The following is a 217,440-nucleotide window of genomic DNA, read 5'->3' as shown; positions in this document are numbered from 1 at the left end:
TGTCATAATCATAACGGTATCTCACTGCCATAGACAAAATGAAAGCGAAATGCTGAAGTGAAATGAAATAAAATAAAATCAAGGCTGCTGTTGACAATCGCGTTATCATAATTCTTTTCTGCTAAACTCAAATAGCATTTTCGCCTATTTGCATAAACAACGTGAAAGTCGTAAAGTGAAAAATTGCAAACGTATACATACACACTCAAAAAAAAAAAGGGGGGAAGTAGAAAGGAGGAGTGTCAAGCACTTGAAAGGGGCGGATGCCAAAGAACGCAGAAAAAACGTAATGTTGCAATTGCTCGCTGAGCAGTGAATGTTGCACAGTGGAAATAAATGGGTTAGAACTGAGAAAAAATGAAAGGGAATGAATGGAAGAAGAAAGTAACAAAGAAAGTATATACTTAAAGATCTAAAGAAAGACTGGCAGACGGACAGATCGTTTGCCAGCTCATTCCTTGTCAGTTATTGAAACTTTGAAAGATATTTGAGGTTCCTTCGAGGAACTTATCAACTAAACCTATTTTAAAAAAAACCTTAAAACTAAAATTTTGTTAAAAAACACTAGTTAGTGAATTGTAATCTTTTTAAAAAAACAACCCACAGTGTAGAAAATCTACTTTTGTAATCCTGCAACAGAAACAAGGAGCCTTTCGTCAGAAAAGCAAAATGCTTAGCCCCAATCCTCTTGCCAATCTCGGCAGCAACTTCGCCTCCTAAGACAATAAGTACAGATCCTGGAGGTGGGAGCAGTGGGGTGGAGAAAGCAGCAGGAGATGCCACAATTTACCCGCACACACACACAGAGACACACACTCGGAGCAAGGAGTGTAGGCGGCAAATGTTTCCCTAATGATGACGTCGCCGACGCTGCTTATGAATTGTTGTAGCTGCCGGGGAAATGTGGCAAAAAAAAGAAAACTGAAGTGTTGCTTCGTAATATTTATGAAAAATATTGTTGTTGTTGTTGTGGGGGAAGGGGCGGAGTTACAACAAAGACACCAGAAGGGCAGGAGAAGGAGGTGGAGCCGGAGGAAACCCAGCAATGCAATGATTACGTTGATTTGCCAAATGGCGCTGATGACAGTCGAATGCTGAAGAGGCTCCGGGACCGACGTCACGGGTCTACTGATTTTTAATTAAAAAAGCAAAAATGAGTGGGGAAAAATCAACCATACTGCGGGAGAATAAAAAAAGGAGAAAGCGAAGGAACAAAAGCTCCAGGAACAACAGAAAAAAAAACTCAAAGTGCGCGTCACAAGGTTTCCTTTTGTTAATCGACTTGATTGTAAATATTTTCTTGCATACACCCTCGCTTTTTTCCAGCCCTTAGCTCGTTAGACAACACAGAGAAAAATAACTAGTATAGAGTGTTTTATTTTGATGGATATTTAAACATAACAATTTCAACTTGGGAGTACTTTTTAAGAATTTCTTTCAATGAAACTTCTATTGTCAAATACGCTGCGACTGTTACCGCGTTTCTAGTGCGGATTCACCCTGGGCTCTCCCATCCTTGCCAGCCAGGATACCTGTCGTCCTGGTCGTCGGCAGCGCCAAAAGCATTTGCCTTTGTTATTTATGGTATTGTTGTTGCCACGTGATGTTGCTGCTGTCGCCCTGTTGTCGATGTCGCAGCCTGATGCGTGGTGCCTTTCTTCCCGCCCCCTGTCGTCGGCATTTTACGCCCCCCCCCAAAGGAAAACTGACACGAGTTTGTATTTTTAATTTGACAAACATAGCGCGATGCCCCTGCGACTGCCAGGGACAGGTGCCCAGGATATTCAGTCAAGGAATAGCAAAGTCAATAATGTAAAGAGGCTTTAAATTTTAAATCTAAATAAATATCAATCAGGATTTGGGGCAAGGATTCTTTAACTCTCTTTGAAGTACTAGAAAAGTATGCTTTTCCTTTAAAACTTATATTTTCCTTTAAGTTTCAGATATATCTTGAATATAGCCTTTATTGGCCTTAATTATAGGTGTGAAATAAATGAAATGCATCGCCGGCTATGAAAACAACGTGTCATGCTTTATTGTTTGCTCATTTTTCAAACAACTTGTTGACGGGTCGAGGTAATTTGCCAACACTTTTTGTCGTTGGCCAAAAGCGAAAGTGAAAGGCAGCTGCATTATTACCAATAGTGGCGATGCGTTGGAAAACTCGGCAAAAATTGGCAATGGAAGAGATCATTGGCAGAGCCATCGCAGCACAAACAGAGGGGGTGAGTTAATTGGAGGGAAAAGTGTTGACACAATCAAATGGCAATGCGTATGAACTGCGTTGAACTGTTCAATGTAAACAGGCACGAAGCCAACACTCCTTCAATTAGGAGCAAACAATCAAATGACATAAAAGCCCAAAGGCAAACACTTTGCTTTTGTTACGTGGCAGGAACAATGCAAAGTGCAAGGACGAGGCTTAAAAGTGAAGACCCCACATCTGTCGAGCTCAACCCCCAAAAATCGCCAGGCTTTCATGAGGAATTATGAATATTGGTGCCTCATCCTGCTGGAAATCTGCCAAAAAGCCTTCAGTTTGCATAAGCATTTCGTGTGTGTGTCTAAGCTAATAAACACTGCAACGTGTGGGTGGATGGGTGGTGTGTAAATAATTAAATTCTTAATTATCTCCAACCACCAGCAAGGAGCCCCGCACTCGTAAACTCTAATACTGGAAGGTTTTTCAGATTCCGACAGTGTCACATTCACTTAATTAACTTTAATATTTCATATGTGTGACAAGCGAAACTTTTGCTTTAAGCAGGTGAAGAATCCCACCCACTCCCGGCCGCCGGCTAAGTGGAAATAATGCCCACCCAACAATGTCATCACCGACCTAATGAGCGAATTAGTATTCATTATTAGCTGCTTCTCTGGAGGTGCTACTTCATTGCCGTACTTTTTCCTATGCTCAGTTAGAATTTGCATAATGCTGGGGCTTATCGGTCGAGAGTGGGCGTGTCCCAGCCCCATACAAAGCTCGTGAATAGTTGCTAGCAGAGGGGCAAATTAAAATAAATTGTAGTTTCCAGCTAAAGTAGTTCTTAGCTGAGTAAGTGGTAACGACACAATTTTGCGGTTCATGGGTTGGAAACACCTCTGGAGAATGTCAGGGGAATCGGGAGTCAGTCCAACTCTGGGGGGAACTCAGACTGAGATAAGACAGGTGATTATTAGGGCTAATAAAAAGCACCATTAATGGATTATTTAATTTCTTTTCGGGTTTTATAGCAATCATTAAATTGTCAACAGTAAGCTTAACGCATGCTTTAATGGTTCGACTGATTTGACTCTTCGATAGCTTTAAAATAATATAATTTTAAAATGGGAGTATAAAACACAATTTTCCGCATCCTAGTTTCGTTGATTTGCCTGTTACATTGATAGTGCCAGCCCTGTTACCATTTTAGAAGCCCTGCAAATACTTTGTATGCCCTGTAACTATTTTTGCAGCCCTCAAAAAAAGGGTATAAAAGGCTAAGTTCAGTCGGAGGATTTCATTTGAGTCCGAGGCTTCCAAGGGGAATCATCTCAACTCCTATTTTTCGTTTCTATTTTTATTTATATTTTTAATATTTTATTTTAAATTTTGTTTGCCTTGGCCTCTGGAAAACACTCGCAACTGGCAGATATTTTCTTTTTTCCTTTGGTTACTTCTATTTTTATTTATATTTTTAATATTTTATTTTAAATTTTGTTTGTCTTGGTCTCTGGAAAACACTCGCAACTGGCAGATATTTCCTTGTTTCCCTGGGTAACTTATTTTCTTATTTAAATTATCGAACACCTTTTTGATTCCATTCCTATCCTGGATCTTAAGAAGGCCTTTTTCCCTGACGGGATCATAGAAGTGCTTGTTCAAATTATTTAAATCCTTTATTTCAATATTTTATTTTAACAGTGCTCTCTGGAAAATACTCGCAACTGGCAGATATTTCCTTGTTTCCTTTGGTTACTCTTATTTTATTTATATTTTTAATATTTTATTTTAAATTTTGTTTTCCTTGGTCTCTGGAAAACACTCGCAACTGGCAGATATTTCCTTGGTTATTTTATTTTCTTATTTAAATTTGGATTTTCATTTACATTTTCGGAGACCATATTGACTAATTATATCCTGGATCTTAAGAAGGCCTTTTTCCCTGTCGGGATCATAGAAATGCTTGTTCAAATTATTTAAATCCTTTATTTCAATATTTTATTTTAACAGTGGTCTCTGGAAAATACTCGCAACTGGCAGATATTTCCTTGTTTCCTTTGGTTACTTCTATTTTATTTATATTTTTAATATTTTATTTTAAATTTTGTTTGCCTTGGTCTCTGGAAAACACTCGCAACTGGCAGATATTTCCTTGGTTATTTTATTTTCTTATTTAAATTTGGATTTTTATTTACATTTTCGGAGACCACATTGACTAATTATGTCCTGGATCTTAAGAAGGCCTTTTTCCCTGTCGGGATCATAGAAGTGCTTGTTGAAATTATTTAAATCCTTTATTTCAATATTTTATTTTAACAGTGGCCTCTGAAAAATACTCGCAACTGGCAGATATTTCCTTGTTTTTCTGGGTAACTTATTTTCTTATTTAATTTATCGAACACCTTTTTGATTCTATTCCTATCCTGGATCCTAAGAAGGCCTTTTTCCCTGTTGGGATCATAGAAGTGCTTGTTGAAATTATTTAAATCCTTTATTTCAATATTTTATTTTAACAGTGGTCTCTGGAAAATACTCGCAACTGGCAGATATTTCCTTGTTTCCTTTGGTTACTTTTATTTTATTTATATTTTTAATATTTTATTTTAAATTTTGTTTTCCTTGGTCTCTGGAAAACACTCGCAACTGGCAGATATTTCCTTGGTTATTTTATTTTCTTATTTAAATTTGGATTTTCATTTACATTTTCGGAGACCATATTGACCAATTATATCCTGGATCTTAAGAAGGCCTTTTTCCCTGTCGGGATCATAGAAGTGCTTGTACAAATTATTTAAATCCTTTATTTCAATATTTTATTTTAACAGTGGTCTCTGGAAAATACTCGCAACTGGCAGATATTTCCTTGTTTGCCTGGGTATCTTATTTTCTTATTTAAATTATCGAATACCTTTTTTACTCTATTCCTATCCTGGATCTTAAGAAGGCTTTTTTCCCGGTCGGGATCATAGAACTGCTAGTTCAAATTATTTAAATCCTTTATTTTATATTTTATATTAACAATGGTTTCTGGAAAATACTCGCAACTGGCAGATATTTGCTTGTTTCCATGGTTATTTCATTTTCTTATTTAAATTATCAGATACCAATCTGAGTTTATTCCTATCTTGGAACTTAAGAAGTCCCTTTTCCCCGGTCGGCATGTTCTAATTGTTTAAGTTTTTTATTTTAATATTTTATATTCTCAATGGTCTCTGGAAAATACTCGCCAGTTGATGTTTTCTAGTTTCTGTGGGTTACTTATTTTCTTAGTTATATTTTCGGATACCATTTTGACTATTCCTATCATTGATCTTAAAAAGGCCTTTTTCCCCTGTTTTTATCATAAGAGTATTGGAACACTTCCATTAGAGCGCCAATGGTTTTAAACATTAATTCCCATTCAACGCCTCTTAGTTTCAGACTGATATCTGGTTCTGATATCAAAGAAAGCTGGTATGAAGTGGGAGAAATTAGGCATTCATATCACATGACACCTTCAACCCGGCTCATTACCGTGACCTTCATTGAAGCTGAAAATACACACCCCGCCCATCAAACTCTGTAACAATTAGACGCCCATCAGCTTTGGCTTTTGGGCTATTGTTGGTCTAACTTGGCCACTTGACGGCCAAAGAAGTCTATTAGTCGCTTACCGTTTGGCGAGGAGAACCCCCGACTTGGCTCCAAGTTTGTTGACTTCTAATCCAATTAGAAATTTGCTGCTGCACGTAGTAGAACTCTTTGTGGGACTTCTTGTTCCGACTTTCACTGGCTCGTTAAACAATTTGCGCGGCGAAGCGAACCGAAATTGAATTCGAAACGGAAGACGTACTCGAAGACAAAGGACTAACAGACGACCGACCACCAGTGCAAATTCAATTTATTAACATTTCAATTTTCAATTTTCACCTTCGTGATTCAGGATTCGTTATTCAATTATTCCAGGACACACGCGTCTTTCAAAGGGCACGTGAATGCGAATTCATTAAAAGCACTGTTCTCAGAACCATTCACTGTCAAATGCCCACTCAAGTGGATTCGAGAGCCGAAGGAACGCGTAAAATAAAATGCCAAAAGGACGAAGGATCTCAGGATGCAAAGGATGGCGAGGATAGGCCGCCGCACGGTGTGTTCTGCCGCGTAAGCAAACCGCAACTGAACGCTGTCACGGAGCCGGGCTGTCTAGCCAGGACACTGATTCTGCTGAGGTCCTGTCGGACCTAGAACGCGTGGGTGTTCGTGTGCTTGTGGGACATTGTTTTGGTTTCCCGCACAACCGGCTTCGAACCGCGTTGCATACGCGCAGGCGCTCCTCGAAAAAAGCTCTTCGCTCGTGTTCCATGCAACGCCTAAGAGAATGCTTTCTCTTAGCTTAGTATTTTGATTGTTTTGGAGTTGTGTTTTGATTGACACAGCCATCCGAGACAATTATTCATTATTTGTTGTACCATAATACCCATTGCATAGAGTTTATTTTGAATAAAAAGCTAAATGATAATCAAAACAACTAAAAATAAATATTAAAAACTAAAAACATTAATAAACTTTCGAAACTAATTCTGGCATTTTTTTTAAATCCATCGCTAAAATATTGCAATAAGCACAAGTGAATGGAAATTAAAATCAATCCGTTTTAGTGTTAGTTAAGAAAAGACAATAACGAAGCCACTTAAGTCATGAGCACGCCAAGGAAGGAGGCAACAACAGGACGAAGGACAACATTTATGCCACCCTTGAGACTTGGCCATTTACGATGGCTGGTGACCCCACAACTTTGGGCCGTACCCACTCCCATTCGCCGAAAACCGCTCAAGGTAAACCTGAAGAGGGGAGCGACATCCTGTGGCCAGGACACAGTTTCGCGTATTCCTTGGACAAGTGTGTTGGCCCGCAGGGAGAGGGGGACATAAGTACCTTGACAACTCTGCTTAAAGTTATTTGCAATTCTTATAAATGTGCATGCGTTACGCATCGTTGCCCAATTTCGAGTAGACGGATGGGAAAATACACTCTAAAAAATAAAAGTAGTGACTGATAAGTAAGTAGATTTATTTATTCAATTACTTCCTAAATAATTGTAAATATTTCTTAGTAATATAGAATATTTTTGATCGTTTCTTCTCCAAGTGTTGCTTGAAGGTTAAGGAATCAAATAATAGCATACTTAGCAGCGTCTGACTGATGAAGGTGAAACGGCCAGCCACCCTCAAGCCCCTGCTGGAAGTGCATTTTTACCCCACAGGATTTGAATGATTTTTTTTTTGTCCTTTTTTGGTGAGCCTTTGCCTAATTCCTTTATGGGGTGGCTTGAGTAGGGTGGCTGACAGAATTTGAAATTGAAATTGCCTCTATGAATTGGCGGCTTTTATTTCTATTGGTAACTTTTATTTCCTCACTTTTATTCGCAGCTCGGCAATGGGGGGATTGGATTGCCGCCCCCGCTGGCAAAGTAAATTAATGAATGTGTGAAAAACGTTCTATCCAAATGCTCCACCGTTCTGGCCAGAGCTTGTCATAAAAGCTGTCTACTATTAAACAGTAATAACGATTGCCTGTAGTCCGATTGAATCCCATTCCCACTCCGTAAACCCCTCACGGTAGTCAACACTTTGTTCACATGTGTCAGACGCAATTTTACGAGCGGGGAATTCGGGACTTTCGGCAAAAAGTTTTTACGGCAACAAGCGGAAATGGCATTTTTACTGGCCATCTAAACAGTCCCCCGAAACCTCCTTAAATGCCGCACAGATTGTGTCCAGCTGTTTTCTTTCGGGGAGGCAGGACTCTGCCAGAGTGCCAGAATGCCAGAATGGCAGAATAGAGTTCGCCTTTTGCCCGCTCGTCAATGATGGGAAAATTGAAAACCCCTTGCCATTTATTGTGGGGGACGCCGGAAAAAGTTTTTGGGGTTCGGGGTCATTTTCTGCTGCAATGGCACAAAAATTGATTTGTTGTCGATTTCAGTGAGGGGTCGGACGCTTCAGACCGCACTCCTCGGTTGTGATTCCGTTTTCAATCTAATTTATGGCCACTGCAAGTGCAAGTAAACATGTGCGACAAACGACCTTATGAAGCCAGAACTTTTCTTCCCCGAGCTGTTAAATAAAAATGTTTTTTCGTTTCGTATATTTTTCGTTTTATAGGAATTTGAGTGGAAGAAGCGGCGAGAGCCGGATGGAGCACTGGCAAAGGATAAGTCGCTTGTCAGCAACAGAAGCTTCTGTCATTTGTCTTTCTTGACTTGGGCCAAGAACTGCAAACGTGTTGACTGCTGAAAGGGGTTGGTCAGTGAAGGGGCAAGTGCAACAGCAGATACTGATCAGCAATCAGTGATCGATGGAGGTGTAGAGGTTAGACTAAATCTGTAAAGAGGTTACATCGAATAACTTATGCACTACAAAGTATAATACAATAAAATGAATCCTTTTTTTTTTAATAATAAGCTATTATTTTAAATATAAAAGTAAAATAAAGCCCCTTCTCCACACTCCTCATTAACATTACTTGCATATATGCAAGATTTCTTAAAAGGAATTCTACGAACTTCTTTTCTGGCCTTCTGGTTTTCTCATTAGAAGGAATCAGGTATTCTTAACCCCAAGAGCTATGTCAAAGCTCAGCTCATGACATTGCAGAGTCTTGATTCAGCTTTTCCCGACCTGTTCTAAATTCTTTTGAGTTTGCCATCCTTCTCTTCTGTTTGTCTGTCCACCTACTTAATTATTTAAAGCATTCGCACAATTTTTCGCAAACATGTTTTTCTTATTCACTTAATTCACTTTTTTCCTTGCCATACTGACAGACGTATCTCTGCTTCACTAACAGGTTGCCCAGTCCGAGATACACCCAAAGCAGATATACATACAGACGCGCACTGGCGGATACAAGGGCCAGAGAGATACAGATACATGGAGATAGAGACCTGAGCCGGGATGGAGTGGAGGCAGGCTGGCATTCCCTAGCTGGAAGCTTCACATTTATGCCAAAGTTAAGTGAACTTGAAGGCTCTGCCTGGCCTTTATCTGCAGCTCGCGTATAAGTTGTGAGTTTTTTAATTGCAGTCTAAATGGACTTCAATGAATGCTGCATCGGTGGAACAGTGGCGATTCCACTGCACCATTACTGCAACTTCCATGGCGGCAGTTTATCTTTTGATTGTTGCAGCTCCGGAGCATTGGAGGCCCTCGAAGGGCTCTTAAAAGCGAAACGACGTCGCCTTTTTTAGTGAACTCAAGATTTTAATTACAGTAGAAATGCACGAGTCCCTATCTTTGTCCCCTCTCTATCTTTCATTCTTGCCACACACAAAAAAATTAGAATAGAAAGTTAGAAACAATGAATACCTGGAACTATAAACTGCTCACAGAAACATCCTACCACAGATGGGATGATAGAATCTTAAGTTAGAATGATAATCTCTTTTAAGAACCACCTCTTATTTCCTTAAGTGTACCTGTCTAGTGGGTTGACTCGTTGTCTATATTTAAAAGAAATTAAAAGTTCTAACCGAACCGAGCTTTGTTTCTGGCTTCGGATTTCGCTGTTGCTCTTAATGCCTCGATTGATGTGGCGCATTAAATACGCCAGCAACTGGCACTGGCCGGCAGGCTGGCCAAGATTGATGAAGCCACTCTAAGCCGCAAGAGCTGCTGTCTCAGTTGTTCTTGTTGTTTGTGTTGCAGTTGCACAGAGAGCACGTACTTTGTCTAACTGCCAATGCGGCATTCCCATCGTCCAATCGTCCAATAGCCATCCCATTGCCAATGCCAATGTCTTGGCCACATGCCGTGCATGGCCACAATTCGTAAATTTATTAAACGTCAACACGGCACTGAGCCAAATAAACTTGTCTCACGACACACCAGCCCCATCCCCGGTCGTATGTATATATGCGGTCCTACGATACCCCTGGCAACCCTGCTTCTGGTATCCCCCGATGCCAGTTCCCTCCTCAAGATGCAATGGAAAAGAAGGCTGCTTGGCACGCAGCAAACGGTTAAAATTAATAAAGCATCTTTGCCTGGCCACTGGCCACTTCCTTGGCCACGGCTTTCTCTGACAGCACTGAGAGAAAATATGAGTAAGCTTTGAAAGATTCAAGAGTGAATTAAAAGCGTCTAATAACTGTTGCGGTAACTTAGAATCCTCTTCCCATTTCCCAGTGTAATCTTTGAAAAAAGATGAGAAATAGTAGAAAAAGGCAGATACTCTCTTGGCGACCAGTCTGTCTCGGACTCGTCTTTCCATTTCCCACTTAGTTGCCGCTGACCACTTTTTGCCCAAGCTCTCGTCTGCCAACTAAGCAAACAGCTTCAATGTTGCCACAAGACCCCGCCATCCATCCACCAGCCTGCTCCAACTTGTGGTCTGGACTCCGGGACTCCGTCGTGTGGGCTTCTAACAGTGATATTTATCTGGGAGTGCAATTACCGTTGTATGGGCTCGATTAGGGTCCGGCTCGGTGGCAGGGGCTCATAACTCGATCGTGGAAAGTGCAGAAAGCCAAGTTTGACATTTTGAGAAATTCTACGGAATGAGAATGCAATTGAGAATGCATACGGTACATGTGATACAGATCTTATGTTGAAATGGATTGACAAATGACACAGGTAGCCTCTCAAGATGATCTTATATGCCAAGATGGTCTTATTATTGAATAAAATATTTATGGAACTTTGCATAAAGTTAATTTTTTAATATACCCTCCTTAACGCCTTGGGGAAAATTCAAATAAAACCAACAAGAAAGTTGCCTACAACCCATAATTATTTCAAACATTTATCTTGATGCAAGTCTAACATAGTACAAGTGATTAAAATTTTTTTATGAAGCATGTGGCCAAAGATCTAATTTTTCTGATCAGCCGGGGTAATTGCCTGCTCTGCGTCTTGGGCATTTGGTTTTTGTAATTAAAGTTCTTAAATTAAGGGGTAAGTAACTACGGCAGCCCAAGAAACAAGCTCAACAAGCCAAGATAGTCAGAAAGTCGATTAGGCTGAGGAGTTGGGGGGCAGGAGAGAATGGCGCTATCGCCATCGCACTCTACACCCTACCCATCTCACTCTAGTCCCCCCATTGGGGCTTATTCCTGATGATCATGGTGATCACCAACAATAACAACAACATCACGTAATTAGACTAAGAAGCAATTTACAATTTTAAATTTAATCTTGTTAGTTGAATGCGGCCAGCAGCTGAAAGTGAAGTGGATCAAAGCAGAGTACACTTGAAATAAATAAGAAAACTCTTAACACTTACTTAAGAAGTTATATAACTTTTATAGAGCTCTAGTACTAGTAGTAGAACACCCATCTATCACCTCTAGTAGTACACCTATATCAAGTAATGCATCCTTTCCTTGCAATCAGTTCCCTTCAACCCATGTAACTCATACTTTTCTCACAGTGCACTAAAGAGTTGCGTGTTCTGGGCCTCGTAAGTGAATTGGGGAGTGGCACAGGCCGCTGCCACGCCCCTTTGTCTGGCATCCCCCACCCGGATAGGGGCCAGCGAGGTCAGTGTCAATTTCTCGCATGAAACCGAGGAAAACCCGAGGCGAGGGGTTAAAAAGAATTGAGTTGTTGGTTTTGGCCGCCTGGAGTTGGCCGCGGCCAAGGAAGTTCGGACCTTGGCCAAGACGAGTCTTCTTCACAGGGTACTCCACCACGCCTCCCCGCCACACTGCCACACCGCCACCTCGCACTCTTTTAACCCAACGACTTTTGTTGACTCTGTGACTTATGTGGCAAATTACAGCGCCTGTGGCTTCCAAGAAAGAATTGAAAAAGCGCCAAATTATCTGCATTGTGTTTTATTGCCAAGTTGGTAACTTGGCCCAGCTTCCCCACACAGACTGCCCTCGACAGACGGATGTGGCACGTCATGGCGCCTAATTGAATTTCGCATGCTCCGTCGTCTCGCTGGATCCTTGGACTAATCCTTGCCGGGCGTGTAAGTGATAGCTTTGTTTTGGCTTAAAAACTGGCGAAGGAGGAGGGCGGGCCCAGCTCAGGGCCAACAATTAATTTCACACAGGCACCGAAACTTTTTGGCTGCAACAAATCCCCGCCACTTTCTAACTTTCCCCACCCGACTGCGGCATAGTTTTGTGTGCAGCTTTTGTGGCCGAAATGGCTGGAAGGATGGCGGCAGGAGGATGCCTCGATTCCAAACAATTTTCAGGCTTCCCCAAAAACTTGACTGTTTATTGTTTATGGCATCATTGTGGCCCATTGTTGCTTGCCAAACTTAAATCCTTTTAGTGCTTTGTTTATGAACTTGCATATAAATTTGGCAGTGCTCCACTCTGGAAAACTTTTACCCATTCAGGCTTCTGGTTTTTCCAGCAACATATCGCCTGACGATAATCCCCTTTGGTGGCATGTGTTGCATGAAAGGCATTAATATGCATCACAAAATTTTACACATATTGTTGAGCGGAAGTTGTCTTATTTTACGGAAATAATAAAAATGGTAGAGGGTTTTGAGATGGCTACGTCAAAAAATTCCAGAAAAACTACACCTACAACTATTTTCTACTCTCCGATCGCAGGATGTCGTCTATCTTAAGGGCCACAAACCTTAACTATCTTAAGTTGCCACCACTAACTGGGCTAAAAGCTGCAACTGCAGGTTGTGTAATTCAAAGATATAACCATGGAGCCGGCCGAGAGTCGTTGTCATTGGTGATCGTTACTTTCATTAGGCCCGCCGTTTGCGCACTTGACAATGACAATGACGTATCTGACGAGGCATGTGAAAAATTGCAGATGAACAAAACCAGAACCGGCTGCTATCCTCGGAGCAACAGAGGCACAACCACTTAAATTGGGTTCTCTTAGGCTAGCTTTGAGCGTTTTTGTTTTAGCTGGACTGTTCTCCAGGTAGTTTTTGGGGGGTATTAAGACTATGAAGAATAAGATTTTTCTTCAGAAATGTATCTTATGAGAATATATTTCCTATCCTATCTATTCCAACCATACTACCATCCTTTAATGGAGTATCTAATAACTATTAGACTAATAATTATTGCTCCATTGTCTAGGGCTTTATGGTGCCAACTAAGTACTGGGTATAGCATAGTCGAGTCTCACAGGCCTTTCATTTTTTTTTACTTGTTTTATGTCTCCCTGTTTGCTTAAATGTTGCATTGTACGCCGGTGGGGAGGGGCCGCTAAAGCGTTCATTTGATGAACATTTTACACAGCTGGGGCCACTTGTTTGCCAAGGGGATGGGGATGTGGTAGGGGATTGGGATGGATTCCAAGCAACGTGGGCCAGGCCGAAACGGTGGCAGGGCCACTCTTCCACACTCCCAGGCACAAAATGACTTGACATTCCTCCGGCTGCGAGCCGGGCTGCGAAGCATTCTTTTGTCTCTGGCCAGCGCGATTTGAATTCAATCAAAATGAGCCAGAGAATGGGAAACAATGCCGATAAATTGGCCTCTGGCCCCTGATCTTTCTTTATGTTTCCTGTTGCCAATTTCCACCTTAATTTCACAATTTAAATGCACCCAATTGACAGTACTTGGCATTCGCATTTCGCATTCGGATTCGGATATGAGTTCGGCTTCAGATTGGAGCACTTCTACTTAAAAATGGGCTTGTCAGAAATGAATACATGAACTCTGCTGACCGCTGCCAGCTCGGTTGCATAGCCAAAAAAAAAAAAAATAAAAAAGAAAAGATTTATGGGCGCATGCGCCGCTGCTTGAGCTGCAGTTTTTAGCCAACTTTTCAACTGGCCAACTGCGTCCGCATCTGTATCTGAGCCTGCGCTCCCGTGCCCGCGGATGTATCTGCATCTGTGCCATTGCCCGTGCCCTGCCGCCAATTGACGTTAATTTATGGCACATGCACACACGGCTCTGGGCCTAACAAGCCCCCCGGCTCGGGGCGAAAAAAAAGCAAAAAATCAGAAACGGATAAACAAAAGAACGCTGCAACTTATGAACTGCTTATGAGTATTTATTTTTATAGAAATAATCAAAAAGGCAGTCAAATTTATGGACCGATTCGCGGGGCATGCCATATAAGGCGCGGCGAGGCTGCAATTGCGTAATCCTCGATACCTCGATGCCCCCAACATGGGTCACAGTCTGGAGCCAAACAGGATCGGTGCGAGGTCGTGCTTATCAGGGTCCTCTGAAAGCGCTGACACATTTAATTTCCAAAATGGTACAGATAAGAGCTCAGGTTTCTGTCAAAATATAAATCAGAAAGGCAGAAAAGCAAAATACGGAGGTCGATTGAAGAGTTTGTGAGGGGCTACTTGTTACTTGCTTAAAGGATTAAACTTATGACAAGAAAATCTCTATCCAGGCTCTTATGATATTAATTTCGATTAAGAAAAACTTTAAATTCTCCCCTCGCTTTGCCATTTTTACCTGCTTAACCGCACAGCCGATGACAGCTTAAAACGCCCAACACAAAATCCACTTTAAATCGCATTTTCCGGCGACAAATAGTGGCAGCTACTGTAGCACCAAATTTTATGGCCTGTCAGCCACAAATCGAAATTATAAAGCAGCCAACAACTCGAAGGTATCACTTATCAGCTGCTTAAATACATGAATTCGCAGTGGAACGTTGATTTAATGGTGGCTTTTTGTGCAAATCAGGGGGCCTGATAGTTTGGAATGAATGAATTTGCTGTTTTGGCCACTTAAGTGCCACTTTTGGTCAAATACTGTCGCTTTACATAAGCTCCAAAAATGCAGTTAGTGTCAGAAATAATTTTTTTCTTTTTCAAACTTTAGCTTTCAGTTTACTCCTGCTCTATTTCCTCCAGTAAAAAATACTTCTATTGCTTTAAGCCTTATAATTGTACATAATGAGTTTTATTTCCAGTGACCTTAATAGAACTTAGAGATGTCTTTAAAATACCATTTAACAAACATGAACCTTCAGAGAACCTTTCTTCTTTTTGGCTGGCTTTAAAAAAGGTACCAGGTATATATAGTCGCAACGTGCGACTTTTTTTTTTGTGACCCGTTCTCTGGTCTTATCTCGGAATCTGGGGCCAGCAAACAAACTGCCAACAACTGTCGATTTTTTCAATCTGGACAGTAAAATTACATGCAAATCCAATTAAGTTGTTAACTCTTCGCCGTTGCCATCGTCATCGCCATAGCCGTACCCCCGCCGACTTTATTTGCCCGTTTTTCGTTTTCGTTTGTTTTCGCAATTTATTTTAATTCTTTTTCCGTATTGTTTTGGTCCTGGATGGACCTAAAAATGGTTGGAGGGAGGATAAGTTAAGCTCTTTGAGGTCAGTGTGGCGCGCTTTTAATGAGCAAGTGCAGAATGAGTGGGTTGGGGTCTTTTGGGTTCGGGTCGGAACTGGAGTTCCCAGAGTGTTGGCATTTCTGGTCTGCAACTCGGGCTTGGAGCTCAGGCTCTCGAACTGAGAGATTAAATCACTGTTGTCCATAGTCGGGCCAATTACTCGATTATTTACAATACACAAAAAAAATATACAAAACGAAAAGCAAACTAAATTGCTGCCTCGGATTTGCTTGGCTTTCGGCTTTTATCGTATATCTAGCGACTAAATATAATTGGCAATTTAAAGCAAATCGCTGGGGCTTAAATTAAAATCAATTGACAGTTGTTGTGCTGCAATAGCCCGGCCACGCCTCCGCCCAGTCGCCCATTTGTCCATGTACTTACCGGCTATTGGCTTAATCCCAGTTGAACCGATTTGAGTTGTGTCTAGTCTATAATTGAAAAGACACACAGTTGCTGGCTCTGGCTCTGGCTTCGCTCGGAATGTTGCGTTAAAAGCACAAATTTATGTGAAGTTAAAGAGTGATTTTCACGCTTTAATTACCGCAAGTGAGCAAACCTAATAATAGTCCTAGGCCTTCTACTCGGGTACTATTGCCATTTTTATTGCTGGTCTGGTTCTTCTTTCGTACTCCCATTCTCCGCTCACGCAGTTGTGTGAATGCAGCCAACGACCTGGCCAGAAGAATCCGCCAAAGACTGGTCTTCTGCTGGAGTAGTGGTGGTGGTGGTGGTGCCGCCGGTGGCACCGAGCTACCTCGGTTACCTTTCCAAAACTGCAACCGTTCAAACTGTGGCAAAGCGACTAAACTGCAACTGCAACCTGCAACCTGCGAAATTTCTTCGTTTTCGTATATTGTTGTTCTTGCGACCCGCGGCGGTTTTTTGGCTTAATTTATTGCCGTTTTGTCAGCTTGGCCAGCGATTTTAATGCCTTCTTTACACCCAGTATCCAGTATCGTTGCCAAGTCGCGAGAAAGCCGCACGCGGTTCTCAGACTTCACTGCGATCCGATCCAAGCCGATCCGAGAGTTCGCGATCGAGTTCTGTTCGCTTCGAGTTTGCTTTCCGCACTGGCCGCATTGGCCAGGTCGGTGGGATGGCTCTTGGCCAAGTCAACAAGTCGCTCTTGCGGAGCGGCAACCAGCAACGAGTTTTTATTGCATTTTCCAGCTTCTCCAGCCCCAGCCCCAGCTCCAGCTCCAGCTCCTTCTCAATTGCGTGCATCTCCACTGGAAGTGCAAGTTTTTTTCCCCATTTGCCCTCGGTGTGTGCTTTTTTTGTGTGTTGGTTAGAATGCGATGCCGCCTCGTGGACTTGAGGCTTAATGGGAGCAGGTCGCAGGGTTGCCAGATTCAGCGAGGAACGCGCTAAAGTCCTTATCTCCAGCCGCACATCCTTAGACGGTCTGAGCCCCAGGGTTCAGTAATCACTGTGGGCCAGGTATTGGTTCGAATTCCACTGCCTGTCGGCTTAAGTCATCAGAAAATAAAAGAAAAATGGGCTTTGGCGGCAAAGAGTTGAGTGCACATTTCAACTGGAATAAATAATTATTTAAGTTGATGCCCTCTTTTAAATTAAATTAAATTATAAATTATATGTTATTTAATAAATAAGACAACAAAAAACCGCTCTAAGAGCCACTTCCTTATCGATATTCAAGATTGGAAGTCAATGGGGAATTCGTCTGCCTGTTTTGGCCGCCTTAGGGTCCTGTCAAGTGGCCCAGTCTTCTGGCCAACAAATTTAATTGATTCCCAAACACCTTTTGCTCCATTACCTGCCAGATGAGAGTGTTAATCGTTGATGCCACAAAAAAGAACAAGCTGCGCGTTGAGCGATCACCATCATTTTTGTTGTTCCTGCCGTTGTTAATGGTGATGCGATGTGATTAAGCCATAATAATAAAGATCCGTTACTTTCTAATTTAAATTAACATTTGGAGAAGGCGGGACAAGGCGGTGGGCTGGAGCTGGGTGGCGGCAGGATGAACAAGTGCCACGCAAAACTGGATCATCACTAACGGTTGTCGCCGCCGGACAACAATCTTGTCGAAGCGCAACCGACGGGTCTCGATGCGGATCCTCCGCCCCTTATGGCCAAGTTCGATTGTTAATTGCCTTGATTAGCATAAGTGCTTTTCGGCCAGGCCCACAACATTAACTGCAACATGAGCATTAACATTCCGGCATGGCTGCCGGACATTGGGCCTCTATCCTCCCTTCGACATTGGCCATTGGCCAAGGCAAATACCTGCTAAACGCATATTAAATTGCTTTTCTAATTTTATTGGATGCTTTGGAGCACAATGTTTTCGGCCATGAATGGGGGCCGGCTCATTAAGCCAACACAATGTTAATGGCCCAAACCCGAAGCCGATCCTTGGGTGGCCAATACACCATTGGCCAATGCACCTGCGAGGCTCCAGGCACCCAAGACCATTTGGCTCAGATCCCATTTTATGTCCCGCTTAAGTGCTCCAGAAGAAATTGCCTTGCACACTTCCGGCTTGGCCAAAACTCTGCCTTTTTTCCCACCGAAGATAAATCACATACAGACCAGGCCAAGAATTCGTCACGTTTTTTCTTCATTTTTTCGTTGATTTTTTTTCCAGGTTGGCTGGAACTTGTTGAATTTTCATTTCTTTTATCGCACATTAAACGTACAAAAATAGTTTTAACACCTTTTAGGCCGGCTCAGGCCAGGCAGTGCCTGGTGCCTGATTTATCCTTGGCCAGCTCGCTTCCAACATGATCTTTGGCTGTAGACATGAGCCGAGAAGTGGCCAACAAGAGCAAGAGCAACAACAACACCGACATGATTCGTACATAATCCAGCCATTATTTCTGCCCTGGGTTTCGCTTTGGCTCGTTGCTGTCGACTTATCGCAAAAATTGCGTCAAGATGTTTTAATGCCAACTCTCAGCTCTGGCCAGAAAGGCAAAACGGAGGAGAAGCGAAAGCCACATCGAAACGGACCTGCCATGTCTAGAACATGAAGGAGTGTCAGGAGGGTAGACGGGGGCCGGGATAGCCGGGGCAAACATCCTTTTTAATTTAAAACATTATCGTAAATTCTCTGGCAATTATGCGCTTGTTCAAACGCTACCCCCCTCGTATTCACACTCGTATTCACATTCACATTCACATTCACAATCGCATCTGCATTGTCCGCAGAGTCACAACACATGTACGGACACATCCTCTCCTGCCGACCTGGCTAATGCTAATGAATTGTTGGCCGGTTGGGAGCCTGCACCTCTGTGGCGTGTTGCCAACAGATTAGCGTAAATTTTTCCCCCGGTTGGCCAAAGTCAAGTTGAAATTTGGCTCCGTCCTTTGACTAAATATATGGTGCATATCTTATCGCCTCGTTGTCTGCCTGTCGACACGTCGACGTTCCAGCTAAAAGATATCACAATTGTTAATGTATCTCCGTGCCGCAATCCCCTCCGCTCCGCTAGCCACATTTCTCCTCCGGTGCGTGCCCCTTCGTTGTAAGTCACTAAGATTTGCTGCCTCTTCCAGGGGCAGTCTTTAACATAAATCGAATGCTGCCAGCCCGAAAGTTGAGAACGCTTTCCGAGGTCGGGCATCCATTAGGCCCAAAGGTGTTCACAAGCCAGCTAACCTTGGGATAGCCCTGGGATCTTTCAGCCACAATTCGCAGATAAAAACGTATCTTAAAGCACCAGCTATCCCACAAGTTAATCTTGGTTGTGCATTGGCTTTGGCTTTTGAATCATAAAAGGCCCATCGATTTGGTTTGCGTGATGAAATCATTATAAACGACATCTAGTAAGAAAAGATAAAGCCCTCATTTGAATTATATACGATTTCATAAACATATAGTACTGAGATTAACTATACTCCATGGTAAAATAATATAAGACTGTTTTATAATAACAACATCAAGCAAAACGATGGGGAGGACCTTATGACCCCCTGCGATGGCTATATCTTAGCCAATTTCCATCCGATTCTTGAGCGGAATACCTTAAACGATTTCTAGATCGATTTTCCACTAATCTGCATCAAAACCTAGAAACAAAATATTTTGTATATTTTTTCTCAAATTTTCTGGGCTATCCCCTTAAAAATGGTGAAAGTGCCTGGGGAGGACCTTATGACCCCCTGCGATGGCTATATCTTGGCCAATTTCCATCCGATTCTTGAGCGGAATACCTTAAACGATTTCTAGATCGATTCTCCACAAATCTGCATCAAAACCTAGAAACAAAATATTTTTTAGATTTTTTCTCATTTTTTCTGGGCTATCCCCTTTAAATTGGGGAAAGTGCCTGGGGAGGACCTTATGACCCCCTGCGATGGCTATATCTTAGCCAATTTCCATCCGATTCTTGAGCGGAATACCTTAAACGATTTCTAGATCGATTCTCCACCAATCTGCATCAAAACCTAGAAACAAAATATTTTGTAAATTTTTTCTCAAATTTTCTGGGCTATCCCCTTCAAAATGGGGAGAGTGCCTGCGGAGGACCTTATGACACCCTGCGATGGCTATATCTTGGCCAATTTCCATCCGATTCTTAAGCGGAATACCTAAAATGATTTCTAGATCGATTCTCCACTAATTGGCATCAAATCCTAGAAAGAAAATATTTTTTAGATTTTTTCTCAAATTTTCTGGAAAAACAACTCTCTTTATTATAAAAATGGTAGAGCTTAAAGCCAATTTATAGCTATTCCACTTCAGTGACATTACCCGCTTAAAAGGCGAAGGGGTAACCCTCTTGATTGAATCGCATTTGCATAGCTAAAGCAATTAGAAACGCCTGCCAGCTGAGCAAACAAAAAGTTGCGATAAAGTTTTCCACTCTCGGATCCTGAACCCGAATCCCGACTGCAATTGGCAAGGACTCCCCAGTTGCAGTTGGCTGATTGTAAGTGAAGCTAGTGGGACTGCTGCGAATATTTAAGTAAACTGCAAAGTAGACAACTTTTGTTTTAAAACTGTCAACGCAGACACGCCTACCCACCAAATGGGCTGAGGCAAGAGGGGTTCTGGCTAAAAGTGCGCTGAAAAAAAAGGTTTCGCAATAAAATAAATTGTTTCAATGCACGGCAGAGTAATCCGCTTTACGGTCGCCCCATTCCTTGCGGTTTCTAGATTTATGCACTGCTAAGACCCCGATTTTCACTCCGTTTTCTTATCCTTCACCACGGCTTCTCCATTTTTTTAGGTTTGTTTCTTTTTATCCCGGTATCCTGCGAAAGCGAAAGGGGTATTCCGGGCAGCGGGAGTTGGTCATAAATTAGCAAAGCGGAATTCGGCTATCCTGCCGCTTCGTGGCACTTAAATACAGTTAATCCCGGCATTGCTGGCAAACAAAGTTTGGCAATTTTGGGCATCTTATTTTCGTTTCCCCCAGTCCACCCCAGCTCCTTGAAGTGAAAGTCGGTTGTGGGGGGATGGGATGAGATTCCAAGAGTTTTCAATTAAAGTGTTGAAAAATTTAAAGTCTCGAAGGCTTACGCTGAAAACACATGACAAATTAGCTTCCTAATGAGTCGAGACATAAATCTTGACATGGTTGGTCCTGGCTGGCAGCACCCCGCCCCCGCACCTGACACGTGTACTTCCTGGCAGTGGCATGAAAGCATTAGGACTTCATTACCGGGACACGACGCCAGCTACTTGGGTGTGCGTGTGTGTCTGGGAGTGTGGGGGTTCCAGGGGGCGCCTTTATTGAAATTAACTGTTAATACAAAGGCTGCGAAACGCTTGACTCAACAGGGAATTGGAGGAGTGATGGTGCGGGTAGACTCCAATTAGTATTGCATTTTGTACACTGATTGGACTTACATGTTGGCTTTCAGTTTTGGTAACTATGGAGGCCAAATACAAGCCAGGTGGTAGCTCTACACATTGTGCCAAAAAAAAAAAGATCAAAAGTAGCTTCAAGAAAAGGAGTTCCTCCTAAAAAAGTTCCTTATAAGTGCTCTTCCTATCAGACTTTTAATGATAGACTTCTTGGAACAACTTTTCACCAAAATAAATCACCCCAAAATTCACGCCAGATTAATATTTATTATTCATAATTCCTTGACGCTTATGAAGATGCTTTTAAAACGATATTGAATGTCATAATATCACCACTTTCCGCATAAAACACTTTCCTTTATCGAGCAAAGTTTCCCCATCCCACTGGACCGGCCCATTATTATTATGTCTAAGACCGTATTCCAGCATACCATATACCCGAAGCCACACAGTCCAAATCTCTCAAGCAGCTGTTATAAATAATAAAGGAATATGTCCGTATAGGTACATTTAAATGCTCATAAATTGTGATGCGGCTTTGCGTGAGGGTTATTAAACTGAAATAAAAGGGCAGCTCAGCCAGCAGCACTTGGCAGTGATTTCTGCGCTGCCTACTTTCCGGGGCATCAGGGAACTGAAAGTCGAAGGCGAGAAGTAAAGCTCCATGACTGGCCGTAAAAGGCCTGGCATTGGGGCCCATTATTAGCATAATAAAAATACAAGCACATACATAGGAGGGGAGGCCTAAATTGCTGGCGAGCCAGAGTCAGAGTCAAAGGCTATCCAGCCCTAGCTTGGACAATATAATTTTATGGTCACATTTTTATTGGGCCAAGGAGTCGTCTTAGGCAACATCATCGCATGGTCGTCATGGTCGTCATGGCCATCATCGTGGTCGTGGTCGTCAGTCGGCTGGGTGTTGAAAGCTCTGCCGGCATAAAATTTAAATGTTATGGCCCCTGTGTGTTCGTTCGTTCTTCCCGGCACACGTGTATCCATAAATGCAATAACAAATTTTTGCGAGTTACCAGTTTCGAGGGTTAAACTCTCTATCGCACTGGAACTTGGCGCTGAGCGCTGGGCACCGCAAATTGCACATGTTCCTTTTGGGTTGCAGGTGCCAACCGGTGTTGCCTGTCTGCGAATGTTTTAATTAAATATTCCATTTGCCTAAACCGGAAAACCAGAAATGCGCGCAGTTAGTTTCCGCCTCCCACGACCCACAACCCACACAGTCCCGGTCCCGGTGTATAAATTCTGGACAGTTCAGTGGTCAGCACATGTTTTGCATGGAGGATTACGCTACCCACTGGGAGCATTACCGTGGATCTTTTTTCCAAAAATTTCCATTATTAAGTGACCACTTTAAGCCTTAAATTTCTTTGGACTTCTGCAAAAAAATGCGACGTTAGTTTCAATTAGCCGGAAAATAACATTTGGTGCGGTCAGTTGGAGCTGTAAATACAATTTAATGGCCGAAAGCCAATAATGAGCCGCAGAACATTTCACAGTTGAATAAATAATGACCACATTAATTGGTATTCATTATATGTAATCCTTTAATTGCTCATACGCCGTGTGTGGTTTGGTAGTCTTGCCAAAAATAACAAATAATTAAATCAAATTTATGCCAGTGAAATAATTTGCAAAGTCTTGTCACTGTTAAATTAAATTTGTAAATATTATTGAAATTATTTATGTCCTGCCAATTAAATATGTTATTTCTGTTTCAAACCAAACCAAAAAAAAATAACAGAAAATGAAAAACAAATCCTATTAGCTAACAAAATCATTAAAATTCAATAAAATCAAACATAAATTACGGAGAAATTCCAATTTTGTAAGAACTGCTCCAACGTGACACATAATTCACTTGGACCGCAGAACGAATAACCAAAAAAAGACGCATTTTAATGAAAAATGTCAAAAGGAAAGCCTTAAAAAGCAAAAGTTTTACAACCCACCCCGGTGCCAGCGGAAGCGGAAGTAATGCCAATGGGCAAATGGGCATCGGAGAAAGGGCAGGAAAATGGCGGGTGCCGGGCGGATGCCGGGTGTTTGGCGGGAAAAATGAACAGGGCGCCGACACATAATAATGCCATCATCATCGATGCCACTGTACAGCAAAATGGCCCAGAACCAGGCTCTGAAAAAGAATCGACAATGGCAAGGACAAGGGAAATTGGTAAAGCCGATGGCAACAAATGATGGAAGATGTTTTAAATGAACAACAAGCTCAGTCGCATGCAAAGTATGAGCAGGGAAAATAAATTAGATTCGGGTGGGCAGGACGCAGGACACAAGGACACAGGACAATGCCAAGGGGCACGCGCCTGATCATCCCACTCCCAAGTTTGTTGGTTGATTCCATAACAACGACACACTCGAGTCGGATTTCTTTTGTATTGGCACAACAATGATTTTGGCCCGGTTCGTTAGCCATTCCGGCCCACAACCGAGGGTCGCTGTAAGGTCAAATGTCAATAAGTTAAGTGGGCGCCGAAGAAGAAACTTTTAACGCTATAAATATGATTAAAACATATTTCGCAAGCCATCGGGTGATAAATGCGCCAAACTTTTCTGGCTTTAAGCTCTCGACGGGTGGCGGGCGGCGGAAGGCAGCAGATGCTGATATAAATCCAATTTAGTGGATCCCATAAAAAGTAGGAGTCTCAGCCACCGGAAATCCAGAATCCAGAACCCAGCCAGGCCAAGTCCCCTTAACTATTTGCATGATAAAAATCTTTCATCAAGCGCCAGCAGAAACAATCTCAGAGTCTCAACTTCTTGTGCTGCATAATTCGACGATTGCCGGAGGAGAATGGGATTTCCGCTTCTGGCTCTTGGTCCTGGCACTGGCACGGGCTCCTTTTGTGTGGTAAACACCTAAAGTAGTAAACTGGGATTTAAGCATCCACCCACACGACTCACCTACGTGTCTATAAAAATTTTACGTAGCTCGCATCGGCAAGGACAAAAACTTTTGCCACTCAGGAGCCAGAATCTGGATTGGGTGTTGGTTGAACGGAAACGTCCTTATGCAGGATATTCCTTTTATTGCCATACGCCACTGGCAGGGGAAATTGGGAGCCCGAATACATACATAAATTCAACCTTATGTGGCGTGGCTCCTGGCAAGCAGCAGCTCAAAGAAAAAAGACCCAATAGGGACATTATGTCGTACGCCGGAATCTATAGAATATGTAAAACGTTTCTCGCAAAAAAGATTAAAAAATTTTGCAATTTTAATATCCGTCCAAGGAGAAAGCAGGATCCAGGATCCACAAGCACAAGCACAAGACCAATTTCCAGACAAAGTCGCTGGGCAAACAAACAAAAATTTCAAAGTTCTTTTTAAACAAAAGCAATGCAAAAAAGGATATAACATTTGGTGGGTGGTGGGTCGGTTGAGATTGTTTGTTTATCTATACATATGCCGTAATTGTTTTGTCAGAAAGTTTTATAAGCCTCAGCTGTGATGCAAATATGAAAGGAGAGAACTACTTTTTGAGAAATGTTTTAAATTAGATGGAGAGATGCCCAGGAAGCTGGCCTGAGATGAAAGAAGACCGGACTTTGGCTTAAAATTTAACCTGAACCTGCTTTTAAGTGACCCCCAAATATTTGGGCTTCAACTTTGTTTCCGTTCAATGAATCAACTTTTGTGTCAGTTAAGAACTTTTCCTTTTTAACTGCTGAATTTTCTTTTCGTTCAAGGCTCGACCATCCATTATAGGACTCTGGGTTGTCCTGCCGGCAAAGCCGCTTAGAGCCATGAATTCCATCGTCCACCGAGCTTCTTATTAGGTAGTCCGCGTGCACCTTTAGAAACTTACCCCGAAGGACAAGCTGGTTTCCTAGGAGTCCCAAAAATCCAAAAATAAAAAAGAAAACCAAATGAAAGGAAAAATTCTATAGATGTTCTGGACCTCAGAATACCCTGCCCAATGCGTTTTTGATTTAAACATTGTTTTGAGTTTCTAATTCTAATACAATAATAGAACAAATTAAATATGGCACTAGAGAATTGTTATTTAATATATATTTTTATTACGTTTGGTCTACCCTAGAATACCCCTTATAAAAGTGGGGAACCACACAAAACGGATACCCCATCCCACTGTTGTATCCATGGCCTGGCATTTAAGATAAATGATCGCCTGCCAACAATGCACAAAGAGTCACAAAAAGTTTGGTCACGTTTGTGCTATTTGGCGGCCAAGGCATATGCTTCGGGTCCTGCTTCGGGATGCTGGGGTATTGGTATCCCGGTATCCCGGAATCCCGGGGTGGCTGTCTAGCTTGCATTCACCTTGGCGAAAATTTTAATATGTTTATGTGCGAGAGGGTGGTTTAAAATTCAAGACACACGCTGCAGCTTAAACGTTTTAGAAATCTATTTTTCAAAGAAACACATGACAGGAAAACAGGCGGAGGGGCTCAGACCGTCGCATGTGTGCGTGCGAATTGCATTTAATTGAATCGTCTGGGACGCAGGTGAAAGTGCCTGCCGTTCCTTGCCCCGTCCTGTCCGCTGCCACCCTCTCCAATGGCTCAGAACAGAAGGCTGACAAGAAAGATGCCGGTGAGGAGGACCAGTCCGTAGAGAAACGCCAGCTCCAGGCTCAGACCCTCGCAGACCTCCAGACGGTTGATCGCCTGCTGGGCGAGCTTAAGCTTAATGCAGTGCACATAGAGCACTAGGGTATGGTGGATGATCGTGTGCTCGACCCATTGGAGGTGCTCTAGATGACGATAGAACTGCTCGAAGCTAAGGGTCACTGCCTTCTCGTAGATCTTGCCGAGCAAATCCTTAGGAATATGGGTGTCTATCGTGGAGATGAGGCTGGAATCCAAGCCATGGAGGTTGAGCTGCTCGACCAGCTGCTTGTCGTTGGCAAACGGCAGGATATCCTGATCATTGTCCATCGGGTAGAGCAGTCTCAGGATAATGCGCTGCAGGATACTGTGCTGCAGGGGCGGCAGCTGGTGGCCCCTCTTGTAGGAGTCGCGCAAAATGCACAGCGCGTGTAGATAGTCTCCACGGCAAATCCGCATGATGACGTTGTCAGCCACATGGCGCTGGTGGGAGGAGAGCAACTCGTACATGTCTGCTACTTCTGACGGGTCTCGAAAAGAAAAATATAAATATAAAAATTAGTACAGGCGGAATGGGGCTCTGGCTTGTGATCTGTGGCCTGGTGTTTTGACAGAAGTTGACAGCCTACTTGGTTATATTAAAAAGAATCAGTCCCATAACCTCGTTTTTCAACACAGAATTTTGGTTAAAAATGTTCAAATAAAAACACCATTTATGGGTAAACACCATTATAGAAAGTTATTTTATAAAATCTCTGTTTCTTCGAGCCAAATTGTCTAGACATTTCTTCTAAACTCTTTGAATATTCCTGTTTCTAAAACCCCAACTTCAAATATGAAAAATATTCTTAAAAAGAAAGAAATTTCAACGAATTTAATTTTCCAACCCCAGAGATTCTTGCCATTTGCAACGGTGCCACTTGTGACTACCATAAATCGGTGCCACATATGGAAACTTACAAGTGGCTCGCGTCGCCGTCTGTGCGCACAATTCAAATGGAAATCAAAGTGGGCGTTCATGAGTTAAACACTCGACGAGCTTGGTGGCACAGAGCTTGACATGTAGTATGAGGCATGAGGCACGAGCCGTGAGCCGTGTGGCAACGGAAACAGCAGTGTGACAAAGTCGCTGCCACAACTCGACTTAACTCTATTCGAGGCGGGGCACTTGTGGTTTACGACCTGCTTGCAGGCAGAAAAGGCGAAAGATGGATCCTGCGAGCGGAAATAAAATTGCACACATCCTACACAAGGCAAAACAATATGAACTAAGATTTCAAATAAACATACATCAATGTAGGAATCTATGACGTCTTAAGCTCTTTTGTTTCAGTGTACTGATAGGAAGGAGCTGGCTTTCAAGGATGAAAGGAGGAATCCCTGAAATGGCTGCGCCATTTCTTTTCTGTTCCTGATGCTGTTGGGAAAATTTATTATTCTCGTCTAGATGAGTTCATTATGCGAACAGCAGTTGCCAGTTGGGGGCCGCTCTGCCTTTGAATGCTGAATGCGAAAACAATTTAATTTTATTGTTTTCCACATAAATTCTCTCCGAATTATGCCTTGTGTAAAAAACATCATATGAAATTTGAGTGGCACACACCCCCTACACATGCGATATCTGGCAGAGATTGTTGGCCATATAATTGAGTCACGTTTGCCCAGGGATTAGGTTCGTTATTGTTTGCTCTGGAAATATTCAGATTTATGCCGCGAATAGGAACGTATTGGAAATTGGCATTTCGTGATTTATGGAAGCTACAAGCCAACATGCATATTGAAATTTCCACTCCCAAGGAAGACTCCCAAGGGACACTACCCTGATACCTATAAAGTGTCGTGCAAAAGTAATCTTAGTTTTAGTAAACAAGCAAAGTCATTGTATTTGTTTGGGCTTTAATATATAAATTACCACATTCTAACCAAAACCCACATTAAGACCACAAATAAACCCATTTTTCTGAGGATATAATAGCACTAAGAACCGCTTGTATGTCTACGTGTTTATAATGCCAATAACCCCCGATAATCCTGCCGGTGAAACTGTTTTCGGGCGGGATGGGATGGGAGGGATGGGATCAGCTACAAAAATCAAAATTCGTGATGGCATGCAAGTTCAACGGCATCCGCCCTTCCGGTGTCCTCTGACCTGCAAACGGAGCGAACGAAATTAAATTTATCTGTATCAGTTCCACCACCAAAAGCCGGGGCGGCAGGATATGGAGAGTGGAGCCGGAACAGCTGCAGCTGGAGCTGGAGCTGAACACATGTTCGAACAAATTCATCTGGCATGTCACAATGCGCAACGGTATGCAGAAACATCCCGGAGGACAGGACATTGTTATGGATAAGCTCGGTCTCCGCTTCGGTCTCGGTCTTGACTCGATATTGGCATCCTTTTAGTTTCTGCCTCTGCTGCAGATTGCACGTGACAGGACTCGACGAAACGTGAAACTTGGCAAATATTTTGCTGGAGCATTTTTGGCAGCTGCCGGGGAGACATTCTTCATCCACATCATCCCCCAAAAAGAGCCTCAAGCTCCACACAGAAACCCCCCGCCGGAGTGGCAAGTGTCATTAATCAAATGCCGCCCAATAATTTCCAACCCTTTCTGCGCCAGTTTTTGAAATATGAACTTTTTGCTCTGATGAATGCCGGCACTCATTAATAAATTAGGGGTTAAAATGCCATAACAACGAAAGGCCCGCCGATGGGGATGTGGGAGGGAAGCCGTTTTGGCAGCCGCCGAAAAGTTGTTTATTTAATTGAAAGCGAAACGAGGCGGCCAACAGATTGCTTTAACTCAATTAAATCAGGCCAGCGAAGGGCCCGAATGGAACAGAGATTAACTTTTGGATTAACGATCCCAACATTTGCTGTCAATCTTAAATTGAATTAAATTTTTGGGCAAACATGTAGGCCAGGATTTAATTAACTAATGATTTTAGGAGAAACAATAATATTTATTCATGATTTTAAGTGAATTATTGGGATGACTTGGCTGGGAACATTTCTCTAAATAAGAGTAGTACTTTCCTCAGATGCCAAATATTCAGATTATAAGCAAACACTGTATTCGATTCACATTTATTTTAACATTTTCCCCGATTTTTCCTGGCAAACTCTTGAACTAACCCGCACATCCAGTTAACCCAAAGACATGTGGTGGAATGGAGGCGATTGCCGGGCTCCGGGCCTGCCGGAAATTGAGCCGGAGGAGGAGGAGAGCGAGCTGCTAAGCAGCGGGCCAGAACCAACCGTGGGTGAGGAGATGGAGGACCTGGACGGTGCCTACGACGAGCTGGAGCTAATCAAGCAGCGCCTGTTGCAGCTGCGGGACACACTCCTGCCACCACAAAGGGACAAGTGCTACATCCAACAGGAGGAGCAGGAGAGGGAGGACACATCCTTCAAGACCCAGGAGAGCTTGCAGCTGATTGAGTTGCGTCGCCAGAACTGCCAAATGCGATGCAAGCTGTCCACCGCATACGAGCACCTGAACTCCAGCAGGAAGCAGATCAAGGAGCTGGAAGGATGGCGCTGCCTGCTCCAATCCCGCATCCAAAAAATGAGCCACCAGTTGACCAAGTTTGGAGAGTTTAAGATCAGAGCCATCCACCACTTCGGTCTGTGCATCGAGCGCTGGGAGCAGCAGAAGACCACCAAGGTGGATCACGTCACCTACAGAAACCGGATGCAGAGCGTAGTTAGCCACGCGGACAACTCCCGCCAGTGCTTGGTGCCGCTGCACTGCCACAAGGCCACTCGGCAGCACATCCGTCTGGAACTGATGCTCTTGCGCGTCTTCCTTCACAACCTCTTCGAGGCGATGGTCAATGATTTTCGGTTCTTCTGCCGCCAGATGAGTGTCAGGTGGGTCCCTGCGAATATATAGAGTGTCTAATCACTTCATCCTATTTTTAGGTATACAAAGGCATCTCTGCCGGAAATCGGTTCCAGTCATTATCACGACCCTCATAATAAGGATATGGACACTCCGGTCTCCTCCTTAGCTTCTTTCGATATGGATGTGCATGAGTTTCCCCGTACTTAACCATGGTGTTTCCGTTTTCATTTCCCGAAGCCCTCTGTTCTTAATTGTCGGGGAATTGCGGCTCAATTAGTGTTTGGCGGCCGTTATGGTACTTTTGTGGCCAATTCCCCGAGCCAATAATAATTTGAGAATTTAAACCCGAAGGGAAATGGGGGAGCCGTGCAGCACACCTTCTCATTAAAGCCCGGCTATCATAGCTTTTTCTTTCGCTCAATCCAATGCCAATGCCAATGACAGTGCCAGGAAATGTGCTCGCATTCCCACCAGGATAAGATGCGTAAATACGAAACGGCATCAGATAAAAACAAAAGCAGATTTGTCTTTCCCCAACCGAGCAAATCGCCACCACACACTGAAATAGACGAAAGCTAAGCCGACAGCTCCGGGCACTGCCTGAAATCCTTATCCTGCTCCAGCTTCAGCTCCATCTCCAGCTTCAGCTCAAATTCCAGCTCCTGGCTCTCGTATCCTTTTTTTTGGAGTTTTTCGAAATGCGTAAAAACTCAATTGCGGCGCATTTGGCGGAGGGTTTCAGGGATGAGACAGGACGGGCCATGTAGAAGAGTGGGGTTAGCAGGAATCCTTAGAATCCTGCATCGACATGGGTCCCGGGTCGAGTGAGATGCCTGATACGGAGAATGGTGACCAAGGAGGGGAAAGGCGAAAACGAATTTATTGGAGTCATGTGCCGATAAGCGTTGGCTTCCCAATGCCAATGCCAAATTACAATGTAACAAGCGGTGCAAACAGACTGGATAGGTTGGATCTCAAAACAATGATCACTCTAGAAGGTAAATGGATAGGTATTTAATAGTATTTAATATTAGAGTTGTGTTCTGACTAATGTTTGGCTATAACACGTAAAGAAATACTTTAAATATATCTCTCAAATTAAATGCACTAGGCACCACAAATAGTTTATTTCAAACTTAGTTAGCCAGGGACTCCTCATTGGATAGAGTAGACAAACAGAGATGGAAACATGCAGATACACGGCTACAGACACCAAGCACACACCACGGGCCAAAACATGGCTGAAACACAGGAAACGCATTAGATACTTCCACCCGATTCGGAGTTTTAGCCCCAACTCGCGGATGTCCATCCTACTCCTCCGGACCCCGAAGCCGGGGATGCTGCGATAAAAATCTGCGTAAAGTGATGCGGCAATTTGATGAGCCACTAAGTTTGGGCAATTAGTTTGGTAAACGCTCGGATGTTGCCTGACCAGTTTGGGGGCTTAAATGGTGGTGGTAATGGTATTGGAATTTTGGTAAAACGCTTTAGGATTGATGGACAATTTTCTATCTAATTTTTAAACAATTCCCAGGCCCATGATCCGTGGCCATATTCCCAGCCATCCAGCTAGCCAGGCTAAGAGACATTCAGTTCTAACGGAACTCGGCTCAGATACTTAACAATCGCCGGCGGTTTCGTGCTTTAGCTGCTCCACTGAACTCTTTGACAGGAGAACGCTCACCCGACTTGCTAATAAGCCGAGGCCCAGCCATAAGAAGCACATGGCCCATGGGCTGTGTTTTCCGTTTTCCAGCAATTGCATAGATACATTTGGAGTGCCCAAGTTTGCTCTGCTCTTCTCCACTCGTCGCATTCGAGTCAACCGCAAAGTACAAATAATTTCCATTTGGCCAAAGCGGCAACATTTGCATTTTTTTCTCCAAGTTCTCCAACCTCCAACGGCCACAGCCTCAAAAAGACAAACATGCCCGGCGGGCAGAAGCAGCAGCAAGTATTTAAATAGCTGGCAGATACTTATAAATACTTTGTCGTCTCGGCAAACGATACGGCACAAGTTGTAGATAAATATGGCATAGATTACATAACTAGTTCTGCGCCACAATAAAACTTTTTCAGCTTTGGCCCAGCGGCAGGCGGTCCGGACAAGTATCTTCTCATGCAGAGCCATAACTATCTAAGTATCTTATAGTTCTTTCCCTCACACACACACAGATATCGGGCGAATACCAAAACATATGCAGACTCCGGTTCGGTAGCTTTTTTTGGTTATTTCTACGGAAGAACTTTCGAGGGCGCCGTGGCTTAGTTGGTTAAAGCGCCTGTCTAGTAAACAGGAGATCGTGAGTTCGAATCTCGCCGGGGCCTAACCCAAAAAGCACTTGTGGCATAACTGGGTGTTATTATTTTTTATTTCTTCCAATAGGTAATACTGCTTAAGACCTCTTATAAAATAATCTAATCGGCTACCATGATGGCTTTTCTCTCAGCTCTAATAGCTGTTTATGGTTCTGCTTGCCAGCTGACGCTCTTTAACCCATTAATGAGTTTCAATTGCCGCAATTTCTGTTACAATAATCATAAGAAATATTATTAAGGGCAAGGGAGCTGATTTCCCCAACAGATTGTACTAAAAAGCTTGCCAAAAGCTCTTCGAGGAGTAAGAAAAAGTACTTTAAAACTGCAAAAATATATGATGTTTTCCAATATAAATTATACATTTTTTATGAAATAAGCAATCTAAAACATAGGCTTCTATATTTATTAACCCTTTAATTAAGTCTTTAAAACCAGCCCTTAAATATAAGGTCTAAATTATAGGTTTATGTCTTAACTTACTTAATAGTACTACAGCACTTCATAAAAGCTAAAAGCTTTTCCGTAAAGAATTCCCATTCCGACAAAACCCACTGTTTTATCACTACGCCTTCGTATCTCTTGTTCAATATTTATCACTCGGAACAGCTAAACAAATATTAATTAACAAAATTGAATTTCTTCCAAAAAAAAAGCCACTCGAGAGCAAACCTTTCCTCAAATGGACTAGTAGAACGGCCGAAGTCACAACGGCGCCGTGGCTTAGTTGGTTAAAGCGCCTGTCTAGTAAACAGGAGATCGTGAGTTCGAATCTCGCCGGGGCCTACAAGTTTCAGATCTGTGATCTACTTTTTGACAAGTATTTCCTCTTTTTTTTATTTAACACTCTTAACTAAACTTAGCAACATTAATTAACAAACTTCGGGGATCCAACCACCTAGTCTTTGTAGACCAAATACAAGACCACAATCATGAAATACGTGGGCCGCTCAAAAACCAGCTGAGTGAAATTGTCCCGCTTCTCGTCCATCAGGTGGCACATCCGCTGGTAGACGCCCTGGTTCTGCTTCTCCACAATCGACAGCAGGCAGACGATGCGGTGCCTGCACAGAAAACAATTTCCAAAAGATTAGCTTAAGTATTTTCTTCACAGAAAAGTTGTTTCTTACCTCCTATGATTTAGTTTCTTGACCCGGTCTCGAATTTCTGCCGCAAGTCCTTCGACGAGCTGCAGCGCCCGCCAGGAGTCGTAATTGCGACTAAACCGATCCCATAAAAGCCTCTCCTCAATACAATCCTCGATGATCTTGTGAGCCCTCTCCATGTTGAAGTTGGTGTGGAAAAACTTCCAGTCGTTCTTCGGTTTCTCCTTGCGGACCTCCCCACCTTCGGCGGCGGCGGCTTCCCCCTCAGGATTTTGGGCAGCCCGCCGCCTGCTAAGCATGGATTCCGACAGCAGGGCATTCATGCGGTTGGTTGTCCGCACTGATGCGGTTATCCTGTAGATAGATTTCAGAAATATGTTGAAATATATTTGGAATATTTGGGAAAATAAACCACTAACCACTCTACCAAACATTATAGACATAAAATATGAACTGAACTATTAAACCGAACGCAAAGGCACTTCGACTCGGAATATCTTTTTGAACTTGACGACCTTGTCATTATTTTAGCTCCTCTTTTGGTATTTCGCGTCCCAATTTAATCCACAATAATTACATTATGTCTTACCGCGTTTTCATGGTATTCCAGCTGGTCATGGTGACAGGATTCCTGTAAAGGATTTAAGGAACTGCCTCGGCGGTCTGCCAGCCGGCAGCGGAAAAACAAACACGGAGCTCTGCTATCTGAACACTGACAGGAACATCAGCCGAGGGCGGCATGCCGACACACGAGGCCCTCTGACCCCTGACCCCTAACCAATAACCCCTTATCCCTGGCCCACATGCTACCATGTGGCATCCACACGTCGTCAAAAGTTCATTGAAGCTTTGTTGGTTTAGGCCCGCTCTTCGATGGGGCCTAAAGATGGCCCAAGCGGTTGGAATGGCATTGCAAGCATGGGCTCTGGAGCCGAAATCCCATCACGATGCCATCTCCATGGAGAGCTTCGGCTTTGGCCTTCCGGCTTGCGTGCCGCTTATCATAAATCCACAGACGGCGCTCCAATTGCAACCAGCCGGTGATGGCGGCGGAGACGTGGGTGTCATCGCCACCAGCCACTCGGCGGGGGCAAATCCACCAGATTGGAGGTTTCTAGGGGGCAAAGGGATATGTACAGACATAGGCATTGGCAAGTGTTTCCATACATAGGGATATGTGTGGGCGGGCTGCAGGCTGTCGGCCTAGAGTTGGGGGCGGGGAAATTACTTTGGGCTGCGACAGCACGCGATCCCCTCCTGAAGTTGATGACTTTTGATCGGCTGCTCTGCGACACCTGGGCGAGGTCTTCGCGGCCGGGTGAGTGGCTCTGTCTTGGCGCGAACTTTCAAGCACTTTGATTACATTTTATCGCAAAAGTTTAGCGATTCCCCTACAGCGTATGCAAACTTCGCGTTGGCCTGAAAACTTAAATCTATCTGTGGATGTTTATGAAGTTGCCAAATTGAAATAACTGTCAAGTCACGTGAACCGTTGACGACTCTTCATTGTCCTGAAATGGCCAGGTAAGTGGCCGGGAGACGATAAGACGAGCTGCATATTCAGCAGGCCAGCTTTTGTTTGGGGTAGGACATGGCAGTTGGTTTTCTGGCTAAAACGGCACCTCTAACAGTGAATAGAAATTGGTTGAAAAGGATTTTAAATTTTACATTTTGGAAGGCAAACGAAAAAAAAATTTAACTATTTTTTTGGAGGATACTACATTAGAAGACCCCGAAGAGACTCTTATGTCCTTGTTCACATCTCAAAAGAGAGTCCAATCTTTTCAGATGCAGCAACGAATACTTTTTGAAAAGAAACTAAAACCAAGTAAATGAAAGCCAAATTACAAAATAATACTTCCAATGTATTCTTTTAACAAATGTAATTTATTTTCTATCTCAATTTAGTTATTCATCTGAAGGATTGCACACAAATCCATTTTGGATTGGCTAGTGCCTATGCATTGGCCCAATTCCCCAAACACGCAGCCATTAGCACTCTAACCAATGAAATCGGGAACCAGCACGAGTCTGAAACCATTTTATTGCCAAACACAGAAACTTTCTTCAACCCACGCCAAATGAATGGGTGACTTTGACACACGTGTCGGTGGGTGTAAATTAAACAGAAGCTAAGCAAATTAAGCAATTTGTACCGCCCCTCTGCTGCCACAATTATGTGGCAGACACACCGAGGGAAAGGAGCGGAGACGCACACCAGACGGGTTCGAACTCATTAGCACCTGAGTGCACGCGAGCCGCGAAAAATTTGCATATAACTTACGCTTGCATGCGACTCATGGCGGCGGTGCGGCGCCCTAACTTATGCTTCGCTTTTTCGGGATTTGTAATTTCGACGAGCCGCTCGAGCGCCCGTCCTAAATGAAACTGGCTCTGGTCTCCGGCTCCGGGAGCTCCCAAGCATAAAAGCGCAAAAACAGCGAAAGCGAAGAAAGGTGAAAGGGTTGGACAGAGTGCGCCAACAAGGTGTACGCTTTGATGGTGATTGGCTCACAACTTATGGCAGCACGTATACTACGGCATCCAATACTAGAATAAAGGAAGTGTCACACTGGAAAATAATCCAGGAGAATTAGGATCCTAGAAGGAAAAGATTTTCAATCTGAGAGCCTTTATACATTTGTCTTAACTTTTATTTAATCCATGAACACCGAAATATCTTGAAGTAGATGAGTGAAAATCAACATCCGGAGATAAAACCTCAAATAGGTTTCGAAACCCCAGCTATTTCTTTCAGTGCATGTCACTCGTTAGCTCCGTTTGGCTTTGATTTTAGTTAGCATGTCTGAAGACAACTCAACGGCAATATTCGGGTCTGCAGGGTATGCAGAACAAATGTGTGCCAATGTATTCTAAATTGTGTTTATTTTGAGTAATTTACCATCCATCGCAGGCACACATATTACACATATTTATATCGCCTGACTCTGCCAGACAGTTTGGCAATTAAAATTGTAGGTTTCCAACTGTCGATTGGTTGCATGCAAACTAAATAGTTTATAAACTACAAAAAAGAAGTGAAAAATATTTGCAACACAGTATTTTACAAACATGTATGATTTTCTAAGCAAATCGCGTGCTTCAAAATTACATTAACTGACCAATAAATAGAACTCTGATCGAATAAGTCTAGTGGTTGGCTAAATTAGAAGATTGACAGAGAGTAATATGTATACAAATTCTGATTCATCTTAGTTTAATAATCTCTCCCTTTCGGAATTTGTACCAATGATATTTCGGGTCCTACGTTGCTCAATTTTGAAAGCCAAACTCGAGAAAGAGGCACCCACATATGCCAGCGTCTGAAAATATAATATTCTTAGATAGATATAGATTCTTAGATAATTCTTTACACACCTGAAGACCGAAGAATATCCATCCAGCAATCATCAATATTTCTATTCCTCCATTGTAGAAATCTTTCAACTTTGCTAAGCAGCCCTCCAGGAAAACCGTATGGTTTTGGGAGAAGCAGCTTTTGGGCAAAGGCAGTTTGGCGTCTCGATAATCAATGAGACCAATAATACCGCAACAATGAAACTAAAATTCAAATTAAAGTTATACAATAAGTATATTTTATAAATGTGTGCGTACTTTTTCCTGGTACTGGGACATGCTATCGTTTCCTTTGATTTCTTCTTCCCAGGCGATATCTAAGATCCTTAGAGCATAAGAGGTCTCATCGTGTGGCAAAGATACCGCGACGATCGTCAAACACAGCAAGGTTAGTAATGAAAAGGCATACTGAAAGAAGAGTCCTTCCATTAAATGATCTTCTTTAAGAATCCTTCGATATTTACCACCAAAGTTAGACAAATGCTTTTCTTCAGGACAGCAACACATCCAAAGATTGAAATGACTAAGCCAATCCCTCCACCGGCGATTGAAGCGGCAAATATTCCTTTTTCCGCCGTATTATCAGCATTTAAGCCTTTTGCACCTACATATATAAGTCCACAACATCCTAGCTATATTTATATAAAATGATCAGTTGTGACTAAACCAACACAATAAGCGCAAGTCTACTTACCGCCAACAAAATAGTAAATATTAATTCGAGATATTTCAGAAACGTCGTTACACAACTCATCGCGGTAATTCTTATATTTATATATATTCTTTAAGAATAGCAATAACTTTGATACTCGTCGTTTGCATACCGTTTCTAAACTAAAATATTTTTCAAATGCGACTACCGTTTTTGATCTTGAATGTTTAAAATTCTGCTGAAAACTGGAGTGTTTTTTATGATAAGTCAACCTATGACTAATAGTGGAAGCTTAATCATAAAAAATTGGTTAAATTTTAAAAAAGCTTATCTCTTAAAAGTCACAAATCTGCTTTTAGATTTCATAGAAGTCAAAGAGAACTAAATTATTTCTCTTCGTGAATGTCACACGTTAGCATGTCTGAAGACAACTCAAGGACAATTGTCGGGCTTGAAGGATATGCAGAAAAAATGAGTGCCAATGAATTTCAAATTGTGTTTTAGGTAATTTCCCATTTATTGCATGACACTTATTAAACATATTTATATCGACTGATTATTTCAAACGAGTCTCAGCTAATTTTGGTCCTTTAGCTTAAAATTTGTTGTGTTTTTGATATACATTTTATTCACAGTATATTTGAACATACGTCCCCTTAATACCACGCCCAAAATAGTAGCACACACATAAAGAATAAACTGAAAATTAGCTTTTGGTTTAAAAAATTCAAAAAATTAAAATGTAGGATAATTATTACGCACTTGAACAGCAAGGAGTATCCAACCAGCTTTCATAAATCTCTCGAGACCAATATCGTAAATATCTTTCAACTTGTCTAGGCAGCCCCGAAAGAAAACAACATGGTTTTGGGAGAAGCAGCTTGTAGGATATGGCATTCCGGTATCATTATAATTTTGTGGACCATAAATGCCACAGCAATGAAACTAAGAATAAGAGTTGAAGATAGACATTTTTATATGCATATTTATTTACGTACTTTTTCTTGATAGTTGGTCATGCCACTATTTCCTTTTTTTTCCTCTTCCCAGGCCGTATTTAAAGTCCTCAAACTGAGGGATGTTACATCGTATGCTATAGATAACGCGATGATCGTCAAACACTGAAGGATTAGCAGTGTTAAGGCATACTAAAAAAAAGAGTTCTTTCAATAAATGTTTTTACTAAAAAACATTAGTAAACATTTTTCTTAATTACCGTTAAAATTAGGCGACATTTGTTCTTTATTACAGCATAGTTTCCAAGAATTGAAATAACCATCCCGAAATATGCAAATGAAATACCGATTGTTCCAAATTCCTCTGGAACATTACCATTAAATGCTTTTTCGCCGTATATGATTATTCCAAAACAGGCTAGCTATTAATGAAATAATCACTTTTTAATTCTTTTAGTCCACCACAAAAATTTGCGGGTCTAGCTGTCATTGTTATTATTTTTAAATTATACGATGTATATAGATGGCACTCACTTCCAGAAAAACATTGAATATTAAAACAATATATTTAAGAATAACCGTTGAACTCATTTTGTCAAGAATATATTTCTAAAGGATATTTTAATATTAGCTCTAGATGGATAATCGTTGCATACTAGTTGTTTTCAAACTAATCATGAAAGTTTTAAAAAACGACTGCCGTTTTTTAAATTGAAGGTTTTTTTGATAAGTCAATGACTGACTAATTGGAGATTTTTTATTGGTTCTTATCTGAGTTATATATAAAAGCTTTGATTCTCTCTTATTAATACATTTTTAAAAGTATATATTTATTAAAGAGTGTACCGTCACCACCTAAAAACCATTTTTTATATTGTATTTTTATCTTTATTTTGGACTCATTTTAAATTGAATAAAAATATATAAATTAAAAACTAAAGAACATTTTTTACTTGTTACTTTTCTAAAATATCTAAATTCTTGAATAGTAGACTCTTGAATTATAGACTAATACAATTCTTCATAGGAGCCAAAAAAGTGAAACTTCACTGCCAGGGCGTTAGCACAAACAAAGTCAAAAATCTGTAAATTAGGAAATTCAAAAATATAGTAAAAGTGAAATACAAATTTAATTAAAAGCACTCACCTCAATAACCATCTGCGTCCAGTTGAGAGCCCTTAATTGCTCACAAAAAGCCTCCAAAAAACCTAGACAGCCCTCTTTGAACACATTTTTTGAATTTTTGGGGTAGCAGCTTTTAGAAAAATTCAAATTATGAGTTGGATAGTCTTGAGGTCCCATAATGCCGCAGCAATGAAACTATTCATAGAATTCAAATATTGATAGAATTAATTTTACTTGTAAAACGTCTTAACTTACTTACTTTTTTCTGGAACAAGGACATCCCATCGGAACCATTTATTTCTTTTAACCAGGCTTCATCAAGAGTATTCTTGGCAATCGAATGTGAATCGAATTCGAAACATAAAGGTACAATCGTCAATATAAACAGAATTATTATTAAGATGACATACTAAAATAAAATATTGAATTTAATAGGAGTTTGTATTAGAGCCAGATTAAACTTGCCGCCAGGGTAACGCGAAAGTTTTCCTTAATGACTGCATAGAATCCTAATATCGATGTTATAATCGAAAATGCTCCAATGCCGATAAGAGCGCCGTAAAAGGTATGATTAAGGCCGAATGCACTGACTATAATCAGCGCAATAGCAACTAACTATAAACCAAAAATGAAAAATACTATTAGAAAATGCTTACAAAATTTTAAATTTTTAATAATTCTATCATCAATCAATTTTTACTCCAATAAAGATAAGAAAAATATCAAAACATATGTTAACTTTTACTCACTGCTATCAATGTGTTGAAAAGATAAACTAAATATTTAAAAAAAATAGTATGCATATCGTTATTAGTATTCTTCAATATATATAAAAATAAAGAACCGCGAACTTTATGTTCCCTGTCCTTTCCTAACTGTGTAATGAATGCAACTAAACTCACAGTCTCATACTGGGCAGATTGTCTCAAGTATCTTGTATCATACTTTATTTTTATTTCAAGGTTGCATACGCATAGTATATGTATAATTCTATGACTATTGACCCGTCAAAGACTTGTGACATATTCATAATAGGTCATACTGAGTCATACTCAGTCATACTGAGAAACCACAAATTATTCACATTATTATTCAGAATTATAATATCAATCTATTTCTTTATTCTTTAATACAACAAATATTTACCACTAAAAATCTCGTTAGTATCGCGCGCGTCGTGCACTGTTATTTAATTTTACACCCATAATCGTGGAACAGACAAAAGAAGCCATCTAAAAGGTGATTAGGTAGATTAGTTTATGAAAAATAAAAATAAACAACTGAAGTACCTGGACAACCATCAGAGCCCAACCAATGAACTGAGGCGCCTCTAGGTCTTCCTCGGCTTCAGTCTTCATTTTTTGTAAACAACCCGAATTCCAGGTGTTTAAATTTGTATCAGCGCAGCTTTTCGGAAGTACAAAACCTGCGTAATCTCCAGCACCATTAATACCGCAGCATTGAAACTTACAAAAAAATTTATATATATTTGAAATACTATAAAGATTAGATTAAAAAGGATATGGGTAATTACTCTTTCTTGATATTCATCCATCGCATCGCCACCTTCCTTTTGACTTATAATGGCTTGATTTAAAATTTCCTCGGGAGGTGTTTTCTTAGTATGATGCATTTTGAAGACAGTCATTAGGGCGATCATTGCTATCAGTAAAACCAGCTGCATAATGGCATACTGAAAAGATTGTGATTTCTAATATAACTTCTAATAAATAAAAGATTAGCCAACCGTCCATGTGGTGCAAATGTGTCCCTTCAAAACACCGACGAAGCCAAAGAGGCAAACCAGGATGGTTAAAGCTCCCAAGACCAAGAATCCATAAGTAAATGGTATTTCTTCGTTGCCAGTATCCGGGATGTCGGTGACATTAATAACAATTACGGCAATAGCCAGAAACTAAAAATAAAGGTAGCCATATTTTAAAAAATTGTTATAAAAAGACTAAAATAATGATACTATTTAACAATGAAAAGTTTTCAGTGATTCACATTCAAAATAGTTGATGGGCTTGTTTGATAGAACTACCACCCGAATATTTGAGTTTTTTTGTAAGTTTACTAAATAAGCTGTTTAAAAACTTGTTAGGCCTTTTAGGATCATAATGTATTCGTTTTTATTAATTTTCGTGTTTACCGGAACTCACCACGCTCAAGGTATTGAAAACTAGTGCTAGACTCCTAATCGAAACCATATCAATATAGAGTATTCCCCAATGCGTACTCTATATCTTCCGTACTTATTAATTCCGATATCGATGATCACTCGTTGCAAGTCGTAACTATACTAAATATCTGAACAAATACGAGGCCCGTTTACACTTCTGTCTGTATTTTCCTAAGAGTCCCCCAGATGCGATTTCAGAGCTTATACTTCGAGACTTGCGAGTAACTTACGTTGGCGACTCTCTTTACCAGCCATATCATTTAACTAAGCACACATAACCCTGAAAATATCGGTCGGCCTGCCCCATATATCTGATAAGATTAAAGCTCCTACTCACCGACGCTTGGAAAATATTTTTTAGGGTGGACAACATTTCTAAAAATATACTATTAGGGACCATGTTGAGTATGAAAATGTATTTCTAGAATTGTAAACTTAAGATAGAAAACCAAGAGAGGTTTTTTGACAGTAATTTTCAAAACTAACCCATTCTCACGATAAAGATCTAACCTTCCACCCTAAAACAAACCTTTGCCTCGCAAATTTCTATGCTCGAGTGCTTATCAAATATTATTGTATTTGTTTAATTAAATGAAGCGACTAATGGAACTCTCTCTCCTCTGAGAGTCCAGTTATCGTGGTCTTATCAGCCTGGTTGATAGCTCTAAGCCCGTATGGGCTGTGGCGTTCTGTTTTTTGGACTCCCAGTTTAGTTGATTTCCGATTGCGAGCGAAACAGAAACTTGGTTAGAAAACCTAGGCAAAAAAATGAGCTGCGGCACAAAAACCCTGAAGGTGTCTTCCTTCGTTTTGGACTTCCTCTGTTGTGTGAGTTGTTATCAGTTGATCCGCATAGATAGAGGCAACCTACTCATCACCGACCCCCTCTCTATCTCATAGGTTTTGGCGGCATTGACTATAGCGGCCTGTTCCTATGCCCTGATCGCCTTCAGCCACAGCCTGGCAATCCGGGTGCCCTGCATCTTGGGCGTGGTCCTGGGCGCCTTGCTCTTCTGCAGCACCATCTTCGGCTGCATAGCCGCTCTCAGGGAGAGTATCCGCATGACCTGGATCGTAAGTAATTGGACAGTATTTTGTTATTTACAGAACTTATTTTCCAATTAATTTAATTTAGTTTGCTGCTATGGTTTTGGCCCTGGTCTGTGGACAAATCACAGTGATATTCGCCCAGCCTATCAATTTCAAGTTGCTGGCCAATGAAACGATATACAACGCTTGGCAGGGACAACTGTATCACCTGGGGGGCATGCCCTATTATGAGATAAAAGTAAGTAATACTTTAGAATTTATTTTAATAGAAAATTCATATTTTATGACACACCCCAAATGAACTTACTAATAATATAGTCTAGATAGCATTTATTAATCACTAAGACTGGGGAAAGCTATCCATTTCATGTGATTAACGCAAATTAATTTCATAATTTGTATTTTCGTAGTACCATTGCTGTGGACAAACAGGTCCTTCCAACTATCCGGACAGCGGCTTGAAAATTCCCCAGAGTTGTTACTTTAATCAAAATGCGACGGTGAGCACGGATCTCTATACGGTAGGATGCAACCAGAAACTGGGTGAGGCCTTCATCAAGGGAACTCACTGGGAGCGCATTAGCGACTGGTCCGTGGTTGGTGTGGAGGTAAGCAGATCCGCTTCATAAGTTTTCCCTTCTAATTCTTTCTATCCAATAGATACTTACCGTCATTGTGGCTGGCCTTCTGGCCATAACTTTACAGAATGCAGAGCGACGTAGGCTATACCGTTAAAAAAAAACTATCATTAGGATATCTATAAACAGTATTAGAAACTGTACAAAAATCATTGTAAATAGAGAATATATTGCTAATTGATGATTATTCGTACTGATATTAATTACAAATTTTGAGTTTGGCGGTTGACCGCGCCCAATATCGATAACTTTTCAAAAATAATTTTTAAAAGTTCCGATTAAAAGTTATCGAGTCGCTGGAACTGGTTAATCGAACTAGTTAGAGGTGGACAGTTGGCTGAAAACGGCTGGTTCCTGAACAGTCCTGTATTGTAAAATAAGATTATAAAGAACAAATGGATGTTCTCCTTGATATAATTTAAAGACAGTTGATTCTGACATCAAGAAAAACTTAGGGAAGTCTAATAGATTATTAAAAACTAAAAAATGTATGAAACCATTGACAGAACTAGCTAAAGAACGGCTGAAATGACAACACTGTCGTGAACAGCCGTTGAACTGAAATGTGAAAGCGAAAAGAATGAGTTTCTGGTGGAAGTATTTGCACAATTGCTGAGTAAACGAGGGTCTGCAGAACAAGCGACATGTATTCATAAGCGCCGCCGCAGAGTCTGCGAATTGGAACGCGTACGCGGCGCGTATTTTAAGCCGTCGCCACACCGGAGCGCCGCACTTGCCGCGAGTCGTCCGATTGGATTGGCCGAAAGCGTCGGGGCAACGACAACGGCTTGATTAGTTGGCAGTGGACAGAGCTGGCGATCGCATCGATCGGTTAAACACCTCCACCAGCAGCAATACCCAGCACCTGCACATCTTCTAGAGAAATCCCACCAGTCGGAGGAGTCATCCAACCGTCTATCCATTCATCATGGGCCTGCGATTCCAGCAGCTGAAGAAGCTCTGGCTCCTCTACCTGTTCCTGCTCTTCTTCGCGTTCTTTATGTTCGCCATCAGCATCAATCTCTACGTGGCCAGCATCCAGAGCTCTGACTCCGAGCTGCGGTGAGTAGCAGCCCTTGCGGTGGCCGCCATCCATGTGCCTCGCGAATTGCACAACTTCCGCGGAGGTGCTTGTTGCAACCGTCCGTCCAAGAGTTCCAGTCGAGTGCCTCGCCTCCGCGTTTTTTGCTAGTGCCAAGTGTTTTGCATTTTATTTGGGTCTCTGTTTTGGTTTTCGTTTGTTTATATGCCAGCTAATGGGAGATCAGCAGGGTATATTATATCTATCATTTGGAGAAGAACCATTTAGCCACCAAGCTACTCTAAAAGTTGGATTATTTTAAATAAATTAGCGCCTAAAACTTATCTCATTGTTAAATGACGCAGATTATGTTGCCTATTTAGCCAAGAATCTTCAATTGTATTTCCTATGTGGTTCGTAATCCCATAAATGGACCTAAAAAACTCGTTATGGGGGTATCTATATAAAATCAGACCCATTATGGACGGGGTATCCAAAGTCGGGACAGTTGACTAAAGCCCAAGCGCTCTTGTTTGTCTTGCCATGGCTTGAGGGCCATTTTAAACGCTAAATTTTAATACCATTGTCACATCTCTTCAACTCTTTTAACTACCTTGGATTGGATGGGATTGTTTTGGACTGCGACCGTTTCTTGCACAGTCATCCCAAGCCGCCACCCAAGCGCCGCTCCCTCTGGCCACATAAAAACATCGTAGCCCACTATATCGGACGAGGCGACATCTTCGGCAACATGACTGCAGGTGAGTGGTGGTGGAATCGTAGGAAATGACAACACTCCGTTCACAGCCAAAAGCGCATCAATCCGCTCGTTGCAGACGATTACAACATCAACCTGTTCCAGCCCGTGCAGGGCGAGGGGGCTGAAGGGCGGCCAGTTGTGGTGCCGCCGCGCGATCGCTTTCGCATGCAACGCTTCTTCCGGCTGAACAGTTTCAATCTGCTGGCCAGCGATCGCATCCCACTGAATCGAACCCTCAAGGACTACCGCACGCCGGAGTAAGTGTATCTGGAGAGTCTCCGTTTGGCATACTCTTATCCTGGATGTTATCCCTTTTTTCAGATGTCGGGACAAGAAGTACACTGGCAGCCTGCCCCACACGTCCGTCATTATCGTCTTTCACAACGAAGCATGGTCCGTGCTCCTGCGCACCATTACCAGCGTGATCAACCGCTCGCCGCGCCACCTTCTCAAGGAAATCATTTTGGTCGACGATGCCAGTGACAGGAGTACGTTGAAATGTTTGGAAAATGTGCAAAAAATGCATACTAATCTGAAATTTATTTTAAAGCCTATCTGAAACGACAGCTGGAGAGCTACGTGAAGGTCCTATCGGTGCCCACCAAGATCTACCGCATGAAAAAGAGGAGTGGACTTGTGCCCGCCCGTCTTCTGGGGGCGGAGCACGCTCGCGGCGATGTCCTGACCTTCCTGGACGCGCACTGCGAGTGCTCTAGGGGATGGCTGGAGCCGCTCCTAGCTCGCATCAAAGAATCCCGCAAAGTGGTCATTTGTCCCGTCATCGACATAATCTCCGACGACAACTTCAGCTACACGAAAACCTTCGAGAATCACTGGGGCGCCTTCAACTGGCAGCTGAGCTTCCGATGGTTTTCCTCGGATCGCAAGCGCCAGGCAACCGTCAGCGGTGCAAAGGACAGCACCGCTCCGATAGCCACTCCGGGAATGGCTGGCGGTCTGTTCTCCATCGATCGGAAGTACTTCTACGAGATGGGATCCTACGACGCCAACATGCGCGTATGGGGCGGTGAGAACGTAGAGATGTCGTTCCGGATTTGGCAATGTGGCGGACGCGTGGAGATCAGTCCCTGCTCCCACGTGGGCCATGTCTTTCGCAGCAGCACTCCGTACACGTTCCCCGGCGGCATGAGCGAGGTGCTCACTGACAACTTGGCCAGAGCGGCCACCGTGTGGATGGATGACTGGCAGTACTTTGTGATGCTTTACACCTCGGGTCTAACGCTGGACGCCAAAGATAAGGTGAACGTTACGGAGCGCCTAGCCTTGCGGGAAAAGCTGCAGTGCAAACCGTTTTCATGGTACCTGGAGAATATCTGGCCGGAGCACTTTTTCCCGGCGCCGGATCGCTTCTTCGGTAAAATCATCTGGCTGGACGGAGAGACGGAATGCGCCCAGGCGTACAGCAAGCATATGAAGAGTCTTCCAGGGCGTGCCCTGTCTCGCGAGTGGAAACGGGCTTTCGAGGAGATTGAGAGCCAATCTGAGCAGCTGGTAGCGCTAATTGACCTGGAAAGGGACAAGTGCCTGCGGCCGCTGAAGCAGGACGTGCCACGTTCCTCACTGTCGCCGGTCACCGTGGGCGACTGCACCTCGCACGCCCAGACCATGGACATGTTCGTGATCACACCCAAGGGCCAGATCATGACCAATGACAACGTTTGCCTCACCTACCGCCAGCCAAAGCTGGGTGTGATCAAGATGCTGAAGAACCGCAATGCCACGACCTCGAACGTTATGCTTTCCCAATGTGCCAGCGACTCCAGCCAGCTGTGGACCTACGACATGGACGTAAGTAGTTCATCCTATGATTGAACCAAAGATTCTAATGAATCGCCTCCCACAGACCCAGCAGATTTCGCACCAGGACACGAAGCTCTGCCTCACTCTCAAATCGGCGACAAATGCACGCCTCCAGAAGGTGGAAAAGGTGGTGCTCAACATGGAGTGCAACTTCCAGGACATCACCCAGAAGTGGGGCCTTATTCCGCTGCCATGGCGTTTATAGAGGAAAAGTGCCAGGACCCTGCCAGGAAGTCTTCAACCCAATGTGATATTTATTGAAATTGTTTAAAAAGCGCCACAAAATGACTTTTTAATTTAAACAACTGCAAATCACACAAACACTCAACATAATGTTCAACTCCCAAACGAACCCGGAACAGACCCACAACAATTGTTTTTAAAACACACAACATGGTGCTCGTCCAGGAGCTTTTCTCCCGACGGGTACTGCGACTCGATAGTAGTAGATCAGTGCTATGTCTATGTCATATTTATTAAGCAATCTTAGGAAATTTTAGCTGTAGTACTAAAGTACTTACCACCTTAACACCCCACCCCACCCCACACACACACATACCCTCTTTTATATCACTTGAATAAAACAATCGTATATATTATGAATATGTGACGGCTTATCTTTGGCCCCAACAAGAGGTCGCAATGCAATTGGTTTAAATTTTCGCATCGGCGGAGATTGTGCATTATTCTCGCGATGAACGGTTGCTACAACACAATTAGGTACACGGGACTGATGTCCAACCTGCTCTACATGGTAAGTCCCTGAATTGGTTTGTGTTTTGTGTCTAACCCTTTCGGTTTCAGCTCCTGGGCATAGGCGTCATGTCTGGAGCTGGGCTAGGCCTCCAGGCGGCGGAGCCCAACACCCCGGAGCACACGTATTTCGTGAAGAGCCTGGTCCTGGGCGGCACTATTTGCATGATTGTCATGTTTGGGTGCTATGGCATGGTCAGCAACCTGCTGTGTGTCAACCTAATCGTAAGCTATATGAGGAAGATGAGAAATCTGTTTTGAATACTTTAGTGTCTCCCTTTCAGTTCACCTTATTCATACTGCTAGCTTTGGCGGCCGAGTACCTGCAACTGCACCACTACCATAACCCAACCCTTAAGAATCCAGGAGGCGGAGCCTGGCAGCAGCTAGAGCTAGCTTGGCACGGCCTGGAAAGACCCGAGGAGGTGACGCAGGACTGCTGTGATCAGGGTGATGCAGCCGCCGACTACAAGCGCCTGCATTTGCTGGTGCCGGAGAGCTGTTATCAGGCCACGGCCAATGACACCGCGGAGAAAACCTATCCCCACGACTGCCTGCAGATGCTGGACAAAAGTCGACGCTACATACATCAGCGCGATAAGCTCTACATGTGGGCCATCGTTGGCCTTGAGGTGGGCAGTTGACTCGGATGCAGTAGCTCCACTACATTCTTTACCTTCCTTAGGTCATTATACTGGTGCAGACGGCGGTGCTCAGTGTGCTGCTCTTTCGAACTCGCCAGCGCCAGCGCTTGGCCAGGCGTCAGGTGCCACCAGGCGTGAGGCGAGAACCCCGCTCCAACCACGTTACTGGTTCTCGGGCCCAGCTGCTGCACGACGTTTGAGCTTAGATTGTATCAAGGCGATTGTTTATTGAGCAACCAAGTGGCAAATGCATGTGTGAAACTTAGTAGGTATAGCGGCGAGTCTTACTAGTGAGCTGGCAGCACAGAGTAATGCCCAAGATGATGCCCACAACCTGTAAGGGATAGGAGAATTTAAACATAAGTTATATGCATTACAAAACTTAAAAAAAATAATATTTAAAACAAGAATTTGGGAGTTGTTTTTTAACTTTAAGAATAAACGGAAAACTTAGTTATGTTTTCGGAAAAACTGAACATTTTTTTAAAATTCCTATCACAAAATCTTTCCTAGTTTTTAAGTAAATTATAAAACATAGCGTTTCTATAATAACAAATAACTTAAATATTAATAATTTGTAAATTTTTAAATTCTTTGATCTGAAGAAGAAAAAAGAAATGCGTTTCTGTCATAAAATTATATATATTCCTGATTAGAATTAACAGCCGGTTCGATCTAGCGATCTATATAAAAGACTAAAATATAAAGAGCTGTTTTTTTCTGTGTGATGCCCACGCAAATCAATTTTTATTTTATAATTTGTATCGCTTTTAGATGACAATTGGCATGTTATATATAGAACTCTACTTACCTCGTATCCAATGAGTCCGCAGTGCACCCACTTCTCGTATCGATAAATCTGCAGATAGGCCCGCTTTACGGCTGCCATGCATCCTTCGGCGTAGGGATGGAAGGCGTGAATGCCGTCCTTGGTGTGGAAGCAGCTGCGAGGCACCTTCATGTTCAGACTCGTGTAATCGGCGAAGCCCTTATCGCCACAACACTCGTACTAAAAGTTAAGAGATTAAGTCAAGGGATTAGGAAGGTAAAGTTCCTGAACCCACCTCCTGCTGCAGGTGCTGCATGGCTCCATGGTGGACCAGCTCCTTCATCCACAGGTCCATCACAAACACCTCGGTGGCGTCCAGCTGCTTGGATTCGTTGTAGTGAGACAGCTTCCAGATGTGCGAGGCAATCAGGGCGACGAGCACTACCAGGTGCTAAAACTTGTGGCGATTGAAGTTTCAGAAATTCAGCCACAGGACAAGCAACCACTACTCACCACCACCATGACCTTGATGGAGCCGAGGAAGGCGCCCATGCAGCCAATAAGTGCGGCCAGGATCAGGGCGCCGGCCATGCCCAGCTGGATGAACTTCTCCAGGTGCTCGGTGGAGCCCTCGTCAAATTTCTCCCATTCGTAGAATCCGGCGAGGGCGGCCCCGACGCCAACGGCCTGGATCGCAATTGAAAATATGAATTATGACAGCGCACACTGAGCATTTGTTAATGGGCCATAAAACGGGCAAACAAAATCTTCAGAGACAAAAGTTCGATTCGTGGGCGACGTCATCGGCCGTCGTGGCAACCAAAATAAAAACAAAAACTGGCATAAAAATAAATTGAATTACTTTGGGCTTTATTTTTAAACGGCACATACACAGTTTCTTTTCTTGTGGCTGTCGCAAAAAATTCGCCACCGCCATCGGGAACACTACGCGGAATAACGAGACCCAAGTGACATCTTGTCTGGGAGAAATGGAATCTTTGAATGGGATTTGTTTTCTGCCAAATTGGCCATCTAACCGGCTATATCAACGACACCAGCCCCGAGGAAAAATAATTACATTCGACAATGAAAAATGCCACAAAAAATGTAAGACATTTAATGATCTTGCTGTGACAGGCTGGCAGAGACATAATTTTCAGATGAGATTTCCATGGACAAGTGTGTGCCCATTAGTCATAAGCACCATGACTCAAGATGTGCAACTGCAACAGATTTGTTTTTCAAAGTTATCTTCACAAATCGACCTTTGACTCTCCGTATGACGCTTGTGGAAATTTTATGGCTGATATTACGCATACGCCGTGGGGGCACCACTAAAATAAATCTTACCAATGTGATTGTATTGAAAACAATGGATGTCCATTGCAAGCAGACGCGTAGGGCGGGCATATTGGGATCTCCGACTACTTATGTCACTTGTATTATTTAAAAAACTCGTGCGAGAGAGGGGTTCCAGGCAGATCACGCGTTTCCCGGGAAAATGCGCTTTTCTTTGTACTCCGGCGGCAGTGCGTCGCCCGTTGAGAATGACCAAACACTAAACTTAAGCAAAATAAAGCGATCGACGAAAAAATGCAAAATGTTTACAAATCCGATGAGTGGCTGTCCGCGGCGTGCCGTATCCGTCCGTATCCGTGTCCGTGTCCGTCTCGGTCTCCGTGTCGGTGTTTTGTGTGCCGGGCCGGCCGTTACTCAAGAGACCGGCGTTCACCCGTTCTCATCTGTGTGCTTCCATCGCATAATTTCGTATATTTTTATATGCGTCTTTATAGGCAGACCTACTATATATCTACTTAGCAGCTTTGTTGAGATATTCCTCACATAGTGGCCAAAAACAAAACACTTTCAATATTTTCACTATGGTTTATTTTGTATTCCGAGTATGCTGCCTCCAGATCATCCTAATTTGCTATAAAAATATTATAGATTTTGGTCCAATCCGGCTGATTCCGGGGTGTCCGATCGTTGGGCGACCTGTTAGAATCTCTCGCGCCTCAATTTGTTTCGCACCGTGATGCCCAGATGCGTGGCGGCTCCCAATGCGGCGAACTGTGCGATGATAGTTTAGAATTCTATTAGCTTACCCTTTCACATATCTGGAGTCTATTTCTGACCCGGCCTTGGCGGCCTAAGCCCTCAGAAATATGTGATCAAGGCCCCCAATTACATACCTCCACCAGCAGCAGCAGCCACTTGATGATGAGTCCGATGGCCACGTTGTCGGTGGCATGAGCCTGCACCGCCTGCAGACATCCCTCGGAAAAGAGATAGTCCTGGTGCCTCTCCAAGTCCTTGTAGCAGTTGATGGGGATTGCCCTGCCCAGTAGGATGTAGTCATGAGCACCTACCTGTCCACAGCAGGAGTACTGAAAAAAGTAATTTTATAAGAATTATCTTCCCAGTCTTCCTAAAGCAGATTTTTAGTTGACATATCGTATTATTGAGCAGTTGGGATTGTATTCCAAGATCATATACTCCCCTAAAACCCATTACCTTTTGTTCAATGAAGGAGATGCGCTCTGCATTAGCCTTTTGATCGGCCCAGAGCCCGAGGAAATCCCTCTTCGAGCGCTCCACATAGTCCGTGGAATGGGCAGCGGCTATTATATAGATCTGCAGGCACAACAGGATCAGCAGACACGTCACGTACTAAAAGAAAACCCAAATGTTATGACCAGAATACGGGTAATCGACCACTTACGCTCCAAATAAGTCCAATTGAGATCCGTGCCGTAGCAAAGCAACCCAAAAACGAGGTCAGGACCACGAAGGTGCCAACAAAGATCTGGACAACTATGGCGATATGCTCGAAAGTGCCCGGCGTGGAGCTGTTTAGTTCATATATCGAAAGGGCAATCAGAGTCACGCCAATCAGCTGTCAATAAAATGACATTGATTAAAGCCAAAGGAGTGCCCCAAAAAAGTATCACGCATACGCACCGACAGCAGAACATTGAGTATTATTAGAATGGCTTTAAGGAAGGATGTGTGGCAGGCCATGTTGCCAATCAATAATCCCTATATTTAAGAACTGCGTTATCCTTGTTCTCGCAACCTTATTCTCGCTGCGCAGTTAACCCGTTGTGGTGGCCGAATGGAAAGTTAATACCTCTATGAATACCAGTGCTATTGCCATAAAAGTTGACGTGCGACTGAGCGCGACGCTTTCTTTTTGAACTTGTGGCGCCCCCCGAAAGAGCGCCAGTTGGTGGATTCCGGCACCATTCGACAGAAAAGAAATCAACAATTCCCCGACTATTCCCCCGTACAACTACACTGGACGAAATTCGCAGAGGCTTATAGCTCAACATGAGAAACAGTTCATATGAGGTCCCTCCAGAGAACAATACTTTAAAATTAATATACTACTATATGATAATAATAATTGCTTAGTCCAGTTGACATTCAAATGAAGTACGTTGTTGTATAACGCAAGCTTTTACTTCGAGTGTATTCGTATCATTGTATGTTGTGGGTGGTATGATGTCAGAACAGTCCGAAAGCTCTCTTCGCATTTCCGTTTTTTAGAGATGTGGTGGGGGATACAACAAGCATAGATATAATACGAAAGCTTTCATTCATCAATTAGAGCACACCAGAATTTAGGACATGAAAGGACAACTTAGATTTAAAGACAAAAACTTCCTGACTCGAGATTAGGCCAAACATACCCACTTTCAAGAAACAAGCTGGCACACCTGGCGTATGTTTCATATTCTAACTGGACAAATTTTGAAGGGATAGCCCAGGAAATTTGAAAAAAATCTAAAAAATATTTTGTTCTCAGGTTTTGACGCAGAATGATGGAGAATCGATCTACAAATCGATTAATGTATTCCGCTCAAGAATCGGATGGAAATTGGCCAAGATATAGCCTTCGCAGTGGGTCGAATGGGGGCCTCCATGCATTTCCTAAATTTTAAAGGGGATAGCCCAGGTAGTTTGAGAAAAAATATGAAAAATATTTTGTTCTCAGGTTTTGATGCAGAATGATGGAGAATCGGTCTACAAATCGATTAAGGTATTCCGCTCAAGAATCGGATGGAAATTGGCCAAGACATAGCCTTCGCAGTGGGTCGAATGGGGGCCTCCATGCATTTCGTACATTTTGAAGATAGCCCAGGAAATTTAAATGTTTTTTATTAAACTCTACCACCGTTATTATTTCTCTTTTACTTTACAAATATTTAAATCTCTTAGAAAAATAATTCGATGACATAATAAAACGCTTATGGCAACAGTGCGTATGAGCGATAACCATCGCAAAAAAATATATTGCATACTTTTATGGTGTTTTGGAAGAGTCCTGTTTTTTGCAAAAGACTATCGTCTAAAAGAGGCCGGCAAAAGATAAACAAACTGTTTAAGAATTCCACCCGACATCAAAAGCAACAAGTCTTTGGCCCAAAGCCGTAAATTGGCTGAAACTTTTGGTCTGAAAGCTTTCAGACGCATGCTTAATATTCGGATCTTTTTAAGAAAACAAACAATCTGGCGAACAAACAAACAAGCGGCGAAAGATGTAAAAACAAACATCGCGCACATTTATTTCGATAATTATAGTGGGTAATTGAAACTACAATATATTTATTTACTCTAGTTACAGGTATGTTTAAGACAGAAGTGAATAAGTTATGACTGTCTATTCGTTTGGTTATGAAATGTCGAAGCGAGAAAAACTAGCGAGCTCCCTTTGTACCTTGGGATCAGGTCGAGGTGGCAGTTATCCTAGAACTCCATACGCCGCTGCTTGTTCTTAAAACTAATGGCCAAAAAGACGGCCAGAGCACAGCAAATTAACTAAAAGGAGAAAGTTTAAAATATTATAGAAACGCACTTATAAACATAGTTCTATATAGACCCACCTCAAAGGCCACCAAGACCCAGGAAACGATAATGAAGCGCATCTTGTCACTCTCGTAGAAGCTCTGCAGCTTCTCAATACATCCGTCCAAGAATAGATGATCTGGAGTCTGCTGGAGATCGAGGTAGCAGCTGGGCGGGATCAGCTGGCTAAGATGCACGTAGTCTTGGGCGCTGCTCTTCCCGCAGCACTCGTGCTTCTGCTGCAGTGCGTCCATGTTGTTGGCCTGCCACGCCAACTCCACTGCCTCTTGTCCGCTCTTCACATCATACTGATGCAGGACCAGGCAGGTGCTCACAATCTGGGGAATGGCCAGGATAAGCAGGAACACGGCACTCTGTGAGGGAAAGAAGAAGTTTTCAATTGTAGTATCTTGTTTGCCAATATCAGTTTGGAGATACTTACCGCTGAGGCTAAAGCCACGGATTCCCGGACGGCTGCATAGATTCCCAGAATGGCAAAGATCAGGATAATGGCGCATGTAATGTAGGCAGTTATCACAAATGCCTTGGTCTCCGTATCGGCATTATAAGCAATCCATCCTATGGCTCCAATAGCCAGAAACTAAAAGATTTTTTATTTTATTATATTATGTTTGAATAAGACAGCTTTTTGCATCTAGTCGCTTAAAAAATGTACTACTGATGCATACAGATGATTAAAAATACAAATATTCGCTTGGACAGATATATCTAGAATCTAGATTCTAGATCCAAAAATATATGCACATATAGAATTAGCATTCCCACACGTTATACTTAGATGCAGTACAGTAAACATTTATTTTTTTATAATTTAAGTCATAAATAAAATAATTATTACACAGCTTTTGAATAAAATAAGTAATAATATATATCGTAATAATATTTGTTCTACTTTATGACAATTATGACCCGTAGTATTATGTTTTTATTATGCCAGAACATATAATGAGTCAAAGAATATTGACTGTACAGTGTGATATGGTTTTCATTGCAATTACGAGGGCAATTGCAATTCATTTGTGAGGCAATTAACGGCCTCTACAGAGTGCACCATGGCGCCATTCATCGGTTTGGGGAAGTTCGCTTGACTGAGCCGTGATAATGTCATATATTCGGCCCCTCCTTGGGCCCTTCGTCTATTGGGGGTTGACAAAGCACCCTTGTTTTGGCCTAGTTTCTGGCGGCTCACCCCGTCCTTGGGGGACTCCAGTGATTCGATTTGGTATATGGGTCAGAGTGTAAACCAGAGTGCGAATTTTGGCGGGGGCATGGGGTATTGGTTACGAGGGAATGACATCATCCTGCGGGAGTGGATATTTGAGCAATTGCAGGCTCTGGCAAAAGTCGGACAGCAGGGAATAACGAAACAACGAAAACGTAAACATGTTTGCCATGGCAACCAAACAAACTGGATGGATGGGGCCTAGGGGGTGGTCTATTGGCCACCTTGAGGCCAGGCGGTCTATCTCAGGTGGGCCAGAGACTGACAAATGACAGAAACTGCTTAAAAATACACACACACGACCAGCTAAAAACATTCGAGGCGAATGAAATATTTTTTCAAAATACAACTTTTTGGCCGGGGAGCTCTTTTTCTTTTCTTTCGGGCGTATATAATTTTTCAAAAATAATACTTTTAGAGGCTTTTTTGAAGTGCGTTCACTTGTGCACCCGTTCCACATGACATCATGCTAATTTCCTTGCCCGAAATCAAGCCAATTCGGATTATGGATATACTGTATTCTCGACGAGAATCTGGTAATTAGTTCACCATACACGGAGGCATACTTACCCCTAAAATGGCGTTTAGAGCGATGGCGGTGATCTTTACGGTGGTGGTGGCACAACCCATCTTTCTGGACCTGCAACATGCCCACAATCTCATAAATTCTCTCTTCATAATATTATTCCAATCAAAAAAAAAAGAAAGAAAGAAGTCTATTAATCTTTGACTTCTCGGCGTCTGGTGTTTATTTACGTGTGTTTTCGTTGCCGGATTCAAATTTACAGCGAAATAAATTTCCGTAAGCGTTCGCCCAGGATTTCCGCTCTCGAATCTTGACTGAACTTTTGGGGTCTGGCACGTTCTGCGTTCGCTGCTGAACTGAACGCGGGAAAGTTTTGTTGTTCTGTTTTCCCCCGGTCTTGCCCCGGCTGGCCCCCACCCCGCCATAATCAAAATAAACTCGGAGAGAGCGGGTGGGCGAGAAAGAGAGTGAACGCACCAGAGAGGGTGGTGGGTGGCCGGCCAGCAAGTGAGAGGAAGTGCACTTAGGTCAGCGCTCCAAGCCATGACGTCATATGCACTCAATGCCCCCATGTTGTTGTTGTTTGCGAGCTCACATCCGAGACAGCCGAGAGTTCGAATTGGAAGATCGAATTAATTTGATGCCGCCAGGCAATTAATAAAATTTGTTTACACTCGAACGTTGCAACTGGTTTTTGATGACAAAATCTGAAACTCTTCTCTCTAATAAGCCCGATAAGCCCGCCCCCCTCTTTAATTCCAGGCTTTAAATGTCTCTTGTCAATGATTACTCATCCTCCTTTCAAAGTCAAGCTCTCTCTCTCTTGGACCTCCTCTTCCCCAAAAACCGTTTTGTTTTCGAGTTTGTTTATCGTTGTTGTGTCTGGTGTCTGGGGTCGAGCACTTCCCCACGCTCTCCCTCCACCCACACACGCATACATGTGTACATTCTTGTGGACTTAAATATGCGCGGCATTTTGGAGCTTTATTATGTTGGAGTCTGGCTTTGGGTGTCGATTTCTTATGCTGTTATGCACACAGCAGACCGCAAGTCTTTGGTTTGCCCAATTGATTTGAAGAGTTTTTGAATGGTCAGCTCATACACTGGGAGATTAGCTTGTGGTATAAGTTTAGAGTAAACAAAATAAATGTACAAAATTTATTTCAGTGCATGTTAGACTTTCTACATCCACACTAATGTATCTATATGTACATACACATCAAAGACTTCTTCGGTTGCTCGGCAATAGTAACCGCCGGACACTCGCGTGACGCGATATGTGGCGGATCTTAAAGCAAGGTACATTGGTGACGCTTACAAATGAGAAAGGTTAGAGTGGCATGGGGTATAGGATTGGGTTTCCTAGGTGGTAATTAGGTACTAATAGTTGTAGCGTCGCTGGCGATTTTGGTAATGTATGGCCAAGATAATGGCCAGCAGGAGAATGAAAACCTGTAATGGAGACACACACACGTTAGCGAAGGCGATTAAAGGGCACGAAACTAGGGGAACTCACATCGAATCCGAGCAGACCCCACTCCATGTAGCGCAAGGTGGTGCCTTCATCGGCAAAGGCCTCCTCCACCTTGTCCAGACAACCGACAACATAGAGATTCAATGGATTCACGCAGTTGTTTTCCTTACAACAGCTGCTGGGCACTGTCTTATTGTAGTAGGGGATCTCCAGATAGTCCTGAGCACTATTGCGACCACAGCACGAGTACTAAAGAGAATGGAAACTTTTAAAGATCTGATGGGAATCAGTACAACCTAGATCTTACCGTTGTTTGAATGGTATCCATGGTTCCCGGCTTCGTTTGCTCCAACTGCCAGTGATCCTCCACAGTCTTTAGGGCATACTTCTTGAAAACATCCGCCGGACTCAGGACGATAAATGCCACAATCAGACCCAGCAACACCAGCAACAAAGTGACATACTACAGGGTTAAGAGGGTTAAGATATTACTAAGCCTTTGACTCACAAGTAATTATGAATCTGTAGGATACGAACCGTCCAGAGCATTCGCGGTGACTCGCGCACAGCCCCGCAGCATCCAAACATGGAGATAATTAGGATGATACCTCCCAGAACCAGGATTCCGATGGCATATTCATCCGGCATTCCGCCCCAGCTGAGGCCGCCAAAGATAAGCACAAGAATGCCAAGAATCTGAAATTTGTAGTATAATATTATCAATAGGGGAGTATTCAGTAATGATTGAAGCATATTGTAAGTGATTATCGGAGTTGAATTTTAAATGGGAGGCGTAACTACTTCTATATTACTTCTTCTATTATATGAAATGAAATATAAAATATTCAGACCCATGTATTTCGAACCTTTTTCAGGCCTTGGTTAGAGATTCTAAAAAATATAAGCCTTGGCTAATTTGTCAGCGCTGCTCTCATCGCTGACTAATCCGGTTTCCATATTCTGGCCTGGCTTTAGCTTTTTAAGTACGAGTATTATAAAAAAAAAACTGCGAATGCATGACGCATTTGAGCCGACTCTCTGCCCCGCTTGACTGCCAAGGCAGAGAGCTCTGTTTGGGCCCAAGGAATGCAAAAAGCCGAGCAAAAACCATTAACAATAGTCGCTAGTCCGCTAACACACAGATACAAATGGCGGTTGTATCTGCAAAGTGTAGTCATAAACCAAGCACGCACCGGAGATGACGATGATATCATCTATTGTCCAGGTGGACGTGGAACACGGAACCGAGAATCTTTCCCCATCGATTTCTAATAACAATACAAATTAGCTGATACGCAAATGTATCTAATATGTGTGTATATACATATATGTTTTTCGAATCCCAAGAAGCGCCATATGCTCCCGATTCAAAAACTTACCGCCCACAAGGCATTGAAGAGGAAGAGGGAGTACTTGATGGTTCCCGTTGCGCAGCCCATTATGTAAGTCTGTTCTGATCTTCTATTTTTCCACTCTACTGATTGGTTTTTAGCGAGAATGCAATCGAAACACTATGGTGCGGCACGTGCAACAGTTTGTCGTTCGGCGACTTAACTTTTTCGAATTTCGAGTGGAGCCGGTTGGGGAGCAGCTGCGTCCACGGTCTCGAGTGAACTGAGCGCCCCGAAAACTCTCTGGCCCGGAATCCGAGTCGAGCGGGTCCGAGGCAGCCGGCAGCGTCTAACAGCGTTTTGTTAGAGCAAACAAAAACAACGCACGCACACACACATTACCATACCAGTACAGTGGAGCTTCTAGTGTAAAGAAAAGTTTCAGGGGATAGTAATTAGGGCTAACACACTCATTTTAGGGCTTGATTTGTTATATCTATACCATTTTATTTAGTTATACTATAATTTTTATTCAAATCATAGGTAAATTATAATAATAGTTTAATGAAAACTAGTATTATTTTTAAGGAGCTTAAAAATGTAATAATTCATACAATTTTAAGTCATTTTCTCCATAATAAAATCCAAGTTTTGAATCTATAAAGCCTAAACTGTAACCCTTATAGATATGCTTATCCGTCTGATGGTGTTTATCTTTCTGTATTCAGGCAAAATAAACTTAAATGTTTACTTCACATGGAGTTTAAAAAAATAAATGTATTAGAGTATAGCTAGTTTTAATGAATCCTACAATCTATTTAATATTTTTATTTTATTTCTTATTTTTAAGAATTTAATCAATCCCTTCCATCACATATTTTGAGACAAACCTGTAAATCACTTTTAATAAAATTAAAAAATCTTTTCAAAAAACGCATTAATTAATGCAATTAAATAAATTTATAGCGAAGTTGGACTGTCTGACAGAGAGCATAGGCAAACACAACAAGCAAAGTCTAGGGGCCATGGCAAAAAAAAAAAGCAAAACCAAACTCTGTTGTCATTCGGAAGCCAAACAAACAAAAATTGAGGCAAGGGCCAAGTGGGAGAGACCGAGGTGGAGACCGGGGTCTGGAGCTGGTTATGCCCGAGAGACCAGAAGCGATAGACCCGGGGAGTTAGCTCCACATAGCGCCATTTGCCAGATGTTTAGCCACGAAGTGAGAGCCATTAGGAGGGGGACTCATCTTTTCCGCCCCTCGATCGCTTCCAAACCGGTGAGATTGATTGAACTTGATTGCGTCAGGCGATTGAAAATGAATGACGCCAGCGTCGGCAAAATGAGATATTAGCTCAGACTCAGAGTGTTTATAGTTGGAACCAATCCCTACATCTAAGAAGTCTAAGGCTTCCCAAGCAATTATAGTTCACTATCATACCCTATCGGAAAGTACCTTCGACAAGATATTTACTTGTTTTAATAAGATACTTTTTTAATTAAATGACGGGTGTCTTCTGTTATTCCCAGAAAACCAGTCTACGAATTAACAGCACAGAAAGAAGACTTAATTTTTATTTTTTTTATTATAATTTAAATCACTGTTTTATCCTTAAAATTCGTTTAAAAAAGATTTCAGTAGCTATAACGAATGCGTTGCTTTCGGAAGCGTCCAACCAAGTAAAAGGCGGCAATCACCATCAAGGACTGAAAGAGTTTAGACCGTTTTAACTTTCAATAAGGAATTCTTTGTGAATACTACTCACAGTTATAGCCACTGAGACCCAGTGGGTGTCGTTGGCATAGTTATACAAAACCACAAAGCTTTGACTGGACTTCTGGACGCAGCCGGACAAAAAGTGTGGCATCTTGATGTCCTCCTGTGGATAACAACTTTGGGGGAGCGTGGTACGACCGATGTCCACATAGTCGTCAGGACCACTACGGCCACAGCACTCGTACTAAAACACACTTTGTTAAAAATTGATTCATCTTTGAATATATAACCTGAGATCACTTACTACTTGTTGAAATGTGTCCATGGCGCCGGGCTCCACCAGTTCCATTTCCCACTTCCTCTGAACCTCCTCAGCGGCAAACTTCTCGATGTACTTTTCGCTAAAGTTCAAGCCAAAGCTGCCCACCAAACTAATTATCAGCTGAACCAGTAGCACGAAGGCATACTATAAGCGCACAAGTAGAATCAGTTAATTAACCTGGAGTTGGTAGAAGATATCCTCCCACTCACCGTGACAGTAAGGCACACGTTCTCCTGGCAGATGCCACAGCATCCCAAAATAGCCGAGACGAAGATCAGACCTCCCAAGCCATAGAGGAAGGCGATGTACAAGAGGGGGGCCTTCGAGAGGGCGATCGTGGCAATGGCTATCATCGACAGCCCCACAAGCTAAAATGCAAGCGAAAAATAAGATTACTGCCGGACAATGACTCTTTCCAAGTAGCCAAAAAAAACAAGAATATCTTTAAAAATAATCACAACTCAAATATAAAATTTCAGCTTCGGGCGAAAGTGCAAAATCTGTATCATCATGGAATGCGAAAATTGTATTTTTTATATGGCTCTTCCATCTAAATAAAATTTTTTAGGCAAACTGGAAACGAAACAAAGCCTTTGAAATTTATGGGGGGGTTTTTATTGATCGAGAATTTTGCTTTAACCTTTCTTTCGTCCTCACACATTGCAACTTTTCAAATTTTCAAAATGTGCGACCATCATAAAGTATTTTCTAATTAAACAATTTGAAATTATCCACAATGACTATAAGGGGAAAACCACAACAGAGCGCCAAATGGTTTCCATTTCTGACAAATGAAATATATCTTTCACGTTGGCCGTCAAATCGGCAATTAAACTCGATTGTAAAAAGCAAACATTACGTTTTCTTAAACTTCAGATATGTATGTATATATGATAGCTTACCAATAAAAAGAAATAATATATAATATCTGAAGATATGATATACTCGTTTTACTTACAGCATTTAGGGTGTTGATGATATTAAGGAGACACTTTACACAACCAGAGGTACAACCCATATTTAAGCTTTCAGATTATCCTTCGTTTAAAAATCGAAAAGTAATTGCAACGAAAAAGGAGAACTGGCAACGCAAACCAGCCCGATCGGAATCTAAAATGAGAATGAATTCTGAATACTAATAATGAAACAATCATTGCCCATCACTCTTCGAATTCAGATTTCTCTCCAGTCTCAGCCAATGCTGCCAATTTCGATGAAAAAGATTTGAAACAGCAGAGAAGATGATTCTTTATCATATGGAAAGTATTTATTCTCTAATGGCAAATTAGCTAAGTTGGTTAACTGTTTTTAGCAACAATAATGTTGGTTATCCACGATCCTTAATCGTTCATGGGAGTCTCCTCGTCCTTCACCTTGGTTTTGGCGTGCTTCCGGGCCTTGCCCATGTAGTAAGCAGTGAACAAGCCCATGAACTAAAAAAAAGGGGTATATGATTATATATTTGTTTAGGGTATATGTTAACTATGCTTCTTAAATATAAAGTACTTCTTTCCTACCTCGAGGGAAATAATGGCCAGGCAGCTATAATAGTTTAGATCAGCCTGCATCCTAAGGTTTGTTATTGCTTTGGTGGAGCAGCCCTCTTCGTAAACATGACTGGGATTAGAGCAGTCGAAGGCATAGCAACAGCTGCTGGGCAGAGCTCCGTGCTCCGTCCTTAGATAGTCCTGCGGTCCATCCATTCCGCAGCACCCGAAGAGGCTATGCACGGGCTGCATCTTGTCATCGTGGTGGGTCTTCTCCGCAAACAGGCGACGCATGCGCTCCTCGAACCGGCCCATCAGCTCCGTCCGCATCGCCGTGAAGACAAAAAGATAGGCACCCAAGGCGGATATCACCAATCCACCGCATATCAAGTACTGCAAGAGTGTTAGATAGTTATATAATGTATCAAAATAAAGTCCCCGATGCACTCACGTATACGGAATACTTATGGGACTCCTTCAGGGACACGTACATTCCGAGAAAGGCCACTCCAAAGACAGACACTCCACATAGAGCTGCCGAATAGCTCCCGGAGCGAGATACTGCCGATCCCCAGGTCACAACGCCGCAAGAAAAGAAGAACACATTACATGTCTGAAATAGAATAATTTAGAAATTATTTTTGAGCTTTTTCAAAACGCAATTATTCATTTTATCTTATATAACATTTGCTGGCTTATATGCCAGTTTTAAAATATATATTTGGGCATGTTTATATAAACATAAATATCAGTTTGATTAATTAGATAAGTAGATCCAAATATATATTTTAATTTCCGTGAGTCTGCATAAGTTCCTTGACATTTGAAAACAAGACAATAGTCGCCCCGCAGGCACGAAATGAATTTAGAAAACATTTAATATAATATATTATTAGTTGTAATGGGCGGCGTTTTCTTAAGAGTGTTCGTCAATTACAAAACGCGGCCCGGTGAAATATGTGCAATTACGTCCGAGTACGTAAATGTTTTCATGAATATGAACCAAAATAAGATATCGATTTGTATGTAGTGTCTGGGGGCTTCTCGGTGCCCAAAAACATGCTCTCGTGCGAAATTTGCACTTTTTGCATATTATTGATTTTTTTCGGCGCTTTTCCGGATCGTTGTGCAAGACACATGCGAAAAGGTAAGGTCTTGGCCTTTTTCAACTTACCACAATGAGAATGCAAGTGGCTAGTAGGCCGTACTTCCACGGCGTTATGGAGAACGACTTCTCCATGTTTCATCAATAACGTGGGCTAGCCGAGAAAACTGTCACACATGAATCCCTATTATGACACTAAATATTATGTTTATTTTCTGCTCGGAATCGGAGCTCTCTGGGGGTCCCGTCAGTTTGCTCGATTAACACTGTGCCCGGGGGCAGGGCATTGTTTACCCGCGGTAGGTCTGAGCCGTAAGCGTCGAAGCCCTCTCTCCCGCTTTTGGGGTTCGTGTGGATGCGGATGCCACAAATACTGGCCAGCGACTGAGCCCTCCGACGAGAGGCCGGGCATATTCACCACCAAGCACCACCACAGCAAGGAGAACCGACAAATTGGCGACAACGGCGCAGTCGCCATATGAATATGGCATACAGGGTGCTTATTTTTACATAACTGGAGCTATTAATATAGATTTAGCTAATATTTTATCTAAATATAAAAAAAAAAACTATAATCAGGTCTTAAATAATTATCAAGTATTGTTCTTAAGGTTTAATAAATTTCACCAAGTCCCGTAAGAAGAACTTTCAATCTTTTAAAATTATATTTTTCTCACCATAAATCAACAGGAAAAACTTAAAAGACATGCTCTTTAAGTAAAATTTATGGTTGCACTATAATCTTTGTTTATTTTCACACCGTATGAGGAATTTATTTTCAGGTGACTTACAGATCGGTGATACCCCTTGGTTTAAGCTAGTTTGTGTCTTTAAGAAGTAACTCTTTCAATAAATATTCCTTTAAACTCCTTTAGCCTTTAGTTTAGCCTAAAATATATATATACATCTTTAAGAAATAGAATACTCTGTAAAAATCCAAGTAAACCCCAAACAATTAGTCTTTCATGTTACTTGTACCTTTTTTTTAATACACATACGAAACGTTATTAAAAATTTCGACAATTATGGCTTAGGTTAGATTTACCATAAATTAATTGGCTTATTAGTAACAGGTTTTAAAAATGGTCCCAGGACTTAAAACTAATTTTACATCCAAACGGCATTATTACGTCGGCTCTGATTCTTAACACTGCTGTAAAGCATCCATCCAAAGACAGCTCCAACAACCTGAATAGAGGAACAAGTTTCCATTAATCGATCTATTTCATAAAATAAATATTAAAGAGATTGAGGGACTAACCTCTCCTACGATAAGCAGCCAGCACACGATTTTAAAGACAAGCAACTTGTCGTCGAGGTACTCCACAAACTTGGCCTTGCAACCGGCTTCGTAGACTCTGGACTTGTCTGCACAATTTTTTTCCAGACAACAGCTCGATGGAATGGCATGGTGGATGATCCAGTAGTCCTCGTGACTGTTCACTCCGCAGCACTGTAGCCAGTTCTCATAGTAGGCCAAGGCCCCGGATTCATTGCGTTCCGCCTCCCAGAGTCGTTCGAATCCCTCGTTGATGCTGCCCGAGATGCCGTCCTTGGTGCCGTGGGAGGCCATGCTGAGGAACAGCAATTGGGATAGGATCAGCAATACCACAGCACCCACATACTGTTAAAATAAAGAGTTTTTAATAGTAAATAAATGGAATACATATGTCGAAATATATATGGGAAACCCACGTATTGGAAACACCATATATGTCTTCATTTGAAAATAAATAAAATAAGCACTCCCCAAAAATGTAGGAATGTTAATGTTAAAACAATAATACTTACTATCAATAGCCGGACCGGAGCTTCGTGAATAGCCGCCAGACAGCCAAAGATCGCAATGATGAGGATGACGACGCCGAGGCCGATGATTAGACCTCCAGCCACATTTTCACCAATGCTGACTGCATTCTCGGCGGCAGAGATCAGAAAGAAAATTCCGAATCCGATCAGCGCCAGGCCGAGCACCTGTGGAAAACACAACAAATCAGACACACATATATTCTGCCCACTCGGAGGCAGGCAGGTGAGCAATAAAAACAGACGATGCCGCTACTCACGGAAAAGACAAAATTGAGCAACAGCAACACATGCTTCACTGTGGTGGCAGCCAGGCCCATCTTCACTGTGGACGGAATCGATTCAAACTGAAGACGACAGCTGCGACTTGATCAACAAATTGGAATTCGAGTGGACTGCATCCAGCGTAGTTACCTAAAAGGCAATATTGAGTATCCAGTTTTGGGTACTATGTATCCGTCGGATAGCCGAACGGCAGTTGACCGTTGGGTTTCAGCGGCGGGAATCAACTGGCAGTGAGATCCATAGTGAAACAACATGTTTTTGTTTTGAATAAAATAACAAAACTGCTGGCCGCTCGCCTATTCTATCTATAAATCAGTGAGTACAGATAGAGAGCGTAGAATCGCCCACAGCTTTAGATATATGCGAGCTTTTCTTGTTTACTCAGCCCATATAAACATATATTGATCTTTTATCTCAAGATCTCTTTTATTTTCAGCCATGGTAGTTTACATTTTTATGAATGAATACTTGGTATCGTGTTTACTCGATTTATCATCGTAAATTACAATCACAATTCGTCGGTGCTTATTGTCTAGAAAATTACTCACAACAAATAACAATAATACATTTAGAGAATACAATAAAAACTTAATTTAATTATAGAATCGTATGCGGTCGCGATGGTTTCGAATACTATCCACTAAGTAGCAGGTGGTCACAGAGCCAGCAAACTGTAATTAAATTGGACAATAAAGTAATTAAAATTATAATTTATATTTAATTTGTGGGTGCTTCTCTGACTCACCTCAAAAAGTATTAGGAACCAACTAAGAGAGTGAAAGTTGGCGGTTTTCCCGGCAACATATTGCTTGTATTTTATCTCACAGCCGGACATGAAAAGATTCAGGGGCTTGGTGCAGTCCAGATCCAGACAGCAACTTTGCGGTGGATCCTTCTCCAGGTGCAGATAGTCCTCGGCGCTGTTGCGACCGCAGCAGTGCAGCTTTGTAATTATAGAAACTGATTAAATCTAAATATTTGGGTAGATGGTGGAGCTACCAACTTACCCACTCCTCGTAAGCGTTTAGAGTGCTGTTGCCCACATGCTGTAGATCCCACAGGTCGTCAAATCCTTGCTTTAAAGTATCCGGCAGAGCCTCGCGACTGGCAGCAAAACTAATGCTGAATATTACAAACTGCACGATCAGCAGGAAAACCAAAAGAACCGCATACTAAACAGGGCAATAGGTTTTAAGGACTCAGTTGTCACGGTCCCCACAATTTAAAACTCACACATATCAGAAGGCTTTTTGAGTCCTTTGCCACCGCCACAGCTCCGAAGATGCTCGCCACTAGGATGACACTTCCGAGGAGGATGCAGATTATGGCGGCCAGTTCCTCGCCCGTACCCACGACATTAGGCTGACCGGATAGACTCTCCAGCAACCAGACACCGTACCAGATGAGAAGACAGCCCCCTAGCTAAACAATAGACGTAATTTCCTTTCAATGTCAAACATTTTGGAACTATTTTTAGGACTTACAGCACAAATACCGCTGATGACACACAGAATGTATCTGAGCAGACGAGTAGTGCAGTACATGACGCAAAGAATCGCAGCTAATATACGGGAGAATGTCAAAAATACTTCGGTAGATTCTATCCGCTGGGGGCGAGCACACCTTGAGCACTGCCATCAAACCACCGACTAAAGTCCCCATAATCTTCATTTGTTTGTCTGGGGCATTTGACAGAGCTATCGTTGGGAAACGATTAACCCACAGATTCGTCGTCGGTTCGGGCCCTCTTCGTTGGCCAGATGCAATGGTCAGAAAATACATAAAGAATTTCCAATGTTTTTGGGGAAAACTCAAAAGGCAAGCAGCACGGGGCACAGAAAAATCAAAAAGAATACAAATGAAAATTAGCGTTGAGGCGCCCGCCCACACGACCTGAGACTATGAGACAGCATGTGTCCACCCTCACATTCCCCTCCGTGTAAGGGGGGAAGCGGGGTTCGGGCCTTCAGCTTATTTATCATAGGAATGATGTCAACAGATTTTCGAACCACAATCGGATTCGAAATCGGAAGTCCGGGCACACACAGCAGACTATGAACAATTTTTTATTTGGGCTTGGCTTTCAGAAACATAGTTCACAAAACTTGATTCTTAGGTCAATCTTAGTGTAGATTAAATTACAATGTAAATGGTTGTGATCCGTTTAAATATTACATTACATTTGTTCGAACTTCGAAGTGATAAATAAAATACCATCACTGCCTCACGTCGCTTAAGTAAACTTGTTTTGGAATCTCTATTTAGTTTGCATTTGAAGTTTTCCTTTTTTTTTGTATGTGTGGAGAATTCTTTGGCCTTAAGTATTTATGTGCATCTTAGAGTTGGATTTTTGAAATGAAATATTTTCAAAAATTCAAGACGAACTAATTGCCTACTTCTGGTAGTATTTTGAGCGTCGCCAGCGATTCACAATGCTGTTGGCCAGCACATAGGCCAGCAGGGCACAAATAATCTGAAATCAAAATAAAAATGTTACTAAACAGATTCTAATTATGATAAATTTGACCATCTCACCTCCACACCGACTAGCACCAAGGACACAATATTGAATTCGTCCCACTTTTCAGCGATGTAGTCTATAAATTTTTGCCTACATCCCTCCATACTCAAGCGGCCGGATTCGTCATTATAACAACTGTTAGGAGCAAGTACATAGTCGCTGGGACCCACATTGCCGCAGCAGTCCAACTGAAGAGTGGAAAGTAGATCATGACATTTAGATTTTGAGGATGGGGTTGCTGGGAAATCTGAGAAAGCTTACCCAACGCTCTACACTGGCGATCTGGCTCTGGTTTCCGGGCTTGATGGGCAGTGGCTGGTCATTCCACAGCTTGTCGAAGGTCTTGTCCACGTTTATGAGCAGAGATGCTTGGAAGGCGAAAAGGAAACCGACGGCGAGAACTTGCAGAATGATTAGAATCACCAAAATAAAAACAAACTGTTGGGAATAAAATGAAATGGTATATTAATATAACTTGTAATATATTTATCATCACTTGTTGCAAGCACTTACCACCTTGGATACCCTGCTGCTCTCACGTGCCGCCCCCAGAGCTCCGAAGAGGGCGGTCAGAACCACGATTACGCCCAGGCCAATGATGACGAAGGCTGCCGTGTTGAAGTGCTCGAATTTGTAAATAATATGGACTCCAAGGCCAATCACAACCAGACCGAACAGCTGCCGAAATGGAGAGGTGTAAATCGTTTGATTGAAAAGTTAAATAAATTCTATAGGTGCCGGGAGGTGATAAAACCCATTCCGAAGGTTCCACCTTGAGGCAGTATGCAAATATGGTTTAGGATTGAATGAAGAAAAAAGAGAATTCAAAAACTGCCTTTCCTTCCCTTTTTAGAAATGCCAGTAGGTGATTACGTATACGCAGTGTGGTCTCTTCAATAAGATTACATGCCTCGCGCTGAGCGAAAATGCCTGGCTACTTGCATTTTGTGTATATAGGAGAATGACTCATTTGATTTGCAAAAGCAATGCGATATTTCACACACTTCTGCCAAATATAGACTCTTTGTAATTCGGTACTTGGCAGATTGCCCAAAGAAGCGCAAAAGAGTACGGATCCACGGTCCACGGTCCACCTACTGAATAAAAGCATATGAAATGCGTAATAATTATATTTCTACATTTGTGATGTTTGCACTCGGCAACCTGTTGCTGACAGCAGTTTGTAAATTATTTTTACAATTGTCAGAGGGGCAGCAGCAAAACCAGTCAACAAATATGTTGGCTTTGACGTGACTTGTTTGTCACTTGAGTTGACTCGATCCCGGCTTAGGTAAACCTAGCGTTATGGTCGCTCGCTCACCAATTTGGCTCACAGCCCAGGCCTACGACGAGGTAATTATGAATGATTTCGCCGATTAATCATTTCGCGCCTAAGTTTGTCGCGGGCCAACTAATTTATCTGATTTTAGGCCCTAAGCGATTAGGAAGTCCAATATTTTGAAGCATTCGGGTTGAGTCAACAAATATTAACTACCAGAAGGCACAACTTCTGCATATTTGATTGACTTCGGCGCCGAAAATGGTACGAATATAATAGTATTTACATTAATTGAGTTACAATCGGAATGGGCCTCTCAATTAATGTTTACGAGCCCCTGGAGATGACTGCTCATCCGCCAGGCACGTAAAACTAAGACATCTGGCATTGGAGTGTCTGGTTATCTCAGTGTATATTCAACGCCATTTAATTGTAATTTATTATGCTCCGGCGCCCAATTCCCTCGCAAGACCAAAAAGGCGCTGACATAATACCAAGGGCCCTAAGAAAAACAAAAACACAACAAAGGAATCAAAACAAGAAGGCACGTTCTTGATGGAAATCGGGAACAAACCATTTCTATAAGTTGAAATGGAAAGCAGGCATGCCGGAGTGGAATCTGGAATTGTTTAAAGCCGCCGGACCATAATTAGACTTTGTAATGGGGAAATGAACTTGGTGCCTTTTAATTCGCAACAGAATCAAATGTGCGTTGTGTACATAGAAACCGGCTGATATCTAAACCGCACAATTAGCACAATCGCCAAACACTTATGGCCCTAAAGAGACACTCTGGTGATAAGAGCAGACATGAGTTGGCAACAAGCGAAACTACTTTATTAATTTGCTCTCATTTAACCACGCAGACAGACAATTAAGCGCAATAATAGCCGACGTGTGCAAGGTCAGACTAGTCAGGCTAGTGCGACAAACTAATTTGCATTTCGGGTGATAAGCCAGGGAGTAGGCAGATCAATTACCAATGTCACAGCCCGAATAAATGTCCAAAAACGAGGCAGTGCCAACAAGTTGGCGCTGCCATTGAGCCGGCTCAGATTTATGTGGGTTTTCGACGGCACGGGGGGCACCAACTATACAGAGCCCCCAAAGACAAAGGTGGAGCCCCACCCTAAACCCTAAGCATAATGAAGTAATTTGGGCCGCGGCTTCACCATAATTGAAATCTCTCAGCGCTCAGTTCAAAAAATCAAAAATGAACTCGCCTGGAACCAAATGCGGAAAATTGCTCATCCGCCGCATGGTACCCGCTAGCATTTCCTCAACCTTCAGACGCATTCCATCTGAATCGAATACTAAATAGATGCCAGGGCGCCTTAGAAATGACATCAACGCACCATAGCCAAACCAAAATCTCGTTCAAGTAAAACAAACTAAACAACAGAACAAAATCTAATAAAAATTCTATATATTTTTGTTCAGGGTTAAGTGCTGGCGTGGGTGACCAAGTTTTATTTTGTCCGCCAACAAATGTGGTAAAAAAACACGCAAAAAAACCAAAATAAAAAGCTCCGACAAAAATATAAACAAAAATTTTAAATAAATAAATTATTATATCATTTTTTTAAAAGATATTTTTAGGCTAGAAAAAGGAGAACACATTACACACTGGCTGTCTAAACTAGAAAATCACTGAAAAGTTTAAAAGCTTTCTGCCGACTAAACTGACAAACTGGATATTTGGCAATGTGAAAATAAAAATTTTATTAGCCAAGCCAAAATTTGCATCAAAATGGCCGAATGAAATAGTTGAATAGTTATCGAACTAAACGATTTTGGTGACTAGCTTTGCAACTAGCCATAACAATCAGTTGTGGGCATGTTTATTTTTTTGTAATATGGAAACAAACAATTGGTCGATTAGGTCTGAATGAACTTGAACGAAGCTGGATGAATCTTCTTGGGCCAAATCTGGCGAATGGCCAATAGTAAGCAAACGGCATGTCGGTAATTGTCCGCCAATTAGCCTTGGCCAGAGATCTCAAGCTTAATTCTGGTTTTAATGCTTGTTGGGGTCACCATAGTCACCAATCACTCTTTTCTTTTTTGCAAAGCACTTGGCGTGGAATTAAATCTCAGTACTTACAGCATAGATGATGTCCCAGAAGAGGGAGAATCCTTTTAATACGTTTGTGGAGCAAGCCATTTTTTATATTCCAATATTATTTGATACTTGGCAGGCGATTAATTAAGTCCTTTTTGGTTGACAACGCGCGGTTTATTGACAATTGGAAAATATTCGGAGTTTTCTAACGGTTGCGCGGGGTAACCCAAACCCGGTTCATGTTATTTTGCTTGTGTTTCTGTTGCTGCTAGTTTGTCGTTTGGCGGTTCGAGTTCACTGTTCTTATCCGTTAACCATTTACCCGGTTCGTACATGCGTAACCGGTTCGCTCTCGGCTAGTGCGAAAATCGTTTTGGCCAGACAACCCGACGAAAAGCAGAACGAAAGCTTTGACAAAAAGTGGAAATGAAACTTCCAATGCTTTTCTACATTCAATCTACATCTACATTCTACATTAGGGCGAGTCAATTCCAAAGATCATTTTGTTTTTCATTTTTGGCGCGTACTTTTAAATATGGCTTAATATTCACCAAAGGCCCTTCTGTAGACCCCATAAAAATTTTTAAAATTCTTCATAAATTCCGATTTTGGTAGACGTTTATATCAAAAAGTAGTGACCCACCCTAACATAGAACCACCCATAGATATAGGACTAATGTTAGTCTTTACTCTGTACATACAACCAGAAATAGACGATGAACTATTTGAATAAAAGAAAAAAAACGACATGGCCTATTCTATTTTTATTTATTATTTTTTTAAACAGATAAACGTTCATCTTAACTTCTCATCTTTTGTGGAAACGACGACGTCAGTTTTAGAATTTCTATGGAACACAATGGCCTGCCAAACAAAAAAAAATAAAGTGGGTCATGTGTTATGATTTTTAAAAAATGTGTATTTTGCAAAATACCGACTTCCAGTTTTAAAAAACTCAAATCCACACATTGATTCCCCATATTCATTGGCACAAATGGTTTTTGGTTTGTTGTTGTTTATTTTTCATGAATTTTTAATGTTTTTTTTATTCAACAATCAAATACAACCAACAACTGTTACCAACATGAGTCACTTCAAAATTCTTTCATTAAAGACTTTTATTTAATTATTATATTTATAATATTTATTTAATATATTCATGTGTACATTTAAAACAACGTGAGTGTTAAATTCATAATATTTTTAGGTACTGAAATACATTCAATATATCCTATTATATTCATTATATTTGGTAAATAGATCTGCTCTAAAGGGGAATCTTTAATTGGGACACCGAACTTTTAAAATTTAACAATTAAAAATGGGTTTGCTTAAACCTATGGCCTGCCAAATAAATATAATAAATATAATAACAATGAGCTTCTTCTACCCTTGCAGAGAGTATTATAATCCAAGTTTGAGCGCAGCGAAAAAGTTATCTTTCCTTTGAGCAACCGATCTGTTGTACAAATCTTAAAAGGTGCAAATGTCCATATCCTCTAGCTGCCATATCGTTTATCTGCAAGGGCATATAAGCTTCGGCACCGCCCGAAGTTAGCTTTCCTTTCTTTTTTGTTAAATATAGAGAGTTGCTTCCCAATTCGTAATAAACCCAGTTTATTATAAATGCGAATTTTTCCAATCAATAGTAGGTGCGACGTGTATCGTTTCGAATCGTATTGCAGAGGCAGCAAGAAATGACACTCAACAGAAGCTGAAAATATATAAAAATTGTAAAGGATTCAGCTTTCAGAAGCTAATTCAAATAACTCACCTCCCCGCAAATAAGGACACAACCCAGAATGTTGAAAATGTATACCAGGTTCTGCCAGTACTTCTCGAACTCCACCCGGCAACCGTTGTGAATCAGATTCTCGGGTTTGGTCTTGTCATGGTTGCGGAAACAGGTATCTGGCGGCAATCTATCGTTTACAATATAGTCCTGGGGACTGCCCCGGCCACAGCATTGGAACTAGTGATTAGATTAAAGTTAAAGCTTGATTTAAATTTAAGGTCTCTTTGACAATTACCCAATTTTCGTAGAGGGACATGGCTCCGGGACTGTTCATTTCCTCCTCCCAAGTGGCTTCCAGGGGATGGGACAAGTTGGAGGCCACACTCTCGTTATAGGAGAACAACAAAAAGACGACAGCGAACTGAGCAACGATGACTAGGCAAAGGAGTACAATAAACTGCAAATAATAAATATTAGTAATGTGAAGCCAAAGTCTATTTATGGAGGTGAAAACTTACTGTGACTGTGCAGCACACATTTTCGCGCCAAGCGGAAAGATATCCCCAAAGCACGATCAACAGCGCGGACACTCCCAGAGCCACGTAGGCATAGGCCGACAAAGAGCCGACTTCATTTAGATCGTAGGATACAACCACATAGATTCCAAAGGATATCAGCACCAAGGCCAACAACTGTAAGGAAGATAAGAAGGTGACAACATTCACTCAATAAAAGCCATAATATCAACGTAAATGGGAGATAATCATGGATTGTATTTGATCAAAATTAAATGGTCAACAAAAGAGGAAACCACCTGGAAAATGTCATGACAGTGTGGGTGTTAAATAAATAATAAAAAAAACACTCAATGTTAACGTCGTTGAACAACAAAGCTAACATGGCAATTTGTTCGGTTCTGGAATACAGACATTTGCTCCAATTCTATGCTCTCGACATCCCTAAAGGAATAGCAAGAGGGCGTCCCTACGACTAGCCTGTCTGGCGTCGCAGATAGACGCCATGAAAATTACTAGGATTGGGAGTGGGGAGTCGGGAACAGGATAATGCCGGGAGGACACCCAGGAAGGTCACCCAAGACAAACAAACGCCAAAGGATAATTCGCACAGACAAGGTCAGTTGATTACTTTTCATATCCTATGTATATAGGAGAGCTTGGTTTGTTTATGTCATGGAGACTTTTTTTTTCGATTTAGCTATGCAAATTAATCAGAAGTGACGCCATTCATATGAATACTATACATACAGTGAGCTGTGATTTGTTCGCATTATGATGACAAATATAAAGTGAAAACCGGTTAACAGGAATGTTCTAGACAACTTCTGCAGGGACTTTCGATGAGAATTCGCGCCATTTGTGCTCGTCCTGAGTATCGATTGGAATGCAATATTGATGAGCTTGTGACTGATTGGTACCTGATCATATCACATTCTAGGCACTGACCTCCAGGCGCATCTGTTCAGTCTCACAGTTTACTTGCAATTAAATTTGTATAAATAAACCACTAATTCATAATCGTGGAAACGGGCTGGTCGTTAGGCATGTTTACCATCGCTTCAATGAGTTCTTATCTACCTAGCAACAAAAACTAATCAAAAATAACCTTTACCATGAGTGTATTAAGCCTAATAAATGATAAGTACACCGGCAATAGTACGGTGAAAATTTCACCTTTTATGATATATTTGTTATTATTAATGTCAATGAACGATTCTAAAAGTACACTCACAAAGAGAGGAAAAAAGTGAGACTATGTAGGAGTAGTTTAAAAATAAATGTACATACTAACCGTGCATAGAATGTCCAGTCCGTAGACCACAACCTTAAGGCACGACGTGGACGCCATTGTGATGGGATTCTGGACCTAGATTAACGAGGAAAACACGCTGCAAATCACTATATGATTAGTTTCCATCCGTTAGGGCGCCAAAATTCAACATACTATACTTCTTATATTATAAAGTTCTTCTCATAACATCTATATTTAATTAAGGCCCTTTACCTCTATAAAAGTAATTTTAAACCCAGTAATTGATTAAAAGAAAAGCGTTATTGGAAAGCGTTTTCCCTTCCCTATGTAGATCCGAACATGCTTTCTCGACTACGAAGAGTCTCTCGCAAATGGCATTAAATGAGCCAAATTTAACAAAAAGAGCAACTGAGCATAAAAATAGAAAACACGTTTATTTTTCTCTTAAACATATCTTTGGGTTTTTGATGATATATATTCCATATTTCAAGCCGATACACATCTAATTTAAACCAAAATAGATCCCGCATTTGCATTTAAATATTTTCAATAACTCATCAGAATATAAAATCAGAAGAATCACAATCTGAAGTCACATTTAGATCACTCGCGCTCTTTTATTTTTTAAATCATAAAGTGTCCCACTAAAAAAAGCAAAGCTCTAAGCTTTCCAAATTTAAGAAACAAGATTTTCTTATTTAACATTGTAGAGGTTTTAAGCAAAGAGATCAGATATTTCAATTGTCTCACATTTCTTCACTTCTAGTTTTCACTCTGACATCAGCCTCACTACGTATTTTTATGTTTATTTGTTCCTCGTAGAACTTTCACTTATATGTACCTTGCTCCGCGATTCACCTCTCTTTCATCGCGGCTGCGAAGAAACTGGAATACAAGTCGAAAAGTTGTATTTGAACAAAAAGCCAACCGCCAGCTGTGAGAATGTATATAAAACTATCGATTGCATCTACGAAGTATATGTAGAAAAATGTTTATTCTTTACAGATACATTTGTATGTAGATACAATTGTATGTAGATATCATGTCAAATTGGGTTTTTAAAAAGTAGATCAATAATTATTATTATAATAATAATTATTATAATTTCTTAACATTTGGATTTTTTTTTTAGAAAAGTAAATGGTAATTATTTTTACTTGTTATTTCACTTTATTTTTACAACTATTTTATACGTGCTTTTGTTTTTTAGTGGTTCATGGGAAAGAGGTTCTTACATAGAACCCGGTTCAGGGTTCCACTAACTACAAGTCATTTTCTACCTCCACATTAATAAGGACACGAGCCAAACTGTTGAAAATGTATAACAAGTTCAGCAAGTAGTTTTCGGACTCCACCCGACAACCACTTTTGAACACCTCATCGAGTGTGGTCTTGGCATGGTTACGGAAACAGGAGTCTGGAAGAAAACTTCTACTTATTATATAGTCCAGGGGACTGCTGCGGCCACAGCATTGGAACTAGGAATTAGATTAAAGTTAAGACTAGATTAAAAACTATTACTAGGGCAGACACTCCCACACCCAAGTAGGCATAGATCGATACAGAACCGGCTGCATAAAGATCGTAGGATGCAACCACGTAAGTTTCTAAGGATATCAACATCAATTGTGCATTGTGATTTTATTTGTGCATTTGTTCCGATTTTTTATTCATACCTGGTAAGTACATGGAAACCAAGTACTTATTCCCAAACACGCAAACCGCCAGAAAATGTTTTACAAATTGAAATAAATTTTTATAATAAACTTGGACAAATGAACTTTTATTATTGATTAGGATCGAATTATTTTTAAAATTTGTTGTACAATTTTCTTAAGGGCTAAGGGCCCCTCATAGCACTATGACACTCAGCAAAGACCACATTTTTGCAATAAGCTTCCGATCCTTTATCAGGATATTCTCCATAAGTCTGTACGATGGAGACGACTATGTGGCCAACTGAGATCGCCATATCTTACATCTAAAGGAAGAAAGAAATCTAATATTACATATTGTTTATGGTAGTCTTTGCAAACATTTGTATAAAATAAAATAAATATTTGACAGTTTTGACAGGGCATTTTTTTATTTAAAAAAACAGAAGCATTTAAACATATAGTCCCTGGCAGTCATAGCCGCAAAAAGTTATTATATTCCTACATCTGCTAGTCGGAATCCAGATTTTTAAACACTTCCAAAAATTTATACAAATTTATATTTTAGTTCAAAAACGATAACTTACCACAAAATCGCGGTAATATGAGAAAACAACGTACTCTGTAGCTAAGTTGAAAACTGCGTATATATTATTAAAAATACAAAAAAAATTTTAATTGTTTGATTTACTAATTAAATTATTTATGCCTAGTAAACGTAACTAAAATGTATTTACCGATGGCATAGGTAATATCTATTGCCCTAGGAACATCCAACCCAAAGCTTGACTGTAATTTCAAGCTGTGCATTATTTCAGCTACAATTGACGAAGGAGACATGATTGCCCACGACAATAGTATAAGTTTAAGCTGCAATTAAATATTAATTTTCAACAAATGTACATTTTTGTTTCATTTTCACATACTTTTGTTCTTCTCCAAACTAAAAATAAACCACAAAAAGAATTAAAATGCAGAAAAACGGTAGAAATTATCCAATTTTCCAGATCAGAAACCGCTAAAAAAAATTTTTGAATTATTTTTATGAAAATTTTCTCTAATTTGTTTTTAATATTACCGAGTATTTCATTTTCATAAAACGAAAACTACAATAAAATAAAAATAGATTTACAATATTTTTATACTCTTATAAAATCTATATAAAACTATATTTATTAAAACATACTATTGAAATAAGAATCGTCGCTTGAGAAATAAACAAAACTACAGTAAAAAAATTACACATTCTAGTGGTTTCAATGGGCAACCCGAACAGACGTATAAAGAATATTGCTGCGGCTTATTGGATGAGTTTATTAAAAAAAGGCTTAAACCCCATGCATTAATATACACAGCCTTTTTGTCAAATTAATTTCCACTTTTTCCACATTTCCATGACAATAAGAGCACAACCAAAGGACAATTCAAGCCAACTATTATAGGAAGGACAGTATTATACTGTCAGTATAGGCGCCCAGACCAGGGATACCTAAAACATGCTCTATTTATCTTTTTTCTAAATATGCTCTGGAACTTACCTGTTTGTAGCTTAAGAAAATGTTTTTATTGTGTCGATGCAGGAATGCAGATTATCCCACCAGAATGCTACAAATACATTTTGAACATATATTACCTTCTTTTTAAATGGAGAACTTACGACAAATTCACGGTAATAGGTGAAAACAACGTATTCTGTGGCAATGTTGAATACTGCAAATACCGAAATATTATTTCTGATTTTCTTCAACACTTTCTAAATAAAAAAAAATTACCAATCACATATATAGAATATATTTTCTTCGAATAAAAAAATCCTTCGAATTCCAAGTAACATCTTAAACTGTAGAGTATTTGGGTTAAAACTGACGAAACGGACAATATTGTCCACAATAATATTATCGGTTTCTCCTGTTAGAAAAATAAAACATTAATTATTCGATGCAATACATTGTGTATTGTGTTTAATTACCTCTATTTTTGACGAAACCAATAATAATCCACACAGAGAATTGTAAAACAGAAGAATCGTGTTGGAAATCCACAATTCGTAAATATCTAAACACAAATTTGATTTATTGTCCAAAATTTCATATTCAAATAATTTCACTATTTACGTTTACCTACGGTATCATAAAGCTGAAAATAATTATGTCGATTTTAAAAATATTATTTTAAGTTTTAATAAAAATATAAAACTAAACAAAAAAAAATTGTGGATAAATCAAAATTAAACTCACCATTAAAATGTAGCAAGTCATGTTAGAAACAAATACTAACACTGTAAAAAATTTACACATTGTTGTGCATTCAACGAGAGTCAGGCACAGACTAATGAAAATATTTCTTCGGACCTTTAACTCTTAGTATCATAGGCCGTTGAACACACCTCAGACGTTCTAGAATTTAGATACAAATTATTATTACAGTATTCTTACTCCCTTGTAAAAGGTAAATAAACTGATTAGAGAATCGATATTGCATGTCATTATCCTGTCTATTTCTTTTTAAAATTAAGTTGTTAAAGTTAAAAAGATACTGTGTTGTGCAGGGTATCGTTCCTGCGTAAGGTTCACAATATAAAATAGAGGGCCTACGCTGCCAGGACCATTCAGTTCACTTCGTTCAGTGATGTGCTGCGTACTTCAAAATCTACTCAAAGCTATTTGCGTCATATTAGCACTGTTTACGCATTTTTTGTTAATCTATGGATTAATTAATAGCTTCAGCCAGATGAAAATTAGAAGCACCTTTGCTTTATCAATGAGAATGCATTTATATTATGCATTTTTACTGATTCATGGCATGAATGGAACCCTACTGACGGCTGTTAAATTCAAGGTGCGTAATAAATCACAAAAAACACATTTAATATAATTTTATAAACTTATTTAATTCAAATTATATAGGAGTTATTTTTTCTTCGCTACTGGCAACTGATGTCATCCATTTATATAGTCGCCGGTCTCATTCTACATTTTATAATGTACGACTACCAAGATGAAGACTTCGGCTTAAAACAAAAGGTTAAAAACTACTTTGGATTAGGTGGGTTGGACATGTGGATAGAATTATTCTATTCAGATTAATCCATACTTTTTACCCAAAATGAATTGCAGGCTACCTTTTGGTCAGTTTGATGACAGTCAATTCCTATACCAGGACTCTACATCATGAGGAGAGTACATAATTTTCATTATCGGTAAGTATGGGTTGGAAAAGTGGAATTACAATTTGGTTTTTGATGAGGTTTCGGCCTTTAATGTTACATATTAAGAGGATATATTTACTAACGATAATGAAAGTGGCCCATGCCCATTTGGTCACAAAGTCAACATTACTTTTGGGTTGCAGATACTCATTGGCCATGGCAGTGAGAACTTTAATTTGCCTGACTTTTACCTTTCATTTTTCACTCACCTGGATTCTGTCTGAGAGGGTGTTGCCCTGCATATCATACTGCATTACCTTTTGTAAGATTTCATAAATATTATATAATATATATAGTTTTAAATATTTTGTAGCATCATGGGATCATTGTAAATACTATTCGTTTTGGACCACAATAATTTTGTTTGCCCTTTATGGAGCTGGTGGATTTGTATTGGGATTCACAAATTACAAGGTGAGTCGTGTTAAATTTCTTTAAATAATTATAAAAATTACACATTTGTTTTTAGGAATATCATATTCTCTACAATTGGATAATTGTTACGGCTCAAATGCTGATTTTTATGTCTGCTTATATTTGGTTTGCTTATATGTTGTCGGATAATAAAATCGATTCATGGAGTATTGTTTGCTTTGGTATTTACAGCATATACTTTAAATATTCTGCTTTTTAAATTTTATTTATATTTTTAGGTACTTTGTTCTCAGGGTTTCTAACGGTCTTATTTTATTTATTGGCATGCAAAGGCATTATACAAAATAATTCCATAAAAAAAATGTTTAACTTAAGAGACTAGATTAAAAAAACAAATATATATACGGTTGGACAGAATCAACGCAGCTCCCATATGGCCAGACGCTCAATTCTACCATTTACTACTAACAACTAGACCGCTTGAAGCGGCGATCGACCAGAATTGGCCAACAGGAAGGGTGTAGTGTTCACCAGGACAACACCAAACCACACACTGCTTTGATGACACGTCAGAAGCTATGGGAGTTCGGATGGGAAGTTTTATGTTCTAGAAGGGAGGGTATTATAAAGTTTCTATGGGTAGTCTAAATGGGATCCCATTATCGAACATATTTGAGCTACTGTATCAATTTTAATAAAGCATTGAATAAAGAGCAAAAAAGCGGAAGGAAGTTATTTGACGTTTTATAAAAATATTCTTTCCTGCCTTTCTGAAAATAATTAGTCACATACTAATCATCTCTGTGAACGACCATCGATTTATAAAAATGAACCCCAAATTGATCAAATTGTCGACATCATTAAGATAATGACTGAGCTGTAGGGATTAGAGATATATAGAAATGGACCATATGTAGAAATCCTCTAATATGGCAGCCCACAGTCGTTATTCACATTCCAAAATGTGCCAACCAATTTGTCGCATTTTTGTATACATTGTGTTTTTAGTAACTGCAAGCATTGCATTTTTGTCAGAAATAGTTGTTATATACGCACACTTCTCCTCAAATGTTGATCCACGTTTTAGAGCTTTTGATGCATCTTTGGTTTTTTCGTTGGAGTTTTATTCATTTTTAGTTGCTGTTACAGGTCACATCCTAAACCAGCTAAATTTTAAAGTTAGTATACGCGGAATCATATTGTGAAATGTTTAGTATATTAAGTTTCCTTCAGGTGAAGCTTCTTCTAGGTTTCTGGATAATATTTTTCATCATAATTGTAACTGTGATGTTTTTTATTATCATAATATTATTTTCCAATTTTATCACGCCATTCAACGTAATTGTACATGGATGTTATATATGTAAGTATATATATTCTGTCTGAATTAAAAAGACAGGTTTAATTTAAGATTTAAAAAAATAAATTAATAAATATTATAATTTTATTTTAGCCTTTTCTATTTATTCTGGTGTCGTGGTTTATCAACATTTCAGAAGCGCAACCATTAAGACTACCAGACAATCACACGAAGAAAATCCTAATAATTGTAATACAATTAATGAAGAAATTGTATTGTCGAAGTTTTAAAATTATTCAAACAATATTCACATATTTCAAGTCGGAACGGCCGGAATCGGTCGACTATATAGCTGCCATATACCTGATTGATCGGAAATGCCATAACTTTGTTTTTTAAGCTAGTATGAATTCTCTAAATGAATATAGTCCGATCTGCTAAATTTCATAAGGATCGGCTCCCCCCGAAGATAGTTTTCCTTTCTTGTTTTTGGTCATTCTGCCCCCAAATAAATTTTCGACCATCATAAGATGTTTGGTATATAAATACGTAGTAAATGCTTTATTCATATACATATGTAAGCCATACGAATTTTCTTTAACATAATGCAGTTGTCAAATTTAAATCTTATCCGGTGTTTCTACATTACAAATACGAATAGAATAAACATCTTTAATTAAATAGGTTTGTGTCGTTTTGATTCCAGTGTTGTAATTTTAACAGTTTAGTGTTTATATGTACTATATATATATAAATGTTTATAAAATTTGTAAACAAAATATCGATTTCATTAACGTTCATTTATTGTTTTCAAGGGTTTTCAGTTTACAACAAGTTTGTACAAAGGCTTTGGAAAATACTTTGCTTGCTCATTAGGTAGTAAAACACGAATTATACCAATATATAGAATATATAAAATGTAAGCGTTGCATATCGCCTTAAACTAAGCTTTTTTTCTTTGCATCGTTTTCGTTTTGGACAAATAACTTAACTGCTTTCCAATTGTATGGGACCTTATTTGCTTCGACCACCATTCATGTACATATTTGTGCGGCGACAATGGTAAATATTAATGAGAATGTGTGTCACTGAGTTTTGCTGGATGTCTGCTTGTGCCTCTCAATGTAGGTAGATGAGTGGATGTTTCTCTTAGTAGTCGTTTCGACGCTTGTAGTTGCGCACATTGTTAGCCAAGCAGCAGGCAAAAATAAAGCCAATCAACTGCAAAAAATTGACATTATTATTCACAACATATATTAAATGGAAGGTTGATTCTTACCTCGACTCCAATTAGACCAATGGCCACGTACTTAGCATGGTCAGTGCTGACAGACATGGTTTCGACGAACTTGTCGCGGCATCCTCCATAGTAGTTCAGTGGGTTCAAGCAGCTTCCATCGCAACAGCTGCTGGGCAGGGCTTGTCCCTCGGCAATGTAATCAGCAAATGAACTCGCACCGCAGCAATGAAGCTGAAAGATTGTCCAGAACATCAGTACCATTGAAAATAACTTATGATAACGCCCTAACTCACAGATTTCTGAAGGGCGTCGAAAACTCCTCCGCGACCACGATCCGATTGCCAGGCCTTATCAATGACATCGCCCATGGCCGTATTGAATTTCTCCTTATTGGTAAACAGCAGGACGACCAGGGTCAGTTGGACGATCAAAAGGATCAGCAGGAAGACGGCATAGCTCATGGTCATGCAAACGGACTCCCGAATGGCGCCGCAGCAGCCCAGGAACGAAATAAATACGACAATGGAGCCAATGCTGATCAGGACGATCGGCATGAGGGCCTGGGGCGGGAAGCCCACCTGGCCATTGACCTCAATTGTTCCGATGCTCTTCAGGATCAGCACGCCATAGACAATACCCAGAATGCCAATCACCTGCGGGAAAGATAAAAAACAAGTTATATTGAGTCATCAATTTCAGTGAAAGAAATGTGAAATGTCGTTGCACTTCCAACGAGCAGCTCTAAATATAGTTCAAATTAATCACCTCGTTCTTGTTTAGTTTAATTGAAAGTGGCAGAGTACAAGAGAGCTGGCAATTATCATGCTGAAGCGACTTAATTACCCCAGAGCCCTGGATCTGACCTCAGGGATTCGGTACCGTGCCCTGGCACGCCATCAGTGCCAGATATGCCGGCAGATAATTAAAATAAGTGACAGCGTTACGTAATTCCTGGTCTGTTGGCACAACAAAACTGGTCCAAAAGTATCTGCTAGACAAGGAACATGGGCTTTACCCATCCGATTTGATCTGATTAGATTAGCTGACACCCATCCAAGACAAGCCGTGTGAGGGCCATCAGCGGCATCATCCCTCTTCCCCTGACATTCGCACATGACAATCTAATATGTTTTGCGCACAAATCTGGACAAGGTCTAGAGTGCATTGTATTTGGGAAATTTTTATGACGGGGCGGCTGTGCTCCGTGCGCCCAGACAATGCAAATCAACTTTGATCTTCAGCCACCAGCCACCAGTGCCAGAGTGTCAGACTTGCAGTAACAATTGCCCGGCTATTAATTGAATTCGCTTGATTTGATCATCGTGCCCCGACACACATGCCCGTTGCTGGCCTCAAAGTATTTGTATCTGAAAAATGTATCTATATCATACATACATCCATATGTGCATGCCCACACTCAATTCCCCTGATTTGGAACGCGCCGGAGAGAACGATGAGATCAAAATTCGACATCCGTGGGCGGTGGCTGTAGACTTTGATTCAAAACATACTGTGCTCTAGCTTGTCAAAATTTAATACGAATTAATATGAGAAAAGAATTCGGCTACATAAAGAAAGAAAGCAAATATCCCGCTCTGCTAATTGTTCCACTTTGTCTTCATAAACAAACAACAAACAACAAAACAAAAAAATCCACATGTAAACAACAGTTTTCGTTTTGAAACCTGTTTTGTGGGCCAACTTTTCCTATCCAACTTTTACTTAGCCCCGTTTTCGCTAACGAGGACATTACACAATCCGTATTAATATGGCCGAGACAAAGCCGTCGACCACATTCCCCCATAAAGCTGTCAACAGCAGCTTCAATGACGTCACTTCGAAATGAAACTGGAATGCAAATTGTTTCCTGAAATGCCAACGAGTCCTAGGTCCTTAGTGTTCTGAACACAGTGCTCTGAGATCATAAGTGTGGAGGGAGATAAAAATGTGGAGGCGGAAAAACAACCCTATATGCCAGCCGACAAAAAAAAGAGCTTTCATATTTATTTATCTAGTGGCTAATGTTTACTGTACACCAGTTGGAGCGACCGACCACACCCAAAACTTCAAAACTGCCTCTGCTTTTGGCGCCAAAGCCAAGACAACAATACTGATTAGAAGGACGAGGGAGCAACAGGAGCTGTGCGTGTTGCAAATGGGTAATTGGGAGACAACTATTAATTCTTAATTGTCCGAGTCATGCAACTGCCAAATGGCAACAAAACTTATTAAGCTGTGGAACGCCATCGGGTGGGTACTACTTCTCCACCAGATTCTTAGCTCCATTTGACTAAGGGGATATGTAAATATTTATCCCCGAAGTTGTTTACTTAGTGGCTCACCAGAGGAAACAGCTATCGACTCGGTACTCAATGAATGCGGGCCATTATTCACGACCTTACATTCATGGGCAGAACTGTAACACCTTTGGCGATTCACATGTTGCATATATAATAAAATTATATACTTCACAGGTTTGTCATTCGGTACGCTAATAAGTGGTGACTATTCGGTTCTAACCCGCACATCGTAGACGTGAGGAAAATTCAAAACTCGATCCATGGGGGTAAAAAAGAGCTGAAACAGTTGCCTGGCCCGGCACAGTCATTGCCATGTTGTAGTGCCGACTGTGTTCCACTTGTAGTTCCCCTTTTTGTTTCCACATTGCGAAATATTGCTGCTGTTTCGTCGAGCGTTGCGGCAGTGGTTTTTTTTACGTTTTTTCTCTCGTATTGGAGCTCTGAAAGGCGGCTTGTTAATTTATTTGGCTTGACAGTCGTCTATGTACTCAAATACTCAGCCTCAGAGATAAGTATCAGAGGCAGAGCTCACACATACCATCCAGCTAGAACACATACCAGGCCGCTAGAACCTAACTTGCTGACTCGTGTAAAATTAGATTCTATATACATTATAAAACTGCTGCTCTGACAACAACCAGGTGTTTGTTGTTGCCTTTTTCTTTTGTTTTATCTGAACAGAGCAACAGGTTTTTTGTTTTCTCTCCTTCTTTCGAACAGTATGTACTCATTCACCTATTTATCTGATGCCATGTGAATACAATACATATATGAACAAAAGTATTTAAAACCCAGTAAATGTGACTCAAAAAAAAAACTCCAGACCGGCAGTTCTCTGAAATAATACAAATTATCATTTCGAGAGCCTTTTTTAAAAAGTTGTTAAGCCTCCTGGCACGTAATTTTTTAGTTTTTATACTGTTGATCTTGCCTTGTGACTCAATTGTGTGGAAAATGAATCATCTTATTTAGAGAACCTCAATGAAATAGCTTCAAGCCTGTATTGAAGATAATACAAAATAAATAAAAACCACATGGAGGAAGCACAAGATAAGGGTTAGTCTGAGGCAAAGGAAGTTGCTTAGCTCTTGGCGCCCCAAAATACACAAAAAATCCAGTTTTGCTGGAAGCTGAACTGGTGATGATGTCATCACAACTTCAATAACGACCCAAACACAGCAGATATTTGAGGGTTTCTCGAATTCTGAGAGCGTCTGGACATGGACGGCATTCCCACACACAGGTCTAATATTTAGGGGGGCGACCCTCTATATGCATATTGCATGCAAATTTGCAATAAAATTGAACACATTATCGGCTTGAGTTTCAACAGCCAGCCCTTTCGTAACATATTGTGGCCCCCATCCCCATTTCGGCTTTCACGCAACGCTTTTGTACCGGTTTTCGATTTCGGTTGCAGTTTCGTTTTCATCATCATTATCATACTCACCGAGACCAGGGTGTTGAATATGAAGAGTATGTACTTGACCAGAGATGTGCCGCAGTCCATGTTGATTGGATTTCACTGTACTCTACCTGGAAGCGAAAAAATGTCGATTAGTTAGTTTTAGACCGTAATAATCAGTATCGGATTTGTAGATTTGCAAATATTTTTTAATATTTATACAGCTGGATGTCAAATAACTCGATAGAAACAAGAGGGGGACGTTGATTCTGTCAGAAAAATAAGACGTGTAGTTGGATACCACAGGGACGACATTCCATAAAAATAGCATGCCTTTGCAGTTTTGATGCTGGGCTTCGGGGGTTCCCCTTTCTTCCGGGAAGATGGAACTTTACTCGGAACTCAAAGTCATTTAAACACAAAGGGAGCCAGAGCCAAGTGATGGCTAAAGTCTCAAGCCTGGCCCATTGTTGTCAAAAGGCCAAGACGTTGCTAGGGTTACTAGAATGGAAAAAATAAAACGCACACACAGAATGCAAGTTTTCCACATCAATAACAAGAAGGACGGCATGCGTCTGTGGGTTCAATGCACTCCGCAGCTGCCGTATTGTTATTTTCATTTCATGAATTTTTCTCCGATTTTCACACCAGATTTTCCGGCGTCTCTCGTTTTTCTTATCCGTACTACGCAGTCTTTTGTTTGCGTCTCCCTTTCACCCTCCGTCCACAACAATTTTCAACCACTTTGGCTCGCAGCATCGCATCAGAGGACGCTGAATCAACGCAATTTCGATGTGACAGTCTGTTTTTCAACACACTCCTAATAATTAATTATCAAATGTATCAATCTCGGCACTAAATTACCTTCGCTTTAAACCTGACAAAATTATGTGTCCGTAAAACGTCCGAACCGCGCGCAATCAAATATTACTTTGAGGCTTTTGTGGCTTTTCGTCTTGCTTTGGGTTTTGGTTTTGCGGGAACCCTAAATTCAGTGTTGATAAACAAATATGTTAACATTTTTATGTTGCTAACAGTCTGTTAACCACTCTACTATCGATAGACATTCCGATATATTGTTCTCTTGGCGCCCAAAATTTTTAAATATCCATAGAAATTTGTTTTTTTGAAAATTTTCTGTTGGATCCCCTTTCAAAATAGAGGATCTCCGTATCTGGCCCCAAACCAAGTCCATATCTTTGCCAACATCCATCCGATCCTCGAGCGGAACAATTTTTATCTCACTTAGAGTTATATTATCCCGTAATTGGTGATCCCATTTATTAATCAGGGCTAGATTTTATAAACTTATTTAAATTATTACGCGATGTGATGGGACAATATTAAGATTTAATGAATATACTACTCGGAGCTTAGTAGTTCTGACGTCTCTGTACGTTTCGGGTCTGATTGGCCAAGCAGCATCCAAAAATGAAGGCAACAAGCTAATATACAAAAATAAAAGATTATTAAAGTAAAAATTATGTGTTTATGGAAGGCTTTGTTTAGTTACCTCAATGGCAGTCACGCCTAGACCCGCGTATTTGATGATATTTACGTTGGTGTCCCAGAAGGAATCAACGGCTGCAAGGCATCCTGGCCGATCAATTACCTGTTTGATTGAACACGTCCCATTGGAGGGGGAGTCGCAGCAGGAGCCAGGAAAAGATGTACTAACATAATCAATGTAGCTCTTCTTACCACAGCACTTGAACTGGAAAAAGTAATTCAATTAGTAAATCCTCGAATACATTAAATAAAAGGGAAATGTCTTACAGATCGTTGCAGAGTGTCCAATAGGAGAGAATCGGATTTTCGCTGGTCCCAGATTGTCTGGACAATCTTTTCCAGAGATTGCTGAATCTGTACATGGTCAATCCACACATAAATGATCAGGGCCAGTTGACCGACTAACAGCACCATCATCACAGAGGAATACTGGAACAATCAAATTTAAATAACAATGATCCCAGGATTAAGGAAGAAGTATTACCGTGGTCAGACAGCAGGCATTTTCACGAATGGCTCCGCAGCATCCCATGAAGGCGATCAAAAAGATGAGGCAGCCCAGGACCAGGATAATGATGGCTACACTGTTGGCAGTGAAGGTTTCTCCGACATTTGAGAAATCCTTAATGGATGATACCATTATAGATCCAAAGGTGATGAGTAAAATGCCGCATATCTGCAATAAATGACCCCAATATTAAAATTAATAGATTACATTAAAGAATAAACCAGAGGGGATCATCCTAAAGTACCGGATATCATATAGCCAAGACTCTCGACATTTTTCCATTATTTTGATGTTGTTTTTCGAAATCAACTTCTAAGGAAATGAGTATGCTACTCATAAACTCAATACCATTGAGTCAATAGAGCCTAATCAATTCTGAGTACATTTAAATAGTATGACTAAAAATGTATACCTGAAGTTTAAAAAATTTTAGGCGCATTCATCACATGATTTTTAGCTAGTTGGAAAGGGATTTTTATTTTATAACAGTTGGAGGCGTATTGCCGGTTGTTTTTATTGTGACCTGGTTGTACAATAAATAATCCCCTTTCGCAATTGCATTTTTGTTCTCTTTTATATTTTTTCAGAGACTGAATACATACGAATGTATATATCTACTATCAGGTATTACTCATTCCCGTTATCTCTCCGAGGTACAGTGTGTTTTCCGACAAAGTTTCAGCTCATTACCCGTAATTACGTTCGGCATTGGCATGCGATGATTTATTTAAAGAATTCTACGTTTTTAACCACTTTAACCAGTTTCCAGATAAGATAACTTTCGAGAGCGATATCCATGGCAGAGTCTTGAGCCTGAAGATTTAATTTGTCTTTTTGCTTTGCCGATAAGATATAGAAGCAAAGCCAAGGGTTAAATTTGCGAAACTCTCTAACGTTGAAAAGTATTTTTCAATCCATTGCGAAGCGTTTCTTACCACAAACAATATGTTGAATATGAACAACACATATTTCACAAAAACTCCTCCGCAATCCATGATTCAATATTAGAGGTCTTTAGCCGGAAGGACACACAATTCGTTGTAGTTTGTTTCGTAGATCAATGGTTACTGGAAAGTTTTCCCCTTCAACTGATTTTATAAGCGCGATTCTTATCACAAAAAGCTTTTGGGTCTTATATTGTATTCAGCATTGCCTACTGTACTGTATTGTATTGTATTGCCTACTTTTTGGATACTTTCAAGCTTTATTTTTGAAAAGTGCACACAATTGGGGTAAATCTTTAAATCGATTTTCTCGATTGGCTCGAATCGAATCGAGCCAATTTCTATCCGATTCTTGAGCGGAATACCTTAATCGATTTGTGGATCAATTCTGCATGAATCTGCATCAAAATCTGGGAAAAAATTATTTTTCAGATTTTTCGTCACATTTTCCAGGGGATCCCCTTTAAAATGTAGAAAGTCGCGGGGGGGACAATACGAGCCACTGCGATGGCCATAACTCAGCCAATTTCCATCAGATTCTTGAGCGGAATACCTTAATCGATTTGTGGATCGATTCTGCATGAATCTGCATCAAAATCTGGGAAAAAATTATTTTTCATATTTTTTGTCACATTTTCCAGGGGATCCCCTTTAATATGTAGGAAGTCGCTGGGGGGACAATACGAGCCACTGCGATGGCCATACCTCAGCCAATTTCTATCCGATTCTTGAGCGGAATACCTTAATCGATTAGTGGATCGATTCTGCATGAACCTGCATCAAAATCTAGGAAAAAAATATTTTTTAGATTTTTCGTCACATTTTCCAGGGGATCCCCTTTAAAATGTAGAAAGTCGCTGGGGAGGACAATACGAGCCACTGCGATGGCCATAACTCAGCCAATTTCCATCCGATTCTTGATCGGAATACCTTAATCGATTTGTAGATAAATTCTGCGTGAATCTGCATCAACATCTGGAAAAAAATTATTTTTTAGATTTTTCGTCACATTTTCCAGGGGATCCCCTTCAAAATGTAGAAAGTCCATATGGAGGACAATACGACCCACTGCGATGGCCGTAACTCAGCCAATTCCCATCCGATTCTTGAGCGGAATACCTTAATCGATTTGTGGACCGATTCTACATGAATCAAAATCTGAGAATAATTTTGTTGGAAATATTAACTTTGATGTTTTATTAATATTTTTATTTTATTACAGAAAAATAATTTATTTTGCAGCCCATTGTGGATATAGGTTTAAGCCATGCCACCTGCATTCTGCCTGCGCATACAGTTTGTTAGGGCACCTGCGATCAGGAAAACCACCAGTTCGAAAATGCAGATTCCCAGGCCAGACCAGCGGATAATGTCCATATTGTCGTCCCAGAATTCCGTGAACTTGGAATTGCAGCCGGGTCGTGATTGGTACACGTACGAATCATTGCAAACAGCCTGGCGATCCAAGTATCCGCAGCATGTTCCGGGTACTGCTAGACCCACAGAGCCATAGTTTGAATATCCAGTATTGCCGCAGCAACTGAAGGCGTCCTCCAACAAGCCCATGGCGGTGTAATCCTTATTACTCCACAAATTGCTCACAAGATTACTCATGTCGCCCAAAAAGGCGTTGCGGTTCACAAATACCCAGCAAGTTAACACCAGTTGGAGGATGAAGAGGATAAACATCATGGTGGTGTACTGGAAATAAATAAATTGGTTATATATTTTTACTTATAAAAAGACAACCTTGACTTACCGCTCCTGTCATGCAAGCACTCTGCTTGAAAATTCCAAAGCATCCAAAGAAGGACACCACGAATATAAGGCCGCCCAGGACAGTAATGCAAATGGGAATTGTGTTCGGATCTTCGCCCGATCCATTAAAATGACTGAGATCGGATAACATAATCGATCCCAAAACGATCAGGAGGATACCAACGATCTGGAAATAGGATAAAGGTAGGAAATAGTTTATTTACATAAATTATAATCTTATAATAGGTTCATGGATTTATTACTAAATATCTAAGTCCTTGCTTCACTTTTTTTTTAAAAGTACAACAAGAAAAACCTATATGTCAATTAACTGATAAAATGAGTGTGTGTCAATAATATTACAATAATTCATATTTTTTTACTTCACCAGAAAGTGTCCATTAATAATAATGATAAACCGCATGACAAGGAAATGTAGACATCGAAACGATCGATGAGTAATATGGGAATTTTTTTATTATTATTTATTTTCAAACGCTGATGTAAGACTTCAAAAAATATTTAGTTTTAGATCTTTCATCTTGGAAAGCAAAAAACGTAGTTGATTATTAATTTAAATTCGTTTATTGATAATAATTTACATTTTGTATAAGAATTTAATATAAGCTTAATGCAGGACTTAATGGAGCCTTATCTTTTTTTATTAAATGGCTCAAGAGATCAATTCCACTTCCCGGATTTTTCTTATCTATGTACGGCTTTAGATTGTTAATATTTTTGGAAAAATAAATATAATACACATATACATAGAATATATATTTATTTATATTCCTTAGGGTAACTCCTAAGGAATACAAGGAACTCCCTAAAAATTATATTCCAGGAGTTAAAAAAGAGAGTTGTTTATTTCAAAACACGAAAAGACAACGATTGGACTAAGAAGATCCTTTATTTTTTTAAAACTGTAGTAACAACTCAATTATTAATTGTTCTCACTCTTTTATATTTATTTACTGCCACTTTATTTTTAATTTTTTTGGATATATGTATAACTCACCAAAAACACAACATTAACAATGTATAAAATAAAGTTAACTATTCCGGATAGGCAACCCATTTTGAAGTCTTTCGAGTGTTATATTTTTCAGTTATATTGCAAAAAGTAGTTTTATTCCAGAGTTTTGATCAGATTTTATCGCGTTTACGCGTCGTTAACTTTCGTTCGATTGGACTGGACCTCCACTGGGCTACCATTTATAACTTGGCCAACAGACACCAGCGATATCAGAAAGATACCCCAACGTTTGTTATCATAATCATGGCTCAAAAGAAGGATAGATAATGGCGGCGTTCGGCGGGGAAATCGATAATAATTGGAATATGAAAGTGATTCATTTCTAAGGGCAATTGATCTCGAAAACGAGGCAGTGGCCTTATCAACTGATAAGTATATAGTTTTCGGGAAAACATCAACTTGCCCCGATAAGATAGGCAGTAGCCAACAATAGACAGCGCATAAAGCAATAATATTTCATTGATCTTAATCTACTTGGTTTTATTTACGGCGAGTGATGGAGTTGTGATTTTGAAATTATGCTATGTCTGATGTCATGGATCAGACTCTTTATTTAGCGCTTCCTCATCGCACTGGCTAGGCAGCAGGACATGATGAAAATGCCCAACTCGAAGAGGGCTATAATCAGACTGCTCCACCGGATGATGTCAGTGTTGGAGGCCCAGAAGTCAAAGAACTCCACCTGGCATCCGGCCCTTGTAGTGTAAATTTCGGCCTCACACACCCTGGTGCGGTCCTTGTATCCGCAGCAGGAGGCAGGAACAGTATTACCATATTGTTCGTAACCGGAGTTACCACAGCACTTGAACTATATCAGAAATAAATATATTAGCACCAGAAATCTATAATATATATTTAAAAAACTTTCTATACTTACAGCCAATTGGAGAGCATCCATGGGATAGCCCTGGGCGGCATTGTTCTCGTCCCAGGCCCTGTCGACAACCTTGCCCATGCTGGTGAGGAACTTGTCGTTCGCCGCAAAGATCCAGATCGACAACGCCAGTTGCAGACCGAAGAGGATCAGCATACAGATGGCATACTGGAATTAATAGAACCACTCGTCAGTAAAAAGTAATTTTCATTCAACTGCGATCTGCCACTTACAATGGTAGTGCAACAGGCATTCTCCCTGATGGTGCCACAGCATCCAAAGAAGGCCACCACGAAGGTGACACAGCCAAGAACGAGGATGGTGATCGGGATCGTCTGCGTGTTGACAGCTCCATCAAAGGCGGTGAAGTTGCCCATGGTGGACAGCATGATGGAGCCAACCACTATGAGCAGAATTCCTCCGGCCACAAAGATTAGGTTGAGGAAGTACAGCAGGTACTTGAACATCGCGGATAGACAATTCATCTTGCTGGTTTTTTAATTTCCTTTTCGTTCGTTAGCGGGATAATCCGTTCGTTCGTACCGAATAAATTCGTAAAACTGAACTGTCTCTCGGCTAGAACCGGCCTATTAAAGCTCATTCAAGGTACTCATCTTATCAGAGGTGTAGCTTATCTTGGCCATAAAATTCCAGTGTGTTTGCCCAGAGAGCTCTCTCCTCTATGTACTTGACAAGTGCGTTCAATGGATCTTATCACATTGCACTCGAGAAGATATGGACTAGGCCACAAAGCTGGTACCACCCGAAAATGTGCCTGATAATCTTTGTGAATCACATTAAGCTCTATAGCATGCATGAAATTGAATCTGTGGGGGCGTTGGTCGTCCTCAAGATGAATCATTCACAATTTGGACACATCCCAAGTTCAGGCTTATCATTAACCCTAGAGTTGACTCATAAGAAACTTTCTGTTGGCCACCGTTTCCGCGTGAGTCCCCCAGGTTATCATAACCTATTTCAGGTTCTATCAATCCCATAATAAAATTTTTGGCGAGTACACTCCAAACGTAACATTGGCAGCACGATTAGGATTTGATATTTATTGGGATTTGTTGTTGTTGGAAATATTTTTGATATAAGTAAATAGTCATTGCCTTCACAAATAATACAGTATTTATGAAGATTAGATTCACCTCCACAAACCAACTAAATATTCTGATAGGTTAGTTCTATAGAAATGGCTCATAAATACATAAACATGTAGTCCACATAGGAGCGACAACCGGGCGTATACTTAATTCGTAAAAACATCAAACAAATGACGTACACATTGAATAAAACAGGGAGGAATAATGGATCGGAAAAGGGCATTCCTTAAATATTATTTATAGATAGTTAGGTTAATTGAGATATTAATTTTCTCAATCATTTTTATTGGATAAATTTTACATTAATCCCATCTCATGGCTCTGGCCAAATGACAGGAAATAAAGAATATGCCTAGCTGGAAAAAGGCAATGATTAGGCTGTTTAACCGAACGACTTCCATATGGGAGTACCAGAAATCGAGGAACGCATCTTTGCAACCAGGTCGACGAGTATATATGGGTTCCAAGCACTCCTGAAAGCGATCATCGTAGCCACAACAAGAAGCGGGTACGTGGTCACCATATTGTTTGTAATCCTCATTACCACAACACTTTAGCTTTATCAAATAAAAATAACAATAAAAATTGATTCTTTTTGCTAAAGCTGGACAAACTTACGGCTATTTGAAGAGCGTCCATTGGGTATCCATGGGCTGCGTCGTTGCTTTTCCAAGCCTTGTCCACAATACCACTCATAAAGCCTAAAAATGTGTCCTCTTCCACAAACAACCAAATAGAAAGCGCCATTTGCAGACCAAAAAGTATTAACATACAGATGGCATACTAGAAAAATTTAGGGGTTAAAGGGATAATATAAAGATATTTAAAGGGCTATACCAACCAATTTTGTGAGGCAGGCACTTTCGCGGATAGTTCCACAACATCCGAAGGATGCCACCAAGAAGGTGACACTTCCGATGACAATAAAGGTGATTGGAAATGTTACTACAGTAGCTCCATCGAAGTGAACGAAATTTCCCAATCCATTTAACATTAGAGCACCAAAAACTATTAAGAATATTCCACTAACTACGAAGAGCAGGTTGAGAAAGTACAAGAGGTACTTAAAAAACGACGATAGGCAATTATTCATGTCGTTTTAAAGTTTGGTCGTCCTTGAAATCAGAAATTTGTATTTGGCTTTTGGAAAAATCCGTCTGCCTAAGAGAGCTAACTAAATGGCACTAAACTCGGGCCCAATGATTCATATTCGGTTCTCATCTTATCATCCTAATAAAAAGCAATGTTACATAGTGGTTCCCATATGATATGTATTGAGAGGTCATATAATGTAGGTACTATTCCAGATACAAGATTATTTATTGTTATTGATTTAGAAAGTGAAATTAAACGGTCTTCTTTCATTTATATGGGTTGTTAAAAAAATATATTCGATATAAAAAGTAATGAATTCTAATAAATATGTTTAATAAATTCAGTAAATCTTTAATAATACTAAAAAAAATGAAGGTTTATTTTAAGTCCCTTTTTTACTCCTTTCGTTGGTTATAAAGATAGTTAATAACGATAAAATTTTGACTTCTAAAATTGATCCCTGCATAATTTTAGGCTGAAAATACCATTTTGAAAGCTAAAACTTCCGTAAGTAAATATTCTTTTATGTAGACATTAATTACCATCAATATTAAACTTAATTCTTCAGATAGTTCCAATTTTAGAAGGGATTCAGAACAGAGGGAATACAGATTTGTAGTTCCACAGATCATCCTTAAATCCTTCATCCATCCTCTTGATTAAAAATCAATTTTCTCAGCTCTTCATAAAATTTCAATAACCAAAAACCAACTATTAACATTACACAATACAGGTTTTATTGAATCAAAAATGCATATTTAGCTTAAAACATAGGAATGAATTGTACGTAAGAGGATGAGTGATTACGAGCGGGGGAATAAATATGAAAATGCTCCTGGCGGCTGGTTTATGTCTCGTTATCCTCAATCTTGGGCGCCAGGTAGTAGCGTATGTGACCCAAATCTTTGATCGCATACTCCACCACCAACGGGACATCTGCGCACATCGACAGCTGCACTTGAGTGGACAATGGAGTGGCTTTTGTGAAGGCGTTCAGGTAGCGGCAGGCAAAAGTGAGTGTTACAGGCTCTTGCATCTCGATGATGACGGCCTCTTCTTCCTTATCGACGGATCCAGTCTGAGCAAGCTTGATGTTAGCAGTGCCCACATCACCACTGGCCGAGAACTTAACGCCCTCCTTAGTGCAGCAGATAACCACAGACTCACTGAACTGTGCCAGATCGCGGCAAATGCGCGCAAACTCCATCGCTGGCATACGGACCACGCAGGAGAAGTCAGTCTCTGGGATGCCCAGGTGCTCCTGGTCGAGGTTCATTAGCTTCATCTCATAGTCGGACACTTTCTCCTGGTTGGCAGACTCGAACATGATGGTCACTGTATCGGCATTGTCCTGCGCCTTCATTGTCACGTTATCCTCATTGTTGGCGCACTTGAGAATTTTGGCCATGCTACCCAGATTCATGCCCATTGAAAGATTGCGATCACAGCGGAACTTGTCGAAGCCATCGGAGCGGAGGGTCAACGATACCAGGGACACATGGGAGTTGTCCATGGCCTGCAACTGTTGGTTTAAAAAGCTTTTAGTGGTTTTCCCCAATAGATGGAAATTCGGGACTTACCTGAATGCCGGAGTCGCTGCAATCAAAGGTGGCCTCATTGAGCAGATCCTTGATGGCATCGAGGATCTTCTTCAGAATGGTGGCTTGTCCCAGGCGAGCTTCAAACATTTTGCTTCTTTTGATTGTTTATTAGTGGGAATTGTACAGAGGCTTTAAGGTCGGGTCGCTGTAACTGATTACTGACAGATTAAGCCAAGAAAATCGCTCTTCAAGCCCTTATAATGCAGACTGGTCAGTGATCTTTAAATGAATGAAGAACGTGTGCAAATTTTTAGTAATCAGGCGGGCTAAATGAGCGGGATAGGGATGTGAAAAGCCAGTGATGGTATCGATAACAGCTGGCCGATAATATCAGAGTTGCCAACTTTCCCGATTTTAGCGTTTTCCCACACTAAATAATAAATCTTAGTCACTTGAGCGCATTAAATTTTTAAATAAATAATTTCCAATACATGAGACACTTTTGATTAACGGAATTTGCAATTAAGAAAAGTTGGTGGCGTAGGGTGTCGACGCTTGTTGAGACGATCTGCTTCAGTTACCATTTTCTTTAGGTCGCCAACTCCCAATCCTGCAGTGATAAAAAAATAACTTCAAAAACTTATAAATGATATGAAATGACCCACCATGAACGGTTTGAGTGCTATGAACACCAACCGGATCCAGTCCGATGAAGTATTTTTCCAAAGCGGCATGCTTTTTCATTACAGCCACGCATAAAGCTGGAATCAAGGAGGACCGATTAAAGTCCTGGTACGATCGTCGGCACAACAGCTCTTGGACCAGTGGCAAATGGCCGGCACAAGTTGCCAGAGTAAGAGCATTTTGTCCAAAATAGTTAACAGCAAATATATTCGCCCCGAAATGAAGCAGAGTGCGAGCGCAGTCGAATCTTCCTAGATAACAGGCTTTTAGCAAGGCGGTGTTTCCATAGTCGTCCACATCCTCAAGGCTCAATTTATTTCGCTTGTTTTGTGCCATGGTGCACACAATACGCAAGGTCACGAGGTCATCCTGCCCCACGCAACTGAGAGCTTTATAGAAAAATATATGCTTAATTGTTTAAGTATAATTTCTCTTATTACCATTTAATTCGCCCATATTTATTCGCTTATAACGGGAGTTTCAAAAATGCTTATTTGTGTTGGAGCGAATTTTAGCCCTTGATGCATTGCCCCCCAACGGTCACTCTCACCGTTTCGATACCATAAAAGTGTTACCAACTATCATTTGAAAAAAAATACTGAAAATTTGTATGGTAGCCCTGGTCAGGTTTTTTTGCTATCTAAGCAGGCATCTAATTTGGTCTCTTTCTTTTTAACCTCTCGTTTCGCCTAGGTACGTACGCCCCACGTGGCTTTGCCCTTTATTTCTTTATTTTATACCATTCTAAGCGCTTTTATTGTAAATAAATTGTTTTCCCCATCCTCCAGATCCGACGTGGAATTGATCGCTAGTGAAACAAAATGGTAAGTGTTTGGGGGCAATGAAAATTCGGGTGCACCTAGCAAGAAGAGGTGCTTCACTTTGCACAGCCATGTTTGTTGCAAAAAGCTGTATTTATGTTGCTAATTTGTTCCTCTTTGTTTTTGCAGTCGCTCGTCATCCCAGAGAAGTTCCAGCACATCCTTCGTATCATGAATACGAACATCGATGGTAAGCGCAAGGTGGGCATTGCCATGACTGCCATCAAGGGAGTCGGTCGCCGTTACTCCAACATCGTCCTGAAGAAGGCCGATGTCGATCTGACCAAGCGTGCCGGTGAGTGCACCGAGGAGGAGGTAAGTCGCTCTAATGCAAACCTATGGCATCAACTAAATCCCCGCCCACTCTTTCTTAAAACTGTAGGTTGACAAGGTTGTCACCATCATCTCGAACCCCCTGCAATACAAGGTTCCCAACTGGTTCCTTAACAGGCAGAAGGACATCGTCGATGGCAAATACTGGCAGCTGACCTCCTCCAACTTGGACTCCAAGCTGCGTGACGATTTGGAGCGTTTGAAGAAGATCCGCTCCCACCGTGGTCTGCGCCACTACTGGGGCCTGCGTGTCCGTGGCCAGCACACCAAGACCACCGGTCGTCGCGGTCGCACCGTGGGTGTGTCCAAGAAGAAGTAAGCTGCTGCAACGTTCCCTCTGCGAGATTGCCGGATTCTACTTTTAACTTTTTCATAAAACAAAACAAAATAAAAGAAAAAACGGAAACGGGAACGTTTTAGTGCGGAGTATATGTGAAGTTTGTTATATTTCGACTGCGTGCTGCTTGTGTACGAAAAACAATTTCGTCGATCATGCAAAATTATCCGTCTACTCCGAAGGACCAGAGCCGCGTCTGCGTGCTGTGGCTGGTCATTTGCAAGACGGCCCGTGTCCAGGTGGGAAACCTGCTCACCACTCTTATCATCATCTTGGGTCCCATGATAGTGTTTGTGATTTACTCGACCACGATTTTCCTGGCCCGAAAGACAACGGATGAAGTATACAAACGGCCACCGCCCATTGATATAAGAACCGATGTGCCGTATGTATATGTCACATTGCTCAGGGACTGCCTTGACGAACATTTTTTTGTGATTTTTCGATATCAGGTCAATTTATTATTCGCCAACTAACGATGTCATCGATCGTGTTATTCGATTTATGGTGATGGAGTTGGACCCCAAAGAATTCAGGGGATTCAAAAATGGTACTTCCATGATCGAGGAGCTAACGGAAGAGGATGGGTTTGTGGGCATAGAGTTTGATGATAACTTAATAGACATTACCAAGTTGCCGAGCAAGGTAACTGTGTCGATATTATTCCCCAAACATTTGCGCACCACGCCCAAGATGATGTGGGAAACGGGAGCGTTGTACAGGCATTTACATCTCACTGCGGACTACTACCGTTTCGAGGGTTTCCTCATAGTCCAGTCCAAGCTAAGCGAGGCTCTGATTCGGGAGAAGAATAGTAGCGTTGCAATGCCAAAGGTGTTCCTCGAACACCTTCCTGGACCCTGGAGTTCGGAGTCCGAGCTGAACGAACGACGGCTCTCTCTAGCCGGCTTTCTGGTCTTGCCCTTCACCATATCCGCTGCCTTTCTGACTCAGGTATAGGGGGAGGGGAGCCATATCTTATTTTTCCACATAGTGTATTTAAGGTTTTCTTATTGTCTCCTTTAAGCTGATTGTTCGCGACAGGCAGGAGCACGTGACGGCTATGTTGGAGCTGATGCACGTCAATTCCTGGATCCACTGGACGTCCTGGTTCATCATCGGCTTTGTCCTGTTGGCCTTACCCACCGTGCTCTTGGTGATGTTGCAGAAAGGGCGCTTCTATCCGAAAGCGGACATGTTTGTCATACTAACATTCCTTCTAGTTTACATAGTGGAGCTTCTATGCTCCTCCTTCATGATTTCGGTTTTCGTTAATGACAGCATTATGGTGCAGATCGCTATCTTAATACTGCACCTGATGAGCTGGCTGCCGTGGCGGCTGCTCCTTAAAGGGTACCAGGGGAGCTTCCTTCGGACCTTGGTCTCCTGCTTCTTCCTCTATAGCTCCCTAACCGTTGGACTGCATCAGCTAATCGAACATGAGACCCTCTATCGGGGCATGGAGTTTGATCACATATTCACGTACAGTGATCAGGAGGAACATTTCTGCATTGGAATCGTCATTTTGATCATGCTACTGGGCAGCGTTTTCCGCATTCTTGTCCTGTTTTACGTAGAGGCGCTTAGAGGTATTCGGCCCCGCAAGTGGTATTTTCCCTTTCAGCGTTCCTTCTGGTGTCCGCGGAAGCGTTCAGCCGACGATGTGGAAAGTGAAAGCGTTGATCAAGAACAGGGACATCGCGACCGACCGCTCGTCATTAGGGCTCGGAAGTTAGTTAAGATTTACAATAACAACAAGGTGGTCGACAATTTCACATTGACCTGTTATCAAGATGAGATAACAGTCATCATGGGTCACAACGATTCGGGCAAGACTACGATCCTGATGATGCTGTCCGGTATCGTCCGACCCACTTCCGGCACGGTGATCATCAATGGCTATGATATGGATAGGGAGACGAGCAAGGCACGTCAATCGATGAGCTTCTGTCCCCAGCGGAACATTCTCTTCGAGAAAAACAAGGTCAAATGGCATATCAACTTCTATTGCCGGCTGAAGGGCATGAACCGATCGGATGCCGCCGAGGAAACAAAAAGATATCTGCAAGTTTGCCACCTGGAGGAATATGCCAGTCACACGGTGCAGGAACTGTCATCTGGCATGAAGCGGATGCTCTCCGTTTGCTGTGCCCTCTGCGGACATACGAAGGTTCGAAGCGATGTAGTTCCACCACACTTTTGATTCATACTTTCGGGGATTGGTTTCTTTTAGATTGTGTTGCTGGATGAGCCGGGCACCAGCATGGATCCGTTGGTTCGCCGCGATATGTGGGACCTACTGCGGAAGGAGAGGATGGGTCGCTGCATCATTGTCTCCACCCACAATATGTACGAGGCCGAAATCCTGGCCGACAACATAGTAATGCTCTGCGATGGTCGAGTGTTTGGCTATGGTACTCCGGCCTTTCTCACCCAAGCCCCCGAGTTGGGAGCCATTTTCAAGCTGACCTGCACGAAGGATGACTCCTGTTTGGTGTCGGAGGTTACTCACTTCCTGCAGAAGCGCATTCCGGATATCGTGTTGGACAAAGAGTACAATTTACAAGTTTCTTACATGCTACCGACAAAGAACATCCGAGATTTCTCTACCCTATTCGGAGATCTGGAGGAATCATTGGAGAATCTGAAGATCACGGGGTTTAGTGTGGAGGCCCCAACCCTAAGCAATATGTTCTTTCGGATCGGGGAGGAAATGCATGCGGCCCTCGACCGTAGCATCTCAGTTTTGCGGATGTCGCAGGCATCGCCCTTTGGCTCCCTGATCAGTAAGTATCTAAAATAGTGCTTTCTAGAGATCTGATGTCCCATGTCCATGCAGATTTGCTGCCATCGTTCGATGTGCGGGAGGATAATCCCATCCAAATTGTCCATAATCAGTGGCGGGCCATCCTGGGCAAGAAGTGGATCTTTACAAAACGACACCAAGGACTCTACATTGTTATGATCCTGTTCCCGATTCTTACCTTTATTATGGTGTTCCTTTCCGAATTCTTATTCTATTGGATCCTTGGCACACCTCACCCCAAGGTAATGACTAATATGCAGAACTACACGAACCGTGTCTTGCTGACCGAGTGTATTGACGACAATGTGGAGCTAATCAACGTTTACACACAAATGGGGAAGGATCAAAAGGCCATGGTGATTAACACGGAGGAAGAACCCATCTATAACTTCGCCCTGTCGCACATGCTGAAGTATGAAATGGAGTTGCAGCAGTCATTCCTCTGCGGTATCACTGTTAACCTGGGCAACAAAACTGTAATCGCCTGGCAGAACACGATGCTGGAGCACGGGTCTGCCCTTTCTCTGGGTCTAGTCTACCAAGCCATCGGAAAGCACATGGCCGGCATAGATATAGAGATCGTGAATAAGCCACGGCAGGATCACTTCACCGACGTGGTCATTGGTCTAAACGAATTCAACTCCGTGGAGTTCTCCAGCTTCGTGTGCTTCTACCTGGTCTTGGCCACCGCCACCTTTGCCGTGATGCCGGTGCTGGAGCGAGAGACGGATCTGCGGCACCTCCAGCTAAGCAGTGGAATGGGTCGGGCCACCTACTGGATGGCCCACATGGCCTGGGACTTTAGCACGTACATGGTGATGGTGTTTTCCCTGATTTTGGTCGTCGGCCTGACCACAGGAACGGCCGTGCCCATGATGATATTACTTTTGGCCTTTGGATATGCAGCCATTGCGTTCACCTACTTGATAAGCCTGTTTTCGGGCAATATTGGATCGTTGTTCAGCCTCGTCATGTACATCAATATGTTGGGTAAGGCCACGGACATCCTTCCGGTTCAAATATAATTGCATACTTTGCAGGCGTGGTGGCCATATTTATTCATCCCTATAAGGAGAAGAGGCGCTTCTTGGTTTTCGAATGCATTCTTTTGATCCTGCCGCACTATGCACTGTTTTGTGGTGAACAGAATATTTTGACGGAGGACGAGAGGTTCTACAATTACCAAGGACGTGTTTCTGAACAGGCGCGGAAGGCAGGAAAGATAGATAGAGCCCACATGTCCAGAAACCCGGTCCTATACAACAATATAGAGCTTCTCTATCTGCTCATCAGCGGCATTGTTTACTTTCTCTTGGTGATTTATTCGTGGATTCCCCGGCGCATTGCCTACTGTTTAAAGTTGGGTCCAAAGCTGGATCTATCCTGTAAAGATGTATACTAATGTTTACTTTTCAGAGCCATACGAAACGAACAAATTCATCCAAACACGCAGGACGAGGACATAGAGGTGCAGCGACTCCGCCAAAGGATGGATGATATAACCAAAAATAAGTTCGTTAATTTCCCCCTAATCCTAAGGAAGGTAACGAAGCGCTACAATGATCTCGTGGCAGTGCAATGTCTAACAGTGGATTTGAATTCGTGAGTTCAAGGGGATATAATGATTATTTCTTATCCTTGTTGCCTCTTGCAGGTTCGAGTGCCTCTGTCTGCTGGGAAGGAATGGAGCGGGAAAGTCAAGCACTTTTTACATGATTGTGGGAAAGATTCCCATTACAGCGGGTGGCATCTACATCAAGGGGCTCAACGTGAAAAGGAACAGGAGGGCTCTTCGCCATGTAGGCTTCTGTCCAAGGGAGCCAACACTGGCCAACTACATGACCGGTCGACAGATGTTACACTTTTCCTGTCTCATCAACGGTGTTCGTCGGAATCTGATCCCAAACGTTGTTAATCATATGGAGCAGTCCTTCCTTCTGGACAGGCAACTGGATACGCCAATCGGCAACTGCAACAACGGGATGAAACGGAAGCTAATGCTGGCCATTGCCTCGATGGCGCCGACCCTCATTTGCCTGGACGAACCGACCGCCGGTGTGGACATGAACGCCAAGTACACCATTTGGCATGTGCTGGACAACCTGCGCCTCGGCGGGCTCGCCATACTGGTCACCACCACCAGCATGCAAGAGTGCGAGGTTCTGGCCACCAATGTGGGCATCCTGGAGCGCGGCTCCCTGCTCTGCTATGGTAGCCTGACTCGACTCAAGAATCGCTTCGATAAGAACATTTATGTGAAGGTGAAGGTGGGAAGTAAGGAAGAGCTTGCCGATGCGAAAGAGGAGTTTGAGCGATTTGATGGTATGTTGAAACTGAGGCAAAGTACTTGGCTAGGTGACACTCCTCTACTGCTAAGAGAGAGCTCATCCAGCTCCTTGGACTGGCGGCCTGTATCCGCTGAAAGACTGAACGATGGGGAATCTCGACAGTCGGAATCACAGATGCGGAGCATGTACGAGAAACTGTTACGGGAAGTTGAGATCCAGTTTCTCGACGACCACCCCGACAGTAAAATGAGGTGGCTTGGAACTATTTTCTATTACCAATTCAATTAATTATTTATTCTGTGTGATTTCCTCCTCAGCCACAAGTATACATACCGCGGAATAATCATATTCAGCATTCCAAAGGACAAAGTAAGGTACTCGAAGCTATTCCACTACATGGAGACCCGCAAGCACAGGATGCAAGTTCTATACTATTCAATTAGTCACACCACCCTGGAGGATGTGTTTCTGGATTTCATCAGCAAGCACCACGTGGATCCATGATCGTGATTCATATTCGTACATGAGTGGTATGCGTCGAGCAACGAACTTATCCAAAGAACCCTTATCGCACCGCCAACCGAACTATTTAATGTGAAAGCTTCTGATATATTTTGCTAATAAATCGAGCCGGGAGTCTGCATAAACGCTAAACAAATAAAAGTAAATAAATCAATCGATTTCGCCGAATCATCAGTTGTCGACGTCGGTAAAGTGAAACCTGAACGAAACACTATATACTACATATGTTACTATCATTCCACACCAAAAGATTAGATCTCAGACTAGTCTGGGGGTCAAAAAAGAAATGTATTTTAGAGGTTTTTGAAAGGTAAACCAATTTTTCATGCCTTAAATTAGTAGAAAAGAGTATTCAAAATTCAATGAATGAAACCCCAACCATAACTATTCTTGGGCCTTATACTTTGGGTTCTTCTTTCGTTGGCCAAAAAAATATGGGTCAGGCGAGACCAGTGGTACTTTGAACCCCGTCGACCAGAAAACTTTCCACAACCACAGCCGAATATGACAAATGTGGACATAAACAATTAATGATTTGACTATTTCAATTGGCATTCGTTTACAGGCAAACCCATTCACATGGTGACCCCATCGACTTCATCAATTTTAAGCAATTTGCTTCCTATAGCCCTCAATTAGACTTTGTGCCGTCATGGCGCAACCTTCAATGGGGGAAAGGTAGCAGCTCCAAAATAGATTCCTCATCGAACACGCAACTTTGGGAGAGCTTCCACCAACCTTGGCTGATAGTACGATTTGCTTATCGGAGGAAGTTCCAAGCTAATCGTGATTTTTGGGTAACACAACCCCCCTCCGTAGAAGCTCCAAGAGTCTAGCGTTACATTCTCGAATTCAAAACAAACCATATGCTTTATAGAACATTTACTCTTAATGGTCAGCAGTTCTCACAAATGTAAATAATAGTTTGCACTGCCTAAGTTATTATTGTTCTACTGCAACACAGCTTGTAAAGTATATATCTTTGTGTATGAGTGTATGAGGTATATATAAAATAGTCACAATGTTGTGCAGCGAGTGTGCTTCGATTTAAGAACATTTCAGCAACTATTACTAGGGGTGCCCACTGTAGTTTATAAATATAGCCCTGACCTCGAGCTCCGTATTGTTTAAATATAGGATTTCATCAATAAATAATAGTATTGCTTAGACAATATTACAAAGCTTTAAAAATATCAATAAACTTATAGTTACAGGTTTAATTTAAATTAAGTAATGTATAAAATGAAATTCCGTTCAAGAAATTAAAAAATTGTGCCGGGCATTGTGGCTGTCAATCCCCAGCATCGGAAAGTAATCGGCCTACATTTGATCTCCATAGCATGCATTTGAAAGTCTTGTTGGCAGGTGGAACACCCCTTCGCTTTTAAATATAACTATCCAACATCCAACTGGTTATTCTAGTGATTCTCTTGTGAACATTTCTCTAATTAGCTAACAATTATTGTAGTTTACTTGTATATGGAAGACTCTGATTGGTCGATCTGTATTAGTTCACGCAGGTATACAAAAAGGTCACAATGTTATGCACTTTTAGGTACGACATCCCTAATCGGACTGAACCGACACGCCTTCTGGAAATTCTCTTACATTACAAATACAATATTCTAAAACTTAGCCTGAGAGCACCATTACTGATTCAACTTGGTGAGTGTTTCGTCCTGCGTGGCTTGGTTTCGTTGCTCGTATTGGCGCCGCCAGCGACGCGAAAAGACAGGAGCAAAGAGGTCGTAGTCCAGCTCCTTCCGGTACTTGTCCAAATATATTTGTGGGTTTTCTGCCCATCCGAGTTTTTGCATCACGATGCTGCTGCCGTAGCCAACGGCCACGGCCAAAACGTACCCGATCACACAGGGCCACATGTAGGAGAGGCGGTACAGCCAGAAGTAGTGTTGCGGCTCACTGACTACTTGGCTGGTCTGCGTCCCGAGGCGTAGGGCTTCTGACACCAGGGCGGTTCCATTTTCACAGCCCGCCGTACTGAAGCTCAGGTGGGACTGCATGGGCGGCCTGGGTCCGCCGAAGGACACCCAAAAAGCGACTACCAATGAGAATAGGAATCCCAACAGCACGCCTCGTTGATTCGTCCGCGTTGTGCAAACTCCCAGAGTGAATATGGCCAGCAGAGGGCCTCCCACCACTCCGAATATGATCAGAGAGGCCTGGAGAACGCCGCCAAGGTAGCCGGCTCCAAACGCCAGTCCAATGCAAAGAATTCCAAAGACGAACGCCATCACTTTGGTGGGCAGCGTGGACTTGGAATCAAGAAGGGTGCGTCTGAAAACCACCTTGTACAGTGGTTTCAGATAATCCTCCAGGGTAACCGCCGAGAGAGAGGTGACCGCAGAGGAAATCGTGGAGAGACTAGCCGAGAAAATTCCCGATACAAAGAGGCCGCACAAGCCGGGGTACTGACCTGCAATAAAAACACAATGTTCCAAGATAAAAGTACCCAACGAAGGAAGTCGTTAAACTCACCCATAGTGTCCACTGCGAACAGAGGCATGACTTGATCTCGCGACTTGATGCGGCCCTCGAGCAGCGGATCACAGTCCCGGTAATAGTAGAAGATGGCCAGTCCACCTAAGATGGTGCTGAAGCTCAGCAATCCCAGGATGGGCAGATTCCACCACAGCGCCGACTGGGCGCTCTTCAAATTCCGGACACTCAGGAGCCGCTGGACTTGCGTCTGGTTAACTCCATAGAGGGAGAGGTAGGTGACCATGCCGCCTATTATGAGCGACCACCAGGTGTGTCTCACAGTGGGATCCAGCGAAAAGTTATCTATCTCAACACGGCCCCGCTCCACAGCCACCTGCCAGATAGCCGCGAATCCGCCGGCTTTGATGGCCGAGACACAGATGACCGCATAGATGGCGGCGAACATGAGCAGCGATTGGAATACGTCCGTGATGAGCACCGCCTTCAGGCCGCCCAAAGTAGAGTAAAAGGTGCAAACCAGTCCAATAACCACAATGGCCGTGGTCCGGGGAATACCAGTCACTGCCTCCAGTGCCAGGGCCGGGGTGTATAAGGCAATGCCCATGTAGAGCATCATTTGAATGGTGAACGCCAGGGAGGCCGCCAGCCGGGTTGCCTGACCGAAGCGTCGCTCCAGGTACTCGTACACGCTGGTGATCCGCATCTTGTAGAACACCGGCAGGAATATGTTGGCGGCGATGGGAGTGCTGATCCAATAGGATATGTTTATCACACAGAACATCGTCCCAAACTCGTACGACTCCTTGGAGACGCCCATCAGCGTGATGGCGGACATGAAGCTCGCCATCAGGCTAAAGGACACCGGAAAGGTGGTCATGCTCTGGTCGGCCATTAGGTACTCCTGAGTGGTCTTCTGTTTGCCGCCCGTGTAACGGTAATATATGCCAATCAGTGCCGACACGGCCAGGATGCTGATTAGGACTGCCGCATCCCAGCCATCGAACGTTCCCACGGGCATCTTGTTTGCTATTTTTTGTTTATACGCCGCTTATCAGGCCAGGAGACGTCACCGCACCAGTGAATTGATTTTTCCACGGGCACAGCTCAGTGGGAGTCGGAGCTCGCGTAACGACCTTTCCAGAGTCAACGATTTGCTAAGTGCGCGCAAAGTGCACGACTGCGGACGAAAACAACAACGTGGGGACGTAATCGCGTAGTTATCCGCTAATTCGATCCGTGTTCTTCCAAAGCTTTGTGACCATTGGCCGTTAAATAATAACAAGCAGGCCTTATCAGACCTTTTAAAAATCCATAAAAAAGCTCTGATAATTTTTAGTATTTTTTGGTATATTTTTTTTAGATTGGAGATACTTTTTATCGATAACACACAAGCTTACTAAAATCCTATCGATCATTGAATTATTTCCCGCTCTAATTGTTTTCCAATTGTTTTCATTATTTTTTCCAAATGGAGTCTATGGAGATAGACGAGAATGATTCCCAATCGTAAGTAGATTTTAGTTTAGTCTGCACATATAGCCCTAAACACACACTATAAACTAGGTACATGCGTACTCCCGAGGATGTGAAAGCCATTGTGAAACATGCGAAGTTGGACGAGCGGCAGTTGACGCAGCTCACCCAGGCGCTGTATTATCCCTCGGCGGACGTTGCTTCGGAAAACCTGCGCCTCCTGGAGCTGGACACCCATATGCTGGAGCAAATACGAGACGGCCAGACCCTCCACTTCAAAGGTGGCCTTAACGAGAAGGTAGTGCTGTGCACAGACGAGCGAACCTACGACGTCAAGGGAGCTGAGATCTCCAACAGCCTTCTTTTGGTGCCAGATCTAAAGTTTGCAGCTGCCACCAGTACCTCGCCACTAAAGAGTCCGAGGACGGGCAATGCCAACGCCTCCCTGGAGAGGAGTTTGAATGACAGCACTGAGGACGAACTGGAAGTACCCCGCACTCTGGAGCAGCGCCCTGTACTGAAGGTGTTCCACGAATACTTCGAGTGCCGCGAGATTAAGCCTCGCTTCCGGAAGCTAGGTGAACTGCTGCAACTTACCCGCTATTCCGGCCCGGAGAACGAGTACTGTATCGAGAGGAAACTGCTCTTCAGCCTGCCTCAGCTTCTGGACACCGTGCAGTGCAGCCGGGCACAGTTCATGGAAGGATTGCAACTTTATCGCGCCATGGAGCTGGATGGTCACATCCGGGTCATGGAATATGAGTACGAGTACCGAACCATTAACTTAATGCTTGGACTAATCAGTGAAAATTCCTGGGCCCTGGACGAAGTCGAAAGGGAGGAAACTATAAGCTCCCTGAATGGCATCGCTCCAGAAGAAGTTGTGTCCGGGCTCTTTGACATCTACACCGTGCCCAGCGAACGTTGTCCGGACAAGTTTCAATACCAAGAGTCATTGGTCGCCAGGATTGTGGCCCAAAACATTTTGCAGCCAGGTTTGAGGTTCCGCAACGAGGAGTTTATGCGAACTTGGCAAGAGGCGCTGCCCGAGGGCATGGTATGTGACTTGAAATACCTCCGTGGCCTGGGAATCTGCGACAAGGAAGGAGCCCAGCCCTGCATCCGATCGCTGGCCGAGGAGCAGCTGCCCACCAATATCAACGATCGCATGAAGTCTCTATTCAAGGCGAAACAGAAATGGACATTAATTGAAATGGAACCGTACATAGAGTAAGTCACGTATATTTTTCGATTTTTTCTTTCCTAAAGTCCCTAATTCCTTTAGGTGCTTCACAACTCCTACTTTATCCGTCTCACAGTTGCTGGCCAAACACGCCCGGTCGTTGACTGAAGGAGGTGTCCGTTACTATGTTTCAAAACATTGAGGATACAACCCACCTCGTAGCTTAATCTTTCTTAAATCATCAATGTACAGCATTATATCCATTAAAATAATATTAAGTTCGTCCTAGGCATTGCGCTTGCGCTTGTTTCGATCCTTTTTGGCCTGCTTTTGATCCTCAATTGCCGCCTTCATGGTCTCCACGGCACTTTGGGTGTGACTGGTGGTCAGCTGGGCGGCGTCGCTGCTGGGATACTTGAAGCTGAATCCCCTGGGGAAGATGGGCTGAGCCAGAAGGGCCTGTAGCTGACCTCGAACTGTTTCCACTCTCAGGCGATTGCGCCGCCGTTCTATCACAAAAGGATCCTCATCCTGGTCGCTGCCACTAATCGTATAAATTATAGTTTTAGATATGAGCTATGGTTAGGTTCAAATAATACTAACGACTCATCATTGTAGCCATCGATGATCATGTCCATTTCCTCTGCATGCTTCTTCATCCAGCCACGTTCGCTTTGAACGCGTTTCAGCTTCAGTTCCTCCTTGTCCAGGTCCCGGGCCAGATTGACACGCTCCTTAACAGCGCCCAAAAAGCGCTCTGAGATGGGGAACAGTGGGAGATCCTCAGCTGGAAAATTAATCTTAAATAAATACATCTTTTCATCAACTATTTCTGTACCCACTCCTCTCCAGAGTTTTGTAAAGCTTGACGTAGCTCTTGACTTCTCCTGGCTCCATAAACATCACTGTTATGCCGTGCTTGTTGGCTCGAGCTGTGCGTCCCGATCTATGCACGTAGTTCTCACTGGTGCGGGGCACCTGATAGTGTATCACATGCTCCACATTGGGTATATCCAGCCCACGGGCAGCCACATCAGTGGCTATTAGCAGACCAGTGGGACTGTCACGGAATCGTTCCAGGTTCTTTAGGCGTTGCTTCTGGATCATGTTGGCGTGAAGCGGCAAAGGATTGCAGTCTAGAAGACCGAAGAGAGTGGCTAGACGCTTGACACAATCGATGGAGTTGCAAAAGACAATGGTGCGGCCTGGATGACGCTGAATGAAGTAGTACAGATGGTAGTCCTTCTGATCAAGTGGACACAGTAAACGACTTTCGGTTAGGGTCTGTGCGGTCTCTGGAATAAAAGCAATGTTTTAATATTAGATATTATTTCTGGATAGTTTCTTGATTTAAAAAAACCTACGCTGGCTACTTGTTATGTCCACAATTTTCGGCTGGGAAATGCCCAACTCCTCGATGAGGCTTTCGATTTTTTGGTCCACCGTTTGCTTCACAAACTTGGGTCGTTTGCCCACATTGCGTTCTAAAAGGATACAAAATGATAAGGATCTGATTTAAAAAAGAATCTCTCAAGCTTACTTTGCATGTGGTCGGGAAGATCATGAACTAGGGTCAACGTGGCCGAGTAGACAAAGTTCTGGCGCTGCTGCTTCTTCTGCTCGTCAGAGTTGAGAACTTTAAGCAGGCTCCTCAGCTCCTCAAAGTGCCCCTTTTCCACCATTCTGTCCGTTTCGTCGATCACCAAGAAGCTTGCATCCTCGATTTTGCTCAGATGCTGGTTCCCCTGACAGTACAGCTCCCAGAGTCGACCAGGGGTGGCCACCACGATTTCCGGGCACTGACGGAGTACTCGCTCCTGCTTGGCCACGGCTAGACCACCAAAAATGGCAGCCACCTTGATGCCCGTGTACTTGGCGGCGGCAACTAGATGATTCTTCACCTGGACTGCCAACTCACGGGTGGGGGTCAGCACTAGGCCGTACAATGGTCGCTGCATGCGCTGGTTGTGCTCCTCCACGTCGCTTTCCTCGTCACTGGCTCCGGATACGTGGTCCAATTCTTCGGGTGGGGGTGTCAGCTCGTGTTCATCGTCGGCGGGTTCAGCTGCCGGCTTTTCTCCTTTTGTTTTTGGCGCCTTTCGTATCCCAGATTTCACATTCCTCTGCTTCAGCTCCATAATCCCCGCTAGCATGGGAATACCAAAGGCCAGGGTCTTTCCACTGCCGGTTTCAGCAGCTCCGAGTATGTCTTTTTTGCCGTGGATAGCCGCGGGCAGGGTGAGGGCTTGGATTTGAGTGGGGGCACTGAAACCTTGCTCGCCTAGGGCGCGCAGAATCGGAGCTGGCACCCCCAGGCCGTTCCATGCGGAAACATCTACCCCATTTCCATTAGAGATTGAAACCAGCTCAGGGACTATTTCATCGTCAGAATCTTCTGGCTGTGCGGCTTCATTTTCATCTTCTTCCTCATCCGAGGGAGGTGGCCTGAGTAGAGCAAATCGATCTGGAGCATACTCATCATTGGATTCATCGTCGTCCTTGGCATCCTCCTTGGGTTCTCCCTTTTTCTGCTTACGTAGCTCTTTTCGCTTCTCCCGCTTCTCTTTAACTTTCTGCATTTTCTTGGCATGCCTTTCGGCCAAACGAGCCTTCTTGCTCGACTTAGCCGTAATCTCCTCTTCGTCCTCGCTCTCCGATTCGCTGGAACTCTCGCTGGAATCGTCTCCTTTCCCCTTGGATTGTTTCCGCTTCTTTGCCTTTTTCTTGATATCTTTTGCCCGATCCCTGGAACTAACCCTCTTTTGGGACGACTTGACCAACGTCGCATCGTAGTCCTTAAGCACTTCCAGGCCAATTAGTCCTTCGTAGCCACCAAAATCATCGGATATCACGTGGCCCTTGATTTTCACCTTTTGCCAGTTTTCTTCCTTGGGCGCTGCAGTCTCCTTGACTTTGGCTTTTATGGCCTTTGGGGGCTTAGCAGTTTTTTGCTTATTTTGGACCATTTTCAGTTATTTATTTTAATTACAATTGAATACAAAATAGCAGCCCGCGGGACCGCGTGCTAGTTCTTCTTCTTTCTACTATTTGTTGATATCAGACAGGGTCGTTACTAAACAGCTGATGCTTATGCCCTACAGTGTTGTAAATCATTCTAAAGACCTTGGCGGTTAATTTAAAAACTATTCTCCGTTTGAAACTAAAGAATCCGTAATATAAATAAAACTTCGCAATATCTACTTTGGTTTTTGTGTAGTTTTTTATTTACTGTGTGGTTTATTTATACAAATTTAGGTTAATTCGTTAAACATTCTGCTCGCTCTATATTTAAAAACAATTAACTTATATTTTGTTTACTGCTCGCCAGTTACGCCCAGCTTCTTCTTCAGAGACTCGGGCATTTCTGGTGGTGGTGGGCGTGGCATGCGCAGGGTAACCTTCACGGCATCGTAGATGAACCATTGGGCGGCAGTGAGGGTACCGATCATCACGATCCTAGGAACCAATCCTCCCCAGAGTCCTGTAAAGATACACATTTCAGAAACGAATCCAAGGTTAATCGTGCAGAAAATACTCACCAGCCCATCCCAGCTGCTTGGCAACATCCAAAGCAGAGGCACCCTTAGCCTGGTTGAGCTTGGAGACGACAGTGTCGGCAGGATGCGAGACAATGGCGCAGAACACACCGGCAATGTAACCGGCAGCGAAGGTCACCACCAGCTGCTCGCCCTTGGTGCAATCGGCACGAGGCTTGGGCACCACATACTTGTACAGCAGCTCCAGCGTACGCTCGAAGCAGGCGAACTTCATCATGGTGTATGGGATCTGTCGCATCCACAATGGCACCAGGCCCTTGTAGAAAGCAGAGATGCCCTCCTGGGCGGTCATCTTGGGCAGAGCCTCGCGGAGTGTGTTGGCGAATCCAGGAGTGGTCTGGATCTTAACCTTGGCGGCCTCCATGGGAGCCAGGGCGATATCGGCGAAGAACTCGGCGGAAGCCGAGGCGGCCAGATACAGTCCGGTTCTGTAGAGGAAGGCGTTCTCCTCGCCGATGGCGTCCGCGTACATTACCTTGAACACCTCGTACAGGCCGAACTTGCACAGACCCTGCATCGAGTAGCCGATGAAAGTGGGTGCCCATCCCTTGGCCAGACCCTTGACGCCTTCCTCCGCCAAGCTGATACGGAATCCGTTGAACACGCTCTTGTACTTGGCCGGGTCCACCTGCAGGCGGCACTTGACCAAATCCAGGGGCACCACCATGGTGTGTGTGGAGCCGCAGGAGATGATACCGCCCAAGCCGCAGAGCAGGAAGTAGTGGTTCGAGCCGAACTCGCAGGAATCTGGAAAAGATTACGGTATGTTTTTATAATATTTTATATTTTAAAAATTATTAAATATTTTTTTGGATTTTCAGGGAATTATTTTTGAAACTTACCTCCCTCAGCAGCTGCCGCGGCGGCAATTTTGTGGTTGGGAGTCAGGTTGCGGGGGGACACATCGTTGAAGGATGGAGTCGCCACGGCAGATGGGGCGGGAGCTGCGGCAGGCGTGGCAGCCTGGCAGTTGACGCTGGTGAATGGCGACTTGAACGTTGAGTTCTGCGCGGCCTCGAACAGAGATTTGAACATGGTGTCTAGAAAAGTTTCTAAATATAGAGGGAAAATTGGGAAAAAAGGTTTTTAAAGGTTAAGGTCATGATGTAACGCCATGATTCCAAAAAACAAAAACTAAAAGCAACAACTAAAAATATAAACTATAATTATAAAGTTTTCCCTTTTTCCTTTCTAATATCATGAAAAGATCTTGTAATAAAATATCAATTCAAAAATTTAAAATATTTTAAAATATTGAAACTGTTTTGAAGCATACGTTACTTTTCGTTTAAAAGCTCGAATCTTTCGTTGATCTTATCAAGATTGAATAATAAATTAATGTAATTAAATAATAATATATACATAGTTCATATTTAAAGTTCATATGTTAAGATAGCATAAGCTCTTTACTAAAAAAATCTTTTACTTTTATTTATGATTTAAAATATTTTCTCCCCTAAGCGCTATCATTTTTTCATATTTTAATAACCATATATTTGGTTGCAATTATTTTTTACATAACTATTGTTTTTTTTCAGAATTCGCTAAACACTTTTTATGGATTGCGTAATAGAGTGTTTTCAGAACATTGTCTCGCTACCTCATAATTGTTTCGAAAACAAAAGTTTTCGAACTTTTGAAAACTGAACTACTCACTTTAGAGTGCTGGGAAGGACCGAAGGAAGTGGAGTGCAGATAGACCTGAAGTGAAGCCGAAGTGAAGATCGGTTATTGTTGTTGGGCTGAGAGATGGGGACCCACACAACGTTCGTAGTACGCCAGACCAGAAAATCAAATGCAATATATGCAATGGAAAAGCGAGAGCTAGCAGATTGCGGCCCGGGTTGTCGAGTGGGCGCGAAGCGGATAGTTTGCGAATCGGCTACCAAGCGGTTATGAATCGGGAAACATTTTCCACACCTCAGATCACCAAGATCTCAGCATCTCAGCTATATGATGGAATAAAAATATAAATGTTCCCTCAAAAAAACCTGACAACCCCTGGCGAGAAATTGTTATTTTTATATTAGCAGGTTTTAGCCATCGTTAGACGAGAAAAAGCCCATTGAGCAGCGTCCACCTTGCTTATAAACTGTATGGGTATAAAAATAAATTCATTAACACTCGGCCAGCTGATCGGAGGAGGCCAAGAAGTTGGCAAGTCAATCGATTCGAACCGTCCCTCCGCTCTGGCTCTGGCTCTGGATCAAGGTGAAGATCTTGGCGCTTTTTGCAAAATTTAAACATTTTATTTGAAACGTACAATGCTATTATGTAGGTATGTATGTGTATTACTAAAATCGGTTGTTAGTAACTTTATCGACTTAGGAGCTATTACAAAAAACGGTATACGACATGGTATCTTACAATCAGACAGTAAGTACATTCCATTTGGTGCTTATTAAATAATTGTTAAAAATATTGGAAGTAGCTGCACATAATATAGTAATACTTTTTGCAATAAATTACAATAAAATACAATACAATACAATACATCGATCAAAAATGGCAGAAACAATGTCATCACTTAATAGTTGGTGTTACACTCATTCTCAGAGGCTCTAAAAGATACAGTGGGGCCGGAACTGGAGTCCATTCTTAGTATTTCTGGACAGTTGGTGGGCAGTTGAACTGCCCGATTGGAAACTTACGAAACTAGATTGGCAAACAAGCGGACTCCTTACGCTCTAAAACTTAACAACGCTATATAGACTACGATTCAGACGTTTCCATGTGCCGGTGCACAGTCACCGGTGCCAGGATGTAGTGCCTCGACTCCTCTCCCTCCAACGGCAGAGTGGTCTGCCCGTAGACCCCACTTCCGCCCCCGGAACCTGGCGGCCCACGGCATGGCGAGGGCGTGGCTTGCACCTGTTGTTGCTTGTAGCGCTCCGTCTTGGAGGTCGGCTGATTGCTCAAGTACGGATGCGTATTTGGCTGTGTGGAGGACTGCTGTCGATTCGTGGGACTCGATATGGAGGTGGATATGGACATGGTGTCCGATTTGCTGTGGCGTTTGTCGTGCAGGAGCAACGGTTCCGCCAGCGTGAAGCACTGCTGGTCGGAGCTGTCCTCGTGCGGCGTCATAGTGCTGTAGCCATGATCCGACTCCCCGTTGGGCGGTCGTCGGTAGCTACTTCCACTGGAGACATGGTACGGCGATATGTCCGCCGCATGCATCAGCTGCCGCTGGGCAGCCGTGTGGTCGTATCCGCCACCCAGAGGCGGTTCATCGTGCGCCTTGCAGTCGTCAAAATTGAACCTGGATAGGGGCAGTCCGTAGTTTTCCTCCTGCACGGAATCCACGTAGAACTGTTCTTGCGCCTGGGAGTCCAGATTATGTCTGTAGCAGTATATGGCGAATCCTATCACCATGGCCAGAACCACTATAGCTCCGCCTAGAGGTCCGAAGGCGGAGTACGCGTGCTGCTCCCGCTGCGGATTGTGGGCGGCCAGTAGCTCCAATTCGTCCAGCTCTCCGTAAGGCGTCAGAGAAGCCAGCACTCCGTTAAAGCAGCTGGCCTGCGAAGCACAGAAGGCTGTAGTGAAGCCGTTTCCGTCCATATCCTGTTGACACCACTCGCAGCCCATTACGCCGAGACACTCTCTCTGCGTGGAATACGTCTCACAGATGCCAGCGCTTCCGGGACAATTGGGGAGGCTACTGAGGAGCTGTGTGGTCGGTGGTAGAGCAATAAAGTGCTCACTCGGTGGCGGGCAATATGGGAACTGTTGTGTATAGTTCGCATAGTAGTTGAAGGACGAAGTTGAGCTGCTGTCCCCAACCAAGGGACACTCGCAGGGGCATTCGCAGTCCGTTTGGTCCATTCGCTTGCAGTTGAGGCACTCCCTGTCGATGGTACTGCACGGGCAGAAGGCGCCTCCATCACAGCTGGAATTCAGAACGGCTGCGAACACATTGCTTCCCCGGATCAAGGCAATGGCGTATTTGGTTCGTTCGCCGTGCACCACATTCCCCAGGATGGTGGCCAGCGAGGTGTTGAAAGCGTAATAACGCTGCAGAGTTCGATTCTGGTAGCTGGCACAGCCCAGCTTCCTCACCAGCTGCCCGTGATTGAGCATATCATTGGCCAAGTAGGACTCCTTGTGCGTGAGATGCTCGTGGGGTCTCCTCTGATTTCGCGTCGGTGTAGCTGGTTGCATCATGCTCGGGTGGGCCAGCAAGTAGCCTTCGTGCTCAAATAAAAGACACTTCATGTGCGGCTGCTGGCACATTGGTGTGCCCTCAATGATGAGCCGGTAGTAGAAAGCATAGGGCACATCCAGGGCCACCACGCCGATTGGTCTATCCTGCTGCGCCACGTGAAGAGCATGGGACTTTCCCTCAAAAATGGTGTGCGCTATGGTTATGATGTAGCCTGCACCTCCAGCGTCTAAATACGGAGCGGTATTCACAATCTTTCCGGGCTGGGCCATGGCTTGCCGGAACCACGGTCGCCTGGTGGGATCATAGCTACTACTGAGCAGGCAGCCAGGATACAACTGAAGAACTCCACTAACACTGGCCATATACCGCCGAATGATGTGCCCTCGCAGAGATCCCCTAGCGTCTTGGTGTCTTCGTCGCAGCTGCTGCATGGCCTGGTAAAGCATATTCACTTCATACCGAATGCCAGGACGCAGGCCAGGATTCGCCAATAAGCCACTAGAGTCTCTTAGGTATGCCATAATAGACTCCACATGCCGGAGTTGCGTGCGCGGACGATTGTTGTGCAGAAATCCAAACGGAGACTCGAATGCGGCAGCACTTAGGAACAGAGTAGGTGCATCTGCCAAGCAAAGGATAAAATTCTAATTTGTTTTCATCCAAGCCTAAAGGAAGTACTCACCCATGGTCGCCATTTGTCTAAAGTACCGACATGTTTTCGGCAATGTATTGCCGCCCTGGGCAAGATCCAAGCGGTGATACAGTAGGTCCATGCTCTCGCCAAAGTATCCAGGCTCATAGTTGGAAACGGTATCCTTCAGGTTGTATCGTTGCGAGGCAGAAACATTGCGAAGGTAATCGCCTCCACTGCTCACCAGACACAGCACGTAAAAGCCCAGAATAGACTGCCAATGGTAGGTGCGTTGCAGTCGCTGTTTTCCCACATAAACATCTGTGGTAGCATTGCCACTCTCTTCATGCAGCAGTCGCTCCCGAATGAGGCTAGAAAAGTCTGTGGCGTTCTCCAGGTATGCAATATTCACGGGATACGAGGTCTCTCGCTGGATGAGGGGCCGTGGAAAAGCCGGATGGGCGATTGTATTGCCCGTTGATCGATCCAGCAGAAATGCATATCCACTGCCCTGTTTGGCACTAGAGGCAGGACTGGGGTAGTTGAGCAGATCCTCGAGGAGATCTGCCAGGTACAAGTTGACGCCCACAACGCCATAGGGAGGAATAGCATGCGTGATGGAGACCAGAACATCTGGAGGACAGAAGTTGTTTAATAAGACAATCAATTATCTTTTGTGTTTAACAACTCACCTCCACTATCTGCATCCACGACCGGAGGGTGCACCTCCAGCGTATCCGTCAAGTATCGCTCTGCAAAAAGCTGTCCAAAGATACGCGAACTGGTTTGTGGTATTCCCGTTTCAGCGTGGGTTTTACTTAGCACATAGAATCGCCCGGCCAGGTGGGATGCCGGCTGGCCACTGGGCCACCAACTAGTCACATCAATCTCGTACTTCGTGTAGTTCTGAGTGGCCACATCGCTTAAAAATTGTTTTTCGTACATAATTCTCTTTTCGTCTAACACCACCGCACAGGTATTTATAATCACAGGAGCCTTAAGCCGTTGTTGCCCTTCGGCAACCACGCGCAAAACAGCCATTGCATCCGACAGATATGTGAGCAGACCCCGCGTCACATAAACGAACTCCACGGGCTGGTCAGCCGTGTTGATCATCCCAGATTGCTGGAGGCGATGGAGTAAGTCGAAGGCATACTCAAATCCCAAGGTGTGGTTGGTAAGAGACTGCGCCCGGCTGAAGCTGTTAACGTAGTTGTATATCTCCTCCTTGTGAGCTCTAGTGGCGCTGTAAATACCATGACTGGCCTCTGCAGGGAACGAATCGAGCGACATATAGTTTGCCTCATTGGAAACTGTTACTATTGAGACTTTATCCGTATCCTCCAGCAGTTGAAGCATCTCATGAACTGGAAAAATACATATTGTATTATTAAATAAAGTGGGAATTCAACAAATTATTATTTACCAAAGCTCTTTGTTAGTTCCAATAGGTCTGCATTTAAGGCCGACCCTACATCGATAAGGAAAAGCACAAATTTCTGTTTTATTGCCGACACATAGAGCTGCCGGAAGTGAAGACCAGCAGGGGCTCCATCAGAGTTCGACAGAAAGTAGATATGTTTAAAGTGATTGCCGCTATTGGGCTTGGTATTCGAGCTGTCGACTTCGTTCTGACTTAGTCTTCGTTTAATTTGTTTGAGCTGGTCCGAGATGTAGCCGTTGACGGCCAAGGAACGAGCGTTATTCTCATTCAGGAACGTGGCGCGCGCATCATCCGATTTAAGGTAGTTGAGGATCTGGATTTGTTGCTTGTTATAGTGAATTGATTGGGCAGGTGAAGATGAGGAACCAGAGCTCAGCTCGTTGTCATAGTCAGGCAGGCAGTTCTCTATTTGGGTGTTAAGATAAACCTGCGTGTAATCCTTAGCAGGCGATGCCGTATTCCTGCTGTGCAGATCATCCATTTCCATATCTAATTCAAGCTCGCTCTCCATATCCTCATCTTCATCCTCGTACGTGTACTGGAGGACTCTGCTGAGGTTGTAACGAAAGAGCTCACGAAGCTCCAGCACCACATGAGTGGCCTTCTGCAGCTTCTTTCCTAAACGCCCGCTAAACATCTGCAAGTCCCTCTGCAGCTGCGTATTGGCTTGCCAACTGTCGTTGCTCTGGCGAGTAGGAGCTACTCCATTGGCGCTGGTATAGTGAATGGAGTCGAAGATTTCCTATTCGAAAATGGCGAGTTAATTTACGTTAATAAGATTCTTTTTATAACCGACTTACCTGGATCTTAGAGACTCGCATTTCTACATTGCGAATGGTCCGCAGCTTGCCTTCTAAGCTATGTCGCAGCTGCATTGCATTTTGGTGATTGTGATTAACGAAGTATATACTCGCGGGCGATTGGAGCGGCATATAGCCAGCCACCAGATCTCCACCCCCATCCGTAGGCACTTTGTTGGCGTTGCTAGTGATGTTTAGGTTTGAATTTGAGTTTACATTGGCGCCCAAGGCCAAAGGAACTTGTTGGCTGCTCGTCGTGGATGCTAGAGCAGCCAGGGCGAGCAGCGTAGCACGGAAGCTGCAGCTGGGCCACATGTTTTATAGTTTCCTGCGAACTCCTCGACCACTGACTCATAATCAGCAGTTTATCGCATGCCTGAATGTATAAAAACTATTTAAATAAAGCTATTTATTGCGTAAGGATTTTCATATCTTACCAGTAATCCTTTGATCCGTTTTATCGTCGTTTCGATTTGGTCGACTGGGTGGAATGGTCCCGTGTTTATGTATCTTCTTTACAGATATTTCGCTGAAAAGTTACCGCCGCGCATGGCGAACACATTGGTTTTTGATAACACGCACCGGGAGAATAAATATTTATCACTTTAACATTCTAAATATCCAATTTTAAGTAAATAAATAAACCTTTTTTGCCAGTTTTAGTTTTTTTCAACGAATTCCATTGCAGCTGGCGATGACAATATAATGATATCCCGCATATCGATGTATCGATTATTTTTGTTTTGATATATCGAGGTTTTAACAAGATAATAATTCAAAATATTTATGCTGTTTTGATTAAGTAAACTTGTAAAATGTATTATTTGTCAAACGTGTATACAATAAATTATAAATAAACAAAATTAAGAGGTTAAATTCTTCCGCGCTAAAAATACCATTAAGTTTAGTATTTTTTATAGTCATATGGTCACCCTGAATATAACGATCCTTTTTTTTAAAGATTTTAAGTTTTAGATTTCAAAACCAAATTATTTAAAAGAAAAAAACGATTGCTTTCACTTTCGAGCTTTTAAGCTTAAAGACTTTCCGCAGTACATACATTTTTGGCTACCATTTTTTGACTTGAATCTTTGCCAATTTTTATTTGTCAAGGTTTCTGCAAGCTCAATTCTTTTTTGTCGGCTGGATACGTGACTATGTAGCCTGAGATGGAACAGATCCAGTCCAAAGTATGTCAGACGAACAAGGTGCGTGTCCGGCATACTAAAGTGTGGATTTGACGACTCAATATAAAACAGTGGACGCCCAAATCTTTGCACTGCAGTTTCAAATGCACCGCTCGTCAAAATGCTGGCAAAGGTAAAAATCCGAGTGACATAAGCCTTAAAAAAGTATCAAAACGTTTTCATTTAAGGTTTTAACAATAATAGCGGTTGCTGCCATCGTTAAAGGTGCTCCTGAACCACCGATTCGACGGGTTGCTCCTTATGCTCCAGCCGGTTGGAAGCCAACGATTCCTTTTAATTTACCAAACGAGCTATTCCCTCCCGGCCGTTCCAATGTGCGTGTTGAAATAACTAAACAACGCGTGGAAGAAGTGACACCAGTGGATAAGCCCGAGTCGAATTATCTGCCACCGGAAAAACCGGACGTTTCAGAGGATCCAATCCTGCCCGTTTCTCTTCCAGCTAACCAGTACGGTCCTCCAGATCCAGGCTTTAGAATTGTTTATCCCGATGAATCATCTAATTCCCATGAGTCTGACGAAACCCCGCAGCCGAATATCAGAGAAGGTCGTTACTTCATTATCTCGAAGGATAATAAGTTGCAAAGAGTCACATTTAGCTCACAGCAAGTAGGAGACGATGAGGACTTTACAGCTCAGCTAAGCTATGCAACTGTGGGTCAACTCAAGGATCCCGTTTATAGATACAACAATCAAGGACAATTGGAGAGAGTCCTTAAGTAAAAAACAGTTTCTGTTTTCTTTTTTGACTTTGTTTTATACAAAAATGCTTCTTTATTCATTTAATAATTATTAAATATACACAAAAATCTCATATGTTCGTTTCACTTTCGAATTTTCCGTTTTCATTTAAAAACTAAATACAATCCTTATGCATGTATGTATGAATGCGTAATGGTCACGTGTGTGTGAGTGAGTTGTGTGTTTGTGTGTGTGCGTGGACTAACACAAAATGAAGGCGCTTAAACAAAACAAAACGGCAATAGTTCCAGGCATAGAGATGGGAGGTTCAGGATACAACTGAAACAGAAACGGAAACGGAAAGGAACACGCCTGTCTATGGCAAAATGGCGGCTGTCCCACTAATTGACAGAAATATAACGATAAAGAGGGATAGAGACAGTGACAGGAGGGACTGACTGCGGTTGCTGGCTCTCTGGTTTTAATACTCGGCCAGCGATCCCACATAGACGAGCATATAGTTACGGGTTCGACCTAAATCGGCATCCACATTACCGTCGCTCCTTTAGTAGCCGTTGAACTTGCCCTGCTGCGCGTTGCTGTCATAGCCACCGCCATTGCGTCCGTTGCCATTTCCGTTTCCGTTGCCGACCTGCTCGTAGCGGATGGTTGGGCGGTATCCGTTCTGGTCAGCCTCGTACTCAACGATCTGTTTGCGGCCATCGGGCAGCAGAACGTAGTAGCGGCCAACAGCCAGATCGCCGTCGCGGGACTCCATGTGTCCGAAGTCATTGCCCGACTCGTAGTCCTGGACGTCGTATTTGAACTCGTACTTGGCCGGTCCGTACTGCTCCTCATCGCGCTGCTGTCCGTAGCCGTTGCCATTGCCGCCGCCATAGCCGCCGTTGCCGCCCTGTTGTCCCTTGAAGATGGCACCAGTCAGCGCTGGGGCACCGTACTGGCTCTGAGGAGGAGCAATAGGTGCTCCGTAGCTGTTGCTGGGCGCTCCACCATTGCCTCCGGTACGCTGGGGCGGCAGGTAGTTGTTCGAGGGCGACTGGAAGCCCTGAGTGGGCGGCAGATAGTTGTTAGATGGCGCCTGGGGCGACTGGTTGGGGGGCAGGTACTGGTTCTGGGGTACTGGAGGTTCCGCATGAGTCCAGGCAGCCAGGCAGACGAGCAGAGCAATCGATGTAAAGCACTGAGAAAATTTCAAAAGGTATCAGGCATTAGTTTGTATTATTAACTTAATAAGTTAAAATAACATAAGAAAAGTTGTGAAATATCTTAGCAGCTCATTCTCAAAACATCTCACATAAACTCAGATTGTATTCGAAATTGTACGTATTTGTAGGTGTAGTATTTAGTTTAAAAAAAAATTAAAAAAACCGGGTTTTTGGACAGCCATGACTGACTCGGACGACACCGCCTGGATACATTGGTTTTGCAAGCAGCGCGGCAACGAGTTCTTCTGCGAAGTGGAAGAGGATTACATTCACGACAAATTCAATCTAAACTTCCTCGACTCGAATGTGACAAACTATCGCTGTGCTCTGGAAGTGATTTTAGATCTAAACTCTGGCTCGGCTTCGGATCAACCGCCGGAACCCGAACTGGAGGCTAGTGCCGAAAAGCTATACGGCTTGATTCATGCCCGTTTTATTCTCACCAATCGGGGCATTGAGATGATGCTGGATAAGTACTACAAAGGAGCTTTTGGAACGTGTCCTCGGGTCTTCTGCCAGCGACAGCCGGTACTGCCAATCGGCCTAACCGACAATCCTGGCGAGGAGATGGTCCGCATATACTGCCCTAAGTGCAACGATGTGTACCTCCCCAAGGCGGCGCGTCACTCAAATCTTGATGGGGCATTCTTTGGCACTGGTTTTCCGCATATGCTCTTTATGGTTAATCCGGAGGCACGGCCCAAGCGGGCTAAGCAGAAGTTTGTACCGAGGTAATGGCACAATTTATAATTTTTTATAAACTTTTACTATATATGAATTTGCAGATTATATGGCTTTAAGATTCACCAAATGGCCTATCGATCTCAGCAGGACCCATTCTCGGAACAGCCACAGAACCGTGAAGTAGAGACTCCAGTTGGCTGATTCCATTACCGAAAATTTCCCATGTGAACTGTGGTGCATATCCGTACACTTGTTAAGCTACTGTTTGGCTGGTTAGCTCATTAAACTCTCATAATCATAACCACTGGGATAATCGTGCTGCTGGGATCCACTTGACAATAGTTTTGTTTGGGTTTGAACGAGCCCAGAATCAGCTTTTTGTTTCTCATCTTAAAGGCATTTAGCCGAGGCATATGCAAATCTGTGGTAATTGGGTCGCAGATCGGCTTTGGCTAAGCTGCAAGTGAAGGGCTGCTCGATCTCTGGGTTGTGCAATGCGTCTGAATGTTAAGTATACGCCGTGGGGCGCGATCAACCTGTGGGAGAACATCTTTTGCTTTTTCTTTTTTCTGGCTTGCACAACAGTACATTTCCGAATCTTTTGCAAAAGATGCAGCCCAGGGCCGTCAATGACTTTCATGCTTCATTGGCGTTAAAGTGCTACGCTTTGTAATGTTTTTTGCTATTGTCTGCCTATTTTTTTTTATCGCCGGCTGGTCATCTCTCGACTACCGTACTTGGGCATGTCCAGTTGTTCTTCTTCCGCCACTTAAAACTTTTGTCTAATTTATGCATTGCAAAATGACCCCAAGCAGCCAGCTTCTGCTTCTGTTTGTTCGCAGTTACCCACTCCCTAGAACGACCATTAAAAAGTAATGGGATCTCTGGTTGCAATTGCTTCCCAGGCTCCAAAACTATCCGTGTTGGGTTCTAATTCCGCAATCTCTCTATCAAAAAAATAAACAAAAAAAAAAAGAAAACGAAAACAGTAGCACACTGACAAATAGTCGGCGATCAGAGGCGTGATGATGGCAACTTATGATATTTATTATGCGAAGATCGCCGCTTGATTAATCGCCCTGCTGAACTTGACTTTAAATATGGTTTGAATCTCTTTTTTATATTTTTTCTCTTCTCTTTCCGATTAGTTGGACAATCAAGGCTTCATTAGCTTGATAAGTTGTTTAACTGATTGATCGATCGATGCCAAAAGCCGGGTTTAAATGAGGGCTATTGAAAGAATTTCGATTAAGGCGGGATTAGCACATGTTTTTGGCACTTTTCGATCGAATTTTGAAAATAGAGGAAATAATTTTAGCTCAATGGTGGGAAATAAAGGTAAGGATGTTAAGGGATTTATCAAAATTACTATTAGACTCAATTTATTTTACTGAAAGCGTTGTCCTTTTAAAGGCTGAATATAAATATCCTTTTTATTCTGAAGTACGCCTGAATGTATACTCCGCCTTTTGTATACTCTTGTCTGATATCCTTTAGTAAGGACCCTTTTCTTAACACAACACACCACTCAACACGTTTCAGTTTTTTGTCGTGGGATTCATGTACCTTCATTTTGAGTTGTCACTTGTTTGGGTTTTGGCACACACGAAAACGGTTTTTAAGTTTGCTCTGGTGGCTGAGTTCTTCTTGCGAAGATGGTTGACTTGATTGTGATACTGAAACAATTTCGTAGGCCAGTATTTATATTTGAAATGAGCGCCCGCTAACGCTAACGCTGCCGCGTCGCAGTCAGCTTCAAAAAATTGCGCGCCAAAATCCGTGTTTTTTTTTTTCGTATACAATTCGTTATTTCAATTTTCGGGCAGGCGAAAAAAAAAGAGTGCCAGAGCTGAACATTACAAAATAATGCAAAGAGCAGACTACTCTCCGAATCCGGGCCCAGCTGCGAGGAACAGGAAGGGGAGCTTGGGGGGCGGTTTGTTATAGTAAACTAGTTACTTTAAAATTAAAGCGCCAAACATTTTGACGAGCTGGCTTCGTCTCTGGTCGGGAAATGAGCGGAGATGAGCCGAGATTCGGAGACATCCAAACAAATGAGACGAGGGAGTACAGGGCTCCTGCGGCTGCAAGCCATAAACATTTGTTGTTTGGTTGTTGTGTCGTGTAATAGCAGAAACACTTATTTGTAATGGAATTAGTCATGCAGCGGACAGCGACGCCGGCAGAGACAGAAGCAGAAGCAGAGGTTGTGGCAGCAGCGAAGTGAGCGGCGGCAGCTGCTCCACGCATCTTCATCTCGGATCGCAGGCTTCAGTCTTGCGGCAGCCACGAAAAACAAAAGACTCAGGCAACGAACTTGCTGAAGATCCCAAATTTACGAATTTGTTCGGAATGCTTTTTGGGTAATTCTCCAGGCACACAGGCCACAGCACAGTAGTAGAAGCAAATAGTTTCCCCTTTAGTGCGTGGGAGTTTTGGTTTTTGGTTTTGTTCGGATTTTCCGAGGCCCACCTAATGAGCTGGATTATGCCCCAGAGTTCACAGATGCAGCCGTTTTGATTGGCGCTGACATGGATTCAGGTCGGATAAGCTGCAATTGAGATTCAGGCATTGTGGTCGAAATAGCAATTCAAAACATATTCTCAGATGAGTATCTAAGTGGGAAAAAGAAGCGATTAAATGTTTGAAATTAAGCTGAAATTTAGATTCTTAGACAGTGTACACAAAAAACAATTTATATGCTAATGTATAAAGAAGAAAATTTATAAATATTTTAGATGAAATATTTATTAATTTTCAGTTTGCAGGCTTCAGTCTAGTGGCAGCCATTAAAATCAAAAGACTTAGGCAACGAACTTGCCTTCAAATTTCGGTTTTAGGAAGAATTTTGGAATAATCCTATTTCCCTCTAATAAATTAACCTTAAGTTAGACCTTAACAGTTTTTTTTTGCATAAAAACACTTGCCAATATTGAAAAATAAAACATATTCAAATATTGGTTTATTTTTTTATTTATTTCCTGTAATTATATGCCAGCCTCTATTATTTAATAGTTTTGAATATTTGCTTATCCCATTAAAAAGTCGATTGCATAACACAAAGAAAACTTGAACTCTTGAAAATACTCAAAGACACTACTTGACAACGGGGAAAAGTATTTCAATATTTTTATTGCCATATTCCATGTTTCATTGAAACAGTGGGCGTAGCATCCATCACGATCTGCAAATATTTCTTTGGACAATTGTCTTTTGGCGCATGGATCGAATCAAATCGAATTCGTAGCAAATGAATGTTGATTTTTTTGTGGCAGGTATTTTGTTTATAACGGTTATGGCTGTGGTCGGTGTTCATTATGCGATTTGGCACGAGCTGACTTTCACATTCGATAATGCCAAGTTTATGAGTTGTAAATTCAAAGGCCACGCGATGCCCCGCCCCAAATGAGCTGGGAATTAATGGAGTACGGATCCAGTAATGGAGCACAGGGATGGGGCAGAGGCTTTGACGAGGAGCGGAAGGCTTGAAAAGCTTCCTCACTGCGAATTCCGTGTGTAGGGTTTCTGCAAGTAATACCCAGACCTTGCCACAGACCACAATAAAAATAAATTAGAGAATAAACTCCAAAAACTTTTGTAATTACCAAGATCATTTCGAACTATTATTATGTTTGCAAATATGCGAATGCGAAAATTATAATAAACAGACAAAAACTATAACAGAGTGAGGTAAACTCCATGGCTAATACCCATGGAGTTTCGTATGTGAATCTTGAATTGTAAACAAAACAATTAAATAAAACTTCATATTTGCCGCATTCCTTGCTCCGCCACTCCACTCCCTTCTCGAAAACAAAACTGAAATTCATATTCAATAGCACTCCATAAACAACTTGAAATCTGTTTTTGGTTTTCAGCATCTTTTGGCTGCCTTTTTGCCTTTTTTTTACGTTTGTAATCATTTTTCCAGCACATTAAAAAATCATTTAATTTCCTGCATCGGCTAATTTACATTGAACGTGCCAGACAGAGTGAGGAGGATGGGTGTGCAAGAGAGATGGACGCTAGAGGAACGATAGAGAGGGAAGCTAATGGCACCCAGCCAGGTGATGATGCGCCAAGTCTCCAAGACAATGACGATTTGTAATTTCTTGATGGCTGCTCTACAGCTTTGAGAGGGGTGGACCTTGAAATACTTACAACTATCCGATTCCGAATCTGAATCCGTATCCGAAATCTGTATCTGTATCTTTAGATTCGTATCTGTGTTTGTTTTGTAACCTAGAATGCCGACGAAGACGACGACGAGTGGAGCGCCAACGTATAATTTAAATTAAACTACGATAATTTCTGTTGCAATGCCCCCCCATGTTGGACGGAACCATGCGGTCCGCGGACAGAATCAATTAAGGCATCTTTTGATGTAAATTGCGCCGCACTTCGAAAAAAATATCGAGGCACTCTGCTCTGAGATGATCTTTCGAGAGTGATTTTTGATGGCTCAGCGTTCTTCGCACGCTAGCTGCATTTTTCGCTTAACACGAAGGTCACTGCCTCTTGCCAGAATCGGAGTAAAAGTCGATTGACTCACACAGACCCCCAAATTGCCAAACTTTGACATTTTGAACCAAAAACGATTTGGAGTGAGTCGAATCACCAAGATTGGGATGTGAGTAAGCTGGGAGTGGACTCGTTTTAATAGGGGCGGACACAAGGAAGTGACGAATGGCTTGGGTGTTGAGTGATAGGGTTCTTAATTCTTCTTGTTTATTATAACATCTCATTGCCATTGTAATGACACACCCATTAAGGAATCTTTAATCATGGTAATAAATCATTTCTTTATTTTATAAAGATACTGAGGAATAATTAGCTTAACCAAAGAGTGGTTTCTATTTTTTTGATTATTTGGATTCTACAATCTATTCATATTTTTAATTCCTATCTTTAGTCCATGTTCATAGAGTTAAAACGAAATTATTCTAAATGTTTATGGAAAAAGTAGATTATTGTCAGTTGAATAGTTTTGTGATAACATTCCATCAAACCACAATAGTTTGTCATTCCTCGGAGACACGCGAAGGTTGCGTCTTGGGAATCTCCTCCCCAGCTCCGATCATCCTCCATCTTCAACTCTGGCATTTTGAGCAATGGACTCGATCTCGATCGCACTCTGCACCTCAATGGCTGTCATAAAAGACGCATTCACACTGCACTCCATAAAGTAATTACACTCACACAGAGCCCCCAACCAGACCGATTGTGGCCCACTCGTGCAGTTGGCCAAATTGCCAAATTAGTTGGCTGCGAGTGCCCCATTCAATGAAGCTTAGAGCTCAGAGCTCGGAACTTGGATTGTGGCTCTCATCACTCAGTACTCGGCATAATTAAAACGTATGCGAAGCAATTAAACTTGAAACAGAACGGCGGTGGCGAAGAAGCTGCATTCTGATGGTTGTGCTGCTCAATCAGGGGCGAGCGGACTGGCACCGATGATTGATGTGGCACACTTACACTGGACGAAAAACATTGTTAAATATTTAAAAAAAAAATAAAAATCCATACATAGACTTTTAATATATCGATTTTAATAAAAGGTTTCATCGTTCGAACTTAGTTTCTATTATATAGTTAATAGATTAAAATAAAAGTGTACCAGAGCAAATAAAAGTTAGTGACTAAACATAGCATTTTGTGGGCGCTGGGAGCATGGGTCCTGTGATTTATTTACGGCCCCAGTGGTCATAAAAATTGTTCCCACTGCCAGTCAAGGCAACAAATGATGTGATGTGGCTGCTGCAGCTACCGAAAAATTTGCCTTTTGTTCGGGGATTGTCTGTCATTGTTGTTTTGGTTGCACAACACCCCCGGCACATGAATAGGAACATATGTAGTTTGGCTTTTGGACCCACATTAGATGGCCGAAAATCAATCAGAGAACGTTCGATGGGTGCGTGGATGGATGCCCCACCGTAATGCGGTTCGCCTCATGGGTCAATGGATGCCTCCGGCATTGGACTGGCAAAGATTGCACAGCAGAGATAGTCTAGTGGAGTTAACTGCTAATCCGCTTGCAAAACTCTAGCTACGTGTGGATCAACTCGACGCCACTTGTAAGAACTCGAACTCCGGATCCGGCTACGTCCTCTTGCGTGGGGGTCAACCTGTTTCGCGGGCCACTTTGATTGGCACTTTCTGCGGGCCTACCCACATCACACATTGTTGTGTGATGAGCTCTCCGATACCCAAAAACTGAATCAGCACACGTATTAATAGAAACAATTATTATATTGGGCAATGATTCTACTTGATTAAACTTCCGCCTTCTTCGGCGAACTCTTCGCGTCGATCCGCGAAGAAAAAAGGTTGGGTTTTCTGCTATCCATGGCACTGAACCTCGGCGGCCTCATCCTTAACTCCGCCACGGCATTGACATTGAATCTCTGACACGGTGGAACGAGTCAGCGAATAAGATTTTGGTTGTAATTTGAATTGAACTTCAAGATGGATGGATGGGTACAGTGGATGCAGTCAAGTGGATTGTATTACAAATTTGGGTTGGACATCTAAGTTGGAGATTTAAAACATATGTATCTTACACGTACTAATTGGCATATTTAAGATTGGCTACTTAAGATACAAAGCCAAACTCATCGAATCAAACAACTTTACTTCGTTGTTTATTTCAAACATTTCACAGATCTCTAGTGATTTACATATGTTTCATATACTGCTCCTCCTGTTCAGTGTTTCTCCCAGGAATTCGTGTCCACTTGCCCCACTGTAGGTTATAAAACAATTAAAAACAAACAACGAATAGAAGACGCTGAAAACTTTAATAAAGAGCATCAGGTAACGCTTAAGGGAAACATGAAAAATGATTATGGAATTTTGACTAAGCCTGAAGCCCGAAACTCGGAGCGAAAACCGAAAAACACTTTCGATTTTGGGCAACTTGTCAGTCGAATGCAGATGATTGTGCAAGATTGGAGCAGCGGTGGCATCGGGGGTTCAGTGGTTCAGTGGGTCGGTCTCCGGGTTCACCTTTCAGCTGGGCCACCTGAAAGACTGGACTTTTACTGTCGAGAACACGTCTCGTTATGGTCATTACCAGCAGCCCAGTGGCTGCCTGGGAAATTGTGGGATCTGCGATCTCCCGAGCATAATTCATGTCATTTGCATAAAAAGTGGCTCACTGCAGTTCGCTGGGGAAACTGTGTTTCCCCCTATTGGCATGTGAAGTGACGAGGCTGCCATTATCACGAATGCAATTTGGCAGAAAATCAAGATCCGCTTTAGAGTGGGGGAGTGGATCGGATCGGATCGATCGATCATTATCACCATTATACCGAGCTGTGTTGTCGATCGTCGATCTTCATCTGTTGTCGATGGTAGCAAATGTCAAGGCACATCCTTTCTTGTTTTGCATGTCACATCGAAGAATGTTGAACAATCTAACCGAAAACAATTAATAATAAGTTGCCGGATAATGAAAGCTATGCAGTGAACTGAATAAATGCCGCCGGGTATGTAATTGGGCTATATGGAGAGTGGTTTACACGGACACAAGTTTGTGAAGTTTAGATGTTAAGTTTACAATAAAAGAAGTAATATTTGTGGAAGTAATTTTCTTACAACTTCGTATCAAAACTATTATTTAACGAAGTTATGCTTAAAACTTATTTTATTAAGTAATCTTGACTTGATAAACCTTGGCACTTGCTTTCCGCAGAGATCGCCTCTGGAGATCGCCCCAATTGTTTTGCCACAAAATTAATTGCTTGGCCTTAAAAGTCAATAAAATAGCCGACGAGCACTCTAGGCCGCGATTAGTTGTGGTCCTAATTTTGGGGCTTCATTGCGTTGCCAAGTTGCTGCAAAAAGTGGCAGCAAATCAACGATAAGAGTCCGCAACCTTGAGTGTCTTTGCACCACAACTGCCTGCGATAGAAGCGGAGAGCTGCCCGAAGATACTAGATACAAGATACTTGTACCTGAAAAACTCCAAATTGCCGACTGAAAATTATTTCGTCTTGTAATAACCAATCCAAAGTCGTAATTATAATTTAATGTGAATAAATTCCTTTGGCATTTCGGTAATGCGGGGGAAAGCACTCAAATCGAGCACTTAGGCTCTGCAATTGATTCGCCATCAAATTCAATAAACTCTGACAAAATGATGCCACAGTTTGGGGCATAAATCAAACGCATTGTTCGAGCACAAAATTCGCTTCCTTGATGTTGCCTCTTGGTGGAGTACTCTCTCTCTTGAATATACCCACTTGTGTGGGTGACGTCGAGGATGAGCCGAGGATGTTTTGCAACGCATCTGTGCCTCACGAATTTCGGAATTTATGATTTTCTACTGATGTAATAATAATCATGCACAGCCCCAGACGACAGGTGAAAAATTGTTACAATTTGATGGCTCTGCCAGTCGCAACAACGTGATGCGGCAGCCGCCGCAATCGGTTGCTGTGTCAGTTGCAACTTGCAACTTGCCGTCGCAAATGCAGTACTAGCTGCAAGTTGCAAGTTTCTGTGGATTGTTGTGGGCCGATGCCGCCGTCTACACGGCGACTTCTTTATTTTTTTTTATGGGCCCTAAATCGCTTCTTTATAGCTGTTTTCGAAGCTGTCGCTGCTACAGATTTTAGAATGTGAACTTCGCAAGGCTAATTAGATATGCACGTATTGACTGGGATATTATTTATTGTTAGAGGCTGTGAACCACATATTTTTAATGGAGACTGTGTGAAAAATTCACAAAGAACAATATATATTTCAAAAATATTATATAGGTTTTGATAGCTTCAATGTGGTTTGTATTCTGGAAGTTATAAAACTCTGTAAAATAATGAGTACTATATCTCACAAAAAATAATAAATTGTATGTTTTACCAATAGTATATCCCCTTATGAGTTCCATATCATTTCAGATACAATATCCGAAGGTCATAATGCAAAATGCTCCCCTTTTTTAGCCTTTGCCTGACACTCGATCAGTGCTAAGAGACATTCAATCATTCTTTCGACCTTGTCGGCTTGAAGTCGACGGCAAAGTCGAAACCCTAAACTTGTTAGCTTCTGTGTGAAAATGCCAGTTAAACAAACAGCGAACAGAGTTCGGCTTTGTCTCAGTCAATCAGTTGGTTTACTCGCAAATGAGATAGATTACATAGAGTTCTCGGCTCTGTTCTTGGCTTTAATGGTCTTCGTGGGCCATTAGTAGTTGGGAGATTCCACTCCCCCTCCATCCGGCCAACTCATCATCGAATTCCGCCAAAATCAGCAAACAGACATCCACCGACGGCAAATATGTGCAAGTGTATCTCAAAGATGCCAAATGTAAACCGAATGGCAGTCTGTTGATGTCTGGGGCGCCGCTTCTGCTCGAGTGGCATGCCACCAAAAAATAAAAACAATTGTAAAAACTATGAAAAATCAACTCAAAAATCAGAGATAGAAACAGACTTTAAAGCATCCATCTATCTATCTATCTATCTATTAAAGCAAGCGCCAATGCAATTTTGGGCTTCATCTTCGACTAGTAATCAAAAGTCGGGGACGGGAACTCCGAGTGCGACTCCACTTTACATTGCTGCAACACGCAAAACAAAAACAATAATTCCAAATAAAAAAAAAAACAAAAATAGAAGAAAAAATAAGACGCCAAAGCAGATTAATTATGAAGCCAAGACTCAGCCAGAGTTTTTTGAGTCTGAGCTGGGCCGACAGCCAGAAGGAAGCTTAGGAAGCAATCTTGGTTCAGTTTCCAAGGCAGGTGAATGTGCTGAATGCCACAGACAGGCGGCAAGCGGCATGCGGCATGCAGCATGCAGCAGGCAGCAGGCAACGTCTATTTGTTGAGTGTTTGACATATGATTTTTGCTAAATGAAAAATCTTTCGAGTCGAAGACTACTCGCAGTTGGCAGAATTTTCGTAATGATTTTGGGGCTATTGCGAAAAATCTTTTATTTGGCGCTTTGGCGTTGGTTTTCCATGTTTTTTTTTTTCTTCAGACTTACAGAGCTACAGAGTTTCGGAGGTTCTTTCACAACCCCAGTCGACTTAGCTCAGCTCTCCTCCACCTGCCACAGCCATCGAAGATCTGTCCGTTCCGCAATAAAAGGCTGACAAGAAATCAATAAGCATAAATAAGATTAGAGCGGCACCAGAGCCCCTAATACTGGGCACTAAATAGCAGTTTAATTGGCACCCACGGTGGCAACAATGCCTCGGATTAGACTGAATTGCCTGTTGCAGGTCCGGAGTACCCCACTGGTGGTGCATCGCAATTGTGTGATGTGGTCATGATGGGGCACAATTGGGCAATCTAATAGAAGAATTTGAATGGTCAAAAAGGAATCAAAGCAATTGAGTTTAAAGCATGAAATTAAGGGATTCCTAATCTAAGATACATACATATTTTCTTTCTTAAACTTGGTTTAATTTATGATACATGTTTTAATGTTTCTGTTTTCAAAACCCCGCCCTATCCTAATTACACTTGCTACCACCATTCCCAAGCTACTAATGATTAACCCAAAAAAATAAGGGAATTGTGTGTTTCGTCGCCGAAACAATAAAAAAAATAACAATTACAGCTGTGGGATCAATTAGGTGAACATAAACTGGTGTTGCATAAGTGGCAGCTTACTTAATTAAAGTATCCGAATAAGTTCGAACAATTGCGGATGGTGGGAGCCAGTGGAAGGAAGGGTCTCCCTACTCACTTTCTAACATTTCGCTCTCCATACTCGAGTATCGAGTACAAGTATTTTCATAGCTGCGTAATCGCAGAAACCCAAACCCAAACCCCGAAAGATAAAAACCAAACAGAAACCGTAACCCGAAAACCAATTCAATTCCAATCCCCAATCCAGTTGAGTTTTTGTGTGCCATCGTTTGTTGTTGTTGGGAATTTACCACAAGAGTTCGAGATCTGAAGTATCATAAACATTCACTTTTATCTACGAAATGCAGCGACGACTTGGAGCTTCGTCACCCAATTTCCTGCTGCTACTTGATACAGTTTTTGTTTCAGCCCGGACAAGGTCGTTGGAGAGCCGCCTGTCTGCCTGTCAGTTAGTCCCCATAATCTGTTTTTTTTTTTTGGGAGTTTGTTGGAGTTTATGCAACAGACAAACATCATAACAATCGGTAAGGGTAATTGAGGTCTGCCTTGTGTGTCAGTTGGTAAGTTAGTGCCACTGTAGCCTCCTTTTCTCCTGTCTGCTGGCTGCTGTCTACTGTCAATGTGTCAATTGATTTGCTTAGAAAATATTCAAGATTGGGTGACCTTTATTATACGTTTATCAATGGCACAAACCGCACTATACATATATACTAGAGTCTAATGATTTTTTTTCTAAGGCAACTCCGAGTAATAACAGAGGCTCTATGATCCAATCTTTGAGTGGCTTCCCTCCCATAGACCCATTCGATTTTTCAAGCTGTGTAAATACTTACGATTAATTACACTTGAGCCTAGCAGTTGAATGAGCTCGATGGCAAATTTCTTTACCTCTTGGCCTTTGTGAGCCACACAACAACACCGATGGCAATAAAAAAGCGTTAAATGGGCCAGCAACGCCACCACCACCACCAGCAGACCATCATCATCGTCTCATAAACCACATCAAAGTGGCGCCAAAGGGCATTAAAAATAATGCGAATAGCCATATGTACTTCATTGTTTCTTTCTCATAAGCCGCGGCCAAGTCATTGAAATGCTTCCAAAAATAATCTGCAAAACGATTGCCCCTTGCTCCGAGGGAGGGCGGCCGGTAGAGGGATGGAGGTGCCAATATGCAAATTGGCAAGGGTCGTATTGATTGATCACCTTTCAAAGTAATTATGCATAATAATTTGGCCAAAAGAAGCGAAAAGATGAGAAAACGGAAAAGTTGGTAGCTGACAACGGTGCGTATGCGTGTGCATGAAGTATACGCCGTGTTGTCAGTTATGCTTTGTGAGAACATTTTAAAATAATGATAAATAGGAGGTGAATCGAAATCATTGCCGGCTATTAGCCATCATAAAATTAAGCAACACTTGGATCTAAACTCTATTGCCCGTTTTAGCCAAGTTTACCGCAGCAATATAATTATCTCCGTCATATCCATCAAGCTGGCCATTTGCAGCAATTCATATTCACAGCGGGAAATTCTTCGCGAATGGGTCTGACTCTCCGGCTCCCCCACATTCTCTCACACAGCCATCCCAAAACGGATCTTCAAGCTGGCTGCAACAAATCCAAAGTCGTTTGGCCATTAATTTGTCCAGAGTTTCTTAATATCGCACTGCTCATCTGCTTGACCAACCCCTGCTGCTCTCCCACATAATGTGCTTTTTATTTAAATTTTCAAATGCCTCACTCGGCATGCAAACAAAAGAAGCAACAGCTACAGCAATTTTGTTGCACTCAACTGGCGGCGAATTCTTAGCAACAATTTGCTGCTCCAATTAAACTCACAACTGCTGCTAGCCAGCAGTCGCCGCGGCAGTCTTCTGGGTCTTCTTGGTTTTGGCCAAGAGTGTTGTAGTTGGATGTACGACGAGTACATTAATCATGTGGTGATTTATGGAGCCCACGCCATCGACGCATGTGCTCACGTTTTTCCACGTCTGGCGGCAACATCGCGCGTGTGGGCAGTTCACCACCACCACCCACCACCGCCTTCGCCTGCTCCTACCACCACCCCCAACAGCCGATGCCTTCCACCTGTCCCCTCTTCTATTTGCAGGCATTGTTATGCTCCGTTTGCCGTTTTAGAAGCGTGTGGAAATTAAACGATGTGGCAAGCTTCATACAAAATTGCTGCTGTGGGCGTTGGAGATGCAACTGCAACAGCAGCAGCAGCAGCACCAGCACCAGCTCTTCCGAAAACTTCCCCGGCCAGGTGTCAAAAGTAAGCCATAACTAAAATGTGGAATTCACAATCCACAATCCGAATGCGCATTGGTGTCAGGCTATCCGATGAGTTTATTAAAGCCTTCACACTGGGAGAACTTTGTGGGAAAAAATGCCATAAGAGTCTGCTTTTGGGAAATGGATCTAGAAAGTTTATTTCACAGACCATATGTGTTTCTAAAACCTCCAGAGTAAGTCCCATAAAATATGTATAATGAAGATCAATGGATATCGAATATTTATTTTCTGTGCAACAGCTGCCGGCGTTCCGTTTGAGGTTGTCAGGTGAGGCACGTTGAGTGTTTTAATTACAACCGCTGAGCGAGTGCTCGGCGATCGGTTGCATCCGCATAAACCGGCAACTGCATCCAAGTTTATTTGATTTACGCGTGGTCATTAGCCATTGCCAAGTGGCTAAGAAGTCTCGGCCGCCACCGACTCTCTGTCTGCCTGTCGCTAAATGTCAAAAGGTTAATTGGATTGTTGGCAGCCGTATCGTGGCCCCAGCAACCGGAGATGCTGCCGAAATTGAAAATGAAACTGAATCTAAAGCCGGACCCATCCAAGAATCTTGTTGAAAGTGGAATGCCAGATCAATGCTTCCATTGATTCACCAGAAATGGTCAATGGGTGCTCAAGTGAGGGGAAAAACAAACTCCAATGGAATGGAATGGTTATTTTAAAAGCGTTTTAATACCCTTGCAGAGGGTATTATAATTTTGTTCGAAGTGTGCGTCCTCAACATATAGGGAGCTATAAAGTATATATTTTTTTATAAGGCTCACCTGTGAAAAATTATTCGAAGGACTATATAGCTCCGAGCGAAGGCTGTATGTATCTTGGCCAATTTCAATCAGATTCTTGAGCGGAATACCTTAATCGATTTGTAGATCGATTCTCCATCATTCTGCATCAAAACCTGAGAACAAAATATTTTTTAGATTTTTTCTCAAATTTCCTGGGCTATCCCCTTCAAAATGTACGAAATGCAAGGAGACCCCCATTCGACCCACTACGAAGGCTATATCTTGGCCAATTCCCATCAGATTATTGAGCGGAATACCTTAATCGATTTGTAGATCGATTCCCCATCATTCTGCATCAAAACCTGAGAACAAAATATTTTTTAGATTTTTTCTCAAATTTCCTGGGCTATCCCCTTCAAAATGTACGAAATGCAAGGAGACCCCCATTCGACCCACTACGAAGGCTATATCTTGGCCAATTCCCATCAGATTATTGAGCGGAATACCTTAATCGATTTGTAGATCGATTCCCCATCATTCTGCATCAAAACCTGAGAACAAAATATTTTTTACATTTTTTCTCAAATTTCCTGGGCTATCCCTTTCAAAATGTACGAAATGCATGGAGGCCCCCATTCGACCCACTGCAAAGGCTATATCTTGACCAGTATCCATCTGATCCTTGAGCGGAATACCTTAAACTATTTGTCAGACGATTTGCCAATTAACCCCTAATGTAGTGTGAATCCTGCCACTAGGTATGTGAATAAAAAAGGCAATTAGAAAGCCATTAATAATATAACCTTCCCAGAATTTCGGTTTAAAGTCTCAGGTATTTCATCGTTATCCCTTTAGTAGATCCATCATCCATCGTCGTCAGCTACCATCCAATCATCTTGCTAATGTTCCCTAAACATGCAACAAGATAGGAAAAAGCCGCCAAAGATGAGTTCATTTGGGAATCCACTTTGCACAAAGCAGACAGCCTGGGAATCTGGGCCGCCGCGATCCGTGTTTCTTGTCGTATTTCGAGTTGTTTTTGTTGTCGTCCACTGGGATTTTGATTGATGACAGCGCCCACCGCATCGGCAGCTTCACACATTGAGTTATCGCCGGGTCTATCTCAATATAGCGATAGACTCTTTTGGATATGCATTAAATATGAGATTGTATTTGGCTCGAAAGCTCACCAGTTGGCTTAAGTGACAGCCAAGATGCTGTTGTTTTTTTGTTGTTTTTTTTTATTTTATGGATGATACACCTACCTGCCCTCCTACCTGAGCATCTGTCCCTCCATGATTCCCCCTCGGTGGCCACCACCATCTTATATCCCCCATATCCCGCCCGTAACTGAAGTCGATTAAAATTCCTCCGAAAAGTTGAATGTTAATCGCTCATTGTTTGAGGAGGCGCACAAATTAAATTGTTTGCTTTTTCGAAAATTTGACATATAACAGATACATGCTGGCCTTTCAAGCTGCCGCCGCCGCCGCCGCCAACAGCTGAGTGCATTTTGAAGATGTATTTTTGACTTCAGCGTTTACTGCAGCATTTTTAATTGCATTCCCTGCCCGCTGATGGCAATCACCCGAAGACAAGTTAATTAAAACCTAGCACAGGCCGATTATCATCAGTTCCTATACCCCAAAAGACATAAAACAGAGAACACAAACCAGGTGTATGTAATTCTACATATATAAAAATATGTTTTATACAAGCCATACAAGAAATCGATTTACAAAAAAGCTGACTGAATCTAGAAAAGTACGTTGCACCAGTTGAGTGAGGAATGTTTTGGATTTGTTTAATGTTAAGTGTGTTCTTCAGAGCTCCCCGTTGCCGTATTGCTTGATCTTCAGCAGGTCGCATGAGAACTGGAAGAGCTGTTCGCACTTGGCGGGCTTCTTGGCGTCCGGATGGAATGGGCCTTTGCCACCGTTGCTCAGGTACGTGCCACCCTGGCCCTCGATGGAGGGATCAATGGCTGCGAAGACCACAGTTCGGGATCCTCGCTCCGGAGTCTTGAAGAAAAGCTTTTTGAAGAATGGCACCGAGGTTGTGGCCGAGTGCTCGAACAGATCAGTGTCCACAATGCCCGGATGGACGACGTTGACCTGAACGTGCGCCTTCTCCGCATCCAGCACAGTCTGCAGATGGCGGGTAAACAGGATCTGGGCCAACTTCGACTGGCTGTAGGCTGTTCCTGGGTAATAGTGTTTCCTAAGAGGAGTAGATTTTAATTAAAAATTGTTTAAAATATGTTCATCCTTAAAACTTACTCTCCATTAATATCCTTATAGTTAATACGTCCAATGAGATTCACACAGGAGCTGACATTCACGATCCTGGCATTCTTTCCTTCCTTTCCGGCGGACTTAAGCTTGGGCAGCAGCAAGTGGGTGAGCAGAAAGTGTCCCAGATAGTTGGTGGCAAAGTGCGATTCGTAGCCATCGGCGGTGAGTTTGAAAGGAGCAAACATAATGCCAGCATTGTTCAGCAGAAGATCGATCTTGGTGTAGCGCTCCTTGATCAACTGGGCAAAAGCCTTGACGGATTTCAGATCACCAACGTCCAGTTGCTCGCAGACGAGCTTGCCCTTTGAGGCTTTCAGGTCCACCACAGAGGCCACGGCAGCTTCAGCGCTTTTGGGATCACGAACACCTAAGGGGGGAAATAAATTAAATGTGAAATTTATTTAAGTTCTTCCTTAATTTGAAGCTATTTTATAATTTTCAAAAACTTAACTCTTACTTGCATTTATACACAAGAGCCATCTAGTAGTCTGTTTTTATTCTACAGTATTTTACATATGTTACACAAGATCGATGTAGAAATTAACAGACCTCTGTTAACCCCTCAAAATCAAAGGGGAAATAGTTTAAATTAAAATTAAAACTAATTTAGACAACAAATCTAAACTAAAAAAGTAAAAAATTTATAAAGAATACTTTGAAAAATACAAAATAATATCTTCGTGTGATTAAATCTTATCATAAAATAAAATATATCTATCAAAAAGTTCAACAAACTCTTATCACAACTAATACCCCTGAAAAAAGAGGGATTGACATGAGAACCGAGACACGATTACCAAAAGTATGAAGCACGTTTTCCAGAACGGACAGACGGACGCATATGTACCTGCATTCCGATGATCTGATCGGGAATTCAATTAAAATTCTGATTTCGAATTCAGACATTCCCGGCACGTAAAGTGCAGTGGACAGAGTGTACGGGTCAAATGGTTGTGTTGAATTTATAATCGAACCACCCTTTTTATGTCCAGGTCTAAACAAACGTCCGACATTGCCGTTGGACTCAAAGTACGGATCGGCTAACTCACCCATAACCACAGTCATTTCGCAAGCCAGCAGCTTCTCGACGATCCGGAGCCCAATTCCTCGGTTTCCTCCCGTAATGACAGCGATGCGATCCGGTTGTTTGTAGAGTGCTTTTAATTGATATTTTCAATTAGCATTTGTGGGATAAGAATCTAAAAGAGATTAGTCACTTACCCACACGATCCCGCGCCGCATACTGAGCGTCATGGATGAGGCCAACTATGCCGAGGTACTGGTACCGGAACTCCGTCTTCCACTCGAACCAGGACTTGGGGAACTCCTTGGTGGTCTTCGAGAAGAGGAACGCGCACAGCAACAGTCCCACGAAGAAAATCCATAGCAGTGCTCCCAGCATGGTTTCCACTACTTTCCTGAAATGTTAACAATGTTCGGAAGATAAGAAATCGATCGAACACTACGTCTGGATCCAAAGGTCAGGGGGGCTGATAAGGAAACCGATTTTGGGGTCGTCTCAGGCGGAGCCCATAGCCGGGGCAATTATCAATATTAGCGAATCAATCCACCTCGAGTGCACTTTGCGACACTCTCCAACTGAGTCAGCAAGATTTCGAGAATCCCCATGCCAACGGGTATACCTCTTGAGGTATAGGTTTCAAGTTTTTGGGGTCACCTAAGTTCTATTGAACTCGATTTGTCATACCTTTTAGATTTGCTAGACTTTTAGAATCTAGTTCTTGGGACTTGGGTATACTGTGGAATATCTATTTAACACAAACTACTAGATAGAGTACCATAAGGTCGACTCAACTCTAGCTACAACCTAATTTTTTGTGCCTCTTCACCTGGGACTTTTTGTGTTTGCCCAGCAATTTTCGTAGCTTCGTTAGCCGGGCTTATCAAGCGAAAACAATTGTGTTTATTGTGGCTATAGATTTATGCAAATTTACACTGCAACCTGCACTCCAAGTCTCTCGAGCCTTAATTGTTTCGGGTAGTGTATTAAAATAATTATACTGAAGACTATAACTTTTTGTCACACTTATTATAATAGCTAGATGAGACTTCAAGAGAGATATGAAGAAATAGAGAGAAGAAACGGGGCAAGGTGTGCTCGTAAAATGCAAATTAAAAAGCTAAACACTGTTGGAATGAAAGTTGAAGAACCGAAGATAGAGCCAGGTCCAATGATCGGGGCCAGAAGAGTGAGTTTGGGGCCAAATCCGAAAACGACGAGGGTCGGTTTCTTCTTGTTTTATGTTAGGGTGAGGGGTCTGGTCAAAGCTACACAGCGAGAAACTATTATTTTATTAAATAGAATTCCTATTTAATGAATATAATGTAGTACTTAAGTTTTGTTAATCGTTTTTAATAAACACTTGTAACTTCTTATGAAAATCTATTAGCAATTTAAGATTACAGTGAAAAAAAAGATTTAACACTGAAAATACTTCAATGACTTTATGGTAAAGTTATAACTTTTAACTTTTTCAAAACTTTTTTTTTTGTATCCTTTTAGACCTAACCTTTGCTAGATCTGCTTGCCTTTTTTTTCAATTAAAACCTTTTCTCCCAGTGTACATTACATACGTACTCTACACAAACGTGAGGCCAAGAGTTTCGACTTCCGTCAACAAAACGCAAAAGCTTAGCAGTTTCTTGGTGTTGTCGTTTTTAATTTGGCTGCATATGGTTAACTTTCTTTTTCTATTGTTGTTGGTGGCGGTGCCCTTGCAAACGGTTCAGTTTTTGGCTTTTTGTTTTTGGCTTTTCAAGTTTTTACCTTCAATTTCGAGTGTGTGTTGGCCTGCAAAGGCAGAATGCACTTGCGAGTGAGATCGTCTTATGTTAATAGTGACACCCTTTTTTTCAATTAAAGGCTGCCTCCTCCTAAGCGGTTTCTATCGCGTTTGTTGTTTTTTTTTGTTTCGAAAAAAAAGAGTCGAATTGAAACCGGTTTTTTGAAGCGGCCCTTGGTGCCACAACCGTTCCGCGTGAAATTCAAAAGCGAAGTAAACGTTAGGTTTTAATTGCGCGCCTTTTCGCCAAGAACTCGACGGGGTGTTGCTGTTGTTGCTGTGTTTCACCTGTTGCGCTCTGTTATTCACTTTTCAAAATTTCAAAACTCGCGCCTTATCTATTATCGAAAACGGAGAGTTGAGATCGAAGGATAACGATAGTGGAGAGATTACATCAGAGATCATATTGGAAACTTTTATTTTGGGAAGATAGAATCAGCAGTGAAATTCTGCTTGGTCGAAAAACAGCTGATCGGCGTTAATGGGTAAACACAATTGAAGCAAGCAAGTATTTAGCTTGAATTATCAGTAAAGATTGAGTCCTTTTTCACTCACCTTGTTGTTAATTCTCCAGAAACAACCTATTTAATGAAAACAACTAATTTAATGAAATTACAGACCAGCAACTAGAGATGGGAAAACATCGATTAAGAAAACAACGCTCCCTGCTGGACAAAAACTGAAGTAGTGGCGCCATCTGGGGGACTAGTTTTAAAAATATACCAAAGTTTCCCCCCAAATTTATTGTTTCCTCAAAAAATAACGTTTTTTCCAAATTTGAATTAAAAACACTGCCCTCTTTGCTAGCTGATTTATTTATTGAACCGAAATCGTACAGTGCAAGTAAGTGTTACAACAAAAGTCTGTTCATACAACAATTACAATTTATGTTTTCGCCTTGACACCAGTTATTAACTAATTTTTGCCATTATATAGTTGCGCATATATTCATAAGATTATAATTATTTGAAATAAAACAGAAGCTCAATCTAAGCGATAATCGAAGTCTATACTTTGCGCCTTTTTTTTTGCTTTTCTTGATTAAAATTGCAGTTTCGGTTAAATCATTGAATTGGGGATTACATTATAGTGTGTTGTGTGTAGAGAGTGGTGTGTGGTGTTAGTGGTGTGTGAATACGATACATATATAATTAATACGTATATATTACTAAATTGAAATAATTTGATTCGTGTGTACTAGGTGCCTAAGTGCTATTAAAAGAATATTAGTGTGGAAAGGACAAAGTATATTGAGAAAAATTCGGAACTCTAAGTTGCAGCTGCATTGTCAGTGTCTTTTAACTCCCGCTTAGTGATCGTCTCGTCCCCTCCGGACGTTGCAGCGACATCCTTAGGCTCCTTTAACTGTCAATTCTCCACGGACATGTTGCCGATGTCGCTGTTGATGGCCAGCACCTGACCAATGAAGTTCTGGTCGGTGACCACCTCGGCCAGGGACTTGCACAGGTCCGTCAGTTCCTGCAAGGGCATCCTCAGCTGAGGAGCCAAGCGGCTCAAGTGTTGTCCTATGTAGTCCGGCAGCTGCAGGAGATTAGACTAAGATTAGCATTATTTTATAAGGATTTTATTAAGGATAACCCACCTTTCCTTTGCCCACTTTGAAGGCGCTAAACATCAGCTTCGTCCGCACTCGCTGCTCATTGGGTCCGTCGTAGAAGAGGGTCAGATAGGATTCCTGGACATTGGCCACCAGTGGGAAGTAGATACCGGCGTAGACCTGGCCCTTGGCATCTCGGGAGAGCAGGGATCGGAAGTTGTACACCAGGTTACGGCGCACAGTCACATCAATGGCCGTAATGTACTCCTGGGCCACGTAGATGAGCGAAGTTTTGTAACTGGTGTCCTCGCCGCGGATCTCGCGCTCCTTCCACTCCACGAACTTGTTGTTCTGCTGACTGTACGCGTAGCAGTAGTCCCGCTGCAAGTGGGGCTCCTTGGACTGGGTGAACCAACCTGGAAGGACCAAAAAAAATAAAAACTTGACTCACAGAAGAGGAAGATGTCGACTTACCCGTGTGCGGGTAACTCTGATCCTGCATGACAGTCACTGCTCGGCTGACATGGTAGCCCGGATCCAAGATCATCACTCCCCTTCGCTCCCCGATGGCAATGCGCATGGCCACCATCACGTGCTCCTTCTCCACACCAGCATCCACCGAGTTCAGGCCACACTCCTCGTCCAACTGGACGTAGTCGTTGCAGTCCATCACTTGTTCCTCGCAGGACACCACATACAGGTAGTTGGCCAGAACGGGAAACAGCTGCACCATCCTGGCCATGATCTCGAAGGCCAGGGAGACGCACATGTGGTGGCGTCGGTTGATGGGCACGTCGTAGAACTGGAAGAAGCTGCGGAGATCGGAGCGACGGGTGCGCTTGAAGCTGCGATAGAAGTCCACAAAGAGGTTGACCGTGTTGTAGTGGGTCTCCTCCAACATCCTCTGGAGCGTCGTCTCCACGATTCCGTTGAGCTCCTCATACTGCCAGACATTGTCGAAGACCAAGGTGCTCTTCCCGCCACTGGACCAGTCGGGCAGCGGCAGCGGATGGCCCAAGGGCCACACTCCGTTGACCTGGTTGAAGGCCTCTAGGTCGTAGCCATCGCCCACGACCCATCCGGATCCAGTGATCCCCTCCAGCGGCTGAACTGGCTGACGGGCCAGCAGCTGCCTGACGTCGGAGTATCGCTCCGGAGCATCCACCGATGTCAGGTCGGTTGGTTGCGGCTGCACCAGCTCCTCATCCTCGTAATCCTCCTCGCTGGAGGAGGTGGAGGGTGTTCGCCGGATGGCGCCCGTTCCGGATGTAGTTCCAGCTCGTTCAGGTGCGGCGGCGGATCGCGTAGTCAATCCCATTCCGCGCACAGCATCCGCCAGCTGCTGGTCCCGCTCTTGCGCCGCACCAGCGGCAACGGTCCCGCCAGCAGCGACGGCCTCCTCCGGGAGCTCTCCGTGCGGAGCAGCTCCTCCATCCTGTTGACTGGCGACAGCGGCGAGTCAACTCGGCCATTCGGCGCCCCAGCGGCCCACGGTGGGCACATAGCCACTTTCGCAGTCATTGAGGGTGGCTTCTAGTTGAATGTTGGCGACTTGGCGCGTTGCGTTGGCGTTTGAGTTCAAAGGTGCTTGCGCTTGGGCAGCGGTGGCTCCCACTCCAGCACTGATCAGACTAATCCGGCCCTGCGCTCGCTTGAACAGGAGGTCCGGCTCGTCTCCAAATTTCGTTGTTTGTTTAGACTGATCTGTTGTGGGTTAGGAAATGGAATAGTTGAGAAATGGAAGGTCAAGAGTTGAGATTCCTAGACCCTATAACTTATAATTAAAAACAGAATCGTGTCATTTTCTATTCTAAAAACTCTGTTATCAGTCTGCTCATTAATCTTGTCAATCCCCTGACACTCTGAGCCTACTCACTGATTAGAAGTGGTTACAAATCCCTCCCAGTGTTCCGTAATCTGATCCGATCTCTGCCGAGGTCCGAGGAGCAGGTAGGTCTGCCCTTGGAAAAGTCAAACACCTGCTGATAATAGCCCTTATAATTGGAAACCCCTCTCACAGCAATTTTCCCTGAATAAACACTATTTTTCAGATATTTCTCCGAGTGTGTTGCCAGGGAACAGTCTTAAGTACAGTCACTGGCCTAGCCATAAACAATTTAACAATCAAATACAAAGTACATAAATAAGTAGACTGTTATCAGAAGGCGACGACAGGAAACAGGCGGGAACGGGCTCTTAAAATGGGATTCAAGTGTCGATATTCGATAATTAACTTTCATTAATTTTAGCCAATAAACACCGAGTAGAACCATAACACTTAGCAAGTGCAGTGGTATCCACGTGCCAGGAGGCAGTTAGATATGCAAATCAAGAAGATAATGCACGGATGGACGTCAGTGGGTTATCTTGTTTTTAGCTCTGGGCGTTTGTTTCTGATTAGGAATTCTGCGTCGTCGATTTGCTTTGTTTGTAAAGTGACTCAATGGAGCACGGGGCACCAGAGCTCCAGCTGGGAATGTCATAAACACATACGAGTATGTGCCACATCGAGAATGAGCCCGGGGGCACGAGCAATTGTTGCTAATTGCACGTGAATCAGAGCTGCCGGATGTGTGAGTTGTCAGCTATTTTCTGATCTATTTTCTGACACTATTTTGAAAATATTATTACAAATATTTAAGAAGCTAGTCGGACATATATGGCCTCTACTTATTCGCTATTTTATCACAAAAATATTCGCTTTGTTCCTGGACCCATGATGTCTTTTTGATATTCGGACTATGTGGACTTCTCTTTGTTCTTCAACCGATTCGCTCCCCCATCCTATATGCATAATGCTATATATCTGTTGACATTCTAGGTAATATGATTTGATTTTCGCACGGCAGTGGCATTACTTACCCATACAATGGCCTAAGCCCAATAAACAAAAATTGTTGTTTTTCCTGGTTAAGATATCTGGTTGAGGTTCGCTTCTATTTTTTCACACAAACTTGCAACTTGCTGTGGCTGGTCTGGCTTTCCAAGTGGGGGTTTCCGATTCGCTTCAGAGGATGCAACAGTTGTTCTCCAACTGCTGGACTTTTTATTCAAAATAATAATTTTTCTCGACGCGCGTGCGTGGAACGGAAAATTGAACGGAAGGAAATGAAATAAAATAAAGGGAAACACGAACTAAAGGCAAACAACCTGTTGTTTGCTATGTTTGCTCTGTCTTTAATTTGTTTTTATTATTTTTTATGTTTGTTTATTGATTTTTAGTGGTTTGTCGCTTTTGCCTGTTCAATGCAGGTCAGAGTTTTTTAACAATATTGGCGAATTAATCGACATCGAAGATGATTTTGTTCAACACTCGGCTGCGATTATTATTCTATACTCTTGACTGAGAAACTCAATATAGTATGCACTTGCACTTGGCGTTCAGCGATTTTCAGATTTTCCGATTTTTCCGCTTTTCAGGCGAATGTTCCGTTAACGACGAAAGACTCTGGGCGAATGAATGAGAGTCAGCTCTTATATAGACGATCGCACCACATCGGCTATGGATGTCGACTTCGGCGTCGGCAGAAAAAGCGACCGCGACTGTGACTACGACTGTGCCCGGGTCTGGGTCTGACACAGTTCGGAATTTAGCTTTATTTCAATTTATGACGCAAAAAAAGCTTGAAAAATTCCACAAAAATTATTAAATGATAAGGCGGGGGGTAGGTAGGGAGCCACCAAAACAAAAGTATAACGAGATTTTCTGTTTTGCTCCGACAGTTCGCGTAAACAATTCGTGGGTTTTGTTATTTTATTTTGTTGGGATAGGAGCACTTCTGTAACGATAAGATAGATAGGGTATCAATAATAATAATTTCCGTTGCAAGAATAAATAAACAATGGAATAGATTCTAATTTGGTGGCTGATGAAATCACGAATCGTAATAAACATGCTAAAAGCCATCACGCAAATCCCATGTTTGTTTGCTTACTTTGATTTTATATTCCAGTCGCTAACTCTTATCGCTCTGAGTCAACGGCGTAGGTTTATGATCTATTTTCGTTCCATAAGTATAGTATAGTTAGTGAGCTCCCTAATATAACTGTCCGAGTGGAAAAATTGTTATTTTCCTGGGCCGGGAGTTTGGCTTGTTTACAGCTGCCTCGGTCTTATCTAATCACCCTCTGCATTGAATCCGATTCGATGCACTCCCCTCTCCGATTCCGGCATGAATATTACATTGTCTGCCTGGCGAAGGGCTGGAGACATCCATGTAATGCGCCCTAGGGAGCTGCCAGGCTCCAAGGTCACAGGGCGGAATTATAATAAATAGAATATGCATCCCACCCAGGACGTGGCATAAGTGTCACTATATAATTGGCATTCAATGTCCACAAGACGCCAACTGTTCAGGATTATCATCAAAAAGGGTAAACAACAGTCTAGTCTTAAAAAAGGGACTAGAAAGGGTCTTCTAAAAATTATTTAAATAGTGAGATGTATTATATTCCCAGATTTAATTAGCTACTTGGCTTCTAAACTAGTTACTAGTCTAGTTACTAGTCTAGAGTCTCCACTGTACCCATTCTTCTACTAGGCCTAGGGCGCCATTGGCACTAGCCCCACATGATCCCATTTTTATTCGAGGCCCCCCAGAACACATACAGAACAATGCCAAACCCTCTCAGCTCTGTTTCTGTTTACCGAGAGTGTGCCAACCAGGCCAGTTCCCAACCAGCCCCCCCTTGCAACATGCACCCCATGCCCCAAACCAGAAAACATGGGCCATTTTATATAGCCGCCATATAGTTGATATCTTTGTACGAGTTGAGATTTTTGCGCCGTAATGAAATTCTTAGTGTGTTTGCCGGGATGTAATGCCGTTGACAAGCACTTCTTGATGGTGCAATTTGAATTAAGTATTTTGCACTAGTCAAGGTCGCTCAGTCGGCGAAATTAGAAACTGTATTTTCCCAACAACAAGAATATAAAACAATTTTATGAGAACTTATTCCCAGATATTCGGATTATGGGCCATTAGGGGCATACAGCTTATAAAGATTGCTTTGACAGTTCTGAAGTTTGAAGAACATTTAGATAAGAAGTATATTGCACTAATAATATTTGATATTTCTTAATATTATCTCATCATTTAGGACAAGTAGGAAACAAGTATTATTAAAATATTAACTCTACAGCTTCAGACTGCAATATGGCAAAGTGAAACCCTCAGTTTGGAGGGCATGCTTCTCATAAACTATCAAGTGAATATATTTTTTATTAATTAACTAATGAATTCGATGCGCAGAAAAAGTTCAGGGCTACGGCTATGGGACAGACGATTTACGAGACAGGTTGATATAATTGGCGGCGGTGGTGGTGGAATTGGTAATGGAATTTCAGCGGAGCGGAAGCCAAAGTTGGTAGGTCAAAGTTGGAGGGCGGCTTTATTGGCTTATTGTTAATGTCACGCTTTCTCCATTGACGTCACGAGAGAAATGCGATGGAAACTCTGAGAAAACTAGTTCAATGTCGCTTCTGTTCCTTACTGACGTCACAGGTCTTTGAAAATATTGCTCATCCGCCAGGTTGGCCATGCCGGCCGGTTATTTTTCCTGCCAGTTTCGTTCCTCGGGACATTCCACCTCACTCACTCACACCCCGCTTGGAGGCCCCTTGGAGGGGAGACCCAGAGTGCCCATGACCCGGGGCACTTCCAGGAACTGCGATGCGCCACGTGTCGCTTGTCTGGCGTGCGTATTTGTAAACAACTGGAGGCGCCCTGCGGTTGTGTGGGTGAGAGCGTGCCTTTGTCCCGATTACTATCAAAACAACAGGAAGTCAGGACGCAGGCCCTGGAAAATGGCGGAAATTGCTCTCCAAAGAGAGCAGCCTGGAAGGCCCCCAAAACAACACAAAGGAAATGCAACAACAGTCAAGGACCTTCAAAGTTGATTGGAATTTTTAAATCTGTTTATTAAAAGACTATTCTATAATTATTTTAAATTCTAAACTTTAGTATTAACCATTTTATTAAATATAAAACTTAGTATAGGTATATCTGCCCAACTTATCTGTCTTGAACTCTTCCACTTGAAACAGTGTATACACTCATCCGAACCTCCACTGTTGGTGGAGATGCCTCGCTCTTGCGCACTTTTATTGACCATTTCTTCGGTGTCCACCTCCCCAGCTTGGCCCCCTCGATGTTGCTGCTATTTTTATTGCTGCCTAGTGACCGCAGGCTTGTTATTCTATTTTTTAGCCCAAACTGCAGTCGTGGACAAAATCGATACTAGGGGGAGTTGGGAAGAAACTACTTGGCCAACAATAAGGATAGTCCCCAAGGGATAGGCTTACCTCTATTATTAACTGGCTCACTCGCACTCGCCGAGACAGGCGTGGGGATGGCTCGAAACGCACACACACACTCACACACAGACACGAAAAATGAAACGCCGCCTGCCGGAGGGAGTGAGAAAGATAGACTATAGCTGCAGGGTCCTTACAGCTTTTTACTCCAATTGTAGGATCCGTTGTAGAAAAATAAAATCAATATAATCATTTTAGTGTGCATATTGGGGACAGTCATCGCACTTTCGTTCACTAAACCGCAATATCGAAGGGACTGGGGTCGAACTCAGTATTCGGAACACCAAAAACTATTAGTCTTTATGCCTTTTGCGTTTGACTGGCATTTAAGGTTAGGGGCTACGGTTCACTCGATGTACGAGTTGGGAGAACTCTTAGTTTTTAGAGGATTATATGAGGAATTCTTTGTTCAAAATGTCTCTTAGTCCTTTGCCGTTATTTCGCGAGGATGTTGTGCACAGTTGAACGTGGAAAACTCGACTGTGGCGCAAGAACTGAGTCAGCAGCGTTCGACATTCCCATGACTTCCAATCCCAATTCCAATCGCTTTCCACTCACACAGCTGCAATCCTTGTGACAGTGGCAACGTGGCAGTTGCAATGTCCTTAGAAGTTTGTCATTTAATTTCCTTGTTTATGTCCTTTTTCTCCGCTTAGACAATAAGTGTCTAGTTGAGTTATTTTCATGGTGGATGGGTCGCAGGACGATAGATCCTTGTCCCAAAAACTTTATTGTTATTGTATTGTAGAATGTGGAAATATCCTTAGATAGAAATGTCGATTTAAGTAATTATTCTGATGACAGAAAATATAAAGAACTCCAGAAAAATGAACTTTGCGACAAATTCAGCAAGATGTTGTGCTGATGAGAACAATGTCAGTGCGGATTTGGATTCGGAGCATCTTCACAATTGCACTTTCCCTAATGGTAGTGATGATCCTGGCGAGCCCTGAGCAAGCGACAGGATATCCGAATTACAGCTATCCCTGGAAATGGAATCAATACCACAAACAAGAAATAGAGAAGGCCCAGCACCAACAGGAGCAGATAAAGGCCAGGTCAATGGTGTTGGGAAATAATGAGGATCCTGAGGCTCTCTTCAGTAAGCTGGACGACATGGAACGAAAGAGCGACAAGGATCGGATGACGGATAAGATCATGAATCTCGATTTTGAAAAGAGCAACTGCCAGATGAGTGGTTTTCAGGTGGCACCCAAACTCTCACCCGCCCAGTTGTACAGGGAGAACTTCTCGCACTATGGGAGCGACAGTGACCACGGTGAGATGGAGCTGGATGATACCTTTGCCAGCATATCCCACAACAGTTTCAATTCCCGACCCGGCGATGCGCTGAAGGCGTTTGATTCCACCGACCAGGAAGTTCAGAGAATCCTTCAGTACAGCAGAGACGTCAATGTGGAGACCAAGCCCTCGATGGCCAAGGCCAGTCTCCTGGCCAAGGTGGTCAGCAGCAAGGGTGACCAGCCCATCAAGCGGCAGCCAACTATTAATTTCCTTTGCAACCAGAAGACCACCATCCCAACACGGCCTACGACTACCAAAAAGCCAACTACCCGCCCAACGACCACCACAAAAACAACTCGGACACCTTTCACTACCTTCTGCGTGCCCGACCCAACGCCATCTACGACCAGTAGACCACCTGCGCCGCCTCCTCCGCCGCCTCCTCCGCCTCCTCCGCCGCCATCGCCAAAGCCCGCTCCCAAGGCCAAATGTGGAAACAGTCGCAATAAGCTCGGAAAACTTAATGCATCCACGGCCAAGATGATGTTGGAAACTATACTGGAAACGAAACAGCACGCACTCGCGGTTCTGAAGAATCTCAACTACATGGAGATGGAGATTCTCAGCCAGTCACCCGAAAGTTGCACAAAGCCCAAGCCCAAGTGCGACAGCAGGCAGAGAGGAAGGGTCATGTCCACTAAATATGGCCAGAAAATGGAAGCTCTTAAAAAGCCCCCAGCGACCTTCAGCCAATCTGGCGCAAGTAGAGAATTCCCAGGTTTCTCCTTTGGAATACGACCCATAAGCGCAGCAGAAAGTCCCACAAACTTGGCCCTAGCCAGAGAGGAGGAGCTTAAATTGGAGGAGCGGGTGTGGAATGAGCACCTGAGTCTGATGCGGGCAAGGCGTCCGTGGAAGCCCAAGAGGGACAGGGTAGAGGCTGCACCGCCCCAAGCCGTTCATCTGGAGCCCTTGCCCAATCAACAGGCGCTCCCGGACGAGTTCGACCTTGAAGAGCCAGAAGAAAAATCAAATCCAGTGGCTTTAAGAGTTATACCAATGATGCCAATGGCAGCGGAGGTACCAGATAGGAGTCAGCTACCCCAGGACCCACACGGCAACGGTCGTGCAAAAATCAATGTGCAGACCCTGAGTGTGATTGTAAAACCAGTGGCAACCGCACAACCCAGTGAAGAATCTTTCCCGCCAGCCTCTGATCCTTGGGGCTCACCTGCTGCGCCCTCTGATCCTTGGGGCTCGCCGGCTGCGCCCCAAGTGGAAGTGCAGAGTCCTTTGCGAAACGAGTGGGAACCAAGAAAACATAGAAAAAAGAAACGAAGAAGAAAGAAGAAAAAACATATATGACTATATGAGAAACAGAACCTCGGAAATTATGAAGAACCACTCTCTGGATTTTTGTATTAGCCTTAGCGCTTTTGGTTTAAATAAAATTATATTTTTCATAAAACGAATTCAAATTTTGGCGGCTTATTGAAAATACCAAAGGAACGTTCTTTCCATATTTAGAATTATACGATATTTGGTATTTTCGATATTTTTGTCGATAAATTTGACAGTACTGTCGATTTCCCGTTTTTAGCCTTTTTGAAAGTTTAAAGCTAACGGTTTTTGAAATTATTTTTAGGTTTAGAAACAAAGCTTTGTTTATACAGAAATAAATTTACAGAGAGAAAAAACAGAAATAATTTATACAGAAATAAAAAAATAGCCACACGGTTGCACTAAAGCTTATTAGATGTTTTAAATGCCATAAAGTGTTAACCAAATACAGGAATTTTCGAACTGTAAGCAAGGATAACTATCATAATCATCAAAGTTTAAAAATATTTATCTGGCCGTTTTGGTTTTTCGGTATTGCCACCTGGTATATCTATGTGTATTTCGACAACTCTAGGGCGCCATTACTTTGAAGCTGTCAAATTGCTTTCAATTTTCTGATATTCGCCGCATTTAATGCGCATTTTCTTAATTCTCGTAAAGTATTCCCAAATGTTTATTAGATTTTCGCGTTTTCGTTTACTAAGTACAAAGTCTTTTTAAATATAAACAGAGGGAACTATTGGCATTAAAGGAAAGCGCGCACGCGTGGCTTCGTTGTCAGCGAAGCTCTAACGAAAAAAATCTATTTATGCAGAATTTAGTGCATATGTATCTTCCATAGAATTTATATTTTACTTTTATTTTGGGTTGGTAAGTAACTGTAACCATGCTTTTATTAAAGCAGCGTGGTGCTTTTATGCGTCTTCTGGAAAATAACGGGACTTGAGCTTTCGGATCTGTCGTTTAATTCCATAAAAAAATTATGAAATAACAACACCTGAAAAGGAAAATAATACAATAATTAATATTTTTTGTTAAATTTAAAGTGATCCTGCTACTGCGCCACTGCTGTCGCCGCTTGGATCTGGCCCTTACGCGCACGCGTTTGTTGCCGCCTTGATAGTTCCGTTATCTGGATCGCTTTTGTTGCCAATTTCAGTTTCTGCACGCCCGCCAATCGCTTGCCAAAAAATCGCTTGTTGCGCTGACGGCGGGCACACGAAATTCCTCACCACTTGCCTAATCATGCCTAATGACGATCCCTCTCTCTTTTCGTTTTCTCTTTTGTAGATCTATTATAACCTTTCGAAATGGCCTCGAGCGAAAAGGAGGAGATCCTAGCCAATGTGGCCCGAGTGGTTCGGGCCCTTATCACTTCCGCCAAGCCGCCGGTTGGCTTGCATTCCGTTGTCAGGGACTACGCGGGCATTGAGGGGGAGCCGATGCCATTTCGCCGGCTGGGCTACATGTCCGTGGTGGACATGCTCAAGGACACCGATGAGTTCAACTTTGCGAAATCCGGAAACGACGTAAGTATTGCAATACATCCATCAAGTTTATGTCAAAGGGGAGTCTCCCATATCTAATACATGGTCGCTTTTAATTGTAGCAAAAAATTCTTTACGAATTACTGCAAGTTTAGCCCGCCTCTCCACCCACTTTCAACGCTCTTCCCACCCACTAGGGCAGCTCCCACAACCAAGCTTGCGCTCTTGAATACAACGTTATCGTGGCGTTCTCGTATCAGTGCTGAACAATAATCTTAAAAGCAGCCAGGGGGATTCCTTAAAGTCTCTTCCCTCTTTTTATATTTATTCTATACTGGCTTCAGACTATCTTCAATTTGTAAAATCTATTGAATTAAGTTTTAATTAAGCTTATTCATTTTATAATTCAATATTAGGTTGTATTCCAAACCCGATTTGGCTGCATTCCGGCCAATCTGCCACCGCCGACGTACACAAGCGAGCTTTTTGTGAGTGGCGGGTGATACGACGACTGCTTTTAGTTCGATTCGCTGGCTGAACGCATGCGGTAAGCCGCTGCCGCTGCTCCTGCTTCCCGTCTCTTCTCTTCGCGCCCCCACCACCTCGCCAAAGGTTATTATCCAAGGGGCAACGTGTCAACGCTTCTTCGTCTTTGCCGTCACAAGTGTAAACAATGGCCATCTACTTAGTCTAGTTTAGTTTATTTAATCGCGCCGAGTCATTCGCTGCGTGATGCGGGGATGTGTGGCTTTCCCTGAGCTTTGCTTTCCTGCAGATGTAGCGCTTTTATAAATGCAGCCATAAACAAATGTGTGTAACACGAAAATCGAACACGAAAATGCCAGTGCCAGCAATTTAAACTTTTATTTCGCGGAGCTTCGGTGTGTGCTGCTCGCCTGTGTGCGATTGCATGGTGAAAGTGAACGAACGTTGGCCCTCGTCCGATTGTCTATCCTCCTCCGTTTGCATTACTCTTGAACTTTTTTGAATTATTCTTGTTTCCATTTCGGTTTTCCGCACCTGGCTCGGTGGCTCACCTGTGGGCGAAAGTTGTGGGGCCTGTGGGCGGGCTCTTCCGGTCCTCGGGTTGAGCTCTTGCCAATATGCACTCGGAGGAGGCGACGGCGGATCAATAATCAAGTAAAGTAGCCAAGAGATGCAGCTGAGCAGAAATGGGAACACGACGCGAATGAATGAATGCCTGGCTGATATTATAATCGCCCGTCTGGCAATTGCAATAAAATATATGCAACTCTCTATCTGTACTACTATCACGTCTTGGGGTTTGAATGCCATGCCCATATCCAGGCCTGGTTTCTCAATTGGAGCTCTGACCCTCTAAACAACCGAGCCCGCATTCGGTGAATCACTTAACCGGGAGCATAAACATTTAGAATTAAAATTTCACCGAAAGTCACTCCGATTTCTAAACAATTATAGCGGGCTTGAGTAGTTTTATGAGGTTCGGGTGTAGAATTGCTGTCTCAGCAGTTCTGTGAGGGAAAGATTGGGTTACCCGAAGAGGGGAACTGACCAAGCGCATCGGCTTTCGCTTCCGAGAAACTAACACAACTTGGGCATACTCTGATCCACTCGCATTGGACCTTTTGAACTAATTTCTCGTTCTGTTTCCATCCAGATAATCATCAGCGCCAAGTATAGCGCGAAAACGGCACACATTGCATCATTGGTCAGAGGGCAAAAAAAGGGCAAGTCCAGGGTGATATCCAAGCCACCTAACCAAATCGCGAGGCCCAAGCACTGCTTCAACAACAGGGGCTCGTCTTCAAGTTACGGTCACAGTAACCAGCACTCGTATGTGTCTCGTTCACAACCCTCCCTGGCATCGCTGGTGAATCGTCCCTCTCCCGTGCAGCATCCGCTCTTGCATCGCCCGCCACCCGTACAGCATCCAATTGTGAATCGCCCTCCGCCTGTACAGCATCCGATTGTGAGTGAGTCCTCACCACCACCGCCGCCTCCGCTTCTGAATCGACCGGCATCCGTACAGGCTCAGCTTCAACAGGATCGGCGACCCCTACTTGCAACCCCGACCCAGGCTCCACCGCTAGACGCTGAGGTGCAACGAGTGCAGCAGGAGTTGTGCCGCGTGCGAAAGCAACAGGAGGAGCAACAGCGGGCTCAACTGCGCTTCGAGGAGAAGGGTCTGCGCCAGGAGCGCAATCTTCAGCAGCTGCACGACAATCTGTTGCAACAGCAAGCCAACGTGTTGCAACGCTTCGACCAGGAGCTGCACCAGAAGCTGGAAAAAGATCTGCAGGCAAGGATCGAGAAGGAGCTGCAGGCGCACTTGGACAAGAAGTTGCAGGCGTTTAGAGAGCAGCAGGAGCGCTGTGTCAGGGAGCAAGCGTTGGCTTTGGAGAAACTGCGGAGAGACCGCCAGGAACAGGAGCGCCGCGAGACAGAAAAGCGGGAAAAGGAGCTGCTGGAACGGGAAAAGCAGCTGAAGGAAAAGGAAAGGAGGGATAGGGAACTCCGAGAGCTGGAAAGAAAGGAAAGAGAAAGAAGGGAAAGAGAGCGCCTGGAACTAGAAAAAAGGGAAAAGGAGCGCCAACAGGAAAGGAGGGATAAGGAACGCCTCGAACAGGAGAAACGGGAAAAGGAGCGCCTAGAACAGGAAGAAAGGGAAAAGGAGCGCAAAGAACGGGAAAGGAAGGACACGGACTGGAAGGACTTGCAACGAGAGCTAGACGTTCGTCAGTATCAACAAAATAGAAAGCCGGAAACCATGCGTTCGGCCAAGATAGACCAGGAGAAGATCCTGATAACCATTCCCAATGGCAAGAATGGTCCGGGCAATGGTCAGAGCAAGCCGCCGCTGCGTCCGATTCTGGGTAACAGTGCTCCGCGTAACAACAATCCCACTACGGTGATGTCTACTTCCTACAAGCGGCCGATGCATCCCCGGATTCAATTCCCTTCCCAGGTGCGTTCGCCCGGCATCTCAGTGAATCACCGACTGAAGCAGAAGCCTCCATCTGAAGAGCCCATTAACAGTTCCAAGTCCTTGCCGATGACTCCACCCACTTCACCGGAGTCCTCCAAGCTAACTCCCAATACGACGCCCAAAGTGGACGTGCTACGGGTGCAGGGATCTCAGTCGGCCAAGGACGATGGTGCGGATAAGCAAATATCGATAAACGCCTTCCTGTCGGAGGCTGAATTCGATCCTGTGGTGTTGCTGAAACAGTATTGCGTGGCCAATCACTTCGATGAGCCCATATACAACGTCTTTAACACGCCGCCCAAGCTACACTGCTCGGTGCGGATCGAGGGCCAGGTGTACAGCAGCTATCCGGAGGAGTTCCCCACTGCGAAACAGGCCCATCAGCGCACCGCCCACATCGCCATCGAGCGCATCAAGCACGCCGAGGCACGCAAAAAGCTGGCCACCTGCAACCTCACCGACGAAGACTTCATCGACAGCTTGTACCAGGAGCTGCAGAAGTTCCCCCACGGTATCTTGGGCCACAAGATGGAGATTTGGTACAGCGAGACCTTCCGCCGCCACCTGCCCAGCCACTGGTACGACCTGATCGTCGAGTCGAAGAAGATCCGTGTGGAGCACGGCATCAATCCCCGGACTATAATTTTTGCCAACGAACCCGGCTCCCCGGAGCCGATCCGCATTGCACCGCCAACCGTAATGCCGGAGCTGCAGTTGCCCTGGCAGCCGAACGACAGTGGATCCAATGACTGGAACATGTACATAAGCCATTGCGATTCCACCAAGCAGGTGTGGGCGCGTCTCATCGATGATATCGCCAGTTTCGACGAGCTAACCACTCACATGGGCCGGCACATGGCAGTCCCGCTTTTCAGACAGCAAGTGGAGACCCCCGAGGAAGAGGAACTCTACTTGGTGGAGATCCGCGAAGGATGGAATCGCGTCCGAGTCGTTTCCGTGGATAAGGAGCAGCGTTCCTGCCGTTGCCACTTTGTGGACTTTGGGGACATGTCCCAGTTCCAGTTCAACGAGCTCTACAAGTGCCCACCTCAGTTCTTGGTGCTGCCTGCCCAAGCCATCTGTCTGAGCATGTATGCCCTGGACAAGTTCGAGGACCATCCCCACGCCCTTGCGGTGCTAATGGCCGAACTGGATGGTCAGACGGTGGTGGCTCGTGTCCTGACCTCTCCGAAGCAGTTCAAGGAACTGGGTGGCGCTGCCCAGGGGATAGTCCAGAAGAACAAGCGCAGGGCATGCCTGGTGGCCACGCTGTACGACACCTCCACAGCCGAAGATATTCATCTGAACGACCTGGTGGCTGCCAGGATAACGAAGAGCACGCCGGCACCCTCTCTGAACGACGAAAAGATGGTCGTTAAGACCTCCCCGGTCCTGGTGTCGCACATTACCGATGACGGGGACTTGATGGTCTTGCTCCGCAACGATGACCTTAAGTTCGTGGAGCGCAGCATTGCCACCACAGTGGCCGATCTAGGCGAAAAGGACAGGGTGCGCTACTCGGATCTGCTGCACGACCGCCACGTCTTTGTGTGCGATGAGTCCGGGGATGGAACCAAGCAGTGGTACCGTGGCCGACTGGTGTCCAAGCCCACAAATCCGGAGGAGGAGACCTTCGACGTGTTCTACGTGGACGACGGCCGGCAGCGTAAGACGCACATCTCCAACATCTACCGCTTGGAAGCCAACAACCGTGCCCTAGCCACCTACCCGCCACAAGCGCTGCTGGTGGGACTTCACGACGTTCCCGATATTGCGGGTCAGATGCTTCTGCGTCTCCGTGGACTATTGCCGCCTCGCTGCGAAGCACTGGTAGGTGTCCAGAACTCTCTCTTCCAGACAGTTTCATTTATATTCTGCCACTTTTAGCTGAAAGTTGTGGTCAAGGATGGTGCCAAACCGCTGGTCAATTTGTTCATCCGCGGAAACGATCCAGAATCGATGTACATGTGCGTGAACATCGGGCTGCGCCTGGAGTTCGAGATGCAGAGGTAAGTGTGCTTGGCTGGGCTCTCGGGCTTCATCGACTCATTATACATAAATGTCATTATGGTCTATGTCACTTACACGCATACAAATCAAGATCCTAACCTACCGCCATCTGATACGATCCCTTTGGTTTATGCTAAGTCTTTGCTAGTGCTTTCGAATAACTGGAACTGACTTGCTAGTCTATCGCTATACTCTATTACCAATCGACGCTAACAAAATACTCAACAAAATATGAAAAGTATCCTACTGTAAGCTAATCGTTAAGTCATCCACATCTTTGTATATATTACTAAAAATATACTCATGAGTTTTCATACCACTACCCGATAAGTCCAAAAGAATGCGAGTTTTTGATGCCTTTTGAATCCTGCCGCCCAAAATCCGACCTCTCCTCCACCCCTCCATGCCCTAATCCCTCAATCCCCAGCTCCACGCGACCAGATATCTCCGACGATCTGCACATGAGTGCGAACTACCTTCTGCCGAGACGCAACAGCCTAAGCTCCGTGGTGTCTAGTCAGAGTAGCGGCAGTGACCTGGTTGCCATTACTCCGCCGGTGACTCCACAAAGAGCCTCAACCCGTGGAGCTGCCACCACCTTCTCGACTGGTTTGCTCAAAGACTACGAAGCGATCCCTGCAATTGGGGCATTTTTTGAAGTGCGCGTTGCGCTCTCCATTAATCCAGGCCACTTTGCGGTGAGTCTTGAATAATTTTACATTTAAATAAATAATCTACTTCTATCCCCATTACCCCATAGGTTCAACCTTACAAATGCTACAATCAGCTGCAGTGTTTAATGAAGGATCTGCAAGTACACTGCAAAGGATCAATGGCCAAGGGGGTGGAGCCCTCTCAGTTGGCCATTGGCGAGGCCTATGCTGCCCCGGACACCGGAGGCGTCTACCATCGGTAGGGAATTGGAAAAACTCTTTAGTTTCCTCTCATAACAATATACTTGTATCCTTTAGAGTAAATATTCGGAAGATTTATGATGAGATCATACACGTTCGGTTCGTGGATGTCGGTGATGATGGTGTTGTGGCCTGTGAGCAACTAAAGACACTGCCGCCGGAGCTAACCAAACTGCCCAAGATGGGGCTGCCGGCTCAACTTTATGGTAAAAAAAAAAAAGACTTCGCTTTTCTTAAAAGATGATCCTGTTCTAATGATCCTTTATTCAGGCATCAAACTGGAAGATGTTGTGTGGACCCAGGATAACTGTGTCCGCTTCCGGAAGCTGACTCTTGGTCAAAAATTTATTGGAATTGTGCGAGGCTCGCAAAAGCAGAAGGACGGGTCACGTTCCCTTTCGCTGGAACTGGTCGACACCTCCACACCGCAGGATATTAAGCTGCACGAGATTCTCATAAACGAGAAGCACGCCCAGCCAGAAACGAAGGAAGTCTGAATTGGAATTCAAAGACGAGAAACGAGTTCATTTTGTTCATGTTTATGTTTGCCTACTTTAAGCCTTAGTCCTAAGTACATATAAATTATTATGACGATACATTCCGCTAGATGGAACGATTACCCTGCACTGCAAAGCGCAACAATAAACAATAAATTATGGACTGTGCTATCGAGAGAACGGGTGCACTTGATTGGCCGACTTGATGTTGGTCTTCACCGCCGACGGAGCCTTTCCCAGTTGCTGCTGTTGCACGTTGCCGGGACTCATTCCTGGGCCGCCCATTGGCGACGGGGCACGGATCGAGGGCGGGACCATCATGCCGGGCCCGTAGTTGGTCAGCTTCAGGCCCTTGCCCATGCCCACGGCGGCGACGAGGAGTTGGGTGTCCGCCATGCTGCTTGTCTGCTGGATGCCCGTGCGCGAGGAGCTCTCTATCTCCCACTCCTCGCGCGCCTTGCTGACCATGTCCAGGACGTGGGAGACCACCTTGTTGTATTGGGTGACCTGCTTCATGGCGGCGTCGTTGGTGAGGTTGGCAGCCTTTTGCTCGTTCTGCTGCATCTTCTGCTCGGTAATCGGATCCGGACGAGTTCTCAGATAATCAGGAACAATGTCGTGCGAGAAGACCGGCACCCGGCCCTCGGTTATATTGATGAGCGTGTCGTCCCGGTCCATGGACACCATAAGCGGCAACACGGTTCGATTTCTTAAAGGGGGGCACTGCTCCTTGGCCAGGATCTTCGTCAGGCCGGTGAGATGGCTCGAAATAATGGCAAAGTTGTCCAGGAATGTCGGCCAGTTAATGGTTTCGTACTCCATCTCCAGTTTCTGGATCATCGAGAGAACGGCCAGTTTGAGGTCATTCAGACGCTGGAGCACTGCATCCAGTGTCAATTCGAAGAGTTTCTCATCACGCTGCATTTTACCGAGTTTATTTGATGCTCTAATAGTATTTTAAACTATTTTTTATTAATTTCTCGCTTTCCGGTTGAAATAAAAGTGGTTAGTGATGGGAGTTGTCAGCTGGATAGCTTTGCAGCGTCATCTGCGCAGAAAAATGGAACCACCAAAACTGAATTCTAATAGAATGCGCTTAAAATTAATAAAGCTTTAAAGTCTAAATTTATAATATTCATCTCATCGTTTTTTTGAGCTTTTTAAGTTATAACCTCTCTTAATTTATTAAGTTCAAAGAATTTAATTTTAATATTCGATATATCGGTTAAAAAAAGTGTGACCAGGCGAAGTAGTGGTTTCTTTTAAGAGGTCCTCTACGGTCCTACTTGCGACGGCCATTGCTGTGAAAAATTTAACGCCGTGTGTTCCATTTGCAACTAAAACTCAGAAATCTAAGAATCTCGAGTAGCGTGCACGCAACCGTTGTCAAATGTAAGCAATATAGTTAAGTGCTTGTCTTAATCGCTCTACACAACGTTCGCCAAGGCTGAAATCCGGGTTTCCAAGAGCCGTCGTCGGGAGTCTGCCCCCTGTTTCTCCATCTCTCTTCCACTCGCGTCGACCAAGTAACTGCTGCGGGCCTTGTGTATTGGTGTGTATGTGTGTGAGTGTGTGTGGTTGTGAAGCTGAAAAATGGAAAAAAGAAAAAAATGCAAATTTTGCTCCACCGTGGAGGCCAAGCCGGTTGGTCCCCCGCCGACTGGAATCTGTACTTGAATCTGGATATCCGAACGTCGCGTAATGGGTTGAACCGCGATGATGATTCCCCTCCAACGCGATCTCGCTCGCGTCCACTGGCAGCCCGTGTCGCGTCCCGGTACTTGCACTTTTTTTTTCGTTTTCAGCCTCCGGTACCCGATAACCTTGCTCTGAATGCTGCCCCGCGTCGCGTCCTCTTCTAAATCGCCCCAAAAATACTGTCTATCTACCTGGCCTCTCAGCTCTTGATTTTGTTGATGTTGTAGTTTTTGTTGTTGTTTGAGATTTCTAATGCCTGTCTTTCATGTTTCTATTATAAAAATTGTAATATATTTGCAGCTTGTTGTGTATGTTTTTGAAATGGTAAAGTGTGTTGTCGCGTTTCTCGCCTAAGAACTGTATATAGCACATACATACCGTCTGGGGCAATATACGTGCGCGATTATTGTTGCCATCCCGTTCCCGATCCCGCTATCCCGATCGCCCAATCGCCCACTCGCCGGCTCGCGATGGCGTCACGCAGGCGCGCCGAACTGAATCCCAAACTGCACATGGACAGGCAGCCGACAGCTGCCCGCATAACAGGTACCTGAAAATTCATCATTCAACGCAACTCTAGCCTAGAACTAGGAATCCTCCAACCAAAACCTCGCTGGCTGGGATTAGCCAAAAGCCGGCCGGACGGACCCCTAATAAAATAATAAAAACTAAAGGGATTCCCAGGAAGGCGGATCAGCTGCCCAGCGACTAAGCGACGAACGACGATTCGAATGACAAAATCAACAAAACGAAGCTGACCTCTTTCCTCTCACACTTGCAGATCCATCATTACCAGCCGGGAAGCGACGCGAGATCGACAACGTTATGAAAAAGGCTCGTGCCAACACAACCAACGACTATTGGGACAAGAAACTGATTGAGGCCGAGGAGAAGGACCCCAACCGTTGGCGCCACACCGGCTACAAGAAGATGTACATCCAGGGCGAGAGCAGCTCTGGCGAAAGTGATCGTGAGGTTGTGCCCCGGGAAGGACGTGACGGCCGTGATGGTCGCGACGGACGCGAGGGAGCGCCTCCCTATAGTCGTTACCCACCCAGCGGACCGCCGCCTGGTCATCCGCCCCCGCGCTACGGCCGTTCGCGTTCACCACACTCGCGTAGCCGTTCTCGTTTACGGAAATCACCGCCGCTGTCGCCGCCATCGCGCCGGCGATCACCACCGATGCCCATGCACGGCATGGAGCGTCGCGGCGGTCCACGATCCCCACCGATGCCGCGTTCGCCCAACAGCCACGATGCAATGATGCGTCGTCCCGGTAATGGCCACGGCAGGCCACGTTCGCCACCGGAACCCAGCAGCTGTTCCACGTCGTCACTGCGCCGAAAGCCAACCGCGTCGCGATCTCCGCTAAGCCGGCGTCGATCGCCGCCATTGCCGCCACCATCGTCCTCGTCGTCGGGAATGGATAAGCGTGGTGGCGTCACCCACATACTACCGCGTTCCAAACGACCACCCTCGCCACCGCCAAGGGTAAGTGGAAGATTTTATTCAAGACTTGATTATTATATTAATTTTTAACGTTTTTTTTTAACAGCATTCGATGCGTTCGCGTTCTAATAGCTCGATGAGCAGCAGTTCTGATGATTCCTGCTCCTTGTGCTCCCCCAGCCATCGCCATAGGTCTCGGTAAGCATCAAAAGGACATGATTTATGCCATTTTATTAACAATTTTATGATTCCAGATCTCGCGGTCCTCGTTCGCCGCCTCCCAAGCCACGTGGCCACTATCGACAGGGGGCGCCGCCGCCCCCACCGCCGGATTCACATGGCCGCATCCATGGTCGTCCTACCACTCCACCGCCCGTGCGCGGAGGTAGCAGTGCGGTGTCCGCCATGGAGAAGTACCGCCAAGCGAAGTTGCGGCACGAGCGCGACTCCTCGTCGGATATGCACCCAAAAATTGGTCGGATAGCGCGTCACTCTCCGCCGCCGGAGGATCCGCGATTGAAGCACCGACCACCAGAGCCACCAGAACCAGCAGCAGCGCCAGCGGGTGCGCCATCAACCCAAGCAAAGAAAAAGAAGAAAGAAAAAGAGGTGGGTAATGGGATGGGTCATAAGATGGATCATCTATTAATAATGCATCCTTTTCAGGTGAGACCCCGCATCAAAATTGAAGGTGAGAAACGGAAAAAGCATCCGAGCGGCTCGGCAAGTGCTAGCGGAGGTAATGTGGCTAACTCCTCTTCGGACTCGGATGACTCGGGTGGCTCAGACAGCGATGAAGTCGGCTCGCTGCCGACTTTTTCGGCTACGACGCGTTTAACGCTTTCGGAGCGTTTCGGCAAAATGGCGCAGTGGAGCATCGACCGGAGCAATATGGAAAACATGCGCATCACCAAAGACTCCACCGGTGGGGCACTGAAGGTGATGATCGAAGAGGGTCTGGAGTCGCCACCGCGCCGCTACTCGTATTCGCCGGCACCGGTCGGGCATTTTCCGGAGGAGTTGGCCACAACAGCACCGACGGGCATGCTGTCGTGGGACGATGTTCGCGTCCGTTATGACTACTACAAAAATCGTGGTTATCTGAGAGACTTGGACCTTAAGGTGAGCACTCTTAACTTCTTTAAATAGTTCCGAAGGATAACAGTTATCTTTTTTTCAGGATTATATCAAGTGGGAGGAGTGGTGGTATAAATACCAGGAGTGGTTAAAACAGGAACGCTACTACGAGTACTGGGATCGTAGCCAGCAATTGCGTAGACGGCGCAAGAAGCTGCCGGTCACTCAGCGCTTGAACTAAAGAGCACTCTTGACATTCACCGCATCTCTCGCATTGTACTGCACCTTTCTCCTTCTCACTCATCTTTCTTTTTATTTTCTTTTTCATTTGTGTTATTTCTTTATTCATTTCTGATCTATTCTATCATCTTCTGTACATTAAAAATGTATAATACTGCATTTGCCAGCACATATATTTTATGACTAACAATAAACATCAGCCAGGCACTGATCGCTGGGCTTGGTTCGTCGCCTAGAGATTACCTTAACACTGAACTTTGTAAGTTTTGTTGTGTGCATGCTGTTCAATGCAAAGCAGACACCTAGACACTTGTAAACTTATTAAATATAATATAAATCGAACGAAATCTTTTTCTGGGGGAGCGCATTTCAGGCACCTACAAGTATTTTACAATTTTACGTCCCAGAACTGGGAAATATGAAAAATATGACCCCCAGCGATGCTCATATCGATTCTCCATAATTGTGCATTAAAACCTGGAAACAACTTTTTTTTTTTTTTGATTTTTTCTCAAATTTCCTGGGTTATACCCTTCAAAATGTGGAAAGTGCATGGGGAGCACAATACGACCCACTGCGATTGCCATATCTCAGCCAATTTCCATCCGATTTTTGATTGGAATAACTTAATCGATTTGTGGATCGATTCTCCATCATTCTGCATCAAAACCTCGGAACGAAATATTTTTTAGATTTTTTCTTAAATTTCCTGGGCTATCCCCTTCAAAATGTGGAAAGTGCATGGGGAGCACAATACAACCCACTGCGATGGCCATATCTCAGCCAATTTCCATCCGATTCTTGATCGGAATACCTTATTCGATTTGTGGATCGATTCTACATCATTCTGCATCAAAACCTTGGAACGAAATATTTTTTAGATTTTTTCTTAAATTTCCTGGGCTATCCACTTCAAAATGTGGAAAGTGCATGGGGAGCACAATAAAACCCACTGCGATAGCCATATCTCAGCCAATTTCCATCCGATTCTTGATCGGAATACCTTATACGATTTGTGGATCGATTCTCCATCATTCTGCATCAAAACCTCGGAACGAAATATTTTTTAGATTTTTTCTTAAATTTCCTGGGCTATCCACTTCAAAATGTGGAAAGTGCATGGGGAGCACAATACAACCCACTGCGATAGCCATATCTCAGCCAATTTCCATCCGATTCTTGATCGGAATACCTTACACGATTTGTGGATCGATTCTCCATCATTCTGCATCAAAACCTCGGAACGAAATATTTTTTAGATTTTTTCTTAAATTTCCTGGGCTATCCACTTCAAAATGTGGAAAGTGCATGGGGAGCACAATACAACCCACTGCGATAGCCATATCTCAGCCAATTTCCATCCGATTCTTGATTGGAATACCTTAATCTATTTGTGGATCGATTCTCCATCATTCTGCATCGAAACCTCGGAACGAAATATTTTTTAGATTTTTTCTTAAATTTCCTGGGCTATCCCCTTCAAAATGTGGAAAGTGCATGGGGAGCACAATACAACCCACTGCGATAGCCATATCTCAGCCAATTTCCATCCGATTTTTGATTGGAATAACTTAATCGATTTGTGGATCGATTCTCCATCATTCTGCATCAAAACCTCGGAACGAAATATTTTTTAGATTTTTTCTTAAATTTCCTGGGCTATCCCCTTCAAAATGTGGAAAGTGCATGGGGAGCACAATACGACCCACTGCGATTGCCATATCTCAGCCAATATGTATCCGATTCTTGATCGGAATACCTTAATCGATTCTCCATCATTCTGCATTAAAGCCTGGAAACAAAATATTTTTTAGATTTTTTCTTAAATTTCCTGGGCTATCCCCTTCAAAATGTGGAAAGTGCATGGGGAGCACAATACGACCCACTGCGATGGCCATATTTCAGCCAATTTCCATCCAATTCATCCAATCGGAATACCTTAAACGATTTGTAGATCCATGCTCAATCTGCATAAAAAATGTTTTTAATATTTGTTTTTATACTTTTTTGTTGTAATACTAAATGTTATACCATTTAGTACCATAGTAAGGAATAAGCTTCTCTACATGACATCTACATTTCTCATTGTTCGCCATCTATGAAAGCTTTTGAGAGTCTGGTCCCCCAGTTTTGTCCCCCAGTTAAAGCTTTTCAAGGTCGGCTATTTTTGAAAAGTAAACTTCCAGGACGAGACATTAGGAGGAGCATTGCGCGGTTGGGAAAGAATGGCAGAGGGCGGGTGGCTATACTCCACCCAACCGGATGTCAATGCTGTGATGTGCACGCAGCGTTTATTTGACGGCATATAAATTGAAAAATTCACATAAAAATGTGTAATTATTTGGCATATTTTCAATTTTCACAAAGGCCAAAGGCGGGCCGAGGGCTGAAGGTGACACGGACACGGATATGTACGCACGGAGCCCGGCTGGGACGGTGGGAAATCCGTGTTCCTGGGCGTGATTTCCGTGCACAAATTAGCTCTTTTTCGCGTAGCGTCTGAGGCGGTGGCTGATAATCTGATTATGCCCGATGCGAACGTCTCGTTTTTGGCGCTGCTTAATGCTAATGTGTCGATATCGGGGTTCTGCCTGGCTAATTGCGGTGGCTGTGGGTGGGGGTGGGGACTAAGAGCAGGCGCCAATGAATTACCCATCCAAGCGGACTTTAATCCATTTTGAACTTTAAGGGCAGTTCACATGGAACCCATCTCCGAATTTCTCCCAGAGAGGCCCTTTAACCCCAATCTGGGACTTGGGCGAGTATGCCCCGGGCCGTGTCCTAGCACAATTAAGCTCTAAATAACAACAGCGTTAAGAAGGCTTTAAGGACCGATTTGCCCCCAGGCTCCGCCATCCCGCCAGGCGCTTTTGGGCGCGTTCTCCGATCTCCACAATGGTGGGTGAAGAACTCGAGGAAAAGTCACGTCTAATTACACACATCTTGGAGCAGCTTTTTGACCTGGTTGACTCGGTTGCTGGCGGTCGGCCGGGACTGCCTTACCAAATTGGTTTTAAAAGCCACAGGGGGTGAGGCGTTGAGAGCGCGTGAGAACGTGAGCAATTATTACGGAGTAGTGGGGGGGGCTGTGCCCAAGAAAATGGATGGGGTATGGCGGTTTATAATCCTTTTATAATCCACACAATGCTATTATATGCTAAAAATGACAAATAAGTGTCACGAATAAGCACAGTACCCAGAGGAGTGGAGGGTAAGCTGACAACTGTCTGACAGACGTCCTCGGGCGAACAAAACGCCTGAAAACAGACATGTCATCCATCTCTGACTGAAAGGACACTTGACAAAATAAATAAAAAAAGAAGGAAAAATAAACAAATATTATGTATTATTTATTTGTTAATTTATTAATCATATTTTTGCATTATTTTATTTTAAAATGGTTTCAATATCGATAAAGAACTATTGTCCTTGCAACTTATTTTTGTGAGTGCCTGCCACTCATGTGATGCTTCGCGCCAAAGAGAAAAATTAAAATAATTGAATTTGAGGGCAAAAATCAAGCGGGAAACGAAAGTACAGAGGCCATCGTTTCCAGCCCCAACCCAACCAATCAAGCACAAAGCCAAAGGAGTGGCCAAAATGGGTGGAGTTGGCTCTGATCCTGAACCCGAGCCCCGAACTCGAACCCGGGGTGTCTTGTGAATTAACAATTCCTTTCAATTAAGTGCGCAACCGACAAAAAGTTCTCAGCCAAAAAGAAAAAAAACCCTGGAAAACTGAACACTGACGAGCATAAAGGGCAGCGTGCAGCCAACGATATTTTCGTTTCAATAAAAATCAGCAACATGAGGAGAACTGGAAAAATCGGGGGCAAATGAATCCGTTGCATATGCGAGGGCGCCGCAACACACAGGCTGTAGTATGTGTAGCTCGTATCTACATAAATAAAAGCCGACAGATAATGGACAGGGGGAGGTAGTTACTGAGGGGGCGTGGTCGGGTCTAAAAATCAGCAGCAGCAGGAGCAACAGCAACTGAAACAAGTTTCGTGTTTCTTTTTACAGTTTCTTCGTTACAGTCAATCAGTTTTGCATGAGCGATTTCTTTACTCGTTTGCGCCAACTCTACAATTTACTCACACACACACACACCCACCCCGACCTTTCACCCCTTCTTTTTATATGTGTGTGGATTTGGGGAATCCCCTCATCCTTTCTTGTTTGAAACAAAGTTAAAACGAGTTGCCTGTACTCGATGATTTAGCAATGAATTCGCTTGTTTGCTGCAAACGTACCAACTCCCTGTTTGCTTGTTTGTTGATGCACAGGAAAAAAAATAAGAAACAATTTTCAAAAATATTTAGGTAGTTCTTAAAACTAGTTTTTATAAAGAGACAAAATTATAAGCCTATTGATTAAAATCTGTAAATCATAGCTTTATAAAAGTTAGACTTTTTCAGGGGAAATACTTTAAAGTCCTTCTTATAGTAGCAACTTTTCTTAATTTTTCTTCCAGATATACCTTCTTCTGCTCGGATTCCATATTCCTTAACCACTTTCTGATACCCAAACTCGCTAGCCTTCAATTAACAATCACCTGAATTTTCCCCAGGCTATTTAATCTCCATCGCCGAGTCGCCCGATGTGTAATTAAAACCAGAGCAGGATCAACTGGAGACCCAATTTCGGATGCACACGGAAGCTGGCAAAATTTTTGGCAACAAAACCCCCAAATGTTTGTACAACTTGTGGCCATGTTTCAATTGTATCGAGAAACTCGGCGTGTCTTTGATTTCGAATGTCTGAAGTTCAAATGTGAACGACGTGATATTTGCTTAATTTTTCTTCCAAGCTCTCCCCCTAGTATCCAGGGGGATTTCGGTTGCTTTGCCCGAATAATTATTTGGCCATTTGAGGGGCTGAAGTTCTAGCACGAGTCAGGTAATTTGCACAGACAAAGGAGGATTACCACTAGACCAAAACAATTAGAACCGGAATCAGACGGGGCAAGACGGAAGTAACTCCCCCAAGGCCCCAAATCGCAATCGGATATCAGGTAACTGATTCCGTTCGCCCCCAAAACATTCAGATTCCAATGTATCTTAAATGGAAACTTCAGAGTCACGTTTAAATTAGTTGGTTAGTTGGTGTGATTTCCAGTATCAGTAACTAACTGAGGGGTTGCTGCCCTTTTCGTTATTTTTCATTAAATAAATACTGTTTACATATTTTAATAAAACATTTAGTTAGGGAAATTATTTGATTTAATTATTGTTGGTTTTATAGTATTTGCCTGTCACTGATATTTTACCCACAAACATCTATGCTTTTTGCTCGTGCCTGATATTTTCATTAAAAAAATTGTTGACATGTCGGAGTGCATATTTTATGAGCAATTTTTTACGGCATGCTTTATTTTAATCTTTTCCATTCCATTTATGCCCTCTTCCATTTTTTACATCCATCCCACATTTGTTTGTTCGTTTATTTTATTATTGTAGGATATTTTAAGATTCATTTCCGCGTACACGCATAAAACAGCAGAAGGACTCGTCTCGACTCACATCCACATAGAGCCGAGCTCATCTGGCACATACGAACAGTATCCTGAAGATACATAATTTCATTATGATTTTTGCCCCTGTCCCGGTTCCGGCTCCCACCCGGTGGGTGCTCTGCTTTGGAATCGCCTGCAGCGGAAACTGTCAACACGGATTGCGCTCCTTGCCTCCTCCCAGAGCCTCATCTTTTGGGCCGGGGGCGTTGGCAGATAACGGTTTACTTTCTTAATCTTTGTACATAATTTTAGCAACTTCATGTCGGATACGCATTTCTCCAGAAAGCGTACATTTCTTTTCCCAATTAAGGTGCTTTGGATTTGTAGCATTTGTTGTCTAACTAATTGATAAACAAGGTAGACATTTCAGAGTAAGCTTTAGGCTTCAGAACATATTTATTTCTAATTAATTTTAATACATTTTTATCTTTATTTAAATATAATAATATTTTAAAGAGTATTTATCACTTCATTGCTGGCCAGTCCTTCCAAATGTCCTTGTTTTTATCTGCTTATTGTCTTTCCTGTTGCCCCTGATGTCCTTGGGCGCTCAATTCCCGCCTACTGCCACAACTCGGCATGTGTGTCTCTGACGACAGGTGCAGGACCTTTTCGTGAAAGGTCATGACATATACCGTCCAGTTTGGTAAAAAGTCCTGTATCATTTCTTACTTTTATGGGAGAGCACTTGACCGAGGCAGAGGCAAAGTAAAAGGAAGTCCTGGCAGTGCTTTCAATTACCAACTTAGCGCTGATTACTTATTCGTCAGCGTCAACGGCCGGGAAGGAAAAGTAAGGATAAGACGCTCTCACTCGTACGCCCGGGCCTGTGCCCCGCCCCAACCACAAGCATATTAGTCAAAAGGAGTTGACTCCTCCGCACTTTCACTAGACTTCGCCAAGGAGTCCTTGTGCCCCGTCTCCTGAACTCAACGACTCTTCGGCTTGGCCACTTAATCTCGCCTTTTTGGTATGCACGGACTGTATTCAAATGAATTCTGATTGAATTCATTGAAGCTCATCAGTAAGAAGCGATTTTTTTCTATCTAAGACAGCAGCAATAGCAGCCATAGCAGCAGAAGCAGATGAAGCGGTAGCCGGAGTCCTGCTGCGACGACTGGGCCTTGGCACATCCTTCAGACATTTATTTTCAGTAATGGAAAAAATGTGTTCTGCAATTTCGCTCATTTTTATACATAAATTTGCGAGGAAAACCGTAGCGAGAAGAACAGCAGAATGAAGCAGAATGCTGGGAAAATATAATGCTAAAAAGTAAAGTAAATAAAGGATAATGCAGCAAGGATATAAATTACATAAAGCAGCGCGCGAGATGACTAACTGTGGCAGGCCAGAGCCGCTCCACGACAACGGAACGTGGCCAGCATTAGCTGTTCAAACAAAGCGTGAGAGGGGCGAAGAGGTTGGCTTCAGGGGGTCAAGACACTGAAAAAAAATACATTTATTGAGGTGATTGAAGAGACAAGATTTTAAAAACAAGTTCTACAAGAATTTTTTCAAGTGTGACAGCGGAAGCCATGAAGGCGCATTAGAAAATGGCTCGCACAGGAAACGGAAGTGGAAGTATTTTTAATGATTGGTAAATTTTTGACAGCTCCTCCCTTAGCACTCTCCTTCTTGATCCCCTCGTGAATCCTTCCCCCCCTTTTCCCCCTCACTTTTTCTGTTTTTTTTTGCGTTTTGTCCCAAAACGCATCGAAACTGAAAGAAAATGAGAAGAAGCGGATCAGAGAGCGGAGCTGAAGGGCAGAAAGCGATTCGTCCTCGTCTAATATTCCTTTGTGCGGCCGTTATTATTGATGGAAATGCAAATTGGATTTTCAAATTTACTACCCTGTTTGCTTTGCCAATAGAGGAGAGCAGGAGGCGAAGGCGCGAAAAGAAGCTAAAGATTCGCCAGGGACTTCTCACTTTGCTAGCCCAGCCAGGCAGCCACCCAGCTAGCTCGCAAGGACTTATAGAAAATTATCAAGGACAGGCCAAATATTGCATTTATCATTGGGGATTGCTTAGCCAAAGATAGTTGGTACTTTTCGCGAATTTATTCTGGCCAAATGCTGACAAAATCCCATTGTTTACTTTAATTGAAATATTCCGTTTGAAGCGCAAATATTGAAGCGTGAGAAAAATGGCTTAATGTTGTCTGAAGCTTGGTCTGTTTTCGACATAATTGGAAGTCATTAATGCAATGCTGGCCGTAAGTCCTGGAAGGTCCTTCGTCGTATTCCACTTTTTTTCAGGCTCTCGCTTCTCGATTCCACTTGCTAGTCGCTTGCACTTCACTTCAAAGTAATTAACGCCGATCCAAAACAGACGCCAATTTGCATAGCTGACCCTCGTCCTTTAGCCTCCTGCACCTACACCCACTCACACACACACACACACACAGCATTGGCCCTTTTCGAATAACGGAACCTATTACTCAAGACGTTCAAACACACACACACTGCAGTGGGTGTGGGGATCCTGGGAAAGGTCAGGGGCGGAAAGGATAAGTAAAACAAAATCTTGCAGCTCCTGAAAACAAAACCTCTTGAATTTTAATTAAACGTTTTTATGCAAGTCTCCCGAATCCTGGCTAGAGAGAGGGTGCTCCTCGTCCTTCTCGACTCCTTTCTGGTTTTTTTGATTCATTTGGCTTCCTTGTCATCAGCATTGTTGTTGTTGCTGCTGTTGTTGCTGATGCTGCAGCTTCTGGTGCATTTGAATTTCTGCCATTGCCGTTGCCCTTGCCTTTGGATTTTGGGTTTTTGTTGGTGTAGTATAAGCGATTGCATTTGCGAATATTTTTCTGGCAGCTGCTAAAAACTTGAAGAGGAAGAAAGTGATGAAGAAGGTGGAGGCAGGGACGAAGTTGGAGGGGAAAAGGATATTTCCCAAAGCTGCATTTGTGTGAGTGTGACTGTGCCATTGACTGCACTCTGTAATTCAATTATCGACTCTTGGCAGTAAAAAGTGTTAATTATTAGTTTCCTCCACCATTCCTCTCTCTCAAAGGACACTGCGATCTATGGAAGTAGAAGAGGGAGATGGAGAGATGGTCGATGAAAGAGAGAGGGAGAAATACTCCAGCTAATGAAGACGTCGGTTGAAGTCAACCGAAGGCGCCAAGGAAACGGAAGCAAGGACACTCTGTCGATGGCCTCTCAGGAGCGTAGTCAATAAAAGTTTCTCAAGGGATTCAAATTAAGAAGAATTAGGAAGTGAAGTGAAGAACTCGAAAATGTGTGGTTATTGGGTAGGAAACCTGGTATTTGCAACGGAAGTGGCAGGAAAGAGTTATCCACCCCATTATGGGCCCAAACTGCTCCCTTTGCCATCCTGGCGGTGCAACTCCCCCGTGAAGTTTGTGGCGCTTCACAGTGACTGGGATAATTGGCATTATTTTAATCATATTCCATTCAGTAAGTTGATAGCTAATTGCAAAGGATACTACAGAATATATTTCAGAATATCATAGATACTTCACTTACTAAGTCTAACATATTTTATGGCGCATTTCCTTATTATCCTGGATCCTGGTCCTGGATGAAATCATCCATTTTAGGCCCGAAATCAGTTCGCAAATTCGATTGTCTTCGTCAGTCTCGAATTTTCATGACCCTTTTGCGACTGGATGCACAAGTTGCAAGTAGCACTCCGCCTGCCGCTCCGCTCGCGGATTGATGATTGAGTAGCGGCAGCAGCCCAGGCCCGGTGGCCTGGTGGATGCCACATTCCACGGATAGGCTTGTGCCCAGCAATTGCTACTTCCGCCATGCCAATTGTGCCACAAGGGGGATGGGGCATGAAGCCGAGTGGTTCAAATTGAATGCAGAGGGGATGCGGAGCCGCACGAAGGACAGAAGGGCATCAGATTGCAGCTTCTACCGCGCGCTGCATAATTTATGGCGCCCGGCGACCCCGACTCCCGGCTCTACCCCCTCCTTGTCTCCCGTTTTTCCGGCTCTATGGCTGTTGTTGGAGCTTCGAATTTGTATGTTGCCTTTGACACCAGCTAAAGGGGTTACGTGTCTGCCACTTCAGTGGCATCCTGTTCCGCCCCCTCCGAATCTAAAATCCTCTGCCCGCTCCACACCATCTCTCCCCCTCAAAAAAAGAAAAAAAAAACCCTCCCGTCTTCGCTTGTGTCTGTTTTCGAACTTTGCAGTTTTTTCGTGCCTGGGAGTTTTGCAGTTTTTCGGAGGGGTTTTCCCCAAATATGGTATGGAGAACTCCATGGCTCCATAGCTTGGCCGTTTTTCAAATGTCTGCGCCATGTGCATGCGAAATTTTCAAATGTTACCCAAAGGGGTGTGGCATACACACATACACTCAAACACACAGCCAGGGAGGCAGACAACGCGATAACCTGTGCTAATGAAGTGTGATGTTGGCCAAAATGTGATTCCCTTTGCTGCTTCTTTGTTACCATTTCCATGTCGTGCTCAGAATGCGTGATGAATTTTAATTATTGGCTGAGCAATTGACTTTAATTTGGTTTTATTTCTAAAGACTTTAACTATTTTTTTTTATAAAAACTCAAATAATATATGGATTAAATGTTAAATATTTATTATATTGAGTATTTGATTTTAATAGCTTATAACTATTTTTTTAACCACATTTACCCACTGTTAATTCCCTCTATTCACTTTCGCTTGTTTTCCTTTTTTGCCCATTTTGGCAGCTTTCAAAGTGCAAATTTATCAATCATACGACACGTATGCCAGGCTCGTGTGTGTACTATGTATGTGCATAATAAACTGATTTCAATGGCTGACAGTCTTTATGCATTAATTCATCCCATCTGCCCCTGCACCCTGCGCTCTGGGCCCTGCGTCCTGCGCCCACTTTTTTCCATCGTTTTCCATCTTTTATAAAATATAATTTTTAATTTTTTTCCTCGATTTTTTTTGCCTTCCATTTGTATATAAAATTCACATCACGCTGATGTTGATGCGTTGATGTTGCTGTTTTTGTGGCTGCCGCTGCGTAACATTTAAAATATGCACAGTAACTAAAAGTATTTTTCACACAAATTGAGTTTGCCTCATCCTCGTGGAGGAGTGCCACGCCTTCTGCCCCTCGGGGGCAATGGTAAAAGTCGCCGATGCCGTTGCCGCGTCGCTGATGCTTTGGAATTGCCAATTTTGCTGCCAGTCAACGGACGGCGCTGCTCTTGATGTTGAATGTTGGGTGCTGCCAGTGGCGACATGGAAAATTCGCTGCCATTGCCAGGCGTCACTCAGTCAGGATGTAAAAGAGGCAACAATAACAACAAGATCAGGACAAAGAGCCCAGCGACAGAGCCAGCCCTGCGACAGAATATTCGGTCGCCGAGGTGGTGGCATAATTTAATAGAGTCGGTAATATCAATAAATTTTAAAAGCCTTTTAATGCGCTTCGATAAAAATAAAGCAGACGCATCTTCGGCGGCATAATTATCCAGAAATGAGCTCTCCTGCCCCCAAAGTGAAGTTGATGCCGGAGTTGTCGTTTGGTGTTCATGGTCTCCATAAATTATCCAACATCATGATGGCGACCAAATTCAATTATGCAAATCGTATGTGAGAAATCCAATTGAAATACGATAATTTCAAACAGAGTAACATCACACGAGCAGAAGGCGAAGCTAGTGAGGGGACTTCAAGCTACTGAATGTTAAACAAGTGTATTATGTCCCACTGAAATCAGCTGCTGAACGGGCGAACATTTTTATTTTCCGCAAAGCTCCACGGCTGAGCCTCCCCATGGAAATTTGCGCACAAAAGCCAAGAAAGCGGATACAAAAAAAAAATGCTATAATAAGTAGCGGAGCGCAGCGGCGACGGCAACGATAAAAGTGTGGAGAGCTGTCGTTCATATGCAACCGAAACAATGCAACAATGCAGCCGCGGCAGCGACCATCCCCACAACTACCAAAGACAATGTGCAGCATCCTCTGAATTTAGTGGGCAGGAGGGGAGGTCCAAGGATCAGGAGCAGGACCAGGAACCAGGATCCTGAATCAAGGGACCAGGGACCAGGGGCAGCCTGAAATGTAACCGACGAAAATTCATGGCATTAGGGGAATGCCAAACGAGTTGGGCACCACAGCAACAGAATCAACTAAAAAGTAGTCGAGATATTTAGAGAGGATTCTTGGTAATGGAGAGTATTCGATTTAAAAAATATCCTGTAAATAGATTTCCTTAATTATTCTCTCTTAAAATAAATGAAATATTAGCTAACTAGTTTTTTTTGCTACAAATTTATAAAAACTCATAAATATAGACTAATTTTCAAGTTTTACGAGCTCTTAATGGCCCATAGGGCGTATGAGTAATAATATATTGACTTTCACTTAAGAGATCCCCTCGATTTCAAAGTTTAAGAGGTATATTTATAAAAAACTAATGCCAAACTGAATGCTGAAAGCCAAGAACAAAGAATATCAACAAGATGATCCAGTCCTAAGCTGACTTTCCCCACCAATATACCTTCGGCTTTCCGGCAGCCAACTGAAACCGATTCCCATTAGACAGCGACTGGTGTGCGAATATATCTAAAATATATATATGTACAAAGAAACCTACATACATATATGTATATGTACTGTATGGATATCCGTTCTGTCTGCCTTAGTTGTTGACGATTTGGTAACTGCAGCAGTTAGTTGCTTCTGCTTCTCCTCTGGCTCAGTTGCAACTCCGGCTGGCAAGTGCCTTTGGCTTATAAAATATTTAAACGTTTTTGTGGCTTTGGCCGCAACATATTTGCACTTTGGGGCCAGAAGGCAGCCACTGTTGGTGTGGCGTGTGTCTCTCCTTCCTTCGTATTTGTCCTTCTGTTCCTTTTTGTGTCCTTTGTATCTTGGCTCAAAAAAGAATTCAAGTTGCGCCCGGATGCATGCTATTAATATTGTGCGACAGCTGGTGGACTGCTTAAATATTTACTCAATACGCAGCTTGAGAACTGGAAAAAAAAGGAAAAATATAAAAAAAAAAGTGGCAAAGCCACGAGTTGTCAGTAAAAACCCTGAAAGTTTCCGCAACCCCTGATCCCTGGCCGATATGCTAATACGGTTATGGCTACTGCCACTGCTGCGCTTCTGGCTCTTCGGCAGCTTCGGCTGCTGCGGCTTCTATTCTTTGCGGTTGTCCTTGTCGTGTTGGCTGGAGAGGAAATTTCATTATGCCAATTACTTGCATCAAAGCTGCTTGGATAATTGACTTTGCTTAGCCCCAGCGACCTCCTGCCGTCACTGGATGCCTCCTTCCTCACCAACTCACCCCCTTGAGTTTGCATAAGACGCCTTTTGCACATTAGCCGTCTGCTCTGTACTCTCTGTGTGTGTGTGTGTGTGTTTGCTAAAGTCCTTTCCACTCTCTCGCAGCATAAAATAATTAAACTTAATTGACAGTTTTTCGACATCACCTTTGTCGCTTTAGTGTGACAAGTCAGAAGACTTTGGCTCATCCTCCTCACCTTCTAACGAGCTTAACTTTCGGCAGCAAGTGCCCGCTTAGTTTTTACGGCGGAAAGTAACTAGAGCTATAACTAGCCAGCAGTTTAGCTGCTTTACTTAAGTTTAATTCTCCCAGGCTAAATAAAATAAGTTTTAAGCCGGTCAGGACAAAGTATAAAATAAACTGAGCTCTGGAGGAATAGTTTCAAAATATCTTCCATCAAGGCAATCCTGGTGCTTTCAGTTTTTATTTAGATCTGTAGGGGTTCGGAATAATTCTACAAAAAGAATAACTCTGAAACGTTTTTAACTTTTCGGCTATTGTTTTTATAAAACCACCAAATTAGTACAAAATCCAAAAGCCAAGATGAAGTTCTACCCAAATGCCGATGTTTGGTTCTTTGTGGACAAGCCCAGCTGTATGAACAGCTACCAGACATACCCAAGGAATCACAGCTGGAAGATCAATGACAAGACCACGGAGCGAGTTATGCGCTATTGGCGGGACATAGAGGGTGTCAAGAAGACTCAGATCAAGCTGGATGATCTCTACTTCAAGGACTGGCCCAAGGGTCGCATCCGTCCGCAGGCGTGTCTTGGACTGCTCTACGCTACTGGCCAGCGCTTCATCAAGTTGGCCCAGGCTCCTCCAGCTGGCTTCAAGTGCGCTCCACTGCCTGTGAACTTGGCCACCGCCCAGATAGTCAAAGGTAAGATGATCTTTCTAGACCTGGTATTTAATTAACCCTTTTTTAACGATTGCAGTGGAACTAAGGAAGAAGGCCAAGAAGGACAGGGCCGAAGCGAAAAAGGCCAAGGCAGAAGCGAAGAAAGCCAGGGCGGAGGCCAAGGCTAAGGCCGCCAAGGAAGCTGCCAAGTTGGCTAAAAAGATGATAGGAAAGGCTCCTCCTAAAAAGCCAACGGAAATAAAGACCTATGCTGATGCTGAAAAAGCCTAACCCCATAAATATATAGTTAATGTGAAAATGTTCAAGGCCTCAAATACATATTCTGAAATAGTTAAAAGTAGTTAAATTAAGCTTTCATTTTTTTAACTACCATTTAAGATATCCTTTAGCCATGGTTGATTTCCTGGGGAATCCTGAACTCTTTTCAGCACCACCCCCACGCCAGGCCCCTGGGCTCCGACGGGCTGCCTTCGTTCGTCTGATTGCCTGCATTTAATCAAATTAATTAATGGCACATTTCACATTCATCATTTGCCCGGTTGCATATTTTCGATTCACTTTGCTTCAGGCTCCTCCTACTACCGACTACCAACTGCCGGACACGCCTCCATTCCCATTCAATCCCCCAGGAGCTCTCCGCCCTTCCTGGCTGATTGAAATTGCACGGCAGTCTCCATACAGACTCCATTTTTGTTGCGATTTTTTGTTGTATTCTCTTATATATATTTGTTTTTTTTTGGAACAAATCAACGAACTGCAAAATTCAATTGAAAATCGCTGAATGCAAGTTAATCAGTTCGCTTGGCTACGCTAATTATGTGGCCACTGTGTGTGTGGACTGAGGATGTGACTGGGAAGTGGGTGTGGGATGCATATGGGTGTATTTACAAATATTCCGACGCTTTTATATGGCAAGGTAACCAAATTATTCCGTTGTCAATAGAGCTGCAATTTAAATTCGTCTCCGCAAGCTGTACTAATAAGTTTACCCGCAAATAATAAATTAAATGCTGATTTCGAATGAAATATTTAAATAGCATGTGGTTTAAATCAAAGTAAACATTGCTCTCTCTGATCATTAATTTTTAACAGTCCAGCCCCGCTTAACACTTTAGAGCTTCTCTAAGCAAACATAAAATTACATATATTTTTTGAGAGAATCACAGACATGGAGAAGAAACCGCCAAAGATACATAATGAGGACCGCCAGAATTTTGTGGCCACTCGCATGAGTCTGCCGCTCTTTATGGTGTCACGTAAGTCATGTCTTGTCCTCTTCCGGCCACCCGGGGACTTATGAGTTATGATGATTTTCCAGGAAACCGCATTAAAAAGGAAAACCTGCCTCGAGTTCAGAAGCAATTCAAGTTGGCCGGAAAGCACTACAATGAAGATTGCCAGAAGGGTGAGTTCTTCTGGAAGCAACTTTCAAACCAAATTAAGAACTCTAACCACAGAGAATAGCAGGGAGGCCTACAGCAAGGCTACCTATGACCACTATCGCCACATTACGGGCTTTGATACGACAGTGAGGAATCCGTATCCGGAACGAAGGCCCCTCAAGCTAGATCGCAGCATGACCAAGTGGAGGAACTGGGCACTGCCGCCCAATCATTATGGAGTGCCGCCCATCCCCTACCAGCGCCTGATGGGCACCAAGGGCTCCGTCTTCGCCAAGCCGCATACCAACCATAGCCGAGTTGTCATCAAACCGCCACCGTACCGCTTCTACGAACTGCCCTCGGAGATCGAGCGTTTCTACAAGCGGGAGAATGCCCAAAAAGGCATCTTTCTTTCAAGTACGTTATGAGGAGAATGGTTAAGGTTCAGATACACATGTTCTTTATCTCTTCCAGATGCTAGAGATCGACGCCCCACAACCCATTGCATGATCTCAAGCCTCGCGGGCTGCTATCGAAATCCCAAGGAGCCTGGCCCCTGCGACACCTACACGAAGTACTACGAGATAAACGCCAATACCGCGCCCATCACCAAAACAGCCCGCCCGAATCCGCATTTGTTCTTGCGCCTTTCCTGTGTGCCCACCAAGCCGCACAGACAGATACCGCGCCACATAAGCATGCTGCCCGCGCCAGGTCGTTACTGCACCAGTTACCCCAACGTGTGTCCTTGTCCCGCGGGCAAGATCAATGTGCCACAGCTTCAACTGCTCATTGATGATCAGAAGCGTCTCAAATTCCGACGCCAGCCCTTCGAGCGGATCAGTCGGAAAAAGTATTGTGAGCCTGATTGGCGGCATGTGGAGGGCCAGGGCTTCCGGCATGTGTTCATGATGGGGAAGAAGGATAAGCCAAAGCCGAAGAAGGCGACCACTTCAAAGAAGCCGGGAAAACTAATCAACATGTTTGCCGATTCAAAGTACATAAATATGCTCAGTCAGCCGCAGCGACAGGACATCTCTACTCGGCCCTTCCCAGTGCCACCCTATGTGCCCAAGATCACCTACAACTGTGCCTCCAAGCGTGTGATGCGTAAGCAGCTAAAGAACAACAAGAAAATTGCCTTCAACAGCGGCCAGGAGCGATGGAAGGATGGCGAACGGCCGCTCCAGCTGACCAATCGCCAACTGGAGGCCATCAAGGCCAAGTTGCCCCCGGAAAGACGACTGGAGGATCATCCCATAAACATCCCAGAAATCATTGGCAGTCGGCTGCACCAGGTTCCGAATCACCAGCGGGTCACCTTTATGCCCAAGCTGCGAAAGCGCCTCTTCAAGTTCCTGCCCATACCCGGAGCCCGGGTCCTGGTCACTGACAGTGATATCCGGCCTGATGTCAACTTCGATCCGGAGCATCCGACCGGTATGTACCGACGCAAGATCGACGAGAAGGCCTTCTTCAAGGATTCGGTATTGCGCGCCATGGAATCCAAGGATGAGGAGCAACCGGCGGAGGTCTTAACCTCTCCATCGCAGGTACAGGTGCATTCCGGCCGGTCGTCCGGGGTTCACAGTCACCGGGGCACGGTCACTGTGGCAGAACCGACGGAGCAGAAGAAGTCCGCTTCTAAGATTTCAATCCAAGGCTGAAACTGGCCCGGCGTTCTGGACCACGTTTGCGCCACCAGTTTGAAAATCAGTTCGTTTTTTGATTTATGCCCCATGCTCCAGTGAATTCACGTGGCCCTTGGACCAAGAAAATCGTAGAGATGGCTTGAAATAGCCTGAAAGTATTGAAATAAAATAAAAAAAAATTGGTCATGTGAAATATATTTTTGTTTTGTTCCATTTAGAAATTATTAACATTTAAGCTAAGTGATACCCGATACTCTCACTAAAAACAAGAATTACTTTGGCTTAAATATAGTTCTTATTAAGAAATCCTAATAATAAATTATTAATAAATTTTAAAATCAAATTTAGTTGAATTTGACCGTAAACCTTAAAATAAAAACCAATTTCCTCCTAAATTTTTAGCCAAAAAATAGACAACTGGTCTGCACTGGAGCATCGACTGGGGGACTAGGGTTTCTTCTCCTTTCCGGCTCCTGCTGCTACCATAAAACAGGCCAAAGTAACTTTCGACCATAAAATAAATAACTTTTTTAACTGTCCATCTCTGCGCACTTCCCGCCCCATACACCCCATACACACACACGCGCACACTCTAAGATAAAAAGGTCAAAACGAAATAATTAAGTTTTGCAAACGTTTTGCGGTAACTGGGAGTGCCGGGGCTAGAGCCGGAGCCAGTGCTAAAGGCGGAGCCATAGCCGGATCCGGATCCGGGTGGCCTCTCTACGTGTGCCCCGCTACATGTGGCCATTAAAACGCTCGCATTATATATCTCCTGCTTAGATTGTAAAACATAATCTGTTATCAATTATTTTAGCTTCGTGGCCTGACTTGCTGGATGTGGCCTGAAAATTGGACTGGGGGCCAAACTTGCAAACCGCTCACATTGCATTTTGGAAGAGGCTCGAGTGTGGGGAGTGGGTTAGCAGCAGGTTAGGAAAAGTTTCCCAGCCATATATGTATTTATGACTTGGTTAACATTTCTGGCTTCTAAGCAATTTTCGTTTTCTCGACTTTCCCACAAAAATGGGCAATCTAATCGATTATCGAATTGAGCGAGTGCACCCGGCCTAATTGAGTTCCACGACTTGAAAGTCCTTCGTCAGCAGTTGAAATTCTTGAAAGAGTTTCCCATCCCCATCCCCATATCATGGGGTATGAGTCAAGGAGGCTATGGCTTGAAACTTCACACTGGTTGGACGTGCGTCGCCCACATATATCTCAATTTTCATCGAACTTTCAACCTAATAGGTTATTCGTGAATCCGTTTTTTTTCTATACAATTTCGATACTGATTTATATAAATTTCCCCGTCACTTGCGGTCTAAATTACGCCTTAAACGATTTTAAAGAATTCAGCACACGCAATGGGCCTGAAGCGTTTCCTGAATTCGATGACACGCACTTTCCCCATGCGGACCTCCAAGCCTGGTACCGTGGCAGAAGGATTCCCGCCAGTATTCAATAGAGACGGAATGTGGAATGTAGCGGGGCGTCAACAGGACCAACCAAAGAGCCAATCCCCGGCCAATCTGGAGAAATATAAGGAACAGGTACTCGTCTATCCAGCTGGATCACGAAAACGCTCCTGGTTGCTATGGCGAGGCATCTGTGAGAATAAAGTTTCCCGGAGCTAATTAACAGAGATATCACTATCGGGATGGCACTTCACATGAAGAATTCTGAGATCTCGAATATATATGTATATTTCGTTTTACAAGCAGAAATTTTGCAATGCAATACGGTCTTGTAGCATTTGTATCGTATGTTACGTGATGGACGAGAACTATATGTTAAAGCATAAATTCGAAGATTAGTTACGAATAAAAATGTAAGAAAGACTACAAGACTAAGAATATTAGTTCTTAAATATTAACAGGGCGGTGTAGGTGCAGAAACCCTTTAGATATATTTCTAGCAAGTATTATAAGGAATATCCTTTTTTTTTCCATGGAATTCGTTTACCAGCTTCTGATTAACAGTGACGGGGAAAAGTCCTGGGCTGCAAGTGGCCCCCTTCTTGGCGGAAAATTATTATGGATAATGCTCCTGCCATTGTTATCCTGCACCACCAACCACCCATCCTTGTACAAATATTTTCCACGACACACGGAGCCGCACAAAGCCAAAGCGCACAAGTAAAAGTAAATTATAAGCCAGAGGCAACAATGGATGTGGCAGTGTGGCAAGAAAAAAAAAAACACCACCAAGAACAGCAGGAGTTGCAACAATGATGCAGTGCCATGTTGAAATGCAACTGATTGTGCGCGAAAAGTTTTTTGTTGATGCCCCACGCGCTTCACAAGAAGAAGATGGAGTTGGTTATGAGAATGAGAATGAGGCTGAGGATGGGGAGAAAAAAAAGACAACGCCCGGTTTTCAGTTAACATGACTTATTATTACCGTGGGTTTGGGGCGGCTGGTAAAGTGGGCGTGGCAGCATGGACTCAGACATGCCAGCCATGTAGTTCAAGATGAAGTCGCGCTGGAAATGAAATGGATCACAGCGAATGGATTGAAAATGAAGGCTTCCCTCCTTTCTCAAACGTCCTGCCGCAGGGAACTAATATGAGAATAAAATACCCTGCAAGAGTGTTCAAGGACCTGTGAGTCCTAACGTCCATAACGTCCATAAATTATCCCAAAACTTAAGTTTTCATCTGCCATAGGGTATTAATATTTTCATCATATTTTGTAAATTATTCTGCGGAGCAGCCAACAAATGAGCCAGGACTTTGCAGGGATTCAGTCTTCGTCTGCCGCACAGTGTCCTGCCAGCCCACTCTGCCAGCCAGCCGTTCGCAGCGTGGCACAAAGTCAGCGGTAGTCTATGAAAGTTGGGTTCGTCTGTTTGGGATCCTTTGGCTCTGTTTCGTCTTTTTCGCCAAAGGACGAAAGGTTCTCCTTATTCAACTGGCTTTTGTTTGGTTCCTTGTTGTAGATTTCTTTCTCGCTCCGTAGCACGAAGTGGGTCATGGGGTCGTGGCGTGTGCAAATTGCTGCAGCTGCCAGCGGGTATGGGGATGGGGTGTAGGCGGGGGCGGTGTGTCCTGCAAAATTTTGGGCTGGGGGTGTGGTTAGAGAGTTCCTGCGGTTGCACTCGCTGTGCGTGCGTCGACATGTCGACTTTACATTTTCAAATAATTTCTGATTAAGCATGGGAATGGGATGCATCACGCCCCCGCTAGCTAGCCTCCCCCTCTTGCCAGCGCCACCCCCCAGTAACAAAAAGCTAGCCTCCTGCTGTGTGACAAACGCAATGGGTGCAGCATTCTCTCTCCTTCGTCCTGCAGGCAACACGCTGACATATTGCGGGGCATAATTTACCGTTGCTTTTGCCTGTTATTTTTCTTATTCTGCTTCTGCTCCTGTTTCAGCTTCTTCTTCTTCTTGTGGAGCGTCATCCTTGGCCGCCTGTCGCCGAGTGCAACTAATTTTTGTTTGTTCGCGAAAGCCGCAAAGATTTATGCTTGAGAAATTATGCTTTAAAAGTTGAGCATATGTCTTCGTTGCCGCTCCACCACGCGGCGGCTTAAGTAATTTAATATACTTTAATGCCAGCCCAGCAACACTCCGCCTCGTCCTTTTCTGACCCCCGTCTATACATATAATGTATATTTAGTGTATGCGCATATAAAGGACATGCATTATGGGAGTTAGAAGGGGAGAGGTGCCGCTCATACATATTGGGCCAGAGCAGGGGGGCGGGAGAGGTGAGCAGCGAAAATGTTCATAAAAATGCAAATGTGCAAAATGGCGGAAGAGCGAGAGAGTGGAGAGAGGGCCGCGCGATATCGTAATGAAAGAGTGAGCGAATAGATGGGGCCAAAAGGCGGCGAGTCCTTTTCGCATGTGTGTGTGTGTGTGTGTGAGTGCGTGTGTGTGTGTGAAAGCGCGTCACTTTTTGTGCTGACATTTTAAGTGCATCTTTGTGAAATATTTAAACAAAGAATAATTACAAACGGCATTACTAACTTAATACGACTGAGTGCATAAAATTCTCATGTCTATGTTGCCCGTATGTCCTTCGTATGTATTTGTTAAACTGCGACTGTAAGGTCCTAGGGTCAGGTCAGCAGGTGAAGGTAAGGCAGGGCATGAAACCAGATACATTATATAATATATCATATATTGCATCATTTTTTAATAAAGCCAATAACATATTGCATTTCATTTTTAAATCTCATCATCAAAAAAGAAAAATACTTGGCATTCGTAAAATATTTGTACCTCAACTCTAGGCTGTACAAATTGGCCAGCATGTTTTGGCCAACACGAAATGAAATCATTTACCAAATACTAAGCGCCATGTGTCCTGAAGCCCATTCTCAGGACTCTCTGCTGATCGGCTGTTGTGACAAGGACATGGAAATGGTAACCCATGGCTAAGTCAAAGTTATGGCGATTGCATTTGAAAATGCTCACACACAAGTGCACGACGAGATGAAGGGAAAATCAGTTTGAAAATTGAATTCGAATGCATTGGACTCCTACCCGATAGGAGGAATCTGAGATTGGGCTGCTGGCATACCAAGAACTCAACTGGAACTCGACTGGCTGAGTGGACCCGAAGTGACTTTGTGCTTGCCATTGACTAAAACAAATGGGCTCCACAACATCTTTTACTGTCAGCTGCAACTTGTCGCTCTGTCCATTTGTGTGTGCTCCTCAGCCACTCCTCCTCAGCTTGCTGCCCCAGCTCGCAGCCGGGGCAGCAAGCTCCAAGGCAGCTGGCAGCCCCTATACCCCTGATCCTTGATATATAAATAAAATAAATATTTATATTGAAATGCAACGCAATCGAGCGCAACAGAATTGAATTTCAGAGCTTTGCTTTTGGCTTTTTGTGCCTTTTGCCTTTCGGCTTTTGACTTGTCCGCAGTAGCTACTGGACTGGCCAAAAAGGGAAAAGGACGAAACGGTCCAAGGAGAAGATAGAGACCGAGATGAGACAGCAACGATTTTAGTTTCTCAAATTGAATTTTGCCAACTTTGTTTGGCATTTAATTGCATTGCGAGTTGCGTTGCAATTCCAGTTGATTCCGAATGAGCTGAGTGCTGCAGGTGAATCGGCCTCAAAAACGACCCAAGAACCCATTGGACATTCGACTCGATTGGTTTGTCCTTTAAAGGATAATGCGAAATAGTTGTGCTCTTAGTTAGTTGACACAAGTTATGTGAATTTAACATTGTTTGTCTAGTTCACCTGTCCGTTCAATTGAGCAAATAAAAACAAACTGGCTACAACTTTGCCGAATAACTCGAGAAAACTAGAAGTAAAGTTGTCCTTTGCTGGACATTTAATTTATTTAAAATTATAACTTTTTTTATTTCTCTCCTTATTTACTTCGTAAAAGGTTTCTGGTTAGCCGGAACATATAAAATATTTAATGTGCATTATTCAGTAGCCGGGGGGGGAGGAATGCGAAATTACATTACTCAACAAACAAAGCAACAAATTATCATTTAGATAAAACTTTTTAGTGCTTTTCAGTCCAGATCCTGGCTCCTTTTCCTTATTTTTTTAGTCCTGTCCCTGTCTGGCAGCCTTTCACTTACCTAACGCATGGAAATTTTTTCCATCTGCATGCATTTTCTTTGTGATACCCTCTCCCAGCCAGTTCCGGGCATATCAGGCTATTGTATTTCACCGCCAATAGAGTATTTTCCGGGATACTTGGAATACCGCGACCAGTTTCCAGTTAAGTGGGGAAAAGCGCGTAATGTAAAATGTAAGTGGCATGCATGGAAGCGAATAAAAACAGGAGCAGTGGTAGGAGGAATGTGGCATGGTAGCGGTGGAGGGGAAAACATAATACGCGGAATAACAAAAGCGAGAAAGTGTGCAAAAGCTGTCTAGAGGAGCTGGCAGCGAAAGGAGATAAGAGATGTTAGACGCTTCGCAATGCAAATGCTTCTAATTCTCGCTTTATGTCTTTGTTTTCCGACGAGGAGGTCCTTTAAAGGAGATACTCTTCAGGAGGACAAGAACGGCGCTTCAAATTGATTAGTGGCAGAAACTTCACTTCAGGTCTGTTGGCCAACTTTTCCAATGCCATTTTCCCCCTGCTATTGCAGCTAATTATTTGCGTATTTTCTTTTCCTACCTGGCCAGACGTGCGACAGGAGCTCCAGGAGCTACCAGAAGCTACCAGGAGCTACCAGGAGTTGCCTGGCACTAATTTGAAAGGTTTTTCTTTTCCCACCCCAACTTAACACCTCTCTCTCCCCACGGCTCCTGCATAGACAAATGCAAATGTCAGCAGAGTGTTGGCAACTTTTTCATTTTGCAACTCGGCCAGGACTCGGGCTGGCAGTTGTCATTTTGCGATGCGAAAATGTCAAACTTATAGACGCTAAGCCACGTGCCAGGACCTCCAGGAGTGCAGGGACCTCAGATGCCAATGCCTCGCCCATCTCCACCTCCAACGCCTCCATCTTTTTATTTTTCCAGGACTGCGTGGCAAGCCAGTGTTGCACGTTCGAATTAACTTTAATGAACCCAGTTTAGTTGCAAATGAGTTACAGAACTCGAAAAACACATCGAGACGTGTTTAGTGAACACTACTTTTCAGGTGTTTTGTTAGCTGAGGTTGCAAGTGCAAAAAAAAATTGCTCATACGCTCCGTGTATGAAGTTTATTTATTTTATGAATTGCTTCGAAAATCTGAATCAAGAATTGAATCTTTTCATTAATTGTCAAATATGTGTTTTCCAATAGCTTTACAAAATGTTCACCCAAATAATCAATTGAAAAGCTTTAGTTCCCAAACCGGGCAGACTCAGAGCATATTTTGTAATTTCGTATACTGGTCAGCATCCCTAGCATTCCGTGCGACGTGGCCGTCACAAAGGAGAGGTAGCCGAAGGGCTTCATCAGCGGATCGGGGGTTAGGCAGCCGTACAAACTGATGCCCCCACCGGAGAGACCAGGAAGCGGGTGACCAATCGCCCACCTATCCCGCTGGACTGACTTCGGCTTGAATTTCGCAAATCTCTTTAAAGAACCACAGAATTTCTTGAATTCGAACAAAATAAAAAATTGGCAAGTCTGAAATATATAAAAGTATATTGTTTTGTATCAAATGATAACTTTCGTGTTTGTGACAGCTCAAAAATTGCAAAAATTTCCACGCTTTTGGGAGCTGGCTTTCAGATGAGGTGCGTGGGCGGAAACTTTTTATAAATGCAAAGGGAAATCCGCCCACCGCCAGGAGCGGATCATTTGCCGGAATAAATATTTGTTCGAAAAGGGAAATAAATAAATAAATATGCGTGATACCCGGACAGGACTTTCACTTAGGTCCACGGGCAGGCCGAGCATCTTCGCAGGACCTCCTTCTTGCTCCACTTACTTTCTGACAGTCATGCTTATTTATGGGCCCGCGGCTAAAGTAGACCCTTACCACTTTAGCTGGATTTTTAAGCCTCGGCAATTTATTGGCCGACTGTGTGCCGATTAGCCAAATATCAAGATTAGGCCTAAATCAGAATCGACAGCCAATCCAATTTCGCGGGCCACGCGAAAAGGCTTATGGACTCTCCGGCTCGGCTCCTCGGCGGTTCGTTGACTCTTTCCCTCTGGCTTTGGGCCAAAAATGTTCAAGAAAAACAGAAATTGAAATAACACCAAAGATAACTTTGGCATGTGTGGGTCTGCCAAAAAAGTGTGAAAACCGCAGCAGCAAACTGACAAAATGACTGCCAGACCGACCGACCGACTGACAGACAGTCTGTATGTCGCACTGTTTTGGCCAGGTTATGGTCTGCTGTGTGGTTGTGGTCCGTGTGGCAACAATCGGCCATGTGGCAATTGATTTATTCAAATGAAATCACATCAAGAAAAGCAAAAACCCAGTGGCTGCGGTCTGCACCTGGTAACTAATGCACTCGGGCCAAAAATAGAAAGCAGACTAGCAAACCGCAAATCTTAAATAGAATATGTTTAAATAAAATGGGTATCCAAACGAAAAGCCTAACTAAATAAAAATATTTGCTAAAATCAGTTCCGAAATAGCTAAAAATATTGCTAAACTAGTAGTCTTTTCTTTACTTTTCAAACGTAAATAATAGAGAAATATGGCAACAATTGTTTTTTATTTTTTGTATTTATTGTTTTAAACTATTTATGACATCTATAAGACAATTTCCTATTATCCTTTCAGGATTATTGCAGACCACTCCATCCCGCCAAGAGACCGTTCCAGCCCCAGGCACCCATGTGGGCATAGATCCAGTTACGAAACGCACTGACCCTCGTATAGACTCCCGGATAATTCGGATTGGCGCAGCCCAGACCCCAGGAAACTATGCCGTACAGCTTGGCCGGTCCTCCTTCCGGCTGCAGACCGACCAGCGGTCCGCCGGAGTCGCCCTGGCAGCTATCCTGGCCCGGACGGGCGGCGCACAGCATCCGCGAAGTAATCGGCAGGACCTGGCGGTAGGCTTGCCGGCACTGAGGCGTCTCCACCAAGTCCACTTCCACGAACCGGAGCTGGGCCGAGACGCCCACCTTTTCGGCATCACCGTCATCGGCTGTCTCTTCCGCCTGGAAGCCCCATCCACTGACCCGGAGGCGGGTGTTGGCAGTGATCGGCGAATCCGAGTCCGTCGCCAGCGGCACGGGCTGCAGGTTTTCGGTGAAATTGAGCCTGGCATGCAGGATGAGCAGCGCCACGTCATTGTCATGGCTCTGGGGATTGTAGCCGCCGTGGGTGATAATCCGCCGCAGGCTGAGCAGATGCCCGCCACTACCGTGCTCACTGGACGCCACCCGAACGGCGTAATCCTCGGTGCTGTAGGGCTCCTCGAAGCAGTGGGCTGCCGTCAGCAAAAAGTGCTCTCCGATGATGGATCCCCCGCAGATGTGCTGGCCTTTGAATTGGACGGAAACCTGATACGGAAATTCCTCAATGGTGGTCACCTCGCCACCCACAATCCGTCCGTTGCCGGGTGAGGATGGGGGTGTGGGTGTGGCTCGGACAAGAGATCCGAGAAGCACAATGCTCCATAAAAATCCGGTCGAGTACATGGCGGTGTCTGACTGAATGATACTTCCGTGTCTTGGCTTTATATCGGCAGTGCGTCGGAACTTATCGGTAAGTCAACAGACTTTGTAATTATATCTCTTTGCTGTTTGCCAATTCGGAATGGAATGGAAGTCATCTTATCTGAGAAATTAGCTTACTCACTCAAGGTGCGAAAGTGGTCTTATCTGACTTTGACCCACTAACCTTGAAGGGGGTTTTGCAAATAAATGTTAAGCATACGGTGTGATTGCTTTTAATGAGAATGTAGGTAAAGTCATAACCAGATCTTGGGTCGGAAAAATCTCAACAAAAGTAGATTTATATTCAAAGAATATGTTAACTCATCGCCAGATCAAACAAGAAAGTTAGCAAAGTGCAAGATAGTCTACTATTTCATTATGAGATAAAACACAACCTGATTCTGCACACAACTTATTAGTTTAAAACAAAATGAATTGCCCAAATATTTTAGGCAAGTTAGGCGAAGGGCCAGGCTAAATTATAAGGGTCAGTGCTTCGGCAATGGCAAGATACAGCTTGCAGCTTACTGATTCGGAGTTTCGGGGCCAGGAATGTGACAGGGCAGGCAGGCACTAATTGTTTCATTTTGCCTGCCAGACAGTAAACAATTCCTGAATTTGCAAATATGTGTGCACAGAGATACACTTCTCAGATATACAGCAGCTGTATGCAGCTGTACGGTTTACAATTTAACAAAATTCAATTTGCTGCTGCTGACATGTGAGGGAGTGAGTCTGCCGGCATGCTAATTGCCTGGACAGCAATTAATTAAACATGGCAGGAGTTAATAAAATGCAGAGTGGGACCACTCACTTGCAAGTATTTCTTGTTTCATGCATAATTCAGATTCCCTTCGGGGTGTGAAAGTATTGTAAACTGCCAAGGTGATCAATATGCATTGTAAAAAAGATTGAATCCACTTCATGAGCCAAAGCCACCTAGTCGTATACGCAACCTTGGTGTAGCCTCCATTACGTATACGCAGTGTGTGCTGGCTTTGTTTATTGTGAAAATTGTTGCAGTTAATTGCGTGTAATTGAGAATTCTCTTGGAAAATTCGTCACATAACTCTCGTCAGGACATAAATCTTGACTTTTGGGGGTTGTGAGGGGTGTCTGGGGCGGAGTGGGGTTAATTGCAGGGCAAAGAACATCAATTACCCGCAAAAAAAAAGCAAAAGGAGCCAAGAAAGGAAGCTTGCCGCAAACTCCGCGCCTTTCGCACATAAATTATGCAGTCAATTTTTTTGACTTTATTATAAAATGCGTGTTTATTATGCCATAAAAGCGAGACGAAAGCCTCGCCGCGACGGATGGCGGAAAAAGTGTTGAAAAGTGTGGCAAAGTGTCAGTATTAAGCGTGAAATTAATTACAAACGCTTACTTAAGTTAAATATTTGAACGAAGCCTTAGCAGGACAGAGCAAGAATTCCTTCTTTCCCACTCCCAAAAAAAAGGAGCAGCAGCCCGTGGTAGTGAATCCGGCCGGACAGGTCTCTTATTTTTACTTGGCCAGCGGCAAAGGCAGTGAAGCTGCCGTAAGACTAGCCACTTTGTCAGCCGAAACTCAACTCAACTCGACGCCACTCGACTTTACTTTCCATTCTTCGCAGAGGGTGGAGGTGTTTCCCAACTCCCAAAAAAAAAAAATATATATACTACCGGGTTCTTGTTTTTTGTGCCACCTTATTTTCAGCACTCCTTCCTCCTTCTTATTTCCATTTTTTGTTGGCTTTAAGCGCAAGTTGAACATTTCATTTGTCATGCTTTTTGCCCGCTGCTGTTACCTGGTTTTCTTTCCTGCTTCCTCCTACGCATATGTTGCGCCAAAGTTTTTGACTGATTGCCGGGGACAGCAGCGTGGCAACAACACCAGCAGTAGAAGCAACACCAAACAGCAGCAGTAGTAGAAGCAGCACCAACAGTAGCAGCATCAAGCGACATCGAAGAAATGCTAAAAAATGTATGCTAACGGCACTGACGGTGGCATTGCTAACGGTAAAGTGTTGCAAATAGCTTTTTTGCGTTTTTGAATAATTTATAAGATGTGTTTACTCATGAAACCAAGTGACTAAGTGTTGGGTGCTGGATGTTGGATGTCGAGCTGGCTGGTGCTGGAGCAGGGGTACGGTCAACTGATGGCTTGGCAAATGAAACACGATAATTTACTTAGGTGCAATGCGGTAGATGGCGGGCGAGAACTTGAGATATTGCTCCAACCGATTTGGTTGAAGGAAAAGAAAGCTTTTAACAGCCATCTCTGAATGTCCTCAAATAAACTCGCTTCATTCCCATTTCCCTCAACCATTTGCTAATTGTGCTCATTATCTGGTAAATGTGCGCAAATTTATGTGACGCACGCAGTTGCCTCACCAACTGATTTGATTACCCGTACGTGGAGCGGCGAGTGCATGGCCAAAAAGGTAGATGCCTGCCACAAAATGTGGGTGGTATACCTGGGCCCAAAACCCACTTCAACCACCTCGACCAAAGAAAAAAAACTGAAAAACAAGCAGGAGAAAAGCTCATAAAACATGTAAAATGTTCAAATAAAAAAAAGAAGCTGCATACATCCAGCATACTGGGGGAGCTCATTAAAAATTCGTAGAGCGTTCTATTAAATGCTCATGTTTTGCATAAAAATAATGTTATCCTCAGCAAATAAAAGGAACTGGCTACAATGTGATGTCCTACAAAGAGAAAAATTCATTCGCCTCAATGTTACATGGGTATTTCTGTGGCTTGTAAACTCAATTGATTCTGTAATGATGTCGCATTTTAATTAGACCATCAGAGAGCAGACATTCTCAATTGTTACAAATACTTTTTTGACAACTTTAAATTCAATAAGCTTCATCAAAATGGGATCAAATATATGATTTAGTTAAGGGATTTGGGGGGCTGGAACCCAAACCAATAATTTGTCGAGAGCCGCACAGATAAACTGCAATATAAACATATAAATCAAATCATAAATGCCACAAAAATAGCTAAAAATAGAAGGCTAGCTGGACTGTGATGGGTTTTATCCGTAACTCAACGACTGAGCAGGAAGTGCCATTGAAAAACACGTAATCACATATACCAATACAACCGCCCTCTCAAATACAAGACTCAGTTACATAAAATCATACATATACATATACGTGTAGAATGTACATCCTGAAATCCAGAAATCCTGACTGGCGGAGAAAGCATAGAATTTCATTTCAATGCTTTTCATATTTGTGAAGTTTTTTCTATCCCGGGGGTCGAACGGTGGTCAGCGCATACAAATGCAAAACGGAAATGACATGAGGGATAAATCAGGAAATTGCTAAACATCAAATAAAGCTGATAGCGTAACTTCTATACAGATATATGTATTGATGTACAGAAACGAATCGCTTGGCTTTGTGCTCGCAGGACAAACGTCGTCGATGTCAACAATTCAAAATCATGTGGCTATGATGACGGGGCAAACAGCTGTGGCGGACTACTGATGCTCCTCATGCTACTTCTGATACTGCTGCTACTCTTACTCCTCATACTCTGCCAGTGTGCAACGAAAAATTCAATTTTGCAATATGACATCCGGCGGCCGGTTGCAAACACTGGCACACACCCACACACACACATACACACATGGCGTATACTTAACGCCGCAACGCTTGAGTCAACAGACCCCACAGCGATTGACATGCCCCCATTGTTAGCCGGCTTTTTAACTGCTAATGTTACGGCAGCTCCTGCCTCTGCCACTGCTTACGGCTCACTTTTGGCCATTGCCTGCTGACTGTTGACTGCTGACTACTGACTGTTGGTAACTGAAAGCGGCAGCAGTAGCAGCACCACCACCAGCAGTACGCTGCATTCTGCCCATAACCCTGCAACGCTGCAATTTCCTGTCAAACATCGGGCCTCCAGATCCTGCCTGGGAGTTTGAGTTTGTGGTGTTAAAAGTCAACAGTGAAAGGTATTGCCCTGGGAAATTTTCGGTTGAATTATAAACTCTTCAAAAAGAGTATTAAAAATGTGTATTTTAATCCTTATTTTAAGCCTAGGAAATATTTTATAAACCAACCATTTATCTATCAAAGCCATTGGGGCTTGACTGAAAATGTCGCTTGCCACTTAGTCCCCCTTTTCATCCAGTTGCCACCTTCAACAGCGAACAACTCTCGTTGCAGGCACAAAAAATAAAAAAATAAAAATGTAAATGGCACTCCAGTGTGGCGCTTTCGAAACTTCAAGTAAAGCGCCGCACAAATTGTTAGGCATCGCATCGCCCCTCTCACTCGCTCGGCTCCCTCCGTCCTTGTCTGTCTCTCCAGGCTGAAGAGGAAGTGAGGCGGGGAGCGATGAAAAATTCTGCGAGTAAGCAGCGCAAATTTAATTACACTTAATTAAGTGCAAAAAATTCGTACAATGCTATTAAAATGTGCTTCAAAATGGCTTTGGTTTTATGTAGCCTTGCGTGTGTAGTAGGTGTGTGTGGTTGTGTGTGTGGTAGAATAGTTTCATGGAGTGTGTGTGTGTGTGTGTGAGTTTCAGGATGCGAGCGGAAATTTAGTTTGCATTTATTAGAACATTTTTGTGGCAGAGCAATAAAAATGCTTTGTCGAACATTAAGTTTTTTCCTCATCAGGACGATAAAGTGTCACAAACTGCCTAAAAAATTAAAAATAATGGGGATTCTTAAAGGAATGTGAGGGAGACTAACCATAAATAAATAATGGCACTTATAATATAAGTCCTAAGCCTACTTATTGAAAAGTGGCTTAGGATAATCAGGTTCTAAACTACTTAATTTCAAGTTTAAGTTGAAAGTCGGAAGATTTTATAAATGATGATCCTTTGGCAGAAGATTTACTTAAATTCCTGGTAAATGAGTTAATGGCCTGGCTCTGTGTATTACCTTTCCGAGGCCATTTTGCCCAAAACAATAAGAAGCATTAAAAATTTTTTATTGTTTTCCATGGCGGTGGCTTTATGACTTATCTCTGTACCTCGCCTCCCCTTGGCTCCGTTCTGTATGTATATAAGTTCTGGACGCTCCAAGCGGATATATATTTCTCTTATTTATGAGTTGTTGCCGCTGTCCATTTCGGGCATTGTTGTTCCTGTTTCGGCCGTGGTTGTTGGTTATTTTTGGGCTTTAGCGCGTTGACAGCATGTGGCTGGAACGGCGGCTACTTAGCATCATCGCAGGATGCTGAATCCTTATTATCCTGCCACTTTCCAGTTGTCGGTCTTATGCTGCATCTTCTTCTATCGCCGTCTTGGCCATCCTGGGCACTGTTATTGTGGCGGTTGTGGCTCTTGCTGCCCGTGACGACTGTTGTTATAAGCCGCTTTTAGCCGCAACTCTGACAATCCGCGTCGGCTGCTACTTATTTTGATTAAATTTACATAATTTTCTATCTCCTCCAAATCCCTCCTCCCCACCGCTCTGTTTCATGTGCTAGTCCTATTTATTTCCCTCATTTTCCGGCCATAGATAGACATTCTCTTCATCATCTTCACGATTCGCTGACCCATTAATGCATTTCCTTCACCAACTATATTTGTTCAATCTTTATGTTAACTCAATTGCCAATATCGTGTGCAAATATTTCAACAGCTTCCTACCAAAAAAAACTAGTCAGTTCTAGTCAATGCCACGCCCCTCCGGCGACCGTCCACATAGGACACAGACAAATACGCAAGTGGAGTGTATAATTTGCGCTTTGTCTGACTGTCAACACTTTTAACCCATTTTTGTTGGCAGTAGTACATTTTGGCCATGCTGATAGATGGGAGAGTACAGTGAGGAATAGCTTTGAATGGAAAAAATATCCTTCTTTTGCATTTTCAATAAACATTGCCTACTTTTATGGGCAAGAGAGGTTTGTTCCACATTTCCTCTTCTTCCTCCCAGTTCATATTATTCATAGTTCACTGTAGCACTGTCTACTATTTTTTTATTCATTGGTTCTTGCAGCAGTGGCTCTTCTACATCACTATCCTTTTTTCCTTCCCTCCATCCATCTCTATCCAACTGGCACTTGAAGTTACACTGCGCTGAGCATTAACAGTTTTTCGTCTGTTTGGGCCTTTCAATGTTGAATGTTGAATGCGGGATTCTGGATTCTGGATTCTGGCTGGTGAAATAATATTTGCGATCATAATGGATTTTGCCAATTTGAATATTATTACACAAGCACACACTGCGAATTACACACAGCGACTCTGGCAAGGGCAGACAGTCAAATTTTTCGTTCAAAAGTTGGCAAACAATTTTCTTAAGTAGTCAACGCCCGGGGTAGTTTAGATTTTTGCATATCCGTACGAGTTTCGAGTATGCAGATGAGTTTCTCTCGCTAGAGAACTTCATTTGCTGGCGGGTGTAAAATTGATCCAAAAAATAAAATTGGACTGCGAGTGGGAAGATGACCGAGTTAATAATGAAGTGCGTTTGCCAAAAGTTGAATTGCAAAATGTGGGTGGTAGGTAGGCAGGATGAGCGGCCGTAGCAAGATCACACACACAGTAATAATAATGCCGATGGGCAAACAGTGTGTGGTATATTAGCTGGAGTTTGCCAGAGACCAAACATGGGTCGCTTTGCCAACCAACCAGGCAACAACCAGCCAACAACCAGGCAACAACTAACAACCAAGCGACAGCCGAGCAAATGCAAACATCGAGCGCATTATCATTGCCGGGCAAATGACGTACAGAGATTAAATATTTGCCCGACTCTGTCTGGGCACAACAAGCAACACTGTGGCAAGGAGCTGTGGCAGGAGCAGCAGGAGCAGAAGCAGTAAGTATCATCCGCCCTGGCAGTTGCCTGGCATTGCGCATACGACATGTAGCCCTTGCTCAAATATTAAAAAATAAGCAGTGGCAACTGAGAAAGGGCGAAGCTGCCTGGCAACTATGGCACATAATATTCAGTGCGTTTTATACATCTATTTCCTGGCCCAAGGCTGCCTTTGGAGCCCAACCATATAGCCATAGCTAGAGCCATAGCCAGAGCCAAAGTCAGAGCCATGGCCAACCAAAAAGCCAACAAAAACACTCTCTGTTGACAGCAGCAAAAGTAATAAAACTTTAGGCGTTGACTGACTGCCTAACTGACTGACTCACTGACTGAATGAGTGATGGACTGATGGAGTAACTGACGGACCAACTGACTGAGTGAATTTCTCCCCACAGACTCAAATTCCATTTGTGACCTTCAAAAGGTTGCACATAAATATTTGTTGTCGTATTTATTTTGCTGCCAGCGAGTCAACATAGAAAAAATATTAATGAGTTCGGCAAGGGAATCTTTTTCCTAATCAAGATTCCACGGCGTTCCAATCAAAGTAACAATCCCTTCTTGTTTGTTGCTCGGCGGCAAGAAAAAGGCAATATATTCCAACTAATATCTAGAACCGAAATGCGGAAATATTACGACTTTGTTTCAGTCAATCCCTCTAAACTTTCTCTATCCGTTTTAGAGTCCTAGAATCCTTGCGGCCGCAGGAATTGACAGGAATAAAGCAAAAACTCGCCGGCGAGCGTAAAAGTGTAAGAAGAAAATTTGAAAATTCGCGGGGTTTTCCGGGAGGTGGTTGGGTGGAAATGGACATGCTATGCATGCTGAAGCTCTGTCGCATTTATTACGCCCAACACTCCCCATCCCCCACCCCCCACTCCGGCTGCCACCAGCCTGTCAATGTGCGGGAGGAATCTATATGTACTCCATATATCTGACTGCCGTTTGTCGTTCGTTGCGTATTGGTACGTGCCGAATGGCGACTGGAAAACTTTTTTAATTTAAAAAAATTTTTGTGTTCTTGGAAGACGAAGGGCGGGGCTATCTTCTGACTGGCTATAGAGGGGGGTGTAAGGGATGGGGACGCCAGACGCATGCGTTGCATTTGATACGCGTCCAATATCTGCAACAAAAAATAAATATATAAAACAGCAAAATGGTACAAAAAAAAAAACGAACCAAACAAAGAGGAAAACCCGAACCCGGCGCTAAAAAATGCGTTCCGCCGCGAGCTGTAAAGTTAATTTACAAACGAAACATTCGAACTGGGTTTTCGGCCCGGGGTCTCGTGTCCACGGATGGAATCGGGTCGGGTTTGAGGTTCTGGGTTCGGGGTTCGGGCCTGGAATCCGGAATCTGGCATCCGGATGGCAACCACAGCGGCGACGGCTGCGGCATAATAAATGCGAGCATAACTCTGATTCTTCGAATGCTTAACGCTGTCCCCTAGTCCCCTAGTTGACCTCTCAGCTCCGCTTCGCTCTATGCGAGTTGGAAAAATGCGTGTGTAGCATAGTGTAGTCAGCTGGGACAGCTGCCACAGAGAACAGTGTCTACCTAGTACATATAAGAGCGATAATATCAATTTTTATATTAAATTAAAATGTTTGGAGCATAATAATAACAGTTATTATATTATTATATATGTAAATATTATCCATATATTATCTATTTAATTTTTTACTGTATAGTTAGACCACTGTCCTGGTTCCTGTCCCCTGGTAAATGTTATTGAAAAGAGCTTCTCATATTTCAAAGGGACAATCACGCGTATGACAGCCGCGAGCTGTCAATGCTGCGTTCGGACAGGACCATTCGGCCATTCGTTCGGCCATATAGATGAAATCTCTGAATATAGCTGGCTGCTGCAGGCCCTGCTGGGGCTTTTATTATTATAAGCCATGCTGTGCATATTATATTACCCCACAAAAACTGTTAGCACATGCTTCGGGCCAGGCAGAGTCTGGTCTGGAGTGGTCTGGTCTGCTCTCTGGCTTGGTATTGGAGAAGGGACAGAGTCTGTTCCAATTGTCACTTTTAAATTGACATTTAAAATGTTTTGGTGGTTGAAACTGGTCGCTGATAACTGACCATATTGGGCCATAAAACTTTGACAAGCGCGGGATGGCCTGCAAAACAAAAATGCAGGCGGAAATAATGTTTAAAGTGTTATAGTAGTAGCACTCGAAAGGCGCATGGGCTGGCCAATTATCAACAATTGAACATCAGGTAAATTAAGCCCATTAATCATCCGCCCAGCTTGACCTGCCACTGTACAAACAGACAGATATATGTGCCCTGTTTGTTTTGGATTTAATATCATTAAACAATGAAAAAGGCATAATCAGTGATTCAGTGTGTGTGTAACAGTTGAAATCAAACAGACCATGCCCGTGACTTTAGCACTTTAATTATTTATAATTGCATAATGTTTACTCAGTTAAATGCGCTACTCGCTGGATGGCTGTTGTTAATTTTAATTGAAACTTTTAATTGTATTTATTTTTCAACCAAAAAAACAAGAAAAAGAGGAGCAAAGTACACTCGTTACTGCGGCAAAAGTTACAAAAACTATATACCTTGCTATATGTACGTTGTAAAAATAATAAAATCTTTTCAATCTTCTCACTTTTGTGGCGAGGCAATTAAATGCATAACAAAGACTTATTACAGAATGTGTGGAATATTCTATTCATTTGACTGTCACATGTCCTTCACAGCCAGATAAACACTCTCTGTTTGCAATTTCGTTATGCTGGCCAGCAATTTACTGGCCCAAAGCGACAAAAAAAAAAAGATGAAGACGTAACGAAACTGTAAGGCAATGCAGCAGCATAATGAAACAATATTTACCTTCGTTAGCACTCAAAATAGTTTTCAATTTTCTTCACAGTATTTTGCCATTTCTGTCATTGCAATTTCGAAGTCAACGAACCGTGTGGCTGGCAAAACGTCCAACTTAAACTTAAATTTTAACTAAATTTGCCAACGACTGACTCTACGGCGGGAGGGAAAAAGAAACCGATGTGGAAATATGGCAAAACTATATGCAAATTATGCTGCAGGATCAAAGCCAGACAGAGGGAGAGAGACAGAGGGCAGGGCGCCTTACCACTCAACTTGGCAGTCAAATTTTCTTAACAAGCTTTCTGGCCTAATCAAATAGCAGCCCGAGAAAACCCTTTTTCCAGCTGCCCCGAAGACATCTCTTCTCCTCGTCCTTCTTTGTTAAAGACGCTTGACAGGCAATTGTCTTATGTGGCATGCAAATTTTTCTTCTTTGCCAGTTGGATGTTCATGTGGGTGTTGGATATGCCTCGTGGCGTGGCAGCCGGCAAAATTGGGAAAAATTAAAACTATAAACTATATTTTGCGGAGGTCTTGTCGTCGGGTTATTGCCTTTATAATGGAGCCGCCTATGCATATGCATAAATGGGTGAAGATACTTTCACACAATCTTGTTCAAACATTTGTGTTTCGTGCTCTCGGGCTGCAGGGGGCTTAGTTCTCAAGTGGAAAGCTCTTTAATTCTTTGAAAGTTGGGCCAAGGACTTGTATGAAAATGTAATGAGAGTAGGTTCCTTCTTTTTAAGCTTTAAATTGTAAGCTCTGCGTCAATTCTAGGCTATAAGCCTCTATTTTCAATACAACTCTTCTGTGGCGTTTTCAACAAAAGTCGAAAACTGTTCGACCAGAAGTTGTGTTCACAGATCTTCCTCATAGTCGTCATAGTCGTCGTGGTCGTAGTTGTCTTCGTCCTGGTGGTCGTGAGGAATATTCCCCATATACACATTTAAAATTACGTATTGCTTGTAAAAGGCAAGAAGTTTTTCATAACTTTTCATAAGTTACGCTTATTTATACGAGACCACAATTTTGTACTTTGCATTTTCTTTATTTCTTTCAGCATTTCAGCTCGTCTCTCCTTTTGGCATTTCCATCATCATCCTTTCCATTGCTCTTTCTCATCGTTTTTTTGTTGGCTTCTTTTCGTTTTTGGAGGAGGAAATTGAAACTTTGCTACTATTTTGCATAATTTTCTTATGCAGAGCAATCCGCAGAGAGGAGGGAGCCGGGGGGCTAGTCGGAGAGTGCATACAATTGATGTGAGAGAGCCGAGGGGAGAAGTTGGCAGAAGGGAGGGAGGAAAGGACCAAAAGGACGAAAAGGATGATGTCGACGCCTTGCCAAGAGGAAATGTCGCTGCGGTTGTGTGGCAAAGCCAACTAAATTTAGTATTTACTTACCACATCCTTTGCGGATACTCCTTCTGCTCCTTTAGCTCCCTCATCACCCCCCTACCCCCTTTCTTTTACAACCCACCGAGTCCTTGGGCATTTGCATATGAACAATCTTCAATAAGGCAAAGTGAATCCATCGGATAGCTGGTAATAGTTGCATTCACATCTCCCGGAAGGATCTGCCGTCCTGGTCATTCACCTTGGCAACACACACTCCTTGGCCACATAGGCCCGGCCCTGTTGGTAATTACATTGGCCATTTTCTTGGCGCCCCAGCCGGCTGTAAAACACTTGCAGACCACAAAAGTGTCACAGCTGGCGGGGATGGGAAGTGCAGTCGCAGTCGCAGTGAGGCTGCCAAAAACGCACTCACCCAGATGAGTTACTGTCACCCCGAAAGTATTTCACTTTGTTTCAAAAATCTAAGATAAATGGCGGCGAAAAAACCGGACATGAATTAATTACCAGCTCAAGGCGCTAGAATCCAGAATCTGCTTACAAATCAGAGCTCATAAGTCAATATGCCAAATGCCAGAAATGCCAAAATATTCGCCAGTCGACAGCCATGCGATAAAGTATTTATAGAGTTCTCTCCGTCGAAAACCAAAATCCCAAACCCTAGCCTAGCCCCCAGATATCCCTCTGTGTGCTCTGGAATTAATTGAAAGGCTTTCTGTTTGTTTTTGTTTGGCCTACTGGTTCGACTTGGCTCTGCCGGAGTGATAAATTAATGTGTCGATTGTATGTCGAGGATTAAAAGTATCCTGCCACCCAAGTCCCTGTCCACAGGATCTCTCACACACTGTGCGTGTGATTTTTATTTCGCTTGCTGTCCTGAGCTCCGAAATGCTTTGTGCCGGATTATGCGCATGTTTACAAGGTTTTGGTTATTTATTATTTTTTGGCCATCTTGTTGGTTCTCAGTCGGTCGGTCTGTAGTTGGTTTGGCAGGTTTATTAGTTATGCAGTTCGGTGTACGAGTTTTGCTGAATTATTAATACCAGCTCTCTGTGTGTTAGTGGGTGGGTACATGCTAAAATTTATTCCCAATTGATTTGCGGAAGACCCAAAACAAAGGACCTCCAGCCACAAGCGATATAAAAAATATAAAAAAAGTACTTAAAACGACAAACAATGACACATTTTTCCAAACAATTCACTAATCACATTTCCAAAGAGTTTTTTTTATCCAAAGAGGGCATGTTGCCCTGAGACAAATTAAATAATTGGCATGACAACACAGCAATGGAGGGACAATAATACTGAGTGTATCTATCCGGGGCGAATACATATTGTAGTTAGGGGCGTGGCAAATGCGAGGACATGGCCCACCCACCCGGAATGACGCCCAAAGCACTCGAGACACTGACAACAATTTCATTAGACATGATGCCGATGCTGAAGCCGAAGTTGAAGCTGAAGCCGTGTGTCCATGTTCTCTGTCTATATCCCTGGCCCCAGTCATTGTCATCAATGTGAATGCTGTCCAGGCTGCCCGTCTCTTCTCCATCGAGTGTCCTTTGTCCTGGAATGGCATTACAAACAAAACTACTTAACTAACCACGATTACATGTTATCGTAAATTAATTGTCCGACATTTTGTTTTACTAACAACATGCGTCAAAGCTGCCTACAGTCTCCGGTGGTGGAGTGGCTTTCGGAAGGTCCTCGGAATGATTTCACCTTGATTGCAATAATGAAACGAGCCGGGCCCAATGGCCGGGTCAAACGTCGGCTGAAATCACTCATTATTGGCCGAGACATTTAACAAAGTGATGTGGGATTGCAGACAGAAAATAAATGTATACATTTTTGAACATAAAGGACGAGGATTGCAATTAAATAGAAATCTATTTAAAACATTACCTGAACCTAATTAAACTTTAAACTTTTGGCATAGCACTCTTCTTTTCTCTCTGTGTACTTGAAAAACATGGCCAAATTGACCGCAAATTTAAAACATTTGATAGTTAAGTGAGTTACACATTAGTGGGTTAACCGCTTACCAAAGTGACATCCGTGTGGGAGTCTTGTCTCTCTGGCCAAACTAATTAAAATTTTATGGTGTCATGGAGCCGTAAAGAATGCTGTTTGATTTTTTCCCACCAACTTTTGCCCATGCAAAGTGGAAGCCGCTTGGCTTAATGCATAATTACACACAAAAAAACTCAAACATACCCCGACAAACATACACTCGGGAGTGTTCATTAAGTAAAAGCGCCAAATGTTGTGGCGGGCAAGGTGTGAGAATCACAAATCGCAGGATGCTGGCATATGGCTCTAGGAACCGGGTACTGGTAACCGTACACCTGTACCTGTAATGGTATCCTTAGAGTTCCTGGAGCCGACATCCAACATCGTCGTCGTCAAGTGCGTTTGATTTGCCGCTCGAGTTAGTTTGCACATGCTGCACTTGTTTATAAGTTCTCTAATTAATTTTTAAGTGCCACTGCTAACTGCCTGAAGGACATGACTGGGTGCCGGCTGCAACCATAGAGTCCTTAAACACACACACACACATACTTACATATTATGTTCCGGAACTCTTGAGCCACCAAGGTTTCTAGGGGCAGTCAGCTGTGGCTAAATGCTGAAAAAAAAAAATTATGTACATGTGATTTGCTGGCCATAATGAAATTAGTCCTCTTTGTTGCTGATCCTGTGGGGGGGGGGGGGGGCGTGGTCGAGTAATATTCCACTCTGACGGTGAATTAAGAGGCTCCTACTTTGTGAGTTGGCTTAGGACATGGCCCGGTACGGCTTTAATAGTAATTTATTAACTATCGCTTCTGCAAACACTGTTCCTTGCTAAATTATTCATGGGATTTTTGCTTAAGGCCGCTGCCAGCTCCCTACAGCCAGCCTGCTGGCTCTCTCAAGTTTTAGCTAATTAATAAAATTTAGATTTAATCGAAAAAAACACAACCACAACAAAATACAACAAAAACAAGAGAAACAAATACAAACAGTGAGATAAGCAAGTCAAGGGAATCAGTGCCAGATGTTTCTGATGTGAGTCCTTGTTGCTGTGGCCGTGTTATCTGGATGTTGTGTTTGTTATTAAGAAATAATCTACTTGTAAAATCTTAATTAAAGTTATTATAAATATGTATGAACAAGACAGTGGGCCACAAGGCAGAGTCCCTCATATATAAATATTGTATATATCCCATGTATGGGATGCGTAAATATGTTTGCCTTATATTTGTTTGTCTGTCTCGGTGTCTGCTGTGTTTGCCTTCTTTCTCTTGGCCCGGCTATATGCCCTTGGCTCTACTTTCGACGTTAAATTGCGCAGCTGTTTGCTTTTCACTTTATATGTATGTGCTCAGCCCACAGCCCACAGACCTCCCCCACCCCACCACCTTGCAACCTCCCGGGTCACCCACTAAGTACTAAGGTTGGGAAAAAAAGAAAAGCGAAGCGCGTGGATGTGAGCAAGTGGCATCAAAAGTATTTGCGCTTTATTATGACAACTGACATTAGTTTGTTTGATATTTGTGTTGCTGCAGGAACTGGCACCATCCAGCCCCCCAGTCCCCAATCCCCCATGCCCCATCTCTTTTTTTTCCACCCGCCTTTCATGTGATAAGATTTAATTGAGTTGGCAAAAAAAAGTGGGTGTGGGTGTGGTGGTGGAGCTGGGAATGCCTGCGGGAATTGTGGGAAAAGTCAAGTGTGCAGATTCCTCTCGAGTTTGTTTATTTGCCTGACTCACACACACTCGCACTATGACACACGACGAACCACTCTCAGTTTTCAATAATCTCGATGAGTTTTTGTGCTTTTGAAGTCCTTAACCCCGCCAAGGATCTCCCACTCAGTGCGGGCTAAGCGTGTTAATGCGATTTAATCAGCCCAAAAAATGCACAACTAATCAACTGCAGGGGATCAGATCCTGAAACTGAATCGCTGTCGCTTCGCTTTGCATCCGAATTGAAAAAGTTTTGTTCGCGAAAATTTTTAATGAAATAAATTAAAAAGACTGTCAGCTGACTGTAAGTTTATATTAGGAATGATAGAAAAAACGTCGCGAAAAAAAGAAAAAAATGCCAACCGTCGCGAATCCTGAATCGCGAGAGCCAACTCTCCATGGAATATGCTTAAGTGTTGAGTTACGCTAAATGGATTTCCGACTTTGGATGAACTCTGGAACTGTGGAGTAGAGTGGGAAATATGTAAACTACTCCACCACTTGGCTAAACTGTCACGGCTAGAACTGTTAGTGCTGGAGCTGGTCGGAAAGGGCTGTGGAAAACCCAAGAAATGCCATGAAATTCGATTAGCAACAAGCCATTAAAAATGAGGCGGGTAGAGCGAGAGGCAAGCCGGCAGTTAAGCATTTTAAAATTTATAAGATGCCAAAAAGTTGGACTGTAAGTTTTTGTTGAATTAATTAGGAAAGAGAATTCCACTAAGGACCTAACAATGAGGGATTTATGGAAACGACACCGGAATGAAAGTTCATTTCCCTGCCACTTAAAGGACTTGTCTAAAAACATATACCAACTACTTATTCCTACTACATATTTGGTGGTAATGATTTTGGCAAAATTTAATTAAATGCTGTCACTGGTGTGGTGAACTCTTGCCACATGCAAGAAGCATCAAAAGGCCAAAGTGGAGCTCTGGAAAATTAAGTAAACATGAGCGGTTTGACTTTGATCTGGCTGGAGCTATTTCACAAGAAAATAATTCAGAAATAATTGCTATCTGTCAGGCGAATATTTCAAATATGTTATTATCTAATGTCTACACATGTAAATAGGCAAAGTTTTCATTTATCTGAGGGGTGTTGGGCTGGGTTGGGGTGGGTAATAGTCCTGGTCCTGGTCCTACTCCTGGTCGTGGAGTGTCGAAAACTCGCCAAATACTCGTCGTAGTTGTAATTAAAGTTTTACAGAGGCAACTTTTCGGCATTGGCAGCGTGTTTCGGCTTTAGATTGCCTTTTCTCCTTTGCCGCTCCCGATGGCAATGCAAACTTTTTTCCAAACATTTCTATAATAATGCGCCGTCAGGCCACATCCCCACGCACACACACACACTCTTATACGCACAAGGATCGGAGGACGCAGTGAAAAGTTTTCGCTTATCGTTGCGGCAAAATGTTAATATTTGTTGAAACGCTAGTAAAACCTCACAGAGCAGTGTCTATGTGTAAATATAAACCGCATAAAATGGTAATTATAAAACTAAACGAGAATTCGTGCCACAGGACTCCCTTTCCATAGCCATCCGTCGCTATCTGTAATAGATTTGGCTGCCAATGTGCAACGGGGCGTATGATTATTGTTGTTATAATTGTACGTCGCAATCTAGCTCACTGTCTGTCCCGGCCCAGCTCCTCCTCCGCCCACTAATGGGCGTCTCTGGTTATCTGCCTATTTTAATGACTTTCCTTTCGTTGGGAAATGAGTGTGTGTGTCGTCAGAATTTTTGTGGCTTAATTTGAAGCTTTTTGCAGTGCGGTGACATTATATGCTAGTTGACTAGTTGGCCAGCTAGTGTGCGTGAAGCCGTCAGGTTAACTTAATTGTGAACCACTTACTCCACTCGATGATGTCCTTTTGAAGTAGCAGCTTCTTGTTCGCTTTATTCTTGACTCTTGGCTTTTGTGTGGCTCTGGGCTAAGCGTTTGTTTTTATGTATAATATTATATATGCATGCATGTTTGAGGAGCATGAAAAGCAAGCAACCAACTTCATTTTACATTTCAAAAGAGCCTTTTGTTATCCTTCAGACACACACACCCACATACATACGCATACTGGAGATCTCTTTCTCTCCCACTGGGTTAGTCTGTTCAGCATTTGTTTTTATGCATTTCTTTATGCTTTTTAGCATTTCCATTTATTGTTGTTTTTAATATTCTTTTGTTGGGGATTAAGTATTTATTATCATACGCACCAAGTATTTCCGACAAAAACAAATAAATGTTGTACCAACATACACGACAAGGAGGGCGATAGACGACAAGGACGAAGGAGATGTGTGGGTGTGAGTGTGTGGGAGGGCGGGCAATAGTTTTCCCTGCACTTTAGCTGACTAGCATAAGTAGTTATAGTTCGTTCTCTCCGCCTCGCTCTTCCGCACTCGCATTCTGATCTGTGTAGATGTGTGTGTATATTGCCTTTACAATGGCTAAGTGCTTGCTTCTCCCACTCTCAGTCCTACACCCACTTATGCCTCTCCTCCCCCTCTCTAGCATTGGCTGGGCAACTGTCGTAAGCATTTTCCTGCCCTCTTCTCCTGCACATTTTCCTTGTGGCCCGCTCTAAAATATGTTTTATTATCGTGTAACTGGCTTGTTGTATTTTTTACATTCATATGTGTTTGCTTTTATGAATTGCGGTTCTATTGCTTTGAATATAGTCGTGTGTGTGAGTCTGTGTGTGTGCTGAGGACTTGCTGTGATTGTTTGTTTGTTTTCGTCCTTATTGCCAAGACTCTCTGGCATTCTGGTCGAAAGCTGATTAGGTTGGCAAAATAAATTTCAATGATTGTTTCGAAATCAACATAAAATCTCTATTAATTAAGTGTTTACATTTCTTAAAACTGTTCTCTAGACTTGACTTTTAACCTTTCATACCAAAAATGAGGGCCGGTGCCAGACTATCGACTCATAATTTGAATATATGTCGCCATCAAATGAAAATTCATTCGAATATTGCGTATACGCCATGTCACGCAGTTGACGAAAAGGGCGGATGTTGCGTTCAATGTGTTGGAAAATTGCACAGACCCAAAACGAGGAAAAAGAAATATAAAATAATAAAATGAAATCTTGTAATAAAAAATGAAAGAAAGAAAATACACAAATACATTAAGGTCCTGTTGCCATTGTTTTTGACTTTCCACGGCTGGTTTTTGTGCCCGACGGCGACAAAATAATTTTACAATACTGACACATTTTATGTTTATTAAATCAGTGCCAGTGCCATGGACGCACTGACCATCAACCAGGATGATGTCCTGAAGGTCCAAAAGGCAGATCCTTTCAGCCGGTGCCGAGGGTCTCGCCCAGGAGCGGACCCCAATTTGTGAATGCTTCATTTGATTAAACATTTATGCTCAATAGCCGATGAGGTTGTTGTTTTCTGTGGGTACTACGTATACACACACCCACCCACCATACAGTGTATACCATGTATATATCAAATCATTCCATATGATTTACTCGACAGTTCATCGGTCAAGCGACCAAGTAGACAAAGTGGGCGGATGCAGTGCAGCGCCTGTGTTTCAGGCAAATCTAGTGACCCGAAAATTAATTGATTGGAAAATAATGTTTCGTGCATTTATTGATTCATGTTCATCCTCACATGTGACCCGAGAAATCTACTGGCCACTGGATGGCCTTTCCTGATTTCTAACACATATTGTTTTTCGGCTTGTGTCTGCAATTGTGGATTGTGCCAAGGGGGATGGCAGGACGGCAGTATGGCAGGACGGCAGGACGGCAGGTTGGCAGGCTGGGGCGTTGTGGCTGGTTGTTGCTTTCAATTTGGTTTCCGGTCAGTCCACTTTAGTATTTATCTACTTTGGCTTTTTGTCCATCATTATGTTGCTCTCTCTATCCTCGTCCTGCATGTGTATGGTGTATAGTGGGGGCCTGCATGTGTGTGAGTGGATTTTATGCAAAATCCATATTCAATTTGGCAGCCGAACATCTGTGCAAATATCAAATATTGACTACAAATACGGACCCCTGGACCGGCTCCTGCTTCGGCTTCGATTTGGGCCTCAGATCGGAGAACACGGCCAATACGGACATGCGATGTTGCCTTTACATTAAATGGCAATTATATGGGAATTTATTTGCTGCCTCCACATGTGTGTGTTTTTCGTATACTTTCGTATATGCCATCGCCCATTTGCCAGTGATGATTATTAAAATCATCTCTGGTGGCCAGTTGAATAATTTCTGACTTTTAATGTGTTTGCAAGAGCGTCAAATTATGAACTTGACTTTATCCCTTATCCATCTGGGTGTTTCAGTCTGCTTTATGATATGTGCATCAGGATATGTGGCTATACGATGGGCCAAAAACAAAGTCATTAACTTGGTCCAGTCCGGTTTTCTTGTAAAGAACTGTCTGTGGAATGTTAAGATTACAGGGCCGTGTAATTTGCCGGCAAAAAGCTTTCTGTTACTGTTAACTGGAAGCTGTGGCGCTCTTTCATTATCATTCAACTTTCTCTTAAATTTTCACAAGAAACTTTGGAAGCTGTTAAGTACTAATATTAACAAAATGTAAAAGTATTTTGCAATTATTCTTATAATATGAAATATAAAAGCTGTTTTCTTAATAGAAATCTTATTTGAATAAATGAGAACTACAAATACGAATACTTTTTATATTATGGAAATTATAAAGCCTAAGTATATTTTTCTTATTGAGAGATTAAAGATAAAATAAATTTAAAAACCAATGAAGTGAAATCATAAAAATTATAAGGAAATCTAACGTTTACCCAAAATAACATTGTCTAGGCAATAGACCCTCACCCACCTATTTAAAAAAAATATTTATTTTAAAATTATAAAAGATCACGCCTGTAGAATACCCTCTTTATCAACTTAAGTATCATACTTCATTTTTCTAAAAAAGCTAAGTTGTATAACTAAAAACAACAAATTAAAATACTGATTAAAATATTATGTATTAAATATAATAAGTAATGTTTAATTTGTTTTTCTATTTTTATTTATTTGTAAGCTTTGTTTGGTTATAAAATAAGAGTCTTACATTTCTAAGGGTAAACAAAAGTGAAGAATAGAACCCGAACTGGAACACGGACACGAAGACACGTGTGCGATGACCGGCAGACGAGATTCGACTTAATTTGGATTTATGGCACACATTGTTTTTCCGAAAGTCACAATTGCTATTCAAGGAAATCATTCGTCCAGATTAATGCGATATGTTTATTAGGTGGGCAGCTGAAAAATACTGCACCATCATGCCTATTTGATGGACAGAACGCCCATAAGCCTGCCCCCTTGTCTCATGCCACACGCCGCATGCCTCGTGGCTCGCGGCAAATGGGGGGCACAAATTCAATTTTGCTGCCATGGAATAGAAAGATTTCAAATTTATAATTAAGTTAAGTTGCTGATAGCCGGGCGGTGCAGAGTGGCGTTCCTCGAGTCAACAAAGCCCAGACAGAGAGCTCATAATTGAAGCCATGTCGAGTGAAAAGGGCTAAAAGGTTCAAGTGGCATCCACGAGAAAAGGCCACCAATAAAGTAATTAGGCGCTTAGTGTCCGAAAAATTTGTTACATCAAAGGGCGCGCCTAAGCTCTAATGCCCTGACCCACTGCCCCACCACCAACACCACCGCCACCCCCCACCACAAAAATTTTGACATTTCAGTCTTTTGTGTCAACTTTTTGCGTCGAAGTGGCGGTGGAGGCCACTCAGACAGGGGGTTCTCTGCCTGCCGGAGGTTGCAACCAAAAAATAAGCGAAAGAAGTTTGTGTGTCACCTGATTAATAATCAATTATTAGCCATAAACCATCTGAAGTAGAGTTTTTCACAAATTAGATTGATTTCCTTCCGAAAAGTGTTGTCACATCTGGTGTTCCACTTATTTCATATAATTTGGAGATCTAACAAGACACAAACTCGTTACTTTTCGTTGTTTATTTCCCATCAGGCGATACCCGAACAAAAAGATCAAAGATAAATTTCCAATTTTGTGTGTGCGTGTGTGTGTGGGAATGTGCCTGAGTGTGTTAGCCTCATCAAACGCTCCAGAAATTTACTGACAAAATGCCACAGAAGTTTCGGGGGTTCGAGTGAAGGCGACTCATATGAAAAGCTTTTCGCCATTATACCGGGCTCATTGTGGGGCTCATGGCGTGTTCGTTGTTGCCATTGTGGCTGTTGTTATTATTGTTGACTTTACTGTTATTGTAACGCCACATAGACGGCAATTCAGCCATCTCTCCCGTCGTCATCATCTTGGTTCCTCACCGGATTTTTTGGCTCTCGTTTCTGCGCTGACAGCTTTTGTTGGGCGACGGCAAACACTTCAACGCGCACAATGTGCCCGGCAAATGAACGCGCAACCAGCTTCGAGAGGCGAAAAAAAATATATATATAAAAACGTACATAGGTCCGTGTCCGTCTCCTCTATACTGGCCACTCAATGACGTCCACTTGACAACTTTCACCCAACAACAAAAGCAACAGCAACAGCGGCAGGAGATGGAAAAGGAGCAGGAGTAGGAGCAGGATCAATTGCTGCGTTGCCAACGAGGCCAATCGCATGGGAAATGACTGATGCCAGCTGCAATTAACATTGGCCCATTCCGCATCATGACAATTATTTTTTCTCCTATTTTTTATTTCATTTTCCGGGTATTTACTTTGAAGTTTGCCTCAAAAGAGCAGCCACTAATTGGTTGCTACAAATCATGGCTAAGGGATTATTTTTTCCAAATGGCCAGAAAAAACAGAGTATTTCTTTACTTTAATTCGATATTATGATGTCATATATTTTATTTTCAGAAAGCCAAATACATATTTTGTTTATCTGCCAGCTAATTAGTTTTATAATTATAATTATGGCCAAGTAATTTTCCATGATGTATGCCTTAAAGTCGTTTGCTCATTTCGACTGGAATGGTATAGTCCAGCGAGCAATTTGTTTCTCCAGTTTCGGTTGCTATTGATTGTCCAGCAGTTGGAGATGTCCCTGGACTTTGGTCCTTTTGGACAAGGAGAAAAGAAGTGTTGAAAATAAATAAAAAAATATTTAAATAATTATAAGCTATCTATATTAAGAATGTCTGAATAGTCTAGGATAGGTAATCGATTTCTTGAATGCATATTCTTCAAAAGAAAATATAAGCTTTTTTCTTAATTTATATTTATATATCTTATTTTAAATATAATAGTTTAAATTCTTAATCCAAATCCATTTCTTTCTCTGCAACTTTTGGCTGTTGGTATTGTTGAGTCCGCCACATGGACGACATCAAAATGGAGAGAATGCCAAGGACCTTCTGCAACGAAATATAAATTCCTGCCCACTCAAGCGCACACATTTAATGTAATTTTTTAAAAAGCCATTTTTTTGTCCTTTTTTTCTTGCTGGCTGCTTCTGGCACATCCAAAGTGTATATATAGATATATATTCAGATATAGGTTCGTCAGGGTGTGTATTGTTTATCAGCGTCAGGCCAGTTGCCGCGTCAAGCAAATGGCAGCATAAACAAGACCCGAATTTGTGTTTGAATTTATGACAGTTGCTCCGACCCGCCCTTGGCCACGCCCCCTAGTACCCAGGACCAGTCGACGCCCACATCCTAGCCGACAGCCGCCCAACACCTCGACTGTTGAACTGGAAAAGTGTCGCCAGTTCGACGCTGGAGATTCCAGAAGAGGACCAGAAGATCCAAACGGGGCGGATGGGAAAAACTTTAAAGCCGCACTTCGGCATATCGCCTTGAAGTTTCCACAGTTTTCACAATTTTCATTTTTTTCTCGACGGGCACTCTTTGTTTTTTCTCTATTTTTTCTGGCACTTTGTTGCTGATAAGAGTTTGACTTTTGCTTGACTAGTTTTTTAAGTTAGTCGGCGAGTAGAATGGGCTGCAGAGCATATTGTTTTTTTCCCAGATTTTTATGGCAAGCGAACACTCTTGGAACACAAACAGCAACATAAAATTTCTGACACTTTGGCTTTGTCTCAAGGCAGGACGACTCCTTCGGTTGGGTTATCAGCGATTGTGCCGGTTGCCTGTTTTTATTTCTGGTCATAAGGAGGACCTGTAATGGTTAAATCAAAGAATAAGTAAATTCCAGATAGTTTCAGCTTAAATTACTTACTGTTCCATCAAATCTATTTTTGGGAAATCCTTAACAACACACCCACACCCCCCCACCCCATACTCTGTCAAAAGTCTCATTCACAACTGTCAGCCGAATGCCTCAGATTGGGTCTATTGACCCCAGACGACAAATTGCAAGGAAACCGTGAAATAAGTTGGAGACATATGGAAGAGCCGCATAACTTTCCCTGTGTCTTATTAATATATGAATGGGGATTTTCTCAGTGGTGGGGTGAGAGCAGTAGTGTCCTGGTGGCCCTCCCGTCAGGGTGTCTCCTTCGGCCCGAAGAGATTTATTAGTTGGGCGTTAATCCCTGGCGGCCTAATACATCATTTCAATTTGTTGCAAGTCGTGTTTATTTGTTGTAGAGCTAGTAGCTACCACCAGATGTGTGTGGCTGTGTGGAGAGGCGGCTTTTTTTGGGGTTTCCAACTCAGAAACTATTTCACTTATTTACTTTCATAACTTGCAAATTGTCAACTTATTGCCGGCTTCAGGCAAATAGACACAGGAGCGGAACCCGCTCACGACAAAACCAAGAAAAGCAAAAACGAAACGAAGAGCTGACAAGGAAATTCCTTCCGAGTTGGGGGAAAAAGTTTATTTTGCTTCTTGCACAGCGGGTAAGTGGCTTATTATGGGGCTTCACCGAAATACTTTTGCCTCCCCCATATACCTCCATCTTCCTGCCATGATTGCCATGCTCCCTTGTGTATATATAATTTAATTACCTAAAATGTCCTTTTTCGACCTGGCGGCACTACTATTTTTCTTCAACTACACTATACATATATCTATTATATTTTCGTTACATATTGGCGGTGGTATAGTGTGTCTCTGTCGTTGTGCGATGTCCTTTAATCAACTCAATTAGTGGAAAATGTAATAATAACAGTTGTTCGAAATACAAATGAGACCACAGACCGTCTTTGATGGGCGGGAAAAATTTGCATTTGCGGCCAAAATGTGCCGGAGAGGTGGGTGGTTGAAGGTGGCAGAGTTAGGGAAAGTATTTGCATATTATTTGGAAGTCCGAGTCACACGTGTCGTATCCTTCGATGTTGCCGTTCTTTCGCTTTGTTCGCCAGGATCCTGGTGGCTTTTTTTGTTTCTTCCCTTGCTCTTCCTGTATTGTTATTTGGTTTATATACCCGGTACCTGTGATGTTTCTGGGGTATGTCCTAGCAGACGAAAAGTATGCTACAAATGGCAGACAGAAGCTAGTTGTATGGGTACCGGGTATCAGATAGTCTACCATATAAACCCCCTCAACATTTTTTTCGTTTTTCGGTTTGCTCTTCGCTTTTAATTTCCTCAACCGTGTGCTGCTTATGACTGCCAAAACCGATGGAGGGCACCAGGGAGCAAGGATGCTGGTGACTCCTGGCGGGAATCGGGCGAGAGGCGGCCGAGAGGGGACGAACACTTTCGATCTCTGTCTGTGGCAGTTGTATGATTAATGTGTTTACACAGGCCACGAGCTTTGCGGTCTGTGTTGATTCGAAAGGGTTAAAAGGCGTAAACAAGCCCTCCCATACACACACACATACATACACCCATCCCGCCCTTGGGTCCTTTCCCACTACCACCCAGAAGAGAACACATACATATACATATGTAAATGTAATTTTATTTATTTATTTATTATGCCATCCGTTGCTGAAATTGACTCCACAAAAGAAGTCAAACGGTGCGTTGTAAAAATGTTTTGCTGTCTTCTTTATTTTCCCGCCGGCTTTTATCAACATTTTAATTAGCCAAAAGCAAAGAAAAACAAATTTCATTTGCTCTTACCAGCTCCTTTCGTCCTGTATTTTACTCATTTGGTAACGTGTGTGTGACTGTGTGTGTGTTGGCCATTTGACTTCATTTTGGCGGCAAGGTTGTGCCGCATAATCTTTTGGCGCTGTGAGCTAAGTGGCTGGAATTGAAATTTACGATGGCTCCCCGCAAAAAAAGTAATACAAACAAATGCTTGCAAAAGTTGGTCAACCAACGTGCAATGAGATAAAATAAGGATAATCCGGAGCAAGGACATATCTCAGTGATGGAACTATCTCCTACTTCGTATTGAAGAAATACGTGTTTCATTAGCCTGATCAACCACTTAATTATTAAGAAGAACGTAAACTTTATTAAAAAATCTTCAATATCGAAAAGAAAGCCATTAAATATTTAAGTGACCCTTGCAGGGATAGAATTGGCTCTCTGTTGGCCCCTGGGCAGGTGCCAATATTAAATAGTTCAAATGAGCAGCAGCATCTCAGGTGGGGCGGACACGTGCACCTTGGATGGGGGGAAAGTGGTTTTGGGGAGGCAAAGGCTGACTTTATGGCCGTGTGATAAGCAGCCAAGAGACCCTTTTTGATTTGGTTTTGGATTTGCGGTTGCCGCCGGAGCAGCTCCATTTGGCCTTCAGCTCGTTAGTTATGCACAGTGGAGGTGGTAGGGAGGGATCCAGGACACCGGATGCAGGGAGGTGAACTGGGACTTGAGGTTTATTTAAAAGGGCAGTGCCACATGTTTGAGGTTTCGTTTGAGCGGGGTGTGTCTGGGTGTGTGTGTGTGTTCTGACGCTGGTTTTAATATGACACCTTGGCCGATGGTAATTTATCACCTCTGCTTTGGGGACATATGCTCCCCGACCGCCCTTCTCCCAGCTCCCTTTCCCCTTTTGCTTTTAAAACACTGAAGGGACTAATCCCCGGGACTGACTGAAATGTGGGTCCAACTGATGCCGGCCTATAGATAATTAGAGCCGGGGCCGGGCCGAAGATTTATGCATGCGTGTAAACGGCTTAAAGTGGCACAAAATAATGCCAAATAAAATAGTAAACAAAACGTAGAAAAAAGGCAGGAGGGATACTAAATTAAATGCAAACACGTTAAGCGTCTAATTAAATCACTGAGACCCAAGCTAGGGGCTCAGGAATGTCACAAATTTGATATGGCCCATCAATCTGAGACAGCTTCCTGGCCCAGGACCAGGACTAGGACCATTTGTTAATTAAGTTTATCCAACTGAATGTCTCTAATACTGGTTACCTTTATCGTAAAACAAAGCTGACGTATTTAAATCAAATGTGGTTAAGCCAGGCTCATCCTTCTTAATAATATAGTCCACCCTTCTATTGTCCTTCGGCCGAAAATGCAATGCCTTTCGGCAATTTCCATTTAAATTATTTGTGAATGCATATTTGCTCAACACTTGAAGGAAAACTATTGAAATTTTAAGTGGTTGGCCAGCAGAGCTTCCTCTTATTGGTATTTCCTCTTCCGCTTCAGTAAAATCTCAACAAAAATCAATGCAAATTCGTATGGCACTCATGTGGATAATAGTTTTATTTTCTTTTCGGGCTTTATTTTGCACTACAATCGTCTAGGGGGCATTATAGGAAATCTGTTAACTGGAAGATAGAGTCGGCCATTTATCTGGAATCTGGTTGAAATTATAAACGAATTTGTAGCTACTCTTTGGGATACTCGGGGGCAGGATTCATTTGATATGCGCGACATGTAGGAAGTTGCTTTGCCGGCGGTTGGTTTTTAGGGGTATTTTCGACCTTCCCCCGTTACACCATCGCGGTGTCATCATCATCATCAGTGTGGAATCGGTGTGGCCTGAGATCAAAGAGCTTTGGCAAGAGTCTCGGCTCGAAAACCTATTTGCCACGTCTGCTCTAATGAGCCATAAAAATGTTGCCTAAACGGTTGCCGACTTTGGAAACTTCCAAGCGCATTGCTAAGGTGACAATACTG

The 217,440-nt window shown here is 43.1% G+C and overlaps 46 protein-coding genes, 2 long non-coding RNA genes and 2 other non-coding genes across 63 annotated transcripts; 20 read left to right on the top strand and 30 right to left on the bottom strand.

The window, feature by feature from the left end:
• Positions 1 to 28,887: 28,887 nt before the first annotated feature.
• On the top strand, positions 28,888 to 30,831 carry LOC6495103. The gene is made up of 2 exons (XM_001959026.4): positions 28,888 to 29,750; positions 29,802 to 30,831. Exons 1-2 carry the CDS (start codon positions 29,038 to 29,040, stop codon positions 29,929 to 29,931), a joined length of 843 nt encoding a protein of 280 aa, XP_001959062.1. The 5' UTR covers positions 28,888 to 29,037; the 3' UTR covers positions 29,932 to 30,831.
• Positions 30,832 to 31,981: 1,150 nt separating this feature from the next.
• Trnat-agu lies at positions 31,982 to 32,055 on the top strand. Its single transcript has one exon. It is a non-coding gene; the product is annotated as a tRNA-Thr (tRNA).
• A 635-nt stretch (positions 32,056 to 32,690) lies between these two features.
• Positions 32,691 to 34,100, bottom strand: LOC6495540 (dynein light chain Tctex-type protein 2B). Its single transcript, XM_044715541.1, has 3 exons — positions 33,739 to 34,100; positions 33,174 to 33,503; positions 32,691 to 33,107 (listed from the first exon to the last, which is right to left on the bottom strand). The coding sequence occupies exons 1-3, from the start codon at positions 33,765 to 33,767 to the stop codon at positions 32,942 to 32,944; spliced, it is 525 nt and encodes a 174-aa protein (XP_044571476.1). The 5' UTR covers positions 33,768 to 34,100; the 3' UTR covers positions 32,691 to 32,941.
• Positions 32,756 to 32,829, top strand: Trnat-agu. The gene has a single exon. It is a non-coding gene; the product is annotated as a tRNA-Thr (tRNA).
• Positions 34,101 to 35,619: 1,519 nt separating the features above from the next.
• LOC123257255 (protein late bloomer-like) lies at positions 35,620 to 37,128 on the bottom strand. Its single transcript, XM_044715542.1, has 4 exons — positions 36,971 to 37,128; positions 36,765 to 36,914; positions 36,528 to 36,710; positions 35,620 to 36,472 (listed from the first exon to the last, which is right to left on the bottom strand). The coding sequence occupies exons 2-4, from the start codon at positions 36,783 to 36,785 to the stop codon at positions 36,362 to 36,364; spliced, it is 315 nt and encodes a 104-aa protein (XP_044571477.1). The 5' UTR covers positions 36,786 to 36,914; positions 36,971 to 37,128; the 3' UTR covers positions 35,620 to 36,361.
• Positions 37,129 to 38,978: 1,850 nt separating this feature from the next.
• Positions 38,979 to 39,646, bottom strand: LOC6502556 (23 kDa integral membrane protein). The gene is made up of 3 exons (XM_001959023.4): positions 39,500 to 39,646; positions 39,262 to 39,435; positions 38,979 to 39,197 (listed from the first exon to the last, which is right to left on the bottom strand). Exons 1-3 carry the CDS (start codon positions 39,518 to 39,520, stop codon positions 39,123 to 39,125), a joined length of 270 nt encoding a protein of 89 aa, XP_001959059.2. The 5' UTR covers positions 39,521 to 39,646; the 3' UTR covers positions 38,979 to 39,122.
• Positions 39,647 to 39,718: 72 nt separating this feature from the next.
• Positions 39,719 to 41,560, bottom strand: LOC6502555 (leukocyte surface antigen CD53). 2 transcript variants are annotated; one of them, XM_001959022.4, is made up of 6 exons: positions 41,403 to 41,560; positions 40,988 to 41,155; positions 40,775 to 40,933; positions 40,530 to 40,706; positions 40,387 to 40,472; positions 39,719 to 39,855 (listed from the first exon to the last, which is right to left on the bottom strand). In XM_001959022.4, exons 1-5 carry the CDS (start codon positions 41,448 to 41,450, stop codon positions 40,401 to 40,403), a joined length of 624 nt encoding a protein of 207 aa, XP_001959058.2. In that variant the 5' UTR covers positions 41,451 to 41,560; the 3' UTR covers positions 39,719 to 39,855; positions 40,387 to 40,400. The 2 variants fall into 2 exon arrangements, with proteins under 2 accessions (XP_001959058.2, XP_032307019.1); XM_032451128.2 differs by lacking the exon at positions 39,719 to 39,855 and having other exon boundaries at positions 40,332 to 40,472.
• A 565-nt stretch (positions 41,561 to 42,125) lies between these two features.
• Positions 42,126 to 43,287, top strand: LOC6495104 (protein late bloomer). Its single transcript, XM_001959021.4, has 5 exons — positions 42,126 to 42,250; positions 42,323 to 42,496; positions 42,558 to 42,710; positions 42,883 to 43,080; positions 43,133 to 43,287. Exons 1-5 carry the CDS (start codon positions 42,191 to 42,193, stop codon positions 43,205 to 43,207), a joined length of 660 nt encoding a protein of 219 aa, XP_001959057.1. The 5' UTR covers positions 42,126 to 42,190; the 3' UTR covers positions 43,208 to 43,287.
• Positions 43,288 to 43,617: 330 nt separating this feature from the next.
• On the top strand, positions 43,618 to 47,317 carry LOC6495105 (polypeptide N-acetylgalactosaminyltransferase 3). The gene is made up of 6 exons (XM_001959020.4): positions 43,618 to 44,172; positions 44,792 to 44,892; positions 44,968 to 45,148; positions 45,213 to 45,379; positions 45,442 to 46,700; positions 46,756 to 47,317. The coding sequence occupies exons 1-6, from the start codon at positions 44,039 to 44,041 to the stop codon at positions 46,915 to 46,917; spliced, it is 2,004 nt and encodes a 667-aa protein (XP_001959056.1). The 5' UTR covers positions 43,618 to 44,038; the 3' UTR covers positions 46,918 to 47,317.
• A 49-nt stretch (positions 47,318 to 47,366) lies between these two features.
• Positions 47,367 to 48,585, top strand: LOC6495106. The gene is made up of 4 exons (XM_001959019.4): positions 47,367 to 47,466; positions 47,517 to 47,690; positions 47,750 to 48,097; positions 48,151 to 48,585. Exons 1-4 carry the CDS (start codon positions 47,407 to 47,409, stop codon positions 48,307 to 48,309), a joined length of 741 nt encoding a protein of 246 aa, XP_001959055.1. The 5' UTR covers positions 47,367 to 47,406; the 3' UTR covers positions 48,310 to 48,585.
• LOC6495539 (protein late bloomer) lies at positions 48,312 to 50,652 on the bottom strand. Of its 3 annotated transcripts, none has more exons than XM_044715251.1 (5): positions 49,741 to 50,652; positions 49,392 to 49,565; positions 49,174 to 49,329; positions 48,921 to 49,118; positions 48,312 to 48,443 (listed from the first exon to the last, which is right to left on the bottom strand). In XM_044715251.1, exons 1-5 carry the CDS (start codon positions 49,813 to 49,815, stop codon positions 48,372 to 48,374), a joined length of 675 nt encoding a protein of 224 aa, XP_044571186.1. In that variant the 5' UTR covers positions 49,816 to 50,652; the 3' UTR covers positions 48,312 to 48,371. The 3 variants fall into 3 exon arrangements, with proteins under 3 accessions (XP_044571186.1, XP_001959054.1, XP_044571187.1); XM_001959018.4 differs by having other exon boundaries at positions 50,229 to 50,650; XM_044715252.1 differs by lacking the exon at positions 49,741 to 50,652 and having other exon boundaries at positions 49,174 to 49,335; positions 49,392 to 49,657.
• Positions 50,653 to 50,748: 96 nt separating this feature from the next.
• LOC6495538 (protein late bloomer) lies at positions 50,749 to 52,102 on the bottom strand. Its single transcript, XM_001959017.4, has 5 exons — positions 51,840 to 52,102; positions 51,601 to 51,774; positions 51,393 to 51,548; positions 51,071 to 51,265; positions 50,749 to 50,948 (listed from the first exon to the last, which is right to left on the bottom strand). Exons 1-5 carry the CDS (start codon positions 51,897 to 51,899, stop codon positions 50,877 to 50,879), a joined length of 657 nt encoding a protein of 218 aa, XP_001959053.1. The 5' UTR covers positions 51,900 to 52,102; the 3' UTR covers positions 50,749 to 50,876.
• A 1,289-nt stretch (positions 52,103 to 53,391) lies between these two features.
• Positions 53,392 to 55,885, bottom strand: LOC6495537 (protein late bloomer). Of its 2 annotated transcripts, none has more exons than XM_001959016.4 (5): positions 55,726 to 55,885; positions 55,540 to 55,609; positions 54,169 to 54,327; positions 53,765 to 54,100; positions 53,392 to 53,699 (listed from the first exon to the last, which is right to left on the bottom strand). In XM_001959016.4, exons 2-5 carry the CDS (start codon positions 55,597 to 55,599, stop codon positions 53,628 to 53,630), a joined length of 627 nt encoding a protein of 208 aa, XP_001959052.1. In that variant the 5' UTR covers positions 55,600 to 55,609; positions 55,726 to 55,885; the 3' UTR covers positions 53,392 to 53,627. The 2 variants fall into 2 exon arrangements, with proteins under 2 accessions (XP_001959052.1, XP_014763350.1); XM_014907864.3 differs by lacking the exon at positions 55,726 to 55,885 and adding an exon at positions 55,694 to 55,714.
• Positions 55,886 to 56,639: 754 nt separating this feature from the next.
• On the bottom strand, positions 56,640 to 58,591 carry LOC6495536 (protein late bloomer). Its single transcript, XM_001959015.4, has 5 exons — positions 58,349 to 58,591; positions 57,507 to 57,665; positions 57,277 to 57,432; positions 57,012 to 57,218; positions 56,640 to 56,947 (listed from the first exon to the last, which is right to left on the bottom strand). The coding sequence occupies exons 1-5, from the start codon at positions 58,406 to 58,408 to the stop codon at positions 56,876 to 56,878; spliced, it is 654 nt and encodes a 217-aa protein (XP_001959051.1). The 5' UTR covers positions 58,409 to 58,591; the 3' UTR covers positions 56,640 to 56,875.
• Positions 58,592 to 59,844: 1,253 nt separating this feature from the next.
• On the bottom strand, positions 59,845 to 61,456 carry LOC6495535 (protein late bloomer). The gene is made up of 5 exons (XM_001959014.4): positions 61,296 to 61,456; positions 60,547 to 60,705; positions 60,320 to 60,481; positions 60,065 to 60,259; positions 59,845 to 60,005 (listed from the first exon to the last, which is right to left on the bottom strand). Exons 1-5 carry the CDS (start codon positions 61,353 to 61,355, stop codon positions 59,934 to 59,936), a joined length of 648 nt encoding a protein of 215 aa, XP_001959050.1. The 5' UTR covers positions 61,356 to 61,456; the 3' UTR covers positions 59,845 to 59,933.
• Positions 61,457 to 61,582: 126 nt separating this feature from the next.
• Positions 61,583 to 63,348, bottom strand: LOC6495534 (tetraspanin-6). Its single transcript, XM_001959013.4, has 4 exons — positions 62,999 to 63,348; positions 62,276 to 62,437; positions 61,855 to 62,217; positions 61,583 to 61,770 (listed from the first exon to the last, which is right to left on the bottom strand). The coding sequence occupies exons 1-4, from the start codon at positions 63,062 to 63,064 to the stop codon at positions 61,678 to 61,680; spliced, it is 684 nt and encodes a 227-aa protein (XP_001959049.1). The 5' UTR covers positions 63,065 to 63,348; the 3' UTR covers positions 61,583 to 61,677.
• A 549-nt stretch (positions 63,349 to 63,897) lies between these two features.
• LOC6495533 (leukocyte surface antigen CD53) lies at positions 63,898 to 65,243 on the bottom strand. Its single transcript, XM_001959012.4, has 4 exons — positions 64,996 to 65,243; positions 64,721 to 64,903; positions 64,191 to 64,553; positions 63,898 to 64,117 (listed from the first exon to the last, which is right to left on the bottom strand). Exons 1-4 carry the CDS (start codon positions 65,053 to 65,055, stop codon positions 64,037 to 64,039), a joined length of 687 nt encoding a protein of 228 aa, XP_001959048.1. The 5' UTR covers positions 65,056 to 65,243; the 3' UTR covers positions 63,898 to 64,036.
• Positions 65,244 to 65,250: 7 nt separating this feature from the next.
• Positions 65,251 to 65,727, top strand: LOC123257292. The gene is made up of 2 exons (XR_006507326.1): positions 65,251 to 65,335; positions 65,457 to 65,727. It is a non-coding gene; the product is annotated as an uncharacterized LOC123257292 (long non-coding RNA).
• Positions 65,550 to 66,681, bottom strand: LOC6495532 (protein late bloomer). The gene is made up of 5 exons (XM_001959011.4): positions 66,505 to 66,681; positions 66,254 to 66,442; positions 66,028 to 66,192; positions 65,766 to 65,963; positions 65,550 to 65,691 (listed from the first exon to the last, which is right to left on the bottom strand). Exons 1-5 carry the CDS (start codon positions 66,562 to 66,564, stop codon positions 65,614 to 65,616), a joined length of 690 nt encoding a protein of 229 aa, XP_001959047.1. The 5' UTR covers positions 66,565 to 66,681; the 3' UTR covers positions 65,550 to 65,613.
• Positions 66,682 to 67,070: 389 nt separating this feature from the next.
• Positions 67,071 to 71,236, bottom strand: LOC6495531 (23 kDa integral membrane protein). Its single transcript, XM_001959010.4, has 5 exons — positions 70,925 to 71,236; positions 68,055 to 68,219; positions 67,803 to 67,979; positions 67,556 to 67,729; positions 67,071 to 67,493 (listed from the first exon to the last, which is right to left on the bottom strand). Exons 1-5 carry the CDS (start codon positions 70,982 to 70,984, stop codon positions 67,413 to 67,415), a joined length of 657 nt encoding a protein of 218 aa, XP_001959046.1. The 5' UTR covers positions 70,985 to 71,236; the 3' UTR covers positions 67,071 to 67,412.
• Positions 71,237 to 71,893: 657 nt separating this feature from the next.
• LOC6495530 (23 kDa integral membrane protein) lies at positions 71,894 to 75,315 on the bottom strand. 3 transcript variants are annotated; one of them, XM_014907863.3, is made up of 6 exons: positions 75,229 to 75,315; positions 74,427 to 74,523; positions 73,136 to 73,309; positions 72,913 to 73,074; positions 72,657 to 72,854; positions 71,894 to 72,596 (listed from the first exon to the last, which is right to left on the bottom strand). In XM_014907863.3, the coding sequence occupies exons 2-6, from the start codon at positions 74,481 to 74,483 to the stop codon at positions 72,525 to 72,527; spliced, it is 663 nt and encodes a 220-aa protein (XP_014763349.1). In that variant the 5' UTR covers positions 74,484 to 74,523; positions 75,229 to 75,315; the 3' UTR covers positions 71,894 to 72,524. The 3 variants fall into 3 exon arrangements, with proteins under 3 accessions (XP_014763349.1, XP_014763348.1, XP_001959045.1); XM_014907862.3 differs by having other exon boundaries at positions 75,138 to 75,258; XM_001959009.4 differs by having other exon boundaries at positions 74,427 to 74,501; positions 75,229 to 75,247.
• Positions 75,316 to 79,337: 4,022 nt separating this feature from the next.
• On the top strand, positions 79,338 to 80,007 carry LOC123257206. Its single transcript, XM_044715286.1, has 3 exons — positions 79,338 to 79,412; positions 79,720 to 79,846; positions 79,904 to 80,007. The coding sequence occupies exons 1-3, from the start codon at positions 79,338 to 79,340 to the stop codon at positions 80,005 to 80,007; spliced, it is 306 nt and encodes a 101-aa protein (XP_044571221.1).
• Positions 80,008 to 81,706: 1,699 nt separating this feature from the next.
• Positions 81,707 to 86,861, bottom strand: LOC6495529 (23 kDa integral membrane protein). Its single transcript, XM_001959008.4, has 5 exons — positions 86,735 to 86,861; positions 85,916 to 86,001; positions 82,459 to 82,818; positions 82,205 to 82,396; positions 81,707 to 82,146 (listed from the first exon to the last, which is right to left on the bottom strand). The coding sequence occupies exons 2-5, from the start codon at positions 85,973 to 85,975 to the stop codon at positions 82,075 to 82,077; spliced, it is 684 nt and encodes a 227-aa protein (XP_001959044.1). The 5' UTR covers positions 85,976 to 86,001; positions 86,735 to 86,861; the 3' UTR covers positions 81,707 to 82,074.
• A 254-nt stretch (positions 86,862 to 87,115) lies between these two features.
• Positions 87,116 to 88,973, bottom strand: LOC6495528 (CD63 antigen). The gene is made up of 5 exons (XM_001959007.4): positions 88,823 to 88,973; positions 87,864 to 88,055; positions 87,647 to 87,808; positions 87,384 to 87,584; positions 87,116 to 87,315 (listed from the first exon to the last, which is right to left on the bottom strand). Exons 1-5 carry the CDS (start codon positions 88,880 to 88,882, stop codon positions 87,244 to 87,246), a joined length of 687 nt encoding a protein of 228 aa, XP_001959043.1. The 5' UTR covers positions 88,883 to 88,973; the 3' UTR covers positions 87,116 to 87,243.
• A 1,052-nt stretch (positions 88,974 to 90,025) lies between these two features.
• LOC6495527 (CD63 antigen) lies at positions 90,026 to 91,746 on the bottom strand. Its single transcript, XM_001959006.4, has 3 exons — positions 91,608 to 91,746; positions 90,591 to 90,776; positions 90,026 to 90,532 (listed from the first exon to the last, which is right to left on the bottom strand). The coding sequence occupies exons 1-3, from the start codon at positions 91,665 to 91,667 to the stop codon at positions 90,092 to 90,094; spliced, it is 687 nt and encodes a 228-aa protein (XP_001959042.1). The 5' UTR covers positions 91,668 to 91,746; the 3' UTR covers positions 90,026 to 90,091.
• Positions 91,747 to 92,079: 333 nt separating this feature from the next.
• Positions 92,080 to 93,073, bottom strand: LOC6495526 (23 kDa integral membrane protein). Its single transcript, XM_001959005.4, has 3 exons — positions 92,733 to 93,073; positions 92,503 to 92,667; positions 92,080 to 92,433 (listed from the first exon to the last, which is right to left on the bottom strand). Exons 1-3 carry the CDS (start codon positions 92,982 to 92,984, stop codon positions 92,179 to 92,181), a joined length of 672 nt encoding a protein of 223 aa, XP_001959041.1. The 5' UTR covers positions 92,985 to 93,073; the 3' UTR covers positions 92,080 to 92,178.
• Positions 93,074 to 93,798: 725 nt separating this feature from the next.
• LOC26513909 (23 kDa integral membrane protein) lies at positions 93,799 to 94,788 on the bottom strand. The gene is made up of 3 exons (XM_014908470.3): positions 94,450 to 94,788; positions 94,227 to 94,391; positions 93,799 to 94,165 (listed from the first exon to the last, which is right to left on the bottom strand). The coding sequence occupies exons 1-3, from the start codon at positions 94,699 to 94,701 to the stop codon at positions 93,911 to 93,913; spliced, it is 672 nt and encodes a 223-aa protein (XP_014763956.1). The 5' UTR covers positions 94,702 to 94,788; the 3' UTR covers positions 93,799 to 93,910.
• Positions 94,789 to 95,417: 629 nt separating this feature from the next.
• On the bottom strand, positions 95,418 to 96,584 carry LOC6508043 (proliferating cell nuclear antigen). Its single transcript, XM_001959004.4, has 2 exons — positions 96,284 to 96,584; positions 95,418 to 96,225 (listed from the first exon to the last, which is right to left on the bottom strand). The coding sequence occupies exons 1-2, from the start codon at positions 96,389 to 96,391 to the stop codon at positions 95,551 to 95,553; spliced, it is 783 nt and encodes a 260-aa protein (XP_001959040.1). The 5' UTR covers positions 96,392 to 96,584; the 3' UTR covers positions 95,418 to 95,550.
• Positions 96,585 to 96,695: 111 nt separating this feature from the next.
• Positions 96,696 to 97,492, bottom strand: LOC6508047 (DNA replication inhibitor plutonium). Its single transcript, XM_001959003.4, has 3 exons — positions 97,369 to 97,492; positions 96,910 to 97,317; positions 96,696 to 96,854 (listed from the first exon to the last, which is right to left on the bottom strand). Exons 1-3 carry the CDS (start codon positions 97,382 to 97,384, stop codon positions 96,751 to 96,753), a joined length of 528 nt encoding a protein of 175 aa, XP_001959039.1. The 5' UTR covers positions 97,385 to 97,492; the 3' UTR covers positions 96,696 to 96,750.
• Positions 97,493 to 97,505: 13 nt separating this feature from the next.
• LOC6507956 (40S ribosomal protein S18) lies at positions 97,506 to 98,513 on the top strand. Its single transcript, XM_001959002.4, has 4 exons — positions 97,506 to 97,621; positions 97,717 to 97,752; positions 97,879 to 98,064; positions 98,132 to 98,513. The coding sequence occupies exons 2-4, from the start codon at positions 97,750 to 97,752 to the stop codon at positions 98,399 to 98,401; spliced, it is 459 nt and encodes a 152-aa protein (XP_001959038.1). The 5' UTR covers positions 97,506 to 97,621; positions 97,717 to 97,749; the 3' UTR covers positions 98,402 to 98,513.
• Positions 98,514 to 98,564: 51 nt separating this feature from the next.
• On the top strand, positions 98,565 to 104,215 carry LOC6495108 (ATP-binding cassette sub-family A member 2). Its single transcript, XM_001959001.4, has 9 exons — positions 98,565 to 98,804; positions 98,872 to 99,373; positions 99,447 to 100,589; positions 100,653 to 101,205; positions 101,259 to 102,215; positions 102,266 to 102,584; positions 102,642 to 102,827; positions 102,880 to 103,764; positions 103,831 to 104,215. The coding sequence occupies exons 1-9, from the start codon at positions 98,575 to 98,577 to the stop codon at positions 104,015 to 104,017; spliced, it is 4,962 nt and encodes a 1,653-aa protein (XP_001959037.2). The 5' UTR covers positions 98,565 to 98,574; the 3' UTR covers positions 104,018 to 104,215.
• Positions 104,216 to 104,902: 687 nt separating this feature from the next.
• On the bottom strand, positions 104,903 to 107,791 carry LOC6495525 (putative sodium-dependent multivitamin transporter). Its single transcript, XM_001958999.4, has 2 exons — positions 106,532 to 107,791; positions 104,903 to 106,469 (listed from the first exon to the last, which is right to left on the bottom strand). Exons 1-2 carry the CDS (start codon positions 107,511 to 107,513, stop codon positions 105,685 to 105,687), a joined length of 1,767 nt encoding a protein of 588 aa, XP_001959035.1. The 5' UTR covers positions 107,514 to 107,791; the 3' UTR covers positions 104,903 to 105,684.
• Positions 107,792 to 107,870: 79 nt separating this feature from the next.
• Positions 107,871 to 109,441, top strand: LOC6495109 (sister chromatid cohesion protein DCC1). Its single transcript, XM_001958998.4, has 3 exons — positions 107,871 to 108,001; positions 108,059 to 109,198; positions 109,254 to 109,441. The coding sequence occupies exons 1-3, from the start codon at positions 107,964 to 107,966 to the stop codon at positions 109,351 to 109,353; spliced, it is 1,278 nt and encodes a 425-aa protein (XP_001959034.1). The 5' UTR covers positions 107,871 to 107,963; the 3' UTR covers positions 109,354 to 109,441.
• On the bottom strand, positions 109,177 to 112,242 carry LOC6495524 (ATP-dependent RNA helicase DDX24). The gene is made up of 5 exons (XM_001958997.4): positions 110,692 to 112,242; positions 110,516 to 110,635; positions 109,994 to 110,446; positions 109,755 to 109,938; positions 109,177 to 109,695 (listed from the first exon to the last, which is right to left on the bottom strand). The coding sequence occupies exons 1-5, from the start codon at positions 112,115 to 112,117 to the stop codon at positions 109,437 to 109,439; spliced, it is 2,442 nt and encodes an 813-aa protein (XP_001959033.1). The 5' UTR covers positions 112,118 to 112,242; the 3' UTR covers positions 109,177 to 109,436.
• A 107-nt stretch (positions 112,243 to 112,349) lies between these two features.
• On the bottom strand, positions 112,350 to 114,523 carry LOC6495523 (phosphate carrier protein, mitochondrial). The gene is made up of 4 exons (XM_014907861.3): positions 114,365 to 114,523; positions 113,551 to 113,760; positions 112,691 to 113,455; positions 112,350 to 112,632 (listed from the first exon to the last, which is right to left on the bottom strand). Exons 2-4 carry the CDS (start codon positions 113,741 to 113,743, stop codon positions 112,466 to 112,468), a joined length of 1,125 nt encoding a protein of 374 aa, XP_014763347.1. The 5' UTR covers positions 113,744 to 113,760; positions 114,365 to 114,523; the 3' UTR covers positions 112,350 to 112,465.
• Positions 114,524 to 114,935: 412 nt separating this feature from the next.
• Positions 114,936 to 120,479, bottom strand: LOC6495522 (VWFA and cache domain-containing protein CG16868). The gene is made up of 6 exons (XM_001958995.4): positions 120,189 to 120,479; positions 119,752 to 120,127; positions 118,934 to 119,693; positions 118,200 to 118,874; positions 117,559 to 118,140; positions 114,936 to 117,498 (listed from the first exon to the last, which is right to left on the bottom strand). Exons 2-6 carry the CDS (start codon positions 120,064 to 120,066, stop codon positions 115,421 to 115,423), a joined length of 4,410 nt encoding a protein of 1,469 aa, XP_001959031.1. The 5' UTR covers positions 120,067 to 120,127; positions 120,189 to 120,479; the 3' UTR covers positions 114,936 to 115,420.
• A 76-nt stretch (positions 120,480 to 120,555) lies between these two features.
• LOC6495110 lies at positions 120,556 to 122,040 on the top strand. Its single transcript, XM_001958994.4, has 2 exons — positions 120,556 to 121,071; positions 121,127 to 122,040. The coding sequence occupies exons 1-2, from the start codon at positions 121,060 to 121,062 to the stop codon at positions 121,679 to 121,681; spliced, it is 567 nt and encodes a 188-aa protein (XP_001959030.1). The 5' UTR covers positions 120,556 to 121,059; the 3' UTR covers positions 121,682 to 122,040.
• LOC6495521 (pro-resilin) lies at positions 121,695 to 125,253 on the bottom strand. The gene is made up of 2 exons (XM_001958992.3): positions 125,116 to 125,253; positions 121,695 to 122,840 (listed from the first exon to the last, which is right to left on the bottom strand). Exons 1-2 carry the CDS (start codon positions 125,119 to 125,121, stop codon positions 122,205 to 122,207), a joined length of 642 nt encoding a protein of 213 aa, XP_001959028.1. The 5' UTR covers positions 125,122 to 125,253; the 3' UTR covers positions 121,695 to 122,204.
• On the top strand, positions 122,918 to 123,850 carry LOC6495111 (casein kinase II subunit beta'). Its single transcript, XM_001958993.4, has 2 exons — positions 122,918 to 123,596; positions 123,651 to 123,850. The coding sequence occupies exons 1-2, from the start codon at positions 123,046 to 123,048 to the stop codon at positions 123,748 to 123,750; spliced, it is 651 nt and encodes a 216-aa protein (XP_001959029.1). The 5' UTR covers positions 122,918 to 123,045; the 3' UTR covers positions 123,751 to 123,850.
• A 13,597-nt stretch (positions 125,254 to 138,850) lies between the features above and the next one.
• On the bottom strand, positions 138,851 to 142,906 carry LOC6495520 (dehydrogenase/reductase SDR family member on chromosome X). Of its 2 annotated transcripts, none has more exons than XM_014907860.3 (5): positions 142,827 to 142,906; positions 140,689 to 140,885; positions 140,517 to 140,624; positions 139,453 to 139,834; positions 138,851 to 139,393 (listed from the first exon to the last, which is right to left on the bottom strand). In XM_014907860.3, exons 2-5 carry the CDS (start codon positions 140,867 to 140,869, stop codon positions 138,997 to 138,999), a joined length of 1,068 nt encoding a protein of 355 aa, XP_014763346.1. In that variant the 5' UTR covers positions 140,870 to 140,885; positions 142,827 to 142,906; the 3' UTR covers positions 138,851 to 138,996. The 2 variants fall into 2 exon arrangements, with proteins under 2 accessions (XP_014763346.1, XP_001959027.1); XM_001958991.4 differs by lacking the exon at positions 142,827 to 142,906 and adding an exon at positions 142,256 to 142,473.
• LOC123257295 lies at positions 142,619 to 143,266 on the top strand. The gene is made up of 2 exons (XR_006507328.1): positions 142,619 to 142,756; positions 142,890 to 143,266. It is a non-coding gene; the product is annotated as an uncharacterized LOC123257295 (long non-coding RNA).
• On the bottom strand, positions 143,069 to 147,411 carry LOC6495519. The gene is made up of 4 exons (XM_001958990.4): positions 146,692 to 147,411; positions 144,304 to 145,533; positions 143,875 to 144,245; positions 143,069 to 143,813 (listed from the first exon to the last, which is right to left on the bottom strand). The coding sequence occupies exons 2-4, from the start codon at positions 145,145 to 145,147 to the stop codon at positions 143,640 to 143,642; spliced, it is 1,389 nt and encodes a 462-aa protein (XP_001959026.2). The 5' UTR covers positions 145,148 to 145,533; positions 146,692 to 147,411; the 3' UTR covers positions 143,069 to 143,639.
• Positions 147,412 to 150,777: 3,366 nt separating this feature from the next.
• Positions 150,778 to 152,860, top strand: LOC6495112 (ras-associated and pleckstrin homology domains-containing protein 1). The gene has a single exon (XM_001958989.4). It carries the CDS (start codon positions 151,010 to 151,012, stop codon positions 152,753 to 152,755), a length of 1,746 nt encoding a protein of 581 aa, XP_001959025.2. The 5' UTR covers positions 150,778 to 151,009; the 3' UTR covers positions 152,756 to 152,860.
• A 422-nt stretch (positions 152,861 to 153,282) lies between these two features.
• Positions 153,283 to 160,784, top strand: LOC6495113 (tudor domain-containing protein 7B). Of its 5 annotated transcripts, XM_032451242.2 has the most exons (8): positions 153,284 to 153,601; positions 154,022 to 154,260; positions 155,858 to 159,016; positions 159,074 to 159,195; positions 159,624 to 159,894; positions 159,957 to 160,108; positions 160,168 to 160,316; positions 160,381 to 160,784. In XM_032451242.2, the coding sequence occupies exons 2-8, from the start codon at positions 154,042 to 154,044 to the stop codon at positions 160,605 to 160,607; spliced, it is 4,299 nt and encodes a 1,432-aa protein (XP_032307133.1). In that variant the 5' UTR covers positions 153,284 to 153,601; positions 154,022 to 154,041; the 3' UTR covers positions 160,608 to 160,784. The 5 variants fall into 5 exon arrangements, with proteins under 5 accessions (XP_032307137.1, XP_032307133.1, XP_032307135.1 ...); XM_032451244.2 differs by lacking the exons at positions 153,284 to 153,601; positions 154,022 to 154,260 and adding an exon at positions 154,721 to 154,830; XM_032451245.2 differs by lacking the exons at positions 153,284 to 153,601; positions 154,022 to 154,260 and adding an exon at positions 154,721 to 154,884.
• LOC6495518 (mediator of RNA polymerase II transcription subunit 8) lies at positions 160,634 to 161,669 on the bottom strand. The gene has a single exon (XM_001958987.4). The coding sequence runs from the start codon at positions 161,529 to 161,531 to the stop codon at positions 160,776 to 160,778; it is 756 nt and encodes a 251-aa protein (XP_001959023.1). The 5' UTR covers positions 161,532 to 161,669; the 3' UTR covers positions 160,634 to 160,775.
• A 193-nt stretch (positions 161,670 to 161,862) lies between these two features.
• Positions 161,863 to 165,413, top strand: LOC6495114 (basic salivary proline-rich protein 2). Of its 3 annotated transcripts, XM_001958986.4 has the most exons (7): positions 161,865 to 161,999; positions 162,606 to 162,851; positions 163,087 to 163,796; positions 163,861 to 163,952; positions 164,009 to 164,363; positions 164,421 to 164,876; positions 164,935 to 165,413. In XM_001958986.4, exons 2-7 carry the CDS (start codon positions 162,776 to 162,778, stop codon positions 165,070 to 165,072), a joined length of 1,827 nt encoding a protein of 608 aa, XP_001959022.1. In that variant the 5' UTR covers positions 161,865 to 161,999; positions 162,606 to 162,775; the 3' UTR covers positions 165,073 to 165,413. The 3 variants fall into 3 exon arrangements, with proteins under 3 accessions (XP_014763157.1, XP_001959022.1, XP_044571810.1); XM_014907671.3 differs by lacking the exon at positions 162,606 to 162,851 and having other exon boundaries at positions 161,863 to 161,999; XM_044715875.1 differs by having other exon boundaries at positions 161,867 to 162,851.
• A 12,857-nt stretch (positions 165,414 to 178,270) lies between these two features.
• On the top strand, positions 178,271 to 179,064 carry LOC6495115. The gene is made up of 2 exons (XM_001958985.4): positions 178,271 to 178,745; positions 178,801 to 179,064. The coding sequence occupies exons 1-2, from the start codon at positions 178,403 to 178,405 to the stop codon at positions 178,992 to 178,994; spliced, it is 537 nt and encodes a 178-aa protein (XP_001959021.1). The 5' UTR covers positions 178,271 to 178,402; the 3' UTR covers positions 178,995 to 179,064.
• A 733-nt stretch (positions 179,065 to 179,797) lies between these two features.
• On the top strand, positions 179,798 to 181,951 carry LOC6495116. Its single transcript, XM_001958984.4, has 4 exons — positions 179,798 to 179,980; positions 180,043 to 180,129; positions 180,182 to 180,523; positions 180,581 to 181,951. Exons 1-4 carry the CDS (start codon positions 179,893 to 179,895, stop codon positions 181,771 to 181,773), a joined length of 1,710 nt encoding a protein of 569 aa, XP_001959020.1. The 5' UTR covers positions 179,798 to 179,892; the 3' UTR covers positions 181,774 to 181,951.
• A 992-nt stretch (positions 181,952 to 182,943) lies between these two features.
• LOC6495117 lies at positions 182,944 to 183,611 on the top strand. Its single transcript, XM_001958982.4, has one exon. It carries the CDS (start codon positions 183,126 to 183,128, stop codon positions 183,393 to 183,395), a length of 270 nt encoding a protein of 89 aa, XP_001959018.2. The 5' UTR covers positions 182,944 to 183,125; the 3' UTR covers positions 183,396 to 183,611.
• A 6,225-nt stretch (positions 183,612 to 189,836) lies between these two features.
• LOC6495517 (trypsin beta) lies at positions 189,837 to 191,043 on the bottom strand. Its single transcript, XM_001958983.4, has one exon. It carries the CDS (start codon positions 190,787 to 190,789, stop codon positions 189,926 to 189,928), a length of 864 nt encoding a protein of 287 aa, XP_001959019.1. The 5' UTR covers positions 190,790 to 191,043; the 3' UTR covers positions 189,837 to 189,925.
• Between the last annotated feature and the right edge of the window lie 26,397 nt (positions 191,044 to 217,440).

The sequence above is a fragment of the Drosophila ananassae genome, chromosome 3L, assembly GCF_017639315.1.
Source record: "Drosophila ananassae strain 14024-0371.13 chromosome 3L, ASM1763931v2, whole genome shotgun sequence".
NCBI classification, from domain to species: Eukaryota; Metazoa; Arthropoda; class Insecta; order Diptera; family Drosophilidae; genus Drosophila; species Drosophila ananassae.
This window is presented reverse-complemented; position numbering and strand designations above follow the sequence as displayed.

Bases quoted from the DNA above. Each gene is read 5' to 3' on its own strand.
- LOC6495115 (XM_001958985.4), top strand. From the start codon at position 178,403: ATGAAGTTCTACCCAAATGCCGATGTTTGGTTCTTTGTGGACAAGCCC. The intron at 178,746-178,800 runs GTAAGATGATCT...TAACGATTGCAG, and splicing joins CACCGCCCAGATAGTCAAAG to TGGAACTAAGGAAGAAGGCC.
- LOC6502556 (XM_001959023.4), bottom strand. From the start codon at position 39,520: ATGTCCTTGTTCCAGAAAAAA. The intron at 39,436-39,499 runs GTAAGTAAGTTA...TTCTATGAATAG, and splicing joins TGTCCTTGTTCCAGAAAAAA to TTTCATTGCTGCGGCATTAT. The intron at 39,198-39,261 runs GTGAGTGCTTTT...CCTAATTTACAG, and splicing joins GGACGCAGATGGTTATTGAG to ATTTTTGACTTTGTTTGTGC.
- LOC123257206 (XM_044715286.1), top strand. From the start codon at position 79,338: ATGAAAGTGGCCCATGCCCATTTGGTCACAAAGTCAACATTACTTTTG. The intron at 79,413-79,719 runs GTGAGAACTTTA...ATTTGTTTTTAG, and splicing joins GATACTCATTGGCCATGGCA to GAATATCATATTCTCTACAA. The intron at 79,847-79,903 runs GTATTTACAGCA...TTATATTTTTAG, and splicing joins ATGGAGTATTGTTTGCTTTG to GTACTTTGTTCTCAGGGTTT.
- LOC6495526 (XM_001959005.4), bottom strand. From the start codon at position 92,984: ATGAATTGTCTATCCGCGATGTTCAAGTACCTGCTGTACTTCCTCAAC. The intron at 92,668-92,732 runs GTAAGTGGCAGA...TATTAATTCCAG, and splicing joins ATGCCTGTTGCACTACCATT to TATGCCATCTGTATGCTGAT. The intron at 92,434-92,502 runs GTAAGTATAGAA...TTTCTGATATAG, and splicing joins TGGATGCTCTCCAATTGGCT to TTCAAGTGCTGTGGTAACTC.
- LOC6495534 (XM_001959013.4), bottom strand. From the start codon at position 63,064: ATGGAGAAGTCGTTCTCCATAACGCCGTGGAAGTACGGCCTACTAGCC. The intron at 62,438-62,998 runs GTAAGTTGAAAA...ATTCTATTTCAG, and splicing joins CCACTTGCATTCTCATTGTG to ACATGTAATGTGTTCTTCTT. The intron at 61,771-61,854 runs GTAGGAAAGAAG...CCTTTTTTTTAG, and splicing joins TGGCCATTATTTCCCTCGAG to TTCATGGGCTTGTTCACTGC.
- LOC6495540 (XM_044715541.1), bottom strand. From the start codon at position 33,767: ATGACCAGCTGGAATACCATGAAAACGCG. The intron at 33,504-33,738 runs GTAAGACATAAT...ATCTATCTACAG, and splicing joins TGGAATACCATGAAAACGCG to GATAACCGCATCAGTGCGGA. The intron at 33,108-33,173 runs GTAAGAAACAAC...TTTTCTGTGCAG, and splicing joins AAGAAACTAAATCATAGGAG to GCACCGCATCGTCTGCCTGC.
- LOC6495532 (XM_001959011.4), bottom strand. From the start codon at position 66,564: ATGTACTGCACTACTCGTCTGCTCAGATACATTCTGTGTGTCATCAGC. The intron at 66,443-66,504 runs GTAAGTCCTAAA...TCTATTGTTTAG, and splicing joins TCATCAGCGGTATTTGTGCT to CTAGGGGGCTGTCTTCTCAT. The intron at 65,692-65,765 runs GTGAGTCAGAGA...ATTTAATTACAG, and splicing joins GGTTCCTAATACTTTTTGAG to TTTGCTGGCTCTGTGACCAC.
- LOC6495105 (XM_001959020.4), top strand. From the start codon at position 44,039: ATGGGCCTGCGATTCCAGCAGCTGAAGAAGCTCTGGCTCCTCTACCTG. The intron at 44,173-44,791 runs GTGAGTAGCAGC...TTTCTTGCACAG, and splicing joins AGCTCTGACTCCGAGCTGCG to TCATCCCAAGCCGCCACCCA. The intron at 45,380-45,441 runs GTACGTTGAAAT...TTTATTTTAAAG, and splicing joins CGACGATGCCAGTGACAGGA to CCTATCTGAAACGACAGCTG.
- LOC6495104 (XM_001959021.4), top strand. From the start codon at position 42,191: ATGAGCTGCGGCACAAAAACCCTGAAGGTGTCTTCCTTCGTTTTGGAC. The intron at 42,711-42,882 runs GTAAGTAATACT...GTATTTTCGTAG, and splicing joins TGCCCTATTATGAGATAAAA to TACCATTGCTGTGGACAAAC. The intron at 43,081-43,132 runs GTAAGCAGATCC...TCTATCCAATAG, and splicing joins GGTCCGTGGTTGGTGTGGAG to ATACTTACCGTCATTGTGGC.
- LOC26513909 (XM_014908470.3), bottom strand. From the start codon at position 94,701: ATGAATAATTGCCTATCGTCGTTTTTTAAGTACCTCTTGTACTTTCTC. The intron at 94,392-94,449 runs GTTGGTATAGCC...AAATTTTTCTAG, and splicing joins GTGCCTGCCTCACAAAATTG to TATGCCATCTGTATGTTAAT. The intron at 94,166-94,226 runs GTAAGTTTGTCC...TATTTGATAAAG, and splicing joins TGGACGCTCTTCAAATAGCC to CTAAAGTGTTGTGGTAATGA.
- LOC6508043 (XM_001959004.4), bottom strand. From the start codon at position 96,391: ATGTTTGAAGCTCGCCTGGGACAAGCCACCATTCTGAAGAAGATCCTC. The intron at 96,226-96,283 runs GTAAGTCCCGAA...TTAAACCAACAG, and splicing joins GCAGCGACTCCGGCATTCAG to TTGCAGGCCATGGACAACTC.
- LOC6495523 (XM_014907861.3), bottom strand. From the start codon at position 113,743: ATGTTCAAATCTCTGTTCGAGGCCGCGCAGAACTCAACGTTCAAGTCG. The intron at 113,456-113,550 runs GTAAGTTTCAAA...AATCTTTTCCAG, and splicing joins CGCGGCAGCTGCTGAGGGAG to ATTCCTGCGAGTTCGGCTCG. The intron at 112,633-112,690 runs GTGAGTATTTTC...GTATCTTTACAG, and splicing joins CAAGCAGCTGGGATGGGCTG to GACTCTGGGGAGGATTGGTT.
- LOC6495518 (XM_001958987.4), bottom strand. From the start codon at position 161,531: ATGCAGCGTGATGAGAAACTCTTCGAATTGACACTGGATGCAGTGCTC.
- LOC6495520 (XM_014907860.3), bottom strand. From the start codon at position 140,869: ATGCTGGGAGCACTGCTATGGATTTTCTTCGTGGGACTGTTGCTGTGC. The intron at 140,625-140,688 runs GTAAGTGACTAA...ATCAATTAAAAG, and splicing joins TGCGGCGCGGGATCGTGTGG to CACTCTACAAACAACCGGAT. The intron at 139,835-140,516 runs GTGAGTTAGCCG...TTCCCCCCTTAG, and splicing joins CGAAATGACTGTGGTTATGG to GTGTTCGTGATCCCAAAAGC.
- LOC6508047 (XM_001959003.4), bottom strand. The intron at 96,855-96,909 runs GTGGGTCATTTC...TTATCACTGCAG, and splicing joins TAGCACTCAAACCGTTCATG to GATTGGGAGTTGGCGACCTA.
- LOC6495535 (XM_001959014.4), bottom strand. From the start codon at position 61,355: ATGGGTTGTACCTCTGGTTGTGTAAAGTGTCTCCTTAATATCATCAAC. The intron at 60,260-60,319 runs GTAAGTGATCTC...AGTGTGTTTTAG, and splicing joins TGGACACATTTCAACAAGTA to TACGAGTGCTGTGGCCGTAG. The intron at 60,006-60,064 runs GTGAGTAGTATT...AAACTCTTTCAG, and splicing joins GGGTCTCAGTGGCTATAACT to TCCTTGATGGTGATTGCCGC.
- LOC6495529 (XM_001959008.4), bottom strand. From the start codon at position 85,975: ATGGACTGCGGCACATCTCTGGTCAAGTACATACTCTTCATATTCAAC. The intron at 82,819-85,915 runs GTGAGTATGATA...TCTTTCCCGCAG, and splicing joins TATTCAACACCCTGGTCTCG to GTGATTGGCATTCTGGGTAT. The intron at 82,397-82,458 runs GTGAGTTAGGGC...ACAATCTTTCAG, and splicing joins TCGACGCCCTTCAGAAATCT to CTTCATTGCTGCGGTGCGAG.
- LOC6495106 (XM_001959019.4), top strand. From the start codon at position 47,407: ATGAACGGTTGCTACAACACAATTAGGTACACGGGACTGATGTCCAAC. The intron at 47,467-47,516 runs GTAAGTCCCTGA...TTTCGGTTTCAG, and splicing joins TGTCCAACCTGCTCTACATG to CTCCTGGGCATAGGCGTCAT. The intron at 47,691-47,749 runs GTAAGCTATATG...TCTCCCTTTCAG, and splicing joins TGCTGTGTGTCAACCTAATC to TTCACCTTATTCATACTGCT.
- LOC6495537 (XM_001959016.4), bottom strand. From the start codon at position 55,599: ATGGGTTGTGCCACCACCACCGTAAAGATCACCGCCATCGCTCTAAAC. The intron at 54,101-54,168 runs GTAAGTATCTCC...TTTCCCTCACAG, and splicing joins CCGTGGCTTTAGCCTCAGCG to AGTGCCGTGTTCCTGCTTAT. The intron at 53,700-53,764 runs GTGGGTCTATAT...TTCTCCTTTTAG, and splicing joins GGGTCTTGGTGGCCTTTGAG to TTAATTTGCTGTGCTCTGGC.
- LOC6507956 (XM_001959002.4), top strand. The intron at 98,065-98,131 runs GTAAGTCGCTCT...TTAAAACTGTAG, and splicing joins GTGAGTGCACCGAGGAGGAG to GTTGACAAGGTTGTCACCAT.
- LOC6495113 (XM_032451242.2), top strand. From the start codon at position 154,042: ATGGCCTCGAGCGAAAAGGAGGAGATCCTAGCCAATGTGGCCCGAGTG. The intron at 159,196-159,623 runs GTAAGTGTGCTT...CTCAATCCCCAG, and splicing joins CTGGAGTTCGAGATGCAGAG to CTCCACGCGACCAGATATCT. The intron at 160,317-160,380 runs GTAAAAAAAAAA...TCCTTTATTCAG, and splicing joins GCTGCCGGCTCAACTTTATG to GCATCAAACTGGAAGATGTT.
- LOC6495536 (XM_001959015.4), bottom strand. From the start codon at position 58,408: ATGGGCTGCGCAACGGGAACCATCAAGTACTCCCTCTTCCTCTTCAAT. The intron at 57,219-57,276 runs GTAAGATCTAGG...CATTCTCTTTAG, and splicing joins TGGATACCATTCAAACAACG to TACTCGTGCTGTGGTCGCAA. The intron at 56,948-57,011 runs GTGAGTTCCCCT...TCTCCATTACAG, and splicing joins GGGGTCTGCTCGGATTCGAT to GTTTTCATTCTCCTGCTGGC.
- LOC6502555 (XM_001959022.4), bottom strand. From the start codon at position 41,450: ATGGTTTCGATTAGGAGTCTAGCACTAGTTTTCAATACCTTGAGCGTG. The intron at 40,934-40,987 runs GTTGGCTAATCT...CAATCTTTTCAG, and splicing joins ACATTTGCACCACATGGACG to TATGCCATTATGCAGCTGGT. The intron at 40,473-40,529 runs GTACTTCAGTTG...ATCACCTTTTAG, and splicing joins GGGCTCTGATGGTTGTCCAG to ATGGCTTCTTTTGTCTGTTC.
- LOC6495539 (XM_044715251.1), bottom strand. From the start codon at position 49,815: ATGGCGGTGGCGAATTTTTTGCGACAGCCACAAGAAAAGAAACTGTGT. The intron at 49,330-49,391 runs GTGAGTAGTGGT...CACAAGTTTTAG, and splicing joins CCATCAAGGTCATGGTGGTG to CACCTGGTAGTGCTCGTCGC. The intron at 48,444-48,920 runs GTAAGTAGAGTT...TATCCCTTACAG, and splicing joins GCGGACTCATTGGATACGAG to GTTGTGGGCATCATCTTGGG.
- LOC6495114 (XM_001958986.4), top strand. From the start codon at position 162,776: ATGGCGTCACGCAGGCGCGCCGAACTGAATCCCAAACTGCACATGGAC. The intron at 163,953-164,008 runs GTAAGCATCAAA...TTATGATTCCAG, and splicing joins AGCCATCGCCATAGGTCTCG to ATCTCGCGGTCCTCGTTCGC. The intron at 164,364-164,420 runs GTGGGTAATGGG...CATCCTTTTCAG, and splicing joins AAAAGAAGAAAGAAAAAGAG to GTGAGACCCCGCATCAAAAT.
- LOC6495519 (XM_001958990.4), bottom strand. From the start codon at position 145,147: ATGGGATTGACTACGCGATCCGCCGCCGCACCTGAACGAGCTGGAACT. The intron at 144,246-144,303 runs GTAAGTCGACAT...TGGTCCTTCCAG, and splicing joins TCAGAGTTACCCGCACACGG to GTTGGTTCACCCAGTCCAAG. The intron at 143,814-143,874 runs GTGGGTTATCCT...AATCTCCTGCAG, and splicing joins TCAAAGTGGGCAAAGGAAAG to CTGCCGGACTACATAGGACA.
- LOC6495522 (XM_001958995.4), bottom strand. From the start codon at position 120,066: ATGTGGCCCAGCTGCAGCTTCCGTGCTACGCTGCTCGCCCTGGCTGCT. The intron at 119,694-119,751 runs GTAAGTCGGTTA...ATTTTCGAATAG, and splicing joins TGCGAGTCTCTAAGATCCAG to GAAATCTTCGACTCCATTCA. The intron at 117,499-117,558 runs GTGAGTACTTCC...TTTGCTTGGCAG, and splicing joins TAGACAAATGGCGACCATGG to ATGCACCTACTCTGTTCCTA.
- LOC6495531 (XM_001959010.4), bottom strand. From the start codon at position 70,984: ATGGCTTGCTCCACAAACGTATTAAAAGGATTCTCCCTCTTCTGGGAC. The intron at 67,980-68,054 runs GTAAGTGCTTGC...TATTCCCAACAG, and splicing joins GCAGCAGGGTATCCAAGGTG to TTTGTTTTTATTTTGGTGAT. The intron at 67,494-67,555 runs GTGAGATGGTCA...TTTTGATTTCAG, and splicing joins TGGTGCTAGTCGGTGTGGAG to ATTATTTGTGCCCTGCTGGC.
- LOC6495538 (XM_001959017.4), bottom strand. From the start codon at position 51,899: ATGGCCTGCCACACATCCTTCCTTAAAGCCATTCTAATAATACTCAAT. The intron at 51,775-51,839 runs GTGCGTATGCGT...TTTTATTGACAG, and splicing joins TACTCAATGTTCTGCTGTCG to CTGATTGGCGTGACTCTGAT. The intron at 50,949-51,070 runs GTATGTAATTGG...ATCATCGCACAG, and splicing joins GGCTGCTGCTGCTGGTGGAG to TTCGCCGCATTGGGAGCCGC.
- LOC6495525 (XM_001958999.4), bottom strand. From the start codon at position 107,513: ATGCCCGTGGGAACGTTCGATGGCTGGGATGCGGCAGTCCTAATCAGC. The intron at 106,470-106,531 runs GTGAGTTTAACG...TTTTTATTGCAG, and splicing joins GTTCGCAGTGGACACTATGG to GTCAGTACCCCGGCTTGTGC.
- LOC6495530 (XM_014907863.3), bottom strand. From the start codon at position 74,483: ATGGCGTCCACGTCGTGCCTTAAGGTTGTGGTCTACGGACTGGACATT. The intron at 73,310-74,426 runs GTTAGTATGTAC...TCTTCCTTACAG, and splicing joins GACTGGACATTCTATGCACG to TTGTTGGCCTTGGTGCTGAT. The intron at 72,855-72,912 runs GTAATTGTCAAA...TCTAATCACTAG, and splicing joins TGTCCCTCTACGAAAATTGG to TTCCAATGCTGTGGCCGGGG.
- LOC6495111 (XM_001958993.4), top strand. From the start codon at position 123,046: ATGACTGACTCGGACGACACCGCCTGGATACATTGGTTTTGCAAGCAG. The intron at 123,597-123,650 runs GTAATGGCACAA...ATGAATTTGCAG, and splicing joins AAGCAGAAGTTTGTACCGAG to ATTATATGGCTTTAAGATTC.
- LOC6495116 (XM_001958984.4), top strand. From the start codon at position 179,893: ATGGAGAAGAAACCGCCAAAGATACATAATGAGGACCGCCAGAATTTT. The intron at 179,981-180,042 runs GTAAGTCATGTC...ATGATTTTCCAG, and splicing joins GCCGCTCTTTATGGTGTCAC to GAAACCGCATTAAAAAGGAA. The intron at 180,524-180,580 runs GTACGTTATGAG...TATCTCTTCCAG, and splicing joins AAAAGGCATCTTTCTTTCAA to ATGCTAGAGATCGACGCCCC.
- LOC6495533 (XM_001959012.4), bottom strand. From the start codon at position 65,055: ATGGGCCTGGCTGCCACCACAGTGAAGCATGTGTTGCTGTTGCTCAAT. The intron at 64,904-64,995 runs GTGAGTAGCGGC...TGTTTTCCACAG, and splicing joins TGCTCAATTTTGTCTTTTCC to GTGCTCGGCCTGGCGCTGAT. The intron at 64,554-64,720 runs GTAAGTATTATT...TTATTTTAACAG, and splicing joins CTCCGGTCCGGCTATTGATA to TATGTGGGTGCTGTGGTATT.
- LOC123257255 (XM_044715542.1), bottom strand. From the start codon at position 36,785: ATGTCCCAGTACCAGGAAAAA. The intron at 36,711-36,764 runs GTACGCACACAT...TTTGAATTTTAG, and splicing joins TGTCCCAGTACCAGGAAAAA to TTTCATTGTTGCGGTATTAT. The intron at 36,473-36,527 runs GTGTGTAAAGAA...TTATATTTTCAG, and splicing joins GGATATTCTTCGGTCTTCAG to ACGCTGGCATATGTGGGTGC.
- LOC6495524 (XM_001958997.4), bottom strand. From the start codon at position 112,117: ATGGTCCAAAATAAGCAAAAAACTGCTAAGCCCCCAAAGGCCATAAAA. The intron at 110,636-110,691 runs GTAAGCTTGAGA...GTATCCTTTTAG, and splicing joins TCTTCCCGACCACATGCAAA to AACGCAATGTGGGCAAACGA. The intron at 109,939-109,993 runs GTGGGTACAGAA...TTAATTTTCCAG, and splicing joins TTACAAAACTCTGGAGAGGA to CTGAGGATCTCCCACTGTTC.
- LOC6495109 (XM_001958998.4), top strand. From the start codon at position 107,964: ATGGAGTCTATGGAGATAGACGAGAATGATTCCCAATC. The intron at 108,002-108,058 runs GTAAGTAGATTT...ACTATAAACTAG, and splicing joins GACGAGAATGATTCCCAATC to GTACATGCGTACTCCCGAGG. The intron at 109,199-109,253 runs GTAAGTCACGTA...TAATTCCTTTAG, and splicing joins GAAATGGAACCGTACATAGA to GTGCTTCACAACTCCTACTT.
- LOC6495112 (XM_001958989.4), top strand. From the start codon at position 151,010: ATGAGAACAATGTCAGTGCGGATTTGGATTCGGAGCATCTTCACAATT.
- LOC6495117 (XM_001958982.4), top strand. From the start codon at position 183,126: ATGGGCCTGAAGCGTTTCCTGAATTCGATGACACGCACTTTCCCCATG.
- LOC6495103 (XM_001959026.4), top strand. From the start codon at position 29,038: ATGTGGTGGAATGGAGGCGATTGCCGGGCTCCGGGCCTGCCGGAAATT. The intron at 29,751-29,801 runs GTGGGTCCCTGC...TCCTATTTTTAG, and splicing joins TGCCGCCAGATGAGTGTCAG to GTATACAAAGGCATCTCTGC.
- LOC6495528 (XM_001959007.4), bottom strand. From the start codon at position 88,882: ATGGATTGCGGAGGAGTTTTTGTGAAATATGTGTTGTTCATATTCAAC. The intron at 87,585-87,646 runs GTAAGACATTTC...TACTTTTTCCAG, and splicing joins TGGACACTCTGCAACGATCT to TTCAAGTGCTGTGGTAAGAA. The intron at 87,316-87,383 runs GTAACTAAACAA...TTTGTATATTAG, and splicing joins TAGGCGTGACTGCCATTGAG to CTTGTTGCCTTCATTTTTGG.
- LOC6495517 (XM_001958983.4), bottom strand. From the start codon at position 190,789: ATGTACTCGACCGGATTTTTATGGAGCATTGTGCTTCTCGGATCTCTT.
- LOC6495108 (XM_001959001.4), top strand. From the start codon at position 98,575: ATGCAAAATTATCCGTCTACTCCGAAGGACCAGAGCCGCGTCTGCGTG. The intron at 102,216-102,265 runs GTAAGGCCACGG...CATACTTTGCAG, and splicing joins CATGTACATCAATATGTTGG to GCGTGGTGGCCATATTTATT. The intron at 102,828-102,879 runs GTGAGTTCAAGG...TGCCTCTTGCAG, and splicing joins CTAACAGTGGATTTGAATTC to GTTCGAGTGCCTCTGTCTGC.
- LOC6495527 (XM_001959006.4), bottom strand. From the start codon at position 91,667: ATGGGTTGCCTATCCGGAATAGTTAACTTTATTTTATACATTGTTAAT. The intron at 90,777-91,607 runs GTGAGTTATACA...TCCTATTTCCAG, and splicing joins TTGTTAATGTTGTGTTTTTG to ATCGTTGGTATCCTCCTGAT. The intron at 90,533-90,590 runs GTAAGTCAAGGT...ATTTATTTCCAG, and splicing joins GTGCTTGCATGACAGGAGCG to TACACCACCATGATGTTTAT.